The sequence below is a fragment of the Rhopalosiphum padi genome, chromosome 4 (assembly GCF_020882245.1).
Source record: "Rhopalosiphum padi isolate XX-2018 chromosome 4, ASM2088224v1, whole genome shotgun sequence".
NCBI lineage: Eukaryota > Metazoa > Arthropoda > Insecta > Hemiptera > Aphididae > Rhopalosiphum > Rhopalosiphum padi.
The window spans coordinates 46,689,217-46,977,574 of record NC_083600.1 but is presented as its reverse complement, the minus strand read 5'-3'; the positions used below and the strand labels follow the sequence as shown (position 1 = coordinate 46,977,574).

The 288,358-nt window shown below is 27.2% G+C and overlaps 1 protein-coding gene across 5 annotated transcripts; it reads right to left on the bottom strand.

The window, feature by feature from the left end:
• Positions 1–69,603: 69,603 nt before the first annotated feature.
• Positions 69,604–209,381, bottom strand: LOC132928888 (fat-like cadherin-related tumor suppressor homolog). 5 transcript variants are annotated; one of them, XM_060993829.1, is made up of 44 exons: positions 209,009–209,381; positions 192,418–192,454; positions 175,243–175,284; positions 142,344–145,763; positions 105,230–105,336; positions 101,010–101,214; positions 96,120–96,181; positions 95,227–95,496; positions 94,512–94,667; positions 91,125–91,338; positions 89,531–89,909; positions 87,071–87,315; positions 86,377–86,563; positions 86,011–86,239; positions 84,739–84,991; positions 83,921–84,335; positions 80,769–81,036; positions 80,542–80,700; positions 80,287–80,470; positions 79,987–80,211; positions 79,770–79,790; positions 79,097–79,333; positions 78,812–79,012; positions 78,547–78,741; positions 78,172–78,477; positions 77,879–78,087; positions 77,642–77,786; positions 77,403–77,564; positions 77,019–77,336; positions 76,675–76,950; positions 76,352–76,612; positions 76,115–76,285; positions 75,695–75,937; positions 75,396–75,627; positions 74,799–75,306; positions 74,484–74,627; positions 73,725–73,976; positions 73,113–73,444; positions 72,897–73,047; positions 72,342–72,817; positions 72,146–72,251; positions 71,874–72,069; positions 71,375–71,596; positions 69,604–71,317 (listed from the first exon to the last, which is right to left on the bottom strand). In XM_060993829.1, the coding sequence occupies exons 4-44, from the start codon at positions 145,693–145,695 to the stop codon at positions 71,145–71,147; spliced, it is 12,447 nt and encodes a 4,148-aa protein (XP_060849812.1). In that variant the 5' UTR covers positions 145,696–145,763; positions 175,243–175,284; positions 192,418–192,454; positions 209,009–209,381; the 3' UTR covers positions 69,604–71,144. The 5 variants fall into 5 exon arrangements, with proteins under 5 accessions (XP_060849812.1, XP_060849815.1, XP_060849816.1 ...); XM_060993832.1 differs by having other exon boundaries at positions 71,880–72,069; XM_060993833.1 differs by lacking the exon at positions 79,770–79,790.
• Between the last annotated feature and the right edge of the window lie 78,977 nt (positions 209,382–288,358).

The following is a 288,358-nucleotide window of genomic DNA, read 5'->3' as shown; positions in this document are numbered from 1 at the left end:
TACTGGTATGGTTAAAAATGTATTATATTGTTATTATCTTAACTAAATTTTTTTTTATTAGCATGGTGTCTCTCATATGTCCATTTGTTTAATAAAATGTATTATATTCTTATACAAATTATCGTAATAATATAATGTATTAAAAATCCTAACTAATTATAATAATTAATAATAAGCATGGTATCTCATTCCCATTTTTTTTTTTATTATAATCGATTATTGTTTATTTTCCGGTTTGATATACTTCCCATGATTTGATGTATATGAAAGATGTATATATTTTTAATATATTGAAAGATGAGGTCATTAAGAGTATAAATAAATTTGCGCCATTAAGCAGTCAACCTGTTAACCCAGATTCCAGTATTTTTTCGATAAATATAACTAAATAATTGTTTACACATGTGTTAAAATAATATAGGCTAGGTAGCTAACCAATTGACTGAAGAGATCCTCGCTGAGAGCTCAAAATTATACAACGAAAATCCGTAGACAAAATATCCAATAATTATCTCCCCCTAAACCAACGAAACTTAACAAATTGTTGATCTTAATTAATTCAAGACAGATGACGATCCAATAAACAGCCATTTAGCATTGCTGCGAAACCATACACGTGGATACGACTAAATCAGCTGACACTCTCAAATGTATAAAAATACAGATTTCTTAGTACTTCTTTTGCATGAGATTTCTCTAACTTCAATATAGGTATCATAAATTATGCAATATAGTATATCAATATTTAAATGAAAAGGTTGCATAATACTATCCTTAGTGATGAGTTTATTGTAGTTCTGAGCAAACCTAAATATTTATTGAAGGTACAACCTCATAGACACATTACGTATTAAGACTGTGAAATAGCAAAGAAAATCATTTTTATATTGTTTGGTGATGAAATTTTATTTAATCTTAAATCTACCAAATATACTCCTTATTTTTTAATCGCTGAGTCAATATGATTATATTTTTTTATATTAGATAATTGTGAAAGGTAGACCATTAGTTATATATTAATCTCCATAATGGTCTAAATACACTTATCTGAAGAATGTATAGAATATAAATGTATATTGTATTTAAAATTTAAATTATACTTGGCCTAAAATTGTTTAACAATCCTAAATATTAATACTGACAATAATATTAATGATCATAATCTGTTGAGATTGTTGATAAAGTGATAAGTGTCATCAATATTAAAATTCTATCAGTGCACAATGCAAGTGCATAAATAACGTAATTTAATATCAGGTTTTCTTAATTTTTATTTTATTTTACATTGTTGATTCAATAAAATGTAAATTACTATTCTCGGATAGGTAGAAATGGTATTTATTCATTATAAAAATTAATGAAAAAATCTTATATCAAAATATATCAACAAGTTGTGTGTTCTTTATAATAATAATAAATTAATTGAAACGCCCTTAATATTGTTATTTGTTATTACATTTGAATTCACTTGTTTTGTTTTCATAATATATATCGTTCGTTGCCATTCGTTGGCTACTGTAGTCAACAATCCTGTTTATATATATATATATATATATTGTATCGTCATTTTTCCACGAGAACTCTGTCGTTTTTTTTAAGGAATTTCTTATGACATATTACGTCAACTTGAAATCGATGTTGTAATTATTTCAACAACTCCGTTAGTCGATGACATTGTTCGATGACTGCAACCATTCAAAACATTGAGTGCCGAATATCATCGTCAGTAACATATTAACATCATCCATATTAGTGAGTACCTATGCCCTATAAAATTATTCATCAGTTCCTCATCCTGTCTTCGTCACCAAACCGCCGATTACCAAATCACCATGAAACTCGATTGTTGGCCCGATGTCGGGACTGGTACCAGAGTACTAGAATTCCTGAGAAATTGTCGTCGTCGTGTAGTGCTAGGTTGTCTATTGTGTCTCGTCACTTGAGTGTGGCATATGAGTTGTCTATCCCGATCATTTTTTTAGTTTTATTCTCAGTTGTCGATAATTCTCGGTTTTAACCAGTCGAGTGGTCCTTCAACTGTTTCATTGCGTTTGCGCGTAAAGTTGGGATAGTAATTGTATTGTATTTACATCCTATTTCACCATTTTATTTGACTATATATTTTAAATTAATATTGTAATGAAACAAAATTCTATTTTACTATGCTTCGGCGAGATAGGTTTCGGCGAGATGGGTTTTCGGCGAAATGGGTCCAAAAAGAATAATATTATGGCAGAAACTGGCCTTTTCAAATTTAAAGAAATAAAGATTTCTTAAGTATTCCTTTTGCAGAAATATCTCCAATTAGAACTTTTTATTTAGCTAATAAAAATATGTATATATTTTTAATATATTGAAAGATGAGGTCATTAAGAGTATAAATAAATTTGAGTCATTACACACAAAACGTGTTAACCCAATTTACAGTATTTTATTACTAAATATAACCATGTGATTGTTTACACATGTATTAAAAAATGTGAGTCAGGTAGCAAACCGCTTGACTTACAAGTTTTTCGTTGAGAGCTTAAAATTATACAACCTAAATCCGTGAACGAAATTTCCAATAATTACCACAACCTAAACCTGAGGTGGCAAACCTATAGCACGGGTGACGAAGGTGGAATGTTGAAAAAATTGAAAATACTAAAAATTAAGCTATTTGTAGAGTTTTGATAAAAACTATTATAAGGAATTCAAACAAATAAATTTTAAAAATTATAATTATAAAAAATGTATGCCTACACAATAAAATAATATATAATAAATCTGTAACTTTTTTTTATTCGTAGAAAATACAATTTCCTTTGGGCACGTGAAAAATTTTCAAAAACTGTACTGGAAAAATTTGGAAACTGACCCTAAAAAGGTTCGCCACACCTGCTCTGGTGCACGCAACGAATCTTATTGGGCTTATGTAATTCGGTGGAAATTTTGCGGAATCGTGTTATAGCTATGTAATTTACGCCAAAAACAACCAAAAAAAAAAATACACATGTCATTTGCGCCACATCTAAAAATGTATTTTGATAATTTGTGCCATTTTTGAAGTTTGTAATTTGCGTTAAATGAAATTAAAAAAAAACTAAATAAAAATGCATAATGTAATCTAAATTTTGAATTTATGCCATTGTTCACCTTATTCAAATTGTAATTAGCGTTACTAATATTATAATGATAAATAAATGTATATACGTAAAACAAACTCCATGTATATTAAATAAGTAAAATTTCCTTTAGTATGTACTATTTTTCTAATATAACATAATTTTTGAAATAAAATACCTAGCTACTTATGATACATAGATTACTCACTTTTCTTTTATACTTTTAGCTCAATGATGAAACTAAGCCATTTTTGTCAATTCTATTTTGTCTGTAGTCTTAGTATATTTGTTGAAAAGTTCCAACTGCTTTTTAATCTTAGAAGAATTTCGTTTTTTAAGATGTTTATTGGTAAATTTTAATTTTAATCAAAGGTTCTGTTTGAAATCCATTCTGTACGTCCAAAAAATGGTAAATAGTAGGATGTGGGTGATATAACTAGAAATTGAAACCAAAATTTTTTGAGCTATCTTAACCAATAGATTTGGTATATTCTTCATTATCTATATCATTGGTTCCTGACCATTTTAGTTGTGTAGACCACCAATTTTGAATAAAAAAATCTTTGATGCCCATCTACATAGGTAAACACATATACATATAATATAATATATGTATAAATAGGGCAGTTATTATAAATAAAATAATAAAATATTATTATGTACATAATAAAATATGTAATGCCATTATTTTAAATAAAAATTATATAATATAAATAATAGATATTAGTCGTGGGTTGTAGAGTAATAAACCTAGTTTGCAATATTAGTTACTAAATTTAAAAATACAACCATTTACACATATTATTATGTAAAAAGTACATAATATACAGCAGTATATGTCCCATATAGAAAAATTACAACTATTAAATACCATCGCAGTTAGTGGAGTACATTTTTGACGAAAATATTTTATTTGAACATAATATAATTGTATACTATTGATTTTAAAATAATATTATTTTATTTTGATATTAAAAAATAAGTTTATTTTTTTTTTAGAAATTGAAATATAACGATTTTAAGAGTATGAATAAATTAGCTTCATTACGCAATCAACGTGATAACCCAGTTTGCAATATTTATTTGCTAAATATAACTATGTAATATTATTTACACCTATATTAAAAATTTAGCTATCCTATACTCACCAGATGTATATCACTTGACATGTGTCATCGTGTATTTTAACGGGTTCATTCATATCAAGACAGTTAACATTTGTATGGAAAAGAGCATATTACATGTTTTATTAAAATATATTTCCAGAAAGTTTACATTGAACAAATCATTAATAGATGAAAGAATTATTGTTGCTTTAAGGATTAAATTAAATTTAGTTAAACTAAATTAGAATCGTAGTGTCATTGACGATACAGAAAAAAGAGCATTCAAGTCCCATATAAATAAGGTCATTTATATAAACAATACAGTCCCAATAATGTACCTAGCAGAACACATTAATATAAGCTATCCAAGTTTACTTAGTGTTGCATTTACACAAACCTGACGATTTAGAATAATTCATTGTTCATTTGTAATATGGAAAAATGAAATTTTTAAATCAGTTAGGTACTTTTAAATTAACAAAAGAAAATTCTATTTCAAAAAAATACGGCATAATATTATGGTAATATTCTATAGTTTTGGTCACTATTATGCTCGGCTATCCAAAACTTAATAACAAAAAAAGTACACCACTCATTGTAATTGCATTTAGTATTAATTTTATATTTATGTTATTATTCAATATGTTCAATATCCACTGCTAATTATATCCAAGTTAATTTTAACTCCATGGTGATCTAAATCAATTATAGACTTGTCTGAATAAAGTTTAGAAATGTTGTAGGTATTTAAATTATAATGGGCCTAAAAATAATTAAAAGGACCTAAATAATAAATCTGATAATAATACAATGAAACCTCTAAATACTGGACACCCTAAGTCGCTGAAATATCGTCCTTTATTTGAAAGGTATTTAGAGGAATAAATAAGGAAAAAAAAAAGTGAAATTATAATTAAATTGATTTATACTAATGTCATATACATAGGTACATAATAAATTTAATTATTTTTTATGTATTTAAAAAAATTCAAAGGTAAAAAGATAAAAAAAATTAATAATATAAAAATTAAAACATATATTAAAAATATAGATTTCTTTAGAATCTATAATTTTTAAACATACTCCACGGATAAGGGTTCGTGATAATATAAGTGTCCAAGGTCCGCCAATTGGTGACCCATAGCTACTTTAGATTGTTTCGTATTTTGACAGGAAGTCATTTTGTATGTTAATGCATTTTATAATTCCGCAAATTTACGATATTAAAATCAAAAGTTAGTGTCAAGCATTTAAAGGTGTTCGTTATTTAGAGGAGGTTTCACTGTATTTATAATTATAGTTTGTTGAGGTTATTGATACAGTGATATTACGTGTTATTAATATTAAAATTCTATCAGTGCACAATACAAGTATTATTTTGACTATAATTATATTAAAGATTTATAAGCCAAACATGTCTTATTATTGATAAAAACCTTAAACATAAAGCTCTAACTAGTTACAAAAAATCAATCGATAAAAAATGGAAAATTTTTTTTTAGATAACCAACATCGTAACAATTTTCTCCCAACCACCTAAAACTATATTAAACGGATTTTTTTTCCCAAACTCAGTATTATATTTCTTTTATGTATGAACATTGTAAATTTTTTGATGGGTAGAATAATTATGGTCGAAGCTCTGACACTTCCATATTTATAAAAATTCAGATTTGTTAGTACTTCTTTAGCATGGGATATCTCCAATAAAATTTTTTTACTTAGATAATAAAAAAAGTATATTTTTTTATACATTGAAATATGACGTTATTAAGAGTATAATTAATACATTTGAGTCATTGCACACTAAACGTGTTAACCCAGTTTGCAGTATTTTATTACTAAATATAACCATGTGATTGTTTACACATGTGTTAAAAAATGTGAGTCAGGTACCAAACCGCTTGACTAACGAGTTTCTTGCTGATATCTCAAAATTATACAACAGAAATTCGTCAACGAAATATCCAATAATTACTTCTCCCTAAACCAACAAAACTTAACCACTCGTCATCCTTAGTGACTCAAGACAGATGACGATCCAATACACCGCAATTCGGCTTGGCTGCGAAATCATAGACAAAACATAAACAAGACTTTTAACTTTTAATACGGAAAAAGATATATAACGTGTTTTATAAAACTTATTTCCAAAGAGATTGCATTCAACGAATATTTAATAGGTGACAGAATTGTGTTGCTTAATGCATTTAAATAATATTGAGTTAATCTGAATTAGAACCCGAGTGTCATCGGTGATACGGAATATAGAGCAGTTAAGATCTAAACAAAGAAGGTCATTTATGTATATAATAAACAATAAAAGTACTAAGACTGTACCTATCAGAACGCTAAAATATTAGCTTTTACAGTTTCTTAGTGTTTCATTTACACGAAAAAATAAGATATTAAGATATTAATCGTGGATCGTAGAGGAAAATAGTATTGATGAAAGACGTAGAACGCGACAATAACCAAGACGGAATATTCAAAATTTTGAAAATCCTAGGATTGGGGAAGGTTTTTTGACGACGATTTACAGTCGATATCTCGAATTTTATATTTTAGATTTATTCTAATTCTTACTGTAAAAATCTTTCTGTTGTCCAATTCTAAAAGTAAAGGGCGTATTGTATTAAGCTTTAAATGGCTTCAGACGAGTAGTGTCTCAAATACTGAATTATTATGTCCTTTTTTTTTTCGAATTACAAGAATTGAGTACCTTAATTTTTCTATGGTTACACTTAGTTAATTTAATAGATTAAAAAAAAACTAATCTGATAGACAAACTGTGTTATAGGTATAGTCAGTTTATTATATAAAAATATTTTATATTTTCCTCCTCAATACCTTTTTTGGGTCTGAAAGTGTTAATATGAAATATTCATGTAGACAAGAACTTAAATAATACCTTTTATACATTTTATACATATTTTATTCTTGTATAAAATATTGATTTTGAATTTATTTGCATGCAATTTAATGTGTAAAACATCATAAAACAGTTGGGGGACACAATTCGTGTACCACACTTTATCATTGGAACAAAAATAGTGTACGAGAAATTTTGTTGGGACAAAACTCATTAACTTCACTTTCCCCGGTATGCCTTCATTGGGTGAATTCTCCCTTCTGTTAATCAAATCTCATCAAATTTATTTATTGTATAACATGTGAATACATACTATAAATATATTAAATTTTGTTCACATAAAAAATATACATATGAATTTACTAGCAAAACGAAATAGTATTATTTAAAAATTATATTAAGAATACCATATTGTAATAATTATACAAACAATCGATTGTTGTAACTTTTGTAACGACACAACAACGATAAATTCGTCGAAACTAGGTTAATATAACATTTACGCAATATAATATCAACAATTAATCAGAAATAAAGAATAGTTGTTGACGTAATAGCATATTTGTTATTAAATATTTGTAAATTGTTTATTTATTTTGTATTGCATGGTGGGTTATGAAGGAATCAGTTATAAAATAACTTGAGAATTATTTTTATTATTAATTCATTTTTTAAAGTGTTCACATAATTTATATTCGTTGTGCGTACCAAATAATTGAAATGCATTTTACTAAGCATTTTTTTATAACTATTACAATTGTGGTTCTCGCAATTTTGGTTATTCCAACAACTGATGCTTTTCGACAAAGTTTAATCTATGAAAGCTATATGCATGAGTTTCAATGTATGTTCATATTTATCGATATTTAATAATAATAATTATGTGTGCACATAACTTATATAAATTCTTGTAATTTTAGTATTGAAGAGAGCTGGAGATGTTTTTGAACCGAAAAATGCTGGTATGCTAATATGTCTTTGTGTATAATAATTTTTTTTTTAAATTTGTATTTTATCGGTATACAAATGCTGTACTATAAAATAGTGTCAAGACCGTTAATAAATTAAATATAAATTGAGACAAAGTTTTACTATTGACTAGAGACAAAAATAACTTATACTGATCATTACTTTAAATATGTATACACTATTAATAAATAAGAATAAAAACGTTTTTTCAAATATTGTATTATATAAAAATTTGTTTGACACATCAAAATTGAACCTGGCTTTAGTCAAGCAATATAAATACAATGTTATATCGGTTTAGAATAAAATTAATATAATAATATAAATGTTTAAAATTTGAATAGTGTATCCAAAATATTTGGAGAGATAGTTGAATTATTTCCAGTCTTATACATTTTGTATATTACTATCTTCTGTACTACAAATTGTATTACTTTTTTTCAGCTGATTGTAAATGTAATATATTTTAACTTATTATTAGTATACATATGGTAACTTAAAAGTTAAAATAGTCTTAATATTAAGTATTAAAACGTTAATAATATTTATTATATTGTGTATCCTTCAATGATGGTCAAGACTTCTGACGGATATCTTAAATGAAACGTTCACAAAATCATAGTTCTCGGATTTATCGTGTTGTTCGTTGACGTTATTTTCTATTTTGAAGTTAACTTGTCGAATTCATAAAATGGACAATTTTTTTTAAAATTTTTATAGATTAATAATATATGTTGAATAAAGTGTGCAATTTATTGATTACTGTCCGTATTAATTTTTTAACACATTTATTGTTTATACCGAAAAAATCAAATATTTCTAAAAAAATATAATTTAAATTAAGTGTATTTTAGTATATACTAGTTAAATGCATAACCTAAAAACAGACAAAATAATGTATGGTATATTAGATTCAGAAAGGAGAGAGAGAAGTATTGATTTTACAACGATGTGTTTTCTGTTTTTACTAATGTGTTTCTTTAAAAAATAAAAAGTTGAAAATGTGATTGATGTTCAATTGTAAGCTTAGTTTCTGATAGGAAATTGAATCTAGATAATTAATGAATCAAAAGTAAGCTCAGCACTTTATATTTATTATCGTAATTATCGTTAAAACAAGATTAGTGAATTTATTATTTTTGAAACGTTTTATTAATCAATTTTCCATGATACTCGTGTATAGTTTTTTTTATAAATATTGAATTTAAATTATTTAAAAAATTAATAGATTTAATAGCAAATGTTGCTGGAATTAATAGTAAGTACTTATAATGTATTGGGTACTAATATTTATTATATTCATATCATTTTTTGAAGGAAATTTAACATTGTTGAGACAATTATATACAAATTTAATATATATATATATATAGAGTATAGAGAGAGAGAGGGAGTGAAAGCTAAGAAAGAATGATCACTTTTTTAGAGATTATAAATGTAGCTCAAACAATTCCGTCATGGTGATTCGCTCTTATAATTTCATTTCCACATAGTGAATTTTGATTTTTTGTGAAATGAATTTAGTTTCATAGAAGATCGTTTAAAATTAATCAGTTAGGGGACACGCATACGGGTAGCGTATGAAACGAAATCATTGCAGTCCATTCTCAGATCAGTCCGATTAAATATGATCAACACATTTTTTTGTTTAAAATGTACTAAATGTAAAAGTTTCTGTTCTAGAAGTATATTAGGAAACCACTGCATTATAAATTTAAATTTACTAATGATTTATATTACAGTAATATTATAAATGTACAGGTGACGTGGAACAAAATCCACCCTTGAATTATGAAGGTAATTATTTGAAAATAATTAAATGTAAATTTTAATATCACTAATGGTGGATTTATACATTTCTTTAGTTAATGTATAACATCAAAATTATTTATTAAGTTGTTATGTCTTATATGTTATATTTTATTATATTTATTATATTCTAATTTTACATTTTTCTGTCTACACTGATAGACATAACAATTTACTGATTTTCGTGTTCTCATAAGATGCGCTTAATGGTTATTCTGTGGCAAATTCTAAAAAATAATATACATAAAAAAAAAACAATACCAGTTTATGTAAAATAAATAAAGCCAAGTATGTTAAAAAAAAAAAAAATGTTACAATTTTAGTAAATATTTTATTTTAATGCTATATTATTAGATGTTATCCCTAATGAACCTGGCGGTATCCTTTTTATAATTTCTATCGACTAATTTAAGAATACTTTTATCCGTGTCTCTAAATTGTTTTAACTTTTTCCGTAGAATATTAGCCGTTACCAAATGTTTGTACTGTGTATCCGTCCCCGCTTGTATTTTACGCATTAATGAAATCCCAAATTGTAGGTTTGTTCGTCATTAACTGATTTAATCACCTCTTCTCCGATTCAGCTTGGTTATTAGTACGGTCTTTATTTGTCAATTCACGTTCATATAAATATCACATTCCCGTAGAAAATCGTACAGGTCATGTATATTTTTATAGATGTAAAAGCAGCTAGTTCGAAGTCATAAGCGACTAAGTTGTATTTAAATCCGTTTCAAGCGTTTTTAACATTTTTAATAATTTTTCATTAAAATTAGCCTTTTTGCTTGGAAGTAGTGCATACATTATCGAGTTTACACCCTAATGCTTCCGCCAAAATAATATAAACTTTAGAAAATAGTAATGGATAAATTTTAAACGTACTGTCACAATACCAGATTCGGAAATATTTTAATATTTTTAGTCTACCAAGTCGGCCAAATATTAGTACTCTATCTGGTTCCTGTCCACTACCATCTAATAAGAACTGTTCAATTATTTTTTTTAAATACATTTTAAATACTTACTTCTGTTGTCTGTACTAAACCATTAACACATTTATTTATGATAGTAGAAGTTGTCTCCATCTTTTCAATATCAGCTTCGATTTCTACAGCTTCAGAATCGTGCGTGTGCTCTCTGGTAGGAAGTTTGATAATCTATAAATTATTTATACTAATGTGCACTCTCATTGGACAAATATCTTTTCTTCGACATTTCCAAAATTTCAATTTACTATTTGCACTAAATTTATCAATAATATAACAATCGATTTTTAAAATTTGACGATTACGTTTCGTTTCAATCGATGCCATTTTTAAGGCACGTCGCAGGACACAACACTACATACTGTTATACACTTATCAGTATTAAAACTTGTATCATAGTGATTTTTAGATTAATTATGTTATCTGTATTTGTTATTATATCGATTCCACCGGCTATTGACTCCTCTGGCAACTGTTTATTATAACTAACATTAGGAGTCAACATTTTAACAATATAAATAATAAATAAATGTAATATAATAAATGTATGACATAGTAAATTTTAGTTCACCAGCTTCAATACCATGCTTTTATTTTTGATAGTCGAGTGAATTGACCTATTATTAAACTTTTAGGTAATATTATCTGTATTCTCTCGTTGGTTCTTTTTACGATATTTTAACTTTTAGGTGAGTTATGAGTATGAAAAATATTAAATAGTTATTTGAAAATGCTCATAATTAACTTAAACATTATAATATTTTAATTGAATATTTAATTTTCAATTGTATTTTGACTTTATCACCCAATCAGCGTCGCCGAAAATATCTTTCGCCGAAATTGCCGCGCTTAAAAATCCTAGAACCCTTTTTCATATTATATTAATTGTACTTATTATTTTATATTGTATTTGTATGTATTGTTGTGTATACGCCTCTCTCTCCGCGTGTAAATAAAATCGCGTTTTTGCGTCCCGAAAATGTCAAGTATGCGTGACGTAAATCGACAATGACACCGTGAGCAAGCGTTTCTGTGTTCGTATTACGATTGTATTTTCGACCGCGCTCACGCCCGACGTTATTTCCGAAATTCTATGACATAAAAGTAGGCGTTGCGCTCACTCTTGCATCGAAAAACACCAACCCGACCTTTAGGTAATTATTTGAAATGTCCGATCACACGACTGAAATGAATATTTACAAATATAATTGGACAAAAAAAGTATTGAAGGGGCACACGTATTTCCAGAGTAGAAAATAATCATTTTTATCTGTATTTTTTTAGAAACTATAGGTATGTATTGTCTGTGATTTTTTCTCTTTTTTTAATTAAGTTTTATTTATTCAACAAGTTAAATAGGATTTTTGTAATTCTGTAATGGTTTAAAGATTGTAAGTTTTAAAATTTATCGATGAAGTAGATTACCGAATTTGAGAAAATATAAATCGACAAAAATTTTTAAAAATAAAATGTTATACATATTTTGGAGTTTTCTGTTTTTAATCGTAACTTTACTATTGAAGCTAATAAATATTAAATTCATCAACTGTGACAAATAACGAACCAGTAGTCTTTAAACCGTTTCAGATTTCATGATACTTTTTAATTAAATATTAATATAATGTGTGTAATTTTTCATAGTTAATTAAAATAATGTTTTTAACCATAAACTATTTTCGATTTTTAATTTATATAAAGCCACATCATAATCTACATTACTTAGAGAGTTTAAAATTGTTGATATTTACAACAATATTATTAATTGAATATTGGTAACAAACATGTGTGATAGTAATTAGATGTGAATAGAACTCTTCAATGTCCGAAAATCGGTTTGAAATGAAGGCGTTTAATTCGAGTTTGAAAAAAAAATCTAGTATAAAATAAAAAGGACTGAATTAAAGTCAAATAAACAGAAAGTGTGAAACTTTAAAATTAATCAATTCCAGAATAATTTAAATTCCATACAAATTTCTAACGTAAAAAATAATAAACAAAAGAAATATTTTCTACATTTTTTTCTAGTGTCTTTTCATTTTTAATCAATACACTAAATTTTATGCTTGTTTATTAAATTAAAATTCATCGGATTTGCATTATTGCTATTTTACAAGAATGTGTGTTTGGTTGTAAGATATAAATTTGGGAGTATTTTTATAGCAGATTGGATTTAGTTTGTACCTCCTAAAAAACTGAATACAAGATTCAAACGAGTGATTAATTTCTGAATTAAAAATTATAAACTTGTTTTAGTCTTAATTTTTTTTTTCTGCATTTAAACTAAGAACTTTAAAAAAACTTTTAATTTCAGGATAACACAAAATATAATTTATTATTTAGAATTAGATGAAAAATTCTGTTTATAACTACAAGTTTTACAAGATATATAATATAAAAATCAACCAAATAATTTATTTTTATGAGCTTTTGACATTCCAAAATAATTAAAATATTTGATTCGAGAATATAAAATTTTTTTCGACATAATATGATCAAAATGTGCCGTTTGAGTTCAAATAAATATTTACATATATTATTGGACAAAAAAAGTATTGAAGGGGCACACATATATTCAGAATTGAAAATAAACATTTTTATCTGTACCTTTTTAGGAATTATAAGTATGTATTATCTGTGATTTTTCTCTTTTTTTAATTAAGTTTTATTCATTCAACAAGTTAAATAGGATTTTTGTATATAGTTCGGTTTGAGTCTATATTTTTGATGTCGACACACTTTTTATAATTGTATACTCTCATAACGGTATAACGTTAATTTATTTTCACTATTAGTAATAATTATTTTAAAAGTTATACATGACTCTTTAATTTTATAGATGCTGCATTTAGTGAGTATTTGTTTTTCATATACATTTTATATCGACGTGTCTAATAAGTTTAAATTTATTTTAAAAAGTTCTTTAGTACATATATAGTTTTATAGACTCTCTATGTTTGTAAGTCATCGATTATGATTTGATCGATCATGCAAGATAGATCTTCAATGAGAATTGAAATTCCGTGTAGACGCACATTATGATTACTACTTTTGAGTAGGTACAAAAGATTTAAAGCTACAAGATAAAATATACTTAAATAACTAATAACTATTACAAGATTTCATGCTAGAATGTTGGTACAATGATTTAGTTTTAAAAACAAAATATAATCATGCGTAAAAAAATACCGGTGTAATAGAATGTTCCTATTAATAAGAAATTATATATTTGTTTTTATAGGTGGTTCACTACGGCAAAGTAAATATAAAAGAGTTTTATACTTATTTATTATAATTTATAACTATAGTGTATATTATGAAAAATTATATTTTTATTATGTTATTATGGTATTGATAATAAAATATTTTAATTTGTTTTAATAGATTTACCATGTAAGTTAAATTTCAATAATATTGTTTAATAACGTTTATTTCAATAAATTTTATTAACCATAAAAATGAATTACTCATACCTACATTATGTTTTTATTTTATTTAGCTGAAATATTTTGTGCGTAATTTCTTTGTTCTAAATCATTGCATTGCGCAATATATAAATAATATATTATGTATATATTTTTATTTGATACGTTTCTCGTTTTTAATTTTATAAATAATAATCACTTATCAAAAGAGTAAACTACATAAATTTAAAAAAAATCAGATATGCTGGTCTTGAGCCATTTTTATATTTTAAAGTTCAAAATATTAATTTCACTATTTCGATTTGCTTAAATCATTTTAATATATCCATAATTTTTTTTTTTTTTAGTGGTGTTTAGTATGTATTATTTTTAACGTTTAGAATTTAGTTCTTCATTTTGAACATTATTGTAAATTTAATTTTGTATAATATTACAATTTAATTAATACTTTGATATTACCTTTATACTTAATTTTTTTAGATGAAATTGGTAAATATTTATTTATTGTTTTTCCATGAATATCATTACGTGATTTTTACAATGAAGATATATTTATAAGAATTAAATCATAGAAAAGCATTAAAATTATAATTATAATAAAAGTTGTTTATTTAAAATAAAATGCACAAAATTATTAATTATTAATTAATACATTTTAATTTAAATTTTTAAAAATGATATCATTGATTTAATAAAAATAAATAAGAATCTATCTAAAAGTCTCAATATTCTAGAATCTAGATAAATCTATCCATTATGTCAACAAAACTGGTTATCAGTGGCTCAACATAATCTACCTCCAACAGGATTATTTATGTATAAGTTATGGGTCACATGACTGGGCAGGACTACATTGTCTGTAGAATATAATATTATATTTGTACACATTAAAAATTATCTTAAATATTATTGTCCTCAGATAGGCGATGTAAGTATTATTTCTTTATTTCGTATATAATAAAGATATTTCACTTGAACAAGGCCTAAAAATTTAGAATATAAGTGAATCGTTTTGAAAAATGTGTGTTTTATATTTTATTTTTCGGTACAGAAAAATTCTTCTAACTGCAACATTCTGGGATTTTTTTTTTTTATAAAATTGCTGAAGTTTATTACATTGATTTTAGTTGAAATAATTTGGGATGAAATTTAACCTTACAACGACGAAGACATTGGGATATTTACGTAACGCTAGTTCTCGAAAAAAATGATAAATGATCTTAGAAAACAATAAATCACCGGATCTAAATAAATCTGTTTGGTTCTAAAGTACAATGCTAATTCAAATAAGTTATATATATATATATATTAAAATGTGTTTAAGTCAGCAAAGAGTTATATAATATATTTTTTTAGTTAATAATGTAATATTTAGTAATTTTTCTGGTTCAATATTGTTAATTTATTAAATACTGTATATGTAATACTAGACATTTATTTAAATAGGGTGCTATGAAAGTGTTACAGACTAAATACGAAAGTACATATTCCCTGTTGTAGTACTACGATAACTATACGGTAATCTGAGAATCGCATGAATTTCTATAATGAATTGGAAAATGGTAGACACAAATATGGAGTAGAGTTTATGGCCAGTAACGCAATACTACCACATTGGAAACTGATACATAATAGAACTGTAGTAAAATGAATTGCATCCAGTAGGAATATGGTACTTACTTATAATAAAAGATCAAAATCATGAATTTCTTAGTTGGACAATAACCTTTTGAACTTTTTTAATATATTAAGAGTAAAAAAAAATTATTAAAACCATATACACAATTAAAATTCGGTAGATAATATATTTATAAAACATCTTGTCTTATCTATTATGTACATTTTAAGTTTATTGTTTTTTTCATTTATTACATCATCGCTAACAATTATATTACGTTATTTTTGTAGATAACCTAAGTATGTACATGTGTATTTTTTTAATTGATATTTAACTCAGCTATTATATTATTGTGATCTAATTATAATTTTTTGGTTCTAATAACCACAGTGTCAATTCCTTTAGGTATTATCTACATAGTAAAATATATTAGAAATACCTTATATTCATTATGTAAATAACGAAATCCTTTTAAAGAGTTCAATATAAAATTATTAATTATTGAAATACCAGATCTTATTTCTCTAGAAATATACATTTAAAAAGTTCTAACCAAGCAAAAAATAATAATTTAACAAGCAAATGACTCCACCGTAGAACTTATTGATTCTTAACTGACATTTTTTTTTTTTTAATTTAAAAAAAAATATTATTGTGTGAAGTTTAATCAGATTTGCCATATAAAATTACAGAATATTTTGAAACGATAATAAATCATAATTTTTAATACATTTCAAAAGTTATTGGTTATTATAACTAATTAATATATTGATTATTATTAAATTTTTTTAGATGTGCTTAATGGTACGTAAATTTAATATTATTAGTACTATTCTATTTTTTTTTTATAAAATTTCAAATGTGCATTAACAAAATGGGTGTGCTTTAAAAAAAAAAATTGTGAATTTGATTTTTTTTTAAATCCAGTTTTTTTTGTATAGGCTAAACGTAGAAACCAATTTATAAAATTTTAAATTAACTATTAGGTAGTCTTGTTGAAATTATTATCATTGTGATCTCGATATCGATTTGTTTTGAATTGCTCTTCTCGGACGCTATAGGCACGTGCATATTTGTTTATCTTCACGATATTAAAAAAGTCGTATATTTTGTATAATATTCATATTCTTTTTGCTCTCACTGATTGTAATTTTTAATGTTCGCATGTTGTGAACCATACAACACCATCAATCTTTATCATCATATCAGATGGTAATAATATGCATTTTAAAATGATGTCTGCTAAGTAGTAGACCAACATTTTACAAGTTATCATGTACTACTTCACTCTACTCATCGAATACACGTCCAGTAATCAATTTCGATTTATCGAAATACCCTGAAAAATATTCTGCTTCAGAATATAATATTAAAATATTATATCGTTATATAAAAAATATAACTTAAATATGTTATTTTCACAAAAAATGATGTACCTAAACAAAAAAAAAAGGTTTATAAAGTTTAATACATTTTAAATAATGATTGTTTTTTAATTAAATAATTATTCAGTACAAAGTATATATTTTTACATATTAAAAATTAACCAAAAATTATTGTCTGCAGATGTCCGAGGTACGTGTTATTTTTATTTTATTTTATTTATTAATTAGAAGTAATCGTGTACTTTTAAAAAATGATATGAATTTGTAGTAATTTGTTTACCTTTGGATAATTTGTTCTGTCCTATTTTATTTACTACATGCAGTTATCTAGCCAGTAAAGTTTGTAGTTAAAATTAATGAAACAACAATGGATAAATGAGAATATTTACACAACGTCAATTTTTAACAACGCTAATTTTTTTTGTCATTCAACATGAAATCATTTGATCTAAAAAGGAGTATTCGATTTTCAACTACAATATTAATATCGGGAAGTTATGAACTTCATAACTTTTTTTTTATATTTATGATCAAGCTTGTTTCTTAATAGCAGTATAAAAAAATTAAAACGGACTTTTGATACGTTTTTAAATTTTTGACTAATAGAATAATATTTTTCAACAGAAATATTTAAAATCATAATTACTTAAAACAATATATAACAGTTTATTTGTATGTTAATATTTTAAAAGATTTTTTTTATTGAAAATATTATCATTTATAGGAAATTCTATTATAAATATTTAGTAAAACGTATGGTTATTCGTTATTAAACTACAACAAAATAAGTCAATCGTTTTTAGTCTTTCCATAACTGTTTACTATAATGTACCGACAAGCGACTTTACTGACCCAATTTTCAAATAGAAACTAGTCACAAACTTATAAATATAACATTTTTTATATAATATAATAAAAAGTGATTTTAGACTCAAAAATAGAATATAGTAAATAAAAAACTTACACATCGTTCCTATGTCAATATATTCATCGCTCGGATTGCTATACAAGAAAATTTTCTCCACTGAGTTTGAAGTGAATGTAGCTCTACTAAGAAATAACTAAATATTTAAAAATTTTAACTTAACTATTAGGTAGTCTTGTTGAAATTATTATCATTGTGATCTCGATATCGATTTGTTTCGAATTGGTCTTCTCGGACGCTATAGGTACATGCATATTTGTTTATCATCACTATATTTAAAAAGTCGTATATTTTGTATAATATTCATATTCTTTTTGCTCTCACTGATTGTAATTTTTTAAGTTTGCATTTTGTGCACCCTACAACACCATTAATCTTGATCATCTTATCAGATGGTAATAATATGCATTTTAAAATGATGTCTGCTAAGTAGTAGACCAACAATTTACAGGTTATCATGTACTACTTCACTCTACTCATCGAATACACGTCCAGTAATCAATTTCGATTTATCGAAATACCCTGAAAAATATTCTGCTTCAGAATATAATATTAAAATATTACATTGTTATTTAAAAAATATAACTTAAATATGTTACTTTCACAAAAAATTATATACCTAAACAAAACAAAAAAATGTTTATAAAGTTTAATACAATTTAAATTATAATTGTTTTTTAATAAAATAATTATTGAGTACAAAGTATATATTTTTTACATATTAAAAATTAACCAAAAATTATTGTCTGCAGATGTCAATGGTACGTGTTATTTTAATTTAATTTAATTTATTAATTAGAATTACAAAAAAACAATATAATAAATAAAAAACTTACACATCGTTCCTATATCAATATATTCATCGCTCGGATTGCTATACAAGAATATTGTCTCCACTCAGTTTGAAGTGAATGTAGCTCTACTAAGAAATAACTGAATATTTGAAAATTTTAGATAATTCATAAATCTTAATTATTCTTAATAGTTATTTTATTATTGATAACTCATTTGCAATTGTAATTACTTTTTATTAGGCAATATTATTAAAGGTACGTAAATATTATTAGTATTTTCTTAATAAATTTAATTTGTATGTATAATTTTGTTGTAGAAATTGTTTATTACATAGTTTCTAGTGAATAAAACAACATATTTTGTAACGGAACAGTCGTCCTACGATATAAAACGGTCTAAGTAATCGATATATGTTGCGGTGATCAACTCCATGCCTTTCAATTGTGTCCCTTTCTTAAAGCCCACATTTGTAAATTGGATCGGACAAATTCATCCGGACACACCCGAGAATTATCGCCCTCATCGGCTCACTTGCATAAGCCCGGCCGACGCGATAGCGACGCTACTTTCGCCTAATTTTAAAAAATAAATAAAAACTAGACGTACGCCTTTTTAATTACCGATACAGTCGGTCCATTCGGACGTATCTGTTTAAATTTCTTAATAAGTTTTATTTTTTTAAATACTTTGTATTACAGTGAAACCTCTCAATAGTGAACCCTTCTTCATAGTGGACACTTTTAAATTCCCCGCAAAACTGTATGTTTATATTAGAAAATTTAACCTTTTAATAGTGGACACTCCTAATAGTAGACGTGGACACTACAAATTGGTACTAAAATTAAAAATGACCTCCTATAAATTAACACAATATTACATGTACATATCGAAAATGTTTAAGTAATAAAAATACTATATTTTTATTTTATACCTTTTTTTTATATATAATCTTATCTTAATGGTTTTCCTATTTGAAAAATGACAATTGGTTCGGTTATGTGTTAGGTAAGAAGATGAGATCACATTTTTAATGGTAGTCAATTTGCAAATTCATTATGAAGAGCACACAAAAAGAGATTACTGATTTTTTTAATTGTGCATAATCATAAAATATTTTTATACTCACCTTTTTACTACATAAATATTGTATATTATAAAATAAATAATAAATTAATATTTCAATATAAACCAATTGTCCGCTTTATATAGGTTTCACTGTATTAAACATGAAGTGGATAAATAAAAATATTTATGCAATATCAATTTTCGACAAAGCTGATTTTTTTTGTTATCCAATATGCAATTATTTAAAATAAATAGAACTGTTATATTTTAAACTACAATATTAAAATCAGCAGGTTATAAAATTCATAACAATTTTTTTAATTTATGCTAGAATTTGTGTCTTAATAACTGTATGAAAAAATTAAATGGAACCTTTTATACATTTTCAAATTATTGAATATTAAAATAATTCTTTGTGTAACAGTTGATAGATACAAAAAATAGTATAATCAATAAAGAACGTACACATTGTTGTAACATCAATAAATTCATCTCTCATAGTAAAATTTAAACATATTATTGTCTCCACTCAGTCTGCAGTGAATGTATCTCTACTAAGGAATAACTGAATATTTTGAAATTTAGCTAATTCATAAATCCTTATACATATCATTCATTATTATTAACAATATTTAAATTATATTTTTTTAGCAAAAATGAGTTGTAAGTAAATATTATTAGTATTTTATAATTTTTTTCGTATGTACAATATTGTTTTAGAAAATATTTTTTTACATAATTTCCAGAGAATAAAACAACATATTATTAATAAGTTTTATTTCAACTGTCTTTTGATACTTTAAAATCGATTTTCAGACGAGTAAATTATAAATTATATCATATTATGATTTCGTTTATCTTATTAATTAAATTTAAAAATTATATAATATGCAGTAATAAAAAAGATTAAACCTATTTTCATATACATATTTTATTATGATACGAAGAAAATAAAACCTAAAATATGCGATAAAAAATTTGAAATTTGAAATATTTTTATCGAAAAATAAATAAGTATCGAATACTATTTCTCCTACCTATATCCCAATAAAATATGCAAACGCATTAAGTTTTGAGCTCCGGTACATTATGTATTTCAAATTAAAGTTTGCAGAGTAATAGAACAATATTTTACAATGTATCCTGTACCATTTCACTCTACTCAACAAATACTCGCTCGATTATCTATTTTGATGCATCGAAATACTCCAAATAGTGTATCTCTCCAAAATATAAGATTAAATATGACTGCTGTAATTCCAAAAATTTAATTTTTAGATCATGTATTTCAAAAGAAAATTATGTAAAAAAATATTTTAAAAAACTATAATACATTTTATAAAATGTTTATTTTTCAATAAAATAACAACTCTGTATAAAGTATATATTTTGTACATATTAAAAATTAACTTAAAAATTATTGCCTGCAGTTGCCCCAGGTATGTGTTATTATATTTTTTTTTTTCGTATAAATTTATGATATTTTGCAAGACATATGGCCTACAATGTTTTATTTGATATGAGAAAATATTATGTGGTTTTTATTTCATTGATTGAAATAGTAAAAATGCTTCTTTCTCAATATTCTGATAAATACATTACGGTACACCGAATCATCGGTTTACTCTTTTATCATTCAGCACTGATACCGATAAAATATTATGTAGCTATAATTTATAAATTAAACTGTACCGATTAATTAAAACTAATAAATCGCTAAATTTTAAAAATTATCTCATACTAAATATTTTTAAATTACGATAATTTATAAAACACCTTAATTCATTCTATATATTTAATATAAATTTATTATTAAAATGTATAATAACTTTTTTTCAGGACTACCTGCAGCCAGTAATTATTTTTCAAATCAATATTTATTATTTAATTAGTTCACCAAATCACTGTTTACACCTAAATACCGTTATTTTTTAATTATGATCTTAATTAGAACTGTTTGGTTCTAAATTATAATATTAAAATGGTTAAATAAATCAGAGATTACCAAAAATTATTTTTATATATTCATTATGTAATATATTTTAATATTTATTTGACGGTTCAATATTTTGAATTGCTGCATTACCAAATTTGCACGCTTCTCTGGAAACATACAAATATATGCTGTTTAAAAATGTTCTCACTGATTGAAAAAAAATTATTAAAAACCAAATATTTCTACCGTAGAACTTCTTAATTACTAATTAATATTTGTGTATTCTGTATTTAATTTAAAAGAAGATATTATAAAGTTTGAAGTTTAAGTAACTTTCCTACGGAATTACTGAATATTATGAAATTTTTATAGTTCATGAATTGTATTAATATTGATGACCTCGATTTTTATACATAATTATTAATACAATAGTAATAATTTACCTTATAATAGAAAAATCATAAATATTTTGTAACAATTATTTATTACTTTTTATATATTATTACAGAAATAGAACGTGCGTATTTAGTTTTATTTTTTAACAAATAATTTAAAAAATAGATTGCAACTTTGATCTTAAATTTTGGGATGGGGCATCGTATAATAATCCATCATTCAATATGGTTGATAATAATTTAACTGCTATATCGTTACATCTCTAGAGAGAAAAATCTTGTTAAAATGTTAATTTCTTTATCACTTAAACACAAATTTAGGTTTTCTTAGTATACGTTATTCTCGAGTAAAGCAGACTGTCGAAATCTCCTATGTTACATAAATTTCAAAGTTCCTTTTTTTTCTACTTATAATTATTATGCATTTTAAGATTCAATATCTAACATAAATTATGCTGCTCATGAACTACTTGAAAAAAACGATGAGGATTGTCAACATTTAACCATCTAACTCTTCATTTTAATATTGTATATAATATATTTTACATTTTTGTTGAAAACTATACTTTTAACTGAAGGTAATTGAGTAAATACCTAATACTTTCATAACCCAACTCAGAGTTTAAAAATTAAGAATGTCTCATAAACGTTATTGATTAATCTTTGTAAATATCAGCAAATTGATATATTTTTACAAAAACAATATTAAGTATTCACTATACTTAGTAGAACATAATTATATGTAAATTGTCTATATTATTAAATATATAATATAGAATATGTTATAAATATATTAATATATACATAATATATTAACACAATATATTAATTAGTATGTTATTGATTTTATTCCTAGAGTTTACAAGTAAGTGTAATATATATTTATAAACTTAAAACATATATGGATATTTCTAGCTAAATTTATGAAATATGTGTGATATAACTTTTATAATGATTACTTGGTATCCTTTTTAGATTTATAATAACTTTCTTGATAACCACGGCTATAAAACCCGTCAATAAGAAATTGACACACATAATTTGAACGAATATTTTTATCATTAACTTGGTAAATAAATTAACATTAACAAAACATGTTGAATCTTTACAATTAGTATTATACAGAACATTTTAAAAGTGTGTGTGTGTGTACATTTCGTTTATTTTCTATACTTGATTTATGTTAGAATCACACACATATTATAATATCACATTAAAATGACAGTTTATAATTTTTCTTTTCTAGTTGGAGTAGTATGGGGTACGTACGTTTTTAATTTAAGTGTGTATAAAATATATATTTTATAAGTTATAACTATTAAAGTGCGTTTTGTACTTTGATATATCTAAAAAATAATATGCATTTGAATTTTGAATTTATTTCATCTATTTAAAACGTATGTAAAATATAAAATAAATTCTATTAAATAGCAGAATATTTTGATTTATATAAATAAATCATCTCACAAACACTCATGTTTAAATTGTAATTGTTTAATTATAAAATATATTTACTTGAGTGAGTCACAATGATGGTATAGCGTTAAATATCAAATCAATGACATACAAAAATCTTTTGTGATCTTTGGCGATCTGTCAGCCTATTACTAAGTATATTGTTTTTAATATTACTATTCGTAAATTTATTATACTATGAGTTTTATGGTAGGTTGGTTAAATTTTTATTCGCAATTATATCATCATTTGTTGTGTTATGTATACATGTATTTATTATACTCATATTTATTATATGATATTGTACATTAATATTATTGTTATTAACGTACGTGTCAATCAGTTGGAAAAAATATTATCAAGATAATTATTCAAATTATTTCTGAGAAACTTCGTATTCTATTCACAATCAAGCCCCGGATATAAAGATTTCACATTTTATAATTTTTCAACTGCAAAAGTGTTTTTAAAATAATGATTGTCAATATTTACTTATAGAGATAGATTGCATCTATTTTTTTTAAATTCATTTTAATAAGCTTATTAATTTTGGCTGTAGGAATCATTTTTAATGATATTTATAGGAATACATTGAAAAATGCTAATCTCAATAAGAGTTATAATTAGGGCTCGGATTAAAATGCCCTTTCAAAAATGCATTTATGACCTAAAAACTCTAAAAAATGCCCTAAAAATATCAAAAAATGACAATGTACAAAAAAAAATTAAAATTAAAAATTAAATTATATTTGCATTGCATTGTACAATAAGAATTTCTTTAATGTTTTGGAATTTAAATGATTGACGGTTGTCTGCCCTATAAGTTTTTATATATTGAAAATGACCTCTCTACATCAACTGAGGTGATGGGAGCAAACTTGAAAAATTTCAGATCGTTAGGTGTTAAGTCTTCTGGAATAATATTTTCTGGATTAATATCTTCTTCTCCTTCTAATATTTGACATATTTTTTCTATTTGATTATTTTTATAATAATAAAAATTTATTATTAATTTTTTTTTTTCTTTAAAATGCTGTCAAATTTTAAATTTACGTTTATTCCAATTTGACCTGGTGATTTTCTTATAATATTTTTAATCGTAGCTACAATATTTATAGACTCTCTTAAAATCCTGATGTTTCTAGCTTAGTTATCGCAACTGGAAGGTTACTAAAGTTTGATTTAATGTATATTAATTTATTCTTTAAATTTATATCTCCGCTAAGTAATTGTTGACATTTCGCAATTGAAATTGCATCTCCTTTATCAAATTGGTTTATAATGGCTTCAATAATCGGAAAGTGCTCACAATAATATAATGCTGCAGTTAACCATGTACTCCATCGCGTAACTATAGGTTGAGGGGGCAAAGGAATACCAGGAGCCATAGTTTTAAATGTATCCATTCTGGATGGCGCTTTTAAGAAAATTTTCTTTGCATTTTAAATAAACTGATCCACTTCTGAAATTGACCCCGTATTTCTTTCGATACTCAATGTAAACCATATGCCAAACAAGTAACATGGATCATTTTGGAATACAAGGAACTTAAAGATTGTCCAGCCTTGACCATATATGGAGTCGCGTCACTCAAAAAATGTAATACCTTGTCATGTTTTACTCCTGTTGGCCACAAAATTAAAGCGTAAATGTTAAAGCGTTCTATCAAATAATTTTGCGATTATACTATGGTTCGCTTTTTCTAAAACATCGCTATATAGTAAAAATACTTTTCCGGGCGTATCTACTTCTAAAGTTCCAACTATAACGTTTGCTACGTAACGCCCTTCTACATCAGTCGTTTCGTCTATAGAGATCCAAATATTTTTATTTTGTATATACTGTCTAATTTTTATAAGTGTGTTTTCATACATTTGACAAACGTAATTTTTTCTTAAAGTAGATTCGTCTGGTATTTTTTTATTTGTATATTTTTCTAAAAATTCACGAAAAGTTGGTTGATTCAATTTATACAGTGGTATATTCGCAGATAGAAATGCATTAGTTAAGTCTTCAAAGAATGGTGATTTTTATAATGTTAATAAATTTTGAATTTGTGTACCTGAAATTTGTCGTTGTAATCCTTGTTTGTGCTTATCTCGTGATACATGTTGAGTAATTGTAAACTTTTTTCCAGCGGCAACTTTCACCTCACATATTTTACAAAGTAAAATTTGACCATCTGTAGAAAACACATCACTACCATATTCTCTTACGTATCCACGAAGTCGGTCCGAATATGGCATCTTTACTTTAGGCATTTTAATTTTCGTTTATACAAATATAAAATGCGAATTAAATAATATTCATAAAATAATATGTAACATGTAAAATACACCTGCAGTAAGTACCTTCGACGTAATATGTAACACGACTGAAAGCGTCCGACAATCGGCCACGCGCACCACCGATATAATATTATCACTCGATAAGAAAATAATCCGATAAAAGTTTAGTTGTGTGCAATAATATCGGCTAATTGGATGGTGTGACATAAAGATTGTAAAAACCGGAAAACCTGATGTTAAATTAGTTAAAATAGTTCAAAATGAAAATAATTTTTATTACGTAGTACTATACTACTCTGTAGTACTTATATTTCAATGAGGTCAATTTTTTAGTCATAATACGACAAATAGGTCAAAAATGTCCTAAAAAATTAAAAAATGCATTAAAACCGTCAAAAAATACCCCAAAAATGATGAAATCCACTAATAATTCAAAAAAAGCAAAAAACTGCCCCAAAAAATTATTGTGGTTAGATTGCGAAGTACTTGAAACATATTTGTAGCTTAGAAAGCATCGCGTAAGATATCCCAAAAAAAAGATGCAAATGCATTGAAATCCGAGCCCTAGTTATAATATTAGGAAAACTATGCTATGTATAGGAATCCTTATATTGTCATTGACTGCAGGTAAATACATAGGCAAGATTTATATGGAAGTTTAGGTTTTTTATTTCTAAGAGATCATATAAATAATATGGATTAAAATGTATGATTTATCAATTAAGTATGCGTATTACGGTGTAATTGTTTAAATTTATAATAATAAAGTCTAAAAATGCAATCAACTATAGAGTTTTGAATAGTGGTATTGGTATAATTGTAAAATATGTGATTATGTTGTTATTTTTATATGGACAAACTTCAATTATATCACCTCCTTTTTATGTCTAGATATTTATTTGTTGCTATTATCCCGTATATCAATTTTCCAGATATTTGTTTAGTTATATACTTATATACAATATTTAAACCATTAAATAATTAGATAATTATCATAACTTTTTTTATTTTTAACAGCTATGGCAGAGGATTACAAAGCTAATATCAATTCTATAAAAATTGAACCATGTATGTATAATTGTGTAGCATTATAAACTGTTACAACCAAAATATTACCTATGGCTAAATGTAGTATAGTGGATAACCGGTGCCCACAGGTTAATATGGGCATCCGCTTAATATGTGCAAAATGGTCTGGTCCCAATATAAATGTATATTAACAAAGTTAAAAATATGGACACTCGATTCAGTTTATATAGGCAATTTTTATTTTATCATAGTGTTAGAATATACACATATGTATTTAAAAACGACTAATTTTATCGGGTTTCGTCATACCTATCTATGAGATTGTGTTTATCGAAAGTAATAAAAAGCATTACCATTTAAACCGTAAAACCCTTTTCTGTATATTGTAGAAAAACGGCACAAATTAGTTTTTCGTAGTTTCTATTGTTGAAAACAAAGTTACAACGTTACTACATACACTGCCAGTTTCGACACAAAAAGGCGAATAGTTTTGATGTAAGGTACATCTACCTTGCGGTAGAATTGTGAACTTCGGATGAAAAATCTTAGGTAAACAAAAATACTATCTTGTAGTACTTTTTGTCCGGAATATTTTAAAAATAAGTATAGATTTTTAAGTATAATACTTATTGAAATATACCATAAACTAATTTTGAGCCCAAAATAACCCCCGATCAACTTTTAGGGGTAGTTTCACTTGAATATTTTATTAAATATTTTTTTAAAAAAATTTCGGTTTTTATGAGCAACCGCTTAATGTGGGAAAACAGAGTTGGTCCCAACGTGCCCACATTAAGCGGAATCCACTGTACATATTGTGATGATATGATTTATTGCAACATTATAACTGGGTTCTGTTATAATTTGTATTTATATTTTTCAAGTAATAATCAAATATATACAAATAATTTGAATCAGTATTGGCCACGGAATAATGTAGTGATTGACTTTACCTGTGATCCCAGAATTATTGCTCGGACGAAGTATTGAATACAATAATACAAAGTTTGAGATAAAGCCTTACGTTCATATTATTTGTATATAAACGATTCTTAAGATATTATGTCGATAAATTTTCAGCTGATCTATTCCAAATAAATTTTTTAGCAGTACAATACATAGAAGGCCTAGTGAGCAGATATTGTATTTTTTGCAATTCAATAAATCATGCTACTCGACTAAGATATTATAAACAAAAATTTGAAACGGTTGTTACGGCGATGTTTCCTGTACAGCAATGATGTGATGATGACTATTTCGGGTGTCAATGAAACTTTCTTTTCAAGAAAAAGTTTTATTTAATGAAATATGTAGTCCAGATTTTACTTTTTTTTTTTAAATAATTAAATTAAATTTATGTTCTATTGAGTACCTTTATCCTTATTATCCAGTATAAGAACTTTAAATATTACATGTTTACAATCAAAGAAAAATTAAATGTTAAATACATTACCATAATTAAGTATCATTTTTGTAAATAAAATGCAATAAAAAATAAAATATATTTTTGTATATTTAGATTTATGTTATATTTCTATTGTATATAATTAAATGTAATAGAATTTTTCAACAAAATCTATTTTTTCGAAATAAAATTTCGTTTTTTTGTCGTTATTTGTAAATAACTTAATAATACACATACAAATATGGTTGTACAGTCCGCAACTAATGAGGTATCTTAATGGTTATAATTGTGTTAATCTGTAATCTATATCTATATAATCTATATAAATAAAAATGAAAGTCGTTTTTTCCACACTCGTTATATTAAAATCTACTCGTCCGATTCACTTGAAATTGAACATGGATATTGAGCATGATCTGGGGAAAGTCAGTATGTATGTGAGAATAACCCAACATCCCTGCCGGGCTCAGGGTGTAACGAAACAAGATCGTAACTAGTGGCGCGCTTCAGCGGATTAATAATGTACTAATAATAGACAATAACAATAATAATCATTAGCAACCATTTAGGATCATTTGCATTAAATAAATACATTATATAGATATTATTATTATCAATTTGGTCAGCCGGTGTTCCTCGTGTTATTATTGGTAGTGTCTGTTGGAAGTCACCAGCTAAAATAATAACCACTCATTGGGATAAGATCCATTATAGATTTATTGTTGTTTAAATCTTGTAGAGTTCTATCTAAAGCTTCGGGTCCTTTTTTATTCACCATTCTACATTCATTCCAAACTATTACTTTAGTTCTTTTTAGTAATTTGCAGGTTGCTGGATTATATATTATATTACAAGTAAGCTCTTCTGTTAAGTTAAAATTCAATGGTAATTTTAATGCAGAGATTCTGCAGTACGGCCATCATGTAACAAGGTTGCCGCGACCCATGAGGACGCTACAGCCAAAGCGATATGGCCTTTTTTTCTTATTTCTGCGTATATTAAATTTAACAAAAAAGTTTTTTTCAGTACCACCTGGTGCGTCCAAAAATATCAACCCTCCTTCATTTTTTCAATAATATTCATAATTCTTCCGAACGCTTTTTTTCGATCATCGACTAGTCGTGATTTATTAACATTGATGTATGTATTTAAATCTAATATATTGTATGATATTTCACGTACAATTTCGGTTTCGTGGGAAATATTTTCTATTTGATCCGTTAAAGTTAATCCCCATTGATTTAAATGTTTACCAGATATTAACAAACATGCATGCTCTATGATTCTAAGAGCTTCATTAAAGATTTCATCTGTGTAATCTATATCACAATTATCATCCCAGTGTTTATCATCTTTAAGCAAACCAAGTTGTTCGCATGCTTCTCTGTATGTTTCATATATAATCCCATCAATATTTCTTATGTTGGCCCACGCACATTATGTAATAAGATTCTTAGAAAAAACATTCGGGATTACTTGGATGTATCATATACATTGGTCGCATCGTATCAGCTTTAAATATGTTTAGATGTCCACTGACTGGAATTTTATTCCTTGTTTTCAAATACTAAACTGTTTGGCTGAATTATCCCATGTATAATATTTTGGAATTTCATAATAATACAACGTCTTGGCGAAATGAACAGCTTGGCATAATTTTAAAAATGCTGTTTATATTGTTTCTGGTTGTGTTTTTGGTTTTTTTTCAACATTCTCATTTGAGAAGTAAACACGTTATCCAATGTCTAGGTGTACAGAGAGATGAACTATGTTGAGATACCGCTCATGAATAGGAATACCTAAAATCCGTTATATTGCTTCGTTACTATTTATACATCTTCCAGATTGATAGTCTTCAATTTCATTTTTATTATTATTTTCTATCGTAAACATTGCTTGATCACTACCTTTGTTAATATATTTTAATGTATATTTAATGGAAATAATCTACATACATATTTCAGTATTAATATGTTCTTTTAGCAGTTTTAAAATAAATGGACAGTAGGGTACAATCCACCTGTTATCTATTTCGACTGTTTTATATTTCCCAAGAATTATTTTCATTTTTATGTTAGTTTTAAAACCACCATTCGTTGTACTCCTTCTGTACAATGGATATCTTTTTGAATTAGTCCTGGTTTCATCTATCAATTTTCGAGGATAATTAAATTTGCATTTGCCATTTTTCATACAAGGTGACAGTGGATTTCATTTCCCACATGGCCCATGTATCATGTGTTTTTACAATTTCAAACAATTCAAAATCTTTCTCTGGATCTAGCAACTCGGCTGAAATGAAATCATCAATTTGATTGGGATGAAGTTTAATTTTTAACCATATCAGAATGTGAGCATGTGGTAATCCTCGTTTTTGCCATTCTATTGAATAAACTCATGATAAAAATTCACCAAAAATATTACTTTTTGTTATTAAATTCATTAATTTTTTCAATTTCAATTTAAATACTCTTGCTAATACATCATGTCAATCTCTTGGTTTCTGATGGGGTAATAGTTATTCTGTTATCTCAGGCCATTGACTATTACAATATATAATAGTGTAATTATTCGTATAATATTAAGTCGTAATATTCGGTAAATTTATTAATTATTATTGCTAAAATTTTCAGTTTCTATGAATGGTACTCGTTGAAATATGATACACTGGAAAAAATAGAAGAACCATAACCATCTACTTCTAAAAATATAAATTAAAGATTTGTAGATTTTATTTATAATATTAAATTTATTATATTAATTAAAGACTACGTAATTTTCAACTTCTTTTACTACCACTTTAATTTTTGTTATGAGTATTTAGAATGGAAAATCATTATATTTAAAATCAAGTATATTTAAAAAAAAAATTCTTCTTCTACTTTAAATTATTGTAGTCAAGACCCGGGCTATCATAATAATATATTATTATAATTAACAACTGACGGTCAATAAATATAACTAGAAAATATCTGGCCCGGGCGAAGACCCCTGCTAGTATATAATATATCTGTAATACACTCAAACCTAATGTACTTCAGAGCAATAATCACTTAACTACCTTTTTGTTACCAATAACAACATCTGTGTTTTATGACATTTTGGTTATGGAGGCCCCTTAGAGCTGGAGACTTGCGTGCATTGCAACCTTTCACACTCAGTAGTTGCAGCACTGGTTGTCCAGTTTATCACTGTATTAGATGTGTTACATTGTAATTCAATTACAGTAAATTCCCGTTACAGCGAATACCAATACAATGAATAACCCCGTTATAACGTAAGTCATAGAAGTCCCCTGTCGAAAAGCAGGGCTTATAAAGAGCTTATTTGAATTTTCGTTACAACTAAATTTCCGTTATAACGAAAAAAAATTCGGTCCCTCGGAGTTCGCTGTAACGAAATTTTACTGTATATTTAATTGTTTACGAAAAACAATTCTGACAGGAAACTGACTCAGGGCACAGTCTAATGGTACTATAATGTACTAAAATCAAAATGTATAATATTTAATGCTATGTTTTTTTATATTGCTATTAGGTAAAGTAGGTTGATTTACAATTACTAGTACGCAGTAGGTCGAATAATCTTTTGCAGAAAACACTGCATTTGAACAAATCATTGTACACGTTTGGGCTTATAAAAATAATTTTTTTATTAGATAAAAAGAATATGTATACGCAGTCAATTGTTTACCTAGTTTGCAATATTTCATTGCTAAATAAACATTCTAATGTTTACACGCGTGTTAAACAACATAATATACGTATGATATATTGGTAACCGATCGACGTTGTGATTCAAAAACATAATAATTCGTGGAGACAAACAGATTTTACGTATAGAATTATATTTTTTGGGTACTTACACCAGTTTTTATCGGGTTACATGAATTGTGTCCCTCAGTTTTTATACATTCAAATCGTGAATTTGTCTATTAAAATATTAAATGTATGTTATATATTATAATATTTTACACGAAAAATGAAAATTTTCGTATAAAAAAGTTACATACTCATCGTAGCTCCACGTAAACCTTATCTCCGTAGTATAATAATAATGAACAGAATCGAAGTATTTTATTCAGTAAATATCTTATAAAATATAAATGGGTAAATATCCATAATTAACGAAACAACATATTTTATTCTCATGAAAAATATCGATTTGAAAAATTTAAATCAATAATAAGCTGTCTCCGCGCACTTCGTTCCCCGTACAAAATGCATCCGTCTTAAGTTTGGTTGCCTATTTAGCGCCTATTAAGCGTGAGGATAAAAGCTATTTTTGGTTTTCTGAATTGGTGTATGCATGCTATTTCCGACATATCAATTTTACATAACATTACTGTCCTGCCCCCGCATTGTATTTTTTCAATCGATTAACCGATTGTGCATCATTCGAAAATAATCTATTATTCAAATAATCAATTAAATAATCGCAAAGCCCTAAACATAATAAAGAGATAATATATTGAGGTCATTAATCGGGATAAAAACTATTCTATTTTATGACCAAGGCAAAATTACACACATTGATAATAATTTCATAATGTTCTCTAAACATTTAAATATTTATAAAAATATCATAATATTTAATTAACATATATTAAATTAAAAATAACAAATAAATTATAATTTTTGAAATATAAAATATTTACATACCTACATGGTCATATTATATACCGAAGGTTGTCGTTTGCGCATCATTAAGTACCTCAAGTAAGACATTTGGTTAGTCGTTTGCGCCTTGCAAATTTTAACTATAGAAATATTATAGGTATAGTGATATATACTAATAAGTAATAACTGATAAGTTATCAGTGATAACATATAAACCTATATAGATTTACACAAAAATCAACAATATCTACAACCGTAAGTTTTTTAGCTTTTAGGTATTAAATTGTAATTAATAATTAACTTTATTAGATTAAATTTATGCCTATGATACTCACAAAAAATATCACTTTCTATTGGTAAAATATTATATTATATTAACTGTAAAAGGTAGACTATTAGTTATATGTTAATCATAAATTAAAGCTACTAACTGTCCAATTAATTTATATATTGTAAAATATAAAATAATCTATAACATTTAAAAAGTATTATATAAATAGTATATACATATTATTTTTCAAAAAAATTACAAAAAAAGGATATGTACAGTTTTTAATTCATTAATAGTAATTATTCCAAAACGGCTCCCGTCGAAAAAAATTTTTTTTGATTCGAAATTTTCATAACATTTGTTACCATTTTGTAACCAAATATAATCCAAAATTCGTTTTATATCGGCCGGTCATCACAGTGACGTCACACGTATAAACAGGTATCCTTTGTGTTGAAGTTCATGATATCTCGAGACGTGGTGTCTTAATATTCAAATATTTATATATTTTGTATAAAATATTAAATACACCTCCAGACAGTAGTGCAACTGCAGAAAGAAGTTTTAATCGGCTAAAACTCCTCAAAGTATATCTTCGCTCAACTGTAACTGAAGACCGGCTATACAATTTAGCAATATTGAGCAAAATATTGTGAAAATTTCGAATCAATAGAATCATTTTGAAGGGTACCGGGGTGCTGGGGTGATATCACGCTAGCACCCGAAATTAAAGTTTGAAATTCTGAACTTTCTTGTAAGTTACAAAAAAAGTTTTTGTGGTTACATCTCGTTACATAATGATTACATAATCTTGTGAAATTTTGGTGTAAAAAATCACAACTTGGGGTGCTTGGGTGAACTTATGTCGTAACAATGTTCCTCCAACCACTTTACACTACATTAAAGGGATCATTATTATCAAACTCAATATTATATTTCTTTTATCTATGAACTATGAACATTGTAAATTTTCAGATGTGTAAAATAATTATGGTTGAAGCTGACACTCAAATTTAAAGAAATTATAATAATATTTTTTTATTCAGCCAATAAAAAATAATGTATAACTTTTTTTATTATATTAAAATATGACGTTATAAAGAGTATAAATAAATTGGCGTCATTACACACTAAACGTGTTAACCCAGTTTGCAGTATTTTATTGCTAAATATAACCATATAATTGTTTACACATGTGTTTCAAAATATAGGTTAGGTAACTAACCGATTGACTTATGAGTTTCTCGCCGAGAGCTCAAATTATGGGTACAACCTAAATCCGCGAACGAAATTTGCAATAATTACCACACCCTAAACAAACGAAACTTAACCACTCTTTGATCCAAAGTGATTACAGAGCGCAGATAGTCTGTTACACCACCATTCGGTATGGCCACGAAACCACACGCGGAAACCCCTAAATCGGCATACTCTCTCAAATTTATAAAAATATACAGATTTGTTACTACCTACTTCTTTTGCATGAGATTTCTCCAAATTCAATATATTATAAGTAATATAAAGTATATCAGTATTTGTATAAAAAGTTTTCCTTAAGGCTATCCTGAGTGATGGTTTATTGTAGTTCTGAGCAAACCTAAATATTATTGAAGCTATCATCTCAAACAAAAATTCCGCATAGTGACTGTTAAAATAGCACAGTAAATCATTTTCATAATACTTATAATTATGTTTTATTTAATATAATGAAATATGAAATGATTAAGAGTACAAGTAAATTGGCGTCATTACACACTAAACGTCTGATCTAAGACAAATGGACGTAGCCGTTCGGACTTAAAAAAAATATAATTAAATTAGTAAATAAAATTAATAAGCCATTTATATTATTTATTAACGTAAGTCAAAAATGAATATAAAACATTTAAATTTGATTTATATTAATTATATTTATTTTAGTAGGCACGTACAATTATAAAACTAGCTGTCCCCGTAGGTCCGTCACCCAAGCACCCCAAGTTGTGATTTTTGCAAATACCAATTTTATTATCTGTCAAAGTTTAAAAGTGGCATCCATAAATACTTATTTCCCACTTTTAATAAATATTTTAGTAAATCTTTAGAATTTTTATTTCTTAAATATTCATTGTAAGCCATTATAGTTGAATTAATATTTTGCATTTCAATAAAACTCATATTTTTATGACAGTCAGTTTCAATTGACCGAATCTTCGTCATCGTTTCAGCTTGAGCTTCTCGTAAAACCATAATTACCAAGTGTATGTGTGGGTGAGACTTGTAGAATTGTGAATTATAAGTTCTATGAAAACTTTCAACAGCGTTTGTCTTTCTAAAAAAAATACGTTTCATAGAAATTAAATTAACATTTTTAGATTCTGAACGGAGTGATGAATGTATTGATTTTACAATGATTTGTGTTTTTTTTTTATTTTTATTTTTTTTTTTTTGTGTCTGTCATCACTTTTTGGAGTATTAATAATGCTTCGATTTTTGACTACAGCCCCTCGTTGAAAAGGAAATTTAATTTAGTTGGTACTTTGGGGGGAAGGAGGTCAAAAGTAAAAAATGTACAGTAGTTTTCAAAAGCGTCGGGAAAAACCCTGAAAAAATTACAGAAAAACGGGAAATTTTACGCATAACTACTTTTTGACAAAATCGATTTTTTGATTTTGCTGTAACTCAAAAACGAATCATTGTAAATACTTGCAATTTTCATCAAATGTTTATATTAGCGTTATCTATTACGATTAAATTTTCAATATATTTAAAAAAATTTAAGCTACTTATAGACAATTGAAATTTTTGATTTTTTAAATTTTTTTCTTAAAATGCCGATAAAAATAATTTGGCTATCTAAAAAATCTTTAAAATTTAATACAAGGTTTATTATAAGTTGAACTTATCGTAGTAAAAAAAATTCAAAAATTGTTAGTCACAATTTTTGTTTATAAGCATTTAAAGTTAAAATATTTACGAAATATATCAAAATCGCGAAAATTTGTAAGGAATATTGAAGTTGAAAATTCATAAAATTGTTGTGATTTATACTTAAGGTTCAAAAATCCAATACAAGGTTATCCATAAGTTTTCCTTTAAGTAATTGTAAAAAAAATTTCTAGCGTCGATAAAGAAAAACATTTATGAGCTTAAGAAATTTAATTTTTTACGAAATCGCATAAAATAACGATATATTACAATTTAAATATAGGTAATAATATGATATATCCTGCTAATTACCATTTACTGACAAATCATCTCCGTTCAGAATCGTTTTTCGTATACAATGATATCAGTCGTTGCATTCAAATTTAACACATCCATTTTAGTGACCTACTCTTCATCACTACTATACAGCAATAGCGATACCACTGCCCACTTTTTATTTTTATTTAATAAATAAATTTTAGATGATCTACCTTGGATCAAACATAGGTTCTTTATCCCATATATTTTGGGGAAATGGAGATTCGTCATCTATATAATTATTAAAGACATAATCGCTATAAATTCTGAGCAAACTTTATCATTTGGACAGACACTCATCATGATTTCGACGAATGCATCGGCTACTTCATTACTCGAAATCATGAGTTGACACGGCTACTAGAATATTTTTTTTTTAAATGCCATCGATTGCAGATATTTTTGTTAATGCAATATTGAGTAATATATTGAATATTTATAAAATATGTCGGAGATATCATCTATACACCAAATCATAAAACTAAAAATAGTTAATGTTAATATTATTAGCATTATAGGCAACCAAACTTAACAAGGGTGCATTTTATACGTGCGACGAAGTTCACGGGGACAGATAGTTATAAATAAAATAATTAAATATTATTAGGTATATAATAAAAACATGTAATACTATAATTTCAAATAAAAATTATATAATATATATATATATATATATATAATGTTTAATATTATGTGGATCATAGCCCAGTACCACGCTGCTCGTGGCCCACTTATTGCCGCAATATTATAATATATTATTACCTACAGCAGAAGTCGTGGGGCCGTAATAACTAAGAAGATATTAGTCGTTGGTCATAGAAAAAAAAAGTATCGATGAAAAACGGAGAACGCGACGACAAACAACCAGACGAGATTTTGAAAATTTTGAAAATCCTAGGATTAGGAAAAGTTCTTTGCCGACGATTTAAACAGTCGATATCTCGAAATCAATATTTTAAATTTATTCCAACTCTTGCAGGTGTAAAAATCATTGCACAGTCCAGTTCTACAAGTATAGGGTGTATTGTATTAAGCTTTAAATGGCTCCAGATGAGTAGTGTCCCAAATACAGAATCGTGTCCCTCAGTTTTTTTCGGGTTATACACAAGTTTGGTCCAACAAATATAAATAAAAATTATAAATAACTACACAAATGATTTAATATTATTATATCGGTCTAAAATGTAAATAAAGCAATTTTTATAAATTCACATCCACGACTTAAAAAATGATAAATTCGTTAAAACTAGGTTAATATAACATTTATGCAATATATGCAATATAATATCAACAATTAGTAAGAAATAAAGAATAGTTGTTGGCGTCATAACATATATTTGTTGTTAAATATTTGTAAATTGTTTATTTATTTTGTATTGTATGTGGGTTACGAAAGAATTGGCTATAAAAGAGCTTGAGAATTATTTTTATTATCCATTATTTTTTTTAGCTTTTCACATAATTTATATTCGTTGTGCGTACCAAATATAATTAAAATGAATTTTTCTAAGTATTTTTCTATAACTATTACAATTGCGGTTCTTGCAATTTTGGTTAATCCAATAATTGCTTTTTCAAAATATTATGACGAATTTTTTGCAATATACCGTATGTTCATATCTCTTGATACATGTATATAATATATATATATATATATATATTTTATAATTATTATCATATTTATTTATATGTAATAATAATTATTATATATGTATATAACTTATATAAATTCTTGCAGATACAAAACCATCTTATGATTCTAATGGAGATATTTTTTATATACAGTATGCAGGTATGGTAAAATGTATTTATGTATAATAAGTATTTTTTTTAAATTTGTATTTTATTGATATTCAAAAGCTGTATTCTACAATGGTGTGTAAAATTGATTATAAATTATTTAAAAACAGACCAATTAATGAAGTCTTACTATTAACATGAGAAATAAATAACTTAAATAATTGCTCAATACTTTAAATATTTACATAACATTAACAAATAGGAAACTATATTGCTTATAATTTTAGAATTATTATTAAATCTGCTCTTCATAAAATTTGTATATACTCTATAGCTGTTGTTTATAATTAAGTTATTTCATATTGTATAACATACAAAATTTTTTGACACATCAAAATTTTACCATGCTTTAGTCAATCAATATACATCTGATATGGTGATACTTATAAACTATTATTTAAATATTGTTTCTTCTACATCGGTTTAGAATTAAATTAATATAATTGTTTAAAATTTGAATAGTGTATCCAAAATATTTGCAGAGATAGTTAAATTATTTCTAGTCTTATGTGAAAAAAATTATATTACGATTGTCAATACTACATAATATATTATTACTTTTTTCAGCTGATTGTAAATGTAATATATTTTAACTTATTATTAGTGTACATATGGTAACGTAAAATAGTCTTTTAATATTAAGTATTAAAATTCATAATATATATTATTATATTATGTATCCTTAAATTATGTTCAAGTCTTCTGACCAATATCTTAAATGAATAGTTCAGAAAATAATAGGTCTCGGATTAATCGTGTTATTAATTGACGTTGTTTTCGATTTTGGAGTTAGATTTTCGTGTTCATACATTTTTATAGCTATTAGTCAAATACGTTGAAATGTGTGTGTGCAATTTATAGATCACTGCCCTTATTAATTTATATCACATTAACTGTTTGATCTGAAAAAATAAAATAGTTATAACAAAATAATTTAAGCTATATGAATCTACCATTTAAATGCATAAAATATACAATTATGTATGTTATATTAGATTTTCAGCAGAGTGATTGAATGTATCGATTTTACATTTATGTATGTGTTTTTCTGTTTGTGCACGTGTGTTTCTTTTAACAATAAATAGTAGAAAATGTGATCGGATCTTCAACTTTAAGAGTAGTTTCTGATAGCAAATTTAATCAAGATGATTAAATGAATAAAAAGAAAGCTCAGCACTTTTTATTTATTATCGTTATTATTATGGCAATTATCGTTAAAATAAAATTAGTTTATTTAATAATTTTTAAGGGTTATATATTAATCAATTGTTCATACTACTCGATCATAGTATTTTTTATAATTTTTGAATTTAAATTATTTAAACGTTTAACAGTTTTACTAATGGATATTGCTGGATTTTTGAGTAAGTAATTATAATATATGGGTAGTAATATTTATTGTATTTATATATGCTAACATTTAGTGTGAGGATAAAAACTACTTTTTGTTTTCTGATTTGATGTATAGATGATATTTCCGACACATCACCTTAACATAATTGTCCCGCCCAGCATTGCATTTTTTCAATCGATTAACCGATTATGTATCATTCGAAAACAATCTATTATTCAAATAATCGATTAAATAATCGCACTTCCCTAATTCCTTAAAAATAATAAAGAGGTAATATATTGAGGTTATTAATCGGGATAAAAATTATCGTACCTTATAACAGAGACAAAATTATACACATTGATCATAATTTCATCAAAATCAGTTGAGTAGTTTTGGAATGCGATTACAACTAATCAGTTAGGGGATTGGCATTAAGTTTTAGTAATCTTGTGAGTTCGTATCTATATGTCCGTGGACTACGAGTTTGGACTTTTCTAAGAAATGAATTAAATGTAAACATATCTTAATGATCAAAATAAATAATTCATATTATTCACGATATTTGTCCTAACCTCCACATACTTTTATTATTGATATAAACGGAAAACGTGTCATACACCGCACAAAATCTCGTGAAATACATATTACATTTTATACTAACAGTTAAATTGATTATTCATGCATTTTGAATCCATTTTGATCGATATTCATCTCCCTTATAAATTAATGAAAACTGTGACTGGTGGTGATAAGCAATGAAATATAACTTATATTTGTAGCTACTGATGTTCAACATTTCAATCAACCCCCCTACGTCTACGTGTGGCGTATGAAACGCATCAATGTGATCCATCTTGGTCCTTATCGGACAATCCGCAGATCTACACATTTTTTTTTTTGTACAATCTATATACAAATTGTTTACTGCAATAAGCATATTAGATGGGGTAAAAGGCCTGGTTGGCTTGATTGAAGAAACTATTCAATTATAGTACTTCATGGTATGGGTGGGAGTTGTTAGTCGACTAGTTACTCACACCGGCCACGGTTTAGACGTCGGTCAAGGTAACCTGGGATTATTTGAAAAGAAAATGATCAACACATGACGGAGAAAATCACGTACATCTTGTGCCAATCTCTATTCCTATAGTGTGGTTCAGTTTTTTAATTAATGAACCACCGTCGATTTTGGTATAGTTTCGCTAAGAAACCAGTCCGAGTCTTCAAGTTTACGTGATTAATTTTTAGATTCTGTTGTTATGTTATATGTATTTTGTCAATCCTGTTTGTATTAAATATAAATATTTAATTTTAGGCTTCATTAGCAAACCTTTTGACTAACATTTGTTGTTAGTTACAAGAGCATCGTCATTTTATCTAAATAATTTTTGTACAAAATTTCTCATTAACGCATATCGAAATGTATTAAATTAATAGGTAATATGTTGCATGTATAGGTATATTAAGGGACAGTTAAATTATACAATTATTTAAATTGACTAATGCTTTGTTATACATAAATATAATATATTTACAGATAATTTCGAATTTGATACATTCGCAAACCCACAAAGTAATTATTTGAAAATAACTAAATGCAATTTTTAATACCACCTACAATGAATTTATAGTTTTATACATTGGTTTAGTTAATGTCATGATTGTAAAATTCTTTAAAAAATATATAGCAACTATTTTCTATACATTTCAAAAAACTCTTAAATGTAATAGGTACTAAGAAATCACTTTTAAACAATTTATTTTAAATTAAAAAAAGTGGGCAAGTGGATATCGCTCTGATGTATAATAGACATGGAGATGAGTAGGTCACTATAATGGATGTGTTAAATTTGAATGCAATGACAGGTATCATATTATAGACGAAAAACGATTCTGAACGGAGATGATTTGTCAGTTAATGATAATTAGTAGGATATATTATATTATTACCTATATTAAAATTGTAATATATCGTTATTTTATTCGATTTCATGAAAAAATAAATTTCATACGCTCATAAATTTTTTTTATATTGACGCTGGATTTTTTTTTTCTATTATTTGAAGAAAAAATTATGGAGAATCATTGTAAAATCAATACATTCATCACTCCGTTCAGAATCTAAAAAAATGTTTTACAATTAATTTCTAAACTTTCTATACTTGTGTATTACCATTGCATACCTACCTAGTAGATTTATATTTAATATTTTCATATTACATTTTACACACTGATAGACTACAGCTTTCTGGTTATTCAGTGGCTGTTCAGTGCTCCACTGAATTTCAAATTGTTGAGTTATCACTGCGTATTGTTTACAGCTCGAATAATATTTTTCTTGTATTAGGTTTATTCGTACTAATTATTTTATATTGCATTCGTTTTTATTATTTTTGTAATATGCACTTGAAAATAAAATCACGTTTTTGCAACTCCACAACATCAATTAGTATGCGTAATGTCTGGGGCGGCTTCAAAAAGGGGGTCCCAGGCCTATAGTTATAAAAAATTGTATATTGTTAAAAAAAATTTTAAGCGAAAAACATATTATACCACCGACTATCATAGACATGTACAAGTATGTACATATGACGGTATATGTACGTGCTATCTATATTATGTATATTATGAAAAACCTATAATCATAAAAAAAATTAAAACTAAGCCCCCCCCCCCCTTACCAAATCTCTTGAGCCGCCTCTGCATTATGTAATAATCGACGACAACATAACGAGCCAGCGTTTCGGATATCGACCCAAGACTGTATTTTTGATCGCGCTCATGTCGTCTACCTGTCATTATGTTATAATTGTTTGAAATATCCGATATCACTACTCGAATAAATATGTACGTATATCATTGGTCAAGCAAAATGTGTTGAACACATATTGCCAGAGTTGGATCATTACAACACAATAACCGCTAAAAATCAGTTTTCGATATCTATTAATTTCAATACATTTGTTTATATTTGTATGCATATAAAAATAAATGTTTCTTTTTTTAGTATTGTAAATTTGTAAATAATCATTATTTATCTATATTTTTGTTTAGATTTTATCAGTATGTATTGTTTGTGATTTTTTTTTAATAAGTTATTTATTTACAAGTTTATTAGGATTTTTATAATTCTATATTGGTTTACGGATTGTAAGTAATAAGTATATAAGAATTTATCGATGAAGTAGATTACCGAAGTTTAGGTAATATAAATCGATAAAAATTATATTTTATAAATTTAAAATTCACAGGTTTTAATCATAATTTCATTATCCACTCTACTAAACATTAAATTCATCAACTGTGACAAATAACCCGACCGATGCCAACCCGATATTAAAATAATTTTTTTGAAATGTCCTATCTTACGACTCGAATAAATTTTTACATATATAACTGGAAAAGCAAAAAGTTTTGAAGGGTGACACATATTTCCAGTTGTATCGTAACATTACAGTAATCACCAAAAATCAATTTTTGATATATTTTTATTATTTTAATATAATGTTTATAATTTTATAAATATAAAAACAAAGTTTTCTTTTTTTTTTATAATTGTTAATAATCATTAATTATTTATACTTTTTTTAAGGAATAAGTAGTATGTATTTTCTGATTTTTTTTTTTAATAAGTTTTATTTATTAAAAAAGTTTAATAGAATTTTTATAATTCTATAACGGTTAACAGATTGTTAGTATAATTTATTGATAAAGTAAATTACCGACTTTTAGGTAATATAAATCGACAAAAATTTGAAACAAATAATATTTTATAAATTAAGAGTTTACTTCTTTTAATCTTAACTTCAATATCTAAGCTACTAAATATTAAATTCATCAACATTGACAAATGACGAACCAGTAATCTATAAACCGTTTCAGATTTCATTACATTTTTTAATTAAATATTAATATAGTGTGTGTATTTTTTATTTTTAATGGATTTATACATTTCTTTAGTTAATTTATAACACCAAAATTAATTATTATACCTTATACGTTATATTTTATTATATTTTCATTTTACATTTGTTTTTGTCTTCACTGATAGACTTGACATTTTACCGATTTTCGTGTTCTCTTAATGTGAGCTTACTAGTTATTCAGTGGCCGTGCTAATAATAGTAGCAGACTGACTTTCAGATCTTTGTGTTGTCATTGCTTATATATTTTATTATTCGACAACGATAGAGGGCATTTTACCACTTTACTGGTCTCTATGACCATTACAGTAACTTTTTTGTACAACGTGAATAATATATTTTTTTTTATTATATTCTTATATTCGTCCATATTATTTTATATTATTGCCGTAATACGCACCTCTCTCCACGTGTAAATAAAATCACATCTTTAAGCCCCGACAAAATCAATTATGCGTAACGTAAATCGACGACAACACAACAAGGAAAGCGTTTCGGAGATCAACCTAGGCTGTATTTTCGATCGCGTTCACGTCCGACGACGTCAATCCCTAATTCCTACGACGTAAAAGTACGCGTCGTGCTCATGCTTGCATCGAGAATCCGACAGACGCCTACCCGATATTAAGGTATTTTTTTTAAAATGTCCAATCTCACGGCCCCAATAAATATTTACATATATTACTAGACAAGCAAAAAGTGTTGAAAATATTTATTATTATCTATATTTTTTTTTAGATCAACTAAGTATGTATTGTCAGTGATTTTTTTTTTTTTTAATAAGTTTTATTTATTCAACAAGTTTAATAGGATTTTTGTAATTTTGTAACGGTTTACAGATTGTAATAATTAGAATTTATCAATGAAATAGATTACCGAATTTTAGGAAATATAAATCTACAAAAATTATAAAAAATAATATTTTATAAAGTTAGAGTTTTCTATTTTTAACTTCACTATCTACGCTATTAAATATTAAATTTATCAACTGTGAAAAATTAGAAACCAGTAATCTATAAACCGTTTCAGATTAATGACATTTTTAAATTAAATATTAATATAATGTGTGTATTTTGTATGGTTAGTAGAAAATAAATAATGTTTTTAACTATAAACATATTTTTGACTTTTAATTAATTTAAAATCACATAATTTACATTACAATTACAATTTAAAATTATTGACATATACTAAAACCTTATTATTTGAATATTGGTTATGAACTTCTGTACTTGATAGTCTTTAGAATTGAATCGAAGTTTCGAACTTTTCAAAGTCCAAAAATTGGTATGAAATTAAGGTCAAGTTTGACAGTCAAATCTAGTTTAAAATAAAAATAACTGAATATAAATCGATTAGAACAAAAGTGTGAAACTTTATAATTACTCCATTCTAAAATAGTTCAAATTTCATGTATAATAAATTTTTCCTGCAGTTTTTTTTATTGCCTTTTCAATGTAAATAAATACACTGTTATTTTATGCTTGTTCATTATTTTTAAATTTATTGTATTTGCATTATTACTATTTTACAATGATGTGTGTTTTTTTGTATTATTACACAATAAGTAGTAGATAAAATGCTTCAATTATAAAAAATGTGTGATGTTTTGGATAGCAGATTGGAATTAGTTTGTACATGCTTGAAAATTGAATATAAAATTCAAATGAGAAATTAATTTCCGAATTAAAAAATACCAGCATTGTTTAGTCACAATTTTTTTTTATATGCATTTAAACTTAAAATTTAAAAAAAAATTGTAAATTCTGGAATAATACAAATTACAGTTTTGTAATTAGAATTACATGAAAAATACTTTTTATACAAGTTTAACGAGATATATAAAATAAAAATCTACCGGATAGCCGATATAATTTTTATATTTTATTTTTAAAATTCAAAAATATTAAAAAATACTTGCTTCATAAAAACTTCGATGTATGATCAAAAAGTTTCGTTAGAGTTCGATTCGTGACTATATTTTTTATTTAGACTCACTTTTTATAGTTTTATACCTTCTTAACGGTATAACGTTTATTTATTTTCACTACTATCAATAACATTTAACTGTATAATAACTCTTTGCTCTTTTATTTTGTAGACGCAATGTTTCGTGAGTATTCGTTTTTTAGATACATTTTATATCGACATATTTCATTAGTTTAATTTAATTTAAAGTTGTTTAGTATAATTTTATAGACTTACTATTTATTTACCATTTATAACTTTAGTTTTAAAAACAAAATAAAATTAATCATACAAAATTACAGGAGTATTCAATATTATAATTGTTTTATTAATTAGTATTTTTATATTATTTGTTTTTATAGGTGTAAGACGGCAAAATGCTGGTAAATATTTAAGTTTTATATTTTTATTTATTGAGGTTAATTATAAATTTAGAGTATTGAGTGCTGATGATGTGATGTTGCTCTTGCACTCTGTAACAAGAATTGAAATAGATTTTCTAACAAATCCGAAAATCGGTCTGAAATTAAGGTCGAGTTAAACAGTCGAATCTAGTTATAAATAAAAATAACTGAATTGAAATCGAATATAAAAAAAGTTTGAAACTTTATAATTAATCTATTCTAAAATAGTTCAAATTCCATAAACATTTCTTACACGAAAAATAATAAAAAAAAAACATAATAAATGTTTCCTGCGGTTTTTCTATTGCGTTTTTATTGTCAATAAATACACTGTTATTTTATGCTTGTTTATTATTTTTAATTTATTGTATATGCATTATTGCTATTTTACAATGATGTGTGTTTTTTCGTATGATTACACAATAATTAGTAGGTGAAATGATCAATTATAAGAAATTTGGGATGTTTTGGATAGCAGATTAGATTTAGTTTGTACATGCTTGAAAATTGAATTCAAGATTCAAATGAGTGATAAATTTCTGGATTAAAAGATATCAACATTGTTTAGCACAATATTTTTTAATAAGCATTTACACTTAAAACTTAAAAAAAATTGTAAATTCTGGGATAATATAAATTATAGTTTTGTAATTAGAATCACATAAAAAATACTTTTTATACAAGTTTTACAAGATATATAAAATAAAAATCAATCGGATGTCAAAATAAATTTTATTAACTTTTGAAATTCAAAAATATTAAAAATACCTACTTGGTTTGTGAAAGCTTCAACATATGATCAAAAAGTTCAGTTAGAGTTCGGTTCGAGACTATATTTTTGATGTCAACCCACTTTTTATAATTCTATACTCTATATAAAACGATATAATGTTAATTTATTTCCACTATTATTAATAATTTTTAACCGTATAATAATTCTTTGCTATTTTATTTTGTAGCCTCATCAAGTAATAATGAGTATTTGTATTTCAGATAAATTTTATATTGACATATCTAATTTGTTTAAATTAATTTAATTTAAAGTTGTTTAGTATAATTTTATAGACTTAAGTACTATGTTTGTAAGTCATGGTTTATGAAAATTTTAATTCCATGTAGATGCAAATTATGATTTATACTTTTAACTAGGTACAAACAATTTTAAGCTACAGGAGATAGAGATAGTTAAATAACTAATAACTATTATGAGATTATAAACTAGAACGTTGGTACATCGATTTAGTTTTAAAACAAAATAAAATTAATCATACAAAACTATAGGAATATTATAATTATGTTATTAATTAGAATCTTTATATATATTTTTTTATTTTATAGGTTATGCAATCAGTGAGTATTTGTTTTTCAGTTAAATTTTTTATCGAAATGTCTGATTACTAATTAGTTTAAATTTATTTAATTTAAAATTGTTTAGTATAATTTTATAGACTTACTATGTTTGTAATTCATGGTTTACGAAAATTGTAATTCCACATAATCCCAAATTACCATCACTACTTTTGAATAGATATAAGAGATTTAAAACTACAGGAGATAGAAATAGTTAAATAACTAAAAACTACTAGGTATAAGATTGTAAGCTAAAATGTAAGTTTATCGCTTTAGTTTTAAAATAAAAATTAAACCACTCATACAAAATTACAGGAGTATATAATTGTTTTATTAATTAGAATCTTTATATTTGTTTTTAAATGGGATCCAGCAACTCAAGGTAAATATTTAAGTTTTATATTTTTATTTATTGAAGTTAATTATAAATGAAGGGTATTGACTGTTGGTTATGTGAAGTCGCTCTTGCACTCGGTAACAAAAATTGAAATAGAATTTTCAAAAAAAGTTATCTTCATTTGATTTCGTTACGCGACTGTTAAAAATATTGAGAATATCTCGTATAGAGATTCGGAACTTAAGGACCTGGAGTAACGTAGCTAAAATATAGTTTTATATTCTGTCTATAATTTTGATAATGCGTTATTATTTAGTATATTAAATAACTTCTCCCATATCTTTATATCTTTGATTGTGTTTGGTGTGTTATAATTTATAGTTGCTATCAGACTCTGTAGTTGTGTACGTAGACAGTCCAATATGTACGAGCCACTGCTGAAGTGTCAAAACTGAAGAATAATAAGGCACCTGGATCAGATGAAATCACTGCATAAATGTTGAAACTATCTGGGGATAAAGGAGTAAAGGTCTTATGGAAACTGTGCAATGAGGTTTGGACCACGGGAACCTGGCCTGAAGACTGGGTGGAATTGATCTTCATACCACTTCATAAAAAAGGGTCTACCGAAGACTGCAGCAACTACCGCACTACCTCCCTCATCTCACAAGCCTCCTAAGTACTACTAAATGTCATTCATGCAAGACTGAGGTATTACGCCGATAGTCAAATACCGCCGGAACAAGCTGGATTTGTCAGAGGTAGAAGAATACGTGAACAAATATTGAATATACCCCAGCTCATAGATAAGAGTAGAGAATTCAATCAACTATTGGTAATGTACTTCATTACTATAACAAAGGTTTGACTGTGTACAATGGAGGAAACTATGGACTGTCATGGAAGAAATGGGCAATGGACGTTCCCGAACATATTATCCACTTAATCAAGAACCTATACGCTGGATCAAAAGCAGCAATCCGAACACAAGATGCAGTATCAGATCAACTCCAACCTACCAAGGGTGTTCGACAAGGGTGCATTTTATCACCTATCCTCTTTATTATTTATAGTGAAGCAGTATTGAGAGAGGCACTCCTTGAATGGAATGGCGGAATGGTTATTGGATGTGGAAATATCAACAATTTACGGTACGTGGATGACACCATGTTATGTACCAAGTCTGAACCGGAGATGAGCCAATTAATAAAGTGTGTTGAAGAAGCAAGCAACAAATATGGAGTGATAATTAACAGGAACAAGACAAAGGTTATGATTATTGATCGAGCAGGAGTATTACCTCACACCAATGTACTGAACGGCTACCAAAAAGTGAATTAGTTTATATATTTAGGTTCAATTGTACAAGAAGATGGCGGATCATCCAGAGAGATTAGGCGTCGTGTTACACTTAGGAGGGAAGCAGTCAGCAGGCTAATACTAATTTGGAACGATAATCATATCTCCAGGAACAGCAAGTTGCGACTACTTAAGGCACTTACCTTCTCAGCGATGCTCTATGGATCCGAAACATATACACTCAAAGTAGAAGATGTAAAGCAGCGCATAAACGCCTTTGAGATGTGGGCATACAGGCAGATGTTGGGAATTTCTTGGATGGAAAGGAGGACCAACTTCTCAATTTTGGCCATGCTAAATGTAGAAATAAGACTGGCAGTTGTGTGTAAGCATAGAATCCTAAGGTTCTTTGGCCACATCATAAGAAGAGATGGATCGAGCTTGGAGAAACTGATGATCGAAGGAAAAATAGAAGGGAAAAGAAGCCGTGAAAGAACACCAATGCGTTGGATAGACCAGATCAAAACCATCACTGACTATCCTCTAGGAGAGGCCATACGATCAGCAGAAAACCGTGAGCTTTGGAAAGAGATTGTTGCCAACGTCAACTGATGGGTCACCAAACTTTCGCTTTTGGAAGAGGGACTTAAGAAGAAGATGTTTGTAATTCATGGTTTACGAAACTTGTAATGCCACATAGTCCCAAATTATCATCACTACTTTTGAATAGATATAAAAAATATAAAGATACAAGAGATAGAGATAGTTAAATAACTAAATACTACTAGGTATAAGATTATAAGCTAAAATGTAAGTTTATCGCTTTAGTTTTATAAACAAAATTAAACCAATCACACAAAATTACAGGAGTATATAATTGTTTTATTAATTAGAATCTTTATATTTGTTTTTAAAGGTATTCCAGCACATCTAGGTAAATATTTAAGTTTTATATTTTTATTTATTAAAGTTAATTATAAATTGAGGGTATTGAATGTTGGTTATGTGATGTCGCTCTTGCACTCGGTAACAAAAATTGAAATTGAATTTTCAAATAAAGTTATCTTCATTTGATTTCGTTACGCGACAGTTAAAAATCTTAAGAATATCTCGTATAGAGATTCGGAACTTAAAGAGCTGGAGTAACGTAGCTAAAAAATAGTTTTATATTCTGTCTATAATTTTGATAATGCGTTATTATTTAGTATATGAAATAACTTCTCCCATATCTTTATATCTTTGATTGTGTTTGGTGTATTATAATTTATAGTTGCTATCAGACTCTGTAGTTGTGTACGTAGACAGTCCAATATGTACGAGCCACTGCTGAAGTGTCAAAGCCGAAGAATAATAAGGCACCTGGATCAGATGAAATCATTGCAGAAATGCTGAAACTATCTGGAGATAAAGGAGTAAAGGTCTTATGGAAACTGTGCAATGAGGTTTGGACCACGGGAACCTGGCCTGAAGACTGGGTGGAATTGATCTTCATACCACTTCATAAAAAAGGGTCTACCGAAGACTGCAGCAACTACCGCACTACCTCCCTCATCGCAAACACCTCCAAAGTCCTACTGAATGTCATTCATGCAAGACTGAGGTACTACGCAGATAGTCAAATACCGCCGGAACAAGCTGGATTTGTCAGAGGTAGAAGAATACGTGAACAAATATTGAATATACCCCAGCTCATAGATAAGAGTAGAGAATTCAATCAACTATTGGTAATGTACTTCATTACTATAACAAAGGTTTGACTGTGTACAATGGAGGAAACTATGGACTGTCATGGAAGAAATGGGCAATGGACGTTCCCGAACATATTATCCACTTAATCAAGAACCTATACGCTGGATCAAAAGCAGCAATCCGAACACAAGATGCAGTATCAGATCAACTCCAACCTACCAAGGGTGTTCGACAAGGGTGCATTTTATCACCTATCCTCTTTATTATTTATAGTGAAGCAGTATTGAGAGAGGCACTCCTTGAATGGAATGGCGGAATGGTTATTGGATGTGGAAATATCAACAATTTACGGTACGTGGATGACACCATGTTATGTACCAAGTCTGAACCGGAGATGAGCCAATTAATAAAGTGTGTTGAAGAAGCAAGCAACAAATATGGAGTGATAATTAACAGGAACAAGACAAAGGTTATGATTATTGATCGAGCAGGAGTATTACCTCACACCAATGTACTGAACGGCTACCAAAAAGTGAATTAGTTTATATATTTAGGTTCAATTGTACAAGAAGATGGCGGATCATCCAGAGAGATTAGGCGTCGTGTTACACTTAGGAGGGAAGCAGTCAGCAGGCTAATACTAATTTGGAACGATAATCATATCTCCAGGAACAGCAAGTTGCGACTACTTAAGGCACTTACCTTCTCAGCGATGCTCTATGGATCCGAAACATATACACTCAAAGTAGAAGATGTAAAGCAGCGCATAAACGCCTTTGAGATGTGGGCATACAGGCAGATGTTGGGAATTTCTTGGATGGAAAGGAGGACCAACTTCTCAATTTTGGCCATGCTAAATGTAGAAATAAGACTGGCAGTTGTGTGTAAGCATAGAATCCTAAGGTTCTTTGGCCACATCATAAGAAGAGATGGATCGAGCTTGGAGAAACTGATGATCGAAGGAAAAATAGAAGGGAAAAGAAGCCGTGAAAGAACACCAATGCGTTGGATAGACCAGATCAAAACCATCACTGACTATCCTCTAGGAGAGGCCATACGATCAGCAGAAAACCGTGAGCTTTGGAAAGAGATTGTTGCCAACGTCAACTGATGGGTCACCAAACTTTCGCTTTTGGAAGAGGGACTTAAGAAGAAGATGTTTGTAATTCATGGTTTACGAAACTTGTAATGCCACATAGTCCCAAATTATCATCACTACTTTTGAATAGATATAAAAAATATAAAGATACAAGAGATAGAGATAGTTAAATAACTAAATACTACTAGGTATAAGATTATAAGCTAAAATGTAAGTTTATCGCTTTAGTTTTATAAACAAAATTAAACCAATCACACAAAATTACAGGAGTATATAATTGTTTTATTAATTAGAATCTTTATATTTGTTTTTAAAGGTATTCCAGCACATCTAGGTAAATATTTAAGTTTTATATTTTTATTTATTAAAGTTAATTATAAATTGAGGGTATTGAATGTTGGTTATGTGATGTCGCTCTTGCACTCGGTAACAAAAATTGAAATTGAATTTTCAAATAAAGTTATCTTCATTTGATTTCGTTACGCGACAGTTAAAAATCTTAAGAATATCTCGTATAGAGATTCGGAACTTAAAGAGCTGGAGTAACGTAGCTAAAAAATAGTTTTATATTCTGTCTATAATTTTGATAATGCGTTATTATTTAGTATATGAAATAACTTCTCCCATATCTTTATATCTTTGATTGTGTTTGGTGTATTATAATTTATAGTTGCTATCAGACTCTGTAGTTGTGTACGTAGACAGTCCAATATGTACGAGGCACTGCTGAAGTGTCAAAGCCGAAGAATAATAAGGCACCTGGATCAGATGAAATCATTGCAGAAATGCTGAAACTATCTGGAGATAAAGGAGTAAAGGTCTTATGGAAACTGTGCAATGAGGTTTGGACCACGGGAACCTGGCCTGAAGACTGGGTGGAATTGATCTTCATACCACTTCATAAAAAAGGGTCTACCGAAGACTGCAGCAACTACCGCACTACCTCCCTCATCGCAAACACCTCCAAAGTCCTACTGAATGTCATTCATGCAAGACTGAGGTACTACGCAGATAGTCAAATACCGCCGGAACAAGCTGGATTTGTCAGAGGTAGAAGAATACGTGAACAAATATTGAATATACCCCAGCTCATAGATAAGAGTAGAGAATTCAATCAACTATTGGTAATGTACTTCATTGACTATAACAAAGGTTTTGACTGTGTACAATGGAGGAAACTATGGACTGTCATGGAAGAAATGGGCAATGGACGTTCCCGAACTTATTATCCACTTAATCAAGAACCTATACGCTGGATCAAAGGCAGCAATCAGAACACAAGATGCAGTATAAGATCAACTCCAACCTACCAAGGGTGTTCGACAAGGGTGCATTTTATCACCTATCCTCTTTATTATTTATAGTGAAGCAGTATTGAGAGAGGCACTCCTTGAATGGAATGGCGGAATTGTTATTGGATGTGGAAATATCAACAATTTACGGTACGTGGATGACACCATGTTATGTACCAAGTCTGAACCGGAGATGAGCCAATTAATAAAGCGTGTTGAAGAAGCAAGCAACAAATATGGAGTGATAATCAACAGGAGCAAGACAAAGGTTATGATTATTGATCTAACAGGAGTATTACCTCACACCAATGTACTGAACGGCTACCAAAAAGTGAATTAGTTTATATATTTAGGTTCAATTGTACAAGATGATGGCGGATCATCCAGAGAGATTAGGCGTCGTGTTACACTTAGGAGGGAAGCAGTCAGCAGGCTAATACCAATTTGGAACGATAATCATATCTCAAGGAACAGCAAGTTGCGACTACTTAAGGAACTTACCTTCTCAGCGATGCTTTATGGATCCGAAACATATACACTCAAAGTAGAAGATGTAAAGCAGCGCATAAACGCCTTTGAGATGTGGGCATACAGGCAGATGTTGAGAATTTCTTGGATGGAAAGGAGTACCAACTTCTCAATTTTGGCCATGCTAAATGTGGAAATAAGACTGGCAGTTGTGTGTAAGCATAGGATCCTAAGGTTCTTTGGCCACATTATAAGAAGAGATGGATCGAGCCTGGAGAAGCTGATGATCGAAGGAAAAATAGAAGGGAAAAGAAGCCGTGAAAGAACACCAATGCGTTGGATAGACCAGATCAAAACCATCACTGGCTATCCCTTAGGAGAGGCCATACGATCAGCAGAAAATCGTGAGCTTTGGAAAGAGATTGCTGCCAACGCCAACTGATGGGTCACCAAACTTTCGCTTTTGGAAGAGGGACTTAAGAAGAAGATGTTTGTAATTCATGGTTTACGAAAATTGTAATTCCACATAGTTCCAAATTATCATCACTACTTTTGAATAGATATAAGAAATTTAAAGCTACAGGAGATAGAAATAGTTAAATAACTAAAAACTACTAGGTATAAGATTGTAAGCTAAAATGTAAGTTTATCGCTTTAGTTTTAAAATAAAAATTAAACCACTCATACAAAATTACAGGAGTATATAATTGTTTTATTAATTAGAATCTTTATATTTGTTTTTAAATGGGATCCAGCAAATGAAGGTAAATATTTAAGTTTTATATTTTTATTTATTGAAGTTAATTATAAATTAAGAGTATTGAGTATTGGTTATGTGAAGTCGCTCTTGCACTCGGTAACAAATATTGAAATAGAATTTTCAAATAAAGTTATCTTCATTTGATTTCGTTACGCGACAGTTAAAAATCTTGAGAATATCTCGTATAGAGATTCGGAACTTAAGGAGCTGGAGTAACGTAGCTAAAATATAGTTTTATATTCTGTCTATAATTTTGATAATGCGTTATTATTTAGTATATGAAATAACTTCTCCCATATCTTTATATCTTTGATTGTGTTTGGTGTATTATAATTTATAGTTGCTATCAGACTCTGTAGTTGTGTACGTAGACAGTCCAATATGTACGAGCCACTGCTGAAGTGTCAAAGCCGAAGAATAATAAGGCACCTGGATCAGATGAAATCATTGCAGAAATGCTGAAACTATCTGGAGATAAAGGAGTAAAGGTCTTATGGAAACTGTGCAATGAGGTTTGGACCACGGGAACCTGGCCTGAAGACTGGGTGGAATTGATCTTCATACCACTTCATAAAAAAGGGTCTACCGAAGACTGCAGCAACTACCGCACTACCTCCCTCATCGCAAACACCTCCAAAGTCCTACTGAATGTCATTCATGCAAGACTGAGGTACTACGCAGATAGTCAAATACCGCCGGAACAAGCTGGATTTGTCAGAGGTAGAAGAATACGTGAACAAATATTGAATATACCCCAGCTCATAGATAAGAGTAGAGAATTCAATCAACTATTGGTAATGTACTTCATTGGCTATAACAAAGGTTTTGACTGTGTACAATGGAGGAAACTATGGACTGTCATGGAAGAAATGGGCAATGGACGTTCCCGAACATATTATCCACTTAATCAAGAACCTATACGCTGGATCAAAGGCAGCAATCCGAACACAAGATGCAGTATCAGATCAACTCCAACCTACCAAGGGTGTTCGACAAGGGTGCATTTTATCACCTATCCTCTTTATTATTTATAGTGAAGCAGTATTGAGAGAGGCACTCCTTGAATGGAATGGCGGAATGGTTATTGGATGTGGAAATATCAACAATTTACGGTACGTGGATGACACCATGTTATGTACCAAGTCTGAACCGGAGATGAGCCAATTAATAAAGCGTGTTGAAGAAGCAAGCAACAAATATGGAGTGATAATTAACAGGAACAAGACAAAGGTTATGATTATTGATCGAGCAGGAGTATTACCTCACACCAATGTACTGAACGGCTACCAAAAAGTGAATGAGTTTATATATTTAGGTTCAATTGTACAAGAAAATGGCGGATCATCCAGAGAGATTAGGCGTCGTGTTACACTTAGGAGGGAAGCAGTCAGCAGGCTAATACTAATTTGGAACGATAATCATATCTCCAGGAACAGCAAGTTGCGACTACTTAAGGCACTTACCTTCTCAGCGATGCTCTATGGATCCGAAACATATACACTCAAAGTAGAAGATGTAAAGCAGCGCATAAACGCCTTTGAGATGTGGGCATACATGCAGATGTTGAGAATTTCTTGGATGGAAAGGAGTACCAACTTCTCAATTTTGGCCATGCTAAATGTGGAAATAAGACTGGCAGTTGTGTGTAAGCATAGGATCCTAAGGTTCTTTGGCCACATCATAAGAAGAGATGGATCGAGCCTGGAGAAGCTGATGATCGAAGGAAAAATAGAAGGGAAAAGAAGCCGTGAAAGAACACCAATGCGTTGGATAGACCAGATCAAAACCATCACTGGCTATCCCTTAGGAGAGGCCATACGATCAGCAGAAAATCGTGAGCTTTGGAAAGAGATTGCTGCCAACGCCAACTGATGGGTCACCAAACTTTCGCTTTTGGAAGAGGGACTTAAGAAGAAGATGTTTGTAATTCATGGTTTACGAAAATTGTAATTCCACATAGTCCCAAATTATCATCACTACTTTTGAATAGATATAAGAGATTTAAAGCTACAGGAGATAGAAATAGTTAAATAACTAAAAACTACTAGGTATAAGATTGTAAGCTAAAATGTAAGTTTATCGCTTTAGTTTAAAAATAAAAATTAAACCACTCATACAAAATTACAGGAGTATATAATTGTTTTATTAATTAGAATCTTTATATTTATTTTTTAAAGTGGATTTAGAAAGTGAAGGTAAATATTTAAGTTTTATATTTTTATTTATTGAAGTTAATTATAAATTGAGGGTATTGAGTGTTGGTTATGTGATGTCGCTCTTGCACTCGGTAACAAAAATTGAAATAGAATTTACAAATAAAGTTATCTTCCTTTAATTTCTTTACGCGACAGTTAAAAATCTTGAGAATATCTCGTATAGAGATTCGGAACTTAAAGAGCTGGAGTAACGTAGCTAAAAAATAGTTTTATATTCTCTCTATAATTTTGATAATGCGTTATTATTTAGTATATTAAATAACTTCTCCCATATCTTTATATCTTTGATTGTGTTTGGTGTATTATAATTTATAGTTGCTATCAGACTCTGTAGTTCTGTACGTAGACAGTCCAATATATACGAGCCACTTAGGAACGACGTGTTCCCATAATTGTTTTAGTGTGTGACATACCTTCGATAAAGTTGTTCCAACATCCCAATTGTTTGTATCACTTGTTGATTACGTCTCGTGTATTTTTATCATTAATAGTATAATATATTTTTAATATTCTCTCTGCTAGATGTCATGTTCCTATTCAATATTATATTATAATTAGTGAATATAATATGATAAATTATATTTTTATTGTTAAATAAATGATTCTTATTGTCTATTAAGCACAATAAAACTGTTATTATTATGTTATTAAAAATAAAATATTTTAATTTTTTTTTATAGAAATGGTTTGTAAGTTAAATTTTCATAATATTGTGTTTTAAGGTTTATTCATTCGTGTCACCCGTCGTTACGTCTCGTTTATATATGTCATTATCAAATGAATTTATTTTTAATATTCTTTCTGCTTGATGGCCTGTGTCAGTCAATATTATATATTATAATTAGTGTATATAATATTATGATAAATTATATATTGTTATTTTGTTAATATTTTATTAACAATATACCTATTATTTTAATTTTTTTTAAATAGCTGTATTAGGTATGTTAGTTAAATTTCATTAATATTGTTTATTTCAATAAATTACATTAACCATAAAAATTAATAACTCATACCTATATTATGTATTTATTTTATTTAGGTGAAGCATATCGTACGTAATTTGTTTGTTTTTAATTGTATTTCACATCATACATTTCTATTTAATATTTTATGTGATACGTTTCTCGAAATATATTTTATAAATTTCCATCACATTTCAAAAACACGAAACTACATACCTAAATGAAAAAAAAATCAAATATGCTGTTCTTGTGTCGTTATTATTTTTTTAAGTTTAAAATATTAATCTCCCTAATTGATTAAATAATTTTTATATATTATCAATTAATTTTTTCAGAGGCATTTGGTTCGTATATTTTGTTTCCTTTTACCGTTTAGAATTTAGGTCTTTATTTTGAACACTATTATAAATTTAATTTTGTATAATATTACAATATTATTAATACCGTTATTATATATATTATTTTTGTAGAACATATTGGTAAATATGTATTTATTGTTTTTATATTTTTTGTTTCTCCTGATGTATATGGCTGTGTGATTTTTACAATGAAGTAATATTTATAAGAAGTAATACAATGAAAAGCTCTTTGATTAGAATTAGAATAGGTGCTGTTTACTTAAAATATAATGCGAACAGTTATAGCTTAATACATTTTAATAATTATTACTGCTAAATAGTTTCATAGATTTTATGCAAAATATATGAGAATCTGTCTAGATGTCTTTGTAGTTTAGAATCTTGACTAATTTATCCATCGTAACAACAAAAGTGGTGATTAGTTACTCAACATTTTCTAGGCCTAATAGGGTTTTTTTTATGTATAAGTAATGAGCCACGTGGCTGGGCAAGAACATATTGCCTGTTACATGTATACTATAATGTACTATAACACTTATATTATACTATAATGTGTACATATTAAAAATTAACTAAAATATTATTGTCAACAGATACTTTACGTACGTATTATTTCTTTATTTTGTATATAATTAAAGTAAAACAGGGCCTACAATTTTAGATTATAAGTGAAAAATTTTGAAGAATGTGTGTTTTATATTTTATTTTTCGGAACAGAAAATTGCTTCTAACTGAGAAATTGTGGGTTTTTTTTATGAAATTGCTGAAGTTCGTTACATTGAAGGTAGCTGACATAATTTGGGATGAAAAGTAACGTTACAACGGCGAATAAATTGGGATATTTACGTAACGCTAGTTCTCGATAAAAATGATTATTGATGACTGATGTAAGCAAACAATAAATCATCTGATCTAAATAAAACGTTTTGGTTCTAAACTACACTGTTAATTCAAATAAATTCTATCTATGTGTTAAAATTAATTAGAGTACAGCAAAAAGTAATATCTTATATTTATTGAGTATTTGAGACTTGAGTATAATATAATATAATACTCATTTTTCTTGTGCAATATTATTAATTTATTAAAATGTATATGGAGCACCATATACAATGGTAAAAAAACACTCTATTTAGGCCGGTTGCTATGAAAAAGGATACATGCCATTATGCCAAATACAAAATTACAAATTACCTATTGAAGCACTAAGATAACTACCGTAATTACTGTAACGGTAGCCTGGCAAAGATAATGTAAATTCTGAGAATCTCACGATTTTCTATGATGGATTGGAAAATGGTAGACACAAATATGGAGTAGGGTTTTTGGCCAGTAACGCAATACTACCACATAATACAAATTAGGTAAATGAATGGCATCCAGTAGGAATATGGGACTTATAATAATTAACGAAGCAAATACTAAATATATTATATACTGATAGCATGCATATTGCCACATGCCTATAATAAACCACGATTTGATAGTCAGACTGTACACCTTTGAATATTTTATTAATAATTTTCAATATTTTGGAATAAATTTCAATTATAAAACTGATATGCACAATTATTAAGGTTAGGTAGATTATTTAAAATACAAATTATCTTATCGATTATGTACATCTTAAGTTATTGTTTTTTTTTTCATTTATTGCTTTATCACTAACAATTTTAATGACTTTTTTTAGATGAAATTGGTATGTAATAATAATATTTTTTAAATTGATATTTAATTCCGCTATTATTTAATTGTGATCTAAATAGAACTGTTTAGCTCTGAATTACAGTGTTAAATTGTATAGGTTTTATCTATATTGTAAACGTAAAATAAATTAGAGATTATCAAATAATAATATCTTATTTTCGCTAATCAATAATTTAATGTTTTTCGATAGTACAATATTATTAATTATTATAATACCAAATTTTATTTCTCTATAAATATGCATAGGTTAATTACATGTACCTATAATTTTTAAATTTTATAATAAAAAATAAATTGGAAATTTAATTTTTTTTTTTATTTAGTATAATAAACAATTAATAAAAAAAATATAAATTATTTACATATATGCAAAAAAAAAACACATCTTTTTAACTTATTGTAACTGAAGTTTTTTTAACAACATTTTATTTACGTGTGTTCGTACAGTAGACAGAAGGCTTAATAGGTATACGCGTTATTAGTCATCAAATGCAATTAATGTACAATCCGCGTTATCGCGTAATCGACTACCGCATCGCAACTCAATTAAACCGATAATGATTTAAAATGTTTAGAAATATATATTTTTTTGTATACATAAAGGTATATAGATAATTCCGCAGAAGACAACGGATAGGCCGCTCGTGGATAATCAAGAGTTCACTGTAGTTTATTTATTCTTAATACATTTCAATAGTTATTAGTTATTAATTTATTATAATTAATTAGTAACGGTTATAATTAATTTTTTAGGACAAATTTCTGGTACGTAAATATTATAATTATTTTTATGAAATTTCAAATTTGCATTAACAAAATTCGTGTGCTCCAAAAGAAAAAATGTTAATTTAATTTTTTTTTAAATCAAGTTTTTTCGTACATATTAAACGCAGAACCAATTAATAAATTTTTAAATTTAACTGTTTGGTAGTCTTGTTGTATGTTATTATTATCATTGTGATTGGGATATCGGTTTGCTGCGTGATACAATATCGTTTCTGGTTTTCCTTTGTAACCGTTTTCAGGTATTGCTGAAAAGTTAATTTGTTTTCAGAAGAACTGATTTTGAGTTGTTAGCTTAAATAAAAGAGGTAATTGACCAACCATTAAACGTAAAGTTAGCATCTTTATCTTTTATCTCTCGCAGGTTTTTACATTATTTAAATTTATAAGTTAGTTATAATATTTAAAATATTAAAATAAATAAATACTGATGATATCTCGCTTAGAAAAAAAAATATGTTCCTAAAAATCGTTGAAAGATAACAGATAATATTCCTACCTTTAAATTTAATGTAAATTTTTTATGATATGAAAGTTAACAATACAAAATCAGTTATCATGAATTCAAATAAGATAATAATATGTTCAAAGATGGATAAAAGATAAAACACATATCGATGTTCCTATTTAAATTTAAAACGCAGTTGGGATAATTTCATGCCAACTAAATCGTATGCAATTAAGATTTCTAAACATGTTTAAATCCAACAAGGACGATATATCATAATTTAATGTTTTCCAACATTATTATTTATTACAGATATTTTATTCATTGATTTTAAATTTTAATTAAACCTGTACTTTTAAAATGAGTTATGGATTCACGGTAATTTGTAAACCTTTGAATAATTTGTTCTGTTCTATTTTAATAACTATAAGCAGTTATCTAGCCAGTAAAGTTTGTAGTTAAAATTAGTGAAAATATAGTGGATAAATGAGAATATTTACGTAACGCCAATTTTTGACAAAACTATTTTTTTTATCATCCAACATTAAATTATTTGATCTAAATATAACTATCAGGTTTATAACTACAATACTAAAACCATTAGATTATAAAATTCCTTGGAATTTAGATAATTCATAAATTCAAATACATCTCAATAGTTATTATTAATAATATATTAGTTACAATTGTAATTATTTTTTTTTAGGACTTTTAATGAACTACGGTATGTACATTTTATTAGTATTTTTTAGTTTTATTTGTATGCAATTTCCTTTTCGAAAATATTTTTTTACACGATGACTTCCAGAGAAATAAAACAATATCTTTTTTAAAAAGTTTTATTTTTAAATAATTTTTATTATTAGATATTTTCATGGTTCTTAATTTTTTGAATGACGATATATATTTCTTGATTTATTTTCTAAACAAAATATTTTTCGGAATACCTATTTCAATACATTAAAATCAAAATTCGTACGAGTAGTTTATAAATTATATCATAGTAAGATTTAATTTTCCTTTTTAATTAAATTTAAAAATTATAGAATTAATAGAATAAAAACGAATAAAATATGTTTACATTATGACGTATGATGCAAATAAAAGAAAACCTAAAATATGCAATAAAAAATTTGAAATTTGAAATCATTTTACTAAAAAAATAAATATATATCGAATATTGTTTCTCCTAGGTATCTAAAATGAATATTGAAATGCTAAGTTCCGAGCTCTTGTATTAATATATGAACCTATTTCAAGTTAACGTTTGCAGAGTAGTAGCTAGACCAACATTTGACAAGATACTCCGTACCACTTAACTCTACTCACCGAATACTCGTCCGATTACCAACTTTGAAGTATTGAAATACTGCGAAAATAATTCTGCTTTAGATTATAATGCACGTCGTAGTTCTAAAAATATAATTTTTAGATATGTTGTTTTATTTTAACATAGAATTATGTAAAAAAAATATTTTCAAAAACTTTAGTAAAAATTTTAAATAATGATTGTTTGTTGATAAAATAATCATCTAGTATAAAATATATATTATTTTGTACATATTAAAAATTAACTAAATTTATTGCCCAAAGGTAAATGTAGTTATATTTTTATTTTGTATATAATTATGGTATTTTTCGTGACTTATGATCTACATTTTTTGATTTTGATATGAAAATTTTAAATAATATATGTTTTTATTTCATTGTTTAGAATAGTAAAAATGCTTCTTTCTCAATACCCTTTAAACTATATTACAGTAAACCGAAACATCGGTTTCACTCTTTTATCATTCAGCGCTAAAAACCGATTAAATTAGCTCTTATCATTTGTGATAATATATTTGTGAAAACAACTGATTGATCCCTGATTAGTGGCTAGGTTAGGTTAGGTTATTGGGCATGGACCAATTGCGCCTAACACAAAATGTTTGTCTAGGGTCAGCAGAGGCGTCATTTCAGGTTTTTTTTCGGGTGTGCGAGGTATCAAGCAGGCCATTTTGAAATTTCAACAGTCATCCATATAAAAATAGATACCCAACTTGTATGTACATTTTCCTGCTTCCAATTATTTCATTCATCATGGACCGAATCAATGCATCAACCTAAGTAGTAAAAATCAATTTAAAAACTAAAATAAAATAAAAATGTATAGCACAATATTTATTTATAACCAATGTAATTTATAGTAATAAATAATAATCGTGCATTATTTCATCGGGGTGCAGACCAATTAAAACTATTTTAAAATTAAGGGGTGTGCTACGTGCTCTGATGTCCTATACCAATAATATAGTACACAATAAAGTATACTACGACGTAGGCTCAAATACTAGGATAACAATTACCCATAATATATGATAATAACATGACGCGCAATACGAATACTACGACGTAGAAATAAACATATTACCAAATAATGCGAGATGGGTAGCTATCGTACAGAAACGGTATTGTGTCGAGTCTAAAAACAATAACCAAACCCATTTTTGACTCTAACCCTCAGGACTGGGAGATGAACAATTCCAGCGATATATTGAACCTAACCCTCAGGACTGGGAGATGAACAATTCCAGCGATGTATTGAACCTAACCCAACCATAGGCCTACAATTATATATATAAACATATTTTTAATCACATCACGAGTTCTGGGAACTCGGACACAGTGATTGTGGTTGCCCACCTGTGCGTGGGCAGATCGCCACCGGATGTCATATCGAGATTAATCATCGCACGTGCATCCTGAAATGCGTAATAGTGTGAGAGCAAATGACGCACTTAGAAATAGGCCTGAGGGTACATGGGTAGTATGTCGGGGGACACAGGCTGTATAAGGGGGCCCTGGAGAGGACTCCTGCAGACGTGATTTACCAGAGTTAGCGCAAGCACCTTCACGTCAGTCTATATCAGAAATCTATCATTTGGACTTTGAATATTTTCAATTAATTAAATAAACGACACTTAGAAATATTTCGACTCTTTTTACTTCGACACGACCTGCAATTTCGACGACCAGTTGCTGGCCCACTGCAGGTGTAACCGCGCATCCTGATCCTCCCCAAATTACGCCCTTGAGGGTCAGTATACTAATTACATTTGTTTAACACACACTAAAATGCTTAAAAATTAAAACTTATTTATTAATCAATTGATTACTAGTTAAAGCGACTAGGTATAATACATTTTAAAATAGTATCGGGAATTTTATGAAATGAATTATAATGTAATATAATTGGTATTTAATTTAGAATAATTGATGATCAAAAGATAACTTGTCAATTGGAAAAATAAATTATTTATTTATTTCTATTATATTATGTATTAATACTCACAAAAATATTGCAGGTTAGTATTTTCATTTATTATATAATAATAATTATAAATAACTAATACATTTTCCTCGGGTAATGTAAAATGTTTTGAGCGCAATTGGTCTATCGCCCTAAAATGTTTTGAGCGCAATTGGTAAATAAAAAAGTAATTTTAGGCGCAATTGGTAAACTACCAGGTTATTAAACTTGTAAATGTATCTATTTTTTATGTACTAATATTTATAGTTTAATTAAAACCAATATGTTGCTACATTTTAAAAATTAATTCATAATAAATATTATGAAATCACGATAATTAATAAAACACTTTTATTTATCGAATATTTTTATATAAATGTATTATTATCAATTATAATAACCTTTTATTTTACAGACATAATTAATAGTAATTATTATATTTTTTAATTAATATTTTATTAGTTATAAATAGATTGTGGTTAATAATAATAATTACAGTTATTTTTAAATTGTGATCTAATTGTTTGGATCTAAACATTCTAAACTACAACATTAAAACCAATAGGTTCTACATACAAGGTTAGATAAATCAGAGATTACCAAAAAACAATTCCTTATATTAATTGTGCAATATTTTAATAGTAATTTAACAGTTCAATATTGTTAATTGTTGCAATACCAAATTTGCTCGTTTCTCTTGAAATGCACATTTAATGCTAGATATAAATGTTCTAACTGATTGAAAAAATAATTTGACAACCAAATGTTTCTACTGCAGAACTTTTTGATTATTAATTGATATTTGTGTATTTAATTAATTTAAAGAAGATACTTTTAAAGTTTAAAGTTGATGCTGTAGCTTTTCTACGGAATTATCGAACATTATGAAATTCCAATAATTTATAAATTGTATTTGCACTGATGACCTCGATTTGTATACCTACATTATTATTAATCACAATACTGATTAACCTTATAGTAGAGCAATTATTAATATTTTTTTAACAATTCTTTATTACTTTTTATATATTATTACAGAAATAAGAAGTACGTATTTATTGTTTTGTTTTCTAATAAACAATTAAAATTAAGATTGGAACTTTGATCTTAAACTTATGGATGTGATCATATAAAAATCTATCAGTCAATATAACTAATGTTATTTTTAATCGAAACATGGTTAAATCTCCAGATAAAAATTCTTGTTAAAATATTAGTTTTTTTGTCATTCGAATGCAAATTTAGATTTTCTTAGTACACTATTCTCGAGTAAAACAGACTCTCGAAATCTCTTATGTCGGGCCGGGGTACCGGGCTATGCTGCATAAATTTCAAAGTTCCTTATTTTTCTACTCATGATAATTATCCATTTAAGTTTTAATACATAACATAAACTATGCTGCTCGTGAACCACGTGAAAAAATGATGAGGATTGTCAATGTTTAACCATCTAACTCTTACTTTTAATATTGTACATGTATATTATATTATTTAAAAAACATTGTTTCTGTTCTCCACTTGTATTTGCTAATATTTTAAAATTGTATTAAAGTCAATCATTTTGTTTATTTAAAATCATACTTTAAACTGCCAGTTATTGAATAAATAAATACTTTCACTCAAAATTTAAAAGGTAATAATTATCATAGTGTCTCACAAACGTTAAAATAAGTTCATTAAATCTTCCTAAATTTCGAAATATTGATATATTTGTATAAAAACAATAGTAAGTATTCACTCTACTTATAATATTGTGAGATAATATTGTATCATAGAGTATATTTTATTATATATTAATTAGTATATTTATTATTTTATCACTAGAATTTACGAGTAAGTGCAATATTTTATTTATATTTATATATATTTTTATAAATTTAATATATGGAACTTTGTAGCTCAATTTATGAAATTTGTTTCTTGTTACTTTTATAATGACCATAGTCATTTTAAATTTAAAATTAGTTACTTATATTCACGGGTATATTACTCTTCAATAAGAGATTGACAAACACATATATGTATGACTGTTATTATCATTATCCCGGTATAGACATATCCACATTAACCAAACACGTCGACTCTCGACAAGTAGCATTATAACAAAAAATGTTAAAAGCGTGTGTATAAATTTGTTCATATACCATACTTGATTTACGTTAGAATCATACAGAAATTATATCACATTAAATCAACAGTTCATTTTTTTTTTTTTTTTTTTAGAGGCCGTAATAACGAGTACGTATGGTTTTAACTTTTAACCGTTGAAGTGCGTTTTCTACTTTAAAAAATCTAATAAATAATATGAATTTGAATAATTTTTATTTATTTAAAAACTACCTAATCTAAAATATAAATAAAAATACTATTAAATGGCAGAATATTTTGATTGCGAATTATACGAATAATATTGTTTTTGAATTATTCAAATAATTGTGAAATAATTATTCAAATAAAATATTATCTAAATAATTATCTAAATAAAAATGTACTCGAATGATGCCCAACTCTAGAGTCAATACTATCTCGCTCAAAACTGTTTGGTATACAATTTACCTTAGAATTGGCTTAGATAATAACCTTAAATTAGATGTCCATATTTTTAAAATGTTATTGCATATATTAAAATGTATAATACACGTCAAAGTAATAAGTATGATGTTCCGTGAATAATGTTCTTGAAATATAACAAAACAATTAACATTGCTATTCATTATGTAATTATGTTATTAATATGTGCTTAAAATTTAAAGCTTATTTATTTTTTTAATTATTATAGTTATGAATCACTTATGAGAAACTTCGTTTTACATTCACAATCAAGCCCCAGATATAAAGATTTCACATTTTATAATTTTTCAACTGTAAAAGTGTTATTAAAATAATGATAAGCAAATATTTGCTTATAAAAATAGATTGTGCTATTTGTTTTAAATATGTTTTGATACACCTATAGAACAACTTTTGTGGGATATTAATTTAAATTTTGAAGTTTTTTTTCTGTGGCCCTGTGGAAATCATTTTTATTGATATTTATAGGAATAAATTGAACAATTCTAATCTCAATAAGATTTAAAATATTTAGAAAACTATATGCTATGTATATGAATCGTTAGTAAAATTATTTTATGAAAATTTCAAGTTATTTATGTCTTCTAAATATTTAGCTAATATCTAGGGTGAAGTATTTAGATCATCATTGGCAATTGGCATACTGTCATTGACTAAAATTACATACAAGGCAAAATGTATGTAGAAGGATAGGTTTTCTTTCTATGAGATTATATAATTAATATGTATTAAAATGTTTGATTGTCTTTTGCACGTATACAATTAAGTAGGCGTGTAATCTTTTATAATTATATTGATACAGACTAAAAGACTTTAAGTTCAATTAACTATATAGTTTTAAATAAAGGTATTGCATTATAATAATTTGTTACTGTTATCCCATCCCATCTATCAATTTTATAGATAATTTTTAGTTATATATGCCCTCACTATACTTGTGTAAAATAATTATACTAATAAAGTTTAGATATTTATTATAATGTAGTTTATTTTTAACAGATATTGCAATGCATTACGGAAATAATGTCCATACAGTAGTAAATGAAAAACGTATGAATTATTCTATATCCATATTAATTATAAATACCAAAATATTACTTATGTGGCTATATGTAGTATATATTGTGATGATGTTTCTTAATGCAAAACAATAACTGGGTTCTGTTATTGTTTGTGTTTATGTTAATCAAGTAATAATTAAGTATATACAAAAAATTAATTTGAATCGGTATTAGCTTGGATTAATGTAGTGATCGACGATAGCGGCGATCCCAGAATCATTGTTTGAATGAAGTATTGAATATAATGATACAGGGTTTAAAGTAAAACCTTACCATCATTATTTGTATATAAACAATTCTTAAGGTATTGTGTTGGTAAAAATTCTACTAATCTAATACAAATTAATTTTCTAGTTTTAAATTACATAGAAGGTCCGGTGAACAAATACTGTGTTTTTTACAATTTAACAATTGATGAAATAATTAAGACACATTATGAAGATCATTTTTCTAAAGCTATTTCGACTATTCTATAGATACTACAAGTACAGCTACTTCTACAAGTTCTACAAGAACAGGGCCTTAGTGAGCTGAAACTTTCTTTAAAAATAAAAGTTTTATTTAATGAAATAATCAAGATTTTTGTTTCTTTTTTTTTAAATTATTAATTTTAATTTATATTCTATTTAGTATTTATATTCATATTATTCAGTATAATGACTTTAAATATTATGTATTTACAATCAAGCAAAAATGAAATGTTACATTCAAATACATTATCTAATTAAGAATCATTATTGTAAAAAAAAAAATGCAAAAAACAATAAAATATATATATATATATATTTGTATTTACATTTAGATTTATATTATATTTCTATTTTCCATAATGAAATAGAATAGAAAATCAAGAACCAGAAATACTTATTTTTTCAAAATAAAATTTGGTTTTTTGTTTTTATTTATAAATAACTTAATAATACAGATAAAAAATATGGTTGTACAATCCAATACTGATGAGGCATCTTATGATTGTGAGCGTATTAAACTGCATATTTAAGTGTAGATATGTATATGGACTTAAAACTAAGCAGGTAACTAAACCAGGCATGGACTGGTAAAAAGTCACAGGATACTAAATAATTTTAAGGGGAAATAACTAATTTTTTTTTGTCAATTTTAAAATATGTATATTATTTATAAAATATTAAAATATTTCATTTTGTTCAAAATGAAAATTGTTTAAAATCATGATTTTATGATAAATTCCTGATAACATAGTATGATACTGTTTAAAGTAACTCAAGATGGGTATTAATGACCATTAAAATAAATAAAAATTACTAAAAACTTCCTTTTTTATAATTATTTATTTGAAATGCACAATCTGTACATTTATTTACAATACACATAATGTGAATAGGTAATTTATACAGATACAAGATATTAAAAGGAATTATAAAGCAGATATTTTTAAATTATTTTAAACAATTTTTTTTGAAAGTGGCTTTTTTTTGTTATATTAATTTATAAGCTAGGAACAAGCAATTTCAACTTGTAATATTTATGTTTTGATGTTTTTTTTATTTTTAAGTTATGAGTTTTCATACCTCAAAAATAAAAAAAAAATAAAATTTAAAAAAGCCAATGCACAGATGATATCACCTTTAATTATGGTAATAGATCAATTTACTCTAATATTCAAACCTAACAACACAAAATTGGTTTTACTGAATGCAAGATTTTCTGTATTTTATGTTAGTAAGACAAAAACCGCACATGTGAGGGTAGCGTCTTATTAATTCAAATTATTAAACATCAGGAAAAAAGAAAAAAAAATGCAAGGCCTTTAAATTACTCAAGAATTCAACAATTGTTTTGTTATTTATTAATCAAGTCATACTTTGTTTATTATAAAAATAATCTATACATTTGTCCATAAAAAAATATAATGTTTACGAAACTTATAATATAAATGTATAATTTAAATCCTAACATAACAATAGATCAACTATGAATATATATAAATATATACATACATACATACACACACACATACATGCGCACAAGTCATAAGTATTAAGTAAAATGCATCTAATAATTTTTGGACTGAAAAAAACATATTTTGTACGCTAGTCGTAAAGTGGTATCAAATATTTTAGTTCTTTTTCTTCGAAATATGCATTCTTATTTCCAGTAATTTAGATTGTACCACACTACAAAAACAATGTTAAGTAGAAGTATAATATGTATGTGTGTGTATTGTATTAGTATACATTAATATTATACATTTATATAAATATATAATATTTAATATGTTATTCGTACAGGTTTAGTAATTCGAAATTTGTTTAATGTTTAAAAAAAAAATAATGTATATATTATATTACATGAAATTATAAATGAAAAAAAAATAGTTAGGCACTTTTGGTGGAGAGGTTGTGAGAAATAATATTAATTGTTAAATAATTTACAATTTATTACTGCAAAAAAAAAAAAATAATAATAATAATAATAATAATTATATATATATATAAAAAAAAAATAAATAAATGTGGTTGTTTTACAATTATTAACAGGACACAAATACTAAAAACTAAATAGGATATTTTTCTTATTGGAATGGCACAGTGTCGCGGAAATTTAATATAAAATTTTCAACTTAATTTAATATTATTATTATTTTTTTCATTTCAATGAACACATTATTTTTGAAAATAAAAAAAAACAGTTATAAGAACAAAAATAATTACATTTATTGCCTGATGCTTCATTCAGTCATTTGTAAAGGGGAAAAATACGATAGATTTACAAAATTTTAATGAACGTTTTATACAAAGTATAAAATAAAAATACAACTGACCTATTAGTAGCACCAGATATATTAGCACTGGTTAAGTTTTTCTTATTAATTATTCATAAAGACTAGGTGGAGTATAGTAGGAGAACATACAGTCTGTACCAATCCAATGGCTGTCAGATAATGATAAACACAGGCGGCGGATATGGTAAGAGATCATTTTTCCAATGGGAAATGAAATATATTAAAAATAATGATTTATAAAATATTTTTATGCACTGGACAATGGTTGTTTTTTTTTTTTAGTTCTTCAATTCTAGGGGTAAAATTATAACTAGGTAAAAAAAAATTTAGAAAAAAAGTTGTCAAACTATCACAGAAGTACATTTTTTTTTTTTTTACATATTATGTAAATAGTTAAACATTAAGAAAAGCATTCAGTCTTCCCATATTAAATGGGTCAAAATAATAATAAATAATATTAATTCTATACAAAATGAACATAAAAAAAACAAAAATTGTCAATACCTAAGTTAGTAATCAACTTTATAGATGGTAATCGTCTCATGGAATGTTCTATAATGTTAATGTACCCTCATACAGCAGTAGACATGGGCATGTCTGGATCATCAATCTCACATACATTAGTAGACAGTTCACTCTGACTTGGATATCGTTGTGGGAAACCGTATGTAACTACATCATCATCCTCGCTACGGTACGATAAGTATAACTCTTCGTCGAGTGTTTCCAAATCCCTGGCTGGATCTATTGGGAGGTCATATATTATTAGCTTAATGCAATATGAAAACAACATACACTTACCTATTATATGGTGATGCACTTCATCATTGCTGTCACTATGGAAACTAGAGGAATCGGGCACTTCACTACCAGGAACTTCACTGATATTGGGCAATGGGTTTTGGCTGCGACGCACCCAGTCAGAACAATCCCAATGGTAACCACCTAGTATTTTTGTGTCCTCATCAGAACTGTGCATTGACATTCTTGGTACTCTGGTGACATCAGGAATTACTTTGAGGTCTATAAAAATTATTTGAAATAAATAAATTTATTACCTTCACATCAAAAATGCATGATATATAAATTGCATTCAGAAGTTCATGTTAAATTTTATTTGTTTTAAAATATCATCAAATGTATGTTTAAATAAAAAATTTAAAAAAAATCAGAAAATACTGTAACATAAGTGGGTTTATTAATATAATATACATTTCAATCAAATGATTTTTTTTTTTAAATAATGAACTTTTAAACTTTCAGTTTATTAATTATTTATAGTATATTTTTATATTCTAACCTTTACCGTTCATTATTTTGTTATTGCTACCACCACGGTTTAAGTTGCGTAAGTAATCAAGTGGAACATTTTCTAAGTCATCACCAGCTGAACCATAGCTTCTCAGAGTGTCTAAATTGTTAAGTTGATTGGCAGCTACAGTAGCCATGTAAGCTGCGTCTGGGTTGCTTGCTATAGCTGTATAAGAAACTGGCCGCTAAAAAACAAAAAATAGAAAATTAATATGATAAAAATAAAACAATGATATTTAGTGTTATGCACACACTACATACCTGAGCAACTTCCAAGTTACTGATTTTTGCAGTTCTTTTGAATTCTGTGTTTAATACATGTATATTCTTGTTGCGACGGGCATTTCGACGTTTCACACGACACTTTCTAATGGGGTAATCAATAAAGTATAAAAAATAGAAATAAGTATTATCTTAAAAACATGGCTAAACCTCAAATAACAAAGAAATTACTGACCTGCATATGATCAATACACATATGACCATAATGATAAAAACCAAGGCAGCTGAGGCGGCAGTAAGTTGAATCCAAGTTATGTGCAAGTTAGATAATATTGGAGGCCAACAGGCAATTTCATTCCCAGCCAAGCAACGGTCGCCAACGCCTCGTGGCTTGTCACACTTATATGTTCCATCGATTTCATTATCCGGAACACAAATTTCGTCTATGGAGCACTGGCACTCAGTAGTCATTTTATTTTCGCATCGTTTACCAACAAAACCTAATCGACAAGCGCAATGTGGTTGATGGGTATGTGCAGGCGCCACAAATGTCATCATATCTGTAACTATTGTCTGCACCTGATCTGCTAGCCAAGTTATACGTTGACTACAGACACCCTGGCCAGGCGTACAATTACAAGGTAGTACATTATTTGATATGACCAAACCAGCCTTTTGAAGAGCGTTATGCATGGTATTTAAATCAGTTCCCTGAAAAATAAAATTTAACAAATTAGATGATAGCCAATAGGTATAATTCCAAAATTCAAAACATAATTATTCAACTTACACCTCTGATATATAGCAAGATATCTAGATTGCCTTGCGGAGCATCCTGGATGCTGATCAAATTTACATCCTTACCAAGATTCAATTTTAACGTACGCATCAACAATTTCTTTTGGCTGGATATGAAATGTTGTGGTGTTACAGACTTCAACCTATAATAATTTATAAATATTGAGGTTTGTCTGACAAAATAATATTTTTATTGATTTATGTATACCTTATACTGATGGCTTCGTTTAGCATGTCATCGGTCAGTGAGTCTACAACCACATTAACTATGGAGTATGACCAAAATTTACCATCACTGACAGATACATTAATGGAATATAAGCCAGCATCTAATCCTTGTGGTGCTCTTAACTCTCCTGACCTCTCTTCAATTTTGAATAGTTCTTTGTTGTTCATCAGATAATATACTAATGTATCATATTCATCTTGGTCAGTGGCATGTACGTGTCCTAATGATCCTCCTTCCCAACGGTCTTGCCAAGATCCTACCCAGACTTCTAGAGGTGTTATAATAGGTGGGAACTGTGATTCTTCGATTACCTAGAGAAAATTATGGTGTACATTTGTAGTTTTACTATCAAAGATAAATATATTCAGGTCGAATTTGGTTTATATAATTTAGGATATCATTGTATATATGTAATTAAAAAGTATTCAATTATAAAAGTTAAATACTAAACTGTACGTTTATTTTTTTTTAATAATTGTGATTTACATTACTTAATGATGGATTTTTTTTACATAATAAATTTTAATAATAATTTATAAAAATATTAACATATACAATGTTTATTAATTTTTAATTATTATTCAGATTTACCTTAATATGAAGCCATGTATCAGAATGCAGATATGGTTTGCCATTGTCAAACACACGTATTACTAGTTTATAGTTTTGTTGAAAACGATGGTCTAGTTGTGCAGCTGTCTTAACTGTACCATCAGGATCAATACTGAATGCATTGCCATCAGAACTATTGAGAATGTCAAAAATGAATGGTCCACCATTTGGTTCTAAATCGGCATCTGTCACAGACAGTTGGCAAACAATCCAACCAGGTTTTTTGTCCTCCTGAAAAGTTTTTACAAAATATTATAAATAAAACAGAGGGTGTGTATATTATTTTTTATAAAATTAGGGTTTAAAATACTGGAAGGGGGGAAGGGGTGATATAATCCCAATAAATAATAAATGCATGTTATTTTACATAGAGGAATTGCATTCCCCATTAAAACTAATGTAATAATGTCAATTTTTCTTCCTTGTTCTACTATTGTAATTTTATTTGTAATTTTTTCACTTTTAATATTATATTTGATTAACAATATGTATGATTCCCAAAATCAGTAAACCCCTTTTATAATATACATTATTTAAATAATTGAACATATTATAGATTTTGTTTTGAAAAAGTTATTTTTGCAAAAATATTGTAATAATAAATTGTATAATTTATTCAAAAATTTTCCTAACAAACCAAAAAAAAAAAAAGAAAAGAATGTTGGGAGTTATTTGCTCTTTTTATTTTTGGAGTTGAGAGGGGGCACTAATTATGTATATAATGTATATAATACTCACATGGACAAATGCTGAATAGTTATGTTGTGAAAACAATGGGGGATTGTCATTAACGTCATTCACTTGAACTTGGACTAACGCAAAACTCATGAGTTCAGGGACACCAGAGTCTGTAGCTCGAATTTGTAGATTATATGTTGATATCTGTACATAAAAATGAATAATATGTAAAACCAATATTCAAATATTTCATGTAATAGAATACGAATAGAGTAAATACTTTTTAATGAAACTTTAACATATTAAACATAATGAAAAATCCAGATGCCAAAAATATAAATAAATATTAGAATGCCTGTAAAAATATATTAGTACCTGTTCACGATCTAAGGGCTTGGCAACTGTTATATTGCCTGTAAAAGGATCGATGGAGAACTGTTGATGGTGGTCTCCTTTAACCAAGGAATAACGTATTTTTCCATTAAGTTCGCTGTCCAAATCAGTTGCCGAAACTTTAATAACAATTTCACCAATGTGTACGTCTTCACTGATTTGAGTGGTATACGCTAATTGACCAAATATTGGTGCGTTATCATTGGCATCTAAAATTGTGATGTTCACCAATGCCTGGTTACTTAATGGTGGTTCACCCAGATCTGTTGCTTGTATTGTCAGCAAATAGTCACGCACTCTTTCATAGTCAAGCATTTCAAATACACTTATAACACCAGTTTCAGGATTTATTGAGAATTTGTTGTGTTCGTTACCACCAGCAATCGAATACATAACTTCAGCATTTTTGCCAGAGTCAAGTGATGTGGCCAATACTCTAGTTACTTCAGTGTCAATGGGTGCAATTTCAGAAACAGTAGCATAGTATGTTCTAGAACAATAGTTTATAGTTAGTTAAACAAAAATATAAAATATTATAATATAATATATTTTATAAATATTATGTTTGATTTAATTTACCTTTGGACAAATATTGGTGGGTTGTCATTGACGTCCAATACAATTACGGTTAATTGAGTAAAGCTTGAAAGTGGAGGGGAACCATGGTCAATGGCTTTGACAGTAATATTGTAGGTTTCACAAGTCTCGCGGTCTAATTTTTTAGCCAGTGTTACAATACCACTATCAGGCGAAATAATAAAATGATTGTCTGCTGAATCTTGTAATGAAAATTTGAGTTTTCGATTTAAACCTTAAACAATCATAAGTTTTAATTATGTAAATCGTTCAAAAGGTGTGTACATCAGATTTTATTTTACCTATGTCAGCATCAGTTGCATGCATTTTAATCACTATGGTACCAATTTGTGCGTCTTCGGACAGGGAGGCAGTATTATTATTATTGGAAATAAATAATGGAGCATTATCATTAATATCCAACATTGTAATTTCCAATTTAGATACACATTCCCATTCACTTTTCTCTCGGTCTTGAACGTGTGCTTCTAAGTTGTACCGTGACTGTTTTTCACGATCTAAAGCCACTGCTGTTTTTAATAATCCTATAAGCATAAACAATATTTAATGTTTAATTTAAAATACATAATATTTTATTTACATTAAATTAATTATATAAATTTAGTTATAAAATGTATGTTTTAATAATTGAAAATCTAAACTTGAGGAAAATTATTCTAATAAACAAGATATACGAGTAGATGTTTTAGTATGAAAGTTACCAGTATCTATGTCTAAACTAAAGTGTTCTGCTCCATAACCAGTTAAGTAATATCGTAACTTTGGATTTAAATCAGCATCACGAGCTTCTATCTTTAATATAAAATTGCCAATTGGCACTCCTTCTGAAAGCATTCTCCTGTAGCGGTGATGAAGACAGTAAGGTTTTTCATCTAATAATAAAATAAAATGATAATTTTTAATTTAGGATAGTTTATTATTATTTTTATTATGTGTACCATTAACGTCTGTGACAGTGATATGGAGCTGTGTAGTTGAAACATAAGTTCCATCGGTAACTAATATTGACAGTTGATAATTGTCTAATGTTTCTCGATCTAATGTGTTAGCTACATATACTTCACCAGTTGACCGAATGGCAAATTTGGAATGCATATCTCCATCACGAATGTGATACATTAATGTGGCTGGTAATTCATTATCATCGTCCACTAATGCCAATTGTACTACAACCGTTCCAGGAAGCGAATCCTCCTCAACTATGATATTATGAATGCATTATATTATGATCTTAATTTCAAAGTTGAAATAAATATATTACCTGATGCTGCGTATGAATCTTGAGAGAAACGTGATGGGTTGTCGTTAAAGTCAACTAAAGATATATGTACTTTTACAGTGGAATTGAATGATGGTGTTCCACTGTCAAATGCCATAACATCAAACGTATAAGATGATTTTACTTCTCGATCCAAATTTGATACGGAAACACTAATTGATCCTGAGTATTGATCAATCACAAATGGTACATTAGATTTAGAATTTATTAAATATTTGATTTCACCATTTTTGCCTTCATCTAAGTCAATTGCTCGAGCTAAAATAACAAACACAATTACTGAATATGAAAAAAAAAACCAAATTCAAGTATAAATATTGCATTACTTTTCACTACTATAGTGCCTTCAGCTATGGTTTCTGATATTTTGGCATTATAAAAGTCATTGTCGAACTCTGGAGCATTGTCATTTTCATCTAATACTTTCACATAAACTTCAGTCAATGCAGTTAATGGAGGAGATGATTCAGTATATGCAAACACGCCAAGTATGTGGAATGCTTGTTTTTCTCTATCCAACAAGCCAGTAACAGTTATTTGGCCTTTATCGTTTATTGAAAACAGTTTGGCAGTCTCATCAGATGCGGTTATTTTATATTTGGTTTCAACTTCAGACACCAATTTTACAGTTGTTACAATAGTGCCTATTGAATTTAAAATGTGTGCTTAAATATTATTCAGTTTTGGAATTAAAATATCATAGATCATACCAATAGGAGAATTTTCAGTTAAATTAAACTTCTGGTCTTCTTGAAGAAATACAGGAGGAAGGTCTTCAGGTGACAACACAAATAGCTCAATAGGAACATCAGATTGTCTTGGTGGTGTTCCACTATCCGTTGCTCGTATAAAAAATTGATAAACATTATTTTCTAAGAAAAAAAAAATTGATTTAATTTTAAATTTGTTATTACTAAAAAATTTAAATTGGTAAAAAAAAAACTCATACTTAAGGATTCAACTGTTTTCAGTAAAACGAGAGCACCTGTGTACTTGTTTACAGTCATTAGTTTTGTTACGTCACTGGGTTCAATATCATTAATTGAATAAGTAATTTGACCCGATGGTTCTTGGTCATCATCAACTGCTTTTACCTATTATTTTTGAAAAAAACATTTGCAATTTAAAATTTAGTTTATGATTTTTAATTGCATAATGTACTATTATAGTAAGTCAGAAGTCTAACCGTGAGAAATCCTGTATTGACTGGAAGTGAACTGTGTATGCATGTTTTGTATTCTGGTAAAAGGAACCGCGGTGAATTATCATTTTCATCGCTCACTCGAACTCGAACCAAAGTATATCCGCATCTAGCTCCTTGGTCACAAGCTAAAACGCTTATTTCATATAGTGACGTTTCTTCACGGTCTAATGGCATCCTCGATATAATTTCACCTTTATTATAGAAAAGACGTGTAATTGTTATAAATTATAATAATATATATTTACGTATTATTTTTGTTTATATATTATACATACCAGTAATATTATTAATATTGAATATTTTTGACATCTTCTTTGACGGTATTGAGTAGCTCACCTCACCATATGGACCTGTATCATTGTCTATTGCCTGAACACGAAGGATCAAAGTCCCTGATAATTGATTTTCTAAAATGCGACCATCGTATTGAAGTTTTTCAAATACAGGGTCATGTCTATTGGTTGACACCATTTCAATTCTAACTCTTGAGAAACTTGTATACACTCCATCACTAACTGATACATTGAGGACATGTTCATGTACAGTTGTTAACTTGTTCAAGTTTGAAACAATTATAATACCTAAACCATTTGCATTAAGATTATTATAAATATAAATATTAATACTAATATAATTTTATTCATTCTTACCGGATTTTGAGTTTATATCAAACATTTGTTGTGCATTTCCTCCAGTTATGCCATACACTAGGCGTGAGTGATCAACGATATCTGGATCAGTAGCAGTCACCATAGTTACAAACTGCCCTCTTTCGGCATCTTCGGATAACCAGCATGAGTATGAAGATTGTTCAAATTTTGGTGCATTGTCATTAACATCCAGTACTATAATCAAATTATATTATAAATAATAAATAGTTGTTAAATTAAAAGGGCATTAATATCAATATTTTACCAGTTATCCAAAGGTGAGTAGTAGTGCTCAGTGGCGGTAGACCTGAATCAGTTGCTTCTAATACAACATGATGAAATGGTCGTGTCTCGTGGTCTAATGATTGTTTTAGATAAATTGAACCTTCTTTTTCGTCTATGTGAAAGTAATCAGTAGAGTTTTCATCGTCTTTTTTGATGGAATATTTAATTACACGATTTATATCTAAAAAAGTTCATACATTTTATTTTATTTGATAACATTTTAACATATTAACCTTTATACTTTAAATTCTATAAAATTATTTACCAGTATCATTGTCAGTAGCCATGACTCTCAGTATAAATGAACCAAATGAGGCCGATTCTGATATAGAGATATTATAGGAGTCTTGAAAGAACTCAGGGGCACAATCATTTACATCAGTTACCATGATACTAACTAACACTTCTGCTGATACTCCAGACACACTGTCTGTAGCTCTTACAGTCAATGTGTAATGTTGTACTTGTTCATAGTCCAAATTGTCCACAGCATACAATAAACCTATTTAAAAGTAATTCAATTTGATTACATTGGTATATACAAGTAGTTAAATTTAATTCATGCTACACAAAACACATATGTCTTGGATATTGAGCCAACTTGTATTCAGATTTTTTACTTAAAAAGCATATCAAAGTTAGGTTTAAAGACAATTAAAAATACAATAAATTACAAAGAAAAAAATGTTTAAAATTAAAATATATATATATATATATTTATATTAATGATCACCCAATAAAACTTGAACAAAGTAATTGAAATTAGGAATTTATTTTATTACAAAAAGCTGTGTTCAAAGGTTAAACTAAACATGCGCAGAAGTAAAGTTTTATTATAGTGCTTTAATTACTGATGTTCAAGTTTTATACTGGGAATCTAGAAAGACTCCAAAAAAGCACAAAACACACACAATAGAATAACTATAATGTGTACTCACTAGTACCACCGTAATCATCAGCTGTTGAGACCACCAAGAAAAGAAATAAAAACAAATAGTAAGTGATGTGTTATATAGAGGTGTAAATATCACTAAATAGTAATTATAAATCAAAGAATTTATTATCTTTCACCATTAAGCGTAAGGTAATATAATGAAGAGTTATTAATTAAAATATAAAGTAGTTAATGAAAAAATAATTCAATGGTATACTAACCAGTGTTGAAATCTATAGCGAATTCTTCAAACGTGTTTCCGGCTACAATACTATAAATCAATTTCCTGGCTAATGGAGAGTCAGCTCTAATAGTTAACGGAATAGGTGCATACAGATCAATATTTTCTGGTACAGATACAGAGTAGAATTGTTTATCAAACACAGGCATTGATCGATCCATGACTTTAACATTGACTTCTACTTCAGTGGAATAAGACTGTTGTCCTAGATTTTTTTTAAAACAATAGAGTTTTATTTAATAAGATTGAAAATTACCTAAAAACTATTGTCGATCATTACCCCCATCAAATGCAGCAACAGTCAATTTGAATTCGCTTATACGGCCATTGTTTTGACTTTCAAGATTATGTCTCAAAAATATTTCTCCAGTACTTCTAGACACTCTAAACAGTTCTCCAGGTCCTTTGGTTAGTTCGTATCGCACAGCAGCATTTTCACCTTGATCCAAATCCACAGCATGAACCTAATTTATAGAATAAATAAATATATTATATTTTTAAATCATTTTTATATTTTCTTTCATTATTTAATTACTTTTGTAACGAGATCGTCTTTTTTTGCGTCAATAGATACAATTGCGTAATATGGTAAGTTGACAAACATTGGCGCATTGTCGTTGATGTCTAAAATAGTTACGTTAATTGGAACATGCGCAACTCTTAGCGATTCACTGTCAGCATCCATACTTTGGACCTTAATATTTATAAATACAATATATTAAATATGCGAATTTACTATTGTTTGACAATATTGAAACATACCTGTACAATAATTTGATAGATTTCTTTGACTTCGCGGTCAAAAGCAATTCCTGTTGTGCTGAGTATTCCCGTAGTTGAACCGATTTGAAAATGACTGCTTGGGTTGGAAATGGAGAATAGTAAATGTTCATTAAGATGTGCTCCAATGACGGTGACTGCACAAAGGAATCTGACTTTAGTATCGTTTTCCACGATTGTTGCGTAATATATAGGTTTTTGAAACTTGAGACTAGAGTCTTCGCTTCGATACCAACGGACATTGACATTTCTAAAAAAAAAAAAAACCATTAACGTATGAAACAGTAATATATCAGAAGGGGGGAGGTTACATGTGCCTCTTAGACTCTTTTCATTTGAATTAAAGCGGTATAATATTATGGCTATAACATCTTATTATCTGAATGATTTGATTTATTAATGTTACTAAATGTGGTTTTTGACGAATTATGGCTATTTTATCAATATAAATTATCGAAAATAGTCTTATATATTGTATATGAATAGAAATAACCCTTAAATGTGTTTCATATCCATCAATTTCTATGCATTATTAATTATTAAAAATTGCATTCAGTTATAATATGTATATATAATATAATACACCATTGATTTTTTAATTATTATAACAGATAAGTAATGATATAGTATTCACCATTAGGTGACTAAAATTATGTTTATGGGTGTTGTCAAGCGATTTTGTTGTATAAATGGACAAATTATTTTCATCGAAATAACAATTTTATATTTTATTTTTCTACCTAGTAATGATATAGGGCGCGTTAATATTATTATGTTATTATATATAGCCGTATTTTCAGACAGTAAAAATTTGACCTCCGCTTATTATGAAATTATAATTATGTGTGTATACACATGGAATTTGGTCAAAGTTGTTTTTATTGTCAATGATAAAACTAATAAAAACAGCTTTATTACCTATTTTTTCTTCATAAAGCACAGTTTTTTAATATAATAACTACTAAAAATAGCTATCATAGATTTTCATAGTATATAGGACAGTCGTTTTCAACCGGTGTGCTATACGACTGCTACGAGAGTTGGAAATCTGGGAGCGACCGAAAACGTTTAATCGTGCGTGTTTGACTTTAAACGAGTCCAAAGAAAAAAACACGGCGCGTCATGATTCCAAAAAAAAAAAAACGTTCTTGATATAATAAACGAGATGCGTAATTGGGTCGTCTATTGAATAATTCCATTCATATGTGCGGTATTTACACACGTATTGTAAATCTCACCGACAGTTGGTAACAAATTATTAAGATATAGACTTTATTATGTTTGTAGTATAATTTAACGTTACTTATACGCCGGTGACTTGGCGTGCGTGATAATTTTGATAGAATATGCCGTATTTTCAAAAATTTACTTTTTTTTTTTAAATTATTATGACCGATACAAATAGTGATAATAATGTATAATAGGTATAGGAGAAAAAATTGCTTTAATTTTTCACATCTGGATATACTAGTCAGCTGGATTATTTACGCCATTCAATGTTTTAGAGATTACGCGACTATTTTTAATACGATTTTATTGAGATATTACACAAATAAACATATTGCAGTATAATATGTAACTAAAACAAATTCTGTATACACGTCGTATTCAAATATGAGGAACTGGTGATTAATTTTATATCCAAGTGACTAGAGTGCAGTTTCTTACCCTGACGTGTCACCATATATAATCCTTAGGAAATGGATAAGGCGTTTCGTTGGAACGGAAGTGACGAGAACCGCAAATATACCTACATATATCAGACACAATGACACCACTAAGATTTTTTTTGTTTGTACGTGGGTGAATGCAACCAAGCAATTTATTTCTATTAAGTTATTTTTTTAACTAAAACGTATTTATCAAATATTATAATATACATGAGTTATTATTTATTCATACTTAAGTAAAATAAATACCATATACCTGGTTGATAGTAATGCAAATAAACTATAAAAATTGTCATAATAGAGGCTGTGTTTAATGCGAGTGGTTATCTCCTTTAATGTAAATCTATGCCTATATTATGTAGTTGTTATTAAATACCGATATCTTACAGCCAGAAAATAAGCACAGATCATATAATATGTGGATAAATTAGATAAGTAATTATTAGTCATAGTAATTAGGGCTGAAAATTAAACGTATTAAAAGACCTCAAAAATATACTATAAATCTTGAAAATTTTATAAAAAAAAATTAAAAATTAAAAAATTATTAAGATTTATTGAAAAAAAAATAAACTATATAGTTTTAATATGAAGAAAAAGGAATAAGATCTAAAAATACAAAATTAAAGTAGTATTCATTGGTACCTATAATTATAAATTTGTGATGAGGAAGACATGATATTGTAATAAGATACTATTAAGTATCTTAGTATCTTTAGCATTTTTTTTACGAATCCGTAGCCCTAATAATAAACATAAATTTAAATAATATGTTCATTATCCACAAAAAATTTTATTCGCGGTATTCGTTTTGTTGTAGAATAAATGAATCAGTGAAAAAAAAAGAGGAAAAAATGGTAAGATAAAAGCGGGTGTCTTTGTGCAGGAAATGTCTATGAGCTTTCCTATAGGTGATTGCCGATTGGTGAAATATTTTTATAATTTCGTATATTATGTATCTTGGTTGACAGTGTCTAAATAGTCACCACTGTAATCTACACTAGGGCATTGCTTAACAACTTACAATAAAATCAATAGTTATACTAATTTAACCTCGGTTAAATATCAACTAATACAGTTTTACCGTACTTTTGATATGTTTTAACAAATTAATAATAATGGGAATAATTTGGAACAATTATGAAAATGATTGAGTCAAATTAGGACTTATGAATCGTAACTGTAGTGTTAAATTGCCTACCCAGGGCGCCGTATAATAACAATATTATATTAAAGCGGTATACGACTCACAAGTAACATGAAAAAGAGAAAAATTAGTCTAACGACAGTACAAACGCAGATACGAATTTTTGCACTGGCTATTAGGTATCTATAGAGTCATAAGAATACATGGAATTAAGCGTTTTTTAATATTATCCCTTACTATGCTTAACTGGAAAACTGGGACAATATATACCAGATTAAAACTAGTTAACAGTAACGTATTTATTTTTAAAATCTTACGATTGACTGGAGTATTTGCCATCGGATACGGAAACGGCCAAATTATGAGGACTCGACTTGATGCCCAGATTAGGTTCTTTAACTGTTATAAGTCCTCTATCGGCATCGATTGTGTAGACGTTTGCTTCGTTTCCACCGATAATCGAATACGTCAATTTTGTCTGCCCTGGAGAATCTCCATCGGTAGCGTTTAGTTGCACGACGGCCACATTGACATAGGTGGGAACTAACACGGATGCATTATACTCGTAGCTCGTAAATACTGGCGGACAGTCATTAACATCCAAAATCGAGATGAATACTTTGGCTAATACGTCTGATGTCCGTCTCGGGTTGCCTTGATCGATTACTCTGACGCGGAATGTTATATTTGGAGACGTCTCATAATCTAATAGCGTTGTCGTCCTGATGGCACCTACAAATTATAAACAAATAAAACCAGTCAAAAATCGATAATATTCTTTATTATATTATATATAGACGTGTACAGTGTATAATGTAATGTATTATTGATATCGCTGTAGGTGTGTCACATTGGCGTATTTTAGATTATTACTTAATATTTTAAAATTAAATTAATAGATATAATTATAGTATTTAAAATCTATATTTTATACAATCTATGGATAGATCAATCAATACAAGAGTATCCAACAGCAAAGCGTTTGACATTCAATATAGTTTAAAATGAAGTAAACATATAAAACGCTTCAATATTTTGACAATTTATAGATTTAGTATAATATTAAATATATATTTAAAAAATTAGGATTATTACTACCGATGATGTGCACTGGTTACCGTATTGATACACTTACCCGTGTTGGAAACAACGTGAAACATTCGACTCTGAACAAACTCCACTATTTCGTATTGCAGTAAACCGTTCGAACCAGAATCGGCGTCTGAGGCTTTGATTAACATCGGCAATGTGTCATTAAGAAGGACCAGCGAACCGATCGGCGCAGCTTCGCTGATGACACCCTTGTAGCTTGTGTTCAGCAGTACGGGTGAATTGTCGTTTCTGTCAAGTACGTGAACCGATACGCGGCAGACAGCTTTTGAACCGGCCTGTTAAAGACAAAACAGTGAGGGGGGAAATTAAATTCGAGTCAAAACCAATATTGAGGTGCATCAAGTGATTATTACATACAATATATATACAAAGTGTAACAGATAGAATTGATAAAAAAAAAAAAATTGCTATTCGAACGTATGCCAAAAATTGTTAAAATTATATGATGAGTAAATTATTTAAGAAATATACTCATGTTAGCAAATTATCAAAAATCATATTTTTAAAAATTCTAAAAAATTAACTACTTGACTTAGATATATATTTTTACCATCAAAATTGTTCTTATAATCAGATTCACATATTTTACATTTATCCAAAAAAATATAATAAATATAGCCCTAGCATCTCTTAATGATAAATAAAAATAAAATTGAAAATATTAATTAGAACAAAAGTTATTCCAAAAATCAGTTCTATCTGTTACACTCTGTATATTGAGAGAGATAATAGCTGTGACTGCGAATTCAATGAATCATAATATCGTGGTATCTTAAAATGCATTATGAACTTATGAACATAAACGTAACATAAACGTAGATAAAAACGATTAGACGCAAGATGTGAATCGAAATAATTAGAGAACGATAAATTTATAAAATGAATAGTACAAAAACTTAAATACCCCATTAGAAACAATATACTAAATTACTCTGTTAAAGCGATGAATTGGTTCTATAGTACATAAGAAACATCACGGTAAAAACCTAATACACTGCGTATTTCTATTTTGTCGATATTGTTTTGAAATTGGAATTTAATCATTCAGTAGTACCCGGATATATATATATATATATATATGACTTTACTTTATTGAGATATACACATAATATACTGAATAAATGTTAAAATAAATACATAAAAATAAGTGATAAAAATGCATGCAAATGAAATCGAATTACTAACATATTACTAAAGCAATAACTATGTAATGCAGCTGCAGGTCAGGTACGAGACCATGAAATACCGAACAATTTAAAATCATAATGATTAAAACTGTCGTTGAATTGCTTACCATATTCGTAGCAGTGACGCTCAGGTTGTACACGTGACATGATTCATAGTCTAATGGCCGTCGGGTGACCAGCACACCGGTGCTGGGATTCACCGCAAACAAGTTGTACGTATCGCCCTCGACTAGTTCGAAAAGCAGAGACGACGTGCTCCTGGCTTGCAGACGTTTGACCACGGTCCCGGATGGTTCGTTCTCGTAGATTTCAGCAGATTCTTCGGGGTTGTTGAACCTTTTATTTTATTTTTTAAAAGGAGGGGCGAAACGATTTTTGAAAAATAGAGAAAAACACCGTTAATATACATAAACTATATGTTCGATATTACACAATATACGCTACTATTATAGGTATGCAGCCGTGGTACTTACTTAGGCGGAGCGTTGTCAGCCATGACGACCATTATGTACACGGGTATGGTAGAGTACAGTGGCGGTGATCCTGAGTCCACGGCTTTCACTATCAACGTGTATTCCGACGATACGGACATGTCCAGCTCTTTCATGACGTGTAGTGTGCCCAGCTTGCTGTCGATGCTGAACACGTTGCCGATGTTTCCTGCGTAGCGTTTAAGGTATTTTACAGATTATATAAATGAATTCAAAATGAGGCGCGAGGTATAGTTATTTTTGTTTATTCGTCGGTATACACAGAAATACAGAATTGGAATCACGAATTTCGTCTTTGACGACAGGAAAAAGTCAAAATATGTATAATCGAATTTTGTCATTCATCTTTGTGTACATATACGCGACACACGTCTAACTATTTAAAATACGCGTATTTTCGTTTAATAAATATTTACAACTTTGATAGTGATATAAAAAATATATTATTATTTAATCAATAACAATAACGAGCGTGAGCCCAAGATATATAGAGGTATTTAATGTAAATGCATAGTTATAATGGTGATAATGAAAATAACGAAAATAATATTGCAGCAATATAATAAACTACATCTGCAGGAATCTACTTGATATATACTTCAATAATAAAATCTTGTAAAATATAAAACTTTATTATGGGATAACTGAACAGTTGTGACGATTATAATGAACTTACCGGATATGATTTGATATGATATGGCAGCGTTTTCGCCATGATCTTTGTCCGTGGCTAATAACTGTAGAACGCTTGTACCCACTGCGGTTGTTTCAAATACACGACCTTGTACTATGTTGGAACTGAATTCGGGTGCGTGATCGTTGCTATCAATCACCGTGATCAAGACGCGGGCAAAATTCTTTTTGGACGGTGTGCTTTGATCTTTGACCACCACGGTCAGCTCGTGTCTAGCTATGCTTTCTCTGTAAAGGTTAAGCTCAGTAATATTAATTCATAAATTGTCAGATTTTACGTATGGTGAACTTTATACCGACAAAGTAGTATTAAAAAAAAAAAGAAAAGAAAAGCAATATGGCAATATGGCAAATAATACAATGTTAAGTACACGATTTGAGTATTTAAATTAATATCAATATCAACAGATTAATGGGCCTCACTGAGAAAAAAACTCGTGTGGAGGCCCATGGGTTATCTTAGATTACAAATAATTATTAATGTTTTAAGGTACATGTTACATTTTTAAAATACAGATAATGAGTTTTTCATAAATAAATCACATTAAATCACTAAAATAAGTGGTGAATTAGAATGTTACATACAATTTTTAGTTTTACACACATATTCATATCGTAACCAGTGGTTAATTTTTTTTTTGAATATGGGTAACGGTAATATAACCATATCATTGGGCATCAAGTTAAGTATCTGTTTGCCCAAAAAATAATAAACTTTTCGGCAACTAGTTTTAGAGGGCCAATCTAAGGAAAAATTACTAGCTGCATACCTGGTGTTCACCCCATGGTTTATAGAATCCAACTGATTATGTTTTTTCAGATATATGGTGATTGTTTTTAGGTATAAGAGTTCTATATTGAGGACATTAAAGTCTTCGAATAGTTTTTCGGTTGGAAATCTCCAATTTTTTTGTATGCGACCCTGAGTATAGTGTTTTGGCATTTCTGGAGCGTTAGAAGGGCGTTGTTGTAGGCACCACCCCATCCGATTATGCCATACGATATTATTGACTCGAATAGTGTTAGGTATATAGTTCTGATGTCTTTGAAAGGCAATATTTCACGTAATTCTTTCATTATGTATATCATTTTTTTTAGTTTATTTGTGACGGATGTAATCTGGTTTATCCATTTCATATCAGAGCACATTTCTATGCCTAAATACTTACAGTTTTTGACAATACTAACCGAGTTACAATCACAGCTATCTAATGTATTACAGTTCGATTCGTGGATTTTTATATTGTGTATGGGTGGTAAAGTTTGCTCAGACAGTGAGTGGAGTAAGATGGTTGATTTATTGAGATTTAGAAATAAACTGTTATCGCTCAACCAATTATGGATAGATTTAAGATCGACTTCAATGTTTTTTAATACTTCATTCCAAGAGCTACCAACACAGATCAGTACGGTGTCGTCTGCATAACACACTATTTTGCTATTTAACTTAAGTAATTTTATATCGTTTAAATGGATGTTAAAGAGAACCGGAGATAGTGTAGTACCTTGAGGTACTCCGCATTTTATAGTATTTTCATTAGAAATAGTACTGTTTATTTTTACCCTCTGTTTTCTGTTTTCTAGATAGGATTTAATGAGAGACAAGGCCGATCCAGTTATGCCTATGTTCTGAGTTTTATTTAGAAGTTTATAGTGATCCACTGTATCGAAGGCTTTAGCCAGATCTAAATAAATTGTAGCACATTTTTTTTTTTCATCGAGTGCAGTATAGATAAGTTTTGTGACATTAGCTATTGCTTGGTCCGTGCTTCTATGAGGTCTAAAACCGAATTGATATTCAAAAAGAAGGTTATTTGATTCTAAGTAGAATATAAGTTTTTTTTTTAGAATTTTTTCAAATGTTTTAGCTATGTTTGAGATAACTGATATCGGACGAAAGTTTTCGAGAGCTGAGATAGGACCTTTCTTATGTATGGGGGTTATTATAGCTACTTTAAAGGCATCTGGTACTTTATTTTGTGATATGCATAGATTAAAAATATGACTTAATGGTTTACAAAATGTTAAACTATGTTTTTTTAGTAAATCGGAGGATATCTTATCAAGACCGGGTGAAGATCCGTTTTTTAATTTAGAGATAGCTTCAAAAATTTCAGTATGAGTATGAGATGGAACTCTACACTTACACGTGATATTATGTTATTTAATGATACATTTATATGTTATTTGAACGTTACTCAATAGAGAGGACAATTTTAGATGTATATAATAGTTTCATTAAGGAAACACTACCGAAAAGTAGTAAAAAATATATATTACCTACACATTTACGTTGATATTTGTGATTTACATTTAAGTAATTTCATTGCGTTCAGAAAATATGAATCATAGAAGTTAAAAATTATAATCAAATTTCATTTAAATTAGTTTCATATTGACTAATAGCTACTTAATAATAAAACACGCGCGTGTATAATATTACCTGTCCAATGGTTGTTGTACCGACACGACTCCAGACTGATAGTCGACTGCAAATGATTTTTCCGAGTTGACGTGTTGCGCGCTATGTATGCCGTACAATAGCTTCAGGTCCTGGTCGTCGTCGGTAGCCATCAGCCGCACGACAGGCGAGCCGATTTCCGCGTTTTCCGTCACGTTTACTTCGTATAGGTCCTGCGAGAACTTCGGCCTGTACTCGTTGATGTCTTTGACGCTGACAAACAGCTGTGTGGCCGTCGTGTACACGCCATCCGTCACAGAGATAGTCAGGTTATACTCCTTCTGCTTCTCCCAATCGAGCTGCCGGGCCAGCAACACGTTGCCGTCGTCCTCGATCATGAAATCCGAATTTGGGTCACCGTCTTTGAAACGAATATGCATTATTATATATATATATAATTATATAGCGCTGTATGATATGATTTATTTGATGCTGTACAGTGTGAAATTTTTTTTGCGCTTATAGGTAAACCAAACCTATATGAATTGTCTTTTGCATATTTATGTGCAAACCTATATATATGTATAAGCCAATTACGAATCGACTGCAAAACAATAATACTGAATAATGACGTACGGCGGATACTGTACTGTAATTAATATAATATTGTTTTACTCGTATTCGTGAGATAATGTTTTAAACAGGTGTATGCACATTCAATGTGTTTATGATTAATATAAAAACTTTATTTGGTCCGCGCATGTACTGGTTTTTTTTTTATTTCAGTGAGATAAAAAAATATTCTTTAAAGCCATAGTAATAGAATTTTATAAATTCAAAAGTACGCGACTACCTATAATAGTATTTTAGAAAACATTGCAAAACTTTTAACTGCGAAGAAGAAATTTAAAGTAATCTTTTTGGAAATAATAAAATAAGTCTTTAATACGGTAAATGATAATACACAAAAATGTGTATAAAAATAATTTCGTAATAGTATAGAAAAACATTTTGTAGCTTTGTATCTGAAATTTATATGAATTAAATGAAGAATTGCACTAAAGTGCTTATAACAATGAAGACATTTCACAAAGAATTTAAAATACGAACATTAATAAGCATTTTATTGTTGTGTTTAGATTTGAGATGAAAAAATAAATAGAATTTTGCTATTGGAAATGGACGTAAAAGACAATAAACACATAAAAAATGGTTTCGTTTGTATTTACTTTTCAAAATCATAAATATAGATAGTGCTTTATACTCGAACGCGTAATTGTGTTACCGGGTGTTTTGAAGTTGGTATTTCCAAAACATTTTCTAGGGTTTTTTTATTGTAATAGAAAATTATACAAAAGAAGTATGGATGATTAAGTTGTTTTAGAAATAATAGTATGATAAGTGAAATGGTTCAAGTCCTTTCATCAAATTACACATTTCGGGTATTTTGTAATTTTGCGTTACCCTTAACATGTCTGACATATTATTTTATTTACTTTAAACTTGTTAATCGTTATAGTTTAAGTCGTTAGGTAAATATCAACGAACATTTGAGTTAGTACAACTTAACAGAGGCCGATGATGGCAAGGAACTCGGAGAGATAAAGTATCGATTAAATGATGATGGTGAACTTACTTTCGATCCGGTACCAAAGGTAATCTTGGTCTTTGTCCACAGCATTGATAAGTGCCACTATGTAACCGACGGTATCGCTTTCTGTAATGTCTACTTTTTGATTAGGATTTTGGATTTCGGGCACGTGTTTAGAGTTCTCGGGTATTTTCAGCACTTCAACGATTACTTTCGCTACGGCACTCATGTTTGGAGATCCATTGTCGGTGGCTCTTACCTAAATCACGAAAAAATTGTTAATCTGATACAAGTAGTATTATATTTGTTAAGCGATTCGTATTTGAGGTCATTTCGGTTATCAATTTTTTTTTCAGTGAAATATGACGACCCCCTCGTTAGCACTAATGAGATTTTATAGAAAATAAATAATATGTATCCTATATATTCCTATATATTTATACGGGTTACGCGTTCATTAACAATATACGAGTCGATTTCTGTGGTTTAAGCAAAAGGGTATATTCGCGTATATATCATGTATACGTATTTAATATGTGTACGCACGTTATCCACGCGGTTGACTTATTATAATAAACGAGACCATCCAATTATAAAAAATGTAAAAAAAATAAATAAAAACCGATTGTTTTTATCAAAGAGAAGATAATTTTTTTTAGTAATCTTGTCGAGAAAAAAATATTTTCATCATAAAAAGTGGGACAGTTTTTTGAGTACCTACTTGTATAGGAATTACAATTTAACGAATCTGTTATAACAATATAATATTATAAATAACATTATGCATATTAATACTTTTTAACCGGAATATTTATATACGAGACAAAATATACCATAAAGGTTATACCTGTACAATACGTATACATATTTGATATTGTTTAGAATATTCACATGAAACTTTGTCACGATTCGTTCAAAATTGAAAAAGTTATAAACAAACAACTATTTGTACGTAACTTTAAGGACTAAATTTCCCGAGCTTTTAATATATTTATATTAACTCAGATTTGATTTTAAGCTTAACGCAGAAATATTAATCTAGCAAGTATACACAAATACACAATACACATATATATATATATATACACAGGCCAAACAAAAATAAACGCAAGAAGTTATTATTATAAAAGTAATGAAATGTATTGTTAATAAATAATATTTATTAAATAGTAATTTGTTTTTCAAATTAATACTTGAATGCATTATTATTATAAATCATAATTTATTAAATAGTAATTAGTTTTTCACATTAATACTTGAATGTATTATTATTATAAATCATAATTTATTTTATTTTGCTTAGCAAATATTCACGTAAGAAAATATTAAATATAATTCAGTATATTATACACTAAATAAATCAAATAACTAGTATATACAAGTTAGTATAGGCTATATAGCCTATAAATTGATATATTTTGTTGTTCATAATAATTCAAAATATATTTTAGACTTTCTAAAAAATAAAAAAAAAATAAAAAAAAATAATAAAAAAAAAAAACGTCCGAATGACGAAGATTAAAAACAAAATCTACAAGGACTGCGCGGAAGCTAAACGATTTTCGTGATTTAAACCGTACACAGTAATGTTAAGTGGAATGAATCCAAGATACGGATGAGTTTAGATGTTCGATCCGGAGTAAATAATGATGGTTCGAACGCGTATATGTGTCAAACAAAAAAAAGTTCTTTTTTTCTACCGAGGAAAAATGTGTTTGGCTTTATACATAGAGATTCCGCATGAAAATAAATTGGATTTTGATGTTTTCATACCAACGAAGACAACCGCGACAACGAATATATATGCATGAAACGAATAATGGTGTAATAAACCAAATGGCATTATAATCAGAATAGTATTAAAGATATACGCCCTCTGGTATGCATTGGTAAGTAAATTAGCATTAGAACGGAAAACGCAGTTTGAGTGAATATATATGTGTATATAAGTATATATTATAAGTCATCTTTTGCTGGTATATCCAAAATGGAATAATTAATTGGGTTGTCACTTATTACGAAAGAAAAATAAAATAAAATAATTTCGAAAAGGAAGAAAAATTAATCAATTTTAAACAATAGTTGGTGTACAATTTTATAAAAGTTAATATACATATATACTGGTATAAACTGGGTGATTCATTAAGCACGATCACCTCCATTTTTTTCTTTGATAATGGATTTGATAAAATTCAGGATTTCGAAACTTTAAAATATACTCAAGCTAAATACTGTTTTTTTAAATTATTTAGATTTTTAATGATATTCAAGAATTGTTATGTGACTTTAAAAAAATGGTTTTCATTTGAAAGAAAGATGTATTTTACTTAACTTATAAATAGGATGTATTTCTAAGTATAATATTTATTTTTTTTCATATTTGTCCCTACATCATTTATGGAGTGTCCTAAACTAAGTCCTAACGTTACCAACTTTTTTTTTTTAATTATATGTAATTTTTTCTAGTAAATTGTTTATCAGAGTTGTTTTTAAGGTAATTAATATTATGGTGTATTAATTTAATACTAAATAAAGAAAATAAATCTATGATAATGAGTTTGGAAGATAGTGGTTTGAAGACTTTATTAACTAAAAAAATAACACAAAAAATATATTATATTAAGTAATCATATTATAGAGCTCTACTTATTACATCATAATAGTAAAATATTACAATTTAAGTGCATTAAATCTGAAATGAAACGTAAGCTTCTTACAAACATTTTATATTCGATTAATAATAACTCGTTGAAAGTATATAAACCCTATTATTTTTCTATTTTCGTTGTAGAACATACTATTGGACGGAACAAGTTGTGTGTAAAATATGAAATGATAAAAAATAAAATAAAATACAACAAAGGACAAAATAATTTCAATTAGTGTATGTATTTTATTTATCTATCTTAAAAATAAAAAAAATGATGTTGTTTGACTTTCTCATAGTATATATCTACAATAGTTTATAGAATGTTATTGATTTTATTCAATATTGTTAAATGTAATAATGATACCTTGTGTCGTCGTAAAATTAATTATAACACGAATTTATGAAATTACATTACGGGTGTTTAAAGTGGCAGATATGATAATTACTTCGAACTGCAGTAGTATATTTTAATTCTATAAACTATTTAAATCATAAATTTGTAAATAAAAATAAAATAAAATACCGATAATATTTTATGTTAAATTAAAATGGAACAATTATAGTATAATTCTATATTATATACTGTGGTCTGCGGTTGAATAATAAATAACAGTCATTACAATATGACTTAGTTATACACGTTTTTTATGCGCAGAATTCAAAGAAGTCAAACGCAGTAATAAGTATAGATTTATTTCCAATTACATACATACACCAAATGCTTCTTCAACTATTAAAATATAAATTATTATAAGTAACAGTTTCAAATAATTTTTACTCACGTAGAATGAAAAGTCTTGGTTGCCTCGGAACGAGTGGTCTGAATATATTACACCGGTGTCGGAATCCACAGAAAATATATCATCGTATCCTTGTGCGGCTTTCATAGTGTACGTTAACCGAGCATTATCTCCAGAATCCTTGTCACTGGCCACGATCTATAAACACATATAGGTATACATAAAAACGTAAAAAAAAAAATCAAGGAAACTATTTCACGCAGCATCACTGTAGATTTATACGTATTCTTTATATTATGGCGATGCATGGATAACTTAATGATATCTGTTCAGTATTGGGTCATATTGTTTAAAAAGTTTCTATACACATCTATAGGTAAAGTAATAAATGAAAAATGGAAAGGGGAGAGTAAAAACTTATTTTGGCAATCACTAGATAGTTTCTAAAATGACTTCTAAAAGTTCGTTTACCCATCTCTTAAAAAAAAAAAAAAAAACAATCAATAATACCACGTACAATATACAGGGTGCTTTTTTTGTCGACGTAAGAAATTTATTTACTCAGATCATCGTGAAAAATTAAATAAATGACTTTTTTTTATTTGACTTGTTTGATAAAAAATTTTTTCAAACAAAACTAGATTGATATACAATTCATACATTTTTTGGTGTGTCAAACCATCAAACAAACAGCAATAGTATAACATATAACACAATGAAATAGTAAGTTTAAATATATTATATTTATTATACCAACCCTGAACAATGCCGGTCCTGCGATGTCACTGGGTCCGAAACACGTCCATGGTTTTTTGTCCAGCAGTTCGTCGATCTCAGCCGTTTCCGCAGTGACCGTGGCTGAACTGTTCTCCTGGACCAACGGTTCTTGTACAGGCTGCGTTTCGGGGATCTTAAACCGGTACGCCTTTTTCAACATTTCAGGGGCGTTGTCGTTTACATCCTCGACCGCGATCACCACGCTAGTCGTGGACGAGAGAACTGGCACGCCGTCGTCGATGACAGTTATCTGTTGTAACGAATACAGTCGTCAATAATATTGATATTATAATAATTCTATGAAATTAAAATATGTCATCGACGGATTTGAAGAAACAACGATATTTTATGCTTTGTGCACGTATAGAACCGCTGACCACGGAAGGCGTAAGTAATACGATTATAAAGCAGTTCTACACGAGTTAAATAATTGGTTTAGAGAATTTTAAATTTATAACAATGTATTTTTTTTGTGAATTGAAAAAAAAAATTTTCTTAAAAATAATTAAAACTCTGAATTAAAATATTTTTACGTGGTTAAATAACGTGGTTTTAGAAAGGACCTGCTGCGCGTAGTTAACGTTGAATTTCGTTGCACGAAACTGCCATAATTTTACAGGTATTTGGAAGTAGAGAAAGAGCTTGTTTAGTTGTTATAAGAATGAAAATATTATTACCTAAGACAAATACATCCATTAACGGCATAAACTCAGACATATCTAGTAATAATTACACTGCAGCTGCAGTAGGTACCTATTCGGTATTTTACTCGTATATGTTAACACTACCGAGGAATCGTGTTTTCGTTTGTTTTATGATTATTTAACTAGTTATACATTATACATGATAATTATAAACATAATATATTAGTACCTCTAGTATGTGTTCTGATTCAGTCTCTCTGTCGAGTTTTCGTCCAGTAGTGGTTATGAGACCTGGAAAGAAAAAGTAGAAATTTATTATCGTTAGTTAATTTTTCAAAAAATGATAACAATTGTATTTTAAATTCTATGTACAGCCCTATCCATTTTCCTATCATATCATCGTCAGAACTTTAACGGATGTGAATGACGGGTAAATATTATATATATATATAAACATGTACCAGTCGCGCGTTAGTTTGAATACAATAGGCATCAGCTCTCTTGCTTAAAACTGCGTAATTTAACGATGTCCTTTTGTGCTTTTCTAAATCGTAGACGTTATAATTATATCCTATTCCTTATCCGCACATGACGTATCCCGTTTATTATTTTACCAGCGAGACAAAAATTAGAATTAGTAAACATTTATTAATTATTTACCGTCGACCAATTATTGTTTAAATACTTGTCACATATAATAATACAATACGCGTATACATTATATTATGTAGGATATTGTGTGTTATGTATTATACGCCAATATAAATATAGTTAAATTAGTGTTTTTATTTTTCAAGTTATGCTTTTTATGAATTTAAATCTGTATGGATGTTGCGCGTCAATTAAAGTTTAAAGAGTGTTTACATAAATAATAACGATAATTCACCATTTTCTTTGTGGAACTTTTTTTGTCTATTTACTCCATAATAAAATAAGTCATATTAGCGATACAAGTCATAATAATAACCAAACTTCAATAATACACTTTATACGAGTCATCGATTTTTTTCCTGCGTAATATGGGTATTACTGCGCAGTCATCGTTTTATGAATGAATAATAGATTAATTGTGGCAAAGCGGTTGCTTTCTAGATATTATAAAAGCTTTATTTCTACTGGAAACGCCAATAAATTATTAACACCGTTAATTAATGTGTATCGAGATCGCTGGAGCTAACTTATCGGCCGAGCGGTCGTAAAATATATCAGTGTCTTCTCAAGTTAATATACAAGTATTAAAGCCCTACGATACCCTAAAGACTGTGTGCGTATATATGTATATAATATATACATAAATATACCTAATTGTACATACATAATCGATGGTGCGCTTGCATACCATTATTTTGCCAATGTCCAGAGGATAATTTGAATTATGGTAATTGCCGTAATGGTTGTGCTTAAGTTTAAAATAATCGAGTTTAGACGATCATGTTTTGGATTATGTGCAACAATGAATTCAAATTGTTTCAAAATCAATACACAAACATATATAATAACTGTATGAGTATATATAGACATAAATATTGTATATAGGGTAGGTAGTCTATCAAACTCTTGCAGCGGAGTTTAATTCGAGAAACTTAGGTTTCACGGTGACCAAATTTAAGCATAACTTCGGTTGGATAATAGTATTTTGTTTAATAATTAAAACTTGTTCAAATAGTCACAAAGGAAAATTTATTTTGTACAAAATGTTTATTTTTTTTTTTATAATAACATAATAACATATTTTTTAAATTCATTTATTTGTTAAGTGTTATAGAAAACTGTTAAATCGGAAGCAAACTAAAATAAAATGGAATCTCTTTATCCCCATGCAATAACGATAAATGGTTGGAAAAAGGAATACAATTTGACAGGTGATCATTTACAGAGACTACCTAATTTGTTTTCAAGTCAGGTTTTTAACTAGATTAACAAATGTATTATTAGACGTTATGTTATTATAATCCATACATCCGACACACACTAATATATTATGAATAAAATTTATTATATTATATATATATATATATATATTTGTTTTTTGTAGATATGCGAACTAATCTAGATTATAACAATAACGGCTGTAAAACAAAATATGACAGATAATCATAAAAAGGGACCAAATTACGAATAACGATAATTTATTTTGTTCAGGAATATAAAAAATTATAAACAAATATACGTTAATACAATATTCCGAATTGCGATACGCAAGAGATCTACATACCTATCCCAATGTATTTATAAATGTAAAAAATAATAAATTAGTTAAAAATAAAATACAACTATCGAATGCAAACAGATAAAAAAATACGTCATAGTACGTTACCTTTTATAGATAACACATTAGAGATTAAATATTGTTCAATTTTTTTTTTTTTACGCGGACAATATTATGTATAATATGTGAACAAGATTTGTGATGATAATCCTGTCAACTATTTCCGAATCAAGGGGTGAAAAATGTGTACAAATGTCGATACATCGTCGCTTTTACTGATGCAGTTTTAAATATTATAATGCAATTTTTTTAAAGGCATTCGCTTTATCAGTCAGTCATTATATTTTGTGGGTTTTTTTTTTTTTTAATTTAATTTAAAACAGTTATAACACATTTCACTGAAAAAAAAAATGTTTAAGCTTATTTTTCGTCTTAAATAGTAATATTTGTGTTAATCATTTTTTTTGTATAATACTATTATACCAAAATAATTAACATCGTTATTGATAATTAAATAAGTAATTTCGTCTAAATTTTATCATAACATATTTATAAAATAATTGCCTTTATCTATTTATTTATTATATTATATAGTTTCAGAATGAACACTTATGAGGAATCTTAAATTACATTTTCAAAACTATTAGATATAAAAGAAAAAATATTTATGGTTTTCATCAAAATTTTAAATTTTTAAACACTTATAAAAAATGTTCGTGTCTATGAATTTTCGATATTGAGAATTGATATATGAGAAATTAACAACCTATGAAAAAAAGCTTTGTATTCAATTTGACAATTTTCCATCATTTTTACTAAACTAATATTTTTAATCGATATTTCTAGAAAAAAAACTATAATATTGATTTATCACACCTATAAATAGTTCAAAAAGAGTAGGAATATTTTGAAAATTGTATCGTATATAAAAATGGTACAATAAATAAAAATTTGATGAAAATTTAAAGTATCTACGCGTGGTTATTTGTTTTTGAGTTGCACTAAAAAACCATAATCGATTTTGTCGAAAGTTGAATTTGCATAAAGATTCTCATTTTTCCTTAATTTCCTTTATTGTTTTATTTTTTCCTAATAATAAAAAAAGTAGAATATAAACATTTTTAATTTTTACCATTACATCTAGATCAATTTTGCTATAGAAAATCGATGCATTTTTATTGCCCTAAAAAAGGTGATAGTAGACAGAAAAAATAACACATTATTGTAAAATCAATACATTTATCACTCCGCTCAGAATCTAAAAACGACCCGGTAGTCTAAATTATTTATTATAACCATTTAAAAATTTAAAATGTAGATAAAAAAAAAAAGCGTTTGAGTGAGATACTACATCGAAAATACCTGTACTATTATTCTGCTCATTTAAATTTTAAATTTTAAATACTTATAAATTATAAACTATTGATTGAATATTTTAAACTTAAGAATCAATATTTTGGAAAAATATTCTGCTAGAGAATTAATTTGCTAAAACGTAGTGTTTCGAATGCTTTAATAAAAAAAATGGGTAGAATATTGTTTTTAAAAACACGAGAATTTACTGATAAAGTGAGTGTCCTATGTTTAAAAAAGAATCACCTTTTATATTATGTATTATATTAAAATATATATACCTTCTAGAAGTGACCGGTATATATAATGCATATACAGTATACATATAGCATAAAAAAGAGGCGTGGGACGTGACCGCTTATTGTGTCTGTGATAGCGAGTGGTGGGTGAGGGAGGTAGTAAACGAACTTGAGCGGATAACTATTATACTGTAGTATGTGTTTTACTCGCTGTAAAATTCGTACGTCTGCACCATCATATATATATTTTGTGTGTGTGTGTGTATATTATTATACCCATGTATAGTTTAATCAAAAACTTTTTCGGAAAATATACCACAACCCCATTGCTTAATACACGCAACGCTCCTTAGAAAATCGAACGAGCGAATAACTGCTATACGAATCGACGGTGGATATGTATACCTATTGTGTGTGTGTGTGTGTGTGTGTATAATATAATATGATATGTGCGACAGGGCGTTTGACGTTTTACCACGACAATATTATAATATACGTACACGGTATAACGCGCTGATAAACGTTAAAATCATATCTACGATGATAATCAAAAAATAAGAAAATCGAATTCAACGACATTTCGTATTATCTGTTTATAAATAATATGCCATATACGTATAATATGTCTTTGACGCATTTGCTTGTATAATAAAATATAAGCCACAATGTAGTTTAGCTGGTTATGGTGGACACCTGGGCCTGTAGCATGGACTATATTATACAGCGTAAAGTATACTCATATCTATCTTTCTTTCTTTCTCTTTCTATACATGTATATAATATATACGAACAACGAATGCACGGATGGATTTTAAATTGTGTCCGTTAAACGCATTGGGCGATGCCGACAACGTTGGACGTCGCAAGGGTGGGTTTTGAATTATTTATATTTACCGACAGTTAACGGGAAACCTTATAGGAAACGTCATGTTTTAAGTCTGAAAGCCGAATTGAAGAGAAAGATAGATAGAGCGAAAGAGGGTGATAGTATGAGAAAGAGACAGCGAGAGCACAAAATTATACGGGGTCAAGAGTCGAGTATTGTGCAGTCGGCTAAAAATGAATGTATGAACGAGTATTTCGCAAATAGATCGATCATTGGAGATGATCGAACAACAGATGATGGAGGTATAATATGTTATCCATATTGTAGGTTTGTATTTATATATGAATTATTCTCTCTTAGGTTATTTCAAATTAATGTTATTTTATCATTTTATTCAACCTATACATAATATCCACAATAAAAAATTACTCTCCTTAGCACTATCTTATAAACATAATATATATATATATATTGATTATAATTAAAACTGACCAGTGTTTGAAGAAATAGTGAACAGTGATTGTGGATTTCCGGTGGTGATTTTGTATGTGATTCTTGTATCGGAAATATCAGCATCCTCGGCTTCTAACTGTATAATCGGAGTGTTTGACGGAGCGTCTTCCTTCACTCGCGGATAATACACTGGCGCTTTGGTCAAAGGAACGTTATCGTTTATGTTCTTCACTTCCACATACACCTATGAATAATAAATTAACAAATTGTTTAATTACTATTTGTGTGCTGTACGTGTAATAGTAATGGGTTGTATGAGCGGAAACTAATAATATCACTAATAAGCTATCAGAGTAACAATAGCAGAATTATATAATTTCCGGCGACGGCATCACCGTCTTAAATCACATTTAAACGACTTATGGATAGACGGAAATATGATGTGTTACGTATGCATGTAAATTTCCTCGTAAATGGCGGATATACATATTATGATGCACACGTAGACAGATTTTGTGTATCCAAACAATATTATATCTGTACTGCCACCTATTCCCTGCATGGGTAAATAGAGAATGTTATTTATAAGACTTTTTTTTAGTTCAAACAGTATAGCGATACTTTTAACAACAAAGAAAGAAAAAGAAATAAAAAAACCGATTTTGATAACTAAATACAAAATAAATTAACGATTAAAGTTGTTAACAACAACAAAAGTTTTAATACCTAGTCAAGATGAGATTATATTAGTGGTGAACGCAATTTTTTTTTTACAAATGAGACTTTTTATATTGTGTAATATGTTGGAATATAGAGTTTCGTATAAATACGATAACTTTACCAATTATAAAAAAAAAAAAATCACCGTTTAAATTAATAGGTATGTTTTAATAACGTACTAATTTTTTTTAATAGAGCCCACTAAAAATAAATTTATCAATGTATTATTTATGAATTTACTCGTATAATTTGTTTTATTACTTAAGTTTAGGTACGTTATTATCTTTACCAATATATTTTATAATATTCACGCATGCAATACATTCAAAATTACTGTAATCATTATAGTGTAGTGTGTATAATGACTACAAGACATCAAAATTTAATACATTGTAATAATCAACAACTTTAAACTACGAACCTTATTATAAGCAATTCGTGCCTATAGGTAATCATATTGTACTTAAATATGTATACATTGAATTTATGTACGCTCATCATTTCAAAAGTTTAAAAGTTTGAATATATTTTCTTAAAATATTTGTTATTACTAAGAAAGACAACTTAGTTATAAAACTTTTACCTCCTTCTATTAATTTTAAATTGAGTAATTGTAATACTTTATAATTAAATAATACCAAAAATCTACAAAATATTGACTTTATTTAGTAAATATTAATTTAGATCAGAAGACTACCCCTGCAATGTTGTTACCATCAATGTCATACTAAGACTATAATCTTTATGCGGTGTGTACATTTTTCTTTTAAATGCCATTTATCGGTGAGTTATATTAGCTTAATAATAACGAGTAAAATAATTGTTTGAAGTATTATATTATGTTGTTGTTGTTACACATAAATACACTTTCAATAGATTATTAAATTGAAAAAAAGAATATATCCCATTGTAAAATAATCTCAATAGATAATAAATATTAGATTTTAACAAAAAAAGGTATAAGATATAATTTTGATAACTGATAATTTTCACAGTTTATTTTGTTTTTTTCTTCAAATATTATAAGCAATACGCAAACAGATTATATTTTAATATCGTAACATATTTTTTTAGAGTAATAAGGAATTGGAAATTTCATATTTGAACCTGCGTCTGTAAAGTAGACAATTTCCGATAAGGGAAAAAGAATCTTTAAAAAGGTAGTAAATCTATATGGTTAATGGTGAATGATGGGTTGATAAATTAATATATGTATAATAAATTATATTATTTTAAATTGGTTTGACATTTATGTTTTGGATAGAATAATACCTCTACCATTCTTAAATGTACACGTGAAATTAATAAAATAATATTGCCGATTGATAAATAATATATATATAATTTACCGCAAGTGGGAAAGAAATTACGATTACCACAGCTAGATGATTTGTACAGAAGGTAAAGCCGTTAGACGATGAAAAAAGTTATGATTTAAATTATGGACTAGTAAAGCTCAAAAGCGAGATAGTGTCAAAGATGAAGAGGAAATGAATAGTTCTAGAACGGGTGGTGGTTATGTAATGAAATATAAAACAGCTAGGGATGTTCGGAAGAATTGATTTCGATGGTGAACGACCAAAATGTGGTTAGTGAAGTGAAAAAAAAAATAATAATTCTACGTATTTGCTTTGTACATTATAATATATTTTGATTTTTGAAATTCAAACGAGTATTGTTAAGATATTCTAAATGACTAGATTTTTCAAAAGTCAAAGGAAATCGATTGATATACCTACTATATATACATCAAATTTAATTCAAGTTATATTTTGAGAAGTACAAATTTGAAAGCCTATTTAAATCACTTAATTATATTCGCAGAAAAAAGTCCTTATAATAATATATAATTAGAATAAAGATTAATCTCAATATGTTTTTTTCTTTGAAAGTAAGTACCTTTAATTATATCCATAATTTATGATTCTTGTCTTGTGATATTAAATAATATAATATAATAATTAAAGTACTTATAGATTCTGAGCAGATCGATGAATGTATGCGTTTTATAAGTATATATCTTTTTTTTGTGTGGCGCACTTTAAAAGCAGCATATAATAAGTTTAAATTTTAAATTTTAAGAGTGGTTTCTGGTAGCAAATTGGATCTAATTGTCAAATGTATAAAGAGGAATCACTCTAATTTACAATAGGTTTCGAGTGTAAAATATATAAATATTTTAACTGCAATGACCCAAATCTAAACATGAAAAAAAAAATTAAAAAAAATTTAAAATAGAAAATTTCATAAATATGTTTGAAAATTAAATCATATAATATAAAAAATACTAATATTAAGTAAATCAATGTTAACTCGGTTTTTGAATTATAACTCGAATGAAAGCTGGGTAAAAAAATAAAAACAATTGGAAAAACATTCTTTTTATATACTACGAAAATGAATATAGTACGATAAAATTTATCGATATATTAATTTTAAATATAAAAGGTATGATATTATATGAGAGAAGCTATTCGTGTGCACTTTTTTAATAATGTTTTGTAAGTGTTTCGGATTTTCGTTTACCAACACATTATTTTCTTTATATATTTCGCTATTCATTTTAAATAAATAATTTTTTTTTTTCTTTTCTTAAAGAAAAAATAAACAAATTCATCGTTTTTCATGCCCAAAATTAGTAATATTGATTTTATACAATTAGAAAAAAAATGTACAAAAGTTCGTGTATTTATTCTATATATATATATAAGAATCAGCTTTTTGTATTCCTTTATATTTCCGAGTTTATTATAAACAAAAACCTACCCGTATTTGCGACTGTTTAAAGGAATCGAATCGATTGAACCAACATTTTATAAAAGAGGAATTTAGTACGTTTTCTCTTCAACATTTTAATATCACACTAACCGATTGAGCGTTAACAAAGTCACAAAGAATTTGTAATTCGTCTGCGTCGAGCATGGCACACACACTGCAGTGGATAGGATAATAATATAAATATATATATATATATAGGTACATAAATAGCAGCCAAAGAACCCAAAGAAAAAAAAGTGTATAAAAAAAAAATAAACCATATTTTCCGAATATCCTGTACATTAAATGCATACGTGTGAGATCGAATCGTATAAATACAATAAAATCGGAATCGTATGTAGGGGAATGAAAGACGAATATGTAGTGAGACATATTATTGTTCGAACAGTCAATAGTCAATTCGAAAAGCTGAAACTATGTGTGAGTATAAACCAGACGACCGCGGCAAAACTTTAACGCACCAGAATCGACTGGTTTTTCGAAAATCGTATACTGTATAACGGTAGTGTTTTACGGTTGTCATGTAATATCGTAAAAAAATAATGCCAAACGGTACGTTATCCGCGAAAGCTAGTCCATAAATGTTTCAAAGTTCAATATATATACGCGCATTATATACACATACAATGGAATATATATATACACATCACGGACCCCAAATTCCCTTTCGTCGACACTCGATTTACACACATTCGTCCAGTCATGCCGCCGGTCGCATAAATAATTGATGCAAATTAGCGTTATAATATCATCGTACGTACCTCGAGTCGAGAGTGCAGGGGAACGGTGGCGTGGTCAAAAGCCATCACGGTCAACCAATACGACGATTTGGTCTCCACGTCCAGTACTACCATTGTCCTGATGTTGCCTGTGAAAACAATAATACAAATACAATTATTAATACATTAAATAAACTATATTATTATCGTGGCCACATAGAATAAAATATCACATAATAATAAACAGTGTTATGCTGCTCGCATGTGTGTGTGTGTGTGTGATCATTAATGTTTGTTAGAACCGACGTTGGTGGTAAAAAAGTACACAGATTAGTTAAAAAATGTATACCGTTTACGTATTCATAACCAAATATCGCCGTATTGCAGCATATAATGCGGCGCAGACTACGATTCCCGCGCGTATTTTAAATTGAATATTACATATCGACGTGTCAATATAGTAATATATGCAGAGTATATATATTTTTTTGTTTTTGTTTTTCACAATAATAGATTTTGACACGAGTAAATAATAAATATAAATATATACGTTAGTGCTTCTTTTTTTGTTTTATGCATTTGGTGTTGTATAATTGAATTACTATAATAAGGCATTTATTTTGAAATGTATAAAGGGATATATTATTGTTAGACAGCTTGTCTGGACGAAAAGGAAATATTTGCGCCATAATGAACGCTGACAGAAAACCGGTATACAGTTTGAAATTTGATCAAAAACACAACTATTTTGCTACCCGACTTAGAGTTGTCTCGTTACGATATGATATTTTATAAAACGTAATTCCGGGAAGATATACCGATTAAATTTATTTTGTCTTCAGTATATCGTATTTAACACATGATTTTGATTGATTAGCAAACGAATGAGCTGTAGTCTGTATATTATATGTAAATTTTAGATTGAATTATGGATTGTGTTTATGATAAAGAATATCAAATTAATGATATATTTAGTCGTCCGGAAAGGATACATAGTGCGTTATCGAATAATTTCGTCTGTGATGAATGACTAAGAAATGGACTTGCGAGAACTATGTTTCAAAGAAAGACGTTGCATTATATATTACATCCTATGAAAGCAGACTTTCTGAAAATTCTCCTGAAAAATGTCTGAATACAATACATTTTGCTTTTCGGTCGTATTATTATTATTATTTCCGAACGAACGTGCAAACATCATCGACTTCGACGTTCTAAAATAGTACACACCATATTATGAGTATTGCTGTGAAACTGTATATATGACGCCGTTTAAGTCTATGTATATACATTAATATACTGACGAGACAGCATTATATTTTGGTTTCGAGGGTATTTTAAACGACGTTCATATTTTTGTCTAACTTAACCCAACCTAATTTAACCTAACATCCGTAATGAAGACACTACAAATATGAATGTACAGACATTATATGAGTCTGGTAATTATTATGAATGATTTCGGGTAAGAATTTCTCTTTGGAAAATTTTACCACGAAATGAGTAAGAAATATTAATCGGGTATTCATGGACTATATGATTTACAGGAAATGACAAAAAAGTAGATTTTTTTCTCAAATTATTACATAATACTATACTAATGTAGTATTATTATATTTTAAATTCATAGTAATAAATTGTTAATATTTTAACAAGGCTTGTGAAAATCGATTGTCCTTTAGACTGTACGTGACACAGCTACACGGACTTCCGAATTTGACTATAGATAATTTGTCTCAACGTATAAATGGTATAACCGACGACTAGAAATTCAACTCGCGAACCAATTCGCACGTAAAGTCACTGTAATAATATATATTAAAACGACTATTATGCAATCATCATTATTATATATTGTTATTTCTATGCCTTAACGGGATCGACGGATGAGTGGCGGTGTAAAGGTTTATGACGTAAAATTCCGGAGGTCGGTCGGACAGATTTATTCTCTTGATTGAAGAAATCCTTCACACCCCAATACTCGAGCATAGGATCACAACTATACTATATATTTTATGCCACTACAATCGTCAAGGCCGCTATATCCATACAATAAATAATCGATTACTGCGAGGTCTAAACGCGTATTCATTTTAGTGCCACTACGGCCGTCGGACGTCGCTGTCGTTGTTCGTCGTTAATCAACATAATAACTTATGAGTTATGATACCAGTGCACACTTACAGGTTCGTTATTTTTTTGTCCGTCCCACAAGCAAACATATATTATATATACATGATATAAGGTAATTAAAAATTCCACTTGTGCGACTGATACACTCCTACACGGATCCAGTGGTTATTAAACGAACGGGATTCTACGTGCGAGTGTTCAATAATATAATATAGATCACCTGAAATGACTTTTATGTTGGCCGATTACTTATTGTTTATTAAATCGGGGCAAACAATTGAACAGCGTGATTTGTTTAAGTTACTCGATAGTTTAAGAGTTTGAAAAACGGGCAGTCTTGAATATTATAATATATAATTGTATATACGCAGTACAATATAAATATAGTATATACCTACACAATGAACGATGTTTATTAAATGTATGTAAACATATTATGACTTTACAGAAAAATTATTCAATTATACGGAAATGGTTAAATATATGTAATATATCTATAAATAATAGATATAAACAAGATTTTAACCAATTTGAAAATGTAAAACGTCAGTTAATTTGCAACTCAAACGTATTCGATTCAATACTGAATACTATTTTTTTTTTTTTTTTTAAAAACCCGGCATCATAGGCCATTAGTTACAGTTTTTTTTTTTTTTTTTTGTTACATATTTATATTTACATTATATTATATTTGGTCTATTAAATTAATTGATTTTAAAAAATTAAGTATTTTCCTGTTTTGAGCGGGATCCGGACCGAGTAGTGAATCAAGTGTTTCTGTAATATTGGAGTTCATTCGTTCCTGTTGATAGAGTTGGCATTCCGTTAGTATGTGTTTGATGGTGAGGAGGGTTCCACATCCTTCACATGTTGGAGGTTCTTCTTTTGACATGAGGTATCCATGTGTTAATCTGGAGTGCCCAATTCTGAGTCGATTTATAGTGAATACTGAATACGTTGCATGTTATGATACTAAATTTGTAAATTAATATTAAACGATTGTGTTACTCAGAAGTAATTTACAATAATTATACTATTTCAATGACTTGTCACAGTACAATTTTCTCTTGAAATAGTTTGCGAACAATTAAATCAGTGAATGCTGCAGTGAAGGGTATCATACTCGTTTTAAATTAAGTTCTTCTCAAAATTAACATGTATTGTTTTAGAATTTGCCAAGTACAAGTGAATTTTTTTAAGTACTATAAAGTCAATGCAAATTTTTGAATGAATATATTTACCAAGTATAGTTGTTAAAGAATGTTATTCAGATCTATCAATACACTGTCGTTTTTGAAAATAATTATTCATGACTGATTTTAGTCTTAACCGATTTGATTGGTTCCGCACGGTAATTTATTTTAAGCACTTAAATCTTAAATCAATACATGATTTATCACGAAACATGCAATAAAATCTAATATGACGGACAACTTTGAGAAATAATTTGGTTATCATAATACTATAGCGTGCGTGACTAGTGCATTTTTAGCTAGTATAAAAAAATAAAATAAAATCTGTATAAGTTTAATGTATTTCGTTGAGCCCTCGTAATCGAAACTTAAGACCAAACCCAACGCAATTTTAAATAAATTGAGTGTTATGTAATAAATATAAAAAGAGAAAAATCAACTTTTATAAAATATTATTGATCCAACGATTTCTGACATATAATAAGCTATTTTTTAATTTTTAGTTTAAAATTTGATAAGTTTTTACTACCTGCCTAAAAAAGGATTACATATGATGTTAATAGCTTATTACATTTCAGCTGGCTTAAAATCGGTATATATAATAAAAAAATTGAACTGTAATAGTTGTACATTAAAAAATCTATGCATATAGAATTGCACAAAGTGTTTTAAATGGAAATGGCCACGTTGTCGTTACACTATTACACTAAATTCGTCACAATAAGTAGACAGTTAAATATCTCGTATGACGAGTAAATCGCGGGAATATACGCATACAATTAACAATAATTTTGATATTTAAGAAAAATGCACCCGAAATTAAATCTAAGGTCATGATGATACGTATTAAACGTATCATATTAAAATAATATAATATTATGCTTACAGTATAGAGATTGAAAAGTTTACGGTTTACCTTGTAATATCATATCAGCAAAATGGAATTTTATATAACTATATATTATAAAAATGGCAGCCGTTTTCAATTCGATTTTATTCTGTCGACTTTTATTTATCTACCCGATTCAAAATGGAAGCGCTCATTTCCCATATCTTTAAATGTGAAATATTTTTCTTCGAATACCTTTATGCACATGCAGGTACGTTAAAAAAGACGAATATGGTAATATACGCGGGGAATCATTGAAACATATTTATCATTTGTTTTTATTTTTTATTAAATTGTAAACATATATAATATGTTTTGTGTTAATTTTAATAAGATCTCTAGTTGATGTAACTATATTGCTGAAATAAATACCAATACATTTATATTGATTTTTAAACCATAAAATAGTTTTGTTACCATGTGTTTTGAGTAGAATTTTATTATATATATACATACGTTTATTTTATTTCAATTCATTGAAAATATTTCTAAAAGTCTATACTCAAGTAAGTGTTCAGTGAAAATAATTGTTCTTTATGATTATTATTTTTCTTAATTATAATGAAATAACCAAAAAAGAGATGTCGTTGAAACAGCTAGGTGATGAAACTATATATACAGTTTTTTTTTGTTATTTCTTTGAAAACTACTTAGAAGTTTCCAAAATTGACCTCTTTAAAGTACCATCCGTGTCCAATCACCAATCTATTTGAAACTTTGGCACATTATTTCGACACGGAAAATATATACAGATAACTGAAAACAAACATGCCGTTGTCAGACCAACGAACATTTTATTCAGTACTTTATGAAACAATATATTATGTTGAACTAATATAGTACCTGCTATAATTTTTATTTTTAAGGAATCAAACCTTATAGGTATATAAAAATAAACTAAGGACAATACATCATTTTCATATATAAATTGAAGTTATTTAGTTGGTTTAATGAAATAAAAACTTGAGTATATACTGCCTATTTTCAATAAAATAAATTTAATATAAATTTATATATACATAATCCGATAATTTATAATTTAAAAATACAAACCGGTGATATTTAAAAGCGGTTCAGTTAAGGAATTATAAGGTATTTATATTGTATATAAGTATGTCCAACCTTTGAATTATAGCTGCATCATATAGGACCCCTACACAGCAGGACATTGTATTCAGTTAGAATATGTTCAATGACTCAACGTTAAATATAGGTACTTTTTTATGATTCATACTTGATTCATAATAAATATTCTCAACTCACTCCAAAATTATGTTTCTACGGCCGAGAGGTTTATGGAACAACGTAAAGTCTATAATATAAACTTAATATTTAAATAACTTATTTTCTGGTAAAATTGAATCATCTACTTTACTTTCATTTTTTAATTTCAAAGTTCTTTAGCGTTCTAAGTCCTATTTAACATTCCTATACGAACCTGATATTTATACAAAATATTATCTGAATTGTAATATATTTTTGTGTTTTATATTAAATATTTTTAATAAAAATTAAATATATTTTATTCTCCATGCAAAGATTCATTAAATCCGTTCAGAATTTTAATCTTTGTACTGCAGCTGCAGCCTTAACACAGATTTAAATTGACTCCTTTACCTTGAATTTTGCCAACCCAAAGAAGTGTTTCAGATTTTATATTTTCTTTATGAAATTATATTTACTTTATCCTACTACAAAAATCATTTTTGTATTATCTATACATATATACCAATATTATATTACTGTCATTGATTGACGTCCTATTGACACAGCTGTATTGAATTTGCCTATACAACACGCCGTCGATGACAAAATAACTGGCACGTTTTCCTATTCATTTTTCGTTAATAAATTATAGTGAATTTATTGTTAATCATAGTTACAAAAATATTGTTAACATCGTAAAAAAAAGCTACGTTATAAACACACACTTATACCAATGTATTCGTATATTTATATATAGTACAACAAAATCACGGTAATGTTTTTAATAATCCAGTACGTTTACTGAATATTAAATATAAACAGTATGATTATATTATTATGAACGTATAGAATTAAATTGGTTGTAATTATATATCTACAATATAAGCATCTATATCAAGTACCTACAAACAAAATATGAGGTGAATGTGCAATGTGCAAGCATTGTATGTTTGTGAATAAGTATTATTTGTAAGTTTATAACGAGTGCAATGATATTATGGTACGTAACGTATTTTCAGTATTGCTCGGTCATCAGTAAAGTAAAGAAGTGGAAATAACAATAAATTATAAAAACGCATATAGAAAAAATCGAACTTTGATAATTTTTATATTTGTATTTTGTTTTACTTTTTATTGTTATAATTGAACGCCATTTTAACATTTTTAAATTGCCGGTACAATAGTTCAACGAAATAATGTTGTAGAAAATATTTTTTAAGCAATTGCAAGTACCGAAAACTGATTATACATTCTAGTTAAGATCAAATAAATTTTAGTAATTTTGTTATTTCTCATATTTTGTGAAGATAATTTAAAGCTTTTTTTAACAATTATTTTCTCTAACAAGGTATAACATCATAATAATTATATATTTTTTTTTTTTGGAACCAATTTCAATGCATTAATATTAAACGTATATTGTGGTTTTTCAAATGATGACGGTAGTCTTTAAAAGTTTAAATATAATAGCAGGACTCATAGGAAAAATGAAATATTCTTTAATCCCCCCCTCCACTCGGACTCAATATATATATATATATATATTATTAATGGTATTGCAACAACACAGTCGCACAAATCTTTAGCTAAGCTACCCTTAGCCATCGTAAATCCAAATTGAGCAACAGGCTTAAATTCGGATTATAATGTACCCGTTTATGATCGTAGACAAGTCCCATAGGTCTTGTATACAACCCATGTAATGCGTAAATCCTACTTTCTTTTTCGTATTTTTTTTGTCGAGATGAAAAACGAACTACCGAGGGATAAAAAATAAAAACAAACCAATGAAACGTCTGTGTTTTACAAACGATTATAGGTACATCCGCAATAAATAAAACTAAGATAACAAATTAAACTGTTTTAAAACCATTACATATTTATATAAATCTATTCCAGCAATAAATGACTATTGGTTGATTACTTTTCATTAACATAAATTAATTAATCAAAGGGAAATTAATTTGTAATCAAACAGAACGTGGACGTGGAAGTCGATGAACAAACAACCTCAATAAAACTATGTAACATATTTAATTCATTTTTCGAGTCAAATTTAAAATACTTTGATTATGATTTTGTTCTCTAAAATATAGTAGTAGAATTATAAAATATTTTGCATAATGCACATTAACGTTGAATTAAAATTAATGGTATGGTCAGTATATTATATTTTTATATTTTTTTACAGACATTTATACTCAACTCATCAGTCACGATTTTTAATTGATTCATATTGTTTAATAATAAAAGTAGTATATTACGAAACATCAGTTTCGATAAATAAAAAGCAAATATAAACTTTTAATATACTCTTCTTACTATTACCGTATTTTGTATGGAATGCTTTTCCAATTTTCTAATTAATTATCAAGTTATATAATACTATTTCGGGTATAAAAGGATTTGATGATTTCACTATATATAGTCTATTATTAACCATAAAACCTCAAGGTGAAGTAGTTGAACATTTTCAACTATTAAGTGTATATTATAACATATAGTCATTGCATTACATGGTTTACACTAAACACTATGGTGGAATAGAATAGTACATTAAAATATGTCAAAAATAAATAAATATAATTTATCTATATAAATCAAATTTATAGAAATAACGTCATTTTGAAAAAAAAATTATCATGTACAAGCTACTTAGATAAGACTATGTTAAACAATAAAAATATATAGTTAACACAGAACGCACATATACAATACTGTGTGTCCAGTTTTCAGTATGGTGGTTTATTATATATTAGCCGTCATCGGATACATCATCATACATTCATACACGTAGTATGTTTTAACGATATTGTCATTATATGCGACCGGTGAACGTTATGTAATCTAAACATTTCAGGTCATATATAATATAAAATATACCGATTGTTCGAGTTCAAATATTAGTACTTATTATTAATAAGTAATATATACTATGTATACGGCGTGTAAGCCACGGTACCGAAACACAACACAAGCGAATGATCTGCATGCAACCCATCGTCTATCTCTGACTTGAAAATCGGTGGACAAAAACTATTACATATAATATGCGTTTATATACAACGCGTGCTTATGACTTCTTTATCGGCCAAACGCAGGACAGTTAAAAGTGTTTTTCGGCGAGTAATATAGCTGTAGACATGATGGTCATCCTCGTAATAGATGGCTGAAACCATTTCAAATTATACTATATAATATGTACACGAGTGCAACTGTAGCGTGGTCGCAATAGTTTTGGCGGACGCGAAGAAGACATCAGAACGAACGATTACGAAAACGCCGTAGAGAAAAGGGACGACAGGGTAAACTATAGTATTACACGCGAACTCAAGCGAATTCATCAAATATTTTTATCTTTTTCTGTGATGGTATTCACGGCGTTTGCTTTGGTGGTTTCCATGTTTTGATTAAAGCGCGATTGCACATTATATTTTGGGCGTCTGATGCAACGAAGCGGCTGACTCCCATCACCCGTCTCCCACGCTTGTTTCGGCTAATTATTATTGTCGAGATTTACGACAAAATTGTTACGGGGGGGGGGAGGGGGGCAGTTCGTAGTATACAGTACACACGATTGCAGGATGGCACGTGCTTTTGAGATAGCCCGTGACGTGGGTTTAAATTAAAAAAAGTAAACTTGAACAATGGAAAATATTTAATAATTGATTGTGCCGACTGTAGGGTGGTAGCGTAAGAATCTACTCATTGGACGTACCTAATGAACACGTTATTATAATTATTCAGAAACCGAGTGAGGGAGCTACATAATAAAGTGGCTGTTGTGTGATGATGATCTGTGAACAGGATTTTAGCAATTTTACTACGATTATTTAGACAATTTTAACATTAAAGCAATACCTAATATATAATAAACTCTATCTTTTAACAAAATCTTTAATTCTTATACATAATAATATACAACTAATACATAATCAACAACCTTATTGTGTAATAATAAATTATATTTATTTTATAATCATTAGTAAATTCGAAAATTTTGCTATTAAATTGTAGGCGTTAACTATACATACATATTATATATATTATATACTGCTAGGCAGAAAAAAATGAGTTATAGGTTGTTTATCATTTTAAGCTATTTAATTATTTTAAATATTAGTTAGTAAATCGTTCAAATATTATATAATTTAACTATTTTTTTTTAACTTAGTTGGGTTTTTACACTCTAAAATATGTTATTTTTTGATAGGAATAGTAACTACAACATTACCTCACATTATAATCATAGAATAACTGTTACCTATTCAGAGATATAATTGCTGTGAAAAGCATTACGCGATTGGTATAAATAACCTGCAGTTATCAACAATTAACCACGACTTAATATTTTATACTGAATTTTAAGTTTACTAGATTACATACATAATGCATCGTTCAATTATTTGTTGTATTGATTATTATTATTACTATTATTATACATTTAAAGATTAAACTAGGTAGGAATCAAAAGAACATTACTTATTTTGTTTTTCACTTATCAGTTAGGTAATTACGTATTTACGATAGTAGTTTTGGGGATTTTCTAATCTTTTCTATACACAATATCAACGGCTGTCGTGATTTTTTAACTACCCGCTAATCAAGTTCTACCTTAAACTAGATTCCCTTGACCTTCAGACACACATAGTTTTAGATATAGCCATTGTACGTATATTTCGTGTGGAAACAATAATACTGTATCATGTATTATTGGAGCAGCAGGTGGAAAGTAACGGGGAAAAAAAAACTAGAAACAATTCTTCTTTTAATGTAATAATAAAAATAATGAGTGACACAAATGTATATAATATATAAATAATACTGTAGTCTCTAGCTAGTCTCAACCGAAACCCGACGTTTGTCGGGCGGAGATTTTCGAGGCCTCTCGAGCGGTGGACTTTTAGTAGATTTATGAAACACAATACATTTATTATTTTTTTCCCTCACATAAGAAAGCCATAGAATCGCCGCCGCCGTTGACGTCGACAACGACCCCGCTCTACCCGCGACGGCGGCTGAAATCCAATAAGCGTAACTCGGATACGCGTCGAAAGTGTTTGTCGGTTGTTGTTTTGTTTTTCGCTACGCGGACCCTCTGCGCGTATGCAAATGCACGTCGAAAACATAAATTTACATGTTTTATAAGCGATAGTGGAATACACGCATGGGGACGAGAGGGTGCTGAAATAAAAATAAAAACCAAAGATTTTTTTTTTCTCCGCGTTGAACAGTAAATTTCTTTCGCAAACTCAATATCGTTATACCGCGCGCGTCTCACGACCGAACATACGGTGCGTTTGTTGCGAACAAACGGTACGTTAACCCTCCGAAGCTATATATTATATAAGAGCCTTCGAACATACGAAAACGATTAAAATACAACCACTAGTCGATTTAGGCCAGCGTTTTACGCTCACTGATTATAATAATATATAACGTACACCACCACCTGCACAGAGTCCTTATCATATTTATGTTTTATTATATTATTATTGTCATCTGATTATTACCAAATTTTTAGGAAGGTATATATAAGTACGTGTAGTTTACAGTTATAATAAGTGCAGGTGTGGATGAACGAAAATAATTTTTTCGCAGCAAAAAGGAATTCAAATTATATTTTAATCGCCCATCGATCATACCGTCATATTAATATAATATACATTATTAGTGAAAACGTCGCGGAAGTCGACACCAAAAAGCTATACGGCGAATGCGTTAAATATAGAAGCGATTGAATCGCGCCCGGCAATTTGACAGAATATCATATTAAATACGCGCGCGGGTACAGGGATTAGGAGCAAAGCCAAAGAAGTTAACCGATCGATATACGCACATAATAATAGTATTATATTATAACAATATCGCAGTCAAAATAAATACGTTATATATATATAACAATAGTCACGGGTTTCGACAAAAATGTAACAGCGGGGTTTTTCGTCATCCTAAACAATTAATATAGTCACGCTTTAAAACTTATTCGAGCGTAGATCTTTTGAAATCCAATACACACTTGTTTATAGGTATATATATATATACATATATATTATATAATAATAATCTGTACGTATGTGGATATATGAAGGACCTTCATTAAAGGTAGATTTAAGTGTAGTTCTAGTCAATTGAACGGAGTATTTATAAAATATGCTCGCCGCGCCCGTACAACCACCAGAGATCAGTGACGGAAATATAAGTCGTATACGGTAGGGAGAATCAGTTGAATAAAAACCTAACTCATGTGTATACGATAAATATGCGTTTCAAAGAATACATAGTACTACTAAAAAAAAAAAAAAAAAAAAAATCATACGAGTATGAAAAAATATTTTAAGTCAAGAATCAAGCACCTCAAATCCACTATCAACTATCATGCCCGATTACTGCTGTGATAGCTCTATCACTATGACACGGTGACAGAAATATCTTATCTATTTCCATCATGGCGACAATGTCATTAAAATATTATATCAGTTGATACGACGATTGCGACTATATAACGGGTTTAATTATCATCGTGTAGACTCGGCTTAACAAATGACGGTGGAGATCGGCATAGTCTAAATATTGAAAATGTATATTAAAGTTGTGTATAATTTACCATAATATCATTGCCAGGTAACATAAACAATAATTATTAACCATTGAATGAATCAATAGTAGGTAAGCGTATGGTTCCTCGTCATGATTTGGTGGTCAGAAAAGGTCAATAGTGAAAAATTAAATTAATCAATTATTTATAGGCAACTCGGCATATATGTATAAACAGATAAAATTATGAAAGTTGTGTAAGTATTATAAAAATTCGGATAATGATGCAGATTTAAAAATATTATAATTAATATATGCAAAATATGTAATAAAATAAATATATTTTTTATGAATATGAACAATATTATATTATTAAGCTTTTTCTAAAACAAAAAAATAATAATAATCTTTCACTTATTCTTACCTCCCCCCACTGTTTTGAATTTATGATTTATGACTAGAATGTATATACCTACTTTGTCTGTTATTTGTTAAATACTTTTCAAAATTAATTTAAAATGCTATTTTTATGGTTTTCAGAATTATTTTTACAGTACTTATTGAAAAAAATGCCATATGAGATCTGGCCTTAAAAATCCCTTTGTATACTTTATTATACACACTGCACTTCTGAACGTTATTTTTCGCAAAAAGGATTAACTCAATATTCGTGAAAAAAATATAGTTACCTATATTTAAAATTATACACAGTTTTATCGGCATGCAATTATTTAAAATTTTGAATTAAAATAGAACACAATAAAAAGTCCTTCGTATTATTGTATTATTATCATCAACTTACGCGGTATCAGCATATTATAATAATATTATTATAGTTGGTATTTGTTTCAAGTTTTTAACAATATACATTTTGTACGCATACGAACGTTGAGCTATTATACGTATCTTTAAAATAAACCATATTGGTGTTTTATAAAATATCGAAAAAATAATATCACCGACGATTTTGCCACTATATTATGATTTACGTAATCTATATATATATATACATACATAATACACATGCATTCAATTGGAGTTTATCGTGAGCCACGGAATAAGTTTAAATAATGTTATATTATGTATATTACGTTTTACGTAGCCAAAAGCCAACAAATATTAACATGGAATTTATTTTATCGCGTCAAAAGTTCTTTTCAGTTTCTAATATATGTAGATTACGAACAAACTTTAATATAAACTGGAACGGCATAATTATAGAAAATTCATATATTACATGGGGTCACGGCGATTAAAGTTAAACTTTAACCTTTCACTCGTAACTATATCTATGTTATACGCGTGCAGGTAGGTATATCATTTTCAAAATTCTGCTTTTGTTATTATTAAAAAAGTACCTCTACTTTTCGATATACTCACCCCGAGGTGTTGAGAGTATGTCAGCCCGTTACATAGAAATCTAATAACTCAGAGGATCGATTAAAATATGGAGTTTCTCCTATGCACGCGCGCATATAACGCCAGAGGGTAGCGTGGGTACGACGGAAATATTATATAATATTTGGGTCGTGTCGGCTCGACGGAAATATTATACAATATTTAAAACATTGTATAATGTATAAATAATTTGGAGTTTATAAAGAACAGAATTGACGGTAACAACAGGGAAGTGGCGACGGTGCAACTGTATACTATACAGGGTCCACCCCATTTATATTTTTATTTAGTTATGAGTTTATTCAAACTCAGATTTTATATCATAAAGAAGTATTCTGTGGTGATAGCAAACTTATTTTTTTCAAATGAGAACCTATTTTATCTTAACAGAATAGTATTAAGTATCCATTTTTATTTTTTTGAAAACATGTACCCACCTAAATCAAATTTGAACGAGAAGTTCCTGATTTATAATATGTTACAATATCTCGTATATTACAAATTATAACATTTTAAACGATTAATATTAATTACTCAACATGTTCAATCCTATATTTATCCCGCGCTCATTATTATGGATTTGTTGTCCTTAGTACACTACAAAATTAAATAACTCAAAAACTACTCGAATTCCGATTTAAATACACTATGATTTTAAAAAAAAACTATCTGATTAATAATTCATAGGAAAAATGTTCGATTATAATTTAAAAGAAAGAAATTAGTATCGCCACAGAAAACTCATTAAATGGTTAAATGGTTAATAAGTCTTAGTATTTATACAGTTCTTGAGTAAAAACTATAAAAACCAGAATATAAATAAATTTATTATTGAAGGTAAAATTAATGTTGGCACGCTACGTGGATTACCCTGTATATATATAATATTACACCCACTACGGTGAGGAATTATTATTATTGTTGTGATGGTACGTCCGGATATCGTGTTCCGGTTAAGCCTTCCTGGACCCGCACACTACTATTATACATAAGCACACACATACATAATATATGTCTGTGTTATAAATAATATAAAATGTATAGTATACCTGAAAGTATTTTATTGTCGTCTATATATAGACAGAAAAAGGGGCAAAAACTCAACGAATCGCGTGCGCCGCGAACGTTGGTATACAGGCACATAGTTGGGGAAACGGGACTTGACCGGACGACGCTCCTGCTGTATAATAATAATTAATAATCATATCTGACGTATACGTTCTACGTATAATACGATCTATACAGGACCATCAATGGTATATATATATATATATGAGTGTTGTGTGTGTGTGTACTTGATCTCGTACGTATGTAACACTATTTGGGAACGAATATATTATTAATATTATTCAGGTCCTAACACATAAGAAAACTTGCAAATAAAATATATATATATTTTTTTTAAATATTCTCTAAAAATAACAGTTAAATACTAATTTATAAGCTAAAGATTTATTTATTTATCTTATCATGATAAAAAACGCAACACATATTATGGTTAAAATATTTAAGAAACTATGAATTTAGTGTAGTTGTTTTTTTTTTATATACACACAATATTCATGTAATGAATAGCTTTGATTTGAACAATCAAAATTAAGTTACAAAATAGATTTTTAAATTTTAAAATCGAAAACTATCACGAAATAAAACTTCTCAATATTTTTAACTGTTTTCTTAAAAATGTATGACTTATGCAAATGTTTATATTATTATGCAAAAATATGCAGAAATTAATTTTAACATTACATATTATATGACACGTACAGATTTAAAATCAGACGGTTCTAAAGCATAATTATATAAAAAATACAAATTTGCATAATTATCTTGGGCCCAGTTGTTATAATATAATATTATTAAACTTGACGCTAACACCGACAAAAAGACAAGAAAACCGGGATTTCCCACAATTATATACTATTCACTACAAGGCATACACGTGCATGCGTATATTATTATTATTTGATTTGATTGGGAAAGGAAAAGTGCTTTTTTTACAAGGTGCCGTTCCGAAGACTCGGAATACGTGCAATTTTTTTCGTACACGAGGTCGACGCTTTTGTTCGTGGAAACAGAAGGAAAAAAAAATAACTCGTTATTATTGTCACACGCGCGTGTCTGCGCGTCCCCCGGGACGCATCTGCCGGGGCTCGCGGAGTCGTAAAACCCACGGTGACGGCGGGCTATTGCAAGAGGGGGGGGGTCATCTATGGGTGATAGTTGTGAGGAGGGGTGCAATGGATTTTCAGAAAATAAACATCCTGGGTGATGGTATGGGCGTGATGCCATTTTTTGCTTTCTTTTTTTTTTTTTTTTTAGTCTGTGAACTTTGTTTAACCGGAAATGGTCAAGTTATTGTTATATACGTAGGTATAATATATATAGTCTATGCTATAGTTACATTTATCTCTTTACACTTTTATTTTTGTCATCTTTTGTTGGTTACTGTATTATGGCAAAAATTATTGTAACAATTCGAAAAAATCTCTTCCAAGTTCAATAATTTGTGTTGAATTTTCCGTTCGTATATATAGTAGGGGCGATTGTACATAACATTGTTTAAATTCACTTTAGTACTCAATAACAAGTACTTAAAAAAATACACATATTGACTTTAATACAACAAAAAGCCCATTTTCTTTGCTCAACTCAAAATAATAATAAAATAACTCATGTTTTTAACAACTTTTTGCATATACAAAGTTATAGCATCGAAGAAAACGCAATACTCCACAATACTCCACAATCGTATCATTGTTATTAAAATATTCTCCAAATACGCGGCGCAATAGATGCAAATATAAAAGTATATTGAAAATTGCAGTCATGATGAGCTACCTTCAAACTTACCTGCACTTTGTGAAGCATGGTAGTCTAGGCCTCTGTATAGGAATAATAATAATAATATTCGCGACAGTTTTCGACAACTTGACGGTAATTTTACGGTTCGGTTGTGAATATTATATCATGTCGTTACGCACCGCGGCGTATCAATCAGACACGGAATTCAAAAAGCTCCTATACTCGGAGCGTGTAGAACCGTCTTCGTCGTAAAATGTTTTTTTTCCTTTCCTAAATCGTAACGTCTATGGATTTTTGTAGCCTGTCACGTTCAAAATTATTTTTACGCAGAAATTGTTTTCCTTTTTGTACGCATACGCATCGCATTCGCGTCACGTTATACCAGTCCATATGACGTTGACACAAGCGGCAAAGTAGTCGAACTACATGCGGCGCGGGTGTATACAAATTTGGCACTGCTTTATTTTTCATCACAAATTTTTTATACACGTAAGTACCTACGTACCTTACATTTTAAAACTTTTTTTTTTTAGTTTCAAGGGGAATAAATCGTAAAAACCTTAGCGAAAAAGTAATTGGTGAAAAAAAAATAATAAGAGAAACATTTATAGCCGACGACCGTTTACATTTATATTAAAACAACGATACTCGTTCTACCGTTTATTTATTTTTCATCGACTATGCTTTTTGAGATAAAAAACGAGACGAGGCACAATATTGGTGTAATTTTATTATGGATACAAAAACACTACCGACAAATTAACTCATTAAATAGTAATTATGATTAATACAACATAATACATTATACAGGAACGGACGAAACTGTTTGCCAACAGCAATGCAGTCAGACAATTGTGTGCATTTTAATTATTATGCTCATTAGTGAATACTCTGTCAACACATATTATCTCTGTTCACCTATAATATTGTATATGATATAGACAAATTTAATTAACGAATCATTCTTCCCTTTGAAACACTGTAATTTATTATCATCAGCCAGCGCAGTTTCGCGGATGTTGGAGCTAACACAAATTTTGTTCCGTCATGTGTACAGGTACGCAAAAATTAACTTTATTAAACGGTTATAATAACGACGGTTTAAATCGTATTTTACAAGAACAAATTGTTATGTTTATATGTTACGTTGTATATTGTATAGGTATGGCATATATATAATATGCGAGGACTGAGACATAAACAATGGAATACAATTATACATTATATAATTGATGATGTATTTCTCATAGATAAAACCAATAATTATCATTTGATTATAGATAAGTGTGCAGGTATACTTGTTTAACAACTCACTAAGTAACATACCACAAATAATTTTTAAGATTCGAAAATTCGACAATCGTCGACATTACGTTTAGACATTACATACAGTAGTTCTGAAACTTTATTCTGAAGTTTTTGACCTACACTATATCATACTAATTATTTGCAGGTTAGTTAATATGAATTTAACTTTTTATAACATATCATAGTCTGACTTCAAAACAATCGACGAAAAACGTATAGACATGGTACAACCTTTTAACGCGATTTAAAGTTATTTATGTTTCGGTAAGACACAACACATCGAGGATTCTCAAATTAAAAGCTATAGAATACTCATCACAGCTTATTATTGACTATACCTGTTGATTTTTAATAGTATTACTTTATCTATATATGTAGTATAATACATGTAAACAGCATATATACAGTATAGAACAACTATGTATTTTTTGATATATAATAAGAACTAAAATCTTTGAATCCCATAAATGTTCATGTTCCTTACTTCATGTATATTAAGATAGTTCATAATAATGAGAGGGTACAAAAGTAAAAAAAAAAAAACACGTATATAGCTAAAAAGATAGGTTAGGTCGAGGTTAAGTATGCACATTATTGTAGATATATAAGAAACCCGATTTATAATATCAAAGTATTATCGTCCTGATTTTTCATGATTTTATTCATTTTTAAATTAATTAATACAATATAGATGGAATTTTCTTCTACTATTGTTATAAAAAGTGTTTATAATTGTAAACCTTTTCACTAAATCTGCATTCTCGGAAAGCGTAAAACATGCTTTTATACTATACATTTTTTTTTTATATTTTTTTTACTATTGAACACTTTATTTTTATTTTTATTTAATCTTCAAGAACATAATGAGCCCCACTGAATTTCTTGGTGTTTACTATATATTTTAGTTTTAACTATATTATATTTATTTATATTTTTTATACAAAATCGTGTCGATAATAATTTATGTGCATCATATGGTGTCCATAAATGTCAAATTAAACTGTTTGTGAGAAAATAATAATACATAACTTATATTATATACCCTTCCGCGGATAGTAAGTGGTTTGAACGTCATGCTGTATACGAGGGGTGAGTGTGGTTGGGGGCACACGCAAGATTAAAAACACAATTGGATCATTAAGATGCACGGCTGCCAACGCTCTTTGCCAAATAGCAACGACGATCGCAGTGCTTTAGCGTAATTTAGTGCCACAGAACGGAAGAGTCCGATCGAATGAATAGTTCCAAACCGAGCTGCTCCGTCCGAATAATGCCAGGAATTGTCACGAATAATAATAATAAAAAAAAACAAAAACAAAAAATGTTCATCTCAAAAGCGTTTCGTCTAAGAAGCTATTTATTTTATTGTTCACTGTATCGGTCAAGTTTTCCACGCACTTTAATCAAACCGTTATATATTGTAATATACATAAAATATTATTGTATAATATATAGTTGTAGTTTTCGCATAAATTTCACAGTGAATTTATACAAGCGGGACATGGAAATGGTCGATTGTTAAATTGAGTTTGTCAAGTAGCAATATGAATTTTTAATCAGCTATAGAATATTTAAGACCGTTGGGCATTATAGTACCATTTGAACGTTAAATAATGTAAAATTATTTCATAACTACATGAAAATGAGATGGGAAATGAGAAAATGTATTTATTTTGGTAACATTTAATCATTTCACTTCTCCAGAAACAATCTGCCGGGGCAAACAATAGTTAGGTCGGGGATTGGACCACGGAGGTTCACATATTTATTTTAAATTTGCCAAACCATAACATTTTGGATCAAAGGTTTTTGCAAGAAAGTAAACACAAAATAAGTGATTATTATTCGCCTAACATTTATATATGGAGGCATATAGAAGCGTCAGAATATAGTGCGCCATACTTTCATCGAAATATTTTCTGTTTTAATAAAAAGGCGTTTTCAACTGAATTAAATCCAAAGTATATTCAAAGTAACGACCGATATTATTAATATATTTAGCAACCCTAAAAGTTTAAGTTGTGATATATATATATACGTAAGTCTAGTTGTTTATTAGCCATCTATACACTCACTATGAATACACACACACACATATATGTCTGAAGTAATCACATATATACATATTTATTTATATCACTGCAATCGTCGTTTAGCAAATCCGGTACATTAATGCGCTAATCGTCTAACCAGGATAAGTTCAAGCACATGTTTAATGCACACCAGGGTTATCATCATCATCATTACCGCCCGTTGAATCGAAATTTAATCTCACGACGATTGCAGTGGAGAAGAGTTATAATACGTATTGACTTGGCGGATCACGGTCCCGTCCGCATTACCAACAAATGGACGCACCGCCGCAGTCAATATAATAATATGGATATCGACATATTACATTATTACTATTATGATTGACGACTTGCATGGAAATTTCAATATTATATTATATACCACGCGTACTGTGCAATAATAATAATAATAATAATAATAATAATAATAATAATAATAATAATAATAATAATAATAATAATAATGCTTTGGCGAAATTGACAATTACCGAGGGTTTGAGCCACTGCCGAGGGCAAGACCGATTTCCGTTAATCCACGCGCCGGTGTATATGTAAAGAGCTACCCGGGTGGCACAGTGGCCACCGTCATTGCCGCCGACAGACCCGAGGGTTGTTGTTTCCCTTTTGACCAATATAATAATATAATAACGACGTCGAGAAAATGCAAAAACGGAAACTCCCTGTGATTAATTGTGTTAATATAATAATAATAATGGTATATTATATTATTATATAATATGGCGTGTAGTATAATATACATTACGCGTTTGTGATCATTCTAGCGCGGCGTACCATGAAATGCTGTTCGAGGGTAGGAGAGGAGAATAGGGTGGTCTATATATTGGCAAATATAATATGACATAAGTATATATAGATGCACTATGAAATCGGTATGATGGGTATTTTATTTATAATACCATCACCACCATTTTTGTAACACAAATTTCTAATCACTCTCTATAAAATTGTAATCGACGAACGCCGCTGGAAAGTCAACCACAGTTTTTTTGATCCTCAAAAAACACCATTTCCCTGACGAACCACCATATATGTTGAACTGTATCACTTGCGATGTGGGTGGAGGGTAAGTGTAACCGTGTCAACTCCTGCAGCGGCGAATTTTAAGGGAGCGTCATTCCAAATTGTCATTAAGAAAACAAACGTAGTTGTAAACCGTGAGTGGCAGCTTATCGTAACACAAACATTCAATGTTAAAAACTATTGAACTAGAAAATGTATATATTTACAGCTTTTAACGCAATACGCAAAATGAGGTACGTAAATTGTTATAAAATATAACGATGAGAAATGGCGAGTAATGTTGTCGAGTAAACTATATTAGTGGTTTTAGGCTAGAGTAAGAATAGTACGATCTTTATATACTTTGGGTTAGAATACAGTTGCACATAATATAATATATTATGATGTGTGTGATGACATTTCATATTGCATACAGCCTACAGCCGTCATAGTTAAATCGTTTGCGATTACTTTATACTAGGTGTGAATTCGTGTGCAAGATAGTTCTTTAAACGGTGAGCGTTTTCGCCTTGATATAGCTTGAGAAATTGCGCACGTAGGGCGTGGGCATATGGCACAGAATGAATATAATACACTTCGAAGAAAAAGTATACCTTAACCTTAAGGCTTACCGGTTTTTGGAGTATATTTTCAAACTGTTTTAAATTCAATTGTACTATGTTTATCAATGACATTTGCTTAAATTATATGGGTATGCTTTTTAAATCTATTACCGTAATATGCATGGAAAGTATTTTTTTAGAAATAGAAAATTCCCGAGGAAACAAGTGGTTTTAAATACAGTGTTGAAACCGACGCAGTTTTAGTATTAACACACAGGAAAAACTCTCGTGCTAACTGAAATTTCAGATTTCGATAACTTTTATTTTTATTTTTTTCATTTGAAAGCTGAAGACTTTATGCGGATCGGATTGGATTTCGATTTTCTAAAGTTGTATTAAACGTATAAGCATAAAACATATTTGAGTATTTTGAAACTATTTAAAGTTAAAATAAATATATAAATAAATAAATAAATATTCAATGAAATCTGATAATAAGTTTTTCTTGGTAAAAAAAAATTGTAAACTACCTGTAAAGTAATTTTTAATAATTGAAGTGATGTAATTATATTTATCTGTATACTGCCGGTTTATATATCTAGAAATTGTATTAATTGTTGTCCCATAATAAATAGCAAGATTCGACCGCCTTGATACACGTTATCTGTAATACTACATATCAATATGTTTATATAGACCAATTACCTAGGATACTTTATGACAAAAAAACTATCTATCTATAATGATCACGTGTATGGACAGTACGCACACGCCTTGTTCAACGTCTGCGATCCGATGACTTACCATATTATAATTTGTTTCATCAGAATATCACGTCAGAGAATTATATTGCCGTCGTTGATGAGTGAAAATGTATATTGTTCGTATTGTGTGTTTTCTGACCGGAACTTTATTGTTCCCTTATTACACCCAAACGTCCATCTAATCGAAGGGCATCCTTTCGTTTATAGGTACCGCCGTTTACCCAGTGGGTATACTCTACACCCCTGCCACTCACCCTACCCATGCCTCTTTGATTTCGTTGGTATCTATATATATTTCACCCAACATCGTAAGCAGCAACGAGCGGATATATATCATTGGTATTGAAGTTTCAAAGGGTATTATGTCTGTCGAGGATAGAGTGTATATATATACTAATAAAGTTGTTGAAGAATGAATGGCTTCAAGACCCGGTGGAAAGGTTATCTTTGGTTATATTATATAGAGAGTGTTACCTTGAAAATTATTCAATACATCCCTTAGAATAAATTCTTCAAAACGGTTCTTTTGAATTATATTTTTCTTCTATTACAATGAAATAACTAATATTTTTACATAGTGTTTATAATGCATTTGTAAGAACATCTAACAATAAATAGTGTTTATATAAACACGACTAAACATGTGGTCGGAATAAATTATTTTTAATTTATATAGTAGGTATATATATATATATATATATATATATCTGACGATGTGAAAGAATTTTGGTGTCTACATACACATACACTGTGTAATATATATATATATTGTTCCTCGTAGATTTATACAAAACAAATACAAATACAAATACAAATTGAATTATAAATCATTATTATAATTCATTTTTGTGCAACTATAATTTCATAACGAAACGAATAAAATATTAGCAATAATAAAAATAAAAATATTATGAAAAAACGGTACGTTTTATGCAATTAAAAATAAGTTTAACGGTGTCTACTGGATTATTTTATAAGCTTTTTAAAAATAATTATGATGAATAAGTACACGACTACGTATAATTGCAAATGGAAAATATTATTTTATACCTAGGTAAAAATATTAATAACATTTGCACTGTGTAAACTTAAATAAATATATTTTCTGTAATTCTTAAAACAATTATTAATTAGCAAATAATTTACTTAACGTAATTTTTTGTTTTCAAAATAAAAAAAAAGGTTTCTTTTCATTTATTTTAGTCAAATATAATATTTCCATAATGAGAAAACAGTCAAGTAAAATATTAATCATTAATTAATTGTATAAAACGCAGTGTAACCATTTGACCATCCATCGTGTCAATTATCGACGTTAAAAGTAATTTGGTTGAGAAATAACGGGTGCTATCGATCAATTAATTTTAGTTTTCAAAAGTAAACAATATGAAAATATATAATAGAATCGTATATATTTGTACATAAAAGGCTACATCGTTTAATTTAAATCCGCAGGTTTTGAAGTATTATGTTTAAAGGGTTGAATCGATTTTTTTTTAAACATTTTATTTATTTTTTCACTCCTCTACTTCTTTTTAAAAACGTTATTAAATAATTTAATGGTTTCCTATAATAATATAAAAAACAACTCTCCTTGTTTCAAATTTCAAAAAGTTTCACCGTATAAGCGTGAAATATAAACGAAACTGTCATAAAAAAATATTAAAATATTAAAGTTACTTGGGATACGATAGGTTTAGTTTGAAGAACGTCTTCAAGAGAGAACAAAAAGTTATTGTTTGTTTTATTTTTATCACCGTACATTTTATTATTATAAAATTAATTAAACGGTATTCATTTTGTCAGAATACTTTGCATATAAGTTATATGATATAACTTATATACGTATATTACAAAATGCATATGGTAAAAATCGAAATACTTCAGGCAATTTTTGATTGCATAAGACATATAACTTCTCTCGTTCTCTAATTGTTTTTTATACACTGATAATATATGATATATTATAATTAATAAAATAAAAAAAATATAAAATTTAGGATTCAGATGTTTGTATTGGGTTAAGTCGTTTAAGGTTCTATACAAAATACGCGTTGAAGAACATAAATAATAAAATATACCTACGAGTCGTAATGATCTCTTTTTTCATATTAAATAGTTTTAATTAGTCAATAGACAACAGCTTTTTAAACGTGTATTAAATATTTTGCTATATTTAAAATGTGTATTTTATGATACTTTTTTTAAAATAAATGCCTATTAAAATACGTACCTTATCAGACTTTTATTTTTTATTATATTGTAACGCATCGCCAGTATTATTATTATGTTATATTATATTATGAAATATTCCATATCTACGTAGTAGGTAATATCACTAAATATGCTAGTTTACATAATATTAATTTAAAAAAAACGTAGAAAACTCCATCAAATATGTTCATTGGAAAACCGCCCGGGAAAGTTTATTTTTATGTGGAGACACGAGTATATATATATATATATATGGGTAATTAACATATTAATAATACAATAATAATATATATATTATATAGCTAGTCTACCAAATGTAATAGATTGTTATAAACAACATTCAAATCATTACATTCAATTCGTCATCATAACTACTTGTTTTTCCATTAATATATTCCCTTATCGCACAAAGATTCGTTTTTAATATGTTAAACTTCACAGAAGTAATAAAAATCAAATTTAAAATATAGATTAATTGTATTATTTGAAATTATAATAAATTGTATTTAGTTATTATAAATATTATAAACTTCAAATAGGTATTATCAATTATTTTATTTTTATCAATAATCCGTAATGCGTGATAAATTTAGATATATAAACAATATTGTTTAAGAAACAGCAGTGCAATTTCAACTCTACATTTAAATTTAATCTACAAAAAGAGAAGATACTTTTTTTTAATATAACTAATGATGATTTATATTCCGAAATATCTAAATAATATGTATATGAGTATGTAAAAAAAACGCAAAGAATTGCATAATTTTCCAAAACTCGACCATAATATTTATAATTTAAAAGCAAACATTTTTTTTTTTTTAGAAAATTAACCGGTATATATGATCAAGATATATTTGACAAGTTATACGTGTATTCTATCTCAATATATCAAATACCAAATATCATGACATGACCTTTTATCGACGACCCAAAGTGGTTATAAAATTGGGTGCTAATTATGTTGTTAAATCATGTTGTTTTTAATTTTCAGGATAATAATTACAAATATAATACTCCGTATTTCCCCGAATGAATAATTTTAAGGTATTGCTTCAAGAAGTGATTTTCAAACATTTCAAACTAAATATTCTATTGAACAATGTCTACTGTAACTGCGAACGATAAACTTTTGTTGTTCGACTTCGACTTCCATAACTTTATCGATTCGTTTTTTTTTTTTTTTTTTGTTTTTTTTATCGAAAAAGTACTAACATACCATACACAGCATATAATACATTGTTCTGAATATATAGGTACGATTGTCTCATTATTGTTATTGAATTTAACAAAAGGGTAACGGCTTTTATATATTTTCATTGATAAGACATACATATGTAGTATGTACGTATGTACATTGTACACTTGTTATTTTTTTTTCAAGAGGAAGAATAATTCACATTAAATTGATTACTACATTTCTTGAATAAATGGGATGGATGGGCGTTTTCACAAGCGAATATACAAAACATTATTTATTTTCTGTCACAAAAATCCTTTGCAAAGCATAAGAAATACATCCGTCCCAAATACCACACATCCACTTAAAGTATATAATGTAAGCGTACATACCATGTATACTATGTATGTAGTAATATAGGTACTAGTAGTTTAAAGTGAGTATTCAACACCATCTCTTATGCTGTCGTCTTTTACAAAAATCAAATTACACATGTCTAGGAAGACTGAAAATCATCTCACGAAAATGTTCTTTAAGCAAAACAAAATATTATGTTATTATTATATTGTGACCTTCACTTGCGAAAGAGAAAAATAAATCCCCACTAACTCAAGAGTAGAGGTCGTCATCATTTTGACGAGTTTGGTGCACCGTATTCAATGTTTGTAAAGTCCGACAGATAGGAAGTTATAGGGCCCTTCCCTTATATATACATATAATGGTCAAGACGACAACGAAGATGACGAGTGGTGGACTAGCGATGAATCATTTGAAACGATGATTGTGAGGTATTGGGGTTGATATGGGTTGATCATTGTGGGGAAGCAAGAACTGTTCGAGTGAATAAAAAGAAAGCGAAAACGACGAATGGGGTTGAATATAACGAGACCCGTTATTTTATATACGTATTATATTATGTAAGGTCTGACCGCGTCACATGTATGTGTACCGAACCGCTTGTCGTACTCGTTGCCGCAAGAGAACTCAGCGCCAGTGATATTAGGAAAACTATTAAATATGTTTTAAGTGTGAAATTGTGATAATTTCGTATAAATATTTATACATGCAGTTTCACGAGTACGTTTGCCTCAATTTATTTAAAATACGATTTTTGGAATTTTAAATACATACAATATTATATACTTATTATTTATAAAGACTTATATTTTCAAATACTTAGTTTTATGTGGAAATACAAATGTTTTCAAATATGAACCATGATTTAAACAGAAATATCAAACACAAGTATTCAAACAGATGCAAAATTCAAGTATAAAATGGCAGCGAATATTATGCTTTAATTACCCTATAGTAAAAATATATTTACAAAAGCTATATTATAACATATAAAATAATTTGTTATAAACGTTTCCACATTACCATCGGTAACAATTATAATCCTTACTGATGAAAATCGTGGATCCATCACCTATATAATATAGGTAAACAAACAACTGAAAAACGATATAGAATATAGATTATAAAATAAAAATCTAATTGTTTTCGATTATATTTTTTAACGCTTGGACGGCAGTTAAATATCTTTTAAGTGCACTTTTCTTGATGTTGCTAAAACAGAAGCATTTTATTAAGAAAACTAACGTACGCAAGGCATAGGCGAACCTTTGATTCTATTATACTATGACTCACAATCTCGTTAATTGAAATATTCGGTTGACCGATTTCTCACTATATAATATATATATACATGTATATAAAACATATAAAGAGATAAAAATTGAGGCGCTTAATATTTTCTTTTATTTTTTTATTCGATGAGATTTTGAACAGTGCAGCAATGCAGCGGAAAGGCCGAGTTTGAAATAGAAAAATACACTGTATAGTTACCGGGTTTTTATTTTTTTGTTTCCCCTTCGCTGCGCTTCGTTGCATTCGAGTTTGGAGAATGAAAATGTTCGAAGGCTTAAAAAAGGGGGGTAAAAAAGAATTAGTGGCCTTTCAAATCGCTTTCCATTCCTCCTATATATATATATATATCGACGGGAGACGTCGAAAACGTTCCGAGAGATTAAGTCGGTGAATCGAAAGACCCTTTTCGACCGTCGTCGGTCACCACTCACAACACCCGAGAGAGATTTCTGTGCACATCACGGTTAAATACACGCTAATCTCAAATGTCCCGCTTAACACATAACAATTAACTCGGGTCAAATAATTACATCAAATGACATTTTTTTTATTTTTCAGTCGTTATTGATTTCGAACGACATTCTTTCATGACCAAAATCCGAGTATACACATTTTTACGTATAAATTATATAAAAAAATAGCCTCTTCATGTTTAAAGTTCTTATTTCTTACGAATGTTTTTTTGTGTTTTCCTTTTTATAGAAGAACACACGTCAGAATTTACAAATAAGAAACAAACGATAAATCTTCCGGAATATTAAAAACATGACTTGACGTATGATACATTAAAAAGTCAGTTTTCAGACGTAAAAAAAACAGTTTGCATTAAAACATATTTTTAGTATTGTGTATTATTATTACTCCTTACCATTTGTAAATAAATATACTTTTTTAAGACAAAATATGATGGTGTATAAACATAATCGTATTACATTAGTTTATTTTTTACATAAAATCGCACTGAACGTACCTATACTTTAGAGATATTAAAATAGATTATTTTTATTCGTGAATTTACGGATGAGTGTAATACATATCTTAATTCATGATATATATATTAGATTTTACGGTATAATTTTATAACAAGACACTGATAAATTAAGTATAACTAAATAAAAAGATTCACGTATATTTTTGTAACTACCTGTATATCATACTGTCAAAAATATAGTCATAATAACAACAAAATGTATTGTTTTATTTTGAAACCGATTTTTTTTTTTAACTAGGGCAACGGTCATAGAGATTTAATGGGGTTTAAAAGAAGAGCAAGATTTTTTTTAGAATTATCCCATGTGTAAAATTGCCATTGCGGCAATCATCTCAAGAATATCAATTTTTGGCACTGCACTTTATCCTTCTTTTCATAATATTCCGTATTCTTATTTTTCAGAATAAACAAATGCGATTTTAATGCGACAAGCGGTTTTTTCATATAAGGAATGAAATAAAAATCCGTCATCCTGTGCACCATTATATACCAATCTATATTATATTAAAACACGGAATTCTCCTCTCAAAAAATAAAGAAGAAAAAACACATTTATAACATTCAAAAAACATTGTATTGCTTTTACCTTTCTCGTCAATGTGAGTAACTTAATAATAAAATAAAATATCGAATAATATATTATGAATTGCAAGCTATGAAATAAAATTTATTTCGAGACCACAAGGAAGCAACCAAATTTTGAAATATTAATCAAGTTTTATTCAAATTAATTCACTAAAAATAAAAATTGTAATATGAATAATATTATTGTTTACCCCACAGATAAAAAAAAATTAATTTTGAATTATTCAAAACATTTGAATTTAAGTATTTTTAAATTGTTATAAGCTAATAAGAATTATAATAAATAAAATATCATAGTATAAATATTTCTGGAAATCTGTGCGGAAAATAACAATTATATTTTTTTAAATTTTACAACGCTTTTTTTGTACGTGTATGAAAATATTTAAATATTTAAGTTAAATAGATATAATGCTTTAAAACCATAAATACTTAGTCCGAAGTTAATTATGTAAGATTATAGATTTGTTTTCATCAACATTTTGTCTTTTTAGAAATTTATTACGACATGTATACCTACAATTTGACCACCAATTATTTTAATTCAGTTAATCATCTCTCTTTAAACGTATTTTTAAAACAAAAAGTATAACGTAGAATAAAAAAAAAAGCTGGGAAAACGGTAACTGTACAGTATAGGTTTCAAATGTACCTTGTCATTGAATTGGTCATTGAAATGGATGTGTTGAATTCGAATTCGATGATAAATCATAGGGTATGAAAAAAAAAGCAAAAGAGATTTGGTGGATGAGGGTCTTATTTATAATAATGACGTAAGAATAGAATCGTGTAAAGGTTATATTTGTGCAAATTATTTTCCTTTTGTCTTTTAATTGTAAATGTAATATTCTTATAAAAATAAGTATAACAGTAGACGAAAACACTGTTTTTAAGTATGTATCGTATAAAAGTAAAAAATAATAATAATAAATTATGTATATATATATATATATATATATATATATATATATATATCTTATATTATAAAACGATATCACAAACCATCAGCGAAACTATCATTTACCGAGATACTACCGAGAGGGTTCTCGCGAAATGGACACGAATAATACAATAACGATAATGTCAATCAACGCTTGTGGCGGCAAATAAATGACAACGCGAGTGTTGAAAATTCATTTATTTAACAGAGGCAACGGTGGGGGGGTCGGCGTCATCCGATCGAGGAAACTATATAATATTAATATATTATACAATACGATTCACATAGTATATAATCCTTTTGTTATGCATTGATTTAAACTGTAATGTATGCATTTACGTAGACCAATTTTTCAAAAAAAAGTCAGGTAGATATTTTTATTTAGGCATTATAATAGGTACTTAATTTTGACTTTAGATAAATTAAGTAAACGCGCTATTTTATATAGGTTTAAAAGATATATAGGTAAGAGCGTTATGCATCAAACATAAAATATATGTAATGTTTTTGCAGTCTAACTAAGTTGTATTATCTATATTCAGACAATTTTAATAAATTATAAAAAGCTTATAAATCAATTGATAGGGATTTCAATAATTTTCCTAACACCTCAATAATTTAGGTGATTTAAAAATCCTTGGCACACTCGATGAAATGCCCTTTATTTACGTATTTTCAACAGGAAACATCAAGTCATATATAAGTCAATCTGTGAAATATTCAGTACATAATTATTATAATTACTAAGTATTTATAAAATATCAGTTAGTAGCACTAGTAAATATCCATAACTGCCACTCGATTGGTGTTTGTTTTACGTTTGGTAGTAACATCACCCGGCGAGGTGGCGGGCTGAGGAAAAAGAATTCGTGGAACATAAAATATTATGCATCTCCACCTGTATAGATAGGTACCTGTCTACTACACGGACGAACGATATTAAATATCCATCGCGTAAATAAATATTGTTCGAATAGTGATTTATACACGGATTGCAGATAAAAACGTCGCTCCGGAACGTGCAAGGGTAATTTTAAGCGTTTGCGTTGATAATAATAATACTACATCCGCCGGAGCGAGGTCGGGTAAATTTTTGCCACATGGCCTCATTGGTGAGAGGGGAGGGGGTCAGGTGGCAAAGCAACAAAACATGAAATGAATGATGGTCGTTTTCACGCGTTGGCTGGACTATTTTGTCCATCTATCAACTGAGCACACACCGAAGTACATTTGTGTTGTATTATTATGGCTTTTATACGAGAATTTTTTCAATTGTTGATTGCGGCCAGGGGTGATCGTCTCGATATGGAAAATCTACTAGTATTGGTTGTTTGTGCCGGATGTAGGTATAAATAATAATAATAATAAAAAAAAAAAACGTACTCTGGATCGGATGTATCAGGAAAATAAATCGGCTAGGTATCGTATAACGCACAGCTTTACCCCCCGATGACACCGGCAGGCGGTTATATGAAATCGCCACAGGTACAATACGCGTATTTTAAACCGATATTTTTGTTTTCACCATAGAATTATTTTGACGAATAAAACAAGTGTTTTTTTATGTTAATAGGTGTAGTAAAATTAGTTAAGATGTCATGAGTATACGAATATACGGCTATACATAATATATTATATACTTATCGTTTTCATAAATTATTTGATTCTCCTTTTCTTGGCAGTATATCGACAACGTTGTTTGAATATAATTGTTTTAACAGCGTCGAATAAATCACACTGTCAAATGTGGCTGTCAAAGAAAACCAAAATTTCTCATTTCAAATAACTCAAAATGAACGTTTTGGCAGCGATATTTCAATGCAGTTTTTATAATACGTAATACCTTAATAATAAAGATACATTGATATTCAGTAAGAAAATACGTATGATAAATTTAAATATTTTTACATATTATACTTAATTGTTTGAAATTCTGATTATGCGAACTTATTTTGGTACCTATATATATTACGTATTATTTAATATTTAATATGTAATATATAATATATATTTATTTATTAAGGTCCCTTGTATATTATTATATTAGTCATTTTAGAATCAGAAAATCCTAAGATAAAATGTGTTAGTGAGAAACAATATATATTTAATTGGTTGAACGAAGAATTTCTGTTATATACTTCATGTAGATATACAAAAATAGTTGGAATATTTATCACAGCACAATGGAATTGTAGGGAAAAAAAAATCTATAAATTAAGAAACACGAATAAATATGATAAACTAACAGATATAAAGTCAATTCGATCAGATAAGTATAGTGCGTATATAACATATGTAAATAGAACAATTGCTTGCTATGTTTACATACAGTAAAATAAATAAATAGGTAAATGTATATATTTATTTGAATTAAATATTACAGTTTCAGTGATACAGAACGTTTAAGATTATTCGGACAGTAAATATGTGCATTTGTTCTAGAGTTGATTATTTTTAGTGTAATTTATTAATGTGTGAATTAACTTAAGTAATTGTTTTAAATACACCAATTAAGAATAGAAGTATAGGAAAATACTCATTATAGTTAAATCATTTTCATACTTAGTCGACTAGTTGCAATGTATTACCAAATTTTATATCCGACGTTTCTTATATTAAGATAATATTTGCTATTCAGTTTTAAGGATCTTTAGTTTATAAGTGCATAGTACTATAGGCTATAGCTTTGGAAACTTAGATCTCAAACAATAGTCTTACAACGGAATGACAAATATAGGAAATTACCTGAGGGTTTATTTTACTGCTAATAATATTGTAGGTCCGATTGATTAAATTTTTTACCAATCGAAACGGGGCCATATGAAAGAGAGCCAAGAAAAGTACGGGTAAAGCACACCTTTAATCTTTTAGCAGGTCATTTTTCAGTACCTACTCTTCTTTTCTATGGCTTGTCAGTCTAGAGACTACTTTATTATTCTCTCATACACCCGCAATCCATCGTTTTTCTTTTCCTAATTGTTCTCCATAAATTTACACATGGTCCACACATCTATGTGTAAATGGATAGTGCATAGAAACTTTTTTTTCACATTGCTCGGATCAATAACTTAGAATATACTAAAACATATATATAAATGAAGTCTATACGACATGGGTTTTTGATAATTCATTATAAAATCATTTTTATATTATTAGAATACAGTTAATTATAAATTAAAATTAACTATAGTTTAAATTAAAATGAAATATATTTATATTTTAATAAACAAAATGTAAATATTTCATAATAATATAAGTAGTTAATTTCGTGTTTTATTCAAATATTTAAAAAAAAATATCGATATCCACCGATTAAACTTCAGAGACTATGACATGTAAAGAATTTATATACATTTAAATTTTATGTTGAAAAGTAGATAATAAGTAAAAATGAAAAAACTACACGTATATAGGTACAATAGCATAGTATGGACAATAAGAGGACGGTCATATAAGTATGACAAGTTTGGACAATTTGTATAAATAGTATGATTGTAGTAAAGCGATAAGCTATTGAACAGAACTTTTGTGCTACTGAAAAATAGATAAACGATAGGTTGATCGACATCTCGGTAGTATAAAGGGAATTTAAAAAAAAAAAAGGATGCGAAGTAGAACACAAAACAGGATATTGTATGGTTTTTTTGTATATTTTATTTTGAAGGGCGCTTTTGGCCAAAATTTAAATGACACTCGGTAAAACGAAGCCCATTAATCATTGGAAAAGGTGCTCTCACCTGTCGACCGGCAAACAATTCAATGGAAAGAGTATCGCTAATGGGATCTTTTTTTTTTGCGAAAGTGTTTAAAAAAAAAAAAAAAAACAAAGACCGACGATTATTTTTCACATTAAGCCTTTTGGAGAGAGCAACAAATGGTACAAGAACGTTTACGATAAATATTCTAAACGAAAAGCATAAGTTTATATTTTAAAATTCGACAACATTGTGGGCAAATACAAATATAATACAATGCAATACATTTTATGAAATTAATATAGATTAAATTATTTAAGAAACCAATCTAACGAAAAACATAAAACATTTTAACTGTAAAGATAAAAAAAATATATATATGAAATACTTAATAACAAATAATTTATGTAGAACTTAAAAGTTAAATGGCGTATTAATAACTATTAAGCTGATGCTGATCTCTGATAGGTATATAACACAATGACAAGCAAATTAGTTAATAATTTTTAAATTGAAACACATATAAACAATTACATTTTATTTTAATAGCAATAATTAATATTTTTTTTTTAACAAATTAAATCAGTATTCAAATAAATTATGCACAGAGGCGTGAAGAATACAGATAAATGATTTTGGTTAAATTAATTTAAGTGAATAACAGTGTGCTTGGAATAAGAATTAGTCGTTCGAGTAACTTGTTGTTTATACAATAACATGCAATTCATTTTTTCATTATTTAAACAAATATAGTTTTACTGAAATATACTAATAGCTAAAATGATTTAAGTTTAGTACTTTAAACCTTAATATTTATTCTATAGCTAATAACGACGACCATTGATAATAAAATATACGTTTAACATATTTTATTTAAATGCACAATTTATTTTTGAATATACGCTGATGGGTTCTTATGAAAATGTTTAAAATTAAACGATACTTATTACGAATAGGCAAATAAGTATTATGATATGATAAATGTGTAACTACAAGCTACAGCATATAATATTTCCATAAAAGTAAAAAAAAATTGGGTTGAATATTTTATTTGAAGTCTGCACGGATATTTTAATATTTTAATCAGCATTCCCTGCGACTGACAGTGACCCCAAAGATCTATAAGGGATAGCCACTGTTTCTGTTACTAAAACTCAGGTTTTAATCAAAACTCCGCGATTTTTCTTTCTCACTCGTCTTTACAAAATATTCTTAATAACTCTTTGTCGGATCGATTTAATTACGGTCGAGGTCTTTGAAGTAAAATATTAACTTTCGAGCCACTATAAAAGTAATCAATAACTTAAAAGAATTGTATAAAAGCGTAAAAAATGATTATTATTTAATCAATATAATAGCTATAATAGGTATAGTTATTAACGCCTAACGGTATTTACTCGAATCATAATTGTCTTCAAACAATCTGCAGTCTTAAATAATAAAAGATCGTACAAGTATAATTGCAATCAATTCTCATTTTTGGCGATGTCGCCGGTAGAGCAAAAACCCAATTCCGCACGATTACGTTTAAATCTCTAAAAATACGATGGACGACTTACATAGGCGTCATGGGAAGTATGGGCATGAAAATATCGTTCGAATGCAGGGTGGCAAAGTTAAGAGGTATTACGTTGATAAGCAATCAAGTGTAGAGAGAACATGAAAGTTGGCAAAATGCCAAGCCATTACTTCTCGGGAGGTAAAATACGTAGCCTGAATCATTTGTATGACACAAAAGGAAACGAGAGAAAAAAGTAAGAGAGAATAGATAACTGTTTTTTCTCCATTTTCTTTTGCGGAATAGCGCCAACTGTGCTGTGTACGGCGAATTAAGAACAGAGGTGTGGTACTTTGTTGTGATCCTTTTCTCGTTTAGACATAATTATTAACCGAGGTTGAAAAAAAACTAGACGATAATTGTGGTCAGGCGACTGTTAATCTTTTTTTTTTAATTGAATGTGTTTTAAGTAATTAATAGGACAGTGTAGTATATTAGATACCTATGAAAAAAAAAATCATGAATAATTGAAAGAACTGAACATTTTATTCAAAAATTAATGGTAATAGACTATCACTATTCAACGGTATTTAATCATAAAAATAAAATTACTATAAATATATTACAATTTAATACAAGTAGTATATTATTTTTAAAGTGATATTTTAAATTTTTTTTAATTTAGAAATGTATTTCTATTATAAATATATACATATACATATATATAAAACTATTTTATAATATACAATGATATTAATGATATTACAAATAACTATTTAAATTATTTGTTATTGTAGTCTGTAAACTAGTAAATTAAATACTAATGATTAGTGTACGTTGATTTATAAATAAATATGTAAGATATTGTTACTACATTTTATAAAAATTAAAGATCCATTTCCCCCATGATAGATTCTAATATAACAAAAAAGCTACCATATTCTTTCAGCATGATTTAATTTCGAATTTTATTTTTAGCTAAATTTAGGTACACAAAATCGAATTTTTTGAAAAGTTTTAAACATGTCAAGTCAGGTGAATTATTGTGCACCAATTACTCACAACCAAGAATCTAAATTTACAACGTTAAAAAAATGTCACAAAAGAGCTTTATTCCTTTATTTTAGTTTGCTAAATAATATCAATTTTGTGTAGAAATACTACGCAATGAAAAATGAAAACTCTTAGCGATATCTTTAGCAAATGAAATATGCGTCCCAAGAGGTCTTGTCGGGTATTAATCCCAGCTAATGAAAAAAAGCTATTGCTTCGGTTAAATAAGAAGCACGGTAGTCTACAAAAACTTTTATACACAGCTGGTTTAATTTCTTACGAGTTTAGCCTTTAGACCAGACCAGACCATTATTTACTTTTGAAGACGCGCACATCATATTATCGACGACGTGATCGTGGTTTTTAGTGGTAGTTCATTTAAGTATTTGAAGTAAGTATATATTCTTAAAATAATCTTAGTATGCATAAAATGGTTAAACTAAGTTTTGGTTCATTATACAACATAGTTTAATTTTCTCATAAATAGTTTAGAAATGAAAAACATTTTATGTCTTACCGTTATATAATTTATAACGTGTTCGTTACGGTAAATCATTAATTACTAACATTAATTTACTTTAATATATACTTATAGTAATTTCGATTTAGAAATATTAATTGGGACTTTTAAAAGGAACGCAAATAAACAGTTTGGATCGTGATGAATTATCCAATACATTGTAGAAAATTAAAACAGCTAACAATAATAAAATCAAATAGGAACAGCTTAAGCATAATATGATAAAATAACATACACTTGTTGATAAAATAATATAAAGTTGCAAACATTCGATTTGAGGTTTCGATATAAATCGTTTGAGTAATTCATACCAGTTATAAGCATTGTATACAAGGTTTATCGGTAAACATTTATCGCTTGATATTATTCTACTCGCAGTAAACCCATTAAAATCAGCAATGAGTGAAAATAATTTCAAATACACAATTGCATAAGTTAGTAGAAAATTGAATTGTTCTAATGATCACTTTCCATTAATAAACATACGAGGTTAAAAGCCAAACAAAAAGCTTAAATAAATATTTGTTGAATTTTAAATCGCATTTAATAAACTAAAGTTTTACATATTTTCAAACCAGGACAATGATTTAATGAAAATAGTAATTCTAGTATTACCTCTTTCTTACCTAATTGTAAAGTGGTAAATTTTGGTCCAGCAGAATCAACCTTATTTCATTATAACTTTAGTAATAAAGTGAATTGACATATCGATATTCAAACTTTAAGTTAAGAACGCGTGTTGGTACATTTACTTTTTTTGTACGATATTTCCTATTTTTAATATATTAATTTTATTAATTTTATATTATTTTTAATATAATATTTAGCATTGTTTATCATATCTATAGAATATATGATTTGTATAATAACTCCATAGTTATAACTTAATAGTAACCGTTATATATATATATATTAAGTATCTCATAAAAAATGTTTAAATACCTTCACTGTCGATTGAGAAGTAACCTAAACCATCACCGTCTACAATTGAATAACCAACTCTTGACACATCTCCAGGAGGATCTGCATCCGTTGCACTGACTGTGGTCACTAGAGTTCCGGGTGGTTCATTTTCGTCAACGAATGCAGTTGCATAAAAACTGCCAAACTCAGGTGCGAATATGTTTTCGTTTACATCCACAATTTCTATTGTTAGACAAGTTTCTGATGATAAAAAAGGCATACCCCCATCTGCAGCTCTCACAATTAGTGTGTGTATTTGTCTTTGTTCAAAATCTAATTCACTAGTTGTTCGGACAGTTCCAGAAATGGAATCGATTTCGAACATTTTGTCATCCACTTCTGATGAAGAATCTGATTCCAATGAATACGACACTATTCCACCTGTACCAAGATCAGGATCAACTGCAGTCACGATTGCGACGACACTACCGATTGGCAAATCTTCCAAAGCCTTGACAGTGTAATTTTGTACGAGAAATTCTGGCGCATTGTCATTCACATCGTCAACAATAATGCGTATCAAAGCTTCTGTATGTAATGTCCATGGTTCAGGAGCACAGTCTGAGACGGTTACTTTCAGTTCGTATAGTTCTTGACGTTCTCGATCCAAGCGTCCAGATACATATAGATTGCCTGAAGTTTTGTCAACCGAAAAGTGAGTTGTATCCGTGGTCAATGTATAAACTATTCTACCGTTTTCTCCTTGATCAGGGTCTTGTGCATTTATTTTGAATATTACAGTCCCGTTTCGAGCATTTTCACTTACCCGAAAACTAGAAACTCTTTTATCAACTTTGGGTGCATTGTCATTGACGTCTAGAATTACAACTTTCAATAATTTCCACGTTGTATGTTGGTGTTTGCCGAGATCAGATACTGTAACGTTTAAAACATATTCATCTCTTGTTTCTCGATCAAGATATCCAACTACATTTAAATCACCGGTTTCTGGATCGATTCTGAACAAGGAATCATCGTCACCATCAGAGATACCATATACTAATTTTCCGTTGTAACCTAGATCTCTATCTCTGGCACGAATTGCTAGAATTGTATAGCCTAATGGCACAGACTCATTTACTTGTACAGCATTAGGAAAATTCACCAACTCAGGCTTATGTACATTTTCTCCATACCTGCTTGGCATCATAGCAAAATCATCGTCTTCACCAATATTGTTCTTTTTTGCGGTTTCGATGGCTTCATTTAATCGCCGAAGTACTCCCGTTTCTCGACACTCTATATTGATTGAATCATCAGCAGCTTGTGTTTTTTTCGCATTTACTAATGTAATATGTAAGCTTGTTAAGTCTGAATAATGTGAACCGTCAGTGGCAGTGATTTTAACATTACGTTCTTCCATACCTATGTCAGAAAGGTCACAAGTTACTGAAAGAACGCCAGATGAAGAATCGATGGAAAAACAATTGTCTTCATTTCCTGATTCAACCCGATAGCTTATAAAATTACCATCATCAAAATCTACAGCAGACATAGTCATAATTTCTTTACCTATGACAGTAAATCTAGGAACTTGTATTTTACAGTCAATTTTTTCAAACTGGGGTCTATTGTCATTTACATCTTTCAATTTTATCACTAACTTCATTTCAGTTTGTCTCCTATATGGATATCCCCAATCCGATGCTCTGATATGAAGTACATATTCCCTTCGCATAGTTTCAAAATCTAGAAGATGCGTTGTTTTGATGAGGCCAGTGAAATGATCAATATCGAAAGGTACTGGTTTTAAATTTGCAATACTATAAGATATATAACCATTTTCACCTGAATCTTTATCACGTGCACTTATTTTTACAACAGATGAGCCGGCAGGTTCATTTTCATTGATGGATACTTCCATAAAATACTTTTCAAACAGAGGATCATTGTCGTTAGCATCAACAACAAATATTTTTACTTTAGCAGCAGATTGTTTTCTACTTCCAGCGTTTCCTTGATCTATCGCACTGACAGTAAGAGTATAAGATGATCTATGTTCAGCATCTAAAACTACAGCCGTGTAAAGCATACCGGTTCGTTTGTTTATTCGAAACTCACCACCTTCATTACCACCGACAATTTCTAATGACACCTGCGCATTTTTACCTTCATCTTTATCACTTACTTTTAGTTTAATGACGGGCGAATTAATTGGCGCGGTTTCAGCAATATTTACTTCATATAATTCACGTTCAAACACTGGAGCATTATCGTTAACGTCAGCGAGCTCTATCTGAATCGATGTATAAGTATCTCTTTCAGGCGTTCCAGAATCAACTGCTCTAAGAGATAGATTATATCCCTTTGGAGCCGTTTCCCTATCTAACATATTGAGGACTACAATATTATATTCACCACTATGCCCAGTTTCTTTAATTCTGAAATGGCCATCAGGATCACCATCAACAATTTCTAAGCTTCGTATAATACCATTTACACCTGAATCTCTATCTGTGACTTTGATGATAGCGTATATGTCACAGTTAGATTCCTCAACTACGTGAGGTAAATGTTGTATTTCAATTTCGGGTTTATATATATTGACTTGTTGGATGTTGAATTTTACTTTTGCAGTACTTGGTTTAGAACGCCCTCGAATGCCACGATCCCGAGCTTCAACAATAAAATCGTACGATCTTCTGTCTTCAAATTTTAACGATCTGGTAATTGTTATGACACCAGTCCTTGGATGCATAGCAAACTGATTGGTTTTTTCCTTAAAACTATAGTATATTTCACCATTCATTCCAATGTCAGCATCTTCGGCTGAAACTTTTAGAACACTAGAATGGAGTGGCGTATCTTCTGGTATAGTTTCTTCATATACAACTGGATAGAATAAGGGACTTAGGTCATTGGTATCAAGAACTGATACAACTAAAGTAGCATGAAGTTCTAACGAAACACTATTTTTTTTTTTATCTTTTGACTTGTCGGTAGAAGTTGTAACTGTAGCTTTGACTTCTAAGACATATTCATCTTGCCGTTCTCTGTTTAGAACATCGTAATCAGTCTTCGTTCGGACTAAAAGGAACCAAAAATTGCCGATCTTTTTTTCTTCAGCCTTGAAGAATTTGATTTTTTGTTGAGATGCTATTTTATAACGTATGATAACGTCTTCATCTGAACAATATATACCCATTTTTTCTTCCGTCCGGACATACGTTTTGATAAGCGCATTTTCTGGTATCGTTGCATTGTAATGCTCTCTGGTAAAACGTAAATCGGCCAGACTTCCATTTTTTAAAGTGGTGAAACAGCTTGATACCAGAAATAATAAAACTAATATCAGAGGCTTAATAAACAGTGCTTTGAAGCCTGGTTCCATGGTAGTTACTCACGGGACGTTCTTGTCATCTTGTCAGCTTGACTTGTTTTGACATTCTGCACATTTTCCTGAAATCAAATTTTATATTAGAATAATATATTAAAAACATGAATATAAAAATTAACAACAAAATATTTATATCATAGAAATTAAATAAATAATATTTTAAACTATAGATATTTAATTTTGTTGTATAAACTATAACATTAAAATATTAATCAACTATAGATGCATGAAAAGTTTGTGATATATGCTGGAAGAGTTACACTTTCCGGAGAGGCAATAACAAATTGTGTTGACCCTATGACCCTATTACACTGGGACAAAGCCAATGAACAATAAAAACTACGAAAACATTAAGATGGTAAAGAATGCACATCGTTACTAGAGTATTTCATCTGAGAAAAAATAAAGACAGACATAAACGAGTTCAAAAATTAATTTTAAAAACTATTATTTATATAAATTTACAAATAAAATAATATAAGAAAAAATAATGATATAAATCAAAACTTTTCTAAAAGACATTTTTTTAGAAAGAATAATTGTATTAATTAAATGTATACATTTCTTTATTCAACCTGAAACGAATAAATAAAAAAAATGTTAACAACCATAAGAGTTAATTTAGAGCCCAAGAAAGTTTTTTTTTCTTTTAGTGCAAAGAGACTACGAAATTGTATATTTCTATAAAATGGGGGTGCAAGTGCATCGAGTCCGCAACAGTAACACTGTTTACAATTATCTACGATTGTTCTGCCTGGGGACTTGAACAATAAACGTTTCTTCTGCACGTTAAGGATGGTGCATTGTATTTTAAAGACCAGATTGGAATTTTAAATATCATCGCTGGTTTCATTCAGGACCTCGTCATCAGGACTTATACAAAATATGTGTTTACCATATTGAAACGAAACCCAAAGTTAAGAGGGTTTTCAACATATTCGTACAATATATTTTTAAATACTTATATAAAACACAGTATATTAAGAAAATTTAAAGTACATCTATTACGTGTATATGCAAGGGCATTGTACGTGAGGGTTTATCCAATACAATAAACTTTACGTTTTTATGTAGCAACTAATAATAATAAATTCAATCTATAGAAGTATTAATTACGATCATATTATATTGAACAAATTATATAGCCAATAAATGCAATATTTCGACTTCCTATAATATCCGAGGTTATTTACAGTATCGTTCGATATAAAGATGGAATTTTTCGGTTGTTATTTCTACAATAAATATTTTACACAATAAATCAAATATAGAATACTATTATGCTTACAGAAAAAAAAAAAGAAATTTTTTTAGATAAATAAATGTTGAAATTAAAAAGACCTAATATTTTTATCTCATAAGCAATTTACTTTCAAAATTAAAATCAAGAAATTATGAATTAAAAATTGAATATACAAAATACTAGTGACAATTTGATTACAACTTATTCAAACTTTATTTTTGTAAAATTAATCATATAATAATCTTAAAAAGTGTTTTGTGTTGAACTTTTCCACTTTGTAACAGTTTTTGCTTAAAACTGTTAATGGATGAAAAAAATACGTTTCCATGTCTCTTCTCGCACGTTTTTATATTACATTATTATAATTTATGTGACTTGTTTCCTTCTTTCGACCTCATCACAACCGTACTATCCGGTCATAATAATATATCATTGTACTGGGAATGGGCCCCTAGTTACACCGAGTACCGGTCGAAAGAGAGAAACTTGCGCTTTTCATATTTCTCTACCTCTCTACCAGCCGATCTATCTTGTCCCTAACGCTACACACTGGAGAATAGCATCGTTTTTATGTACTTCACCAAGTCATTATTGGTATTTGTTTTTTTAAGTGGTAAAACACTTAAGTCTAAAACATACTAATCAAAGCACCATTACGCGTAGAATTATTTAATTGTAAACTACAATTGAGTTAAATAAATTCCACCGTAAATATTATTTTTAATAAAAATAATTATAGTACTAAAAAGAGCACTATGTCTTTAATGTCAATTGCCAAAAATGTCTATTATATTTATAAACTTATCTAATACTGACTTATATAATGTACATATAAATAGCAAGTACTTGAATTGCAATTGATAGATTTTAAGATAGAGAACCACAGTGACTGTTATTGAACCACGATGTTATATTAATCGAATAGAAACTACCTGCTCTAAATAATTCGATCAAGGAGATTGAACGTACGCTTAAGTGTATAATATATCTAACCAAATCCTTGTAAAATGTATTATAATATCAAAATATAAAGTAAGTATGTATCTACCTAATAATATTTCTTTAAATATTTTTAATTAATGTAATAAAATTAAATTTATAATAATATTATTGTTAATTATTAATCTAATATTATATTTAGTTTATTTTATAATATATTTAATAGTTTTTTTTTAACTTTCCTCGCTAAATATAGATTAAAAGTAATTTTACTTGAGTCTTTTGCATGTGTACCTGCGTGCAGTTTTTTTGAAGTTTTAAATTGATTAAAAATTTCAATGTAGCAATTTATAAATTTATTCTTATTAGGTACATATTAATGGTTCACAAAAAAATTATTAGAATATTATATATTTATACGTTGAATAAAAAATTGAGTTAATCAACAAGTTATTAAAAAAAAAAAAATATTGATTAAAATTAAAAACAATAATAATTATACAAATAATTTATACCATTGATATACTGTTGATGAAAATTTTAAGGAAATGTTGTTTACAATTACTTTCGGATGATATAAAAATATATAAGTCACGTCCAAACTTGATAACTACATGAACAACACTTTTGGATCAATTGTAAAACGATTCGCACACACTTTAGCTCAAGGTATAGTTTGCCCACCGTTAATCAGCTTTGAGCTTTATATATTGGTTTTGTTGTACACGCCACTCATTGTTCTATTGTTAATAATTTTCTCAGTATTACATTTAACTTTTTAAGTTTGAAACTTTTAAATCGGAAATCGAATCGTATAAAAATTAGAGACCAATGAACAAATAATTGATCTTTCAGATGAGTCAATTTACATACCTAATGTAAAAAAATTATAGTTGCTCAATAAATTAATAAAAAAGGTAGTGCTATATACACATACGAATAGTCTACATATTTTGGGACTTCTATTCGTAAAGAAATTATGTTTATGTCTGGAATAGATTTTTTGCCGTCTTTCGCAAAAGTAATTATATATATAATTTTTTTTTTTATTTCTATTTTATAATCTGAATAAAACGGAGTAATAATTGGTGGTAATACTTTAAGGATAGAACAATTTTAAGAGAATATATTTTTTTATTCGTATACTTATTATTATATATTATAAGTTACTATCAATTATACTATATAAAAATATAATTATGGAAAATACATTTTTGATTATACATTTTGACAATATGGAAGAAGGTACCTTATTATTCATGTAATTTAAAAAATTAAAAAGTTATATATTAAAGAACTTTTGGAACCATATTGAAAACTTGTACTGTAGCCAGATTTTTATTAATATTTACATTCAAATATGTTTTGTTGAGTTATAGTTTCCAAACTATGATGATAATTATATTTAAGGTAAATACGAAACTTAGTTTAATTAATGTTAAAATAAAATTTAAAAAAAATTAAAATTGATTTCATTTTAATACGTTTTTGGTCTAAGATAAATATATACAATATGAACAATAAATATAATTGTTTTAGGTTCTATAATATACACTTAATTCACAATTAATTATTAAAACGTCTAAAGAAATTATAATTATCTACTATTAACGCCTTATAATAGTATAGATGTTAATTTAAGAATACAATATTAGATCAGCATTATTTACATGCACACAGAAAACGAATAGGTATATATCTTATAAACAGTATATTATTTTATTTATGAAGTTTAGTTTTATCATTGTTGCGTTTACTGTATCGGAAATTAATGCAAACGTAGCCCAGATTATGTATACCCATGAATAAATTTGTTTTTAGGCGTTCAGGAAAATGGATTAAAATTGCACATCGGAATGTTGAGCTAAATAATTGAGAGCAACGTTTCCGAAATTCGTTTAACCAACACGCAAACATATGTTTTTAAACAATTGGATTTACAAGATTGGGAATTTTGACTAAATACATTTAGTATCTGTTTTCCGTGTGTTATAATATATTATAATGTTTGTGTACGGAAATTTTGTTCAAATAATTTGCCAACTGGTTTATTATTACCATCGTAATATATGAGTCGGTATTATATTTTTCTGATAAAAATGATAAACGCGTGATTATTGGTTAATTGGTTTGAAGAAAATTCAAACTCTAAAACATAAAAGGTACATGTCTATAATATATATTATATATACATAATAGGGATTAAGAAACAAGGTATAGCGTGACACACTACTGAATAAACACGGAATATTAAATGTGAACGATATAAATATTAATGTATTATTAATAAAGTAAAACAATGAGTATGAATTATCAACTTTTTGATATTTATCCGTCACACACTTATATCATTAGAGCTACAACAATTGTTTTTTACAAAAGAAACATACTAACAAATTCTACTAATAACTAGTACTTAATATATTTCTGTTTCATGATTAACTTATAATGTGTAAGCTACCAAAATATTTAGGGTAAAACATACAAACAATTAATTGTAAAACGTCAATCAAATCGTAATATAAACAATAAACATGTATTATTAAATAAATATATATTTGTAGATGTCATAGTAAACAATAATATTTTTTTATAGTTAAAAAAAATTAAACTTGAGTACATAGGTAACAATAACTATTTACTTATTCAGTTAAGGAACAGTATTGATTGAGCATACATTTTAAGCCAAAACTATAAAAATTTAACTTGTTAGCTAATATTTTATAACCACAACTTCAATATTCCTGAAATTCAAAAAGTTTTAAAAAACATAAAAAATTAATAATTAAATGTAAAAAATATACAGAATTAACTGAGGAACTTGAAGAATTCTATGAGTTATGGCTTACAATGAACAAATTAAAAACTTGTACTTCAAATTTCTTAAGTTTGTAAGTACAGTTAACCAACAGTTATTTTATAAATCATAAAAATTAATTTTAAATAACTATAACTTATTTTATTTTAAGTATTATGAATCTATTGTTAAAATTTACTTACTTAGATTTTAGGTTAGAACTATCTATTAAAAATTATGATGTATAAAAAATAGAAATAATAATAAGTTAAAAACTGAATTTGCATATTCCATGTGTATCATTAGTTATCAGTATTAATATAATATCATACTAACATGCTGGTATAGCTATACATATACACCTAAATTATATTATGTAATAATAAAATAATGTATTTTTGAAACCTCCTCCACCCCCGGAAATTTTTTCTTGAAATAAGATTTTTATAATAATTTTATTACATAATATAACATATTAATTATACTCTAAACCCCCTCCCCCCTCACCAAATATTTTGATGGCTACGAACTTGAATGGAGTAGATATTAATACTAATAACCTATGCTATAACCCTATAATACTAACCTAATCTCACGGATAGTCTGATAAAATTACTAATATTTGGTTTGCATTAGTTCATACAAAAAATTCGCTAACTACAACCGTTTAGTGATGCATTGTAGATAATGGTTCCGATGTATAAGGTTTAGTTAGAAAAACGACGCAGAGCTACTCCCTTTACATTACGAATTGATAACATAATACATTATGATAACAATAAATAATAGGGATTAAGCAGGATTACAGAGAAAACAAGTAGAAATTGGTAACTTTCCATCACCTTGTAAGGACTCGCGAAAAAACTAAATAAAATAGTAACAATTATAAATAAATTAGTTCAAAAATTCCTATTAGTAAATTCTATATTATTTTGACATTTTATTCAAATTGAAATAAAGTTACAACTATATAAACGCTTAAAATTGAAATTTTGAAATTTTGTAATTCATAAGGATTGACATTTGTAAAAATAAAAATTCAAAACTATTTTTTTGAAAAATATAATAACAATAAAATACGTGAATTATTAAATAGGTGGTTCGGTTATTGATACTTATTTTTCACAATTTGAATATATGAATTTTAGAATTATGAAATACTTAACAACCTATTAACGGAACCATTTTAAGCTGAATGCTATTCATTATAGGATTAGGAAAAATAATCTTTTGTTTTTTTGTATGATAAAATATTTTTGATATCAATAGTATAAATGTATAACGTTAAATAAAAAGACGTTTTATTCAGTTTTAATTTATTTATGATATTTTTCAATAGTAAAAATATAGCTATAGTTTTCTGTGTGATTGTATGGTATTCTATTTTATACAAGTATATATAATAATGTATGTTATGTTTATAGATAATGAAAATTGTTGTTATCATTAAATATATACCTGTCCTATTTTAATTAAAACCTGGTTACATTATCAATTATAATTTATGGTCTCGTGTCTCTTATATCAACATCAATATATGGTTACTGGTTTCTAATATATATTTTTTATATTTGAATTTTTTAGTACAAAAAAATGTATAATTTATATTACGTATTGATTTTTTTTTTTTAGATTCTGTGTAGAGTTATCGGTTTTACAATTTATAATTTTATTTTTATTTCTCTCCGTAAACCGCTTTTTAGGGCAGTAAAATGGCTCAGAAAGTTTCATGTGGCATATAGATTGGAAATCTAATACAGGCTGTACTTTAAAAGGGCCATTTTTGATTTTCATAGTAGTTTAAAAAACACTTATCTGAAAAATAGCAGGAAAACCAATATATTAATATCAGTTTGGTTTTATTTTTTTTTTATATAAAATCACGAATAATCGAAGGTTCCACTCAGAATATACTTGGAAATGCAATGATTTGTTCTTGGCTTAAACATATATATATATAATATCATATTATTAAAATATGACACCTAAATAAGTATACTAAGTGAGTGTCTAAAAACTGAAGAATCTGTAAGTTTCATTTCATACTCACTTTTACATAAATCTATATTTTGTTTTTTGTAACATCAAAGCACTTTTCAAACGAATTTACCAACTATGGATGTTTATTTCTTTTTTTTAAGTGTGTAACGCATAACGTGCTAAATTAAGATCCTGCATTTTTCAACATAGTTTTATTATTACTAGAGTACTTACATTTATTTATTATTAAACTTAAAGATGATAATATATATTATCCATGCTCTCTCTTATTGGATTTTTCGAAAGATTAATATGTGAATAAAAAATAACAATTTATATATACTTAGGTATTAGTCATTTTTAAATTAGAATATTCATTATTCGACTAGAAATCGCAGGTAATGTAGTGATCATAATATATTAATATGTAAGATAATATATGAATTTGCTCAAAATTTAAAATCAACAGAACTGTAATCAAAAATTGTTACGTAATTTTCTTTATTAAACGTGTAATATACAGGCAATAAATGTGCGTACTTAAAATTTTAAATCTATCTATTAAGTATATATACAAGTCAAATTTTAAAACATTAACTGTATGAATAAGATTTAAGAAAAATGTGATTTATAAAAATTATAATATAGTCGGAAACAAACCAGACGTAACTTTTATGATGATAAACTTTTCATGTTGTTTTTAAAACTTAATAAATACAGTTTGAATATTTTTATTGCACCAAAAAAATATTGCAGCAGATTAAACACGAAGTGTCAGCACAATAAATATAAAATGTATAATATTATACAAAACTCACATCACTATATACTGACCAAGTGAATGGGACTGTCATTCAATAGGAGATTAAATAATTATTAAGAAAATAAATTTGATACAGCTGCAACAATAGGTAAAATATGTAAGTGTAGCCTTTATAGATATTTTTACATGATTTCAACGTTTTATGTAAAGAGTTAATATTTTATATGTAATTAACCATCTGTGTAATATGACTGTCGCATATTAAAATAAGTAAATACGTCAACATTGTAATGAATTTTCTGGTTCCCAGCAGATCGAATTATTTTTATCGATATAGGTACCTACGTATTATATTTGGGGTATGAATAAAAAATATGTATATTCAACTACTATATGTAGGGCACGCACACGCAAAAGGCATAAATGGACCCATTCACGCAGTGTATGTTGGGCAGGAGTGGTTAATGTGGGGATGGTGGAAAAAAAACAGAAAATGTGGACCTCATTGTGTGTTCGCACCATTCGATTACAGAGAACTGATATTCAGTCAGCGGGTTAATGGAAATCTGCGGGGCCCCGAGGTAATGCATTTTATTATTCTTAAATCCTCAAATGTGTTCCGAAGGCAAAGATCGTTATAGGTGTCGGAATAGTAAAACTTCTAATGGCAATTTTTTTTTGTACACGTGTGAAGTTATTTTAACTTAACTTAAACGAATCACATTGGTAATGATATATACATACAAGAACGAAATTGAAAAGTTTAAAATTAAGAAATAAGCAATTAACGTTTTTGCATTTTAGACATTTAACACTAACTTAATTTCGCTTTATTTTTAAAGCTCTATGAATGACTTAAAACTTATTTTCATTGATATTAACAAACTATTTCTAACTAAGAAATATGATAAGTAAAGTAAGTACTTTAAGTATGTACATTTTTGAAAAAAAAAACCGAATATAATAAATTAGTGGAATGTTTTTAAACGGGTCATTTAGCTCACTATCTAAAGTGTAGACTACTTTTAAAACGTTTATATTCAACCACCATATCCTTACCTAGTTATTATGTTCATCCATCAAATACCTACCTACTCTCCGAATTTGTAGATTAATGTCTAGCTTTATCACAGCAGTTGCTTAAAATATATTCTTTAAAACTACCCATCACGCGCAAGTCTTATGTCGATCCTTATTTCCTTATATTATATGTGTCTCTATTTAGGTATAATGTTTACATTCAATTATTTTACTGTAATTTACTTAAAAATAAGTTAAAATAAATACGTATTATCTATCGTATTACCTTTTCTTTTTTTATAGTTTCTTGCTTTATTTTACATAAATTGTCGTTGATTATACATTTTTTTGTATATATGTAATAGCATACGTGTGCTATTACATCATTGTTCTAACCGACTTAAAACGTTATAATAATTTCAAGTGAAATATTATCTAAAATCAAATTAATTTAGATGTCGAATATCACAATAAACATCTATAGAATCGATTCCAAATAAGATAAAAATAATTTTGATGAATACATTTTATTTAATGTTATTTTCATATTGTACACATATAGTAATTACTGACATATTTAATTGAATTTATTAAGTTCATTGAACTTTATATATATATATACATATATGTGCATGTGTGTGTGTGTGTATGTATATTAAATAGTTAAAATAAAAAAAATTGAAATAAATAAATAGATATACATATCATGTTATAGAGTATTCAAATCAGTATATAAAATATTTGCAAAATACATCTTTTACAATTTCTTACATAATAATAAACTTACTGTTATTGTGATATTTCACGTAATTCTATAGTTTAAGTTGTATTTTAGTTATCAGAATTATTCTTTGTATGTGGGACGTTATTCTTTTAAGGAAAAAAAATCATTACACTTACGCTGGATATTACTGTGAATGAAAAAGTTTTTGAACGGGTCTAGATAATGCAGATACTACGGGCTGGTTATAGGCCAAACTTTTGTAACACACACCACAAAAAGGAAGTGACAATAGATTTATATATACATGTGTATTGTATTATATACAATTCAACAAGAGTAGAGCTTTTTTCCCTATTTTGTAATGGATAGCATCGATTAAATAGTTCTTGTTTAAGAATATTAAATTAAACGAAAAAAGGTGTTGTGCAATGTACTATAATACATCGTATAACTTTAGAAATTGTAGTGTATGGACAACAAAGAATAGGTAGGTATCCTCTTTATTATTATTGTTGTTTTAAAATTTGTAACTTCTTTTTTTTTTCAAAGAACTGAGAAACAAATCAGATATTCGAAAGTTCTCTGAGTCATTCAAGTTTTGAATATTTAAATAAATTAAATACTTCAGCGTGTATTTACGATATTTAGTATAAAAACAAAACTTGGAAAATATGATAAATAGTTTACATTTTTAATAATAAGTACCCTTAACGATACCAATTACTCAGGAACATTTTTGTTTGTAGACACAAATTAAGTTATAAAACATAATACTCGACATAATAATATTACTATGTACAAGTTGTACAATATAAGAAGAAAACATATAATGTTTAAAAGTTGTATTTAATTTGTAAAAAAAAATGTGTTACTTCTACTCTATTTCGTGTTTTGTCATGAGGTGGAGATCTTTCTTTTTTATATTGTACGTGAAAACTAATTGTACTAAGGTACTAATATTTTTTTAATGTGATAAGTTATATATGCACATGAATTCGAATTATTGTATTATGTTAAATATAATACTTGAAATGTTAAAAACACAATACCATTTTATATTTTAAAAAATAATTAATAATTTTAATCATAAATATACATTATATAAAAGTATATACAATACCTATATGTGTAATACAAAAACATTATATACATTAAAATTACATTTATATATGTCAAATATTCGTGATGTATCCTGCATGAAAAATAACATATTAAATTGCTGTGTAAATACATATTTTAAAATAAAGTTGTATATTCTTAAGTATTGTTTTTCTGATTAGTCAGAATGGCATACTGTAATATTCTTAATAAATAAAAATGATAAATATGAAAAAGTAATAATAATTATTATATAATTTGAACTGTAGGGACATAACAATAAACTTTGATTTTATAAATAAGTTGTTAGCGTTTAGCGAGTTTGCAATTATACAAAAAACATGATAGTAAAAGTGTTTTACGATAGAATAATACATAGTAAATACAATATTTTAAACATCTCAAGATTTTGTAAGCTGGTAAAATACTCCCAAGAGTAAAACAAAAAAGAGGTTCAATCTTAAACAAAAATCTACAACTCACAAATAGAAAACTATCTTACTTTATATAAATATGTAAAATTCTTTCAAATTTAATAAAAACTATAGCTTAGATTAAGAAATAACGATTTTAATATTTATTATAAGCTACCTGAAAATAATGCTTATTTGTATTATGTGATTAGTTAATATTAATATTCTACATATTTATTTAATATTTAAAAAAAGGAATTAACTTTATTTTAATTTTGATCAGTTTAAATTAAAATCTTAAGTATCATATTCAACATTATCTCTAACAGCTATTTATTTTTCTATAAGGGATTATTTACTAAATACATTTTGTATAACACGTGAATATAAAACATAAGGTCGGTGAACTCGATATTGCTATACCCAGTTAAAGTAATCGTTAGTTTATCCAATAATATTGAAAAATAATGACATTTTGACCTACCATTTACCAATCATAGTCTGAGTACAATATGAATATCAACTAAGGCATGTTTTCACCAGAAATTTTCAAAATTATAAATTAATAATGTGTGTTCCAAAAAAAAAATAAACGGACTCTTAAAAAATCTAAAACTTTCAGAATACTTTAAACATAAAACAAGTGATTCGTAATTAATAACATGACTATTAAAGAATGTATGCTGAGTGAACAAAACATATTACCTAGATGGAAAATGGGACTGAATCCAACTAAAAAACTAGAGTTACCTATAACTAGTGAGACATTTACAATTTTTTAAAGTTCCTTGGTAAAGACCAACATTTGGCTCAAAGGTCATTTTTTTCACAAAAGGACTAAGAAGAAATACAATAAAAATGATTTTATTGTTGAAAACTAAAAAATAAAAATTATAGTGATCACTAAAAAATTGCCACAAGGGAAAACAGATTACCGAAAAGTGCCAATGTCCTTATATTTTTATTTTCATATTTTTTTGTAAATATACTCGTATATTCGTTAAATAAAATTAAATTTTATGAATAGCTTGCATTACTTTCTTTTCTTTTTTTTATGTAAAAATGTGTACATTTACTAACACAGATCTACTATATAATTCAAGTATGTTTAGATTAAGAATAATACGAACGATATTTTGTATTTTCATTTCACTACTTATAGTTTGTTCAACGTTTTGAAATTGGTAAAACTATATCAATGAATTCATAATATAGAAGATATAAATAAATACTTGCGAGAAAAAAAGATTTATCTAAAATTACCTTTGGGACAAAAAAAACCAGATGTTTTAAAAACCCTTCGGCCATGACCGATTATTGTTTAGATCAGAACCATTATTCTCAATGTTGATCAGTTGCGTATAACACGTAAAAACCAAATAGAAATGTATATATAATATATATAAACATTAATTATTCACAACATTTGAAAAGTCTTCAGTGAAAGCATTTTTTCACCTTACCCGTATATATATATATATATATATTCATTTTCAACTATTTCACCAGTGCTCTGGGATCGTTCCCTCTTTTAAACTCGAGATAAATTGTTTTCCCGGATCCTCTGTGAATCCACAGCGGATTAGTGTCGACCTGTCACAATGACCGAGCGACCCTCGGGATATAGTGTTCTGCAAATGTGTTGTACTTAAGTAGGCACACAGTATAAGATACATAACACAGCAAAAGGAGCGAAAAAATTCAACACCATTATACAACTAGTGTTAATTTCTATCATTTTTTAAAAGTTATTTTTATAATTCTTAACACATTTCAACATGATGCAACATAGCAGTAAATTATAGTTTTAAAAAGTTATGAAGAGTGATATTCAGATATTTATACAAGGTACCAAGATAATGACAAAATACTAGAAAAAATAAAATAAAATGCATAATATACTTGGTTGTTTAATTTTAAAAATTTCATTATTATCATTTATAGTATATATGTTTATTATGAAATTAATTTTAAGTCTTTTTGCAATGGAAAAAAAGACTGACTTATCCAGCTCACGAAATGGAAAACTTAATTTTATAAACTAGACATTTTTCGTATGATGGACACTTAAGATTAATTTTGCTGAACACGTTTCTCAATTTGGACGTTTAAATGACACGATACAATACAAATGTCGGAATGAAAATGTTTAACTTGACTAATTATATTTATACTTATTCGTTATTACAATTACATATGTCAACACGTTGATGTTTAATATATAAATTAAGATCTTAGATAATAAAATTATTTATATTAAATTTTAAAAGGTTAATATTGAAAAAAAAATAGTGCGTTTTAATAAAACAATTACCATCATTATAAAATTAAAAATTTAGTATACTAACCAAAAATAAATTTAGCTGTGTAAATTAAATATAAGTTATATTATTTTATTATAATTATATAGTCACTATTTTACTCGTAAATTATGAATCTGATAATAAATTATAAAAAAATTAAACTGCGAAAAGTTTAATAAAATTTATTTGTAAATAGATTTTCAAGAAAACGTTCAATATTTTTATTCAGTAAAAATAATAATAATAATAATGAATATTAAGTCATTCAGAATTGAAAGATGTATGATTTTTACGACACGGAGGGGAAATAACATGAGTTTATAACCGGATAGAACGAACTACCCATGGTTTCAATATAAATTTTGCATTGTAAAAACACTATACCTACCTACGCTGGTCGACTTTTACGATTACGACCCACAAAGAGTGAGTTGGCAAGGATGAGTTTGTGCTGGGAGAAAAAAAAGTAAAAACCACCTAAAGCCTATGTAAATTTAAAATTAAAAGCAAAAAAGTTATGCATCTGGTCCACGTACAAAATTCGTTCCTTTTGATTGCACCTATGGTGAATTTTTTATAGTATAAAAGTAGTTTGAAAGGACCAGGGATAGAAAAAATAAGAGTTAACCAGACTCGGTAAATGACGTACCTACTTCTTTGTGATGGAATTCATTTACCAATATTGCAAACCATACACTTTTTACATATTAATAATGCATATTTAGCGGTTATACGTAGTGCATAAAACTTTACGACCGGCGGTAGCACTGAGATTAAAAATAAGTTATACAAATAAATATTATACGTTAGTATAAAAATAGTATATATAATAATATAATGAAAATATCGACAGCAAATGGATCTTGATTTACAAAAATTATATTATAAATTATAATATATATTTTGAAAATTAGAGATATAATTATATAATACTAAGATTATATGCATATTATGTGATTGGTATCTAGCAGTTAAATTATTTATGTGAACAATAATATACTCCAACTCTAAAAATGTATCTACATTAATTTATTTGAAAACAATAACTATTTACATGTATAGAACAATAAAGCATAAAACAGTTTCATCATATTTTACTAGATACACAGATCTTTATGCATTTTTTTCGTACATTAAAAAAAAATGTATAATTCAAATATTACTAACAATTTAGATACAACAACAATAGTATCTATAGAATAATAATGTGATACTTAGTAGCTAAAAAAGCTCAACTAAGAATTGCTGGTTGATGACAACGTTTAGAAATAAAATATTTTATTATTCTATATTAGTACTGTAGTTATAATTATCTAATGCGTTTCGTTTATAAATAGAGGTATAGAAAACTGAATATTACAATATAGATACAATTGATGGTAATTAAAACATTAGTTTTACTATCAAATGCTTTTATAAATTTAATTAAATGTTTAATACCAATCTATCATAATTTTTGTTTAAATAAAGAAAAAACGTTTCAATTATTGAATAATAATTTATTAAACTAATGACATAAAATAATACCCTAGATTATTCATTATGGAAATGCAGCAAAACAATTTCAGTATTACGTTCCCTTAAGTATGATATTTATTTATACTTGAAACTATTATTAAGTCAAACAAATTTTAATTTCAAAATATTATTTTTTTAAATTAATAATTTAACTAAACCTACTATTAAGTACAATAATATCAATAATTATTTCTAATGAATTTTTAAACGAATACATTTTTCTCTTCCTTTTATATGACATTATCTAGTATTATCTACCAAAATTTAAGTTTCGGCTATGAACTCTTTTTTTTTTTGTTTACTCTATAGTATACCATGTAAAATGTAAGCCAATAATTAATTTGTAAGTAACTTTTTATTCATAATGGGTAAAATAATGAAATTATGTGAATATTATTATGTCAGTTTCTTTAAATTCTTCATTATTCAAAAAATCGTGATTCTGAAACATGAATTTCACAAACAAATTAAGCAAACAATTCATATTTAAATAATTCAAACTTCACAAATACTTATCGCCATTTTAAATGTAATACAATAATATAAATTAACATTCAAAAGACGATTATAATTAATTTTATCTTGATATGTTTTTGAAGTGCAATTATTATTAAGTAAAAAATAATTTAATTAAATGTAGGTAAAAAAAATATTCTAAGCGAGTTAAATACTAAAATGCAATAAAGTTTAACGATCTATGGCGTGCCCTAATTGTTTTATTCTATTTTATTTTTAAACATTACAATGTTGGAATTACATACAAAGGAATACATTTAAATAAATATATAAATAAATACTCAAACAAATGCATTTTTTTTCTTTGGATGTTTAACAGTAAAACATCCCAGGTAATAGAAGATATCTAACGAATTTACATAAAAATACAATTTAAATATTATATGTAGTATTATTATAGTTATATTTGAAGTCATAGCTATTGTCTTCATGTATAATTTTGTACGATAAACGATAGAAATGCAAGAAGACAACCACGATTGGTAAACAAAATAACACTTAAAATCGCCTAGTTAAGAATTGGGAGGATTGCTACAAGAGTAATCACAATTTATAGGTACGATAGGTACATGTATTTGTGAGTATACTTGGTGCTCCCCCATTTTGTATTTAATAACTTATTTAAATCCTGATTTTTAAATTTTTAATTTGACATAATAAAATTATTTTCATATAAATAGTATGAAATCTTGGTAACTCAGGAACTCTGTAAAGATAACAACTTGTTTTTTTTTTAAGGGTAATATGTTCCTTTAAATTGTAAAGATATAATTTTTCTGAAAATTTTGTTAGTTAAATAAGTATACAACATTATTGATACCATTTGTAATAATAATATATAGTATTAATAATAATTAATGTGTATAAATATAATGCAATTATTAAGCTATAGCATAGTAACTCACAATAATTTAATTTAATTTGGAAGATATGTGGTAGACGTAAGTTATTATAATGCATAACTTTTCAAATAAAATATTTTAAAACAGAGACACAGATATAAATTTTCAATTTTAATATTATATCATTCTAATCGATAATTTAAAATATGTATAATTAATATACTCTTTACATTTTAATTAGGTTACAATAAAACACATTTAATATGTAGGAATCTAGGCTTTCTGCACAAACTAGCAAAACTAAATCTATCAACATGTTTCTATAGTATTATATACTCATTTATCACAAACTGTTCCTATGTAGTAGGAATAAACACTGATACATGTCAAATACACCCAATAAAAGCTGGAATCCCACAAAGATCAGTTTTTCGACCATACTGTTCAACATATTCTGTCGTGATATCTCAAAACCATAAAAAAAAGCAATTAGCAATGTACGCAGATAATACTTTTATCATAAACCAGAATAAAAATCTTGAAAGTTCAATCATAGACTTAAAAAACTCACTTGATCAGAATGGTTTGCAAAATTAAAACGTAAATTAAACCCCACTAAAAGTGAAGCAAAGATATTCACCCTAAGGAGATACACAAACTCAACCCAAGTAATAATGAATCATCAATCAATATTATGAAATAACAAAGATCAGACAATTAAATACCTAGGAATTATATAATAATATAATAACCTATTTTAAAATTAAGAAACGTCCAGAAAATTTTTTTGTAAACAATAATCTTTAAAAAATGAACGATAAGTTTCAATAGAGATACTCCCTACGAGTCGGTAATTGATATTGTCTACAAGTAGATTTATGGAAAATACGCAAAGTGGAAATCAAAGATATAAACAATAGATATGTGTCCAATATAAAAATTAAATAATAATAATAAAATAAAATGTAAGCCATGCAATTTATAGAGAAAATGCAGTAGCAAATAATATGACGCACGTTGACTGGAAAACCCGAAGAGCACATCAGTCGATCGCACACGATTTAAAACAGTTCACTGTTTAGTATTTACGGATAGCAAGAACCACTACAATAAAAACACGTTAGACCAAACAAAAAGTAACATAAATTGTATGTACAATTTGAGCCATGTCTCTAAAAAATAAACAATATTATTTTTTAGCAAGTTTTTAATATAAAACTTATTTTATATGTATATATATATTATATATATATATATACATATACATATTAATGCAGATGTTTGTTCTCTTAACTCTGTAACAAATATCTTGGTTAAGTTATATAGTATGATAAAATATAATTGTTCAAAAGTTTGTACAGGTATACCGTCCGTATAATATAAATATATAAAAAAAAAAATGATTTACGAAGTATAAATTATTTTCAGTAACTAAAACATTTAAAAAAATCACCAAATGCCACGGGAATTAAAATTAGACAATCGTGTTTTTATTCTATCTACTTGTATTATCATATTACATTATACTATTAAAGTCTACAACAATTTTACATGATAAGCTCTATTTAAGTTGACTGATTAAACTTCACTATGATTTAAATAAAATGTATAATGCAAGTTCAAATTATATATTTTATGTTTAATAGTGCATATTAAAAGTTGTACCTTTTAAAAACTAAATAGTGAGTATTTTGTTTTAGAATTGGTAAAGTAACTATGAGATAAAATAAGAATCATAAAAAATGAATACTTCAATAAAATATATATTTAGTTGCATAATAAAATAAAAAATATGCAATACAATAAATATATTGCGTTTCAAGTTTATCCATATTTTTATTATTATTATTATTATCAAAATATACTTTATTGTAAGAGTAAAATTGTTGATTTGTTGTAATAGACTATATTGGTATTATTTTTTTCAGTAAGATTATTGAACTTTTGTTTGAATCCATATCCGTTCAGTACCGTTCAGTATAATTATTTACACTACCCAGTTGCTATTCTTACGTCACTTATTAACTCAGACATGGTTCAAGAGACTCGCTCTATAAGCTAATAAGCAGAAAGACCGGTTTTATAATTTATACCTAATTTATTTATATAATAGATATAATTACAAATAATTAAAAAAATAGTTTGATAATATTATTATCTCAATGTTTATATCCAAACTATTAAATAATTATAATATAATAAATTATAACTTATTCTACATTCATTAATTTACTATTATTCAAGATTATTCATTTTATAAGCAATCATTTTTTATTATTTTATATAAATTATGTAGTTTTGTATACATTTAATTATACAAATATACACGGAATGAATAAAAGTTTATTTTGGAACAGCGTTTATTAAACATTGATGCATTATGCTGTACATTGAATTTGTTTTAGAAAAACAGTGTTAAGTTTAAATTATAAACATAGATCAGGTAAGTTTTATGAGATGGATATCAACTGAGCTATCAACCTTTTACGATTTGGTTCAGACTATAATTTATAGTTTACATATTGGCCAATGTAAGTTTCTTCTTATGTAAAATTTAAGTATAACAAATAGTAAAAATAAGGCTTTAAAGGGATTATTTCAAATGAAGTTTAAGACTATTCAAACATTAATAAAATTGTCAGTGGCAAAACGGCTACTGTCTTACAAATTATTATTAATCCCTAGAAGTTTATATATATAATATACATAGATTTATTTAAATAATGCAACTCAAGGTAAATACTGTCGTCTTTAAAACCATATTTATATACGATTGAAACGTTTAAATATAAGTAATGATAATGGTATAAAATATTTTTTTGTAAAATTATGAATACGCTTCAGCCAGTCTATATAAACTAATAAATAATATTTATAAGTAATTAAAAAATCAGAATATCTCCTAAGAAAATAAATAGCATTATACTTAAGTATATATAATAATTGTCTATTAAAAAAAAAAAAAAAAAAATTAATCTAATTTATGTTGGGTATCTAATTAAAATTTAACTTCATTGCATATATATATATATATATTATATAGTATGTCAAAGACTGTTAGGTGTTTAAATTAATAACCACGTATTATTAGATTGAATTAGTTGATTATTTTGTAAATAAAATTCTATAACTTTTTCCTCTATTGACCTTCATATTCTTGATTTATACTTTTATACTTCAGTTCAAATCCATTAAAAATATTTAATATACATATGTATAATGTATTAATACACTATTATAAATGTGTGGGATTATTCAGACATATGATAACATTACATCTTGATATTTACACCTACTCTATAGGTTTGTTAAAAATATCTACTTTACATGATGGAAAAAGTTTTCTAATAAGATTTAGTAAGCAATCGTGTAGTATTGTAGAAAATATAATTACGTTAAAACTCTACTATCAGAAACATGTTTAATGCATACAAAATATGCATTATTAATTGAATCTAAAAACTATTATTTCCAATTCAGTTTTTATTATAAATGTAAAATTGAAAATAGGTTCGAAATACACATTGTTTTTTAAATTATATTGTTATATAGATAATACTAAATTAATAGAAATAAAATTGATACAAAATATTGAAGACGATTTCACAATAAAAAAGAAATTCAGTTTAAAAACAAATAATTCTTATTTTTATTTTGAAGTGTTTATTACAATCTCAATTCAGTTAGTTAATGTACATCACAAGATTGTTCATAATCAATATTAAAATAATGAAGAATTAAATTAAATATTAAATAAGATTAAAAAAAAAAAAAAAATACAAATCAGTAATAACTATGCAACGAAATATGTATTTTATAGCTACTTTATTCTATAAATTATAGTATCTAACAATATTTTTAAAGAAAAACCTATTTATTTAATATGTCAGAAACCATGACATCATTTCTTATTAGATTTATAGAAATTATAATACAAAATATATAAAAATAAAAAATAAATGAATTGAATTATACTGAATATTATTTATTTTATTTTTAATGCCATATAAACTAATGTTGTATGTAGCTTACCATAGTTTACGAGCCACATAATAGTATATTAATATTACATAAATTGACTTATTAAATACTTGATTAGGTAACATAAATAAATTAATATGAATAGAAATAATATAATTTTTGCATAGTAAAGTACACATATAATTCCGGATTTCCGTTGAAAAAATGTAGGTTCATACGAATAAAACTGTTGTGTAGCGCGCCGTATGGCGTTTGTATTTTTTATGATGGTCACTAAAATGAAGTTTTACATCGTGAGTAATTATTTAAATGCTAATAATGGTAAACAAACGATATAATTTATTAAAAATACACCGTGGTAAAACGACTTAATGAAGTTAGCAATTGGATGCTACAGAAATCGATGAAACGATGGTTTTTTTTTTCAAAATATATAAATATGTATATAAACGCATTTCAGAGGCCGTAGAAACGTGTGCTGATATTTCTGTTTGAGACTTGGTAAATTTATGGATGGTTGGATGTAGTAGGTCGTGTTTTTGTTTTATTGAAGCGCAAAAAAAAATTGCGACTAATTTGAAAATGCAAATGACAGGCGGTGCGCCCACCCAAGTTTATAATTATGTCCGTTGCACGTACGCATAAAAACTGGAAACAATTTTAGTTATTACACATATAAATTATAAATACCGATTTATAGGATATAAGAATAATATTTAATAGTAAATCCTAGAATCGGGATAGTATACGAATAGGAATCATCATGCAATGGGTTTTTACAATAACAATAATAATATCGTTTTAAACAAACAATAATACAAGAAATAATAGTAATGAGGGGTTGGTTAAGTGTAAAGATAAATGCAAAAACAGTATACTTTGAAGAATACATAAATTATAAATCGATTACAATTTTAAACATAACGATGAAGCAATATAATTTTTTTAATGGGTACTGATAATAATATTTTAGTTAAACTTATTAAAAGTTTCAAATTTTATACAATTTAACTCCATAATATATGTATTATATTATATAATAATCGATAATTGCATTTAACTCAAACAAATTAAACATTATAGCCAATTGATTCATCCAAATACAATGTCGAATTCTAAAACTATAATATATTATGCAACAATAGTGTTTCACACAGATCATGTTGTTAATTGATATATACAATAAACATATACTGCATTCTGTAGCCGTATCACATTAAATATTATTCCTAATAAGTAATAAATCATAATATTAATTATACACCGATTGTTATCTGAATCTATTCTTTATTAAGTTGCATATTAGATATCGATATTTACAACTGTGATATAATAGTCTCAAAAAAATATTCTGTCAACCACACGTTAACGTGTATATAAACACATATTTAACTAAAGCCTTAAAAAATATAAATCCAAAAAGGCTGAAGTCAAATAAAACGATCCGCGGAATAAGCAGCGTTGAACTTATACACATGTAATTAACATAATCACCATAATTTAAAATGGTGGTTTACCATTTACACTATACACAGTCGTCACTGACCGAATCGTCTCTAATTGGCTGACGTTGTCGATGAATTGAGTCACTACAGGACCACATTTAGGGTTGTCAAAAATAATTATTACTGGAATTCGTTTTTATATAGTTACACAAATTATAAACATTATAGTAAAGTACGTGTAGTTATATATATATATATATATATAACTCAGTTAATTCTCGCCCCGTGTTTTTCACCCTCTTTTTCGCATGCGCACAACAATCAACAATAAATGTCAGCAACGCGCGCACCACATTACAGCGGGTTATGTGTGCCCAAATTCCTCTTATTATAGACACACTAAAATCAGATGTTTATTCAACCGATTTTTGGGGCTGAACCCGTGCTACTGTCGTTGTCCGGACCAATCACACAGTCTCTTTTAATTGCTAATAACTTATTGCTACCCTCTACACAAAGGAAAAGTATAGTCTGTCGTAAGATTTAACAACATGAAAGGGCCATGTGTTCGAGAATTATACACATTATTGTTTTGAAGAATTTTCTAATTTTTTTTTTCAATTATTACAACATCAATATGTAAATAGTTAAACAAAATATTGTTTATGTTTGTAAATATAGAAAAACCAACAAAATACACCATAAAATACAATGTTCGATGTCTTATATGTTCAATACGAATTTTAAAAACAATTGATCTTGGAATATAATATACATAATAGTATGTATATATATAAGCGTGTAAATATAACGCGTATTTAAATAACAGTAAATGTGAATTTAAAAGAAAACAAAAATACACAATTTAAGTACCTATTAAATCCTAAAAATGTACACAAAATTATATTATGTATATATAATGTATAAAACAATTGGTTTATTAATAACAATATTGGTTTGGAGCAGTTACTAAAAAAACAATAGTACTATTAAAATAGATCATATTTTACGAGTAGTATAATATTATATGATTTTGTTAATTCTTTTTTGAAATGTTTAAAATAACATTTAAATAACTGATTTTATTATTTAATTTAATCAATGGTTTAAATAATTATACATACACTTATAAAATCAAATTTTTCATAATGATAAACAACTGTCTAATTCAATAGTTACCTATATCAATATGCAATTTTATCGATTTTACAATTTTAAAAATGTATCTCAACTAAATTACGGGTTAAAAAATTCAGAATAAAGGATATTTGGGCTATAAATATGAAAACCAATCCAGTGAATAAATTGATTGTACATCAAAAGCGCATTTGTAAAAATGAGAATGAATATATGTTTGAATTTAACTTTTGTTATGAATGTGTCCCTTAAGCGAAATTGTTCACCGTAAAATGATAAAGATAGGAATACGAATAAATAAATGATTACTTCTAGCAACTTCTATCGGACAAAAGAAAAATACACTAAGAAAATCTGACATGCATATTGTACTTATTTTAAATTAGTAAGTACGAGTTCTTCTGTTGTTAAAATGATAACTTACATAAAAATAATAATAAAAAGATAAATGTACATCATTTTATGTACGAATTATTAATACACCATTGTAATTTGATTTATTAATAATTAAACAAGGTTATTATTTAGAATTCAAATAAAAACAGAACTTAACAACTATATATACATACTTTTTTATTTTAAACAATTTTAATTAAATAATAAAATATTTAAACGAATTATTGTCCAAATATACCAAATTTGTTAATTTTACAATAGAAATTTAATAAATATTACATTAATTCTATGAAAAAATAAGAGTATTTTAACCTTATATAGTATAATATAATTTCAATATAGGAAACGCAATTATACCCCATACTGCACACTTTGGGAAGACTAACATCTGGTTTTATTTTCTAGCAGTATAAGGTTTAAAATTAGACATAACAGCACACCCTCGCTTAAATCTTTTGATAAAGATTTATAGATTTGAAATATTTAGGAAAGAAATTATATAATACCAACATGGCAACATATATCAATTTATATTAAAATTATCACTATTCATTAAATGTGAACTTTTATTTTAGTAATCCTCTAAAATACAACTAGGTAACGCCCATTGAGTGATATAATTAAAGCACTTAATTAAAATGTAATATTAGACAAAAATATTAATTTACCGTATAATCCATCGTGATTTACAAATAAAAATAACTTAATAGTATTTATAAGTTAAAATGTACAAATATTATTTTGTAGATATTATTATATTAATACTATAATTTTAATTATTTCCTGTCAACGGTAAACAAGTTTAAAAGATTATAAGCAATATATGTATGTATTTTCCAAATGCACAGTTGGTGTATAGCTGAAATCCCAAAGGATTTTGCGACGAAGACCAAAGTTACAAACTTCCCAGGAGCTATACGTACGTGCATGCGTGCATATTATGATCCGAGCATATGAAATTAGTAGACCCCACGTGCTCCGGACGGCATCAATCACCGCGGTGGACCCTTATATACCGTTCTAGTGTCCAATTTGTATTTTCTTTAAAGTCTAATTTATTTATTAGTTTATTAAATTATTAGTTCATTCCCCTCTGAGTATCACTAAGAAGTCTATCAAAATATTCTTAAGTAGAAACATAAGAAACCATATCAGAAATTCACGAACATTTGAATTATTGATTCGATTATATTTCAAGAAAAAATTAAAAATGCATACTTATAAATTCACTATCAAAAATTAAATTGAATGATACAAACGTTAATATGAAGCTAACTTTAATATCAAAAATATTTACAGTTATGATTTTAAATACAGGTTAGAAAAATTTAATATGTATAAAAAAAAGTATGTTAAATGAAACATACTAATATATTTTAAAAGAAAAATGAATAAATGCTTACGATAATAACAAATAAAACAATTATTTAAATTTAATAGAATTCGATCAAGTTATAAAATATGATGGGACATATATAAATAAATCAAATACAATACGTCAATATCTATTCAAATTTGTTTGTAAAAATTGATTATTTGTATTCAGATAATATGAAACGGATAAATATACATTTTAGGGATATCGCAGTCACTGCAGTTAAAGGCATTATTTAAACTACGTAATACTAATTTATATGCTTATTGGAAGAATAAGTTAAAAAATTATTAATATATTTTTTTTTAATTTACACAACAATACGACCCGTTGTTTTGCAAAATGAGATCGCATAACTGACCTGATCATAAATAAAACGTTAAAATGTACATTTGAATATAGTAATTTCCCCTGCTTCAACAATACCGTAGGGTAATACTAACAAAAGGCAAATTGGGATATTTGGACAGTATCCAAAATTGATACATATACCAGTTATTCAAATTATATACAATGATGGACTGTGACGGACGTGTTAACTGTGATGGTATTAAAATGTATATTTTGGGACTGAAGTCAGAGTTGAATAAATCAAAATGTTTTATTTAAATATGCAGAAAAAATTGAAAACTTTAGTTAAATCCATTGCAAACGATTCCTATTTATATTACGAAAAAAAGTTTGTGGTGGTAATTAAATTCTTTAATTTCCTATTATATTTTATATTATTGTAATTGTTTGGTTTACCATACGTTTTAAATTAAATTTACTTGAAATTCGTACACTTTAGAGTTATAGAAAGGTGAACTTGTTTTTTTTTTAAGCAGCGCTTAATTCTTATAAACCTTAAATTAATGATACTAATACCCACATCACGTTTTTATTTATTTAATTATATACTGCATGACGCAAAAGTACAGAGAAAAACTCATCACTTCATGTATGCACAGTGAGATATGCATCTAATGTTTCAAGAATTTCTTTATTTTATTCTACGAGGCTTTCCGATGATTTATTATTAATCAACCCATAAGATTATCATCGTATAGTATTAGTTAATTACTGTCGTAATTAAACCCACGCCCCAGAGTTTTATCGCATCTCCTATCGTAGGAGAAGCTTTATTTAAACAGGCCTATATATACAGTCACCTAAATACTCATTTCGATATAACATAGTAGATTTCGCAAACGAGCAAAATTCAGCGTCTTGTTATCTACAAATTCCGTTGCAATAACGGTTAATTTAACATGGAGTAAGAGGTAAGGGTAGAATTTTATTCTAATTATCGGTATTACACATAATATTAAATACTTCAGAGGGAACACACTCACTATGTTTATTTATACACAACAGTCTTGAAGTCATAATGTTATAATGTTAATCGTTTTCCGTATTGAAGACTTTTTAATTAAATTCCACATGATATTTTTGAACCAACGCGCACAATTAGGCAATATACAAGTAACCATAATAAACATAATAATAATATTAAATCCTGTCTTTATATTGCTATGGAAATAGTTTAAGTCAGACATTAACTTCAAAAAGATTGCCAAAAGAGACATATTATAATGAATTAATTTTCATAACTATCACTAACAAAATAAAAAAATTTCTTAAAAATCGTTAACAGTATTCAACATAATATACCTAACCTTCGATTGTAACTATCTAAAAATATATTATAATTTTAACTTTAAAAAAATGAATACTTTTTTCAGTATAAAATAAAACCTATATATAAATATTTTATTAATAAGATATAATCTAAAGAATAATTTTAAAATATTTTAAGTTATTTCATGAAAAATGAATGTTACATATTTTTCACTTAAAAGAAAGCAACAGAAAAAAGTAATGTCAAAAAATCATATCCGATTGAAGAATTATAACGGGAATATGGTCGCGAGTTGCAGGGTTTAGGGTAAAGGAAAATCCTGTTCTCGGCAGGAAGCCAATTACTGAGTTGGTCCATTTCAAAGGGGGGGGGGGGGGGGGGGGGGGGTCAAAAACTAATCTGCTCAAGTTTTAATTTCTATTTTTCAACATCGGAGTTGTATGATTGCGTAAGTAAAAATACTGAAAGCGAATTAATAGTTTGTTACTCACTAAAAGGGGCATTTCTTTATTAATACTGAGATAATTTAAAATTTTAATTTATAGGCACACAAAAAATCTCACCATAAAAATGTATATATTGAATTTATATTATAATATAAAGTACTAAAAATGTTATGTTAATGTTTAGCTCACTATTTAAATTTAAATAAATACCTACTCAACGAAATAATTAAAAACTATAGGTACTTGTTTAATAAACAAATAATAGATTATCTTTAGATTTTCAAAGTAATCCTTCTAATAGATGTTCAGGGGGTAAAATATATTTAACTTACTAAAATAAATAAATAAAATTCAAGGAAAATATAAAATAATAAATTAAAATATTTGACACGTATATTTTCAAAAATATAATACGTAAATCTATATATTATTACATATACATTCATTTCGGTATGTCATATTATACAAAAGTATATAATTTATTGTTTATTTACATATTTTGGATGTTTTTGATTCACTCTGAGAATGAATTTATCAAATATTATAGTTAGGTACCATGTATTCTACAATTATACTTGAACAGCATATACATAATAGTATAAAGTATGAAAATACCACATAGAAAATAAAGTCTATCAAATTAAAAATACAAATTTAAATAAAATCAATTTAAGAATCAATGTGATAGAAAAAAGTAAATTAAGAGGTTAAAAGAGATATAGTATATGTATTATGTATATATAAATTCTATATCTTTGAAAACAATGTACAATATAGTGAAGGCATATATTAAACAGAAATTTAAAACTAAAGATATTCATTTAATATTAAAAGACATGCTAATCTATCATTGACCTAAGTAAAAATATAAAAAATATATACAAGCTGATTTATAGATACAATTCTAAGTAACTACAGGGCATCAATAAAACCATATAATTTGTATACAAATGATATTATGTAGTATACAACTGCTACAAGAAAAAATTTAAAACACATTTTTACAATATAAACATCATTAAAATATAGTAAAAATAACAAGATATATATAAACATAAATACTATATTAAATTTATATATATACAAGGAATAAGTGGTCTCCCAGTGGGACCACAAAACTAACAGAAATTACCTCAGAAATATAATGTTCATACATAAATTGCTTGAAAACGGTTAGACATATTGCATGATAGTTTATAGTTTGCATATAGCAGTATATTTATATATATATTAAAAGTAGAGAAATAAATGTACTCGAAATACTGCCAAAACGGGCGCATATAACAAGGTCGATTCTGGGTCAACCCTTTCACACATGAACACAATTTAAAGCGAATAATTTCACGTCGACATATGAAATTCGAACCCAGTGGAGGGGGGCTGAAAGAGAAATAGAGGGAAAGCGGTCATAGGCGAAGAGAAAAAACATCCAAACGTCCCTTACGTCCCATTTGGCTAGACGTCAAAAAACCTCATGTATGGGTTAGGTTCACTAAGCGAGTGCGAGCATGCTGTGCACTTGGGGGTAGGGTTTTTGCCGCATTCCCACTGCATCATATTATCATCTATAACAACACACTTATAACGCACATTATATAATAGGATTATTCACACTGACACATACATCCAAAGATACTATAATTTCTAAGCCTCTATTGCCGTTTGCAATGATACGAGTATATATTATGTCATTGTGCTAAAGAAGACGTTTCGAGCGAAAAGTAAATACGTTCACCCATTGAAGTGTATTTGCAAAGACACTATGCGACAACGGCATTTAATGACTACAACCAATCCGTTTAGTTAGGTTTAACTATTCCAAAATACACATTATATAAATAAATGACGTACTGATATCTAATAAACCTTACTTTTAGAATACTGAAAAGTCATTAGTCATCACGAAAACATACTCTCAGTAATTTGTTAAAATAATCTAGTGCTTCAGTTTTTTTAGTAGGTAAGTAATAGGTACACAGGTATTATTTAGTCCTGAAATAATCTAGCCAAAACTAAGCAAATACAATTATTTATACATAAAGACTCAAAATAAAGTTTATAGATTATTTCGAGAAATTCGACTACGCTATAAAAAAAAACATATAATATACATACATTGTATGATGTTTAGAATGAATTTGAGTTGTTTACGAGTAAACATATTTAGGAACAAAATACGATGAAGTAAAAATTCTTTTCGTGACTACAGAAAAAAAATATACACTCGAAAGAAAACGATTGTGTTATATTGTGCATACACGGAAAATCGAGATAAAATTGAATTATACGCACAGCATAAGTTTTTATTTGACGGTGTGTCAATTTTTCATAATATAACTTTTTTAGTTCTTCGTGCTATTTAAAATAGGTATTAATTTTGTATTGGTACTGTGCTATACTGCTATCCAAATAATGGTAGACATTTAAAGTTTTTGATAACAAGATATAAAATCGAAAATAATTTATGAATATATTCACAAATAATAATAAAACTCTAATAGTTAGATAATAAAAATTATTTATAAATAAAAATATTTGGAATAATAAATAACAAATACAAAACATTATAAATAAACTATATAATATATTTCCTACAGAAACACCAAACGTATTTACTTTATATATTATGCATATAATACATTATTTATATGCAAATATACCAATATAATCATACAGCTTGTTTCAAGTACCCTAAAACGTTACTGCAGAAAATTAATAGTTTTAAAAATAGCCGTTCAATTTTATTTTCATTTAATATTGTACAAAATTAGTCCGGTTTTGAGGAATATAAAATATTAGTCCCTTACAGTAAAAAAAAAGCAGCGCATATAACCAAAATATTATATGAGTTTAAAAGAAAAAAGAAAATTAAAATTCGTTGACCGTAGAGCAATTATATCATCATCATCTAGAAAAGTAACACTCACAATTTTACGAGAATTATAAAAACAAAACCAAGTATAAAAAAAAAATATAGAACATACCCTTTTAACTAGCCAGCTGGAATCTAGCTTCTTTACATGATCCTGCAACAAAATATAATATTTGTAATACTTTAAAACGTATAATCATTTTAAAAAATTGAATACAATCTACATATTTATTCAATTCAATTTAAAAATAAAGTTAATATTAAATAAACAATATATTATTATAACTCATATTTTAATTTAAAACATAACATTTACATATTTATAAATTATTTTAGAAAAAAAACATTGCATAATTAATTTTGTTAAGCCTCTCTGTCAACATATAGATAATTTCCAGTAATATAATAATACCAAAGTACTCTCTAATTGTATTCATACTTATAATACTACTTTAATAACGTTTATTAATAAAAACCATGAAATATGAATTAGAATATAAAACACTTTTCACTTTATTCTACAAAATGTAATTATAATTTTAATACATATTGAAATATATTTAGTTTATAAAGTAAAATCAGGTATGTTTTAAAATTATACCACTATTTATAAGATAAAAATAAGACATTCATAAATTATATAGATCTAAAATCTGTAAGATTCTATAATAACACGTGTTTTTGAAAAAAATAATAACAATAGTAAGTCTAAGTAATATTACCAGACGATTTAGGTATAATAAATTTGGTATTATTAAGTCTACTTAAATGATCAACTTAATATATTATTACACCCATTCTCCCTTATACCTGCTGCCATTATATCTGTGAATAACCTAAATCTAATAAGGTACGGAGAGTTGATGTGACATTAATTGTTACCGTTGCTCATTTTTCGGTATTTCTATGTGAACATACGTCTATCATTTTAGAATTACTTTTTTCAGATAACGCTTTTTGAAACAGTAAAAATTTGAAAAATGCGTGCATCACGACATAAGAATCTAGACATAAGAATTTTAAAATGGATAAAAACTTATACAGGTTGGTTTCCAAAAATGCTAATAGTTGAGAGACAAAAATGTTTAACAAAATTCTAGAGTACTCATTTTAAATAAAATGTTGACCATTTGTTTTTTATTAAATCAAGCTTCACTCAGAATCGTTTATCCAACACACTAATACTACATCATTTATTTTATTTTATTATTATTACATAGATGCTCTTTAAAGAGAATTACTGTTTGATAATCACTCGTATTATATACCTTCATATTATGTCTTTTCATAACATAGTATACATTTTAACTTGTAAGTGTTTAATTGTCTTATTGTACACAGAGTACAATACATAATAAATAATAACTATACGATTGTATACATTATTATATTATTATTTATTAAACATCTAAGAGACATTTTTAAATATTAATTAATTTATGATTTCGCAATTTTTAAATTTGTATTATACATACATAAAACAATTTTTGGGGAAATGTTTCACCTGTAAGGTTATTACAAATGTATATTTTATAAAAAAAAGTTTCAAGATAAAGTCGTATTAATATATTACATAGATAAGTAAGTAAATGTTGTCTACCTACTTTAATCCCTGCAACCATCGCATGATGCAATAGTTAAGTTTACTTTTTCAGTAACATTTATGATAGTATGTACAGGCATATTATATTTATTAAATAATACTGATGTACGTAACATAATCTGACTTTAAGGATAATTATTTAAAATTTTGAAACACTTTAATAGATTATGGAATAATATATATATATTTACAATTAACAACAAAATATATTCAACCAATATGAAATAAAATTAAAAATTAGTTTCAAAACTGAAGCCGCGTCCAATGTCGGGCAAAGTGACAACTACCACCACGGTCATAATTTTCATATTTTAAAAACGGCGTTAACTATTTAAAGTGCCAATAATCTATTATTTGGAAAATTGATTTTTCTCCTGGCGTCTTTAACTTTTAATCCGTCGCTGTTCAAATCTAAAAAATATAAAAGACGATTTTACGTTTACGAAAATCACCATTGTTTTATTAAAATACTATCAGAAAAATATTTTTTAAGGACGATGAATTTAAAATAAACTATGAAGTCTATCTCATTGGAAAAATGAATTAAGTAAATTATTTAGGCGTGCTAAATACTGGATGAAATAAACTACCAAAATCGATTTAGTGAAAAAATCCAGTCCCGATTACCAACAAAATGTGTTTTTTTTTTTTGTTATGTTGATGAAAAATTTAAGCTTCATATATAATTATTTCGGTTACCTGATATTATGGAAGGAGGTACCTTTCAGTAATCATTTGGGACATTAATATTAAAATTATGTCAGAAACTGTGGAAACTGATGCATATTAATTATATAATCATTATAAACATAATTTATTACTTAAATATTTCATTTAACACTAACGATTTAATTTAAAATTCAAAATGAATAAGTAATTTTGATTTGAAATATTATTCTATGTTTAATACAACAGTCACATATCAAGTTTAATATATTATACGTATCATCTCAAAATTATAGCAATACATTTAGTGCACAGATTCTGTAAAATAATTTCAAACAATTAAATAGGAACTAACAAAAATTCTGTTATATTGAATCTTATTATTATTGTAACTCATCATTCAAACCATTGACAAAAGATATTTACAAGAAAATAGCAGTCATAAAATCAATAGTTTTACCATTTTCTCAATTCAAAATCTAAAAGCGCAATAATATACATGCTGTTCTATATCTTTAAAATACAGAGGGGAAAGGTATTAATGGCTTACTAATTTAGTTTAAAATGCTTTAAAATGCTGGCAACTTTTATCTGCAAGTATAAAATAACTAAAAATAATTGAACTTTTGTAGTATTCTTTAACATTGTTTTAAGTATCGAATATCTAATATTTAGTTAGTAAAAATTTAAGTATCGAGTATACTAGTATTGGGATACTCCAAACATACATCCAAACATACCATCACGTATCTATGCTTTATAGTATCTAGTATCACGATATTCTACTTTAAAGTACTTTTCCGGTACCTATATATGTATACATTATAATACCAGCACTAAAAACATTGTATTAAAATAATTTTATTGTTATTAACAGTACCTAAATACGTTAAACATTTAACATATTTTTAAAACTATATGGATATCTAATCCAACGAGTACTGTAAATAAAAACAAATACATATATTGTATTTCAACTGTACATCAAGTACATATAATCGAATACATCGGATGCTAAATAAAACAAAAGATAAACATCCATATCGAGAAGATAAAATTAACAAAAATTCTGTTTGACTAAAACCAAGTATTTGTTCACAGGTATATTTACTGTGTAGACATTTTCGCTTCAAGTGAAAAACGATTCGTTAAGTTGGTCCTTACCATTTCCACAAAAATTGAAAACATATATATTTTTATTATCTAACTAATTGGACCGCTCAAGAAACTCGAGCAAATATACTGAGCTGAACACTGGAAAAACTAAAACTAAGTAAATTCTAACTATTATGGTGTATCAATGATCGAATTTATAGTTGTTGGTTTACGTTTAAAGATTAGTATAATTTTTTTTTTTTTTACAAAAACCATAAGAGTGAACAGCATGAATTAGATGATATTTATTTTCGTAATTTAAATAAAAATTATATTTTTATTAAAAAAAAACATAATAACAGTGAAAAAAAAAAGTCAGCCAAGAAAAACTAAAATTAATGCAATAAGAGTTAATTATGTTTATTTTATAACAGTAAAATATAAGTATACTTAAATAACATTTGGACTACTTTTAACCAACACACTTAATGATATGTATGAATCGGTATCGTCACGCAAATTCCTTAACAAAATTCGACTAAAATGTCTAAAAGATATTCTCTCCACGCAAATGAATAATTGGTTGTTTAAAGACATATACAATATGCTTAATATTGCCCAGTAATTAATAACATGAGGTTGTTTCCAAATCAGGATCGAAGGAAAGGCGTGAATTTCCTGTACAGGCTTTAAGAGAGGGAACGCCTATTGACGGCAAAAGTTAAAATCTGATAAGAAGAATCCGGGAGAATAGCGAAAATAAAGGGGAAGTGTGGAACTCAACGCCTTAAGGCCGGAAGTGAAAACGACGCTTAATTTTAGTACATAAACCCCATTTAAATTTATGACCCAGAAATCTTTTACCTACATTCAGGGAGGTGATGAAAAAATTAGTACCTAATGTAAACTTATTTTCAAAAAGTATACATTTATTTAAGGTAACACTAACAGTGTTAATATTTAGATAATATACCTACGTAATAATAATACAGATTAATTCAGTTATTAGTTTTTTGATCTTTTGAAAAGTACTATAAAACTTTAAAAATTAAAATATAATTATTAACATTTGATAGCATTATATTTAAATTTTATCCCGAGGAAATAAAAATAGTTTAGTTTAAATAAATAATTTAATTTTAAATATCTACCCATTACAGTTATAAAAACGTATTTTAAAATAGATTATTTTTTATATTATTAAACTCGTATAGTAAATATATAATCAGGAAACTACTATAGTTGTAACAAAGTAAATAAAATCTAGAAGATGAGTTAAAGATCTAAATGAATAGGAATATCGATTTGATTGTAATACATACTGTTTTAACTACTTGACATTTAAATTGAAGATTTCCGACAAACGATTCTCGCTAATTCAAACATTTAATCTAATGGACCATACGACAATATTAAATAAGTATATTCTTGGATAATATTCAAACATAATAAATAGTGAAAAGAAGTATCACTTTTAATACAATTTAGACACATATAATTTTAATGAAAATTGTAAGTACATAATATTATAAATAATTATAGTCAATTAAAATAAAAATAAAAACTTGTAACTAAAGGGATTTAACTAAGATACAGGAAACACCTAACATAACCTAATATAGATAATGATAGTGAATAATTCAAATATATATATATATATATTTAACACTTTAAAAGTGCATTTTTGTTGAATTTATATTAAACCTATTTTAATTAAATTTATATATAGTATGTACCTATAATATAACGATAAAGTTAATAAGTGAAATATTCAAAATTCATAAATATAATTAAAGTTAAAAGTATAAAATGTACATAGAGTATTAATTTATAATTTATATGTAAGCAAACACTCATGTACTATAGAAAAAAAAACGTTTACCGTAATTATTATACATGATTTAGGAAACTCTCCAAAACATAACTCGGCGGATATTCCTTATCCAGAATGCTCGCAAAAATAAATAGATATAAATGTATAATAATAATAATCAACATAATTTTAATACATAAAACATTTACATAAACAAACATTAAAAAGGAGGAGTGGGAAATTAGGTAACTACTCAATTAAATTTCCGAATACATCTCGTCATAAAATAAGCCCACTATAATGTAGAATGTGTTAAATTTGAATTAAATTATATAAATCATTGCATATGAAAAACGATTCTAAGTGAGAATGTCTGTCATTCTATTATATTACTAGTTTATTTTATGATACATTTAAATTGCTATTTAAGTAATTTATTATTTACTATTAGTAATATGGTAGTCACGTCATTTTTTCCAAAAATGTTGTGTATATATAAATGGTATAAACATCAAGTATAATAATGTACGTCAACAATTTCAAATACACCCGAATAATATTTTTAAATTATAACAAAATAATTAAAATGGTTTAAATATCTAATTTTATCCAAATTTCAACTTAAAACGTCTAAAAAGAATAAACTGTGATTAAATATAATTTACATTTATTATTTTACATGAACTACTCATAAATGACCTTATTAATACAAAGCCAAATTTCCTAATATTAAATTAAGTATATGATAATAGGTATGCTCGGTGTTAAAATGCACACCTACACTTACGATGCAGACATATTATATGAGTAAAAACTGTATCTAATTATTTAAAATACAAATTTTAAATTATTATACTGATAATATTCTAACAAACAACAGCACTTGGCTGTACCTACTTTAAAATTCTTGTGAGTGGTGATTTACTAATTTTTTTTTTTTTTTTTGATAAAATGTTTGGTTATTTAAGTAATATTTTTATGATATACAATTATCCACACAAATATTACAATTATATTTAATTTTGTAAGAGTCAAATATATTTATATAAAATAATTATAATATATACATACACAGCGATATCATTAAATTCCACCATAGAAGGAATTCTAGATATATTACGTATGTAACTTTAAGGTGTGTATTTGTGCAGCTAAAATATTAAGTTAAAACATGAAAAAAAATTATAAATGTAATAGATAACCGATAAATATATACCGATGACATATACGTCCGTAATGTTAACGCACGCATTATTACCATAGACCAGTGTAACAGGTGTGAGAGATGTTGCCACAACAGTATACATTATATTATCCACGTGATAACACCTATCACTATAGCTGTTTACCATATAGTACAACAAAGAAATGGCACTCGATCAGCTGATCGAGTTTTTGTATTTATCGACGATCTGAAGTCTGGAACGCTTAGAAACATGGAAACAAACCCGCGAATTAACCTGAGAAGTGAGGCTATAAACAGTATAAACGTTTGTTTACCTAAAGTTAAGGAAACGTTTACTGTCGCAGTATTCAAGGCCATAATCTCCTAATTCGACCAAACCACTGTGTCGTAGGCCTGGTTATACAACAAAATAGATGAAATTAGAATAAAATATTGTACACGATTATTTACAATAAAATAATATTTAATATTGTCGGCCTATTTGAAATTTTGTTTAATATTATCCATATAATATGCTAGGCGGAACTCGGACATTTGGTTCTTGACTATGATGTCGGGCTTATTTCTACCGCTTTGTAATTATTGTGGATATAATTTTATCTATTCTGTGGTTTAACAGTGACACAGTGCTATAACTCAGTATCGACCTTTGAACAATTTTCTTGATTTACTGGCTAATATTATTTATTTCAGCGTGAATCGTTGAAAACATATATTATACGTTTTCATTTTTTGTAAACTCTCGTGAACAAACCCGATTTCCTAACCATATAAGAATTACATGGAACGTTTCCATACACAGAAATTGGCAATATTGTAAGATTATTTTCAATACAAATACAATATTTATTGGTTATAATTTATTACCAAAATAGAAAAATTTAACTCTAAAATAAAACTATAGCGATAATAAAACTATATATAGAAAATAATTTTAGATTAAATTACATTTATAATTTTCATTTTATGATTTTAGTCCAAGTAAAATATTTTCCAAAATCAGTTTATCATACATTATTATTCAGATAAAACTAACCAATCGTATTTACATAACTATATGCCTCTATGTACCTATACTAGTAAAAATAAAAATTAGTACCTATACCTATATTTGTCTAGGATTATATTCATACAAAACTTTTCTTTGAAAAATAAATTAAATTATTATATCTAGGAAAGTATTAGTGTTAAATAAAATTATGAAGTGTATTTTTTTTCCTTAAATTTGAATCCATAACATATCCATAAAAATAAAAATAGGATGTACAGAATATAAAAAAAACTGAAACGACATATATCATCATCCTGCACTTTATTTCGTACCTATCTATAGACATAAAAATTGATAGTGTTTGAGTGTTTTAAAGTATACGGTTGATTTGAGGTATATTCTCTACGGTAGCCGCATGTATAATCAAACATTATTTTTCCTGGCATGAAATTCGATTGGATTTCCAATTGATGCGATTTTTCTATGCCGGTGACGCGATGTCACCGATCTCACCGGATACGCGCAACGAAGCAGGTTGTGCACTAGTAGAAAAATCGCCGGACAGACTACCCGATGTTTATTATTCCGCATTTGTCTATATCGGATGCACACGACTACAGAAAAAAATGGACAGAGAAAGAGAGAACTAATTGCCTGCTATTATTCACACGTCGGAAAGGTCCTTTGAAAGGGTTCCAGTTTGATTAAAAGCTGTCGGTAATGTTGAAAAATAGTACCATGTTCACCCGCCACCACTGTCGTGAATAGCGGAAAAATTGGTAAAATTTACCAGAATCGATGGACGATAGATATATACCTACGTCTTACACTAATGCACTACATAGGAACTATTATAAATAAGTAAGCGTGCGTCAAATTAAATACACCATATTCATATAAATAAATTCGTTGTCCATACTATCATATATACTTAATAAAATATAAGTTGATTTTTAAATATAAATAAATATTCAACAGGTTTACATTACAGAAAATCTGGTATTTCTTACAAACAATAAATAAATACATTTTTCATAAAATAAAAAAATCAGGTTAGATACCATCCGGTATTTTTAATAGTTGAAATAATACATTTATTTCATAATGTCGAACTGAATCAATTTCATTGTTAACACTGACAAGTGAATTGTGATTACATGAAAATATTTTTTTTAATTGAAGGTATAACAATATATATATATATTATTACATACATGGATTATTTAATTGGATAAAATGTTTAATTCTTATGAATATAAAAATTAATTGCTTACTTCAATAACCATAAAAACCTCGATAAAAACAATAAAATTTGTTTTAAGTTATATTAGTTATAGATTATTTATTATTATTACTATTATTTTAGTAAAATATAACATTATCTTAGTTCATATAGTATACGTAGAACGTTTAACAATATTGATATTTTCTAATTATGAAAACCAAATCACAAATAGGTACATATATTTATTATTAGGTACTAATAAAATATATTTCAATTTACGCATTATTAGATTAACGTAGGAACTTACTTAATTATTATTTATTTATTTTCTATTTTGAGAAAATTTTACACTTTTTTCTGTTTACATAGTTATAAATTTATACTATACTTATTCTAAAATATGATATTAAAAATGTAGAGTACATATTTTAATCAAAATTCTTCTTTTATGAACACTTAGTTTAAAAAACCACATAAAAATTTTACAAGAGTTATGGTTAACTAATCTTCTTTAAAAGTAGAATGACGTAACAAAAATAATACGTTATAAAATGTAATTAGAATATTTGTCTAAATCTGTTTAAAAATAAAGTTGTCTTTGACAGATAATGTCATGCAAATCTACATAACTATTTCCCGCGTTTAAACAAGAGATAAATTGTAAAATCTGGTCGGAAATTTAACAGCCGTAAATGACTTTCACACACGTATATACAAAATACGCACGAATAGTCATAATATATTTTATGTATATATGCATTATATAGTCACGCGTTGCAGAAGGAGATGTAATATTATAATACCCGTCGGAGAGTGACGAACGCCCTTTTTCGAGTCAGAGGGGGGATGAGAGGCGAACAAGAGCGTTCATTGTGCTTGGGATATAACACATATATATTATATACTAATAATAAAATATGAATGTCAGTATAATGAATATCGTATGAGTATAGCATGTATGCATGCATATATGTATAAATAGGGTGCGAAAGTCGACTGGTACAATAAAATAAGCTTTCAGCAGAAACCGCTGCAACGTGACCGACGCACGTCGTTTCCATTGTTGTAGAATGAGTGACATTGTTGTAGGAACATATTTCGCGAAGACGCTTTCGTACATATATATAGGCTGTGTCCGTCACAACACGGACCATTGCATTTGGCTTAAAATAACGACATAATTAAAATAGTTTAACAAATCATAAATAGTCAGAAAATGTATTTTATCAAAATTTGAACTTCAAGCAAGTAAATAAAAAATTGTGACTAATTTTGATAGTTTTTAATATTGATAAGAATAACTTATGTGAGAATATTAAAAAACATTTTGGAATTTCAAACAAAAATTGTATCGTGATATCATGCATAAATCGAAAAAAAAATTTAAAAAGTCGAAAATGTCAAATGTTTATAATAGTACAAAATACGACAAAATAAATATTACAATGCATATAATATTATAATAAAAATATTTGTTGATGATTTTAAATCTCTAAATGTATTTTTAAAACTTAAGTTACGTGAATTTAATATTCCGAGCAATATTTCTATTTTCCATAATTATTTTTACTTTCTTTCAATAATTTTGAAAAGTACGAGATGTTTTACTTTTGACCAACTAGATCCAATATTCTACCATAAACCACCTAAAGAGTTTAAGATTGAAGTATTTTTACTTATGCAAAAGATGAAGACAAGAAAAAAAAATAACAATATTATGCTCCGTTTAGAATCTAAAACCACTCATAAACGAAAATCGATAAATCAAACTCAAAACACAAATAAAAATAAAATTGCCCAACATAATAATAGATATTAAAAATGTAAATTCCTTAAAAAATAAAAGATAAATAAAATCAATAATATTGTTTACTAAACATGGAAGATTTATTTTTTTAGCTTAGTGTTTTTCAAACACATGATAAAAAAAATGTAGGCATAATATTATAAGATATAGAAATGTGACTGGTGAGTGGTATAAACATGCAGGCCTTCGGCCGTAAAAAAAAACATCTTATTATTGTCCTATATGAATATATGTACCATACAAAAGACAGGTGCATTGATGTATTTAATTCTCCTTCCACTTGCTTGTTATAGCAAAAACGATGGGTAGTATTTATATGTGGGTATACAGGATGGGCGCTGTGATGTTTTCTTCTACCTATTGCGCTCGCGGCTAATACAAAGTAGTTCGAGTAAACACCATAGCACACCGCTGTATACACAACAGCAGCTACCTACGATATACAATGTACATTTTTCTTTTAAATTATATTTTCCTGGTTTCACCGTACATCTGGTAAATAATGTATTTCATGGTTTACGTAAGTTATCCTTAATGCGTTCGTGGGGTCCGAGTACAATAGATTTTTCGATTGGCCATTCCCTAACTGTGAGAACAAATTTTATAAACGCGTGATGTTGTGATCAAATATAAAATAAACTAATCTCAACATTCATGATGATGTTATTTAAAAAAAATTAATTTTGTTTATTAAAAATAATTACACTTATTCATACCAACATATGATTATTGGAAAAAACAAATATTAACTATTCCTTTCAAACATAGACAATAATGAATAAACATCTGCTAACTAGTATAGTTACAACACAATAACTATTCAATAATAAAGATATTAACGATTTGAGATTGTTTATTTATTAATCTATCCCAAGAAAGTTTCTCGTAAAATCTGGTAAAAATCTGTATTTTACCATAAAAAGTTTAAAATCTTTAAACTAAAAAAAAAATCACATGACTATTACATAGTATTTCATGATTTTAAAACATGTAGAAGGAACAATGAAATATTGTTGAATAAGAATTCGTTGTTATCGGTTCAACTATTCATATTTATAAACCATCAGCTAAATGTATTAAAGGCCGTTAAGACTATAGTAGTATTGATAAAATACTAAGAAATCAAATAATTTAAAAAAAATATATAGGTATATATTATATATCAATGTAATCATTCACGTATATCATGATTTTACTTATTGTTAATGTGTACCAACTGTATTATAAAGGTTATCAAGAAATTCGCTGGTTAAAATTAATTGTAATATCATATTTTTTTTTTTTTATAATTTATACTCAATTTAAGAGGATGCCAGCGTAGTATTAGTTATCTCTCTCTCTAACCCAGGCGCAACATAGCAAATTTTACTTTCACAAAAATGACTATAACCATATTAATTTCTCAAATTAGAGTGAAATGACCTATTATAGAATTTAAAGCTAAGAACATTATCGAGGGCATCTCATAAGCGTTTTATTTTATTTTTATTTTAAAGCGAGTTATGAGTATTTTAAAATTGTAAATTCTTTATACATCTTAAAATACTCATAACTCGCTTTAAAATAAAAATATAATAAAACGCTTATGAGATGCCCTCGATAATGTTCTTAGCTTTAAATTCTATAATAGGTCATTTCACTCTAATTTGAGAAATTAATATGGTTATAGCCATTTTTGTGAAAGTAAAATTTTCTATGTTGCGCGTGGGTTAGAGAGAGAGATAACTAATACTACGCTGGCATCCTCTTAAGGTTACTCAACAAAGTTTTTTTACATAACATTAGTATTTACATATTTAATACTTTGTTTTTTAATTTTTAAATCAATTACACGATTTAAGTTTTTTAATTTAATTTAGATTTTACATTATTTAAATACATACTTAAGTAAAAATACGTGTATGCTTTGAACTTAGCCTTTTTTATGGAAGTAAAATATTTTTTATCACCAATGCTATTGGTGTTATATTTTACATTAAATTATAAAAGTAAAAAATAATTATCACTTGTATTTTAGATAACGATGATGCACGTATAAAAACAAACGACTTAAAAGGAAAGTTACTATAATAATATAAGAATAATATGTATGTATTAAACACATTGGAATTATTATGGATAAAATAATCAACAAACAAAAGTACATTTATCCCGTATTCCTATCTAAGAAACAAAGACAAATTAAAAAGAAAAAAATTTAATTATTATTTCTTTAAATTAATAATAAATGCATATATGTAGTACATCAATGTAGAGCATATAATATAATGTTTAATATTTACGATGTAATCAAATATAAATTAAGTAAAAATCTAAGTACTTACTAAAATATTTTACGGATTTCCAAAACGTTTCATAGTAAACCTAGCAGTATGTATATAATAATATAATCTTTAATATTGAGTTTTTATATAAAATTACAACCATAAACGTGTAATCATAAGTAAAAATCAAGTTTAATTATGAAAGGCCTTACATTTTAAAATACCTATAAATACTGGGTCAAAATAAGTTATGTAACTTTAACAATTTCAGTATGCCAAGTTTCTGGTTTAAATAGGATCTTGTTTGTACTTGTGCGGGGGAGGGGGGTGTTAAGAAGAGGACATTTTCAAATACTTTTAAAAATAATCAGGTAAAATCTCAAACAAGCATTTCATGGAAAACAAAATTTTTTATAAATTTAAAATATATATATAATATATAAATCTTTTTTAAGGAGGGGAGGGATCAAAATCCTCCACCTTCTCAATTTCCACTATACCATGTAATACCCCAAAAAACTTATGTTATCCAATTTCTAAAAATACACAAATAAGCTAATTGTTTTAGACTACATATTTAAACAATGGACTAAATAACACACGGTGTATAATTTCAATTATTAACCAAAAATTAAAACCATTAATTTGAATACTATAAGATAATCAAACCATATGAAAAATAACTTTTTCATTTGTTTAATTACTTGTAAAAATAATTTCACATTCATCCACATCCCAGTAAATCCATACAGCTATGCACTGCACTTGTAGAGCAGTAGTTAAATGATCAAATTTTATACCTAGTCGATTACATTTTTTCTAAAGAAATTTTACATTTGTAAGTTTAAATTAGTAACTTATAAATTTTATAATAGTTAAAATAACAAACAAATATTTTTAGCAAATCATACTCAATAGTATCATACAGTGCTTTAACAGCTAACACACACAACCTCTAAGTTTAGTCAAATCAAGTGTTATGAAATATTTCTTATTATTTCCATAACACTATATACTTAAAAAAGAAAAAGAAAAAAAAAGAATATTTTAAAGTCCATTACACTAATGGCATTCAAGTATCAGTGAGAATACAAGAAAAGTAAATAGGACTTAAATATTAAAAAATCCTACATAAAAATAATTTAATTTAATTTAAACAGATTTAAATACTATACAAATAAATAGAAGCCTGTAATATAATTTTGAAATTATAAATATTATGAACATTTTTCTTATTAATATTTTAGATTCTGAGCAATAAACGTGTTTATTTTACAATGATGTGCGACTTGATTTATTTGTGTCTATCATTACTTTTTAGAGTAGTAAGAATCTTGCACGTTAGTGCGTGGTTAAACGTAATAATTGTTTTGTAGTTTTAAAAATAATCAAAAAAAAACTAAAAACGGGAATATTTACTCAACACCGCGAATTTTGATAAAATTGATATGGTTTCTTTTGTAGCAATTTAAAAATGAACAATCAAATATTTATAATATCATTTTTAACGCGATATAATTTTCAAAATATTTTGACTATTTTTGAGTTTTTTTTTACCCTGAACTTATTGCTACTGTCCTATACAGTGATAATAATGAATATTATATTATTATATTTAGATTATAATATATATTATGTCATAAGGATTTTGGCAAAAATGTGTTCGGTCTACCATACTATTCACAGCAACGATACACTCGAAACCTACTATATAGCAAGTGTCCATCTGTTTATACTCAGGATTTCTAGTTGACATCCAAGTCATATGTAATTAAACAATAATTACATTTATATTATAATTATATATATATAATATATATATACATCAAATGTATTATGTACGCACGTGTGTGTGCTATATTTGTAAATACATGTAAATAAATACAATAACTTATTATTTTTGCTAACTGAAGAGATCAATGGAAATCTATGTTAAGTGCTTATATAGAATAAGTACAGTTTATTTAAATAATTACTTACTATTTAATTTTAAGACGATGGTACTTTGAGATACACATATAATACTGCCATCAACATGCAAGCTGCGACTATCCTATATTTGTGTATTACACAAAAGCTCGTTTATGTCATTACATCTTAATACTTAAACAATGTATCTGTTGGTTTTAAATTAAAAACTACAAATAACTACATAAAAAATGCAATACCAATCCAATCGTTCTGTTGAAATATTATTATTATGAGCTTTACGCCTATACATTATTTACATAACTTATAGAAGTGTATAACACAAATATAGTTTTAGATTCTGAGTGGATTCTTCTAGCAGTGATATAAAAATCACAAGAATTATTTTGTAGTTAAAAATTCATAACATTTTTAATTGTGTAATACCTAAAGCTTGAAAATGTAATATTATACAAACTACATTTTTTTAATGAGCATTTAAAGTTCAAATTGTGATAAAATATAATATTTAAACAAAAATGTTTTTGTTATTTTGTTGTAATTCAAAAAATAATTTACTGTGGGGACTTGGAACTTTTTATAAAACGATTATTTTTTAAACGTAACAAAATGTTCAAAATATTTAGATTAATTGTAATCTATTTATAGGAACCTAGTATATAGTATACTATATGTTAGTATTGACTTAAAGCATACGTGAAGCTTGTGCAGATAAATTTATTTGGAAAGACTTTTGCTCAGCTCTATTTTTTATTAAGCTTTATTATTAATATGAATATAAATTCTCTATACAAAATTAATAATTAACTAAGAAGATCTAATTTTATACGTGGTAGGGCTTCACCTCCATTTTTGCAAACAATAGTTCAACCTACTAAATTATACTAGTAATAATATTAATAATATACTATTAACTACAATCAATTTAACTAGTTACTAATGATTCGCCCTTTTCCATCATTTATAATTGTTGTTTGGTATACGATAATGTTTATCATTGAGCTCAGATCGAACATGTCCCTTCTTTTACAGTGTCGTACTCAATGTGCACTACACATTTAATAAGTTAGAACCAAACAAAACAATACAAGTTAAAAAATCGAAGTTTTTAGGACAAACAAGGTCAATATAAATATTACCTGTATATTATATACTTGTATGTGAGCCTACTATGAGTATTGAATATATTATAAAACAAAGCGAAGGTAAGAACACTAATATAAGTACCTACCTATAATAATTGATAGCAAATAGAAAATATTATAGACTATATTTTAATTATTTACTACATTATCAATAAAGTCAGCTTAAGTGCATAGCTTTAAAAAAAAAAAACTATGTCTGATCTTAATAATATAATCAATGATGATTTTATTATTTTTTTAAATTGTTGTCAATACTAGGTATATCTTTTAATATCTTATACTTTATTTGTACAATTATAATTTAATAATTAACAATATTACTTAAAGTAATACTTGCCACTCAGCATTTAAAAAAACGCAATTTATTGTATAAAGTATTTCAATTATAATCCCATACATAACATAATACAAATATGAATCAAAATAGGTGCGTAAGTGGAATATCAACATAATTAATATCCATACTTGTATTAAGCAGAGGTATATCAATATATTAAATAAATAAAAATATCCTACAAAAATTTTAATAAAAATTAATTTTTTTTTATAATTGCTAAATGTTCAATTGTGTTTCTGAAATATAGTTTACAAGGAAAATGTATATTAACTTTAGAATTTTTTTAAATGACATTATGTACAATGTACATATAATTTCATATTTTTAATTTTATGTTTGTCATATGTCTAAAGCTTAAAGCCTAAATGATTTAATTAAAGTATACATTGATATTAAACATATCATACAGTATTACTTATATAGTACCTATATATTTGTTTATTATAGAAAGTTAAGCAACTTTAAACTTTATAAGCTTCTTAACAAAATTCAACTCGAACCAGAAGTTTCTACAGCGCTATTAGTGAGCATAGTGATCTATAATATTTATAGGCTATATATTCTCAATGTAACCAGTAGAAGTAATAAATTTCCAATAATTTCCCACAATTATAAGTGGTAGGATTTATCTGTATAATCAATTAAGTTTAATAAAAATTCCTTTAACCGCTTATTGATAAAATAATATTAATTTGAATTTGAATTTATTTTCATTAAAATTTGAATAATATAGATACATAGGTACATAAATTAAATGTACAACCTATATAGTATACAGTAACTTAATTTAATAACCAATAAAATTAAAATTAAATAATTTAAGTACAAGATTAGTTTAAATTAGTCAGTATTTTTTATCTGGTAGTTCAGTATTTAAAGCACTTTCATAAAAAAAAAACCAAGTCCGATAAAATAACACGAGGAATAACACAATATTATATTAAATATGCCAAACTGAGTTTAATCAAAATTGAAAATATGATTAATTCAGATTACAAAAGCAAAATTTGTAATTAGCTTCGATTATAAAACAGTATTACCTAGAATTATAGTCAATTGACAAAGCTTCAAAGTTCAAACCCAAAATCAGTAGCACCTTATAAGCAAGTAGTAAATACTGTCTATACCAGAATCTTAGTTGTTATTATTACAAACCAACAAATTATTATCAAAGTATTATTAAATATAAAACTAAGCGATAATACATAAAATATAATAACACTTACCAATAGACTTATTAGAATTAACTTCTACGTTAATGCTCTGAAAAAAAAAATAGAGAATTATATAATATTAGTATTGATCTTCACTTAAATTGAGTTTAATAATATTATAGACCAGTGGTCAGCAATCAGCGGTCCACGCGACTATTCTATATGGCCCGCTACAAAATTAAAATTAAATTGAATATTTTATTTCTTTAGCCATTTCTTCAAATCTAACAATTTACACCTATAAATGTTAATTTAATGATTGAATTTTATTTTATATATGCGTCTCGATCTTATGTTATATCAAAAAAATATACAAATTTTAAGAGAAAAATGAGAAGCTTCCATACTTAAAAATGAAGTTTGGATTTCTGAACTAGTGTTTTTTTTTATATATATACATTGAAGTATATGAATGAACTCAATAAAAAACTACAAGGTAAAAATCAACTTATTCCTGATATGTATTCTCATATAGTGTTTTGAAGTGAAGTTGAAACTTTTACGGTCTCATCTTAGAAAAAAATGAATTAACACAATTTCCCGCTTGTAAAAAATCTTTTTGAATTGTCAAAATTTTCGTTTTCGTCAGTTGTATTCATTGAATCTATTTTTACAATTCAATAAGTTAATAATCGCTTTCAAGATTTTAAACGATGGTTACAATATTTTCAATTACTCGTCAATCCATTTAATATTGATGTTGACGATGAGAGGAATAAATATGACCTCCAAATGAAAATAAGAGATTTGCAGTCCTAAGATATTCTTAAAAATGTATTAAACAATCACATTTACTTTTTTATTCAGAACTTACTCCATCACCTTCTAAAATTAAATATATGGTTGCAAAATATTATTGCATGTTTGAATCTACATATATATGCGAACAGGCCTGTTCTTCAAATGAAAATTATTAAAAACCATTAACGATCATGCTTATAACATATGACCATCCCCGTCGTGTGCTTATAGAGCGTTCACCAGTAATTTTGGTATGGAAATTGAAAAAATATTATGAACTATACATACCTATAGGTATAATAGTAAAAATACATTAAATGTATTCACTAAGTATTCAAATGTTGTAATTTTACTATTCCCTAATTTGTAACCGTTAAATTGTAACATTTTTAAAATAAGACTAAAAAGTTTAAAATTTTTATCTGACACAGTTCGTGAAACTTTTTTAATTTTTGAATGCAGTCGCAGAGTCCAAAATAAAGGTTCCTAACCACTGTTATAGACAATTTTCTATTGATATATGAAAAGTACAAATTTCTGATTTACACCTAGATACATTATTATAACATCAAAACTACGATTCGTTTTTTTTTTGCCTCCACGTGTTTTTGAAGAATAATAATTAATATTCTTCAATGGCTTCCCGCGGATATGTGTAGGCGCCCGCATAATTACTATATACCAAAGGAGAATTAAACTGCATAACAGTAATGTGCCGTCCACCCAAAGTAATGAAATATCTAAACCCAAATTATAATAAACATGGAAAGCACAAACCGATTTTATCGACATCTACTTATTTTTTACCTTTTTTATTTTATTCTTTTTACTTTAAGTTTTGTAATTTCAGTCACGTACAAGGCGCCGAAATTCCTATTTAGTTCTTGGCGATTTCACGTAATACTATGTTTTGAACTAATTTAATTTAAAAAACCACTTTCAATGAACAAAATGTTACCATCGGTAACACTTAGTGTACAAAAATTTCTTTTAGGAAATCAATAAAATATTTCACAAAAAAGGTTCCGACAATGGATAATATTATATATTTTGTAATAAGTCTGCATGTTGTTTACCGTACTTGACAATTATTTATTAAGTAGTCAACATGATTCATCATAACTATTAAGTATTAAGTAAATGAAAATACATTCTTATTAGTATTAACTATTAGATAATTAAAATAAACATTTGGTATTTACTATTTCTATATTATTATTTATCGATTAAATATTAGATACATTAAGAGTAAATAAATAGCAATAAGTATAGTATATAAATTATTAACCTACAGCTAGATATTTATTTAAACTTGCACTCGTGTTTTTATTTTCTACATTTGCAAATAATATACTTTTTAACATTATTATCAAAACAATAATAATAATATATAAAAATAAAAATAAAACTATTATATTGTTGATTTACTACAAACGTAATTATTTTTTCGCCATCTGCAAATACCTAATAAATAAATAAATGAATAATTTGTTAAAACCATATAGGTACTAAAAATTGAGCATTATAGGAGTATAATATGTACCCATAATCAATAATATTTGGGATTTTAAACAATCAACAGTAATAAATTCAGAACGTTTTGAGTTCTTTAGCCCAATGTGTTCTTCACTATCAGGCACTTAAATATTTGTCATAGTGATAATTATAAATAAATACAAAATATCGCATAAATCGAATTAGTATATAAAAAAAATCCTATTAAAAGAACTCTAAAATTAAAATTCTCAACAAGCGTTGTGATAAATGATAATTATCCACAAAAGCTATAATATAAGTAATAAGTCATATTTTATTTTTCTTCACTTTTAAATTATGTTAATTTGTCTTCAAAAAATTATTGATATATAATAATTTATAGTTAAAATCTCATTAAATAATAATAAGAAAAAATATAAGTTTAGAAATATTCATTTAAATTCTGTATTTTATCGAAATACAATAATATGCATGTTTTCCCTAGCGAATAAAACAAAACAAATTTTAATTTGACGTCGTATTTGTTTTGATATTACTATTAGTATACGTACCTAATGAATGATATTTTTTTACGAGCTATGGGAATCAAGAAAAACTAAAAATAATATTAACTTGAAAAATGGAAACAAAAATTAGTTTTATAATAATCGTCCAACAAGACAAAAAAATCCGGAGAAAGGTTATGACAAAGTAAAATATCGTCGAATATACGTCGAATCAAATATATTAGATTTATATTATACGTAGGTATAAAAAGCAATATTTAATTTTTTTTTAAAAGGGTACACTAGTACCAACCAATTATAAATAATAACAAGTGGTGACAATACAATATATTTTCAATCATTTAAAAATATTATTGAAACAATTAAGACTACATGATAAATTTATAATAAATTATTGAAATGTATAAATAACGTTTATAGAACAAATATACATAGATATTATAAAATAAAACATGTTTCTTATGAATTCTATCTCTTTTTTTTTAATTCAAATTTAAATAACAATATTATAAGTAGACCGATGATACTTATATAAAAAAAAAACATTGTCTATTACAAATTGACGTACTACTTAAAGTAAATTTTATTTTATTTTATTTTATTTTAATATTTTTCAACTATTTTACTTCTCGTATTCTCAATCAATTTATATTTTAACTAACAGTGAATAATCGAATTCAAAATAAATTATAACGATAAAAAGTCAGCAAAATAAGTTTATTTTAAATCAAATATAACTGATATCTTGACAATAATCTGAGTTGATTACATAGTGTCAGTAATACTATTTACTGTTTTAATAATTAGCACGAAGATAGAATATTACAGCTTGGTACTTATTTAGCAAACATACATATTAAACACATTCTACTTAGATACAATTAGGTATATATTATTTAAGTATATTTTACCAATATAACATTTTAATTAACTAATCTAATATCTAATTATCTATATAATTCCCCATTATTAAGTTATAGGTAACTTAAATACTAAAATAAGCAATTAATTCTAACATCTGTAACACTAACTTTATTTAATTTTAAAACCACAACTAAAATTACATTGAAATCTATCTTGTTATATCAAATATAACTACAATATATCGTATTTAAATTTTAACGTTTGGTAATTCACGTGGGGTAATTATTTACCCCGGTTTATTTTAAACATACTATACATTTAGTATTTTGTGAATTTTCAATACTTTATTAAATAATGCTATCTTTAAGTACTTGTCATATGGTAATCAAAAATTAATTATTTCGGATTTAACAATTAATATACTTATTAAATAAAAAGTAAAATAAAATGTTTTAAATTTAATAATAAATACTTATTAATAAAAGATTATTTAAAATATTACTATTATTTGAATAGAAAAATATTACCCCCACACACGCAATTATATGGGTAACACTGGAATTGCCTCCCAAAATTAGGTAGATAACCTTTTTTCACTCGAATTAGGTGTTTTCGGAGACAACACGAGTATACCCAAACAGTCTACTCCAGCGGTTCTCAACCTTTTTGTAATCGCGTACCACCTACACAGTTTGAACATTTTTGCGTACCACTTAAACATTTTTTTTTACTTAATAATGTATACGTTTATGTTACATGTATAGAATTTTATTTTATTAGGAATTACGAAATGATAGGAATTAAGTATTAAATGTACAAAAAGAAATTAAATAAAATATGTACAATTATTATTATTATTATTAACCAAATAAACTAAATAATATTTAATGTTAATAATGATTCATTCCAATTTTTTTTATAAAGGGAAATTTTTTTCGCGTACCACCTATGAGCTTTTCACGAACCATAGGTTGAGAAGCGCTGGTCTACTCGAATTGCCTCCCATAGCATACTTAGATTATCGATAGTTTTACCTGTACTATCGATAATTATATAGATTTCCGTAATATTCAAAAAAATTATTTTAAGACATACAGTATTTCCCAGACAGATTGATTTGTCAAATGCAACAATCTTATCGATCACTGATTATCAGTTAAAGATTAGTCCGTCATCACCAGTTCAACCAGTCAGTTTCATTACATCACTATAAAGGTTAAATTTATAAAAATACTACGTATATTAAACATAAAAAAAAAATATAAATCTTATACATTAAATATTAAATATAAATACTTGGTATTCACATAACACATTATTTAACAGAAAAAAGAGTATTTAACTATAAGAATAAAATAAACCCAATGTCTAAAATGTAACTTAATCTTCTAATACTATATTATATTTCAGACATTTAATTTTTAGTTAAATTATACACAATTATTTTCCAAGCTCGGAGTAAGAAAAAAAAATAGTCATTTGACATCGGTAATGTGGGATAGTATGGCTTTCTGAATACAGTGAGACCGTTTTATTAAGTTCAATTTAGTTTCATTATAGCAACTGCATGGGTCGTCAACTATTATAGCGAATAAACAAAATTAAAAACATTGTCAATTAATCAGGTCATATTGCATCAAAACTCTAAACAAAAATCACTTGAATTGTTAACCTCGTATTTTTTTTAATAAATAAAAGTCTAGATATTATCATAACTTAAAAACTTAATTTTAATTAAAGTTATTAAAACATTTTAATAACGTAGATTTTATTGAAAAAAATATCTATTAACTATTAAGTAACATATTTCAATATTATATAGTAGTAGATACATATTAAATATTTAAATCTATCATATTTTAAGAAAAAGAAGGGCAAAAGTTAAACATTGAAATGGATTATCTTAAATCTTATCATAAAAAACATTTTTCAAAATCAGTGAGAAACCGATGTGGTATTTCTCGTTTATCTTCACTTATAATTTCACGACAGTGATGTATATTTATTTAATATTATAAGAGGACAAATGTTTGTTAGATCAGTGTAACACACATGAAATATACAGAAGTCGTTGAACGATAAAAGTTATTTAAGAGTAATACGCCTCGGAAATTCCCTTTATAATAACTATTAATAAAAATAATATTTTAACCTTATTTTACTAAAGAAAATTGTAAGGAGTTCACGTGTAAATCTTCTGTAAATTTATACTTAACAAATGTCAATACGAATAATATAGATACATACAATAATTGCATATATACATTTATATATAATTATGATAATAATAAAATTATAATATTTAAAAAATAATATTCTATTTAATTTGAATAATACATATTCTTAGCAATACTACTTAAATTATTTTTAAATAATTTAAGTAATTGTTTTGGTATAACCATGGTTTATATAATCAATGGTATAACTAATATATTATATAACAAAAAAAAACAAACAACAATCCATGGTTAAGGATTCTAGGATACCTTTAACTTATAAGGCCTTAAAGTAATTATAAATCATTAGGACTCTTAACCAAAGTTAAAGGTGATTTGTTTAAAATTGAAATAGATAATATAAATGATAAGTATATGAAACAAGTGGGAAAATCTTAGTTAAATCATAAGTAATAACATAAATGTAGTTTTTAAACATCTGCAAAATAATAAATATTTCACTAACTCGGAGCAGGATTGTTGATTTTTATTATTGTAAACATTTCAATTGCATATTATATAGTTTAAAAAAAAAATTATTCTTCATTTCTGTGTTTAATTTTAATAAATACTTAATATTGTTTCATATCTGATTAGTGATTTGTATTTATATTTCTTACCTAAATATTATTTCCTTGAAACCGTTAATCTGATATTTTACTTTTATCGTTATTTTTCAATAAATTCAGTTAGTCAGCTCATTTTGAGCCTATCATAGATGTCGACAATTTTTGATACTTGAAAACTATTTGTTTTGTTAATGGATATTAGTATCTCAGTACCACAGCGGTAATGATGTTGATGTTAGTAAGGTAAGTAACTAAGTCGCCTATAAAAAAGCACCAAAGAGTTCCTGAATATCAGTATATCTACCTTATTACAATTATGATAGTATGCTTTTAATAAACTAAACACAAAAAAATAACGAAACAATATTCCCACGTAATAGAAAATATTATACCAAATTTATCTTATTATTATACCTACTTTCCTATCCTAAATAATCGATTATGAAATGCTTGTATAATTATCTCTACTATGTATACAATTATTTTAAATATAAGACACCGTAAAATTAAAAAATATTTTTTTAAGTAAAAGATGAAATTAAATTATAGTAGGTACATAAAAAAATACTAAAATTTGAATATTATAAAAATTGATTCTATATTCATCTTATAATATTCTGAATACAAAACACAAAACAAAAATAATTTAAGATCTGTATCTTATAGTTTTTGTATCTATAGATTAGATTACTTATTATATGTTATCATTGTAGAATAAATTATATAAGAAACAAAAATACCCTCAAAAATATATAAATTTAATAATTTATATATTAGTTTGAATTGAGAATAAGATCAAATGACAATAACACCAAAAACCAAATTGAGCCATTTTATGAGATAGTACAAGTAATTCATAGTTTTTAATGATATCAACACTTTACAACATATATTATACTATAGACCTAGCTATTACCTACATTTAATATAAACTATAATTATATTATACAATACGAGGTATTTTAACTTAAATATTGCGGAGGATGTTAAATACCATAAAATTAAGTATACTTATACATATAGTAAGTTTCGAAAATAAATCATCATTGGGTCGCTGTTTTAGTGGTTGTATTACATTTTTAATGCAGTAGGTTATAATTTTTAATCATTTTTAATAGATATAAAATAAATTATAAGTTTGAAATAAAATCAATAATACCTCAATTTCAGTTTTTTTTCTTTTTTAAAAATTGATTAAAACAAATTGTTTAATGTCTACAATTATTATTTTATCTATATATGTATATATGAATAATAAAAACATCTAATTGTATACTAACGTATCTATGAAAATAATTCCAATTTAGTAATAAATACAATTATAGCCATCTTACAATACCAAAAATATAAGACATTTTTAATTTTACGATTTTGTTTTAAGAAATTATTATTTTTATTTTAAATACGCAATATATATTTCTGCTAATCAAATGTTTAAAGTGTTAAATTACAAAATAAATATAAAGTTGAATTAACTTTCACTCTCATAAAGTAACTCAAAATAAAATTATCTCACGTTTGAATTTATATTCTATAATATATAATACCTATATTATCCTTTACTTTTGAAAAAAATATTTTGGTCCTACAAATACTATAGATTTCAATACTACATTGATCAAACTCAGCCGACACTTCTACCCTCTTCCTACCATCATATATTTTGACCTTTTATTTGCCAACGGCACTTGACGAGAACAGCTGCGGTAGCAATGTGCTGCGTGAATGAAGGCCGACAGCCTACGCTCACGCCTCCTCATGGTACATAGTATAAGAACACAGACATACCTCAGGCAGATTTACTCGGCGCGGATAGGTCGACCGGTTTTATATTATTGTTGTTTCATTTGTCAAAAAATCAAAATTTAGTAATGATAAACAAAACATATACATAGATTTAGACTATTATATGCTATACAATATGTTAATTTAAAAACTTCGTAAGGATCTAGTTTGTGAATCCTTAAATTCATTGCACTAAATTAGGTTCAAACAAAACTTACCAATATTTACATATCATAAAATGAAAACGTAGCGATTAAAATTTTAAATTTTACAATATACCTATTAATGTATTTGCATTATCACAAAATTATGACAAAAATCTAATTTAACTAATTGCATTACTATATTAATATATGAGTTAAAACGATAATATATTTTGTATATTATGTGATTAAATGCAGTCATTGTTTCAAACAAACAAAAAAACTAACAAATAATTCTTTTTATCATTAATAATAATTCAAATAAGCTTAATTATCATTATATAGGTACATCACTAAACGATGGCGGTAGAGGAGTGGTATTATTCACACAGAGCTTTCTCTGCTATCGACTTAAAAGGGAAAAAATCCTACTTTATAAAAATAATAATTATTGGCTAAATTCTACACACATTTTTGATTGACAATAAATGGAATCCCTTATAATTATTTAAATATTATTTATCTATTATACTTATTACTTTATTAGTTACCACTCGCATGCCATACCTCAGTGTTTCTCAACCGGAGGATCGCGAAGGTAAAAAATAATAAAACACTGTTACAAAATGAACATTTTCATTCAAATATTTTTATTGAACAAAAAAAAATACTTAAAAAAAGGATATATTTAAAAAAAATTAATAAAAATTATAAAATAAATAATTAGTGTGATCATGAAATTTATATAGGGGGGTGAGTCGCGATGTGATTGGCCATATTTTATACCTTTTTGGGGGGTTGCGTCGTTACGAGACTAAAAAGGTTGAGAAACGGTGCAACCTAACAACGACAGTGCGCATTTCATCAATATGTATTACCATTTTTATTTTACTTAAAATATTTTAACACTGAATCTCGTTTGAGTTCTGTTTATTAAAAATAATTATAAATATAAATTTCATAGTACAAAGCTGGTTAAACTTACAGGCTGATTATTTTGATAGAAAATAATCTCTATAATAAACATTTAAATAATAAAAACAAATAAACCTATTCTGTTTAAATTTACTACTTTTTCACATTCATAATTATTCTGTAAATATTCAATTTTATGATTTAAGATTAAAATATAATAAACGTACAAAAATTGATACAAATGATGAATTATTATTTTTTAATAAATTTGTAAATACAGAATCCAAACAATATTATAAGAAACATAATACGCCTATGTTACCTAGACTCTAGGTCCAAGAGGATATTTTTGAGAATTCAACGTTTCAATTTGTTATTCAGACAATAAAGTAACTACCCAGAAGAATATCGATATTTTTTAGCATACCTACTGCATCCAAAAAAAAAAAGAAAAGACAATAGCTAGTCAATTCGTCGTACATACTTAGTTTACACTTAGGTGTTGACCCATTATAACTTATTTATTTCCATACTACATTTTGCATTTCTTAATTTAATAGATCAACGTTTATAGCTAAATAATTAAATGCCTATAGAAATAAAAAAAATTTTAGAAAAATTTACAATTATTATTTTTATATACGTTATAGTATACAATGCAAGTATTTAAATGTCTATTATTATATCTTTTTCTACATAACCCCAAATATGATTAAAATATAACTTTAAATACAACGAATTACGTAAATTAGTAATAATAAAATAGAAATAAAAATTCATAAATTAGTTAACTATTTTATTATTCTATACAATAACATACTTATTCTTTCCACTTCAACTCTGACTTTGTTTGAAGTACTCATGGCCAAAGTGCTTAGGGCCCGTCAATGTAAAATGTTGTCGAGCGGAAATAATACTCGTATTGATAATACGAGAAGGGGGATCGCAGTATAACTGTTAATAATATACCTACTATAGTACGTACAAGATGAAAAAAATGCAAAAAAACATATTTAATATTATTGTCTTCCATACACAAATTCCTTGTTTGGGACAAGTGGAAACTTTCACAGTAATCTTACTAATAATGTACACGATTTAAGAAATAACATTTTTATTTCTTCTTGAAGTTATGCCTAAATCTATAAATTACTATTATCAGTAAATGATTTCAATAATTAAAATAAAATAAATAAACTATACATTTTATACTAATAACAATACTTCTGAATAAAACTTTTATAAATTACATAGTAAATTACTAACTCACAATTTCAAAAATGTTAAATTTGCATATAACAACTATTTATAACAGGTTTAAATATATAGATATAAAAAATATACATAACTGATTTTATCATTTGGTGTCGTCTGTTGACTGTCATAACTCATTAGCATGAAAAGCATTGCAAAATATGTTTATATATTTACTTTGATACTTCCAATTCAATTTAAACTAATGATAACCTATTCCAATTGATAACATCACGACTAATTTACCTAATTGAGACAACGCAAAATGAAAGATTTAGCTATATTTAGTGATTTCGTATAATTACAGTACATTAAATGTTCAATATTTTAACAAATAAATTATCAATAGAAAAAAACAATTTCATTACATATATGTATATGTAGGTAATTAAATTCTTAGAAGCTTTTATGAACTTAATTTTAGAAATCTCATAAGTAACATCTTCATTTAGTTCAGGAGACTCCGAATAGAAATTTTAATCATACACTGTATATACACATATAGGTAGGTAGACCTATATATTTATCGTGGTTATTATGCTTACCATACAACCGCATACAACATTGAAAAGAGTAAAGACTTTATATTTAGACGAGTATTTAAACAAAATATTTCTGTGACTGAAGATACTTAGCAACGATGTAACACATAGAACAACTCGCATGTCTCATTTTAAAATTATATTCTATTGGGGACTAATAATTAGGCTTTAGCTCAAGATTAGACTCAACCTCTATTACTATCTATTTTAAGACTAAAATATAAAAACTCGCTATATCTACTATTCTACTAATATATTAACATTTAGTTACATTTTACACTAATTTTACAGTATTAAATAAAAACAACTACCTATTTATGTACCTATTTATTCCACACGAAAAATTAAATAATCAATTATAATTTACCGTATAGATATTTGATTTTCAATCATGATTTTTATGTCATAGAACCTACGTTTAAATTATATAAAATAATCAAGCATTTTATACAAAATATTTGTACAGACCATTAGGTTTTATTTTTTAATTTTAGTGTCAACATAATAATTGTTAATAAATATTTAATACCTAATAAATTAATAAATAATAATGAATAATAATTATTCATGTATACATAGTTTTTTTAACCTCAAAAATAAGTTTATTTTATTATCTAAATTGCTACTTGTTTCGATTAAAAAATAAATATCACATTCGAGCGAGACCCATACACGTTCTCGTCAAAATAGAAAGAGGGGACTAAACGAAGCGTTCGATGAATGTTTATAGTTTACACTCTTTCCGGAAACATGTTTCTCCGAATCATATAAGTTTGCACACAAGCAAAAATATTAGTCACCAAATGCGCAAGATTAAAAAAAAAAATAAGCAAAACAATATTTCTCTGGGTTTCTCCGTCCCTATTCACACCGTCCGTTTCAATTATCGTATTGTAAAATTAACCGTATCTCAATAGCCAATACAACAATAAACGTGTAATAGTATAATAATAAGTGTACCTCGTAGTGTACGTTAGGTATTATTATAATATTATTATCATCCGGATGCATTGAACCCTTCATGTAATGACTATTATTTATTATTATTGTTATTATTATTATTATTATTATACCACACCTATATATAAAATACGAATACATCAGCTATTATAGCGCCGACCAGTGGATAGATGATCTATGTCCATCTTGTATTTCATTAATCGAACGCAAGACGAAACTAACACATTTTACGCACTTCGAGAGAGGACGTGCAGGTTATAACGATGAACAACGGCGGAGAAACACAGCGGTGGAACAGTGCCAATGGAAGAGAACCAGACCGAAAGAGTGTGCGCGCGCGCTTTATAGCACATACAATATTATTATTATACCTATATATACCTAATACTCTGAGACGACAAACAGCCCGAATACTGCCGCCATCATTTTAATTGGACAGCGGTTAGATGCGTATATTATATGTATATGTAAATTGTGGTCGTCGGTCGGCAACTAATACCTAAGATGAAAAATGAAAAAACGGGTTTTATTTAACAATCAATTAGGTACCCAAAATTGTATGACTATTATTTTCTAAACACTATCTATTACTAACTTCAATATTTTTTCCTCGAAATTTTACCAACACTACCAAGTTTCCTATTGAAGTTAAATCATAAAAATTAATACCTTTCAACTGTGTCCAGCGATTACATGTACCGCGTGTAGTTTAAAAATTAAATACACAGGTGTATACCATCCATCTACACTGTATATGGTTGGAACTTACCTACACGTATACAATTTAAATATCTATTACTTGTGAATACCTATGAATCTATCAAACTATTATCAACCAAATTGGTAATATTCTTATACAATTGATTATAAACTAGGTAATGTAAATGATAAAACCGAGGATAAAAGTCTTACACGAGACGTGATTGAGACAAGTTTTTTTCTTGAGGATAAAGGATTTAAAATAGAATTTCTACCTACTTGCTAACAAAAAGGATAATCTCAAGGATAATAAATAATAATGCACACATCTTACATACCAAGTGTATAAATAACCTAACATATTTGTGAAAAAAAAAATAGAAATGTATGAAGAATTTTGGTGTTTAGCGCACACGTGGTATATGATATAATACGTACATCTAAGTAATATAAAACGGGATATTAAAAGGAAATCGTGAAATGCTCGGTGGGGCATTCTTTGTGTTATATTATTATTATTTATTATATACTTGAAATTTGACCCAATGGAGACGGTAGGTAATACGTTCTTTTCAACCAAATCGTCCGATACCATATACAGCAGACCTGATTTCGTACGGTACGAGTAAAGAACACTTGTTTTCCGTAGGCATACCAACATTTAAAGGCCGTGTATAATTAAAATCCAATAAATAAAAAAATTTTCCGTACTATAAGACGATATAGTTCATAAAACAATTAAATGATAAGCGTCAACATACATAAGAACCTATATCAAAAATAATCTACTCTTTATTGAATCACATTAGATCAAGTAAAATTGGGATACTTAAAACATTATATTTTTTTGTAGGACTAGTAAATTTATTAAATTACACGACTTTGTTACATTCCGACAGAATATATAATAAACATAAAGCAACCCTTACCATTACCTGTAGCACACTAGTTTCACTTTGATTTCTCTATAAGCCATGACACGAAACATAGGATTAGATTAACCGGGTTTAAATTCTGTCTTATTTTCTTTGCTTTCGTTTTAGATAGATATAATGTAAGTGCGTTACAATAAGTTACACACGTTTCCGTTGTTCTGTGAACCTATTCGATTATTATTTACTCTCCCGGCTATACATTTTTTGCAGATCCATTTTATACAGGTAAATATAAGACAAGCCTGTATTTTGTTCGGGATAGCCCTGGGGTATTGTGGGAGTCGACGTCGAGGAACGTGACTGACTACGCTCAAGGATCATTCTAAACTGTTATTAACAGACAACAGTGCACCAGCAATAAAAACGTTTTGTTTAAGGTTCTTTTATTTTTTCATCTCTCCACTCGTCCGATCAAGGGCACATTTTTTTACACCAATTCTAAGATCTGATTTAAGAAAGAAAGAAAAAATAGTTTCTATGTTAGTCTTGGCAATGTTTTCTTCGCAGTGATTCGGTCTGCTTTAAAAATAAATTGGGAAGAAATCTCGAAAGAAATAAATCCAAACGACACATGACGACGGTAATATAAAACATCCGTTTAGTTTAATATAATTACATTTATATACATTTTAGGTGGGTACATACAGTACCTACTCTAAAATATCAAAAAACAATTGTAGGAGTTTGAACTTAAAAAAGATAACGAAGATTTCATTCGGAAATTATTGACTTTGTAGGTATTATGTTCATTCAACCTTTTTTTAACTACTAACCATTTAATAATGTTTGTAACTAACATGATTTTTACTAAGTAGCCGCGATATAATCATTAAATTTGTAAAAATAAGATATATTATACTTGATTCAGACTATTATTATTATCAGTTAGCAATTAAAGTAATAAGTAGATACATATATAATATATTAAAATGTATTACACTCGATATATTATATTTGATGTACTATTGATTATAAATTACTATTTTAGTATTTATAATCAATATTAGTAAGTACTTATAGTACCTAAAATTACAAAGATTTTACCCTGTTAATTTTAGTTTTTTAACTCAAATATTATCTAAATGATTCAATATCATATTATTACTTAATTGTTTTTGAAGTTGATACGTACTTATTGTATTAAAATTAAATTTATTTAATACCTACCTATATTATTGAGATAATTTTGAAAACCTTATCAAATTCAATCTATGTATTCCATGTGGAATATATGATAATATATACTTAACAGTTTTTGCCATTATTTTTCCTAAGTCGACGTTCTTCTTGTTTTCTACAAATAGATATAGGTACCTATCGTAATTAAACGTCGGTAATGTAAAGTTTTTGTTAGTTTAATGTACAAATAGACAAAATTGAAAACGGGTCCGCACATTAGTATCGTCACTACTAGCACTGCCTTCATCACTCCTTCCACTACAGGAATACCACAGGAAGTTTGGTAACCCATTTAACACGACTGAAACATTCTGTGGTTAAGACGAGAATACAATCAGATTAAATCTATGTGTAGGTATGTTATACTCCTCGACAGTAACATTTAAATATATTTTGTACTTAGGTATCTACCTACTAACGATTTCGTATTGTAAATTATCCATAATTTTTCGGCCACAAGCCAAAACATGTAACAAGTCGTAAACACGAAATCCGATTAAATAATCTCCAAGAAAAAAAATTCGATGGTTATCTCAAGTATCTTATAATTATTTCTATTAAATAACCCTATGTTATTATGACCTATCCATTTTTTTCAAACATCTTAATTCCAGAAAAAAACCAAATTAAAATTGCATAGACCCGTAGTACTCGATGCGTTATGTCTTACGTGGTAGGTAAAATTACATAGCAAATTATTTTTCAAGGGTTTTAAACGCATTTACATAGAAAATGGGTCGATTTTCGACGGAATTGTATTTGCCGTAGAAATAATAACTGTGTGGAAAACTTCCTTTTTTTTTTTTTATTCCGTAGGTTATTTCACGTAGGTACTACGAAAGAAATTATGTTTTGTCGGTAGACTATAATACTAGTTGGGCGAAAAAAAGGTAACCACACAAGTTCTCAATCAATGTCAAGGATACATTCTGAATCGTTACACTCGATACGGTAACCGTTGATTCACTTTTTCGGCAATTGAAAAAAAATACGTTTTCTACGCGAATTCTTAACGGCCGATAACCCATGCGGAGGGAAAGGGTTTTAAAAATTAACAACGAGTACTCGGAGCAGCTAACAACGGCTTCGTTACGAAGCGCCAATAGACGACTTACTATAATATTACGTATACCTAACAAAAATAAACAATAATCGCGGTCGTCTCGTGATTGGTAAGTTTTGAAGACGCGCTTAGCCGCCAAACTTGTAGATCGGAACTTAACAACTTATTATCATCTGTCCTTCGGTTAACGTTATTGCAAACTAGTTGTGTATTACACCTATGGCCGTCGCTTAACGACGTGAAATTTTAAGAACCGGTTTGGACGGCGGACGACGACCACAACAAGCGACACAGCGGACGTTAAATAATAATATGATAACGTTGTAAACGGGCGGCAAGTGGTAACGGACGTCGTCGTGGAGAACCGGTGGAGAGAGACAGAGCGATGTGTGTGGAAAAATTTAGCCGGCGGTCGGCCTACACCTTATAACCTACACGGGTAAAGGTAATGGACATTTTATTTTTTAGGCACGCGAACGACGACGGACGTGCAACAGAATGGGCGAGTCCGCGGAGAAGGTAAAACGCAACGTCGTCGAGTCATCGTCGACCGTATACGCGCGCACACACACACACACACATACGCACGTGTTTATCACGAATCGCGGGGAAAAGAGGCATATCGCGTACCTGTCGTACCAATATTACTATTTATTATTATCTAACTCGTCGTAACACACGTGTGCGTTTATAAACCCACTCGGGTAGCAGTACAATACTGAACAGTCGTCTTACCTTTTCGGTGGATTTGCCGGCCGGCGATCTGCTTGGAAAACGGTTTTCACGATATATTTCACACACACACACGCGCGCGCGCGCGACCGATTGTAATGACGACGATATTTTATCGCCTATCGCCGAAACAACGGGAAAAAATGAAGCGCACACGGTAAAAATATTAAATTGAAAAATATAACAACCGGTGTAAACAATGCGAGCGCGCGCACACACTCACGCACCACCGCCGGCGCGTACCGAACACAACACAACACGCGCACGCACGCACGTTAGGACGACGACGGCACACGTCACGCTGAGAGACGAGAACAACGGCAGCGACGGCGACTGGACGACCGTACGCGGCAACGGAACGCGAACGACTGACTAAACGCCGTCTGTGTATCCGCTGCGCCGCCGCCGTTGTCTCGCGTGCGTACGTACGCGTTCGACTCTTTGGCGGCGGTGGCGGTGGCGGCGGGCGCCGTTGCCAGCCGGTCGGTCTGTCCGTCGCCTACGTCGTTGAGAACGCGACCACGCGAGTAGAGCCGCCGCCGCCGCTGTTATTGCTGCTGTTCTCGCTGCTGCTGCATAGCTGACGCCCGATGACGTTTTTCCACGGATCAAAAACAGCTGTCGGTGGGGGCCGACACACCGGTTCCAAAAATCACGACCGTCACAATTTCATCGTTGTTGTATTATAGTTGTAACGATTTTTCGAAACGAAAATAATAATAATAATAATAATAATAATAGTATAATGCCATTAATTTCTTCCATCTCGTGATGACGCGAGTCTTATTTTTTCGAGGTAAATGCAGTGGCGCAACTTGATAATAAGGGGCCTATGTGAAAATGTCCAGACCGGGGCCCTTACCGAATAATAAAAATGAAAAACAGTCATACCTTATTATAACTTTTAAAAATATTGTTTTCTCATATGTCATAGTATTAATTAATTAATATAATTATAATTTTTATTAGTTAAATTTTTTTTTTTTATATAAAATTAAATATAAAAATTAACTCTTGTTTTTACGGCAGCAAAATCATTAATGATTTTGTTTGTATCCAATTCATTATTATTAGATATCTAGTAATACAACTATTCTATAGATAGATAGTTTTTTTGTCTTATTATCGTCAGACACACAGGTAATATTGTCATAAGTCATGACTTACACACTACCTACACAGTACACACACCAACATAATTATATATAATAATAAAAGAAGTTTCAAATTTTCAATTATAGTGTATATAAGAGTAAAGACATAATTATTTATTATATTAAAACAAATATTATAATATGTGTATATTACAGATTATAGTAAAGGAATATCGTACATGAGATTTTTAATCTAGAGGCCCCTCAAGACCGGGCCCCCCTGTGAATTGCACACCCAACACTCCCGATAATTGCGCCACTGGGTAAATGTTTTGCCAGAAATATAAATACGGTCAAATGTGTCTACCAACTGGTTTTTAAAGGGTTAATAGTCGCTAGTTGGTAATACCTATATAAATATTATTATGTTTCGAAACGTACGATTTTTTTTTTGAAGAAACGATCGAAAACATACTTTATTTAATTGCCGTTTTTATTTTTACTTTCGTAACCTCGTATTTATAACGACATTAAAATCATAAATAAAAACTATTCGTAAATACTAATTAGTAATCACCTGATTAGATACTGTAGATATTATTTTTATTATTAAAATCAACCTAATATGAGTATAAAATATGCTATAATTATATTATACCGACATTTCCATTCGGTCCCAGATCGTATAGCAATATCAATACTATACTATATAATAACTAATAACTTAAGCTGAGCTTGTAACTAACTTACATAATAACTTATAATACCTACCTACCTTTAATAGATAGGTATTTATACTCTCGAATAGTAATATTCTGTAAATACTATAATAGTGCAATGAAGTACATAATATAATATATAATATTATATATATATTTATAATGTACATTTTCAAACCAACTTCATTCACGTGCACAAAGTTAATAATATTTACTTTATATTAGTATATAATTTTAAGTTATTATTGCTCATAATGTAAACGAAGGAAAATTAATTGACATATAGGTACAATATAAAATATAAGATGATTAAAAAGGTAATACAACAATGCAGCATAAAGCCATATAATATAGGTACATTGTTTTAGTATATAATTATTTAAGTATATAATTAATAATGTAACTTATTACTATTAATTGAACTTCCTAATTACCTATTAATAAAAAAAAAGTACATTGTATTAAATATATATTTTAATGACGCATAAATGTAAAATTTAGATGTAGTGAATAAAAACATATTCGAGTAAATGGTGAATGAGATCTAGAGGTACCTACCTATCATAGAGTAATACTATATACCTACACTATATTATTGAGTAGAGTTGTCATAGGTATTTTATTTTACTTAAGCTGAGACAAACGTTTTTGGAAAATTGTTTTGGGAGAAATTTTATTACTCAATATTTCTCCTCAATCATCTATCAGTCATTTTAAAATCTTATTTTCCGTGATTTAAATACCGCATATAATTGTCAGCATTTTACGGTTGTATGTTCATAGACACAACTGGACTAACATTTTTAATAGTGCACAAAAATGAAGAGCTCAAAGATAGCTGGGAACTTAATAGGTACTTATTTTTATCAATATACAGTATATTACAAATATTTTAATTAATAATAATATTTACTTAAAAATAATCCAATTTTAATAGAGAAATGATTTTATTTTATGGAGTGCACAGTGCACCCCCCCTAGTTGAACCAATGCATACATTTATAAAATAAATCTAACTAAATTATATAATGAATATACATCGGAATATATAATTGTTACAATTATAGTTTAGCAATAAGTGATAACAAAAATTGTCATAATATAGTTTAGAGGAAAAACAATGAACGCATTCATTATTTAGCCGGAAAAATAATTAAAAAATAGATTTCGTCTGTCAATTAAATAATCAACTTGATTATTCGTTTATTATTCATTAATTATTAAAACAATATTGTTTTTCTACAAAAAATATTTTATAAATATCTAATAAAAAGTTGTATGTTCAGTATACATGTATAAATTATTGAAGTTTATTTCCAAAACAATTAGAATTTAACCGTCCTAAAACGCTTTATCAGAACACTAGCACGCTTTATTTAAAACCGGCACGGTGTGGTAAACTGGTAACTGTTAGTATTATATTATAATAACTACAACGTATAGTACAAAAAGTGATATTAAATTTAAGACATTTCTATGTCAATTTTTTTTTGAAATGTTATAATTAAAAAATTACATTTTAACATGAACCTACAAAATAATCTATATTAACTCTTGATTAATAAACGTTGACATTTAAATTATTAATATTTCTTCAATTTGAAAATACATTTAATAAAATAGAATTTACACACTTTATGGCCTGTATATATATTGTATACATTAAAATTTATTTGAATATTAGAAAAAAATTGTTAGGAAAATTTATTTTATGAAATAGACAATAGTATAACTCTATAATATATAATATTTATATGTTCAACTATTTAGGTAGGTATATGGTATATATTATATTATATTGCACTTTATTTAGATAGTATGATTTGAGTAATTTTGAAATACATATTTACATAATATATTATTATAATGTAACGAGTTTAAAATATGTAAATACAATTATATAAATGTATGTTTGTAAGCTTAAAAGGAGAAATGGCTAACGGTGTTTGTACAATATTAATTTTCAGTCTACGAAATTAAATTGTATATCAATTTGTCATATTATAGTGCTATTGTTATTAGTTGCAAATTTTGATTTTAAATAATATTCACATTTTTACTCAATTTAAAATAACTATTTGAATATCCTAGATACCTAATTTTGTTCTAATTTACCTAATAATCCATAGAATTACATTATTTTTACAAGTATTCATTATACCGCACATATCTTACTATATAAAATAATAGACATAATTAGGTATACATTTAGGTATTTTTTTTTTACAATTTCTCACCTAATAAAACTTTAAAATAGTAAGCACTTAGTAGCTTCGAACTACATATTTTATAAGCTATTTTCTTTGTTTTAAGTTGTTATAACTTTTACTTCATAACATTGATTGATGACCAATGAAAAACTTCGGAAACCCTTTAAAAATGCACACATTTTATTTGATATTAGATACGTTTAAAAAAAAGATGATTATACTTTAGTTGGCTGTCACGTCAAGTAAGTTTTATTAACTCTGTTTTATCTAATTTAAATATATGGACTATGGTTTATTGTAGTTAATTGTTCAATAATTTAAGTGTATAATATCTACAGTGAGAATTTAAAATGTGTTAGCATTGCTATATAAAGAATGTTATATTGTATTTGCTGGGCTGCTTAATTTTTAATGAAATCTAATAAAAATAATAAACATATTCTTATTCAAGAATTTTAAATTATAAACCGTTATAATATCAAATCGATATTAATAAAATCATTTTTTTTCTTACAAGCTATGTTTTTTAGTTTTTATACATGAACACTTTTCAAACATAGTATGTATTTTTAGTTATTTGATTCATGTTTTTATTTCAAATGTGGACCGCTAGATTTAAAAAAAATAATAGGTTGCCGGCTACATAAAAAGGCTGACAAGCAAATTAAACCCTTAGATAAGTTACTAACTTAGATGATTTAGCATGATGATAATATAATCTTCTAACATCATATCTCTAATAACAGCATTACTGTTGTAACTTAAAACTATTATTATAAAGTAATGAGTAATAATGTGATGCTTAATATTATATATGAAATATATTATACCTCTCGTATTAGTGTATTACATACATATTTATAAAATAAAAACAATGCATTTATGTTTAAAAAAATGTGGTATTTATAAAATAAAAATATTAAATTATTTATCATCAATCAAAAATAAAAAACAAACCTTTAGGCTAAGAGAAAACTAGGAAAACTAATTACCTACATACTTTATGTGTACTGTTTACATTCACAATCACTAAATTTAAATTAATAGTTATCTACTGATTATTTATTATACTTGTCTTAAAATCATAATATTCATGCACTTGAATTATAAATTTTATATATTATACATTATCTACGTATAATGTTAAACACTATTGATCAACAACAAATTTAAAAAAAAAAAAAATTCATTAGAACTATTTTAATCTCCTTACCAATGAACCAAATGAGGTGTAGGTAGCCGATGTAGGTACTATAGTACCTATATGTATATACACACTGTATCGGCTTATATTTTATATTTATAACATAAAATGTTGGTATCTCTTTGAAATTGTTATTTAAATGTTTAAGTCAAAAACCTTATATTGTAAACGCATGAAATAGGTAGGTGTAATAATAATAATTACAGTTTTATGAATAGTTTGGTCAGTTTAATACTACCAATTAAATTAAAGTATTCGAACTGTATAGAAACACGCAAAAAATGGCGTCAGTTTGTCGACAATTACCTACCAAGAGTATCGTGTCGATGCATGTTTTCCCCCTTATAATTCATTACCCTTATATATGAGTGGAATTCTTGATATTATTAATAATAATAACAGACATTTTCAACAAACTAATTTTAACCTTTTGCAATGAAACAGACTTTTTGTATTTTATGTCTGTATAAATAATATTAATTCAACCACGTCCGTAGATTAAACATGTGATGTGCATAAAACCACACGAGAAACCACAATTAGAGGAATTTATCCTTTGTCCTTTGGCATGCATGTCTAATTATACAGGGTGTTAAAATAACATTAAACCCATAAGTCACAACTACCACCACTGAAGCTACCATTACGACTGCCAATATGAACAACGTAGTGCACATGTGCAAAAACTGAGAAGGTAAACAGTGCATATGAACTTTATCCGAGTCTTTTATACATACCTATATCGTAATGGGCCGTCTCAGACCGTTGTTAAAGCGAGGGTGGTAAGTATACCTATACCAGGAATCCACACTGCTCAACTAACGATTTTTTTTTTATGAGTTGTTATAATTATAAAAAAAACCAAGAAAATATATTAGCGTAGGCGGGAATACTTAAAAGTAGATATTTGATGATAGCGAAAAGTCCGGATTTTAATATTATGCCGCGTGACTATCGGACTATTATGCGCACGCATATATGGAACATATTATATATACCAGCACATTCAATAATGGTTTTGAATAGTGAAGGTTGACAGTGAAAATATTTTTATGATTGATCGGTTCACTAGAATATTATAAAAATGAATGCAGGTATAAATCTATATATTTTGTTTATTCTTCATTTATTTAAATAACTACAAATTAACTACAAATTATAATCATCTTTTTTATTTCATTGAAATATTTGCATTCATTGTTGTTCTATAATATTATACATAATGTGTCTATAATATAAATATGATACTATTTAGTACAAGTACACCGAATATACTGTTTTTGTAAAAACTTTAAATTACAAACAAAAGTTTCTATACTATTCAAACATGAAAAAAAATCAATCTAAATACCTGCAGACCATAACTAAACTTTATTTCAATGGAAGGCACTCCATAAATACACACCTGATACTTTAATCAATACAGGGTGATTCACTGATTTACTTACAACGAGTCTGGAATTATATCAAAAAGGTATAGTACATACCTAATAAATACATTTTTGAATAATTATAAGTATAATAATATAATACCTATATATATATTTTTTTGTTATTGCAGTGGTAGTTATAATTTATATTAATCATAGAAGTATGATAAGGATTATCATTTCTGAAATAAGTACACCCCATTTTAAATTCTAAGAGATTATTATTTTTTAAATATAATTTCTGTAACTACATTAATCTAAAACGTAATGTATATAGTTAAAGTTGGGGAAGTAATGATATAGAAGTTTAGCGTATAACGCAGTTCCTCCCTCAGCCCACGCCCCAACGATTTCGCTTGAAAAAAAATATAGTGTAAGAATTTAAATATATGTATACCTATCTACAATCTACTCCGTGATATAATTAACTTCATAGTTATTTACTCTATAAAAATATTACAGCTACGGAGAAAAAAAATAACGATCGGTAGTTGTGACCTGTGGGATGTGGGCAACGTCTGAGCACGTCGGGTTCGGATCCGACGTGTTTCATCCGGTCAGTTTATATAGTGGCCTTTATGTGGTATGATAGAGACCGGATAATAAACATTAAACTCTCGCAGTGGTGGATGACTGGCGACACCCTCAAGAGATACTTTCGACCAGTCCACGAAAAAACATTTCGCATTTTCATTCATACAATCACCTCCCAGATAATGAATATCGTGTATCTTATATTAATAATATCAAAGCGGCAACATCAATCATTTCGATATTTTGTATTTCATTGCGTTACAATAGTATTATTATCATATATACAATATATACTTACTACGTACATCGTCTTTCAAAAGATAAAGTCGTATACATTATAATATATTATATATATAATTATACAGCTACCAATAATTACGTTCGATCTTAATCGCTATAAAAATATAAGGAATCCATTGTACGATTAAAAAGAAAAAAAATGAACATTTGTTTCGGTTACGAAGTTAAAGAATATAATTTGAACAATTTTTTACTGTTGTTTTTTCTTAGATATATCATTATTATTATCGGCCTACGCGTTTTCTGAATTTGTGCATAATCATCTTTCATTATATTATATTAACTTAAGAGTCAAGACTAAGTTTAAAAAACGTAATCGTGTTAATAATAATTTTGTTTCGTTTTAGTTAAGCCTGCATATAGTTCAATTGGCATGCAGTATCAAAATTACGTTAGTAATACACTTTTTTTCAAACAGCTGTTTTACTCGTAAAATACATTTAAACGAATATTTACACTTTTTTTATCAAATTAAAAATATATAATATGATATGATCATTATATAATTATTTGATATTTTGTTTTTACTTGATTGTATAAACATTCAATAATTCGATAAACTTAAATAAGCACATGTAAACCATTTTAAAGTACCGATAATATTATTTTAATGACAATTTTCACTCATTTGATTGCTTTTCTATAGGTCCTATTTCAATTCGAATTATAGGATTTGTGAGATGAATGAAACTGTATAGATACTTAATAAAAAATAAACTTAATATAAAAAAACCGTAACGTATGTATAGTTGTTACCTAGTAGTTACTTTAAAGGAAAAAATATTAAAATAGATAGGTATCTAATGCAGAACACGAATCCAGGCACATTCATAAAGCTAAATGCCTAAATCCAACAAATAAGTATAAATTAAACACTCGTAAATAGGGTTACCAACGTTACCAAAGTCTGGACTGTACCGTCTGTACCGGGTATACCGGTTTTTAATTTAGTGTCTTAAAAAATGTTGCAACCCTATTCGTAAGCCGTACCTTTAAATAATGATTATCCATAAACATAATATTATATTATATTATAAAGTGTTGTTGGTATCTCTTACAAGAAACTATGAAGTAATTAACACCGTTTTGTAAAATAACTACCTATTATAGTTATTATAAACAAGAAAGAATCTTTGAAACAGTATCTAAGAAGGAAAGGCTTCAGTCTCCATGTCCAAACCCCCTCCTCTCTCTTTGTATCTACCTCATGGGTGTGGGTGGATATGCCCCTATATTAGTTGGTGTTTCAAAATGATGTAATACATTAATATATTATTATGTGTATTGTATAATACAATCGGGTGGAAATAATATAATATTGTTTATTTTGTCACCGATTTACAATTTTGAAATGTTTTTGACGACCTCATAGATTTTTACTTATAAACAAATTATATATATATCAAAAATACTGATGAGTAATATTGATTTTTTTTTTAACAACCGCTTACTTTAACTCATATCACAACATGTTGTATAATTAATAGTGTTTTAAAAATTTGTCTCTGGCTACAACAACATCCGGTGATTATAGTACCACTCTAGTCGTATAATGTGTCATGCAGCTGAGGCTGAAGACCACACCGATTTCTAACTATTCGGACATCATATTATTAAGAGGATGCTACCCAGACAAACAAAACCGTGAAAACCGCATGCAATGGTCTACAGAATGTAATTATTAGAAGCCGATGATGTGTCTATAATTAGTAATCAACTTAAATTTTAGTCATGATTGGCAGGTTTTGTTGCATCAGAACTGCAATATCTGTTGGTTCCGGCGACTCGGCTATACAATCGCAAAAGACTCTGTTTTTCATATGCGTTGTACGTAGCCTGGACCACGGAACGACTGTATAAATGTTTAATATTATGCTTGTTCAATAATAATCGGAACATTATACTTGTTTTACACTTTTTGGTAAAGTATTTTTTTAACTTTAATATTTTACTTATTACATTTATTTCATTCAGAAAACAGATTTTCTTAGATTTTTTAGACAGACACGCTTCAAAATTTATACTGCTACCTAGTGTACCTATATTATTACAGTTATTATTAATTATTTATTATAATGGCATATAATTTTCGAAATCAGTTTAATATAAACTATATTGTACATGCACATAGCGCAAAGCTGATAGTAAGTCCTTGAATTCCTGTCCTTACTATACATGTGATAATTTACACAACAACGTGCGAATGTTTGGAAATAATTGTTATTATTTATTTTATTAACAATAATATTTACGATTTTGAGAAATTATTGTCAATTTCTGGTTATTTTACCTTAAATATACCCACCAGAATTTAAAAGTGTATACAAATGTACCATTATGTATATAAATATATATAATAATATGAAAATTTAAGTACGTAAAGAAAAACATTGTGCGTTTAACAGTGTTCCTTTGGAGCACCACTATTAATTAGCAATTAATCTGATTATTAAATTATATATAACTATAATAATAGTATAATATATTATATGCTTTACTATTATACTTGTAAAAATAAAAAATATAGTTATCTGATATACAGTGTATATACTATACACAATGTAAAAATAATTAAAATCGTCAGACCTTACCGAAATTAATTAATTAATTAAAAGGTTCTCGAGTCTGGATTAAATTTAATAATGCTGTTTCGATCAAATAACACATCCCTTGGCTCTCGGATCTTATATAAAAAATGATTAAACTCTATGTACCTAATATATTAGCTTAACTAAAAAAAAATAGTTATATCTGTATTATTTGACATTTATTTTTATAAATTTATAAAAAAAAATTATGAAATTTAAGTGATGTTGAAAATTATAGAAGTTTTCAGTATTAACTAATAAGTTTCAACTGTTTCAAGTGTGACTTGTTATTGAATAGGTCACTGTAATGGATATGTTATTTGAATTCAATGATTAATTGATAAATCATTGCATACGAAAAATGGAAAATGATATGTCATACGACTTAACTTTTAAGGATATTTTATAATTTAATTATATTACTAATTGTAATTTATCTTTCTATTAGTATTATAGTATATTGAACTATATTTGTTTCCAATAATATCACATATTGCACATATTATATAATATGACAATAATTATAATTATTATAGTTATTAACTTATAAATAGGCGAGACTTATTATTACAGTTACCTTGTTTTTCAATAATCATTCAAAACACGCAATACAGACGAGTCGTGATAACTCAAAAAACTTGACAACTCGAATATTTTTTATTACCCTAGAAATATGTATAATATATATATATAAATTAATATAAATTCAAGTTAGATATCTTGAACAAAGTTTTTATCCCTTTTAACTTCGAGTTATCGCGACTCGAATTTATAATAATTGTTTTTTTTTTACATAATATTTTTAATGTTAAACTATTTTTTTTACGCGTTTGTGCATACTTTGTTATACTCTCATCATAATTGCATTCTTCACTTACATTTTGAAATTAATGTTGAATTTTTCATTTAATGTTTCAAAAAAAAAAAAAAAACACGCTTTGCTATATTAAACTCAATTAAAGTATAAATGTCAAGTATACCTCGTCATTGATTAGGTTACTCATCAATGTAATAGGTTATAATTTTTGCATATGAAAAACGATTATTTATTAGTTTTGCAATAGTCTATATTTCTACGGATATTTTACTTATAATAAGTAATTTATTTTTCTATGGGTGAAACAGTATGTTGGACTGTTTTTAATAAATAGCAAATATGGGGGACTTTTTCAAGACCTTATAAATTATATTTTTGAAATTGCAAAAAAAAAAAATAACTAAAATCAATATTTTCATCTAAATATACAATTCCATTGCAATTTAATCATAAAATATCTATAAAAAAAATTAAGCATTTTTATTTTTGAGATTTTTAGTTTTATTGTGTGTTGAATACTTATAAGAAGTTTTTATATTATAATTTCAAAGTTTTTTCTCAAAAAGAAAAGTCAAATCATACATTATATTTTTAATAGGTAGCACAAAAAAAAAATTGATTTTCTAAAAGCACGATTTTTATTAAAAATTCCAGTTTTTCCTTTTTTTTTTTTGATTATATTAAGTAATTGAACATTTTTTGTTTAGTTATTCACAAAGTATTAATAAATTGCAATTATCTACAAGAAACACTAGTTAACCCTTGAAGTATATTTACAGTATCAAAACTTGATGATAGACATAAACACACACCACAATCATTGTAAAACCAATAAGTTTATTCGTATATTCATCGCTCCCCTCCGAATGTAATAAAAATATTTTAGTTATAAAATTTATAATACAAAATATATAAATATGTTTTATTTACATATTTCTATTAAATACATAATATAACGTAACAATATTATATTATATTTAAAAGTATGCACATTCTACATGTGTGTAATATATTTAAATTATACCTCATTGGCAAGAGACAAGTATTACGACTTATTAGAAATTTGAATGTTAACAGATTCATGTAATATGATAGGTAATATATGTATAGGTGCACTTACAATCAATAATTTCATTAGTATATTTACTGTACTTGAATTTTATTGTTTATCTAATTTTTCTGGAATTCAATATTTTAAGAGCTTATCAAAAGGTTTTTTTTATAAAATAATACCTAATACTATGGTTAAGAATGTATTTGTAACTGAATTTTTTATTATTTTAATTTATTAAGTTTTAAATAGGTACTACTTATCTAAATGATTAATTGTTATACATATTTCATAGAATATATACTGTTTAGTATAATAAAATCAGTAGGTAACCAGTAGGTAGTTTTTAGGTTGTTATGAGTAATGATTAAAATACTTTGGGTCTATGTGTATTGTTTGTTTATTTATTTACCAATGATTAAAAATTAAAACACATTGCATGTAATGTGTGTGTGTGTAATTTTTTTTAATTACACGTCATATTAGTTATTAAATCATATTAATAATAATGAACAATTATTTAATTAATTTATTATTTTTATTATTGGTAGTAGTATTTAATAGTAGTAGGTTTATAGTATTATACATACAATAAACTGTATTATATTTATATTACTAGATAATTATTATTTACATCATAACTCATAAAATAATATTTCCCATTAAAATAAAACATTTGCAATAATAATTTGAAATCGGACTGCAAAAAATAAATAAATACACCTCTGTGCAGTGTATAGTGAGCTTTGTAACTGTCAGTTATTTAAATTTGGTTTTAAAATAGAAAAGTAAAAAGTTACCCAAACGATAATTAAAAATTATTAAATAATTTAACTAATAAAACATCGTTGTAATGAAATACAATGTTAGTTAATTATAATACATACATGATACATATAGGTAACGTATGTTATTCAAGCTTTACATAATATGCAAATATAAAAAATAAGTAAGTTAAATAGTTATTTATTAAAGTTAATAAGCCCATAATATTATTATATATACAAAATTAATAATTAAGTTATTTTACTGTATTGTTTCAGTGGCTTTAATGCTATGTATTTACAATTAAAGGATTTGTTTGCATCGCAGTATTTATTGGAATTCATTTAAAGCCCAACAATTTTAAAGTCGAATATGCGAATTGAAAGGCATGATTGCATATTATGTTATGGATTCAAGAGCACTGATTTAAATTCTTGATTTTAAATAAGTACCTATAATATTCTTAGTAGGTATAAATTATTAGTATGTAGTACCCATAATCATATGATAATTACCACAAACCTTTATACATTTTAATATTTGTATATGTAATACCTAATAAATTTATTTTTAATATTCAATTGTTTATTAAATTATACTAACTTTTTATTTTTCTAAATTCACCATTAACATTTCATAGACTTTTGAATCGTATATATATCTGCGTTCATTCCGAGTGATACTACAAAAAGTACGCCTATGCCTAAATAAAATTGGTATTTGAAATTGTCTTCAGTGATTGATATAAATTAAATTATTGTTACAAGTAACTTTAGGAGATATTCCACGAGTGAAAATAAATATATATAGTGTTAAATCTCGGTAGGTTTAACCCTCCATTTTGTAAGCCAATTTGATATTAAGGTGAATTTGAAAGTTTTGTGGAGCATTTGTTGGGTCATTGTGAGTTTAAAACTTACTTTATTGTCAGTATAGTCAGCTATTGTTGCATTTGTGTACAAGATAAAATACGGGATTGGCACGATGCATATGAATATAAAATAGTAATAAACATTTATACAATAATAAATATATATTATAATATTTGTGTTCTTTTGAACGATTGTGGAGACCTCTTGTATTATTTTCTATATATTTTATAGAACTTTCAGTACTAACTTGAAAATATCTATTAGGTAATAGGCGCAACCATCAAAATAAACTATAAATAATAATAATCGTTATAAAATATTTTTGTCGACCATAAAAATATAAACATTACATAATATAATAATTATCAATAAGTAATAAATTCCATTCTGAGAATTATTTTTCGAATTTATTGATTAATTTCACCGTTTAAAGGCCAAGAGTAGTGATTTCGTAGATAGTTATACATTTATTCCAATTTAAATTATTTTCTTCGCAAATTTTTATTATTTTTCGAGGACCCGTTAATCATTATCCATATATTCATTAAGTATGTTAGTTTTAACAAATTATATTTTTTTTATGATACTTATACTCATTAGTGCAGATAGACCGGTTTTTATTAAAGTAAAGCGGAGATTAAAGTTAGATAAAAAAAAATAACGTTTGTTTATAAAAGTGTTCTTACTTACACACAAATGTACCTTATTTCCCAAGGATGCTAATTTTAAGCTGTTGTTAGAAAGTGTTAATTTGGCCCCGTCTTAGTCATGCAGATATATTCTATTCTACATACTTCTAAAGTAATAATAATATAAAAATCAAATCCTAAAAACACATTTTATTATATAATATAATACTAGCTTCATTTTTGCATTATCCTTTATTGTGTATTTGTTAAATATTATATACATGATACCAGACACAAACTAACAACAGAAACTGTTTTTATTTTTAGTTTCAATTTATACATCAAAAATCAAAATGATAAAATCTAAAATAAAGCTGTTTAGACTGTTCTTTGAAAAAAAATAATAATAAGTAATAATATTGTCTATTTAAAATTTGTATTATTGAACCAAAAAAAAAATAATCTAAAATCGATATTTTTGTAAAGAATGAACTAACGCAACTATAAATTAAATAATAGAATAGAATAAATAAATAAATTGTATTATTGTCAACTATAATATAATCGCACACAACTATCAGGACATATTATTCAAAGGTTTAGAATATTTTAGTTCTAAAATATTTGTTTTACGAAGACTTATATAATTTCACATTGAATATCTTTAAAAGTTCTTCGTTTATTTAAATTCATATAGATATATTATAATAATTATTAGAAAAAAAAATACGTTTTAATACTTCACTAAATATTATTAATTTAGCATCTTAATATATGCGTACACGATTACACATGCATCATATACTTACACAACTATACATTTAAATTTATTTATATTATATACCTTTACCAAGTAAAACATGTTTAAATTTGTCTTACATAACCTTGTGTCATATAAAATGTTTTTGAAAACATTTTTGAGGAGGTTTAACGTATATTACATAACATATTTTAATATAAACATAAAAAAAATAAACTTAAAAATGTATTGGTAAATTCGTAATTAATGGAGTAGTTATATACCTAATTATTTAACGTGAGTTGTTATATATATTTTATAATATTAATTATAGATAAGCAAATATAAATAAGATATTGTGAGTGCACCAAATTTAAATAAATATAGTCTCGATAAAAATAACTATAATAATCATTTATGACTATTTGGTTCAATTAATATAATATATTATGCCTATAGTAGTTTAATAACGATCAATCAATAATTATCAACGATCAAGCATGGTCAATAAAATAATAAAATAAAGTTGTTTCAGTAGTCAATTGTGTCTATACATTTAAAAAAACACAAACCTAAAATGTAAAGTGTATATGTTTAATATTCGACCGTTTTCGTCCAATGGACTTGTTATTTAATACTATAAGCAGTAGTGCAATTAGGGTATACCGTTTGAGAAGGGATGGCTGACAGTTGTAATCCAAGGTAATTAAACGGATAAAAATGTTCTAAATAAATACGTATTGTTTAAAAATTTTGGGGAGTTAATTTTACATTTGAAAGATTAAACCTCTCCTCCGAGTTCCATTCTAATAAATTGCGTAAATAGAATTTGAAAAAGATACACCTCTTCCGTATATTGACGATATAACGTTAGAATCACGACATAAATATTATAGAAATAGTGGAATATCGCATATACGTCGCAAGGAAAAAAAAACCAAAAAATATTATTATTTACTGGAGAAAAAATATTTATTGCGATAAATATTTACGACAGGAAGTGAAAAAATTAAATACGACGGTCGATGAGCTTAAAAATATAAACAGAGAGTGAATGGAAATACGAGACTAGGTAAAATCTTAATTCACAAAATATATAAGACAAACAAAATACAAATATTTCAAAAAAGGATTTTTTTACATACCTAATTTTATAATATATATATTTAACATTTATAGAAAAATAGAAGAAATTTGGCACCAATAAATTAACTGTCATGCGATCTTGTTGAGTAAGTATTTAGAATAGAGTCGTATGTTTCGTGTTATCGAATAATAATCAAAAAAAAAATCTCAAAAATAATACACTACTTACAATAATACTGTAGAGAGTATATACATTTCTACAAAAACATATAATATAGATGACGTATAATATTATTAATGGTTGTAATTGTATATAAAATAATCAAATTAAAACGAACAATATATTTAAAATACAGTTTGCATTATATTATAATTTATAATGTAATTGGTGAATAGGTATTTTTTTTTCATTACACAATTATTCTGAAAAGTTAATCATTATTGGATAGCTATGAAATTTTTATTGTGTGTTTTTTACAAATAGTTTCGTTATTATGATAGTTATATGTTTTAAATAGGTACATGATTTGTTTTTTCTGATTTAATTATTCGTATGAATGTGGTAAAATTAGATTGATTTCGTTCTATTATTTATGTCGAGACAATTTTAAGTTTAAAATCTAACCTTTAAAATTTAATATTTTATAAATTATTAGAAATCTTGAAAAAATGAAGTATTATTCAGTATAAAATGGGTTTCATTAATATATTTATTTCAACATCAAATCATCATAAACATTGAAGAAGGAGTTAATTCAAAATATATTATTGCACGACTGTACATTTGGTATATATTTTACTCTTCCGTTCTTAGATTTATAAATTAATCATTGTGCGACTGATAGGTACCTAATCTGTAATTCTACGCGCTTATATAATATATCGAGGACAATTGTGTATTAATTCAATGGTAGATAGTTAACTTGTCTGATGGACCCTTAAAATGCATTTGTTAATTGTAAAGGTAGATACAGCCGCAGGGAAGGTAGGTAATTGATTGATATAATATAGTGGTTATATTAACATTGGTGGAGATTATTTTTTTAATAAAATGTATGTCCATTGAAATGTGAGTTAGTACTAATTATTTATTTAATACAAGCTATGCAATCCGTTATTTTGCCATGTTCATTTGGTTGTGAATAAATATTGGAATTTCAACTGTATTTTTTTATTTTATACAACCCACAGCCATAATGCAAACAGCTAGTATTTCGTTTCTGAAATGAATGTTATTATTTTATCGACATGTATAGGTTCTATATATATGTTCTGTATTCACCGATTTGTTTCAAACATTTGGCTCGATGATTATTCTATTAATGTTCTGTGGTATAATACTTATATCGCAGATCGCTTGACTTTTGTCATAATATATAGAATAAAATTATCACGCAACCAAAAATCGTGTTTTATTTTCTCATAGCATTTTTTAATTGCATTTGAAATAATTTTTATTTTACACATTTCGTTTAATATGTTGTTAAGTGTATATTATCATAAAAGTTACCTATTTGTAATTTACACGCGCTAAAATAAAACAATTCATAACTGAACTATTGTACAGTTAAAACCCAAGTGTGTTGGTAAAACTGCAAGATATAAATCTGAAAAAACGAGTTTGATAGTCATAGTTCGTTAGTAATATAACATTATAAAGCTAATAAATATTACTACATCTGTTTTTATGTTCAAAGCCACGCATTGGTTCATTATCGCAAATTAGGTAAATAAGTATCAAGTCAAATTTAGAGTATTGTATTTAATTATTTTTATTTTTATTTATAATTTTAAGGTGAAATGGTGAAAATACGTATAATATATTGAGCAATCGAAGCTATTAGTTTTTATTAATTCTATTACACCAAATATCTGACTTGAAAAATAGAATCAAATCCATAAGGTAGTATTAAATAAAATATTATCTTTAATATATTTATTAAAAAAATGTATTAGCTTTCTAATTTTAAAGTGAAAATTATAAGTAAGTATTGAAACTAACTGTTGACAGTTTTGAATTATTTTAACACAATGTTTATCATTATCAATAAAGGTTTGCATTTCTTATTTAAAAACATTTATACTTGATAAATTCGCCAATTTATATTTTTATTTTTGTGACAATTATATCATAATATTTGTGGATGCTGTTTATTACACAGATTTTTGAATTTCATCCAACTTTATAATTTGCATTCATATCCATAATGCTGGACGCTGGTATTAAATATGGTTTTTAAAATGATGTAGGTAATATATACACATTTGTATCCAATTTAATAATCTTGATCAATCGAAAATATCTTCGTCAAGGTACATTTTTTTAATATACCTATAAGGAATAAAATAACAAAAATAATGAGAATTTATTCGTAAACAACGTATTTTAGTTTATATTTTATTTAAATTCAATGTTTTCTCTTAGTACATGACTCGATGTAGTATTGCGATTATGTACTGCGATTAAAGATAGGTTTCATTAATATTGATGTATACCTATTCTGAAAAAAATGAAATTAAACTCTGCCTTTATTATTTAATATGCTCTAAATTTTCATATTGTATGCAGTGTGTATCATTAAAATCCAACAATAAGAGCACCGTAATTTTAATCAATTGATGGTTATTAATTAGTTAGGTAGGTTATTAAATTCGCCACTAATTATATTGTATATGCGTTCATATTATGTATGAGATTTTGGATGAGACTTTTTGTAAAGATAAGATGTATTTTTTTTTTTAATAATAAAAATACTTTAATTGTTGTCCTTAAAAGAAATGTAAAATATCGTTTATGAGTATTTTCTAAAAACAAAGTTTAAACCTTAAAATATTTTTTTCCAAATTGTATAAGTTGTTAAAAATATTACTCCTATTAGCTGTATGTATTCTATATGTATAATATGCATATACACTATAATCAAAATCATAAAATTCTTACCACCAGTAATAAGGTGACGCAACTAATAATTGTAGTACAGTGACTAAATCATGTATAGTAAGATTGCAGTGAATTCATTCCCAATCACATTTTGGCATACTACATAGTGGAGTACGGTAATTTATATTGTATGTACTCATGTAGTGATGTTGGGTATAATCTTACACTGCGGCACTGGCTAGACACGAATTCATGAATTTTAAATCACTGTTGCTGGTTACATGGTTTGTTTAGTCACTGTTTGGTCGAAAGCTATACGATAAAAATATAGTATTATCATTGGCGTAATTTAAGAGGTGAGCGTGCCCTCCCCTCCCCTCTATCATATCGGAAGTGGGCTTAGGTTTTTTTTTTTATTAATACTTGTAGCTATATAATAATAAATTTATTAAATCTGCATCAAATATAATCAAAAATGAATATTACTGTTAAAAAATATTAATAAGTTAGTTATTTTGTGCGTGGAATTGTATGAGAGTCCTATGGATCAAGAGTTGTATCAAAAGAAAATTAATCCCCTACCCTTCCACAACATAGTCGAGCATCAGATATCTACACCACTGAATGTTATTACAGTATATATTCATTATTATATACACCATTATAATAACAACTCAATGATTCGTGAATCGTGCAGAAGGCACTATATTTAAAAGCGCTTTTTTCCAAATCACACGGGAGAACAAAAAAGAAATTGAATTTCATCCTGTGTTCTTGTTATGGAAGCGTCACACAGTTTTTAAAATATAATTTTTTACTTCTATCAATAAATATTATAGTACCTATAAAAATAGTTAAAGAAATAACTGTGGTTTTTTTAAAGGTGTAATATTATAATATATTGGATTATATATGTACAATAAATTTCGATATTGAAAAGAAAAATGTCACGCTGTGAGTGCCGTGACTTAAAATTGGACGCTCATTGTGTCTATAACACATTTATTCTCGTTTTAATAGTTATTCGTATTCGAGAAATTAATGAAATTATACATCGGTGAAGTACGAAGTTCTCCAATGTGTGCACGGTCCTTGTTTTCATTGTTTTATATATTTGTCTTTGCAAATACTAACTTACTTTTCCTGGCTTTATTTAAATATTATTGTCCGCTATCCATAGGTCGTAGGCTTGTATTTTATAATCAATAACTCAAAATATGTATACCTACCTATATTGGTTATTGCTGGAGACGTATTAGACGTTAATGTGGTTACCATCCTTCGAAGTTCAAATACAATTAGTACTTACGATTATTATGGATCGGGTCAGTATTTCAATTTTATAATACAATATTACAATCATAAGTGTTTCTAAACATCTTGATTTATTTTACAATGAATTACTTATCGATTTTCATAATACTTTTATAATACATAATTATTCTATGAAATTATTATGATTAATATATGTACACTTTTTATTATCTGTTTTGGACGTTTATTTTATTTTTAAATAGTCCATTTTGTTTTATTTTCATATTTTATTACAATTATTTTTTTTTTTTTATTCATGCTAATTTTTTTTATGATTATAAAAGTTTTGAAAATATTTAATTAAATATAAATTGTCATCGATTCGATTCGTTTTTAATAATATTTTTTTCTTTTTAGAAAGATAAAGTATTATGATTTATTATATTACTTCAAATGTCTCTGAATTCATCGAAGTATATTTAATTGTATTTTATTTTAATACACTACGGGCATTGGTGCGTGTTTCTTTGGAAATATAGACTGTATTTAAAATTAACAAATCATAGACAATATAATAACATAAAATACATAACAACAAATAAAATTATTTTATTTTATAAAAAGAGAATATACTAGCAATACAATAATTATAATATGTTTAGGAACTGCTATTTCTTTCATTTTTATAATAATTTTAGGTGTATAATATAAGAGTTATAAGGTTACTTAGGGACAAATATTACTTTGAGTAACTTTGAAATAAACGAGTGAGAGTAAAATAGGAAAGTAGGTATAGTTAAATTTTACCGGATTATAAATTATTAATAAATTTAATACTTAAACACGTTATTTAAAGGGAAATTTTCGAATAAATACTTTTTTTAATTATGTGGTCACTAAAGTATTATAAATCGAAAATATTTACAAATTTTAATAAATTCATCGAACATTTGATATATCATCTACAGGTATTATAATTAATAAATAGATAAATAAATAAATAAATAATAATAAATAGATTACAAAAAATATCATAGTTTGATAGTTTAACAACCAAAGATAATAAATTCATTTTTGTTAATTAAGTATAGGTTTTCCTATCAATATGAATTTTAAATTAGATTTGATTCAATGAAAATATTAAATAATACACGTGAGACTCGCATAAAACGTAAGTACTATTTTCTAAATATTTTACTAAAATTTGTCCTTTTTCTTTCAAGAAACTTTTTTCAGTAAACTAAAAAGTGAGCCATGATAAACTATCTACGCTAATGGAATAAACTCTGTTGTGTTAGCACTATAATACTTCAAAAATAAGCATATTATATGGACAAAGAACTCATAGTACCTAATAATATATATTTTATATTATATGTCTGAACTATTTTACGACGAATATATTTTTCAAGAATAAAAGAAAAGAAAAAATATACCTTTCTCATAATACGGTGAATGTATATATATGTTTAAGGTAAACCTTCAGCAACTGAATCCTTTACTGATAATTGTTGTCCACCTATATAATTATATATCAATATATTATCTATTATTAATATGTTCATAATCAACACTACTAAAGTTGTTTTATTTTTAGAACAACTATAATTATTATTTTTATTCAAATATATATATAAATTATATTAGTTCTAAAAATAAAATAATGATAGTAATGTTGGTTTTGAACATAATAATAAATATGTTTATTCATATATTTACATACGGGTTGTAACTTGACACTCGGATGGGTATACGTTAAGTGTGTTACTGTTTCAAATTTGAATGCAAATATTCATAGCTTTTAAAATAATAAAAAAACACTTTGTATGAGCATCAGGGTGGTGAACAGTGTACGTGAATAAAATAAAATAGGTACATACACAGACACAGAAATGAGAGAAGAACGGACAACAGTCTCGCTTCGGTAACCTTAGCGCAAGGCAGTATTGTAATATTACTACATTTAATTTGAAAACAATGATAAATTATTGCAAAAAATAATCTTTTTTTATTTGTTAAAAAGGAAAGTAATGTGCAGTAAATTTGACCTTTTTTTACGAAGTTTTCCACGTTTGATTTTTAAAATTAAAAAATTCCATAATCTTAAATATGGAGAGTATTGAATTTTCAATTTTAAATCTATATTAACAGAATCTGACTCAACTCTCAAATTACTTTTCTAAAACAAAAGTGTTTCGAAAAAAAAAAATGCAGAACATAATATATTATATAGTACTCGTATATAATTATTGTATATCAAATTGTTTCGTTCGAAAATTAAAAAAAAAAAACTTAAAATTATTAATAAAAACCAAATTCAGATGAATTATTTATACTTATATACTATATAAATTATACTTAGACCCACAAATCCCTGTTCAGTACTCTCGTATTTATTTAAGATATCATTTAATGGATTAACGGCACTAATAACATACGTATATTTTAGTAGCCTGTTATAGAAGCATATAAGACTTTCTATATATTTTCTACGCCTATGGTGGAGTTTAAGTCTTATAAACGAATAATTACAAGCGAACAAATTATAAATAATAAAATCTTGATTCAGAAAAACTTTGAATTGAAAAACAAAACCACTTTCATAGTTTCGTTTATAGATGAGGTAAATAAATTATCCGTTTGGTATTTGTGTAAATTCATTCCGCCTGCTACTGTAGGTAGTCAAAATGTACTCCGATTCGAAATCTCCTTCATAAAAAGAGTAAGTACCTATACGCAGTCGCCTAAAGAACTAAAGGTAACGAAATAATGTTGATACCTACATAAAAAAAGAGACAAAACTATTTACTTATGATAAAAAATACACTGTGAACTTTTATACATCTTTTAAAGGATCATTTCGTATTATATTATGTAGCTGCAATAAACATAAATATGAGTTAGGTTGTTTTCGTTATCTTATAAGCACAAACATGTATAATATATAAAAGTAAACAACCATTTTAATTCAATTAGTAATTAATTGTTAAAAGCATTATATAATAGTGAAACTGCCATTATAAATATACCCAAATAATGTAAGTTATATAGGCGCAAACATTTTTAAGCAAATTATCAAGTCCCGTATAATATTGTCAAAAAAAAAGACGTAAGAGACTAAATATGTCTAGTATTGCAAAAAAATGTATAAAAACCTCCTCGAGTTTGGTAGGTGTTATTTGTATAATTTATCAAATAAATATCAAGTAAATGAAGTGAATAATAAGATTTTTAAGCATATTAAGAATAAAAATATCAAACATTTTATGATTTACGTTTAGTTCATAAAAATTTAAATTAAATTAAATTAAAAAAAAAATTCCAATAATTATATTATATTATGCTACAGTATTCTAAAATAAATATTTTATTTTTACTTATTTATTTTACACGCTAGTTATTTTTTTGAATTATCCTTATAATATAAAAAATCAACCAAATTAACTTTTTTTTATTATTTTAACTAGCTTAATTTTTAAGTATCATAATATCTTTTGTATTATTATAGTCAATGCCCAACATAATGCATAGTGCTGCTATCAAATACCATAAAAAAAATGTAAAACATTACAAACTCAACTGGTTTCCTTGCATTTTAAGGAAATCTATATATTAGGTACTGCACATCGATTACCTAGCATAATAATTTAAATTATATTTATTTTACTTTCGATCATGCAATTTCATAGTAATAAATTATAGTAAAAATTAACATCAAATGTAGTTCATCTATAATACTATTCATTAATGGCTTCAACAATTTATAAGTTGTACATTTTTTTAAATGTTCTAAAGATTATAGTAGATATAATATACTGAGAGCATATTTTTTTGTACTAGAAATATATACGGTGTAATTTGCTTTCTACTGACTTTGTTAATATACTTTACATATTATAAAGGTCATGATTACGAGCGACCCGTGTCTAAATCCCAAAAGGATATTACAAAATTAAATTAAATAAGCATAATATATTTTAAAATATTAAATATTTATCTTAATTTTGTACTTTTGATGTACCAACTATATAGTTGGTATAAAACATATCCCTGTGTATAGTATAAGTTGTTATTTTAAATATACATGTGCATGTCTACGCATTGATGTGTTCTTTGAAATCTTTAAAAACTCTAATTTTTAAATAATACTTTTCTTTTAAATATTATTCACATAAAAACGGTCGTAGGTACCTATACTAATACAGCATCACTAACTACTACTGATAACACGCAATAAATATGATAGCTTTCGTGTTAATGTATATAATGTATAGCGAATAGCGATTGTAATAAAATAAACTCAATGACATCTCAAACATATAAATTGACGCTGCAGTATTACAGAACAATAGTTAATATTCTTTCTTTGTAAATTACCACATTGATTACAATATTGTTCACCATACAGCGACACAGTGTTTATAATTTATTTATTCTACATATCCGGACTGTGTGACTGTATGAGTTCATTTCCAGTTCAATACAAATAAGTGGCATTGTTCAATGTTGTGTAAAATTTGTTAAAACACCATTTTAAATAATACGTCTTATTGTATTTTAATTTCGAGATGCGATTTTACCATCGCACGATAAAATCCATAATATAATCAACAAAACGTTTGACGCTATATTTATACTACTACCATTATTATATTTTTGTTTAATGCAACCTCATACCAATTTTATTGATTTAGTTCTAATCGGTTGCATATTATACCACCGACCTACATTCTTACATTCATAATCCTATTAGACAATTTAATGTCATGTATATTTAATATAATAAATGTATTGAATGTTATAAATCATTACACGAAAATAAATATATTTATAGGAATAATTATCGTTTATTCGTTTAACATTTAGGTGTTTTATTTTGATTTTTTTATCATAATTTTTTATTTTAAACCACATTAATATTGGTTGTTATTCGCGTTTAGTAATATCGGAATAGTAGCATAAGCATAAAAATAAAAGTAGAAAAAATAGAGCCACATCGGCTTATTTTATTTTTTGTTTCCAATTCTTAGGGTTGTATATTGTATTACTTTACAAGTTTCAGCGAATTCTGTTGTCCCGACAAGCTATATTTATGAAAAAGGGATATGTATTGAAATTATTGAAAAAAATATCTGAATAAAATATTATAGGACAAGTCATTTCTCGATTGGTAAGAAATATTCACACAGCTGTCGTAAGTACTATATACTACATACTAACATGCAAATCACATTTGAAAATCATAAATAATAACATATATATAATATGACTATATAAAAGTTAAATAATAAGTATAATATTTATAAAACTATACGACAGTATAATAAATACAAACTGTAAAAATAATAAAATGTTTACACATGTGAACTATGGTTTACGTTAAAAACAATAAGGACCATATGATGTGTAGTAAATTATTTATAAAAAAAAAAATGTATTAACGGCATTTATTTAAATATTTTGATCTTATTTTACTGATATTAATTCATTTTAGTCTACCTCATTAGATAATATTAGATACAATATTTTGCTTAACAATAAAGTTAGTAGACTGATCCGTTGATGTAATAATGAAATGTATTTTCAAAAAAGGAATATAAGCAATAATAATAGGCACGTACATAAAAATTATACATGTATATTATTGATTGACTAAATTACATAATATTATTATATTGAACAAGTTGATGGTGCCAACTTAACTATTATATATTATGATATAAGATAATATATTTTTTATCGTACGAGATCGATTTCAGTGACAAATTTAGTCGATCCAAGGTGGCAATGTGAATATATTTATGTTATAGCACAATGACATACGTACAACTCCGTTCAAATGCAAATGGCTGTGATGTCACTTCTGTATTATAGGCAGTGTCATATTACCGTGCCTCTATTTTTAGATGCCATGTAAAGTATACACTTTCTCGGCCTAAGGTGCAAATATTAAATCAAGTTCCAGCCGATAATTGGTGATTTACTTTGCACGATAATCCATTCCATATCATTTTCAATTCAATTTCGAAAAAAAAAAAAATTAACGAATTTCAAAACTCAACCTAACACGTACGTCAACCTAACTCATTTACATTATAATCGTATTATATTTACGTTTGGATCTAATTTATAACGTAATAGGTATTATATATGAATATAATATTATAATTGGTTGATACGTGGAATGTGTAGGTATAACACTACGCGATTTATCACCCAAACGATATTGGACACGAGATCTAAATTATCTACGCAAATTGGCCACTCCGAAAATTACACATGGCTCATTTTTATCAAAAGAGCAATACGAAGAAGATTCTGAGTTAGAAAACCAAGGATGTTTGACCAGTGCTTGTCGTGGAGTTTTGGATTACCTATAGTTGCATCAACTTTTCTCGCAAGAATAAAAAAAAAAGAAACGGATCAAAAGTTAAAATTGGTTATTTGTCATTTATTTATTATATACATTGTCGTATCAAATAATGTAAATTTTTCAATTTATCGATATCCTTATTACAATGTTAAATTTTCTTGTCAAACTTTTTTCGATAATAGTACATTCTATAATATAGGGATGAAATGCGTGATGTCACGATTTTGAACGATAGGTACGGTACGGTACAACTGTAGTAAAACAAACATAATATTATATTATAATACATATGTCGGATAGCATGAACAATCACTAAATATATTATAATAAATCAATAGTGAGCTATTGTCCTTTAAACACGATTTAGTGGCCCGTGATTGGTCCATTAAATTTTAGTGAATCATCAAATAAACCGATTTTTTTTATGACCTGGGAATAATTTATTATATATTATAATGTCATAATGTTTCCTTAAAACATCGTAATATTCCAATTAAGAAAAACATATATATTTTCATTGATACGGGTAATTATTAATGTGCAATTTTATTAATAAGTAAACATTATAATAATTATAGTACCGTTTATTAAAGTCGTATCGTTAATTGTTTCCATAAAAGTTATAATTATTATACTTGTAGAGGATAATCTTTTTTTTTTTAACACAAAAGACTCATTATATATATAAATCGATTCATGAGTTTTTAAAAAAAAAAAAATGTTTTATTTGATTTAATTTTATAACACTAATTTAAACAACAACAAAATAATAATAAAAAGAATTAATTAATACTATTAATACTCATGATTTAAAAATAAAAATAACAAATACTAAACAAATAGTTTTTTCTTTGTAAGCATTAAAGTTTTGACGAACACAGTAAATTATAGTCACTGCTGATAAAATATAGAACGTGTTTATTCAAGTTTTGAATGTTATACTCAACACTAAACTACTACTGTGAGACCTCTAGGGTTTATTATTATAATTGATAAATTCAATTTAACCAATTTTACAGTAATCAGTTAAATAAGTAAATACATATTTGTACGTGTTATTTTAAACAGAACTGTAAAATTGGATTGAAAAATATCTTAAATGAAGATATGAACTAAAATAAATTACACATGTTTTTTTTTAGTGACCATATTGGTATTCTACTGGAATAGGTACAATACCATAAATAAAGCAAAAAACTTGTTGATCGACCATGTATACTAATTTTTTACACTCTGACGCATGAGCAGCTCAAGAAATTTACATAGCTAACTATTATAGGCATATATTATAATTTAAAATGATTATATTCCTATTTTTTTTCCATTAAGGCAGTCTGGCCGATAATTTATTAAGGGAAAAAAATTAGTCAATTTCTAGTTATTTACGTGGCGCGCGCGTTCATATAACATGAGCTGTAAGAAAAAATAAAATTAGACTATTTTAACGATGAAAAATGACTGCACATGAAAAAAAGACAATGATGCTTCATAGTCGGATTTTGTAGATAATTTATTTTTATTTTAAAATGGTATATTTTATTCAAGTTGCATTGAAAATTGATTTATAAATTAACTTTAAAGAATAATTCTAGTAAAACACATTTCAAAATACTAAAACATTCATGATATAAATGATATAATATAGATGCTTATTACAACTTTTGAAAACAATTTTAAAATCGGCATAATGTCTTCATTATTACAATAAAAACAAAGAATATTTCAAAATCTAACTAGGCATTTCACGAGACGTCAGATTTTCTATAAATCACGTTTTTATACTAAAAATACGTCAGCTCCGACTCCAATGACACTCTTAATTATCAACCTATGGGAATTTTAGTCACACTAATATAATCTATGATCATAGATAAAAGTATTTTTATAGTAGCTATCTCGTTTACGCAGTGCATTAGTACATATATTTTATGTTTATTATTTATTATTATTTACTAAGAATTGTATGTGTTGTTAATTAGAGTTCAACACAACTATAAATTTATATTTTTGATTGCAATTCGGACAGTCGTTGGTCGGTAACAATTGACAAAAGTAGCGACTCCATATTAATATTATCAGTATGAATAACTCTTCATTCAGGTATAATGATTTTTGCACAGTTGAAAAGATTTGTCACAAAGTCTGTTGGCATTTAATATTAATAATTTATAGTTAATTATTATTAGTATTCAATCAATTAACGGGACAGGTCCAACATGTTTGCTTGTTAAAGTTTATATAGTTTACCTTCGACCGATGTTATTTTACCTACCATAGTACCATCTACCGGTATTAATATAATATTATGTGACATCTTGTTATCAAAATAATAAAAGCAATACTTATTCATTTTTTTCTTTTTAAGGACCAGTTTTTTGATGCTATTGCCAATTTAAACGGTAAACTTCATTGAAACTTGAAAGTTCAGCGTTCGAATCACAATACTTGGTTACAAGTGTCGACTATTTACAGATATTTCATTACCAAAAATTAATTAATTTATATGGCTATAACTGTTTTGAAATACGTCTTATATATTCAATCGCTATTAAGTTGGGTAACTGCATAATATGTATGATGTTTGGGACGATACCAATTTTATGATGCTTTGACAATTATACAAATGAATCGATAACGAACGATCAGCGATATTTAAAACATGTAAGATCGGACGAACATTATAATACTACTATAGTACTATAAATTAGTATATAAATTGTATCCAAAAGAATTTACTGCTATTATAATATTTTTATTATTTTTTTTTCCATAGTATATTTTCCAGACATATAATATAACAGGAAATACAAACGGTGATGTATTTTTTTACGATAAATCATTGTACGTTCTATATCACTTGAACAAGTTTGTTGGCGATCCCATTACTTCCATTGCAATGCTTGACAGTCAAATTTATGTAAAAAAAAGTTTGGTAGGTATTAAAATGAATTGTACCTCGACGGGTTTATAGCATATATGTTTCCGGAGTTGTATGATTCCTGAATATAATATAATAATTTACCCAAGCGAATGAAAATTCAAGTATTTATGAAAAATCTGAAAAAGTATCACAAAATCAAATCATGTGCATTGTGGACGCCCGTTGTATGTCTATATAGACTTATATTATGATGCAACAATAGCTCCGGAGTCAGTTCCCATTTCACCATTGGTCAATATTTTAAATTCAGTCCATTTTTAGTAAGTATCTATAATTCATATATATATACATATTATAACTACACAATAGGTGTGTATCGATCTAAAGAAATGATTTCTATTAAACATACATATTGTAAATGTGTCCACGATATTTAAGGATTGTTAAATTAACATTTCCAAAAAAAGTTTTAATTACATATTCTACACGTAAATTAGAATTTATCACTATATTGAGAGTACATCCCTACCGTTAAGAGGTCATATTATTGCTGTATACAATGTACATATAACTTTTTTTTTTATTATAGAAGCCATAAAAAGTATATATTAAAATTATAAAAATATTTACAGCTGTAATAGAAATTGTATTGATTACAAACTTTTGTATATACGATAATATTGGGAATATAAACTGATGGGCTCATTGTGTTTAATTATAAAAAAAAACATCTATTATTATTAACATAATATATCCACTTATTGAGATTCCTAATCGTTTGTATTAATTTAAATTATATTATGCTGGTGATTCCAAATAATTAGTTTGCAATCCTCAACTTGAGAAACACTGGTCTAACTTGTACGCCTTATACTGCGATATTCATAATATTATGTTAATTTTTTGGAAACAAACATAATTATGCTGTAGGATAATTCGTTTGGTATAAGGTACACGTATAACATTACACTGCTCCGGGATTAGAAATAATTTAGTGTTAAATACTATGGATGCTTCAAAGTACGCGCATAATAGCAATCATTTGAAGTATTTTAATAACCGAACACAATACCAGTCTAATGATTTACACTTAACAACGTCGGAGCGGATCACAGATTCGTTGGATTAGATTTTAGTGAAACATAATCATGGCATACACTTATGCGAAAATATAATGAACCATTGCAGTAATTGGACTTTCAAACGAGCTTATTAATAAGATCCAGATTGTAATGCTGATGAAATGTTATCACAGTAATACTTATACGTAATTATTTATAAGTATATCAATTATAAATTTATAACGTGAAACTTTTGAAATTTTTACAGAAAATACAACGATCGCCTCAAACTCATAAAAACGGTAAGAAAAGAATCGTATATAACCAATTGTAAAGCATTATGAAATCGATCATCGTAAAGGGATTTAATTTAATTATTAGCGGTTGTAACCTAATAAGTAATAACTTATATACTTACATAGCGCTTTACCCATTGGCTATTTGTTACATAATATTATTATTCTGTTACGTTTATCCTTAAACGACAATCGTTGCATCAGTATCCCTCTATAGGAGTCAATCGGTCAAACGTTTCAATCAGTGGCTTAATTAAAGCTTTGATATGAGATGGGGCGGGAGGGTGAAGAATAATAAATGATTTTTAGAAAACAAATTGTTTATTTAATATTAAATAAATAAAACTTCAAGTCATATTAGGGCGGTTAGTAGTTGCGGTTATATGTAATATTAAATTCAATTTTCTGGGTCTTTTGGAGATACCACCAATAACACCGTTGTAGTTTAATTTCGATATCCCTGTGTACTGCCGACATTGTTTATCCTATATTCGAAATTGTTTAACCAATCCTAAACGTGTTTAAAATCATTAATTGTATTAATTAAAATTATAAAGCAATAATAAAGATTAAAGAGCAATTTACTTAAGCCATTGTATTCCGTTGGTCCGTTTTACTCGTGATTTTATGTTCAATTAATTGTCATAATAATTATATTATATTGATGAAAATTTTATAAGTAATAAAATAAAAAGATTTTAGGGTGGGGAAATATTCCCCTCATCCACCCTTAATTACGCCTCCGATTCCGAGTTGAGGTAGGTACTTAATAACTAATAAGCAATAATATTATTAAGACCAGCATAACGTGACATTTATAATATAAGTAAGTACATGCTTGAACGTGAAATAAAAATATGTAAGTTTGTGGTTTTTAAATGTTTATTTTATTTTTCTAAATATTTTTAGATTTTTTTGAATTAATAATAATAATAAGTATTATTATTATTTTCATTATTAATCATCATTTATTGAGTTATTCAAGTCATTCTTGGGATTTTTTTAATATTTAGTATAAATATTATATCCTATATTTCTTTATATTATTCATTTGTTCATCACTTATTTAATCACATCAAATACTTTATATTATAAGGTACCTTCGTAAAATCATCTATTCTCAGTATTTTGAGACGCACAAATTGAATTTAATACTCGTCAGTCGTTCGTTTATTGCTATTTGCTAATGTATTTTTCAAATATTTCATGATATTTATAGGTGATATTAAAGTGTATAATATTATTATTATTATTATATTTATTTTTAACTTTTAAGTATGCTATATCACCTTATCCCACTTATTCAATAAAATAATTTAAATCTTATTTCATCCAAAATAATATTATTTTCATCAATTCTAATGTTAGTAATTTTAAAGTATTTTAATCACATTATTATATATAATATTTTTATCCGTACCAGTTTCATAATGATCGATGTTTCTACAAACCCATATAATATTTAAAAGTTCAGACATATGCTTAAAAATATATATCGATCCCAATTGAGTCTTTCAAAGGTCGATCTGATCGAGTGATTATTAATTATACATATATTCTATACTACCGAAAACTATCCAATACGGCTATCGTCAATTTTGTAGTCGATAAATGAAGACATACATAGATGTTAAAAAAAACTATATATGTTTCCAGGAGTCCCCCGAGTACAGCAGTAATATATATTTTATTGCAATGATATAGATTTTTTACGACAGCCCATCGATGGAAACCCGTACAAAAACGTGGCAGTGCTCGGTTCCGGAACAAAGGTCAGTTGGCTCTATATATAATCATAGTCGTATGTTAATTTACTCATACATATTATATTCCGAGACAATAAAAATTGTACCTATGATAAATTCCGTCAGTTCATCGAATAAACCGATATACGCTGTCCTACGTACAAGACAAATATTAAAAACCATTTACGTTTTATAATAATATATATTGGTCATGTTTATGTTATTAAAGTAAAAAAAAAAACATCTCCTTTTAGAGGAAATATGTATAATGATTTATAGCAGGATATATATTTTTTAGAGTCATTATATGATTAAAACTATTTTGTAAAAATTAAAAATAATTATAAGCCATTAATATGATACAATATTATGTATTTATTACGGTCTGGTATTTTTTTTTCGTTTTGTTTTTTAAATTATCAATATCGTTGTTTCAATAAATAATATAGCGTGTACTGTTTTAGTATTAACGAAAATACCTGTAGCTCTTCGATGATAATATGGTCTGTGCATAATATGTGCTAATAAAACTCATCCTATACAAATAAATATTGCAATTATTCTACAAATAAAATGTACCAAAACAATTGAATATGCGTGTAAAAAAATACTACAGGATTGCATGCGTACCTATACCGTGGATGTTAATATTCAACTTGCGGTCGAGTATAAAAATATAAATTTGTGCATCATTAAATTAAATATATTATTATGCATACTTTCCATTAGAGTGAAATCTTTTTTACAATTATATTTTTTTTCCAATAGCTTTTTTCCAATAAACTCTGTTTCGAGAAGTCTTATGTTTACCTACATATCCTTGTATATCGATTGGCAATTTGGTGTAGTCAGTATGTGTACCTACTTTGAATAAGTCATTTAAGTAGCTTTCCTATCTGTTTCATAGCATGTTGTGGAAAAAATATCGAAAAAATTCTGATAAAACATGATTAACCTAAACTAACCTACTCAAGTTCCACGTTTAGAAATGTTTTTAAAATGTTTAATTATGCGATGATTTATCTCCATTGCTTTCAAATTTATAACTGCGTGTAATTTACGCATATATATTATATATAACGCTTATACATACATGTAAGTTATACTTAATGGTTGTTGGTTGACCCCTTCGTATACAGAGTGATCCGTTTAACGTAATACTCGTTATTTAAAAATCTCTTATGTTTTTGAAAATATTTCTTTTGCTTAATTTTAAGTCATTAGAAAACATCGTTCATATAAAATATTTTATTTTTGCTATTTTTATCGTTATAATTTTTTTAAGCTTTTCCTGTTTTATAGACAAAATACATTTTTAATTTCATATTTTGAATTAAAATATTATTTAGGGTATTTCGATCGATAAAAATTAAACTTCGGATAAGTAGCTTATTAGTTATAAAGATTTAAAGTTTAGACGAGGGAAAAAGTGGACAAACATTTTACCAGGCCACTACTAGCTACTCCACTGTACTCAACTAAGCTTTAAATACTTTTAATTCATAAACTACTTGCCCAAAATTCTATTTTTATACAATGAAGTATTCCAAAAAACATTCTGCTTTAGAATAATGAATTAAAGATATATTTTTTAAGAAAAATGTTGGTTTTTAACGACTTACAATTATGCAAAGAAAAATATTTTCCAAAACTTTAATACTTTTTGAAATAATGAATGTCTTACGTTAAATGGATCATCTGGTATTTTTATGTAAATTCTAAATATATATTTCATTTTTCATTAAGCTATTTAGATAAATTAGAAAAAACATGACGGTGTTGGATTAAAATCATACGGTTATCTTCTATAAGGCGGCAAAATAGACCGGATATTACAGAATTAAAAGAATATTTTTCTTATGTTCAATTAGCAAACGGGCGGAACCCAGAAACCACAATTAACAGCGATTACGTAGACGTTTATAAAGTATCTTTTTTCATGAGAACCATAGGATATTTTCCTACTGAAACAGAAGTAAATCGAATAATAGCCGTAGCACTTAGTTTGTCCTTCACGTTGTAAAAAACATTCAAGTATAGAATTTTTATAACTTTTTTTTGCCTTGTGTCAGTATTATATTTTATAAATTTTATTATTTTAAATCATAGTTTGCATATTAAATTTATAAATTTATTTAATTATATGTATCATATTCTGTGCATTTTCGTATATACAATATTATTGTATCGTATGCTGTTTATAGTACACACACAATAGGGGCTGTGATTACTTCCAATCGGCTATATAATAATATGCAATATACCTAGTTTAAATTATAGTAAACTATACTTGTTTGTTTCAAGTATTATTCATACTTTAATATCCCAATTGTCCAATATGGTATACGAAATGTTCAGCAGAAAAAATAAATAAATAGAGTATCCTACCACGCAATAATTGCATTTGAAAATGTTGTTATTTTGTTTCCGTGGTAAAGAAATTAAATGTGGAGAAATCTGCCAGACATCTAATCGATTAATAAAAAAAAATAAAAAAAATGATTAAATAACCAATTTGTATATACCTACTAACGGATAAAACAAGATACTGACTAATGAATCCAGAGAAACGATGATTAAGAAATGCACATCATAAATATATAGACATAGATTGTTAATCTAACTATATTGATATATTTTAAAGACAGTTTTTATTAGATAATTTTTTGATATTTCTATAGATATTATTTAATATTTAACATTTTACGAAATTCGTTATTTATTTATTTATAACTAGGTATGTAAATTAATACAAGACTTTTAATTTATTGAATAGCTACATTGTAATCCCATACTTTAGTCAGATTTATTAATAAGGGGTTTAGTAACTTTTTATTTTATTCTATTTTATTGTATAATGTATATATGTTTGGTTAAAATAAATAAATTATTATTATTATTATTATTAGGATAGATTTAATACTATGTAGCTACTTATTTTTGTATTTAATACATATAAGTGTTACACACATGGGTGTTGGGTATAATACATTGTAGTTTTAATAGATAATAAGAATAGATAAATAATAATTTACTATGGTGTTTAGTGAGTAATAAGTTATTATTTGGCAGTTTTGCGCCATATTTAAAGTACCTACCTATTGTACCGATATTACAATGTCCATTCTTTGTAACGTGATACATATATATACTAAAATAATACTAATATGATATTAATTATCTTATTGATTTTACCTACAAAATAAACACGGGTGTAACTTGAAGGAAGATTTGGGGCTTAAGTTCCCACAAAAATGTAAAGTGGAATATTTTTCATAGCTCAATGACTGAATAATATAATATTCATTTTCTAATATTTACAAAAATACATTGGTATTACACCCTCAAATCACTGTAAGAAAAAAACGGATAACAATAAGTAAAGTAGGTAAATTATAATAATATAATCATATTAATATTTTATATGCAGATATAAGCCCCACTTTAAAAACTATTTTATTAATATAGCAAAAATGAGCGTAAAAAAATAAACGTCATTCAATATGAAATAATATCAAGTGACTTGGCCTCTTCTTCCCAGGCAAAAGGTCTAGTTACACCTACGAACTCGTAGATAAAATATCGAGGTTATGGTGATTTGAAAATTATACTATTATCACTGATTAATCTATTTAAAATATGGTGGTATTAATCTGAAAAAAGAGTTGGATTTGCCACATGATACTCCTTAAAATATGTTATAAACAAATCCATGAAAGTACCTACTTATCTAAAAAAAAAAAAAAATAGCCTTGTACTTAAAATTCAAAAAATCAGAATTTAAATAAACGAATAATTATTAAAGGATAAAAGATGGGTGCGGTCATGCTTTGCAAATCCTTTCGTATAATAATAAAATATACACTGTTTCTCGGCTACGTAGGAAAGAAGGATTATTGAATTAAATGCATAAATTGTTGTATAAATACCGAGATAATGTAAAATTGTAATTTCAATAAAGCTAATAATACCATACATGGCTTATGTAGATATTTGTTTAAGAATGTAAACGGAGAGTGTATGTATATCTACTACGACCATGTATTTATATACACACGGTGGTTGTCGACAAAGTATTAAAATCAAATTGGCATCGATCGATTGGTTGCATAAGATTCAATGTAAAAGGGTACATTTGAGTAGTCGATTAAACGATTTTTTTTTTATGTAGGTGTTGTATACTCAATTATATAGCTATGTATTTTAAATACACTCTCAAATTATATGTATTTAAAATAACATTATTTTTATTTTTAACTTATAATGTTTATTTAATGTAATAACCGTTTTGGAGATCATCTAAAATAAAAATAAATATTGAGAATATATCTAATATAAAAGCCGTATACTCCTCATATATTATAATAATATACATTTTTTATGTAGTTTAAAAGTTATAACCAATCGACAATTAAAATACCTACCTTAACAAAAGAAACGGATAACAAATGTATAATTATTAAGCAAAATGATAGGTGTAAACGTTTTATTAAATGCAAATGCTAATAACAAATTTAAAAAAAAAATCGTAAGCAATTTGAAAGTATTTTAAAGTATTATAAATGTATAAACACTATAATTATATTTTTTAAATATTTGTATTTAAATTCAAATATTTTTTTTAATAAATATTTGTACCTATAAGTAGGTATTTGAATACTTTTAAAAAGTATCTATTCTAAGACTGATAGTTAGATGGTAGATAATCGTGAAAAAATAGTAATAATAATAATACTAAGGTAATTTTAATTTTTAGGTACCTTCATACATTTTAATATTTAACTAACTATCATTTTTTTGAATTGTTATTTTATTAGATGGTCACATTAACTGTATTTCTAATGATTGAAATACTCATAAATTGATATTACTGTATTATCACTAAAAATAGTAATTATTCGCCGTGCCGTTTTCCTCGTGTACCTTTACATAATATGTTAACAGTATAAAATATAATTTTGCATTCCATACGAGTCGATTATTTTCCTTCAATCATAATATTTTTGTGTGTTGCGTGTAGGTACATTGTACTGCAAGTGATCGAACACAAATCCACTGTAAATATTTATTAAATTTTCCACATTTTCGTAAATCCGTAAAAACGTTTGTGTGCGAGAAATACCTCCAAATTCTCTCCTCAGAATAACATCAGTTATTTCAAATTTTCAATGCAAGTACACATCTATTATGTTTAATATATTTATATAAAACGCTATACAATGTGGTTTTTTTTCTTTACGTTCATTGATAAAAATGCACACGACCCGTAAAAAAATGCGAGTCTACACCGATACAACATTATAATATTAATCTGTGGTTGTGTATATATACTATTATTGTTGTTATGTCAACGTCACATCCCGTACATCTGCGGCATGATTGGCGTATTGCTATGGTAAAGTTTTCGTCTGCGTACCGCATATACCGACTTGGCGACTTCGGTTACACCAACCGTGGTATGTAATACGCTATATTACACAGGCATGTTATTATTATATGCGGTCTTACGTTATGATATTATACGATCGTGTAGTTTATGTACAGCTGCGGCAGTGAAACGTCGATTCACCTGATTTTAATGCAATATAATGAAATATGTATAATACCATCGGAACTGAATGAAAAAAATCGCAATCGCCCGCCGCGTTGTGTGTAATATATATATATATATATATATATACAGGGTTTGTTATTATAATTTTACTTCTTAATAAACGAAACTCCCAACTCCATATATTATTGCTATACCGATAAAACTGTTTTATTATAATATGCGTATTAATTTATTTGATCAAACTGACAACATTTATTTGTATTCCCCGATGATTTGTTGGCCAGTCCAGACTTGTGGATTCGCTATATTATAATATATATGAAATATGCGTGTATTCGTGACATTATTCAGATAACATAATATATTTTGAGCGCATTCAAACCTCGTTTGAACCGGAAATTTATACTTATCGTGATTTGTGGTTACATATGGCTTGGAGTAGGATATTCGCTCTCTAGATTAATAATTATTGCAATTATTAGACATTTTTAAAAATAAAAACTGTATTCTGTATAGTAGTATGAGTTCGATGTCGTGAAATCGAACTCGAACCAATTTCGGCTATATTATGCTACATAACGAAATTCATGCGTGTGCATTCGTCTTGTATACATATATTACAATAAAATCTAAAAATGCATTGAAAAAAAAATCACCAGCTGAACACTAGCCCCACATTCCGTGACTCAAAATAGCAACGATGATGTAACATTTGTGTCTGTATTTCTGTCTTAAACTAACTCATTAATTCTAAATTAAATCCAAAAGGAAATACTTGGGCATTTCATCGGATGGCGAATTATAATTCAGACTAAGGATAAAATTCCAAACAGCCGTATCAATGTATATCCGTAGCGTTTTTTTCAGAGTTTCCACTGCGTCTGTTTTAATTTTAAATACTATAAAAATAATATTCGATGAACTATACCTTGTTGTTACATTCAATTAAATTGTATGAAATTATTTTTTTTTTTTACTTTTTTGGTTACCTCACTCTTTTATGATAGTTTATATTAAGTACGGTTTTGCATAATTGGCCGTTTATTCATCGATATAGTTTAAAGAATTATTATTTTTACTTTGATATTCTTTAATGTTTACTATAAATGCATCGTTTGCCAATAAATATAATTAATTTGTTGTATATATTTTATGTTTGTGATTGTTGATATTTTAATTTTCTTTACAGTCATAAAATAAATTTCTTGCTGATGATATAAAATACTTCTCAAATACCCAGGTGCATGCTAACTAATACTTGTAAAAATTTATATTATTAATTCATTACGTTATTAATGAATTAATCTTTCTAAAACGTTTTATTATAATGATCGTAATCGTAAGATATAAGCTATTGACGTTTTGTTTATTGAATAATTTGAATTATTTTTATGGCATACTATTATGAATAATTATGACAGGGTATCTACCTATTTATCGGTGTAAAACTGTAAGTGCGGACTCAGTGAATTGGTGTCTTATTGATTAAAAAATAATAATTTCAGTGAGTTATGGATATTTTGATAAGTGTATAATGTTTTTAATATTAAATTGGCTTATGTATATAGTTACGCAACAACAGACAATCATTCACTGTTATAATAAGATATAAGTATATAACATATCAAAATTGATTATTACTCATTAGTTGGCAGTTGTATTACATATTTAATATAATACATGGTACGGTCAATAAAAATAATAAATATTTTTTTTTCAGTTTAACTAGATTTTATGCAACAGTTTATTAAAAATTGAAATATTTGTCAAAAAGTATAAGCTATGTGATCAGTATTTTGGATTTTATTATCATCTAGCTAAAACGTAGGTACTTTGTTCGTATAATTTGCATATGCATTACATTTTATTTAACACCTTAACGTGCAAATGACACGACAGCCATAAAATGTAAACAGTTTACGATTAGTGTACTGATTTACGCCTATTGTTTCATTCAATTTCAAAAGCCCACATTAAAAATAAGTGTTTTTTTAATCTTTGTATTATAATAATCCCATAATAAAATTTGTATAATGATAATATTGTTATTATAATTTTTGAATACGTTTACGATATTACTAAGTATCAAAGCTGTAATAGGAGAATATTATAATTAATGTGATCTTACAATCACAATTTTTTTTATGTATATATACAAAAATAAAAAATTATATTTAATTAAACATATTGAAAAAGTATAATTTTCTTTACATATATAAATTTGTATCAGTCTAAAATTTTGATTTATTATTGAAGGCCTTCTCTATATAATTTATTTAGTATCATTAATTTAAAAACACTAAAATATCTCTGTTCTGTTTTCAATAAATCTAATGCAGTGAACATAGGCTTATAATATAGTTGGTATATTATGCTAAAATAATATTCAGGGTTTCCGTGCAGATTCACTAATTTAAAGTGGCGAGTTAATGGGGTATACAATATTATTCCCCACTGATTCTAATTACTATTGCAAATCATCGTGGGACATATATTATTATTATTATTATTATTATTATTATTATCTACATTACTATATTATTCTACATTCTTTGATAGCTATAGAAACTTTAAAATGTACGGTGTTGTGTTACCTACGATGATAATAATAATAATAATAATAAAAAAAAAACGAAACAAAGACAATAATAATTTTTGAATTTTAAACGATTTTATGGGGTGAAATAATGTTAATTTATTTCGTTTGGTAACTAAAAGTATTATGGTTTGTTGTTTTTTTTTACATATTCATGCGTATGAGTAGTAGGTATACACAGATAAAAAAGCACGTGACATGGTTGTAAAGTGCACGATATTTAAATTGCAGTTTTTATACACCAAAATCTTGATGGTAATCGCCCGACGTTATATTTACGGACGTCTGCGATTGGCCTCTCATAATGGGGTAGAGGGTGGGGAGGTATTCAATGTATGCATAAGAAATTAAGAAGTACACATATCAGATTCGGTCACCTGCTGCATCGGCGCAGTGTGTTATGTGCCGCGTCGTCATTGTATTGGCGATGAATCAACAGGTCGCCGAGAATGGGTGGACGGTCGGGCGGTGAGGGGGAGAGAACTGACGAGAAAAACGTGTTTTACAAAACGGCAGGTGAACATAATTTTTTTTTTTCTTCTCGTTTTGAAACGCAGGTCGGTAGGTAGGTATCTATCATTTAAACACGGGAAATGTAGCATATAACAGACACACACACACACACACAAAATCACTGTACAACCCCCTGGGAAAATGTTTGTACGCTTGTACGCGGTATATGAGCAGCTATAGTACGAAAGAAAAAAAATGTATAATATACATATTATTTTATACTAATTTAATAGAGCGTAGTACGCCTCCGAGACGGCTTAATCGTTTCGAATTGTTCAACGCGTGAACAGTTTTTATTAACTTACGAGACCGTGTTTGTAGTTGTGGAAAAAAAAATGCGTTTGGACGTTACATAAAATATTATTATGTGCACGACGACAACGCCCGGGGATGGTAAAATAATTCTTCCCGGGCGATGGAAATAAATATCGTTATTGTTTAGTTATACGAAAATAACATTTTATTATTGTTTAATTAGTAAGAGGTGGATATCTAGTGGTTTGTGTAGTATATACTTTAATCACTGCTGTTGAAATGTTTAGCGAGTAGTTCGTAGAAAACATTAAAAATAATCATTTTACTCTAATGGTCTCCAATGTGCTAAATTAAAAAAATAAATTATATAATGTTGCAAAATGTAATAATTGTCTCGACCACCGTACACTACTTGACGTTATTTAAAGACCTTTTAAAACCGTTTACAATGAATTGAATGCTCAATGTAACAACATCGGCCATTATGTTATATAATATGTGCTTATATTTTATATAAATACACATTATATTAAAATAAGTTGTAAGACATATAACATAATATTATAATATATAAGTATTAAGTACATAGTAACTATATAGTATAAAGTATGATTTTTTCAAAATATATGTATTATAATATTTATAAAATGTTTATTATATTCCAAGTTGTAATGAAGTCATCTGAAACCGACAAACAATAAGAATAATGATTTACAGCGATATATTGTGTTTGAGGTTTTGAAGTAGGAACACGTGGTTAGTATTTTATTATACATTTGTTTTAAAAAAAATATATAAAATCTTTTAATAGAGCGGAAAAGTAAAAAAGAACTCTTAATTTACCAACGCACAAATCGACAATTTATGGTTTAAACAATAAAATACATTTAATCTATAAAAGACATATAAAAACAATAAAATACTAATCATAATATATAGTGATACTGAATGTCTCAATGGATATTATACACCGAGTGTGGTATACTATGTTTAAAGAACAAGAACTATGAACACTTTATTACCTTATTGAAAAAATAGATCCAGTGTTATGAATGTTTCATCTGTATATACAAACAGTATATTTATTATAATAAAATAATCACGTGTAAGTTTAAAAAAAAAGAATTTTATGATATCGAATTTATTTTTATTTTTTAAATACTAAGAGGATTATGTTCAGAACAAATGTAATATAAATTTATCCGTTAAAACAAAACGGGATTGAAAAAAAAGTTAATTCAATATTTACTTTTGTAAAATGGCGATTGTATTTGCTTACAGTTATATATTTATATTTTTGTACACGTGATGTAAATAATGAAAACTTTTTAGGATGTCTTAAGCCACTTTTGTCAAACTATTTTTTTTTATCTAGAATTAAAGTTAAAGCTTATATTTTATATTTAAATTTTAAATAGATTCTATAAAAAAGAACAACAAATTATTAACGTTCGCATTTTTGCATAATATATAATTTTAACGTTATATTATAGCAGTATACTTGTGCCCTTTCAAAAATAAATATAAAAATATTTTTTTAAATAAAATGTCATCGTAAAACTTTACTTGCACTTAATATCTTTATCATTATAAACAGTTTAATATATCATTTAAGCTCATCTCTACCACATGTTCCTATTTCCTCAAATTCATATTATACAACATAACTTCTTATAGAGTTTATTATTATATCTAACATTTACGTCACTTGGTCACCTAATTGAATATTCCGGATGATATTCGTATTCAGAACTTGAATTTCGTTTTCATAATGTGTAATATTATATTGTCTGTAGAATGTTCTCGAAAATAAAATTGATCGCATTTTATAGTCGAATGTTTAAAATGTGTTTTTCGCATTATATTTAGTTTACATTTTTGTATCGTTTATGCCGTGTAAACTGTTGTTGACAATAAACAAAAAGGTCGCATACCTAAATACTTACAATGCACCATTATTATATTTAATTATACTGATATAATTTCTATTTGTAATACGCAGTAAAAATTGTTCCATAAATTTGTCCAATTCACTCAAGTTGAGTTTGCGTATATGTACAACATGATACTATAATAGTATTATTGTAATCTGTAATCCGTTTATATTATATAAAGCAAGTGCTTTTGTTTTGCAAAGTTCTAAATATTTCATTAATTTGGGTACCTACGAGAAATTTTTAATTAACAAAAAAATAATGCAGCGACGTTGCAAATATATGCAGATTATAAATTTTAATTGTCGAGTTGTGAAGACCTATTACCGGAAGCCGAAACATTGATACCTGACCTATCCTATAGTTTAACAAGCGTATTATCTATTACATATCTATATTATATATTATATTGTACTCTTGTCGATAACATATAGGCAGAGCTATGGAGAGGCTTTAGTGGCTAAGTCCTCCTAAGTTTCAGATTACCTCTCAAATGTGTACCTTTGTTATGTACCTACACAGTTTTGTATAATTATTCACAAATATACTATTTAACGGGTATAACAACACTAATTTTTTTTTAACCTAAAATTTTAAAATATTATTTAATAGAACAGTTAAATTTATTTCTTGTACATTAGTTTTTTTATTTTACTGTTCATTTTTCTATTTGTAGAAATATTTCAATATTTTGCAATACATTAATACATTTTAGTTTTTTTTTTCATATTTGTATTGGAATTTGTTTAGCTGACACACGCTGAACGTCGGCTGTTTTTTTTTTTTTTTTTGTTACATAAACGAGATTATTTCTAACTAAATAGGTAGTTGTTAATTATTATTTTCATTAAGTAATGAGGCTTGAGCCCCTCCCCTCCCCAACTAAATTTATCAAGCTCCGCCGATGGTCGATAAAACGAATAATAAGCGACGTCTGTGTGTCGCGTTTTACGGTGTTGTCCCGTCCCCGCGAGACGATAATATACGATTATCGCATGAAATACGCATTTGTAAACGCTTCGTGCGCCTATATCGGACCGCAATAGTCATCGCACGCTGTCACAGCCTCATTGATACAAGTGCGCGCGTGTATAGCGCAGAACTCAATATTAATCAGATTTGGGGTTGAATTCATCACGTCATATCGTCGTCGTTGTCGGAGCAGCATCAGCAGCAGCACGACGATATCATCACCTGCAACTCGCGGGGTAGACGTAGAAAACAAGGACAAATTATATTGTTTCGTCACACCGGCGGAGGATAGGTAGGTATACTATACACGTTTCGCGTGGTCGCGTCTATACATCTCATACCGACGTATATATCCGAGCGGACATATTATTATTGTGTACCTGTATATTCATGACACAAACTCAGCAACACAATTATGTAATTGTATTGGATGAAGTATATACATACATATATATATAGGTATGCATCTCACCGCCACGGCTTATCACGATATTATATTATAACTGTGTAGTGTGTATATATAATACTATGCAAACGGTATATATATATATATAACATTATAATAATATGCCACGCGTACTTCCTATAATGTTATGTGTTTATATTATTATTATTATACACTCCACGCAACCCTCCGTCGAAGAAATTCCGTTGCGCTTTGTCATTATCAATCATTGTCCCCCCGGCTAGACAATATATACGTACATTATATCCTATATATATATATATAGGTATACCGTATATACACGCTATCTCGCGCGCCATTCGGCGTGTAACGGCGTTCAGAACAAACGTCGTATATATATTTGCTCTTCGTCCACAAACAATATCCCACATACTGTCTTGTGCACTTAAGTCGCCCGTGTACGCATACCCGTCGCGAGCGTTTCTTTAAACCCTCACGGTTTCCTTCCGAACAACGCTTATTTGGGGTTATTATTGATTCTTTTATCTTACGAGACGGTCGCACACATCGCGCTCCCGCGACACGATACATAACGGCCGCGACGAATGTACCTATATAATATTAATATATTATTATAATGACGTACACGTCGTCGGGAGGTTATTGCGCACATCGCTCGTTGTGACTACATATATACGTCGTGTCAAATACGCCTAAAAGGATATATAGGGGGGAGGGGAATTATATTAATACGATATGATGTCGTATTGTAAGTAAGTGTCTTATAAAACGTTCGAGAAAATTATTTTTTCAAACATAAACTATACATATTTGTTTCGAGAGGAAATACACGAAGTAATATGATTTCTGTACTGAGGATCAAAGCTTATTCGAATTATATATTATACGTATGCGTTATTATGCCGCGTTATGCCGTACTAATATGAATTATTATGATGGCGATGGTACGAGATTGCGATCATAACTAGTTTAAACGATATAATATGTAATGGGCAAGTTCATTTATAAAATACCTTTTAAAGTAATTAAAGTAACTTGAAAACTCTTAAAGTAACTATTGTTCGATGTGCAAAGTTACGTATAACGCAATCGAGTTAATATTTGTACAAATTAAGTTCGTTGAAATTAAATTTTGTTCAGATGTACATTAATTCTATTTTTGAACGAAACTAGAATAAAATATACTTTTTCATGTTGTATATAGATACATTTAATCTCTATATACTAGAATCTAATATATGTAGATTTTAATGGGCTTAATCGGTGATTAGATTAAAATGCTGTTGCTTGGGGAATGCCCGATATGAAGAAAGAAAATTACTGGGAAATTTAATTTTAAAGGCCGATCAAGAAAAAAAATATATATCAGTTATGGGGTTTACATTAGAGTTTTGGAAATTTGCTAACTTTATTTTTCAATTTTTCAATTTTAATTTTAGATGTTTCAACATCTATAGGTAATTTCCAAAATAAAAAAGTGTATTTTTTTTTAAATTGTTTTTCTTGATAGTGGGTAATAAATATTATTAATAGCTGACAATGGCCAAAAACTGAAATATAAAATAAACATTAATTTTTATTATTATTATGAAAATAAAATAATAATATTCAGTTGCACATAATGTTAAAAACATTTATATATTTATAAAATTCAATGATTGATTTTAGTCAACGTCGGAACTACAGATAATGCGTTGCTCGCAACGTCGAGATGACGGGCTCGTAATAATATGCGAGTAATATAATAATATCCTAAAACATACTTCTGTCGATTAGGTAATTTCTGTATAAATATCGGTATATAATATAATATGTATATTACATCAGATATACTTGCCGTTCCAACACAAGTAACATAATCAAACAGTCAGGTATAATAGATATTGGTCAAATAATCTCAAAATTCGTCCAAACTTGACATTAGCCCTTCTCGCATCGAATCGAAAAAATGTTAAAAAAAACTCATATTATATACATTATACTGGAGAGATTTGGTCTCATAACATCGTACGGCAGGTGTAATTTATTTTTAAATAAAAAGGCGCCTCGCAGTTTGAATACAATGTATAGGTATAGGTATTTCCATTGACTATAAAAAAGTAAGCTTTTATAATATGTATAAATTAAATTTACTATATATCATGCATTATCTATTACAGCTAGGTCTCAAAACGGTCCACAGTCGATGTCGGACCGATTCGTTTTTTTTCCGACCATGTCAAAAAAAGGCTTTATCCCACAAGTCGTCAGATAGCAATCCTGCGATATACACGATACACTGCAATGCAACGATATTGTACGTATAATAACGATCGGAAATATTGTTCGTGTTACCTCGACAGCTGCAACTGTCGATTACAATATATATACTAAAGTAATCCGTTCTTGCAAACAGCGTCGCATACTATTATTATGAGCCATATAACATAATAACATCGTGTGTATCATTGTCGTACAGCTATACTGTATACCTATATGTAGTATTATAATATTATGCTCGAGTGCGTTAAGTCTGAGAATCGTTCTCCAGACCACCATAATACGTCAAAAGGATCTGTGTATACTCTTTACATGTACCTACAAATATTATATTAATTATGTTACGCTTATAATTTTATGCTTGACAAAGTTATGTTATATTTTCGACGAGCTTCTATGGGTACTACAGTACTATCCACATATATGTTATCAGAACTGCTAATGTTAAATTTAATAGTGTACAAATTCTCAACTTCTCGAGTTATTTATTTTTATTTCTAATTCGTCAAAAAAATAATATTGAGTTTTGTCAAATGTTAAATGCATTTTGCACGTTATTGTTGGTTATTATAATAATTATGTGATTTTAACATGCTTAATATAATTACTTGAATATTTTTCAAATATTGTATTTAAACTTATTTTATTTTTGGTACTTTTAGATTCTGAGCTAAACGATGAATTTATTGATTTTACAATAATGTATTTTTATTTACGTTAATCGTTGATTAAAAATTATTTTTAGTGTAAAAATGTTCGACAATTTAATATAAAGCTCTTTATAAGTTGTTTATTTCTCAATATCAAAAGTCACAATATTTTTTTATAAACGTTTTTTGATAGAAATTTGACAACATTTATAAAATTCGTGAAAATTAGTTCATTATTTTGTAATTGGAAATTCATTAATTTTTTTTTTTATATCTAATATTTAAAAATGTATAACAACGTTTTTATATGTTGTTCAAGCTATAAATGTGAAAACAAAATATAAAATTATAATATTATAAAATGTTATATCGTAATAACAAGTCATGCACAAAATTATTTATAATATTGACGAACATAGTCCTGTTTTGATTAATTATTATTACAAGCTATGTTGTGTAAGATAGAGAATGGCGTAATTTTCAAGAAAATACAATAATTGTTAATTGTTTTATTAAATCTGGAATTTGATTTAAGGAAAAGGAAATTCAAAATACTTATTAAAAAGGTAATGATTATGAGTAACGATTGGGATGTTATATTGAAGTTAATTTTAAATTTGAACTGGAAGGTCTTTAGTTCTTTACCTAAGGTCTACTGTCTACCTTTGGAAAGTATTTTAGTGGAATATAAATTGATAATGATTAAGTAAATGGAGTTTAACAGATTCCTCGATTTTGACTCAGACGTAAAAGAATAAGAAAAAAAATATTCGAATACAATTCTGATACTTTAAAAAATATGTGTAGATGCTTTTAAATACTTTTAATTTTTTTGTTTGTTATAAGAGACCACTAAATCTATTGTTTTTAACCATTTTTATATTTTACATTAATTTTGTAGATCATTTTACACAATTTTTATTTTTATTTAAAGTATATAAAATATAGATAGTATATAAGATAAATTGAGAAAGTACTTAAAATATTAGTATAAGATTTGAGAAGGATAAAATGCACGTCTACTCAACAATGTATAGATGTTCATTAGATAAAAACTGAAGTTCAGATCAGATAATTTATAAGTATTTAGAAGATATCGAAGATTTTATTTTCATCAACCTAAAAGTCAAACTCCTATTTTAAATTTTAAAATATTTAACTTATGAGTTTAAAATATAATCTTTTGATTATAATACGTAGTTATTAAATTTATAATAATATCTATAACTAGAATTTGTTGTTATTTAAAAAAGAAAATCGAGTAATGGAGTAATACATAATTCTAAGAATACATAAGTTGAATTCATTTTAATCCCCCTTGAAATTTTAGTTATCGAGACTCAGCTGTTTATTTTAAAATTATATATGAAAAAAACACAATTTTACATACGCAGTTATTTCAAAGTGCGTGTTTTTGCATGATTTATGGTATTTAGAGCGGTTGACGAACAGTTATTTTTTTTAAGTATATTCAATAGCTGTCTTGTACGACACGCGACGGGAGCTTAAAAAAAATCCTTACTTCACCTTATTTTTAGTTATTTATAGTCATTATATTCGACTGTAAATTTAATGACTGAAAGGTTAATATTAAAAATTAAGTGGCAACTAGAATTAATGCACGAGTGATAGTGGTTCATAATTAATTTCACCCTATCGCCCTATAATGAACTAGGACCGTGAATTGCTATCTGATATTTATCTACTGTTTCCTTTGTAATTTCTACCAATTATGTATAGCGCCAATGTGGCTTGAGTATATACACACGAAAAAATATGTACGTCAATGATGACACTGACACAGCAATAACATCTATTCCGCGTTTTTCTTGTCGACCACTGACTTTACTTCATTCACGTTTAAGAATGCCATAATGAAAAACTAGGTTGATAAATATAAGACGTCTAAAGCGAGACATATATATATATATATATATATATATATATATATATCACTATATCATTGGCGGTTCATATAATGTTTGAAGGCCAAGGAATAATTTTAACTATTTCCCAGGAGGTCTTCGTTTATATTATATATATAATGCGGACTCATCAGTCGATTTATTTGACGTAGGTATTTTAATGCAGTTTGGACGTTCGGGATTCGCTTACTCGGCAGAAAAATAATGTCGACTTTACAAAAGGGTTCGTTGTTTTTCTGTTTGAATATAATACCTGTGATATTATTATATTAAACAGTATAATATATTAGGCGTGTATTTTAACTACTGGATTCGATGTCACGTGATCAAAATGTAATCATCTATAACTAACGATTTTGAAATATTTTTTTACAAACAATTGATCGATAGATGCAATTGTTCCTTAATACAATTTAAAATAATAGTAATAACTTTAGACGACAAATGTATGCTTATTAGTTATTTTACAAGGTGTCCCGTGAGAATTTACCCATTGCTATATATCCTATAAAATAATATGGAGATATCATAATTATGTTTTTTTTTTTTTAAAACTCACAAGGATACAGACTACAAATATTTCATGTTTTAATTTAATTTAATGTTTAGGTAAAAAAGTAAAAAAAAATAATTTTTTATTTAATGATTTAAAAAAATTGAAGATAACCATTTTGTAGAGTTTATGTTTTTGAACATTTTTATGTTTCAACATTTTATTTTCATTAGCTTCGTGATTTTTAATATATTTTTTTTTTAGTTTTGAGAATTATTTTTGTATTATTATATGGGCATTGGGCACGAGCTCGTGAACCACATAATATTTGACAACACTGACACTTATATGGTATTAAATAATTCACAATTTTTCTCAAAACTAGAAACAATATTAATAACGATGAGATTAATGTTGAAACGTAAACATTTTCAGAAAAATAAGCTACAAAATTATGTTTTTAATTACTTATTTTACCAAAATATTAAATACTTGTAGTCCTTATCCCTGTGTTTCAAAAAAATAAAATAAAATAAAATTATAATATCTCCATTATTTCAGGAGATATCACAATGGCACAATGGGTAAATTCTCACGGGATATCATTTATAGATAGTAATTATAAAAATTTCAAACACAGTAGGGGCTTGATCATTTCAAAAATGTCTTAATATGTGTACGTTTTTATAGCCCTTAGGTGATCGTCAACATCATCCAGATTTTGTTTTTACTTATGGGCGTAATATATTATTATTATTATTATTAAATTAGAAATTTAAGTTTGGTATTTACATTGCTTAGCTATTATTTTATATATATACAAAAAAAAAAATTATATTTTTATATTGACCATCATTTATTTTATTATATTACGTTGTAATATATCCGTTGTATGTTGTTTTAAGACATTTTTTGCTTGGATTTTTTTTTTTTTAGAATCCATAAACATTTTATTCATTAGAAAAACTAAATAAATAGAAAAACGTTTTTTTTTAATAAAACGTTTGTTTGTGAATGCTGTCAAAATTAAATACAATCTCTTTTTTTGGTGTGCATCAAATACAAAGATTAATTTTAGTGGATCTTTTTATAGTAATACTTAAATTTACAACCTAGTTTATTTCAAATATATTTTCGAATCATAAGACTGCAGTGTACAATTGAATACTTTGTGCCTTATTGGCTAATACATTATTATACATTAATGTACCAAAAATTGTATATTTTATGACTTATGAGTGATTATTATCTAAATATATAATATATATATATATTCAAATAAGTAGTCTCATATAGCCATATAGGTACACATATTATTATGCACAGTTTCATCATAATAAACTCTGCTTTTGGTTAATTCGGAATTAATTGTATTCAAAGTTTGGCATATTATAACACTTCCCTACAGTGTCGATACATATGTGACAAAAATTCTGCACTCCTTAAGTTTCTGTTGAGTGCTTTAGATTCTGAGAAAAGCAATGAATGTATTAATTTTAAAATGATTTGTGTTTTGTGCGTTTGTGTGTTTCGTACAGAAAATATATCTAGTTTGTACTTAAGGTCGTAAAAACAAAAAAATTCACAGGATTTTTTAAAATAGCTTGGGAAAAAATATAAGTAAATAGGGTTTTTCACAAAATCCAGTTTTCAACAAAATCAATTTTATTTTTTTGGTATTACTCGGAAATGAATAACCATAGATACGTACTTGAAATTCTCACCAGGTCTCTATATTATGATCTTTTTCTATAAATAATAAAACTTTCAAAAGATTTTGAGTCTTTTTAAACTATTTTTAGACATTTAAAATTTACTATTTTTTTGTTAGATTTTTTATAATACTCGTGGGTAAAGATGCTTTAAAACTTAATTCTAGGTTCCTTGTAAGTTGTCAATTTAGTGATTAAAAAGTATCAAAAATATATTTTCCCGAAATTTTTTGATCAGTATCTAAATTTAGAATTTCATAAAATTTCGAAAATCTCGAAAATGTTCAAAATATTTCGTAGTAAAAATACACAAAGGATAGTATTCTTAACTCTATAAGATTTGAGTATTAAATACAGGGTTTTTTTACGTTTTTCCTTACATTGCATATTCATTCGTAAAATAAATATTTCTTCTCAAACGATTTTTGATATTTTGTTGTGATTAAAAAATGTACACTTGAAATTTTGACCAAATATCAACTTTAAAGGTGGTTTTGGATAAAAATAAATTTAGTTTATATTTAAAGAAATAAAAAGCAAAATACAGCTTTTATCTAAAAAAAAAAAAAGGGAAAAAATAAAAATAAATGGGAATTTATAATTTTCACATAAATCCAGTTTTCAACAAAATAAATTTTGTTTTTTTTATGTCACTCGACAACAAATAGACTTAGATACTTGAAATTTTCATCAGTTTTCTATAAATAATATAGTTTTAAAATATTTCTACTAATTTTAATTTATTTATGGAAATTTATAATTTTCAATTATTTTAATAAATTTATTACGCTAAATGTCAATAAAAATATTTCCTTCTCACCTTTTTTCAAAATAATAATGTAGTGGTTTTCAACCAAAGCGTATACTTCACACATATGTATGTTCGATTGACAAATAAATATTCAGTGTAATATGTTAAATATATTGTGTTTTTGTATAATATTATACCTACGTGGCTACGTGGGAAAAAAGAAATTATAAATGTTTTTCAAAGGGGTGTGGTGCAATGGCCCGTTGATTTTCCGGTGACGATTTGTTGAAAACAGCTAACCGCCCTCACTATTACGACACACCTATTATTTTAATATTTTAATCAAAGACTACTAAACTCGATTGATTAGTATAATACAATGCATATAAATTATATACTTTCGTTCCGCTGTGGATATAGTTCGATTAAAAGTTGTATAATATATATTATTAACGTTGCATAGTTTGAATAGTTTGATGTACATATACGTACAGTGTAGATACGGTAACTATAATTAGATACGATAACCCCAATAATAATATAATAAAACTGTGCACAGAAACGAGGAATAATATATAAGGTTAAGTTTATGTATTTTATTACAAACGCTGTTTATAATTACTAAAAAATCACAAGCACCCCAAAAAGTATTTATCTTAATTGCTTAAAGTTTTCGCTTGAAAAAAAAAAATGTTAATGCATAATAAAATATACAAATGCAATAAAAATATGATTCTCGACTTCCTGTAGATTTAATTTTCGAAAAGATAAATTTTACCATTAACGCGTTAAATTATTAATTACTTTTCTCTTATTTCATTTACTTGTCATCGCATTTTTTACTCACTACTTGTAAAGTTTTTATTTCCCGTTTTGCGTTGGCCAATGTCATATACATATATATACCTATTCATAGTTAATATTTTATAAATGTTCGTATTTTTTATGTCACCGGACTTCGGTTAATTTTTCGGCTTCTCGGTTTTCGTATTTGCTAATTCGATTATGCCCATAATTTTATACAGTGTAATTAATGATCTAATTTTTTTTTCATTATTAAATTCCTAAGAATGTGCCACCTATTTTTATTTGTATACACCTTATACATGCTATTTATATGCGTCTTATACATACTATATATATTATATAATATATATATATCCACTTTACACAACCACTCAAATGTAATCTGCGAGAAAATTTAATATACCTACGTATAATATTATAGAGTATTAACATAAACATTTATAATTTAATTTACAAAATATTTCACTCCGCGTATATAATTATAGTACCTATCGCCAATCGTCATTAATTCAAATCGCATTCGTCTTTCACGTATTAAATAATTTAAATACATACAACATATTATACTATATCTGAATTGTCTAGTGGCGTAAATATAATTTTAAGTGTTTCATTGAATGTAGAACCTACCTCTATTATCACGAAATCATTAGCTTTAAGCAATATACATATATAATATTATGTTATGACTTGCCTATATGATTCACGTAGATTTATAAAAATCGTTATTATCAAATTGATTGATAATTATAGGAGCTTTTAAATTTCCTATGCTGATGAAAAAAAATAATTCAAAATTTGTAGACGAACTATTTCTATGTTTTTTTTTTTATGGCGTAGTAGGTCTGATTACCATGTCATCACGTATATTATGACCCCCTCCCCCCCCCCGAACATCATGAAATTATATTATTAGTATCTAATTTTCGTATTACCATTACCATCATTTCCCGAATTCTAGCTCGTTCGTTCATTTATAATTTCATCATGTACGTATTAGATTATTTGCCTTAATCTTGTGTATTTTTTTATGTTATTTTTTTACCTAGTTCAGCCCATCGCATACTACGTGATCGTTGTTTACCGTTTGATAATCCATACTGTTCACCATACATCATTTGCTTAATTCCACGGCTAAACATATCAATCAACAAAAACGAGAATCCTAATGCATATATTATACTAATGCATATAGACTCGCACTTTAAAAGTAAATATTTTAATCTCCACGTATTTTCTGTATTAAGTTTAAGCTTTAGCACTTTATAAATGATAATGTAATCATTTCCGCGGACGACGAAAAATTTAATTCCAACAAATAGTAAAAAGTTTTCTCATAGTATCTTATTATTATCAAAACACATTTGAAAAGTAATTGTTAACATAATTTTTATTTTCACTAGTCATATTAACGCATTAAATAATACATTTAAAGTTTATTTTCAATTTTTAGACGGAACACATTACAAATTGGATTTTTTTCGAAAAAGTTTATTTTTATCTTTAATTGCTAGAAATAAAATAATTAATATTTGTATTTTATTAAACGTGTATAATTAATTAAACGCATTTATTTTATATTATTGTATTCTAACTAATATTGTTTTTAAAAGTTGCACAATAATTAAAAACTTTTTTTGTAATCATTAAAAGTTTGATTATTTTAATGAACCAAAAAAATTTTGTATGTCGATTAAATATTATACTTATTGTTTTTACTGCGAAATCAACTAGGTAGGTATATTTAAAGGTTTATATATATTATAAAATTAAATTAATAAAAATAAAAGGTGATGTATAGTAAAATGTTGGTATTATATTATGCTGTTTAGGTACATTGTATACTTAGCTACACAATAATAACTATAATTTTTAATTTTCATTGTGCAAATTAATTGAATTAAAAAAAAAAATATTAAATTTAAACGTTTTGATTGCAATTAATCTGCATCGGACTCGGAGCTTCTTAAATCAGTTAAATCTATAGATTGTAGAGAACTTTTAGATTAATATATTAATAAAAATATCGACCAAAAATTAGTTTACATAAATATTTAACATATTTTGAAGTTTCAACCTAATTTAACGCATGACGTAGATTTTAAGGCGATGTATATTTTACGTTTATTTTAACACTGTGATAGCATCGTGTCAAATATTTTATAATGATATTCGGTATACTATTACCTACCCACACGTACGATAGATATTATCAACAATTTATTTGCTTATGTGAAAACGACTAAAATTGAAAAATCATACACATAATAAAAACCGGATCCACCACACGCGTCGATGGTTGTTATTTTTTATTACGGAATTCTCTGTTGTCCAAAATACAAACAAAAAAAAAAAAATAATGAAAAGTTTTAACCACAATACAATAATAATATATATTGTTGTCATCGGTTAGTAGTCGTCACATTTTTTTTTCACGTAACATTTTTGGAATTATTTCTCCGGAAAAAAAATACTTGACATCCGGCCGCATAGAGTTGAGGAATTTGAATAACCATAATCAGAATCTAACTATCGACGTCGTATCGAACTCGCAGAAGAAGTGGTGAGTGGAGATGTGGCGCGCAATATTTAATATGATATTTTCACTGGAAATACATTTCACATAGTGCACCCCCGAGGGTCAGTAGTAATGTCGGTAGTTATAAAATATACCTATATATTTTATGGTGAAACGTGAGGAGCATATTTACAGTGTGATTCACCTTAGCATTCTCACCCCCATTTTTTTCTATAGTAATGCAATTATTCAAATTCTGATTTTTAGAGTCTTAAGTAAACCTACTTAAGGACTGTGTATTCAATTATTTAGGTGTTTTTTGCCGTTTAAGCGTTTTCCTGAGGTGATGCTAACTCCTTTATTTTTTTTTTTATAAAGAGAACTAATGTTATTTACTGTAAATTGTAAAGCAGATGGCTTTTTTTTTTAAATATTAATAAATTGAAATTACGAGTGGGGGTTATTTCTGAATTATATATATGTACCTATATACTATAAGTACTAAAGTTAATAGTCCTTAAAATAGTTTAAAATTGGACGTAATCTTGAATTTAGTATTTATTTTATTATGAAAATTTAAAAAAAAATGATAAAACATTGATAAATTAATATAGATCGGTAATGTATTCAATTAGTTCCCCCCACCCTATCATCCAAACCCATTATTATAGACCTGCCATCTATAGTGTAGTAAAGTTAGGTACTATGAGTATACACAACGTTAAATAATTCAATAAAATAAACATATTTCAATTTTGATTTAGATATTTCAACATTTTCTCAAAAAAAAAAGATATTTCATTAATAATTTAAAAAATAAATAGAGTTTCACATATCTTGAAGAAAATAAGTTATTATTGCTACAGGAAATGGCTAAATATTGTATACAGAATGTAATTATCGTTATTATTTATAATATTTAATTTGTGTATAATATTATAAAATCATATAAACTTGTAATAATGTAATTTTATCCCATCGTCGTCGGTATACCACTTCTCATGAAATTTTTAAACCTTAGGCACTTGTAATATTTATATTATTATGAATGACCGCCAGAGATTATATTTATATAAGATAATATGTAATTGGATGTAATAGGAGGAGGTATCACTGGTATTACACGAGTGACGGGTTCACCGCATATGGCACAAAAAATATTAACTGATGATATTGTATTTCAAATAATCTGCAATGAAAATATTAAACACTGCAAACACAAGTCTAATATAATTTCCGTTCATGGACGGTATTAGGCCGATTTAATTAAATCGCCTTCTTTAAAATATACGGACAACATTGTACAATAATACTAACGATAATATTATTATTAAACATCAAACAACGTTATCTGGTTATCATTGAGCTATATTAGATGCGTTTTTTTTTTTTTTTTTTTGGTAGCGTGCAAGAATGTGTAATAAAAATAGTAAGTACCTACCTATTTTACATTCCCACGGGACTGCTGCACACTGATACATTATACGTAAACATAAGATTGTTATGTTGGAAATTGCAAAATGATGCGGCGAGATCATTCCAAGAAATAAATCCCCCCCCCGCCGGACAAATAGATAAAAACTGCAGATTAACACGGTTCGCTGTTCCGGCACTCCGGCACTATCAAAATTAAATGGCCAAGACATACGATCACTGTTTAACCATATTAATAATTAATCACGTGATTAAATAGTACTAGGAAAACATAACATTATCAGTATTTATTTTTTTATTTCCACACGGTCAATGTTTAGCACGCGGTTCGCACTCTCCGTACAAAATTATTGCGCAAATATACATCAATTGTCATTATCCCATTACTCGCCATTATATTATTCACCGAATTATTATGTTATCGTTGATTGTCATACGCGTTTTGTGCACATTAAGCGAACTCGTTAATTCAAATTTCAGACTTAAAAATCGAAATGGAAATGGAAATAAAATTAAGTCCTTTAAATTTAGGTACCTGACATACATACAATTTGATTTCGATGTCGACCACTTAAAAATTCCTCGAAATAACATATTATTATTGATTAATGTCTGTGTAATCTCAAAAATATTATAAGAGATAATAATTTTAAAATAATTTCAAAGCGTAGAAAAGAATGAAAATAAATTTATTTATAATATTGTTAACAATATTATTAACTACAGCTATGTAGTTGTATAATGATGTATACATATGTGATATGCATTGAATTAATTTGTTAAAACGATAATAACTCGTAATAATATATAATATATAATATTTATAATTATATTTTGTTATTCTCGGACTTTTGAGTATGACGTGTCTGATTTAATTAGAGTTTTGATATCTTTTCACGTAAATAAAATTGATGCATAAAAAATTGAATATATGCACTCAGTATGAGGAGTATATCGCTAATTATTTAGGTAGGTAATCCACTTAGACGAGTGTATTATGATACTGTTATTATAGTATACACTTGAAAGTTATTTCAAAAACAATTCGGAGTAGAACTCATTTTATATTAAAATGTTACGAGGTAACAACAAAAAGTACAAATGGAATACAGAAACTGTAATCATTAGTTTAGTGAAAATCAGTTGTATTAGTATTCGGTAGAATACATTTTTCAAGGAAAGTATAGTGATAAATCATACACTTTGCAATTCTCGGTTTATAACACTTGTGTCTTGACGCATTTTTTACATTTTAAATCAGCATTAAAAATTATGAAATGTGCGCCATCGATAAATGCATTTAAATGGGTATGTAAATATTAATTTTTAGTAATCTCCGCCACTCTTTTAACTGTTGGAATTAATTTTATAAATTTACAGAACTCAAACCAACTACAAATGTTTGTGAATCATATTGGTCACGATTCAATTCAGAGTTCTATCAGCTACGTCCTACTATTTACTAATTTTACGGACGTACTGGAAATATTTAAAATGAAAACTTTAATTAAAATTATACATTTCTTAAAACGAAATTCCACTTTAAGCAAAAATACGTTGAAATATTGTCAGCTGCATACTAGTTACGTCACAAAGATATCTATTAAAAACGATTTAATTCGAATGGCGGCTTGATTTTTTTTGCGTTATATCCGAGTCCGATTGATATTTTTTATATATTACCTATTATTTACATAATACTATTTTTTTTAATATTGTTTTTGTTCTACTTTTTTTATAATGACGAATAAAAAGAAAACTGTGTAGTGAGGAAAATCACGAGTAGTTTACGTATTTTTAATCGGTGGATGTGAATTTCATTTCCTTTAATGTTTGAAAAATAATATTTATCGACATCGCTGTACCAAAGACTTGTAAAGCACATATTCAAATAAATATACATAATATAATTATTTAAAAAGTTATACAAATTATAATCACGAAAAAGATGGTGATGAAACATTAAACATACGACATTTACATAATCGAGTGCAACAAAAAGCTGTTGATGATATTAATGAGAAACTAAATAAAATTATTCATAACCACATTTCATAAAACGTTAACACTTTGACAACATATTCGCTAAAAATCCTGGAACGCAGTTCGTATGTACCTTACAAAAACCTATACCGCAATTCATACAACAAAAAAACTTGTAGTTACTGCAATTTAGAAAAAAATTTACCGCAGGACGCAACTAATAGACAAATATATTGCCAACAAATATAATAATATGAAGATAACAAACAAAAAAGTAAATTAACAAAAGAATTTTAGTTTTTTCAGTAAATTACAAATAAAATAAGAGTGAGCAAGTTTGATATTATAATTTTGTTTTATTTAAAAATTAATTTTATAAAATGTGTTTGTTTTAAAATATAAAACATAAATAAATTATATTGGGAATTGGCTATTAATAATATAAAACAATTGGACAATGAATTATATTCCCGATTTTTATATATTTTATTATTAACTAAAATTCATATTTCTTATTTATACATAAAATACGTATACCTAAAATTATATTTTTTTTTACCTTAAAATATTTAATAATTTTCTTGTAATGTACCTATCTATAAAAATAAACTGGTTGATGAATGATTTAAAGTGCATATTGGTGCAAATGGCGTAAATTATAATTTTTTAATTATACAAGGTTGCACAGGTTCCTTTTTATCTAAAAATACATGGTAAGTCAAGAATTATTGTGATACCTACTATTATAATATATATATATAGACGCCTAATTAATCTTATTAAATTATATCTTTTATATTACAAAATTAAACGTAAAATAAATTAAATGCCTACCTTTTATGTGAATGAAAAATAATAAAAAGTGATTTTTAATATCTTTAAGCGAACAGTAAGAATTTTTTTATTAACATAATTATTATCATAGCTTAAATATTTAAGGTACAACTCTAACAATATGTTTTTAAAACGTCAACAATTCTATAGTTCAAATATTGTTAAAATTGTTTTAAAAGTTATTTAATAAAATACTAAAATAATCGAAGAAAATTTCATGTCTCTTGGATTATTAAAAAGTTTTCTTTAAACCTACAGGCGTCTCTCGCGTGTTACCGTTAAGGCGACGCGTGACGGTTGGAAAATTCCAAAAATGACCTCTTTAGAGTACCACCTGTGTCAAATTTCCAATCTATAATGGGAGGTTATATGAAACTTTTAGAGTACTCCTACTGAGAAAAGTGATTATACTTACCTACCTACCTGAATATAAAACTAAAGAAAACAATATAACGTTGTAAAACCAATAAAGCTCACACGCGTTTTAGAATTAAAAAAATATGAATGGTAGGTTACTACTTATTAATTTTTTTTTGGTCATGTCTTAAAATAAATGTATAAATCAAGTTTGTAATCTTAAATAATTTCAAATATAAGCTGCTTAAAGTTTCTCAAGCTAGTAGTATCAGAGAACAATATCAGAGCACATTAAAACAGTATGTAACCTATAATTACATTTATATATATATATAATAATTATAATAGTTAGTAATGCAATATATAATTAAAATTAATAGCTATTATGTGTTCATAGATGCGAAACAAAACATAGTAGGTACCTATTAATATACGACGTCTATATTTCATTTATAGTTGTGTTGTATATTTAAAATAGTGATGTCCAAATAATATAATATATGATATTCGTACGATCCACTTAAAAATAAAAACCATTTTTAGCAGCTGATTTTATATCTATCGGATTATCTTTAAATTGTATTAAAAAAATAATACATCCCTCTTTTATAACATAAAATAGTTTTGTATATTTTATCTTTTACATAATTTAGTAGTGGTAACAAAAACAAATTAAAAATAATAATAATTATTAATTAAACTCTAAATTATTTTATAAAAAATATTTATATTTTTATCCTTCCAATATTTTATTTTTAAATATTATAAATTACAAATAATATTATTAGTTTTAAAATTTTCCAAGATCTAAAGGGTTGAAACCACTAGTGCGGTCGACGTAGACGGGTCCGGGGTCTAGACCGGATTGGTGAGCAAAGCGAGTGGTATGTATATATAACATATATTATTATTATTTAGCGTATGGTTTGTGGTTACATGCATTAGAATTATAATATGGTAACGTACAGTAAATTTAATTAATTAATATAATATAAAAGATGAATAAAATGAAAATAAACAAGTAAAAAAAGAGAAAATATGAGTAATATTAATAAGGTAACGATAAGGTGTTAGATAGAGATCTAGTTCTAGTTCCTCCAGCCATTTAATAAATTTTGGAGGGGTTGTGAGGCAGTCGATTCTGGGACCTTGGTAGGCGTGGATAGGACATACAAATGCTATGTGATAGATGGTCTGCTTCTCTGCTCCACAATCACATTTTGGTGAGTCTCTCATGCCCCATTTGTGCAAGGAATCTGCACATCTACCGTGTGAGGTTCGTATTCTATTAAGTGTGCACCATAGATTTCGCTGTAGGTCAAATCCTGTGGGTATATGTCCTGGTGATATGTTACATAGGATGTTGTCGTTCTCTGCCACGGCTGCCCACGTTTGTTCCCATTGCGTCATCATGTCGAAGTTTGCATCGATTAGGTCCTTAGCTGTTTTTGGTGTCGGTTTTCTAGACTTCAATCGTGTTTTGGTCGCGTCGTCAATAAAATTATTAATGGGCAGTTCATGATTGAGACTTATTTTTGAGAGCTCTTTAACTAAGGCGCTCGCTCTGCGAAGTGGTGGGGGGGGGGCAATTGCTGTTAATGTTGGGAGCCAGTGAGTAGGTGTCGATTTTATTGTGCCAGATATTAATCTCATGGTAGTGTTTAGTTGGGTGTCTACTTTTGCCACATGAGCGCTATTTAGCCAGACGGATGCGCAGTATTCAGCTACTGGGTAGACCAAACCAAGAGCCGAGCATCGCAGAGTGTGAGCCGAAGCACCCCAAGATGTACCGCAGAGTTTATGTATAATATTATTTCTGGAGTTAAGTTTGGCGGCAGTGTTTTCGAGATGAGTTTTGAAGGAGAGTGTGCGATCTAGTGTTATTCCAAGGTATTTGGGGTGGCAATTGTGGTTTAGAGCGTCTCCGTTGAAAGTTATGTCTAGTTGAGCGCTAGCAAGTTTATTGTTGAGGTGGAAACAGGACGCTTCTGTTTTGCTGGTGTTAGGTTTTAGTCTCCAGGCATGGAAGTAATTACCTAGAGTGATGAGATCGTCTGTGAGTATCCTTTCTGTTTCATTGAGGTCTTTGTGTTGAGTTACAATAGCTAGGTCATCAGCGTATGCGAATTTAATGGAGTGAGTCAATGGGAGGTCGGCTATATAGACATTAAATAATAGAGGTGCTAATACCGAGCCTTGCGCTAGGCCGTTATTTAATGTTCTAAAGTTGCTAGTTTTATCATTCATGTGAACTTTAAATGATCTATTAGTAAGCATAGTGTTGATTAGCTGGACGGTATTTCGGCAGCAAATAGTTTGAAGAAGTTTGTACAGCAGGCCGTGTCTCCAAACGGTATCGTAAGCAGCTGTTAGGTCGATAAATACCGCTGCAGTTTTTAGGCGGTTTTGAAAGCCAGCCTCAATATAAGTGGTCAATGCGAGGACTTGATCGGAACAGCTTCGGCCCGGCCTGAACCCGGCTTGTTCCACCGGAATGGTATTTAGTATAATTGGGCTTATTCGATTGTAGATTATTCTCTCCAGTAGTTTATAGCATACGCTGAGTAGTGCTATTGGTCGGTAGTTTTCTGGGCGATCGTTTGGTTTCCCGGGTTTGATGATAGCAATTATTCTAGATTTTCTAAATTCTGGTGGCAGCGTACCGGATTGTTGGATGTCAGTGTAAAATTTAGATAGCCATCTTCTGGTGTTAGGACCACAGTTTATCAGAAATTCAGGGTGCATTCCATCTGGCCCTGCAGCCTTCCCCGGTTTTAGGTCCTTTAGAGCCGTGGTAATTTCCGCTACTGAGTAAGGAGCAGAAAGTTCATGGGTTTGGGTGCATTCTTTTTTAAGGTCTCTAAAGCGTTTCCTTATCTGAATTGTGTGTCTCTTGTTCGAAGGCATTCTAGATACATTTACTATGTGGTTAGCAACTTGGTTAGGTGAGATTGATGTTTCCGCACGTCTAGTGTGTTGCTTACCTCCCAATTTCTTGAGAAGGCTCCATGCCTCCCTACTAGAATGTCTGAAATCGAGGGCTGTCATTGTTTTGTTCCATTTTTCCTTCCTGTATTCATCAAGGCTAGTTAAGAGGTCGTCCGCTACATCAATGTTTCCGTTCATGTATTCTCGGTATAGGTTTTCGCTTAGTTCGTTCCAGCCGGGGATGTAATCTTTCCTATAGCCTCTTGGCATATGTTTTTTTGCAATAGCAATGATGAGTCCCAAAAATCTATTATAGTTCGAACGTTTAGGTGGGATAAACCGGATGCATTTGTCTAGTTCATTTGCATAGTCTTCCCATGCAGCTTTGTTAAAGTTCCATCTGGGGTAGGGTGTGGAGTTAATTAATGGGATTTGAAGCCCGATTTCAATTAGGATAGGCCGATGCTGACTATTTGGGAAGTCGTTCATAACTGTTCGGCTGGCTGCCATGGGTAAGTTTTTTGTTGTTACTGAAACAAAGCAGAGGTCGGGATTATACTCTCTATTCCATCTACCTGACTTAAATGTGCCTTTTGATTTAGAATCGAAGACTAAATGAGCGTTATTAGTTTCAGCCCATGATACGAGCATCTCTCCATTTATATTGTTACTGGAATATTTCCAATTCACGTGGTGGCTGTTAAAGTCACCAATGACTATTGTTGGATGAGAGATGTCTCCTAGGACATGGTCTGGCCACATGATGGTTGGTGGTTTGTATACGTTAATAATTGTGGTTGGTCCTACATTGACTTTGACAATATGGATGTCGTGTAGGGTTGTTACGCTTTCAAGCTTGACTTCATCTAGGTTATTCCGGGCGTAAGTTGCTATTCCGTAGGAACGGTGGAATGTGGCTCCGATTATAGAGTATCCGTGTATTTTGCCTCTGGTATTGAGTTGGGTTTCGTCTTGAGTATGAGTTTCTTGGATTGCCACTATGTCGACGTTTTGTTCCCTGAGGATACGGGAGATGTAGTCACTTTTTGATCTGCTAATACCTTCGATGTTGATTTGGCAAATGCGTAGGGTAGGCCCTAGCTTTCTTGTCTGGTGGCCCTGAAAAGGGCCGTTTTTGGGTCGAATCATTCGATTCGAATGTATTCGGTTTGGATGCATGTAACCAGGCCAGGAGAGCGTTATAAACGCTAGTTTGGCCGCCGAGTTGAAAGACCTTTAGCCGTTCGTCTTAAAGATGAACGTTGCCCAGGGGGTACCACGAGGAGGCGATCTTTCAATAACCCCCCAACATATATTAATATATTATCATGAAAATATAATTAATTTGTTTAAAACTTCTTTAAAATATTTAGCAAATAGTTGCTCCGAATTTTTAACAAACCACATCGTTACTTAACTATAATAATGTTGAATTATGAAAGATCGATTCAGAAATATTCAGATTTCGGAAATATTATTCTACATAATCATAATATAGTGTGTGTATGAACAAACGTGAGTGCAATTCAGGAATGAATAACAACGACACGAAAAATCACAATAGAATCATGAAATAATTCTAACAATATATTTTGACACAACGGTTTGAAACACTATATCATATAGGTAGAAGTATAGACCGATTTTAATTATCGTCATGTTAAAAATATAATTTCCTTTGCATCAAATAAAATCGTGTGTACCTACGTCAGTGTTAAATCTAAAAGTGTTTTGTGTGCAATAATCATAATAATAATAATAATAATAATGTATAGATCGAATAATAATTGTATGTTTTGTGCAGAGTCAACAAATTATTTTCGTTGTGATTGTTGAGTAAATACAATTAAATGCACACAATGTCTGTTCGTCAAAGGGAATATACGCGTATAGCATGTCTCTAAAAAAGTATTAAGTCTGGACAATTTACATTTTTAGTGGGTGTTACGTAATATTATGATTTATAAACACATACTTATAGATGCAACAATGAAAAAAATTAACAACTTGTTTATCAGACACTGTTCTAGCTGATAATAATATTATAATATAATATGAATAGGTAATACGTTTCGATGAAATTGTTTTTTTTTTTCACTGACCTAAAATATTTTTCTCCGAAATATAAATTGGTTTTATTTATTAAAGATTCAGAATATAGCAGTCTTATTTTTATATTTAACATTTTTATTTTTGTTTATTAAATGTAGTTTAATTTTTATTTTATTTTACGTACTATATTATACAAAAGTATGCATACCATATTTTGTTGATATTTTACGTGTGTCTACTGTCTATGTGATGTTTTTAAAATTTTGGATTGGATAATTCGGGTACATTCACAAATCATAAATAAAATAAATATTCATAGGTATGTTATTATTTTACTGTACATATTATAATAATTGGTTTCAATCAATGTAGATATGATTGTTATTGACTCACCGCCATTTTTCCATTAAAAAATGAATTTATTTAATTTTAAATTTTAAGAATTTATAAGTACCTATACTTGAACTCATTTTAAAATATTTAAATCATATAAACCTATCTATTATTTATGAGTATCTTATGGCGATACCAATTTAATTTTTTCAAATAACTATCTCTTTTCATTTTTTAGATTGATAAATAGTATATGTTAATCCAAATCGAAATTCAAATAGTTGATTTCGAGTCATTTAACTTCATAAATTAGTTATTTATCATAATTTTATATTTTGTAAAAATATTTCAAGTATAGTAAGTATTATAGAATACTAGATTAAATATTACACAATAGTATATTTAATAATTATATAAAACCACTTTTAAGGAAATTATCCTTAGTATATTATATTTTAATAACTCAAAAACTGCTCGCGTTTAAATTTTTTATTTACATAAATTATAATTGTCAATAAATCTACTGCTTTGTAATTTACGATAAAATGGATTGGTTCTAATTTTAAATAAAAAAAGGTAAGTATTAACATAGGAAACTCCATGGTAAAAAATCTAAATAATCAAATATGGTTCTTCGGTGTAATTAAAAATTACTAAAATCGGAATTTACATAAACTCATCAGCAATCATCAAAAAAACGACAAAATGGGAATAAACGTGTTTGATTATAACGATCTTGTACATGTAACGTATCAGATTTATATTATAATTCGACCATGTACACGATATGTTTCTAATTGACACAACTGTAATTATACACAGTCATAATAATGTTATTATGTACATCACCCTAATACTCGTCAAGTTCAGCACACGAAACGTGATCTATATACTGCCGTGTGTTACAAAACACGTGCAATTTATTTTTCGGACGTTAAAAACGAAAAATAAAAAATGCTCATTGTCCCAGCAGTGTACTTTGGCAGCGCGTGTTTACATGACACGTCGTTTACTATCCTCACTCGCGGACATTCATTAGTCGCCGACGACGACGGTATATATTGTGGTGACTATATATATATATATAAGGACTTTTCATTAGGTCCGACGTCAAATACACATTAATTCGATTGTGGCTTGGTGATGCGGGAGAGGCACACCGGTAACGAGATTTTACGAGAACGGCGGCGTTGCTCGATTTAGAAATCCGCTCACGTCCGCTGAAAAGGGCGCGAAAACGGATCGCAAAGGCGTTGGCAGACGTACTTAAGGATGTCGTAGGCACCTGGAGGCTATACTTCTATAGAACGGGACGTATTTCGGGTATACGAATATTGTGTGTACACACTTATACCCGTGACCAACAATAATATTCTAATGTACATCATTATACAATGTATATATAATGCATAAACTATGGAGTGGCGAGAAGTTGTGTTTGGGCTGATTCTCTTTGTGCAGGCGACTACGGATTATGTACGTTTCATTTCACTGAGCGATAATAAGTTAGTTTCTCTATCACGTTGTTATTATTATAACTATAACATAATCGCATCGAGTGCAATACAAATCAATTGGAGAATCAAAAACCGATAAAATTCCGTGTATTATATACACAGGTATCAATATATATATATTATTGCGTATAACATAACTGGTATATGTGATAGGAGTCTCCGCTATTAGAATAAAGTACAAACGATTGCCTCTAAATACTTTTTTTTTTATTGATATACATAATTTAGTAAATGGTTATAATTGTTTTGCGCTGAATACTGTGATAATGATTCAAGAAATTTAATAAAAAAAAAAAAATGAATTAATTGTCTAACTACAGTATAGCCAAACAGTCTAATGATTAATATCAAATTCTGCCGCTTAACTAGTCTAATAAATACCGAAAAAAAACTTACTTAAGATTAAGGAAATTCAATTTTTAAGGACTAACATTTAACATTTTAATGTTACTTATTAATTAGAAGTGGTCAAGAAGCAAGGTGTCTGATGGCATATTATAATAAACTATAATCACTATATTTTTATTATTATTATTTTAACCTATTGCAGTAATATTAATTTAATAGGTATAATTATTAATAATTAGTAAATTTTACTTTTGATCTTAGTTTTGTTTTTCACAAAGAATGAAAAATTAATCGAGAACGAAGTAATATAAGTTACAAGTGTTATACATTTAATCTCTTAGATTCTATCAAACGATAGTTTTAATAATACAAATAATAATTTCTATCCGAAAAGAATAATATAATTCTAAAAAGTCACTTTAATTACACATTTAATTAACCATTATCTTTTGATCCATGCATAGGAATATATGATTCCGGTTAATTATATAAACTTTAACTTCTCCAACTTCTAAGATTATACAATTCTTTTATAATAATATATATATATTGTATTAAATTTGTTTAGATATACATATATTAATTAAACTAAATAATACTTTGAAAGTTACATAATATTTAGTAGAATAACTTATTATATTTTTAGTAAGTTATTTCAATCAAAGTTATGATCAAAGATAAATGGTGCTTAAATAGAATAGTTTTCAACATTTTACAATGTTTTACAATCGGTATAGTTTTTATGATAATACGTAAGTCAAAATGCAGGTATAAAATTAGAAATACTATTTTAGTACTATTATTAAAATACAATTTTGATAATAATATTATACCGCTTTAATATGTAAGTAAATGGTAAAGCGTAGTTTATTCATTTTTTGCATTAAAATCGTTTATTATATTTTTTTTATTTTGCCGGCAGACAAAAGTACTGACTAAAAAGGCTCGAAAGTAAATTTATTCTCAAATAACTTCATTTGACGTACCTACTTTTTTTTTTCACTAGAATAAAATATAACTCAAGCTTTTGAAGAATTAAATAATTAATAATAATAATAATAATAAAAAACATACCTACCTGTTTCCTCTTTGTAATATTTTCGTCCGAAGGCATATTTCCTATCCCATTCAAAGGACTCATTTGCACGAGAAACGGAAAATTCTAAAACTTCAAACCACTTGAAAACATCCCGAGCACACGTCGGTGTTTTTTTTTTTATTTTCTCTGCTTTACGTATTTTTTCATTTTACTTTTTTGATGTGTTGGCGCGTGTCACCGTCGTTCTTTATTATTTTGTGACACAAAGGTTGGCCGCATCGTATGTGCTATTATAATAATATAAGTCGTACGACGATCGTGTACAACTATATACACGTATATTGTATAGCCTGTATAGGTACCATGATAAGTATAATATAGACATGACAGCGAAATGAACCTCAAGCATTTAAACCTCGAGCGCGTAATATGATAATAATAATAATAATTATTATTATTATTATTATTATAATCATCTCTCTACTGAGTTTAGCTTTTATGAAGGCTTTCACAGCGTAAATACCATACATATTGTATATTATGTCGGTACATACGTATAATAGTATATATGTGTTCTAACACGCGGCGGACGTTTCAAAGGACGCTTGCCAGCGTTTAAATTGAGACCAATTAATAAATATTTCGCACGGTTGTTATACGACACGGCGGGTAGGCAAAAACAAAAAAAAAAGAAGCTTTTTAACGACCCTAAATTATTACGTTTTATCATTAATAATATTTCCACAAACCTGTGGCGATCTCGTGTACCGAGTACATATTGTTTTGGTCTTGTCAATAAATAATATGTCTTATATTTCACTGATTTCCTTACTTTTTTAAATTTTCAAATCTATAAAAGCGTATAAATATATTTTTAACACGTTTATGTAGGTATTTTTCACCTTTCACGTCAAACACAGAAAATACAATAATATAATAACTATATTTATATTTATATACTTATTCATTAATATAAATTCTATAACAGCAATACTAACAATAATAATAATAATAATAAATTATAATAAAAGTGTACACTTTTGCATATAAATGTTATTGATTGAACTATGTTGACCAAATAAAATAATTAATATCTGCATAAAATAGTTTAAATATTTGAATTATTTTTGCTTCTAGTATGAAAATAGTGATCAAATATACCTATTACAGTCAACATTATAATAGTATCTACATTCTATATAATAATATGATATATAATAATTTTGATATAAATAGTTTAAACTTTAAATTAAAACAAAATTAAAATAGATTAATTTTACTGAATATAACCTAAAATTCCTTAAAATTATCTTTTATAAGTTTTTAATCGTTATATTAAGGGAATAAAGATATGATTTATAAGCACACCCCAAAACATATATATACCATAGATGATTACAGATTTACCTAGCATAAAATAAATACCTATAACATGTTTTTAGGCTTAACATTTTTCTTTAGTATTATTAATTTATTTTATAATTAAGTTAATAACAGGTATATCGGTATATCTGATTATTTCATTTAATGTCGAAGTTAAAAATGTTACTTAACCATTCTAGTTTAATATTAGTAACATTTTCAAATATGTGGCAATAACAAACTTCTAAGTTACTTAAACATTTGAAATTATGTAATCATGGTTAAATTTTTTAATTTGTGTGTATCTTTATGTATGCAAATTTCGTGTATGTTGGATATGTTCGCGATGCACTTCGAAACTATTCAACTAATTTTGATGAAATTAAAATCAATGTGTGTGATTTGGTCTCCATTATAAGATAGGATAGTTTTTATCCCGATTAATTACCTCAATATTACCACTTTATTATGTTTAGGCTGTGCCATTATTTTTATTAATCGATTGAAATTTATGCATATACGGGACAGTTATGTAAAGTTGATATATCAGAAATATCATCTATGCACCATATCATAAAACCAAAAATATTATTTATTCTCACGGTAAATATTAGTACATTAGGCAACCAAATTTAACACAGATATGTTTTGTACGGGCAACGAGGTGCGTAGGATTTAACTAGTATACATATATAGATTTTTATATTTAGCTGAAGAAAATTATTATCTAAGTATATGATTTTATAAAATTAATGCATTAGCGGAATAAATAATATCTCTCTCAATTTTGAAACTAATTAAACCGTATATAACAATAAGGAATAACATGGGACACAGGACTATGCCTTGAGGGACTCCACAGTTTACCTTTAAGGGATAACTAATATTCGTCGATTCTGACTACCTGCATTCTATTTGTAAAATAAAAACAAATCTAGTGCAATATCGCGAATATCACGATATTCTAAATCTTTGATAAAAATACTATGATCAATAGAATCAAACGTTTAATTCTATTAACAAATCAACTACCTTATAATCCGACTAGAATGAATATAATTTGAAACAGATATAAATGATATAATATTATATTTTATTGACCCAATTAGTTTCCCGATAAAAAAAATTATGTTTACCTATTTAAATTTTTAACTAATCGTTATTTTATATATTTTAAAAATATTTTAGAGGTCAGAAAATTTGATAAAAATTAAATATCACCTGATTTATATGACGTAACGATTAAGGTTTTAAAAGTTTGTAAGTTTGCGAGAAAGCTGGAAGTTAATAATGCTCAATTATGTATAATTTTGAAAGGGAACGAAATACTTCTGTAAAAATAAAAAAAAATGCTTTTAACAACTCTATATTGCGTATTACGTTACACCATTATATAATATTTAAACAAATCTGTGACTGTAGAAAATTATTTTGTTCGTGTCAGTATAATGTCTTCCTTTACTTCTTACTTAACTTTTTTTTTTACATTTTCAAATCAATAAGTGCGTTAAATATATTTTTTAAATGTTAACACGTGTATGTTACACGTTATTTATGTTTATGCATTTGACCTTTTGCACTAAATATACAAAATGTATACCATATTACTTGTTAGTTTCCTCTAAAAATGAATAATACTCTTCAATCTATGAAAAAAAGTCGAGTTTTTAACCGAATTCGATCTAGATGAATTTGTTTTTGTTTTTTTATTCTAAACCAGTCTATAAAATTAATATTTTAAAATATTTTTTAATGTTTTAACATATTATTTGGTATCACTTATTTTTACCACGGAAAGACTACGCGTGATTTTTTCTCAATTATGTAAGTCTTATAATTTTTTAAGGTATGGATTATTTTAAGTTTTTGTTTAACATTATATATTTTTACTTCATTTTTCCCTCACACTGTAAAAATGCATAAAAATGGACAAAATTATACTCTAGTGTTATTATTATATACATCGTAGAACTCTATATATTTATTTTACACGAATGCCCATACATTATTCATAGTATGGTTTATTTAACCTTACTACCCTGTGGTACCGGTTGGATAAATCCACTGGGGTGACAAATTATTTAAATTATATATTCTAAATTTTTGTAGTCTCTACATTTAATTAAAAAATGATCAATTGTATAATAATATGGCAAATATGGGATATACATACATTTTATGAATAGAATAAACATGGTTCATTTCAAATCGTATAATAATATAAAATATTTTTCCCTCTTAAGCTCAAATTGTCGTAAAATCACATCTCATTAATGTATTGAATAATCGTAGAGGTATACCAAATACTACACTGCCTTTTATAATATTATCATAATTAAAAAAAATAATATTAAAAACATTGACTAAAGTATTTTTTATTTATCATAAAAATTGTGATACCGAATTTTTTAGTATTAAAAAATAATAAATATTCAGAGTAAGCCATGAAAATGGTTTTACTAAAATTATCATCACAAGAGAAAAAGGATTTTATAGTTTTACAATGTGATAAATTACAATTATTATAATATTATGTGAACTCGGATTGATATAGTGGTCAATATTGAAAATATTATGTTTACTATTTTTGCGGTATAATATAGCAAGTTGCGAAATAATAATAGTTTTGATAATCTATATTAAAAAAGTTACACGGGTAACAGTCACTACTGCCTTTCGTTACTATACACAACGGTTCCCATGATCTTACCTAACCCAGCCACTTTATATGTATATATACGTGCAGTGGGTTCGGTTGTTGTATACATTATATTATATAATTCCTTTGAATGTTATTGTATAAAAGCTCAATTCTGATAACAGTTGGACGAATGTGGTTTTGTGATCGCGAACAATATAACTCTGATAGGAAGTCTTGCGAATCCTATGGATTAAGTCACTGTGCAAAATATTGCTTCCGCAACAATTGCAATACTGCTTTATTGCGTGGGTTAAATTGTTCAATATTCTCTAAATCGTCGATCCGTCGATTCTGCGCCGTATTGCACGATAATAACTAATGATCAATGAGTAATAATATCTGTACGACTAATGCATCAAAGTCAGTTTCAAATGTTGATAGTATTATCATTGCGACTACAGTTTTAGAAGTTATTTATTTTATTCATATTAAGTACACATTTTGTTTTTGTGTACGTGAAATGTACGGTTAATTCAAATACTAAGTTGTAAATCATCATTATGATCGTTACCATTGTAAATATACCTGTTTTAATTTTTACAAGACTTTTATAGATGGATAAAAAATGTAAATTAAATCTTATCTTTAAAAATAAATAAATTTACGCTACTCGCTTAAACATTTTTTTTCACGTTTATCCTTATTTAAAAAAAAAATGCTTTACTAATAAAATAGTATTTACGCGCGAGTTTGATTTAAAATAAAATTAATCAAAAATTATGTTTTTTTGTACAAACAATATATTACAACATAAAAAAACCAACATTATCATTTTTATTCTCAAAATAATCTCATTGTTTTAATTAACTATTATGCGTAGTCAAAAATATTATGTTTAATTTAATTAATTTAATTACATAATAGTTTTTAAAATGCTTTCGATGTTTTTGTCGTAATCTACACTAAAAACAATATTAGTTTATAATTTTAAAATATAAATACATTTTAGATTAATTCATTTTTAATTTAAATCAAATATATTATTATAGAAATGTTTATGAAAAACGATCGTTCAATCAAATTAGTTAACTAACTATTTTGGTCATTTTGGGAATACCGAAGTTTAGACAAGACGGACGTTTCGAGTGAAGTAGGTTATAAATGTTAATTGAGATAAGACATTTTCGAACCTTCCTCTAATGTAATCTTTCTAGGGTAGTCGTACGTCCAATCTTGGGAAACTTGATTATTTGATTGAATGAAGAGATATATTTTAAAACGATTTGTCTGGCTTAGTGACGACAAAATTATTGAAAAATACGTAATTGTTTTCTCGTTAAATAGATTATTGTGAGGACTGCTCATCCTGATTTTTAACAATAGGTTTTTTTTTTTTTGCTTTTATATGTATGTTATGTAATACTGACTGTTCTATGTGGTATTCCAGTAACGAAAAAATAAGATGTAAACACTGAATTTCGAACGCGAAGGAGTGGAAAGATTTTTTCTATAACTATTGTTACGAAAAAGTTTGTGGCGGTTTTAGAAAGACAAAATATAGCTACCCTAAACATTTATAGTATTTCACCTATCTAAACTTGGGTGATTATTATTTTAAAATCTGCAGATTGACATGTCATCCATTAATACATAGGTACATTTTTTTTAGGGTCAAAAAATGTTTTAAAAAAAGTTTTGTAACACTTTTTTTGTTACACAATATGAAACCAATTGTTGAACACTGTTTAAGACGTACCTAAAAGTAATCTATTAAATAGAATATTATGATATCTCAAAACACTTATCAACGTCCACTATAAAGATCACAGACCAAATATAAATCATAACATCATTTGGATATTTAGATTACTCGCTTACATTTAATATTTATCATCGACCTAAAATTAAACTATAATTATATACCACATGCAAATATCATTCTAAAAAAATTAAAAAAACATAGTTTCGTACTTAAAAACGGTTACCTTCGCGTTATTGGAATAAAAAACATCGCATCTCCAAACCAAATCAAAGCCGCGATTTTCAAAACATATAACAATATGCCCATATACACGTCATATTATACAGTATCGGACACGTCACATTATCGTCCCGTCCTGTAGACGGATGTAGTACGCGTGCGCATCGACAAAACAGCACGATTGCAGTCTCCGCGTAATAGTTGTTATGAATATTATATTATTATTTCCTGTCTCGTCCGTATTTATGCAGCCTCTGCCGTACACGATACGTTGCTGTGACGACTACGACGCGTGACGATCGTTTACATCGGAAGTGCGTGATGCATGTGGTTGTAGAAATTATATCGTTCTCCGGACCCTATTATAGCTGTTGGCGGTTTACGTGACCGATTTTCGCTCGTATACATCCGACCAAACCGCGCCAAAAGTTGTGATCGCCTGCAAGACGCGAACGTGTACACTAATTTAAGCATGCACGCGAGTTAAACTCCGTTCAGCGCAACTACGACACAACTACAGGGTGCACCACATTCGACGGTGCGATATCGTTATCTCGTACATCGTGTAAAATAACATTAATATAATAATGTGAAGTACGTGTCCGTACGGCAGAAATATCCCGAGGACGAATGATATACGTTCGTAGTATCTCTACAATAATATTATGTATCGAGTTTATTTTTCGTGACTTTATATATAACAATAATTTGCCGTGTGATATTCGCATTATTGCTATTACAATTATTTCCATTGAAACCAAATAAATTGCACAAGAGTGGCAGGTCTCGTTTAGACCGGAGTAATTTATATAATCGTTATGCAAATGTCTATTATATATTATTAATTGAATGATTATCATAATAAAGGATAATGCTCTTATTGGTATAATAATAATGGTATATTATGTAACACACATTTAATGCAATTGTTTTGGGATCTAAGCGGACCCGATCAGTTATTGAATGATGTGTATTATTCTATTTTTAGTGTTTTAATTGCATCAACTCTTAAACCGAGGTTTACGATTTCAAGTTAAACTTTATGGTTACTAGTTGAAAATTAAATATAGTTATTACTATGGGAAGTCAAAAGTAAATAATTCTCAGTAGTTTATCCCAAAATTATCCAAAAAACTAAAATATAAAATAAGGAAAAATAGAAATATTTAAGTAATAATAGTTGTCGACAACATTGATTTTTAAAAACTGAACGATAATAATTTCATTACAAATATTTTATATTATTATCTTCATTATTTTTAAAATGTTTTCCATTAAAAAAATTAAGCTTCAATAATAGTTGAGTTTTGAAAATTGAATTTGAGGTTCTACATAAATTATTCTTAGAGTTATCTAAATCACATAATTGTCCCAACAACTTTTTAATAGACATGAAGTTAAAATGTTGTCAAAAGTATAGATATTTAAATTAAAAATAACGATTTTTCTTCTAATGATTTTAGTCATTAATAATAAACTAAATAAACTATCCAGGACATAAACATCCCACTTTTATTTTTATGTATGCCCATCATACTCGTAGCTTGAAAACAGAAATTAATTTAAATGGTGAACACGAAACTATATGGGAACTTGATTTTTATTTGCAAGGAATAATTTATTATAATATAATATTATTAGTTACAGTGAACCTAGATTTGATTGTAAAACGCTTTTTCGCTTCGAGTGTCCGTATAGTACAATAGTGAGTCTATTTCATACTAAGGAAACAACATGGCTGGTTCTGCGGTGTTCGGTGTTACTGGTATTTATTATTATAATTAATTTTTTTTTTAATAGTTTTTAACAATCCACTGATGAGTAAATGATAAAATTGTAACACATCAGTAGCGTATTATGTAAATATGCTATATTTTCTGAACAAATAAAATAATAAAATAAAATATTACGGGACACCGGGAAGTGAACTCGTGACAGATGTGTGGCTGAATTGCCTATACAATACTCCGCGTTGCCATAATTTATTATTATTTAAATGTGTAAAAATACTTGAAAAATTTAATATATACTCAAAGCGGTACGAATGTCAGTAATTGACGCTAGTAACCGTGTCATCATCGTCATCATCACTGGCGTTTATAACTCTATTAGAGTTTTTGCCGCCAACACTATGTCCTTCCATTTTTTCCGATCTTGGATAATTTCCTTCCATTCTTTTACTCACACAGTTGTAAGATCCTTTTCTACTATGTCAAGCCATCTCTTCCTTGGTCTGCCTCGAGGTCTCTTCCCTTCTGGTTTCCATTCTATCACTGCCCTAATGGTTTCTTTTTCGCTTCTTCGCATTATGTGCCCAAACCACTGTAATCTTTGTCCTTTTATGTAGCTAGTGACTGGTGCTAAGCCCAGTTCTAGTAACCGTGTACTTGGTACATATTATTATCTTTCCTCATGAATGTATTTAAGTGTTTATTATTATATATTATTATAAATAGAAAATTTGTGAGATTTAAAACAAATCAAACTAACTATTGGGTTATTTGAAACTTTAAAATGTATGCTTATTGTAAATAATTCATACGTATATTGCCATGTTATAATCAATAATAATGATTGTATTCATTATTATTTAGTGGTTCACTAGCTCCGGTTGACTTCAGTAGTGCTAGTGTAAAGGGTACGAAATTCTATCGAACGCAATGAGTCACGTATTACATAATAGTATGTATAACGCATATGCATATTAATATGACCACGACTGTCTAGCTATAAAATATAATAATTATTATTTGTGTTTGATGACCGTTATCGTGCAATATTATTATACACATCATTACTGTAAATGTGGACAAATAGTATTAGGTATTGTTATGGTATATTTATAATAATAATTGAATTACGACCGTCTAAAATCATAGTTTGGACAACTTACTGTGCGTTGGCAAAATGTGGGTTATAAGTTTTTTAATTTGCTCAATCGATTGAAACGTTATAACATTCCTTAAGTGGCTGTATGAAATCAAAACAAATGCGTGTAATCTGGCAGATGATTAAACGAAAGAAAAACCATCGCTATGGTCAATACTTGGTAGGAACCAGAAAAATTCATTGACGAAGAGTTTCTTCTATTATAGTTGTCTTTATACGATTGTAGATTTGCGATTGAAATCTATTCTTTTCTCTATTGTCTTTTCTTATTTTACTGTCTCTTTTCTAAGATTAACTAAGAAGAATAATATTATTATTATGTTTTTTTTTATGTATAGTACAGATTTTATAAAATGTAATTTAATTTTTTCTCCTTCATCGTATTTATTTTCTTTAATTCATTTATAATGCAATTCTTTTGAACTAAAATCAAATTATTGCCCTTTAATTTACCGACGATTTTGATTTAAGTTTAAATTTTTGTTTGTACTTCAAATTGAAGAGTCAAAGATTATGCATAGAAGGATAATATAGAGAAAAATATTTTTTTAGATACGAACCAAAAGACACAACAGTCAATGTAATAGTAATAGTTTTAGAATATGAAGTTTTCATAGTATATGGAGGAAACTTTAATCGACACAGACTTTATAATGATTTATCTTGTTTTGAAGATTCAAATAGATGGCGAAAGAGTATATCTGATGTTTTTGTGTAAATAAAAAAGAGGTTTAAGTCAAAATTAATGACTAGTTATCGATCTTATAATAGCATGAAGTAATATCTTAAAATTATTTGTTTGTATAGGGAAAAAATTAAAGATACCTTATAAATAAATAATTACCTACTTAATTTATAAAGCATTCCAATTATTTGTAAGCAATATTATATTTTTCTACTTTTATATTTGTTTAGAAGTATTTTTTAAATTTGGAGTTGAGCGATGAATGTATTGATTTTACAATGATGTGTGTTTTTTTTGTGTTTGTCAACACGATGAGTAGTCAACAAAATGATTCGATTTTCTACTTTGAGAATGGTTTTGGATAGGAAATTGGATCTAGTTTGTACTTTAAAGAGGTCAAAATTTAAAACTTCTAGTACATTTTTATAATCGGAAAAAACAAATAAAATATAAGGAAAAATGGGAATTTTTACGCTAAATCAGTTTTTAAATAAATTGATAGATTTATTTTGTTATAATTCATCAAAGACTAGTGTATATTAACATAGAAAAATTAGGGTCAGTAGGTTACGACTTTTCAATTAGTTCAGTTATTATTTATATTACATATTAAATTCACATATCATAATAATAATATTAAAATGTAATAATATTGTTTGTTATTTATTGGAAGACGTGTTTTTTCAATATTGTAATTTTTCAATGAGTTGTGGGCGTTTTTAAATGACACTACTTCGGCACGCTTATATTATATAACAGGCTCGCGGATAATTGTTATACACGAACGAGCCACACAAACGTCTGGGATATATCGTGTATATTATAATAAATTACTGTAATATTGTGTTTTAGCCATTACTGCAGTGCTGTGCTCTTTTTAATTTAGTATTACATATGGTCTTACTGCGGATAATTTTAGTCATTGGATGTATACATATTCAAAGATTGTGGATTATTTAAATTTTATTTCAGAAATAGAATTTCTTTTAAATATTTATATACACGAGCATACTAGTTTACTTGAGTTATCAATAATAGTCGTGTATATTTTTATTAGAAATACATATATTATTGA

What these genes read in the sequence shown, in the direction of transcription:
- LOC132928888 (XM_060993829.1), bottom strand. Translation starts at nt 145,695, where the DNA reads ATGGAACCAGGCTTCAAAGCACTGTTTATTAAGCCTCTGATATTAGTT. An exon ending in TGATGATTACGGTGGTACTA is followed by an intron (nt 79,334 to 79,769) that starts GTGAGTACACAT and finishes ACTTTTAAATAG; the next exon opens with GTTTATTGTATGCTGTGGAC. An exon ending in AGTGCATCACCATATAATAG is followed by an intron (nt 71,318 to 71,374) that starts GTAAGTGTATGT and finishes ACCTCCCAATAG; the next exon opens with ATCCAGCCAGGGATTTGGAA.